Here is a 252,500-nt window from a genome sequence, read left to right on the forward strand (position 1 = left end):
ATATATACTTCCCACGTGTTCCCTGCGTGTCGTAGAAGGCGACTAAAAGGGAAGGGAGCGGGGGGCTGGAAATCCTCCCCTCTCGTTTTTTTTTTTTTTTAATTTTCCAAAAGAGGGAACAGAGAAGAGGGCCAGGTGAGGATATTCCCTCAAAGGCCCAGTCCTCTGTTCTTAACGCTACCTCGCTATCACGGGAAATAGCGAATAGTATGAAAAAAAAAGAATATATATATATATATATATATATATATATATATATATATATATATATATATATATATATATATATATATATATATATAATTTTTTCATACTATTCGCCATTTCCCGCATTAGCGGGGTAGCGTTGAGAACAGAGGATGGGCCTTTGAGGGAATATCCTCACCTGGCCCCCTTCTCTGTTCCTTCTTTTGGAAAAAAAGAAAAAAACGAGATGGGAGGATTTTCAGCCACCCGCTCCCTCCCCTTTTAGTCGCCTTCTACGACACGCAGGGAATACGTGGGAAGTATTTTTTCTCCCCTATCCCCAGGGATGATATATATATATATATATATATATATATATATATATATATATATATATATATATATATATATATATATATATATATATATATATATATATATATATATATATATATATATATATATAATCTTTCGGGATGACCAATGAGATGGGGGTTCTTGGGGTACATCTTACCCGGGCCCGGGAATTTCCTGGGATCTCAGAATTTTTTTGCATATATTGAAGACTAGTGTTCACATTTTGTGTGAACCTACATAGTTAAGGTATTCTTAAAGCACGTGCGAAGTATACACCACTGAACTGCAATACATAAGTGAACGCTGAACAGAAATTGTGAAATTTTTTTTTAAAGCATAAGTGAAGTAGACTTGTTTCACCTTGCAACTTGTTGTAGCCTTTGACCACCCGGAAACCAGTCAGAACTAGCCTATAGGGGTTAGGTTTGGATAATGATGGAAGGCAGGAGGGGAAGCAAAAGGGCAACAAGTATACACAGGAACGAATCATGAAAATAATCCTCTTATCTAATCTAATATAATTTTCTTATATTTATCTAGGATGGAGTATAGGGGTATAATTCCTCAAATGCAGAAAATCAACGGAGCGCTCCATTCCACCCCTCTCATCTTTTTTTGGCCTTACAGCTCATGGCATAAAATCGTAGTGGGTAAAAACGTGATGACTAATGGAGAAGGGAAGGGGACCCGAAAGAAACTTTGTACCCCTTGATAAAATTCCTCTCAGAGGCCCTGCTTGGGGATAGGGGAGAAAGAATTCCTCCCACGTATTTCCTGAGTGTAGTAGAAGGCGACTAAAAGGGGTGGAAACGGATGAGTGGGCTAAATGAGGAATTTTCCCTCTAAGGCTTTAGTGATCTGTTCTTGACGCTACTTTGCTAAAGTGGGAAATGGCAAACGCGGGAGACAGCGACAAAGCAAAAAAAAAAAAAAAAAAAAAAAAAATATATATATATATATATATATATATATATATATATATATATATATATATATATATATATATATATATTCGAGAACTGTATTACGTATCTTTACCCTGTACGCATGGATATCTAACGAAAAACGAGCATGCATATTGCATGAACATTGAAAACTTTAATTTGGTTAGCGTGGTTAAGTGAAATTCCATGATCAAACAATACTCTGTAAACAATGAATATAAAAGCCATCAAAGATATTTCGTATCAGACATGGGCCACCTGCTTGTGAGAATGTATTTAATACCTTATCATCTTTTCTTGTGATTGGAGCTTGATGGCTTTAACTAATAACCCTGACAGTCAGTATGCCTAGAACTGTTTCGTATTCCCTTTCAGATATTATGACATACTACCCGGAAATTTACGACCTATCAACCTAACAGCTTTGCATCCAAGATTATACCCATTATTTCTTTCCCCCAGTAAGTCAAAACTTTTATTTAAAAAAGGTTCTCTTTTTAATTGTTTGATGGCAGTAATAATGACCAGCAGCGTTTTCTGTTTTTTGCAACACCGACGTTAATTAAGATAGAAGGGAAATGAATAAAAAGGTAGGAAATGGAGATAAGACTAACTGACTTGAAAGACCAGAATAATCGGTCAACCGCCGCGTGTTTATCTTTGTCAAACTATTGATGACCTGCTGTCTTATCCCGAATTTATTATTGCCTGTGTTTATGGGAGGTGGTTGATTGATCAACGGCTTACCAATGGAGCCGTAACCCATGTGTGCGTCGTTCTTCCTTTTGGCCATCTTCATTCATCTACGAGCACCCTTTGTCTGTTTCTGTGCGTTCGCGCGTATATTGCCCTACAGGTGTGTGTGAGTGTGTGTGTCAAAGTCTGTATATGCATTCCTCTGTAAGGGTATCTATCCACAGATATGGATTTAAGGATATGTTATATTTGAACGGTAGCATGAATACTCTAGAAATTCATTTGTATGAACAGTATATGTATTCATCAAACTTGCAAGTTGGCTGTAATCAGGGAAGCCAAAAGCTGATGCGGGCCCTGAGGAATGGCTGGTAGTAGTGGTAGAGAGGACGCCATTTGGTAAACATGCATGATCCATTGGCAAGGAAACAAGTTTAAGTTTAGCATATACAGAAAACCTACCAACGTATGCTCATATATCCATTATTACTCATCTCAATATGACAGAGTTAGATTATCATTTCAATCTATGTTCCTTAGGGCATTACGTATTTGCAGTCCAGAGTATATTGATGATGAGTTTGAGAAGATATATTCTATTGGATCTAAGTTAAAGTTAAAGATCTTTCATCGATAAATCCCTTAAAGTTAGCAAAGAAATCGATTTTAGAGTTGAGCCCAAACCTCCCATTGACACCAAGAATCTTTTAGTTCTCCCTTTTTATAATAATTCTACTTTACTTCCCATGTTGCTTGAATCCTTTAATGTAAATGTTGCCTTCAGCATCAATGATACTATAAAGAATATCATAATCAGGAATTCACCAGAAAATTCTCCTGGGTGCATCTATAAAGTGCCATGTAGAAATTGTGATAAGTTGTATGTTGGGCAGACCAGTAAGGAAGGATCTTTCTGTTAGACTTAAGTAACATGAATATAGTATAAGAACGGGACAAGAATCAAATGCCTTGTTTAGTCATGTTAAAAACTATGAAGGTTGTATTGACTGGAGTAATGCCATCTCAGTTATTAACTCCAACTCTACTACCACGAGAAATATCATTGAATCTTCTATTATCAAATACACAAAGAATTATGATCTTAATATTAGTGATGGTCTATACAAGTTGGATAACTCTATTGTTGATATAATTTGTAAAATGATAAGTTTATGATACGCTCCTTGTCTGTCTTGGACAATCGCAAGTTTACCAAATGGTGTCCTAGCTTCGTCTCTTCGATGTAAATCAACTGACTTATATTTCTCTCTTGTGGCTCTCCTGATGTGATTATTACGCGAAAGTGCACTTCGGAACTTATCGTGTTTTATTTTCCCCATGGACTCATAGGAATATATATATATATATATATATATATATATATATATATATATATATATATATATATATATATATATATATCATAATTTTACTTTATTGCTGTCTCCGCGTTAGCGAGTTAGCGCAAGGAAACAGGCGAAAGAATGGCCCAACCCACCCACATACACATGTATATACATACACGTCCACACACGCAAATATACATACCTATACAACTCAACGTATACATATATATACACACACAGACATATACACATGTACATAATTCATACTGTCTGCCTTTATTCATTCCCATCGCCACCCCGCCACACATGTAATAACAACCCCCTCCCCCCCTCATGTACGCGAGGTAGCGCTAGGAAGACAACAAAGGCCCCATTCGTTCACACTCAGTCTGTAGCTGTCATGTTTAATGCACCGAAACCACAGCTCCCTTTCCACATCCAGGCCCCACAGAACTTTCCATGGTTTACCCCAGACGTTTCACATGCCCTGGTTCAATCCATATATATATATATATATATATATATATATATATATATATATATATATATATATATATATATATATTTATTTATTTATTTATTTATTTATTATACTTTGTCGCTGTCTCCCGCGTTAGCGAGGTAGCGCAAGGAAACAAACGAAAGAATGGCCCCGGCATGCCCACCCTCTCTGTGGGCCTGCCGTTAACTTTAAACCAAACGACAGAAACTTAGCAGGAGGCGGTATATATATGCTGGGTGTTCAGGTATGAGCGACGGTTTTTCTCTTGCAACTGATTAATTGGGTGTTAACCATCACCACGGTGGTGGGCGGAGCTGTCGGGCAGAGTGACCGAACGGGTGTGATCAGAGCCATCCCAGTGCATGGTGGAGGTTTAAGGGTCAAACATTGCATAACCTTATCCTAGCTAAGACGCCTCCGTAAGTGCATGCCTCCCCCAGGTGACAAATAACAATGTTAATGAAAAGGATTGATTCGCATAAGTGAACTAAAGACGGATGTGTGTAGGAAATTGGTGAGTGTAGGTATAATCTTTTTTTTTATATGTGCTCTCAAGCAGGTAACTTTCCGTCTGTGTGTTCGTCTCGATTGAGGGTATATACTTTGAGAAATTAACTTTTACGGTTTTGAGTGAAGTAAAACTATGGAGGTATGTTTCCAATGTACAAGAGATGTTCATATGATATTAGGATAGCTATAATTACATTTCTATAAAAATACTCATGAATTTTCATTTCCGAAACGTAATAATTTCTTGTCTAAGTACAGTGGCTATTTTGTTTAATCAAATGTTCTTAAAATATTCAGTGGAATAATTTGAAACAGCGGTTTTGCCGCTATATTGAGGATTTCCATGAAACACTGAATAGGCCATATGATTTTTTTTTTTTTTGTACAGAAACATTGAATTTGGTTATTTTTTCACCTATGCTACTAGATGCAATATCTCAGTTATCCAGTTCCAGTTTTGTTTCATACGTCCTGTAGGTGGTAAGGTGACGTTATGGTGGCCATAAAGTAATATTCACAAGCTTTACCATGTTTTGAATGAGATTTTTCAGTCGTGTTACGAAGAACTTTATCAATTTCGTGTACTCAACTCCCTCCACAACCATCAGTGGATCAAGTGAAACTTCTTAGATTTGGTACTTACATATTGTACATGTGTAATTGACATTCCTGTGGCGTAAATGAAATTTTAAGTAAATATTCTTGTTGAACATGTTACATACTTCATTATGTGTAGTTATATTTCTCAGTCATTTGGTCACAAATAAACAAAATGTTAGCATACACTTGAGTTTAACGCTTTGTACAACACTTGCAGAAATGATAATTTTCTCCCTACTGCATATGAAGTGGAAGATTTAGTTTTCAAATTCGGTTTGTTTACAGCAATGATCGTGAGCACTGTAATATCACTGCTGTGACACTACGCTATCCATCAACTATGCTCCCATAATCACAATGACACGCCTGACAAGTGGGGACGCGTGACCTTGCCTGATGTAATCACAGGGGGATCAGCCGAGAGCAACCACCACGGTGTGGGAGAACTATATTGGGATCACACACACTCTAGCAGAAATAAGGTCAGATCTTGCAACTTACGACCTTTAACAGGTCATCTTCCTCCTTAATGACGGAAATCGCGCCTTTTGGTTTCCTCCAATCAGCAGAGCCTTTTTGGCTACTCCCAAGGACCCCACTCGTGACATACGTCTAGCCGCCGTCTTACACCCAAGCATCTCCGAGGGCAAACCAGTCAAGCAGTCGACTTTCTTCAGACATTATCTACACCGCTCTGATGCCTGAAGTCTTGGCCCTGTGACTCTAAACTCAGGGAGACCTTTGGGTCGCCACCTCCGTCAGTAGCAGTTTCATCTTCCAGGCAGGTCTGTGTTGTGCCTCATTTCCGACGTCCACCTTCGGTAGAATTTACATGGGACATCGCCACCGCCTGTCTCGAGGAGCAGCTTGAACTGTGGAAGGCATGGCTCTGTAGCATTCTGCTACACAAAAGACCGCGGTACACGCCCCACCTTTCTCCAGTAGAAACTCCACGAGACAGCAACCACACTCTTCTACGGGACGCCTGCTTCACTTCTTGCTTCTTCACCACAACGTATGTGAAGATGTCAAGCTAGCCTGCATCAATGATCAAAACACTGGGAGGGATTCAGCTTCAAACACTTAATCTTGGCGCCGGAATTTTTCTGAAGATTCAGAGGCTGTGTCTGAACAGCATCACTGTCATCAGATATAGTCACTGGAGCAGTGAATAGGTTGTTCCTTAATAGCCGAGACGTTTGAGTATTTTTAGGAAGTACATTTTGAACTCCTTTTCCAAGGTCTCCAGATGCTTGGCAATCATATTCTGTGTAGCAATGTGGCATTGCTCTGTAACTTCTGGCATGGGTTCCAGCATTGCAGTGTTACCCACGCCAATTTTACGCCTCCAATTTTCCGTCTTATGAAAGAAGGTTTTGACTATCCGCAAAGTCAATGACTAAGCTTCTTATTTCTTGTGATTAAAGGCTTAGTGTGTTCAGTTGTTCAGATATGTCTACAAGATAAGGTAGTTGTAATTCCCAGCCATTCGCAGACCATGCTGAGAATAATCCAATCACCCATTCCCTGTTGAAATATTTGTCCTAGTTGAACGTATGTATGAGTTCGTAATTCCTCATTTTGATCACAGGCAGATGAATACATGACGTGACCTGAGCACAATTGTTGTGTATTTGGATAACTGTGGAGAATCTATATATAACCGGACTGACAAGTTTACTGACTTGCGTGCATGACAAGCCCAGCCAGTACCTTAGATTTTGTATTGTCAAGACTGAGTGTATTATCAAGACTTGAGTGACAAGTACAACCATGAGCCTAGCATTTGTTTTCTGTAGGTTGCGTGACTAGTCCAACCTAAGTTTTGTATTCTCAGGTTCGTGACTACGACAACCAGTTGCCTAGATTTTATATCTTTAGATTGAGTGACTAATCCAAGCAACATCCTAGGTTTAACATTATCTGGATTACGTGACTAGTACAACCAATAGCATAGATTTTATGCATATTAGATTACATGGCTAATACAACCAGCAGCCTAGCTATTCTATTCGTTAGACTGCATGGATAGTGTAATCAGTAGCCTTGATTTGCATTCAAAAGATGAGTGGTGGGGGTTAGTACAACCAGTAGCCTATACAACTGTATTTACTATAGTACATGATTACTGCAACGAGTAACTGATGATATCAGTATCAACTGGGTTTACTGGAACGTTCATTGCCTGTTTACATTCTCTCTCTCTCTCTCTCTCTCTCTCTCTCTCGAGAGAGAGAGAGAGAGAGAGAGAGAGAGAGAGAGAGAGAGAGAGAGAGAGAGAGAGAGAGAGAGAGAGAGAATAAATTGATTGGATTGTCTCGTGTGCGTTTTTACGTAGCACCAGTCAGTGTAAATGCCTTACAAAACGATCGTGATATTTCTCATGACCTGGTAAAACATGACTTACAAGTTTTGTGAAAGAAAACTCCGATCGCGCTGTACGGAACAGTATTAACATTGACTTCAGTTAGGTTATGAAAAAAAAAAAAAAGGAGTCTGTATCAAGTGTAAGTGATATTAAGCGTGTTGGATTTGTGGGAGATGTATCGAGGTGGAAAATTGACTGTACATGATTGTGCTAAATATATACATTACGTTTGCATACCAACTTTCACTATATCATATCTCACGTCTTATATTTCCTTTTCTCCCAGCCTTTCCCTCATATTTTCTCATTCACTTGATTTTCACAGTTTACATCTCATTTCTCCCTTCCTACTCATTTCCGTGCTTTGATTCATACTCCATACGTCTCATTCACTTCAGTCGGTTGCTTTTCTCATTTCTCATCCTCTCTCTCTCTCTCTCTCTCTCTCTCTCTCTCTCTCTCTCTCTCTCTCTCTCTCTCTCTCTCTCTCTCTCTCTCTCTCTCTCATAGGTAATAAGTGGCAGCCAGTCACGATCCCACTTACAAGTGTATTGGGAAGGTTAGTGAGGTAGAGCAATGGTTGTCAAGTTTCACTCTTTTACCCCAGTTTGCAGTCTTTTCTTTCAGCTGTACACACCCACGCGTGGCCTTATGGCTTTCAGTTCACAAACATGCAATCTCTCCATCCCACACATAATACTTGACAACACGAAACCCACACAATTCCTTCTCCGTAACTCTATATGTTTTCTTACGGTGAAAGCTACGCCTTCTGGCGAAATCTCGTCGTTCGTTCGTACTTTCTGTCACTATGCTCTGTTCCTTGCTCATCTTTTCTTTAACTTTCCATCCCCCTTTCTCCGCGCCTTCTCCCTTTTCGTCCCTCTTTATGTAGGCACTCTCGCACTCCATCGCTCTTCAGGCCGATAAAGAAGGCGAGGAAATCGGGATATAGTCCCATTGGACTAGGGGATACGAAATTTGAAAATATTTATGTATGGCTTGAACAACAGAAAATATGAGTAGTAAAATTTCTTATAGACATTATATATATATATATATATATATATATATATATATATATATATATATATATATATATATATATATATATATTTCTATCACTTCTATGGACCCCCAGCCCCCTCTTCGGAACGGCCCTAGGGGCCATAAAATGCCAACCCTTCCCCAGGGAACGCTTCACCTCTTATCAGCCTTGTTCTTTCATACTGTCTGTCGCCATCCTTCATTATCTTCCTCCACTTTTCTCTCTCCCTCGCGTGACCCTTCCTTTAACCTTTCTTGCTTTTCGCAACTTTTCCATTTTCGCGTTTTTTTTTAATTCTATATACTCAGACTTCACCTCTCTCCCGAAAGGGAGCAACAGAAACACCTTTCTTTAGTCGTGGACAAAACTTCTATATCTTCAGCAGAGAGAAAATCATCAAAAGGTTAGATCATGTTACTCGTCTTATGTTAAGAAATGTCTCCAGTTTGAACTGGTTACATTCTTTCATCGGAAGCGTCACTGTCAACCAGTCGTCTGCTGTAAGCAGTGACACCAATGCTGAACCACCCCCTCCTCCGAGTACACCTCTGCTGGAGTTGCCCAACGCCACCAGCGGCCGTTCTTACCATCATCAGTGATATTGGTGCCTGAAGGTATCTCGTTAGGTATCACGAATTAATAGGGGCTTAACAACATTGCTTGATTTGAATAGGGTTTTCGTCAGGACGGTTTTGTTGATGTAATCGTGATCAGTGAACCCGATATGAGAGGGAATTCAAAGGTATTAATGGATCCCTCCAACTCTGTGTTGTTCTGTCCAAATATAAAGAAGTAAACTGGTGTCACATTTAAGTCCCATCTGTTTGTGTACGACAAACGCATAGCCCTACCCTTCTCTATCTGTGTATGGAACCGTCAGCGACTGCTAGTTTACAGGACAGGGTCATATTGTCCCAACGGCCCCGACAAGAATCTTAGTTCTTGTCGTGGCTGTTGGGAACTGAACTGATCCGTTCTAATTCCTGGACTTGGTGTCTTACACCTTAGATGGTCATCCAGGTTTTGTTTTCTAACACGTTTGTATCATTCGTTAGGTATCTAACTCACCGTGTTAGGTAATGTTTGGTTTATTACCAATTAGCTCTCTCTCTCTCTCTCTCTCTCTCTCTCTCTCTCTCTCTCTCTCTCTCTCTCTCTCTCTCTCTCTCTCTCTCATGTGGAGAGATAGGGGCCGTTCATCGTGGGTAACTTCACCTACCGCAACAAATCAATACCCATTTTCAACAGCTGTGACCAACCTAGTCTTGATCACAACCTGCTCGCGACACGCCCTTGTACCCATACAAGAAATGTAACACAGTGACTCGTAAACACGATAAATAAATGACACGTAGACACGATAGATAAATAGAAATATATATATATATATATATATATATATATATATATATATATATATATATATATATATATATATATATCATCCCTGGGGATAGGGGAGAAAGAATACTTCTCACGTATTCCCTGCGTGTCGTAGAAGGCGACTAAAAGGGGAGGGAGCGGGTGGCTGGAAATCCTCCCCTCTCGTTTATTTTTTTTTTTTTTTTGATTGGCCAAAAGAAGGAACAGAGAAGGGGGCCAGGTGATGATATTTCCTCAAAGGCCCAGTCCTCTGTTCCTAACGCTACCTTGCTAATGCGGGAAATGGCGAATAGTATGAAAAAAGAATATATATATATTTAGATATCTGGGAGTGGATCTGGCAGCGGATGGAACCATGGAAGCGGAAGTGGATCATAGGGTGGGGGAGGGGGCGAAAATTCTGGGAGCCTTGAAGAATGTTTGGAAGTCGAGAACATTATCTCGGAAAGCAAAAATGGGTATGTTTGAAGGAATAGTGGTTCCAACAATGTTGTATGGTTGCGAGGCGTGGGCTATGGATAGAGTTGTGCGCAGGAGGGTGGATGTGCTGGAAATGAGATGTTTGAGGAAAATATGTGGTGTGAGGTGGTTTGATCGAGTAAGTAATGTAAGGGTGAGATATGTGTGGAAATAAAAAGAGTGTGGTTGAGAGAGCAGAAGAGGGTGTTTTGAAATGGTTTGGTCACATGGAGAGAATGACTGGGGAAAGATTGACCAAGAGGATATATGTTTCAGAGGTGGAGGGAACGAGGAGGAGTGCGAGATCAAATTGGAGGTGGAAAGATGGAGTGAAAAAGATTTTGAGTGATCGGGGCCAGAACATGCAGGAGGGTGAAAGGCGTGCAAGGAATAGAGTGAATTGGAACGATGTGGTATACCGGGGTCGACGTGCTGTCAATGGATTGAACCAGGGCATGTGAAGCGTCTGGGGTAAACCATGCAAAGGGTGTGGGGCCTGGATGTGGAAAGGGAGCTGTGGTTTCGGTGCATTATTATATGACAGCTAGAGACTGAGTGTGAACGAATGGGGCCTTTGGTGTTTTTCCTAGCTCTACCTCGCACACATGAGGGGGGAGGGGGTTGTTATTCCATGTGTGGCGAGGTGGCGATGGGAACAAATAAAGGCAGACAGTATGAATTATGTACATGTGTATATATTTATGTCTGTGTGTGTATATATATGTGTACATTGAGATGTATAGGTATGTATATTATGCGTGTGTGGACATGTATGTATATACATGTGTATGTGGGCGGGTTGGGCCATTCTTTTGTCTGTTTCCTTGCGCTACCTCGCTAACGCGGGAGACAGCGATAAAGCAAAAGAAATAAAATAAATAATATATATATATATATATAATATATATATATATATATATATATATATATATATATATATATATATATATATATATATATAAACCATTTTTGTAAAAAATATGGCAGTTTGGAGTATGGATTCTGAGAAATTTCCATTGGTTTCACATTTACACCCCTTCTTATATATGATATATTGATTGCTAAGGATATATTTCTTTTTTTATTTTCTACGATAAATGTTTAATTGATTTTGTATTCACTGGGTATTACTACAAAGTGGGGCTGCCATAATTATTAGGAAATCTGTTTACCATTTACCGTTACCATTCCCATTGAGACAACACGAAACGTAATAATCATTTCGAAAGTCATCGGACCCAACCTGGAAGTGCGTTATAACCTTGTGTACTCGTATAACTAACGTACACCTCGCGCATACACTCTGCTTGTATTGCACAACCTACTCTTCGTCTTTCCACGTGCCTTTTCCCATCGCTATCCCTTTATCCCCGACGTCTCAGCAACATTGCTCACTTGTAATTCATAACGACCCATCAGCAACTTCATATTTGTTAGGTTTCGTGCAATCATTAAAGGATATGCTTAAGGCAAAGATATGACAAACATAATTATGCCTACAGGTGGCTGCCGCAGCATTAAGTTGCCTTTACCGTGTAGTTATATGTTGACATCATAATCAGTAGATAATGTCCACTTTATCAGAAATTATGGGAGGTACAGGGAGGAGAAGGTACAGGTCACCTCCACCCCTTACGATAAATTGACAGGGAATATAAACATTAACTGGCACCTGTATTGCTGAGTTGCCAGATTGTTTATAGAGTTTCCAAGTGGCATAAAACTATTTATTATCTTAATGCACACATAATTATCATCGATTTATGATTAAAAATGACCACTAAATATCAACAAAGTAGACAGGAAACCGTAGATGGAGAGGCGTAGTTTTCATGAATGGTTAAATGTGGAAACATGTGGCAACTGAAGGAACTGGGTGTCCCCCAGCCAGGCGTCCCAAACAGCAGGCAGGCTACATCTTAGTAGGTATGGACTACGTCTGCTTCCCTACACTGTTGAGGTGTGGTCTGCACAAACCTATCTAGCCCGTGACGTATGTAAATAAGTTTGTGTAACGAGCGTCAAGGAGGAGAAACTTACATACCAGCAGTCTTGAATGCTTCAGTATTGCTCTCCATAATCCCCGCACAATTGATTCACAGAATTAACGAAGGTAAGCAACAGGTTTCGTAAGGGAATGTAAAGGCCAGAGGAAATGGAAAATTGCACGTGTATGAAAGAATGATATCTTAACGACAGGTTAGTGTGCTGAGAAACTTTGTTGTAGGAAAATTCGTTCGAGAGGCAAGAGTAGTGGTATATGAGTTTGGGTTACAGGGTATGTAAAAGTATACCCTTGGGCCAGAAACTGCTGTTAAGGAATGGGTGTGGTTCTTGTACTTGTCATATCAACCTGCGTGTCTAATGTTGTTAGTAGAACATGAAATAAATGAATAGAGGTGAAACTGAGATTTAGTCGATCAGGATATAAATTGAATTCGTATATTAAGAATGTTTGTTACTGTTGACATAAACTGTGATCAGTGTGTATTATAGTGTACAGAAATGATTTGGGTTTGACCGTGGAGGCAGTTAGCATGACATTAGTATAGTATGAAACAAGTGTAAGGCTCTATATTCGCATGACAACACTAATATTAGGACGGGGATTCAGTATAATAGTTGCATGCACGTCCAAAGTGTGTGGTTGCTCTCGGTACTAGTAAAACTATTGAGATACTCAGGATAATGACCACTTTATTTACATAAATAAGTTCGTGCATCCGTATACAGTGTATGGTAAAAGTGAATCGAAAGAGTATATATAACGGGACATTTAGTTGGTGCAGAAATCTTTCCCGGGCAAGTTACTCCGAGACCGAATAGATAGGGTCACATGCTACAAATAGATAGTGTCACATGCTACATTTCGCCAGTGTGAAATTTCCAGTGGCCAGTAGGTGGCCTGTGCACTGTGCAACATTGTTCGCCAGTTTACTCCAGTATTTCGAGAGCAGTTCCCTACACCATCACTATCCATGTGAAGTAACAGGGTTAGGTAGTACAAGATTGGGTCGTTGCACTGTTTTCTGATCGAAATCATGTAACTTGTGCTTACTCTTAGCGGAGCCCCGCTGAATATATCCAGTGGGAGGGGACGACACTTCCCCGAAACCTGGTGTTACGTTTTGAGAAAATGAATAATGTGGTTTACCTTTTTTAGTGCACGAGAAATAATAAATGCATTTTGCTTGTAGTGATAAGCGCCCAGAGGCCAGAGTAGATTTCATATAGATGCATTTGATAAGTTGGACTAGGTAAACAAGTGCACTGGAGTAAGTGCACTTAAATGTCTCATTCTCTAATTGATAAGCGAATTGCTGGTTATTTGCATGGTAAAACAAGAACACAAAGATTTTATTGAAGCTCCTGGAGTAACTGATTTGTGATTATGACCGATGCGAAAAGTGACGTCATTACTAAACAAAATCTGAACTGCCACTGGTTTTTAACTCATCAGAACTGTCGCCGTGTGTATTAGTTATCTACGAATTTCTGACTTTATTATTAGTAATCGATTCCTTAAGGAACTGAAAGCTTTTAAGAATGCCGTTCAAGGTGAATCCAAGTGATGTTTATGACGATATAACGTGATCATAATCAGCGGTTACGAGAGCAGAGTGTGACATGACTGGACCTTCATGAATCAGAATTAGGTTTCCATTTTAAGGTTGAAGGTATTAAAGTGAGCAATTTACAATATTTTGACTATATTAATTTATGGTCACCCCGGGACCAGTTTCTGGGAAGGAGTCCTGGTGTTACCCAGGACCTTTCTAAAGGCTCCTGCAGTAAAAGGGTGCGCTACTTCCAGTGGCAGGGAAATGTTGACTCTACTGGAGTGAGAAGCTGGTTGACGTGACTGTAACCCCAGTGATATATCGTCGCTAAAGGTGGCGCCAGCGAAGTCCTGTAACACGCATAACAGGAATCCGGTCACGTCCACCGGTCGGGACCTTGATATAGGTGGTGTTGTGGTGCTTTCAGACGAGCGTAGGACAGTTGAGGAGCAACTCAGGGTGGAAATTGCATCATGGACACGAGGGGTCGTGGGTGTGCGCGCGCGTGTGTGTGTAAATAAATGAATATTGGTTTATTGAATTTAGGCAGCTAAAAGACTAAAAAAATATACAGTTGAGGTATTACAGAAGTGGGAGGTCATAATAGTAACTATTTAATTAGTAATAAAAGAGCACAGGGTCAAGGTGGGATGTATATTTCCGCGCTTTGGATGATCACATGAATGAAGTACATGTACATTGTGTGGCACATATGCAGTTATATTGTTTACAAGATACTTTGGTTTATACATTATGCAGTTGAACTTTAAGCTATGAATCGCTTCGGTAATTCAGAAGTTAACGTACCACATAGCCCAACTAAGAGATAGCTGGGCTGATTACTTTCTTATATATGCACTTGTTCGTGGATTATTTATGACTTTCACAGTGGTAGGTATAGGACTTTTTATATATCTGTACAAGGTATAATTGGTACAAGTCACTTGTATTGACGGACAGCGGTCCTTGAGGTTGACGCCTCTGTTATGAGGTTTCGGAGACGTGTGTGTCAAAAGTTTATTCCCATACTGCCTTGTGAGCTGCCGGTGTTGACTGGAGGGTGGAGAGGTTCAGGAAGATGAGAGCTTCTTGGTGTTGTGTGTGTGTGTGTGTGTGTGATTAGTTGAGTGTTACACTTCTCGTGTGATTACTATTTTTGTGATACAGGGAGAGAGTTCTGCTTTCGTGTTGCCCGTCTTTTAACTCAGCTAGATATCTATTTATCGACCAGCTAAACGGGAAGACTTAACACCTAGGTTGAGTGTAGGCGGACTGCCACGCCCAGGGTTCGAACCATGCGGGCCCGTGCTGACTTATATTCAGCAATACTGACCACTATGCCATGGAGACCTTTTTTGTGTGTGTTTATAATTCTTTTTTATACTTGCTGTTTTCGCCTTAGGTAGCGTTAGGAATAATCGAAGAGCAGCCTTATTTGCACATTTTTAGCTCTCATTTATGATGTATTGAAACCGGAGCCAACCATCCGCAGCCAAGCCTAACAGACTATTCTGGGTTTACCTTGACCGCTTCATGTATCCTGGATCAGGTCATTGACTTAACGTCGGCCCACATACGTTACATCGATCCCTTCCATTCTCTCAATCTACACGCCGCTCAGGCCTGTCAAATGTTCAGATCACGATGATCCCTTAAATCTTCTCTCACTCTATCCTTCCATCTCTTCGGTCACCTTCCTTGCTCCCTCCATTACTGAGATGCAGAATATCAATTGAGTCAGTTTGAGTTCACTCATCCTCTCCATGTTTTCGAATCATTTTAGCAAGCCCTTTTGCTCATCTCCCTGAGACACTACATACGAAGTTTCTCACTTGACACTCATTGCTCACATGATGAACCCGACTCACTCTACATATCGTTCACAAGCATCTCCACCTCATCCATAATCTCTTTAGAGTTTAAAGCCCAAGACACAGCCATGCAACACTGTCAGGGCTGCTATACCATAATGATATCCATCACTACCTCAAAAGACATTCTTCTCTCCGTGGACCTCTCCTTAAGTAGTTCCTTTTTTCACCTTTTGGCTTGCTTCAGTCCTCATGGTTCCATTTGCTGCTGTTTTCACTACCAAGTACCTAGCACTCCCTCCTGGTCCTCCCCATTCAAATTTACTTTCAGACCATCACGTCTGAACCCTCTCCTGCACCTTAGCACTTTACTTTCGTCACGTTTCCTCTGTTATCCCCATTCACCCGCTCTTCCAAACTTATCGGCTTCAGGGGTGTGTCTGCTGAATCTGCCACCAGAGCTGTGTCATCCGCAAACAGCAGCGAATTCACCATCCGTACCTTCCTGCTTTATCAGCATACCAGACACCTATCCCTGGCTCTAAGACCAGAGTATTTGCCCTACACACCATCCAGCATATAAACAAATTAAAAACAGGAGTGACATCACACACCCTTGACGCAGTCCCACCTTCGGGAACCGTTCATCCTCCCCCCTTTCTATTTGCATATATCCTTTACTCTCGCAGTGAAAACCTCGTAATGCATTGAGTAATTTTCCATTTACTCACTATCAGTAGCGCTTCCAAAAGACTTCATCTTTCTAACCATGCGCTTTCTCGTGATTTATAAAAATTTACATACAATTCCCTCTTTCCCAGTATTTCTCACTCAGTTTTCAAAGCAAGCGATTGTTACACACGGCTATCTCCTCTCCTGGATCCCCAGTACTCGTCATCAGTTAGATGTTTTCTGCATGTCATCACCCATTCGGTCACCACTAATACACATTACTAGGTATGCTCAACAAGACATACACGCATGTAATTCCAGCATTCATTCACATTTGTTCCCCTTGCCTCTATATAAGGAGAGTATACTAACATTCTGCCAGTCCTGGGGCACCTCATCTTAGGTCATACAAAGCTCGGAAAGGCTGACTAATAAATCATCCATTTTCTCATCCCCTTTCTCGAGAAACTGTGATGTAATACCATCTACTCCTGCAGCTTTGACCCATTTCACCTTATTCAGGGCTTTAAGTATCTCTCTTTTGACCATACCATTACTCATGACTCTAACTTCAAACGCCACTACATCCCAAACACCACATCCAACACATCTGACGCATTCAACAACTCTGTAAAGTCCTCGCTCTTTTTTTTTCGTGTTCACCTTTCTCTTTATTACCACTTTCTCGTCCATCTTCTCTGTCTTTCTCATATGTTATCTTGCTCCCTTCACACTGTTGATCTTCAAAAAGATTTTTTTTTGTTCTCCCTGATATTCACTCTCCCACCCCATCTTTCATTTGACCTTGGTTTCAGCACTCGTGCCTTGTTCTTGACCTGCCACTTTGTCGTGTACTCCTAGTCCTTCGTACGCCTTCCTAGCGGAAACCATACATACGCCTCTCATGTCTTTCGCTAGCGATTTAACTTCCTCATTCGACCACCCGCTACCCTTTTTCTAACATCCACTTCCCACCTTAGGCATATCACACACTTAACTAGCACATGCAAACACTGCTCCTTAAACCTCCCACTTCTCGTCCACCCTTTTCTTTTTTCATTCACCCTCGCCTAATGCCATTATTCATTCTGGTTTGGATTCCCTGCACACTGGCATCATTTTCAGAGCCCACCCTCTTTCACCACTTACTTCACACATACATCATCGCATCTTACGAATTTCCATATTCGCCTGTGCCAAAAAAAATAATCAAACACATGCCCTTCTGCGCCACAGTACGTTCACTTTCAAGAACCTCTCCTTTTCACTCCTTTCATTTAGGCCTCGGTCCAGTAACAGCCGTTGACCCCTTCCCTCCAGCCTCACTCTCACACGTGTGGTAATTTATGCATCTTTTTGAATCCAGAAATTCGCCGTCGCCTTTCCTCTCCTGGCACACAGTTCGACAAGCTCTTCCACATATTCATTTACGTCAGGGACACCATACTCCCCAGTTATACCCATATGTACTACTGTATTAATATCCCTTTGCGCCAAGATTTATAGGAAATGTGAGAATGCACTCACCCGGTCGCTCCCAAAAAAAACTTATTATTCTTCTTCACTCAGTTCCTGGCGCATAAGCACCAACAGTCATGCACTCTCGTAGTCTGCTTTCCTTGTGGCCTACATCAATCATGCTCTCGCTTTCTTACACACTTAACACCGTCCCAGAGCTCCTCCTCCATCAGAAGTGCCACCCTCCCCTCCCCTCCTTTGTTCCTGCCCTCTCGCTAAACTGTTATTCCTCCACACACACTAATCCTCGTGTACCGTCCTTCCCCCACAGCCATTCTCTCATACCGTCAGCTCCTAAGTCATCCTGACGTCCATGTTAGTCTCGCATCTGCCCAGCCTCCAATCCACATACACACAAACGATGTAGTACAATTTCAAGAGGATACAATATGCTTCAGGGCAGCTGGAGGGGGTAGCGGAAGCCAAGACGTCACTACGGCAGCTTAATGTCTACAGACTTGGGGTGCTGACGGGAGTTAACTGCTCAAACCAAGGAAAAGAAAGTGGAACATAATTATGCGTGCTGGTGTACCCCTAGGCTAATGAGAGTGGTGGCGGGCGAGGTTGTGCTGACGTTACTGCTTTGGGTGAGTCGTGAGGTTGGAGACGAGGGAGCTGTGAAGGGTCTCAGGCACGGTAGAAGGGAAGACACGTTATTAGCTTTGTGTCGGTCATCAGTCACTCTCATAAGAAGAGTCACACGTCAAATGTTGCTAAATAAATCAATAAATAAAGAAGGGTTTATTGAATTCTGTCAACCATTTGGTTAAATTTATATGCTTGAGGAATTCCATAGCTGGGGGTGGGGTCATAGTGGTCACCAGTTAATCAATCACAAAAGAGCTTACAATCGAGTAGGGGCTGGATACTTCTACGCTTTGCATACGCACAATGTCTGTCTGTGTGTGTGTGTGTGTGTGTGTGTGTGTTTTACTAGACTCGCCGTAATCTCGTGTGTCGTCTCACAGTTAAGAAACAAAGATGTACTAGTTCATGTTCCTTTTCTAAAATCAAACGTCCGCTGGATGTGTGACACGTACCGTATATCGGGCGCCCTCCTCCCGCCCTCAAGATCCCCTTGTTTATCAGGGATTCCAGCAGTGTCTCCCTGGTTTCCTTCGCCCAGTTCCTCACCGTCTTGGCAGCCAGAACGCCCAGTACACCAACTATTTTTCCTTGTCGTTTTGTCATTTTGAGCCATGTATAGTGATTTACTTTTTAGAACACACCGTAGATGGACCTTAATATGTTGGAAGGAGGCACATACCCTGGTTGTGTGGTGGGAAGGAGGTACATACCCTGGTTGTGTGGTGGGAAGGAGGCACATACCCTGGTTGTTTGGTGGGAAGGAGGCACATACCCTGGTTGTGTGGTGGGAAGGAGGCACATACCCTGGTTGTGTGGTGGGAAGGAGGCACATACCCTGGTTGTGTGGTGGTCCTTTTACCTTACCACATCATCCAGCGCACCTCTTGACCGTGCCACTGCTGTGGTGCGTCTGGTTTACTCCCAAGTTCAGTGACAGACATAAAAAATGTGTTATACTTCGTTGCAACACTGCCCGTTCTACGGGCTTAACATGTCCACACTGCGTTCTCACAGTCATGATGGTTCTTTGCATCAGTTTGCTCAGAGGTCGTGCTGTGTTTGTCGACCTCTCTGTATGTGACTGTAAAGCGCCCTCACATTGACCGTCCCACTATGATAATGTTGACGTATACCTCCTCCTCCTCCTCCTCCGGCCCGACTGCTTGCGTTGCTAGTAACTTCTGAAGCAAAAAATACGAAGTTTTTCCCCTGGTCGAAACTGTGACTCTGGGACAGTGAGGGAGCGTGGCCAGTGTCCCTTGTGTGTGTGTGTGTGTGTGTGTGTGTGTGTAGGAGAGGACATGGCCAGGGAACAACACTGTCACCGTCAGCATGTGATGGTCATCACTCCAAGTGAACTCCAGGAAGAAAATGCTGGGCTCACACGTGCTGGTGTTACTGTCATCATCAACACCAACACACAAGGTGTTCCACAGCATCCCTGATGTGCCTCGCTAACACTGGCGTATTACTATAGTCCCGTCAACTACTGGGCAGGTTGGAGGGAGTAGCCATCTATAATTCAGATGATACGGAGGCTTCCAGAGGCGAGCTACGTTGTACCGGCGCCCACTCCACGGTTGTGGGTGAGGGGCGGGGGGTGGCTCGCTCTGCTCTGCTGCCGTGGATGACGGGGTTGAGGGGTAGTCTACCCGAGGGAAGCACAAGGGCGTCGTCCGTCCAGCTCAAGTTCCCTGCCAATTTTTCTTCGCTGCCTCAGAGGGCGGAACTGGCTGTCGCGTCCCCTCAACATTATTCAGAATGGAAGGAGTTTTGTGTAATATATTTGCCTTTAGTTTAATATTTAGATTCCATATTGTAACGTAGTACTTCCTTGGGTCTTGTATGGCATGGTAAATCGTTGAGTATCGCTGTGTCCGTCTGTAGTTGGTTGTCGAGAAGCACACTAAACCTGCAAGTTAATCTTAGTCACATCTTGAAATGGCTGAACAAGATACTCGTTTCACTCTCTACAGCTGTTTTCTAACATGTGTAGCATGGAACGACACAATCCCTTAATGTATTCTTTTACCATTTTTCTTCTTTTTAACCTGGAATGTAATTTGGTTCATAACTTTTTTTTTTTCACTAAATACACTTTATGGACACGTCAGTTACACCGATCAGATTGGTGTTAAATTTATATTCACTAGATGATTTATCTCTTGTATAGTGGCCTCTGGTGAACTGTTATATATATATATATATATATATATATATATATATATATATATATATATATATATATATATATATATTTAACGTTCTGACTGTAGTCTGCGCCAGTGGGTCAGGTGATATTTTGATGTGTGTATGTTTTCCTGGATTTGTCGAGCATTTGTACAGAGTTGCTCCTCGCGACTTATATCAGTTATGAGGAGGTAAAGATGTTTTACTTATACAAGTCCACCAGGGTCGCGGAAAGTTCATACCCATCACTGTCTTGAAGTCTTGATAAAAAGGAAAAAAAAAAACCTAAAATCAATCAACCTTACATAACCTCCAACCCTGGGACTCTCTGCCTTCCACCCTCCGACCTTAGCATAACTCGACGTACCCCAGAGGTAATGCAAGGATAATTGTACTAGTCGGCAAAAGAACGTGTGACCCACCAGTGCCTTCTGAAATAACGTTTAACCTTCCAGTGTTGACCTGTGAAAACAATCTTTAAATCCAACGGTATCGACTAGTCTGTAAAATAACCACAACTATATATATTTTTTTCAGTGCTTGTGTTTTTCTCTGGTGTCCAGTTTGTATAAACTGTTTAGTAAACAGAGAGAGAGAGTTGGAAACACGCTGTATAATTTTGTTACATCTGATTTCACAGGTGTACAACAAACATCTGGCTGGGGCTGATTTAGGAAAGAATGAGATGTTAATGGTGAGAAACGGAAGCACCAGATGTTTGCGAATAGGTCGACTGCAATTGTTAGGGTAATAGATCCTTGTCAATATTAATGGACGATTTGCTACGTCTCGAAATCGTTGATGGAATAGGTTACAGATGCGGTATTACCCACCATGAGCACAACTCTACGACCTTTGACCTGATCTGATCCCTAGTGACCTTTTGACTTAACACTTAAGGTTCAGGTCATAATGCCAAACCCTCATACCAAGGATCGTACGGGTGTGCTCAAGGGAATGGAATATTTATAAACATTGCTCGCTCGTTCTCTTACGCCCATTTTCACTAGGCTATTTTGTCATGGCGTCCTCCGTCCTTTATGCACTTTTGTTTCTGTGTAAAACACACGCCACGGTATCCACTAACAAAAACAGAACTGGCGATCCATGATGGAAATAGAAATAGGAATACAATAGAATTGATTTTCTGTCTAAAGTGATGATGGTGTATATGTGAAGACATGGAAAACATCATGGACCCCCTCGAGTTTATTGGCAGATATCAGCACATGTAGTGATTCGGTGCTGTGTTTGTGTAGCATTTGTTGCAGTTCAGTGCCGTATTTGCGCTAGCTTAGCATAATGTGGCAAGTGTATTCCCCTTGCGCACGCACATAGCACAGCAGGGATGATTACCTTGCGCTTCTGTTAGAGAGGCGTTCTGTTGATGGCGTTATACCCTTGGTTCTTCCTGTTGGGTCCAGTTTGGCCTTGAGCACTGCTGCTTCGGATTCTTTCCCCAGGTTTAATGTCGTCCATGTCCAGTCTTAAACACCTAACTGGTGTGAGGGTCTGCTATATCTCCTGCAATTTTCTCTGATCTTCCTCCTCCTTAGTCTTCTTTTTCTTTTTCATATTATTATTATTATTATTATTATTAGTAGTAGTAGTAGTAGTAGGCTATCCCATTGTTCTTTAATTTTACCACTGCCAGCATTTAATCATATCTTCATACCGTTATTCTGTTTGACATCATTTAAGATATTATTATTATTATTATTATTATTATTATTATTATTATTATTGTTATTATTATTATTATGAGTAAGGTTAGTGAGCGGTAGGATGAGGAAATGAACTTGTTACTGAAAGAGAAAAGAGAGTTGTATTGGCTTTACACGCAGGGAAGGATCACAAGTGATTGGGAAATGCACAAGAGAAAGCGGCAGGAGGTCAAGAGGAAGGTGCAGTGACTGAAAAAGCAAGTAAATGAGAGTTGGGGTCAGAGAGTATTGGAAAACTTCTGGAAAAATAAGAAAATGTTTTCGAAGCTTAATAGTGTGAGGTGAGCAAATGAACGGGGGAGCATCGGTCGAGGGTTTTAGATGGGAAAGTGGTAACAGGTTAGGAAAGGCGAAATGAACCGAGTATTGTAAAGGATTTTTGATTATTTTATATAATAGTGTGGCAGATGTTGGATGTTTAGGTTGGGTATGGCAAGAGAGATAGTCATGGAAAATGGGTTGGTGATAAGAGGTGGTAAAAGCCTTGTCTAAGATAAGATAAAGTGCGGCATGGTGACTGAAGTTAATGAGATTGCAGTTAAATATCTCAAGAAAGGAGGCGAGTATTGTTGATGGGTTAGTGGGAATTGGTATGTATGGCTCTTGGTGAGGTGCCTGAGGCTTGGCGGAATGCCTGTCAAGTTCCAGTGTATATTTTTAAGGAGGACAAAAGTGGATGTTCAAATTACAGAGGTATGAGTCTGTTGATTGTATCTGGTAAGTTGTATGGGAAAGTAGTAATTGAGAGGGTGGTGGCATGCACAGAGCATCAGACTGGGGGAGGAGCAATGTCGTTTCAGGAGTGGTAGAGGATGTGTGGATCAGGTGTTTGCTCTTAAGAATCGGTGTCAGAAATTCGTAGAAAAGTGAAGGATTTGTAAGTGGCGTTTTATTGATGTAGAGAAAGCATGTGCTAGGGTTGCTAGAGATGCTTTGTAGAATGTGTTACGAATATATGGTGTGCGAGGAAAGCTGCTTGAAGCAGTGAGGAGTTTTTATCTAGAGAGTAATGCATGTGTGTGAGGAGGAAGAAAAGTGGGTTAATAGTTCCAGGTGAAGATGGGTCTTCTGCAGGGTTGTGTGATGACACCACAGTTGTGCAGTATGTTTATGGATGGGGTGGTGACGGAAGAAAATGCAAACGTCTTAGAGAGAGAGGGGTGAGTATGCAGTCTGTCGAGGGTAGGGTTGGAGGAGAGGAAGGGTGGGGAGAAGCTAAAGGGTGAGTCACTTGTTGTTTGCTGATAACGCGGTGCTTGTGGCAGATTCGAGATTGTGTGAAAAGAGAAAGTTGAGTGAGCAGCAAGATTATTAGGGCTACGGATGGAAAGAGACAGGTTAGGTAGAGTGTGAGTTTCAATGGAGAAAACCTGATGGAAGTGATACCTGGGAGTGGACATGATTGTGAGTCGAACCATAGAAGCTGAAGTGAGCCAAATGATGGATGAGGGTGAGCTAAGGTCCTGAGCGCTGTCTGTGAGGGCAGAGATGGGGATGTTAACCTTGACCACTTCATACATCTTGGTTCAGCATATTAACATATCATCATCAGCAGCAACAACAACAAGAACAATCCCGGCCTCCCACCAAGCCACATCGATCCAAATTCATTCTATCCAGTGCTCGCCACTCGCTCTCCTGAACGTCCAGTCCCCAGTACCTCAAAGCCTCCTTCACTCCCTCCTTCCATCGCCTTCTCGATCTCCCCCTCCCGTCGGTCCCTCCACTTCTGACGCACACCTCCCCTGGGTCAGTCAGTCAATCAGTCTTCCTCACTCTCCTCCTCCTCATATATATCCCAACTATTCCAATATACCCTGGGTAGCTCGGCCCTCTCAGTCACACTGCCCGCACCACCACACCTCTCGCTTAATATTATTAATATTATTATTATTATTATTATTATTATTATTATTATTGTTATTATTATCATCATTATTATTGTTATTTATTATTGTTTACTATTATGATGATTGATATTATGTTTCCATTTTCGTTCTCTACCGCGTGAACAAGGTAGCGTCCGAAAAAGATGAAAGCCATAGTGAAAAAAAATCCTCAAATACATTCGTTCTCCCTTCATTATATATGTATATATATATATATATATATATATATATATATATATATATATATATATATATATATATATATATATGATAGATAGATAGATAGATAGAGAGAGAGAGAGAGAGAGAGAGAGAGAGAGAGAGAGAGAGAGAGAGAGAGAGAGAGAGAGAGAGAGAGAACCTTATATGACCCACGTCTTCTCCATTTATTGATTCAGCCAACCTACCTGTCAACTCAGACCTTCCTCACAGGCTTACGTGAAACCCGGAAATTTGACCAGAGGGATAGAGTAGTGGATGGGAGGCTAGGAGATGTAGGTACGGCTAAGAGGGCAGAACACACGGTGGATAGGAGGTGTGTGGCAAAGAGGATAGAAGGAGCAGTGGATAGGAAGCTAGGAGGTTTGAATGTGTTTGTGTGTGTGTGTGTATGTGTGTGTGTGTGTGTGTCCAAGAAATCTAAACGATATGAGTTCTGGGGGATCCAGACAGACTGGTGGTTCTCGGGGGTTGAGGCTAGAGAGGCAAGTGTGGTACTGCGGGCAGATGGACAGGAATAGGTGGCACTCTAGTCTGCTCGGAAGCTTCATGTGTATCGTAAAGAAGAGGCGAGGCAAGGTATCACGTAAGTGAAGAGAACTTGCGAAAAGTGATGCATGACGCTACAGTTGTGGTAAACTGAGAGAGAGAGAGAGAGAGAGAGAGAGAGAGAGAGAGAGAGAGAGAGAGAGAGAGAGAGAGAGAGAGTTATGATGTGTGTCAAGTTTGCAAGTCAGTGGACAGCATCGCCACGGGGTTTTCATTCTCCGAGTGGTAAGATGAGTGAAAAGGAGGAAGAATTTAATCATATGATGTGTACTGAATGTAAACAGTATTGTTTATTGTATATTTAGAGAGAAGAAATTAGTTCGTATGGGATATAAGGATGGAGGAGGGAAGAGAGACTTGGTCGAGGCTGAATGACTGAAGGAATGATGAAGATGCTGAAAGGAATGGCTGCAGAAGGTAAGGGAATGATGAGTAGTGCTGCATTGCGCTGCTGCCGACTCCCTTTAGACTCTGAACTTGGGAGGAAGGCGTCATTTCCCCGCTGTTGTGGAACACACGTGAAGAATATATGGATTTCCTTTTTTTGTGTGATTAGTTTATTGATCTATGGGGGAGGAAGGATGAAGGACGTCTCTGTCATACATATAACACTTGGTGAAACCGTGCTGGACAGACGCATGACGAAGTTTACTTCACTTGTTGTACATCAGGAAGGGCTGGGACATGTCTTGGGGTCTTGAGTTACAGGAATGTCACTGAAGGCGAAGTCGTCGTCTGTTTTTTTTTTTCTTAACCCCCTCTCTTGTGGAAAGAGTAGATTGGTACGTGGCGGCAGAGCGGGTCAGCGCTAAGTCGTCGTTTCCCGGTAGTGAGTTACGACTGAAAGTCCTGTTCTTTTAAGCCCCCCGAACACGACGGGACGACCCTTAGGTATGGTGGTGTGGCCGGGCCATCATACTCAAGGGTCGTACCGTCGTGCTCAAGTGACGCAACCTGTTACTCAAGGGTCGTACCGTCGTGCATAAGGGACGCACCCTAGAGCTCAAGGGTCGTCACGTCGTACTCAAAGGTCGTCCTGTCGTGGCCAAAGGGGATGGTGAATGGTACAGTGAGGGAAGCTACAGTCTAGAGCAAGGGAGATGGGTGACGGGAGCCATTGTCAGTTGTCGGTGCCGCCGCCTGCTGATGCCGAAGTGAGGAAGTCGACACAAAGTTCCGGGGAACGAAAACAGGAAACATGCTGGAGACGGTGGCTTGTGATTGTTGACGAGGCAAGCGAGAGCAAGGGGGATGGGGAGGGGGGGGAGTTCCTCACTCGAGGAGAGGCAGAGAACATGAAATTAAGGTGAACGAAACCCAGCACGAGAGGGTTCAGGGTTTGAATATTTATGAAACAGACGGAGCAATTACTGGAATGGGAGGCACAGATATCCTAGCAGCTGGAGTGGACGGACCCTCGCAGGAAAGAGAGCAAGTATTCCCATGTCGAGGAGCACCGGGAGGAGGGAGTCATGGTTGACTCGGTGCAGCTGCCGGTCTTGTGTGGATCCACAGCATTTTATAGAGCCGGGGTGAGTGATAGATAGGTGACAGAACCCTGTGAATTAGGTTTTAGGGAAATTTATGCCATTAGGAGAGTGCCTGAGTCAGGAGCTGATGCTCAGGAGGGAGAGGGCGTAGGTGGAACAGTGCGTTATGGAATGGGTAAAATCGAGCTATTCCAAAGTTGGAGAGAGAGAGAGAGAGAGAGAGAGAGAGAGAGAGAGAGAGAGAGAGAGAGAGAGAGAGAGAGAGAGAGAGTGTGGACATTCAGTGGAGAGACTATGGTAACTGTAGTGTGTGTTTAAGTGGGACTCGGAGGACGTGGAATTTGAGGACTGTGAGGGGAACGATTGGGGCTGGTGCTCCGTCAGGCCCGCTGGGGCGTCAGTAACATCCTGCCTGCAGAACAGGAGAGGGAGCCACTTGAGCACGTACCCCCCTCGTGCTCTAGGTTGTGACCGTCGTACTCAAGGGGTTTAATCGTTAATGTAATACGAGACGTGTGTAAGAGAGTTTGAGCAGGATGTGTGTGTGTGTGTGTCATGCTGAAGGAGCGCAATGAGAGGAATTAAGATGGCTCTTTGTTTTCCCTGGGGATAACTTTCAACTCCTCGAGGACGGGGAAAATAAAGAAATCAAGAACGATACAGAATACCGAATGGACGCATGCACATGTGTTTTAAGTGTTAGATACCTCGAAGTAATAATGTCTGACGATCTTCCTTACAGCGAGCGCGATAAAGCAGCAGTTGCGGACCTTTCAAGACAATTGGAAAAGACACCAGTGATGACGCTTCTCAGGGATCTAATTCTCTTTTAAATAGAATTATATGTTGAAGGTCTCAGTCACTGACAAAAGTCCACTTCAAGACCGGGCCTTAATCGAGATATAGAATTATGAAAGGAAAAAAGAAAAGACAAGGGAAAGTATTTACGAATTTTGGAGGAACTGAAAACTTTGTCTCGTAACTGTGCCAGGTCGTAGTTGCTGGGAGACATGAGATGGTAGAGTTCCAGATTTCGACGTGTAGGGAAAGAAGCAGTTATCAAAACGGCCCACCCCTGAATTGCCGATGGCTACAGCTTGCCGAGTATTGCGCGGTCTAGCTAGTGGTAGGGGAACACAAGCAGCCAGCTCTCGGGAGCAAAAACCAAAGTAATACCTATAGAAGAGGAAAAGTGAAGCAACATTGCGGTGTAGGGCAAGGGGGTCAAGTTTAAAAGTTATTCGGGGACTTTTTATAAGTCGGACACTTTTTGACTCAACTCTGTTAAGTGAGGATACAGAGCTGGTACTAGCATGACTCCATAAGACTGGCGAATTTACACACTTCGAAAATGCTCGGAAATACGTATTTCATGGCCCATACTGACTTGATTATGACTGAATTATTGAAGTAGGCTAAGATCACAGAGGCCATTACTCTTTGAGGTGTAGACGGAACAGATCTACTCTGTCTACTCTTGGTAGATCGTAGAAGGCATGATCCCCCAATCTTCGCCCGAAAATGATTCTCTCTTGGCACGAGAGCTATGGAGGACTGTAAGGTATTAGTACCTGTACAATGAAAAGATTCGTTATGCACACGTAGAGAGGGGACTCCTCAAACATTCGGTGCCCAAGTCTCGTCAACCACTTGCTTGCAGTCATCACCAACCTGGAGGTGCTTGGTGGAATGATTCAAAGGTGGAAGATATATATGTACAAAGTTTACCATACCAGCCAGGCTGTGGTAGTCGCGTGGGTCAGCTGGCCGCGGCGTCCAACAGCTTGGTCGACCCAACCCAGCGGCCTGGGGTTGTGGGTGTAGATACCTCCAGAAGACTACTGCAAGGTAACTCCGAGGCTGAAGTCCACTACAGCTTCAGTAGAGGTGCACATCAGCCAGTGGTGCCCAGGTGGCCACCTAGAGCACCTCTAACTACTATAGCTCTTACCTTGCCTCCTCCCTTCTCTTCCTCCGCCATGCTTTACTGTCCCTTCCTCTTTATCCCCCCTTCCCTCCCTCCCATCCCATCCTCCCTCTTCCTCCGCCACGGTTTACAAGCAGTGTTACTACCCCTCCCCCTCCACTCTACCCTTCCTACCCCCTTCCCATTTTATCACATGTTTAATGCTCTCGTCTTAATTTCACCTTCACTTACTTCCTCCTCTTCCATAATATCTCACACGTTCTCGTCTCCCCATTTATCATCGTATTATCCTCTGCCTGTATCACTCTTCTCGTCTTGTACCTTCCCTCTCCTTATTTTTATTCTCTTCCTCACGCTCTTCCCATTTTACCTTAACATCGTTGGATATCTCTTTTGTCCAACCCGTCTTTATTCAACCCTACTCTCACATTTTCCCTCTCGCTGACCTAAATCCTCTCCCGCTTCTCCTTTCTCTGCTGCTCCTCCTCTCTCCATTTATCACCTCTCCATTGCCCCTCTTATCTCGGTGTCCCCCGTCCTCCATTACCCTGACGGCACACCCTCTCCCCCAGGACTTTCTACTCGGCTCCATGTCGTCCAGAGCGAAGCCTAAAACACGCCAGATACCTCTACACAGGCTCACTATTCCTCTCTAGATCTAGAGGATGGGACTTATCGGCCGCCATAGATCATTATGGCGATAAATCGCCGTTACTGCCGTCAACACAGCTGCTAAACAGAACAAATTCGTGTTTTCCTGAATTTTGTCGGGGACTAATGGCCGCGACACGAACGTCGGCGAGAAAGCGCGGGAAACCTTTATGCTTCTCTCTCTCTCTCTCTCTCTCTCTCTCTCTCTCTCTCTCTCTCTCTCTCTCTCTCTCTCTTTGGTGTTAGCGGGGATGATTTGTTTCTTGGGTGAAGCGATCCATTTAAGGATTACGCTATAATTTATGTCTTTAAATGTTTGGCAATATTATTATTGTTACCGGATTTCCTTTATATAAAAAAAAAAACTTGACTCACGTTTGTCATTACCTAGTGATACACGCACGCAAAGACATACACACACTTGTTACATTTACAGAACCTTTACTTCACCGTGAAGAGATATATGCAACAATCACCACTGGAAAGAGAAAATGAAAACGGTGAATACTTTCGTTTTATACATCCTCAGACAGAGTAGGGCATTGTCCAGTATAAGATTGGTTACAGTCTTTACATGGGACATTACAAACAATACCTCTGTTATTTTGATGGGCTATTTTTGATGAGGGCTTTCTTGATGGTGTTGTCACATTTGAATACTACTTGTACGTCAAATTTTTTGAGGTGTCACATCATTGTTGTGAGGCCATCGTCAACATAAGGGTGGGCCGCTTTGATAACTGCTTCTTTCCCTACACGTCGAAGCTTTGGAACTCTCTACCCTCTCATGTCTTTCCCAGTAACCATGACCAGGCACTTTTTAAAACAGATTTTTCACATCCTCTAAAATTCGTAGATACTTTCCCTTGTCTATAATTGTTCCATTTCATAATTCTATATTTCAATTAAGGCCCGGCCTCGATGTGGAGCCTCCAACGTTAGAAAAAGAAATACCTAGCTTGAATCACATTCAAAGCAACAACAAAACTCCACAGTCACCCAAAGATGACGTCAGTATGTTATCCTGATGACAACTGTAAATAAACTGCAGAATAATAGCGTCCTAGCTACGGCTCTTCGTTGTATATCGACTGACTGTTATATTGTTTGTATATCCCCTGGTGTGAGTATTACACGAAAGTGCACTTGGGAATATATATATATATATATATATATATATATATATATATATATATATATATATATATATATATATATATATTACTGTCTTGAGGCCAAATATTTAATATACTTGTACCATGTTTTGATTTTAGACTGCATGTATGATTGTCTTGAAGTTTTACATGTTTTTAAAGCACTGTTGTAGCGAACCCCCAGCAATCGGTGGAGGAGTTTCGGGGGGAACCCCCAAGAGCATTGTTGGAGGATCTGTTGAAAATCCCTGCTGGCTGGTGGCTGGTCGGTGGCCTGGCTTCCTGTGTAACGTACGATGGCTAGTTAGCCGAGCCGGAGGCCTGTCAAATTATTCAGGAAGCGTAGCCTTTCGTCGTCCGGGATACCGAAGACGTGGAAAGGTCAGGAGGAGCTCGTGTTCGGTGTTCCGCTTCCTTCCCACCCATCCAGGAAGGTTGTGGGGGTGGATGGTGATGGTCCTCCAGGATGGTATGTTGGGGGTTTACCCTAGGAGATTGTGTGAAGACGTGGGAAACCTCTTCACGTAGGATTTGGGTAGACGTAGTGGGGGACCCAATAGGATCTAGGAAGGCGTGCTGGGGACCCATAGGATTTTAAGGTGTGGCAGGGAGCCATAGGACTGGGAAAGGCATGGTGGGATGGGTGGGTGGGGGGCATAGGATTTAGGAAAGCGTGTTAGTTGAGTGTGTTGGAAGACAACCCACGAATCTAACAACAGAGTGTGGGGAAGTACAAGCCATAAGAGCCTTCCAGTGTGTAGGTGGTATAACCAGAGACTTAGAGTATGAGAAGTAAGCCCGAGAGACTTCCAGGGTGTAGGAGGTGAAATCATACTGACCAGGATGTCGCAAATAAGATCAGGGAGACTTCAAGGATGTAGGATGGTATCGCAGTCCTCCTGTGGAGTCATTAGGACTGGAGGAGATTTTTTTTTGAGGGTGTAGAGAAAGCCAAGTCGTCTGCAGCCAGACTGTACCAAGACACTGGTGTCAGGGGCCAAGGGACAGACGACGGCTCGTAATACCTCGTCGTTCAGGGAGGAGACCTTCTGCCACGGCTATACCTTGTGGTCTCATGCAGACGACATTATGGTTCCTTGTCCTGCACTGAGGATGTCGTAGGAACCCCCTTGGTCAGGATGTCGCGCCTCCTTCGTCATCAGGAATTTGATGGGCTTCGACGTAGGATGTAGAGTGGCGTATCCCGCATAGGACCTGGGCGACTCTTAGTATTAAGGATCTCAGGAGGGAACTCTTCCCCTTCTCCCACTCCCACTAGGACCCTCCCGACCCCACTCATAATCCTAGGGACTCTGCTTAGTATCTGAAGAAAGCCTCTCCAGCCTGGGAACTTGAGGGGTCTCCTACTCTCCTACACTGGAACTTAAGGGTTTTCTTACTCTCCTACCCAGTAAATTAAGGGGTCTCCTTCCTGGGTCAGAATCTTGAGAATCCTCCAGCTTAGAACATAGAGGGAATCCCTCTCCCCTGACTCCTGTAAGGATCTAGTGGTATTCCACCAAGGGTCTACAGAAGTGCTCCCGTACCAGACGCCAAGGATCTCGGGGAGACTCTCCGCGAAGAGGATTTCCTGCTAGAGTACCTGAGAGACGACCCATGGTAGGATCCCTCGGAGGTCCTTGTTACGTTCGTTAGGACACCACACCCGCCAGGACACCAGAGGACCTTGAGGAGGCCTTGACCCTCAGGTGTTAGGGCAGGTGGAGGCCAGGTGGACTGGGTCTGCTCACCACCTTCCCCCGTCTCAGGTCAGCTGGTAGCCAGGTGTACCTGTGGACCCCCCCTTCCCTTCCTTATGGGGTAGGTGGGGTGGGCTGGAGGGCGTGATCCTAGGTGTGCACTACTGGGGTCTGCAAGCGTGATGGACGCTGGCTGGCTTTGGTAATAAAATATTCGTGGTGCGACGTCAGTACCCAGGATCGATCACCCACGTCGGTCTGGTGATGTTGGAGACGTCGTGGCTCCGATTTGGCGTAAACGTGGCTCATCTTGTATTGTGGGCGTCCGTCAGCACGGCTCTGGCTGCACGTCAAAAGCAGAGCCATGCGAGCGTCGTGTGTGTATCGTCCTGGCATCATAGTATCATGGCGTGATCCTTGATAGTCATGGACATTACAGGTAAATTGTTGACGCATTTGGCGGTACTAGAATGTTGGGTTAGTCTGTCTCGGCCGTATCCGTGGGCCCTCTGGGGGTCCTTTGTTCGCCAGTGCGTTTGAAGCGACTGTGGAAGCTTGGGTGTTGCATGAGTGGCCGAGTACGTAAGCGGGTCGTGACTGGTGTTTCGGCATCACTGGTGAATATTGTTAGATCCTCAGAGGTAGATTGGAGTTCACAGATCGTGAATATTGATGAACTTTTCTTGGACTCTGTGAACTGGTCACCGGAAATCACAATGGCAGTAGAAATGACGGTATTGCCGATAGCGACCTAATGTTGGCCAGTTGTATAAAATCTGGCCTTTAATCTTGGTTGGCCTCATGTGTGGAGGTGGTGGTAACACTGTTGTTAGATGATTTGGCCTGACATTGGCGGGTGAACGTGGTGTCGGCGTGCCCTTTACACTGTCCAGGCTTCGAATCTAGGTGAACGGTGAGGATGTAAACGAATTGGGATACTAGGTGCGCACGCACTCTACCTGGCTGGCTGACGTATCACTTGATAAGTGTGTTGTGTCCCCCATGCTCATCCTGTGAGCGGTATCACAAGAAGATTACAGTGGTCACACAGGGGGTACATAGTTGTTACAAAATAGGTTCAATGCATAAGCATTATTGCTAGTATTGCACAGTCACTCATATGGTAAGTTTTACCAACTAGATATATAGGAGTGGATACAGTCTTAACATTAAGGTGGTGTAACATTTCTTGCTGAGTTTGTTTAGATCTATCCCTAAAAGGCGCTCTTTTCTTTTTTCTAAGACGTAGTGTTTTCATTTGTGTTCAGATCTTTGGGCACAAACTTTACAGTTCACATGATTAATATCTCCAGATAAGCCAAAGCGCCAATATTACTTATAGCCTAGCCTCTGTTTAGCAGTTACGACATCATGTATATCTGCTGACCTTATTACTTTCTACATATACATGTTTTACCTGAACACATTACATTGTGATGGAAAATCTTTCTACTTCTGCTTTTCTGAAGTCGTTTATTTGCTTCAAAGAGACCTGTTAGTTCCTTTGTAATTACTGTTTTGAGGCTTCTAATTGACAGTCCAGTGTTGTCCTCAACAGCTTCTTTATTAAGTGCAAGTTTGATAGAAACATCAACTTTGCTGTCATGCATGCTCACGGAGGCCTACATGAGAGGGAATCATTTACAGTTTAATAGGAATCCCTCGACCAATGTTTGCATATGTGTGTCTGGCTTCAGAGGCCAGCATGTTACATTCTGTTCACAAAGTGTTCAGGACAAGTAGTGAAGATAAAGAATCAGAGATGATTAATCTGTTTGTGGCAGTGATTTGTACAAGCTCTAGAGCGATGAGTATGGCGGACAAGTCAGAGTGTAGGGTAGATGCCCAGTTGTTTATTCTGGCATATTTCTCTGATCTGTTACCACTGGGGTGGATCACAGTGGCAGTACTGCCTGCCCTCCCAGTGGCAGATTTGGAAGAGCGGCCAGTAGATGGATGCGCTGGCCTGTGGTCACGTAACACGAGGTTGAGCAGCATGAACTGAATGATGACATTGTGAATGCAGGAGGCATACAGAAGTTTAGAAAAAGTTGTTGGATAGTAGAGAAAGTTAAGGAGAGAGAGAGGGCCGCCCCCTCACGAGTGTAGTAAACTCTCTCCCCACAAGGTACTGATAGGTAATTACACACACACACGAGGTTGACGGCGTACCCAGTCTCTCGCTAGGAGATCTCGCAAGGAAACTTGGAAGTATACAACCTACGGGTCAGAGTGTGAACCTCTGTGTCAACACGTGGACACGCGTGTTGATGACTGCTGTAGCCCGACGCTGGAAACCAGTTAGGTAGGAGACTCTGGGGATGGTTAAGTCCATGACGGTACAACCCTGGGGTTTAATGGCGTGACCTTTGACCTGGCACATTAGGGGTCGTGTCATAGAGCAGTCCATCATACCTGAGGATCGCCCGTCTTGCTCAAGAGGTCACAAATTTGTCCAAGTGTCAGTGTTGTCCGTGTCTGGTGCCCATGTTTGCCTCTCTCTCTCTCTCTCTCTCTCTCTCTCTCTCTCTCTCTCTCTCTCTCTCTCTCTCTCCCCAGGAAGGTAATCCAGAATGATTGATGTCTGTATCTTTCTTTACTTACCTGTCTGTTGGTGCCGGCGAGAAGCGACTGGACAATTAGATGTTATTTTTGGAAGACTTGGGGACTGTTTTGGATAGCCTGGAGTTCTGTATCTATTTTCCGTATCAATACCTTAGGTACAGGGAAGAGTAAGGCTTCTCTAATCAATGAGGCTGTTATATAGTTTACCACAGAGCTGGCTAGTTAGTTCCCCATCATCTCAACCCAAAGGATGATTTTGACTTAAGCGTCTCATTTTCCACCACACTTACTCTCGTGTGTTGGGTGGCCACATAGGTTCGCCACCCCTGGCCACAGTAATAGTCATATTAAGCAACTGACACTAATCTCACGCTAACCTAACCGAACCTCACACTAACCTAAGTATCTGCCTCAGGCTAGAGCTCAGACAGAGCCAGCTAACCATCGACCTTGACAACAAAGGAAACTTTTTTCCGGCCATAACGCCAGTCCTCCCTCTCTGCTATGGTCTTCAGCCAATCAGCGATGGTGTACCGGCCTCCTATCGTCTCCAGCCAATCTACAGGCTTGTACGACACCTGAGGATCACCTTCGTGACCTGAATTGGCCATACCTAAAAATTGCCGGGTAAACAACCAGGATGTCATTTAAGATTTTCAGAGGAAATGGAATGATTGCAAACGTGAACAACACCTAATAAACTCAAGTGCTTTTAGTCTTGTGTTGTTAAAAACCAAAACAATTTTTCATTGTCATTTACAAATGTTATATTTTTTCCGTAGACTTTATGATAACGGATATTTTTTATTGGAGTTTACTGGGTAACAGCCAAGACACTTTCGTTACACTCGATTGGATAGTAATAAAGTTATCTTCATAGACTTGGTAATTACTGCTAAATTTTCTTGGTGATAACCGGGAAATATATTTCGTGTACTTGATTGGCTCATGGCTGAATATATTTCGTTGACGTGAAGAGTTGATAACTGGTTTATAGTGATGTTTTCCTAGATCTGGATGAGCGATAAGTGAAATTCATGTTCATCAAGGTCACGTTATTTCGCAAAGACATTCTCGGGTGTGCCTTTCCTGGCACAGGTCGGCTATGTGTATGTGTGCTCGGAGTGCCGTTACTGGCACAGGTCGGCCCTTGTGTGTGCTCGGAGTGCCATTACTGGCACAGGGCGACCCTTGTGTGTGCTCAGAGTGCCATTACTGGCACAGGTCGGCCCTTGTGTGTGCTCGGAGTGCCATTACTGGCACAGGTCGGCCCTTGTGTGTGCTCGGAGTGCCATTATTGGCACAGGTCGGCCCTTGTGTGTGCTCGGAGTGCCATTACTGGCACAGGTCGGCTCTTGTGTGTGCTCGGGGTGCCGTTACTGGCACAGGTCGGCCCTTGTGTGTGCTCGGGGTGCCGTCACTGGCACAGGTCGGCCCTTGTGTGTGCTTGGGGTGCCGTTACTGGCACAGGTCGGCCCTTGTGTGTGCTCGGGGTGCCGTCACTGGCACAGGTCGGCCCTTGTGTGTGCTCGGAGTGCCATTACTGGCACAGGTCGGCCTGTGTGTGTGTTCAGGGTGCCATTACTGGCACAGGTCGGCCCTTGTGTGTGCTCGGAGTGCCATTACTGGCACAGGTCGGCTCTTGTGTGTGCTCGGGGTGCCGTTACTGGCACAGGTCGGCCCTTGTGTGTGCTCGGGGTGCCGTTACTGGCACAGGTCGGCCCTTGTGTGTGCTTGGGGTGCCGTTACTGGCACAGGTCGGCCCTTGTGTGTGCTCGGGGTGCCGTCACTGGCACAGGTCGGCCCTTGTGTGTGCTCGGAGTGCCATTACTGGCACAGGTCGGCCTGTGTGTGTGTTCAGGGTGCCATTACTGGCACAGGTCGGCCAGTGATGCAGCCTCGCCGGAGGTGACCTTTTCACTTGCGGTGTTAACTTGTGCTCTTTTACTTGTGTGTGTGTGTGTGTGGTGTAGGATGTGATGAATTGCGTTCTCTCTCTCTCTCTCTCTCTCTCTCTCTCTCTCTCTCTCTCTCTCTCTCTCTCTCTCTCTGCCTCTTCTTGTTTTCATTGTTGTTAGTCAGAGATAAGTACATTAGCCCCAATGGGCAGACTGGAGGAAGGAATGGGGGGGAAATAGGATGAACGTTGGAATGCTGTCGATTAGAAAGTTTGAAATTACGAGTTAATGTAGTGGTAGTACGTAAGTTACTTTTCCCAGACTTTATGTTACTTTTCATTAAGTAATGTGTATTATCTTCCAAAACATGGCCAGGTGGGGACCCCCTACTTATAGCACTTGATAACCTAATTTTTTTTTTTTTACCGCCCGGGATTTTGAGATAACAGAGCGGGCTATGATAACCAGTTCCTTGTGTAGAATTTGATTGGGTTCTACCTGTTCTTGCGTGTAAACTCCGCTGATGTAATTTTTTTCTCTTATGAATGTTATCAAAGTATTCGTTGTCCAGATAATTAAGTGGTTTCTTGTACTTGGCCAATAACCATTTTATTTTTTCGTAGACTTTACTGTGTGGGTGAATATTTTTTTTATTAGGTTTGAACTGATGATTACTTCTTTCTGAAATTTGTGATTATTTTCTGGTTAAGACTTAACTAGGGACTAACCTGGTTACTAATTACCACATGACGGCAATAGCGTAGTTACATTTCCCAAAACTTGACTGTGGAATAACCAAGTTATTTTTCCCAGACTTGACTGGAGAGTAATCAGGTTATTTTTCTTAGCCTTGAATGGAGGATAACCAAGTTACTTTTCCAAGACTTGACCGAGCGATTGTTATTTTTTTTTAAGACAAGTGTTTGGTAAACAGTTACTGTAAAGCTACGATTCCATGCCCCGGACAGCCAACCCTACTTCCTCAACCTGATTGTAACGTTAGCTTAAGAAAGGACAGCTGGGTTGACTGTGGACCGACTGCCCTAACTAGGATTCGAACCTATACGCTCGACCCTGGGCGGCCAGTGAGTGCGTCATGGTCAGGAACGCTAACCGCTACACCACGGGAGTCCATTTATCTACCTCCTAACCCACTTTGTTTTTGAACTTTCCTGAGGTTTATCTTATCTTCCCTTTAATTCTTCTTTTGATTTTAAATTGGTAAAGGTAACGTTATCTCTGACTTTGGCTCTTATGTGTTTTAAATCGGCTGCCCAGGGGAGATCCTAAAGTGCATCAGTAATGTCAGTAGTGTCATTATAGCAGTATATTAATGGCCTGAGAAGGCGTGAGACGGGCCACGCCCTGGCTACACAACGCATTACCCCGTCACACCGTTAACAGATGGCGTTGAGGCGCATGCGCACACACGGTGGTACGGACGCACGCCCCATTATACTGTTAGTCTTATACATAGTGATCTTCATTCAGTTCTTCCTGCTGATGACTGGGTAACGTGCCATAGAGGAACCAGTTTCCCTCCTCAACAGGTATTGAGCCTCCTCATCAACATTACCCCTTCTCCATGACTGCTTGGTGGTGGGAGGCGGGTGGGATGCAGTCATGCAAAACCACATGACAGCTTGCAGTAGATGTACAGGACGTAGCAGCTGTAGAGCCCATAGATGTACACTGAATATAACCTCCCCATGTTGCACTAGACACAGCCTGGAGGAGAGTGGAAAGGCACATATTTTTGACACCAAACATTTTGTTCGTTTTCTGGTACACCAGAATACGTTTTCATTTCAGTCGATGTTTAGTAGTTAGTAAATGCTTATTAACTGTATTAGGAAGAAATGATAACAAGCTTTTGTTTGTGTAGCCTCAACTAACGGTCTGGTTCTCTGATTCACAGCTGTTTTTGAATGTATTAATACTGTAGATGTGCACCTAGTTGGTAACACTGTAGATATGTACCTAGTTGTTAACACTGTATATGTGTACCTAGTTTACCTAGTTGGTAATACTGTAGATGTGTACTTACGTAGTTGGTAATATTTTCTGTTTTCTCTGTTCCCCAACAGCCTCCGTCCCTGTAACATAACACTGCCCACAGTCTCTGCTTGGCTAACGACACCCTACCACCTGCTTCTGGTTCAGGCCAGGTATCCTCTGCCGCTGCCTCACATCATGCATTGTAATGCCACACTGGTACCTTATCTGTGGGGACCCCACCACCTTGTCTGATGCAGCCTCAGTACCGGTCACCGGGATACAAACCCAGCTCCCACTCTGACAAAGCCACTTCATCCGGGCTGAGGACACTCAGTCACCTGCTCTGATCCCCTACTCTGATGCAACAGTTCCCCCCCAACGGGATACGAACCCCGCACCTACACTGACACAGCCTCACTACCCAAGACAGATGTCACTCAGTCACATGTTCTGATGAAGCCTCAGCACCCACTCTGCTGCGGCTTGGGCACCTCCGCTAGTGCCGATCTCGCCCCGACTCGCGACATGTCTACCTCAGTACCTCCAGCAGCGCTTCCCTCAACAGTCCAGACGCTGCCTGGCGATGTCAGCCCCTCCGTTGATGCCAAAGGCGACCCTCAGCCAGTAGGATGTAACAGTAATGGCCTCGTGGGATCAGATGTAGGTGACACAGAAGACACGGGTGGTCAGGCACGTCATGCGATCGTATTGTTTCAGCCGACGCCCAGTGCCCCCATCGCTGAGGAGGAGGACGTCGGGGGCACCACCCCAGCCTGCCAGGGATCACCCATGAACTCAGCCGATGACAGTGCCGGCGGGTCGCCGCAGTCGGCGGGCACAAATCAGGTACCCAGAGCGACGCATGCGCCCGAGGCGCCGTCGGCACCGTCAATGGACACTACAGACACGACGGTGTACACGTACGGACCGAGCGCCCCAGACCTGCCCCCATATTCAAAAGACATGGCCCGGCCGTCGGCTCGTAGGGCGGGTGGGAACGCAGCCTCCAACGGGCGGCCTAGCGAGCCTTCTGTCGTCGTGCCTCAAGTGCGACAGGTGCGCATCGGGGTTAACCTGGTGCGGGCAGCCAGGAGGTTGCTCTCCTTCCTGGCCGAGGTGGACAGTAACCCCGGCCTCTATCGTGGACCCCTCGTCTCCCAGGCACTCCGCAGGTAAGGCCCCTCTCCCGTACGTGAACATTAAACGATTTTCTGCAGACACTCGTGTTTGTTTACAGTCATAAGTGCACATATTTAGTATACATTGCCGAGTGCCACAAGCTGTGGTAATAACATGTTGTACTGTCCATAGCTGGCATGAATAACAGGAGAACGCGACGGAGACTGTTGCCGAGCCTAAAATTATATATATGTGTGTGTGTGTGTGTTTGTAGGTACGAGGAGTGCTGGCTGCCGGTGGCTGGTCGTGGGGAGTGGGTGGGTGCGGCGCCGCCCCACGACGTTCACTGGGTGTGGCTGGTCCACATGCTGGCTCCACAGCATTACCATCAAGATTGTCTGGCTGTGGCTGGCGCCCGGGTCCCGCACCGCCTCATGACACCGAAGGTATAAAGCTCCTCATTTGCCGACACGCGACTGGCCCAGTGCCTGCCTGCCTTCCTCCGTCATGCATGACTGCTGGGTTTACATGACCCCAAGCTCCCATGGAGGCTCAGAATTCCTTTAAAGACGACGGTACGACCTTCAGGCAAGGTGGCCCAACCATCCAATCCAGGTCATAGGTCAGGCCATCAGACCTCAAGGGTTGTGTCGTCCACCTGGAGAGAATCATATCCCAGTAAGGCCATTGTGACCCTAATTCACTAGCTAACTAACTGTAGTATTCTTACCCATGTAGCTTAACCACCATGACCCTTGTTAACTACCTGCACAGTAGTATTGGTTATAGCACTGTCATGACCCTCCACCTTGCTATAGGACTGGTAGATCTCTCCTTTGGCATTGTGTCTGTCGACCTTATTTCCCCTGTCTCTTGACACTGCCTTACACACACACACACACACACACACACACACACACACACACAGACAGGCATCTGTGGCGTAGTGGTTAATGTTACCGACCGTGTCACGCACGGGTCCCGCCCGGGGTCGGATCCACATGGGTTCGAATCGAACCCAACCCTGATTATCATTCCTCCCTTTAGGTTTAGGTTGGTGTGTGTGTGTATATGCATGCATACATAGGAGTAAAGGCATGATACATATATACAAGGTTAAGATATTGGGTAACACAAGTGTAAGACTCTCTCCGCAACACAGGTAGAAATTACGTAGCCGCACACACACACACACACACACACACACACACACACACACATCCGTCACAACCCTACCTCTGTATACTGACAGTGGTATTACCCGTGTGTTAATGTTTGACACTTCTGCCTTGTGTGTGTTTGTGTCCTGGTGACGGGAGCGCTCAGCACATAAACATGCACGCACGAACATTTGCACGTGCCATCTAATACAGACGCACACACATACACACACACACACACACACACACACACACACACACACACACACACACACACACGAGTGTAAAACTCCCTCCCCGTCCAGTACAAATGTCTAACCATACAAACTCGTCCAAAGAGGTGTAAAACTCCCTTCCCGTACAGTATACGTAGATTGAACACACACACACACACACACACACACACACACACACACACACGAGTGTAAAGCACTTCCTCTACCGTAGAAATGGGTAATTACACACACGAAGGCGTGTACAGCTCCCTTGCCGTACAGTAGAACTAAGTCATTACAAACACGTATTGCGACACACTCCATCAACGGATTCCGAGTATCGCCGTATCCGCACACTCCTTATACCGCACTCCTCTGCTCCTCCTCCTCCTCCTGCTGCTGCTGCTGGTCGTTGTTATACCACACACGCACTCTCATGACACGTATTGTGAAGCTCTGTCTGCTTACTGTGGGTTGTGTGCGTCGCTGGTACAACACGCCGGGTACACTGATGGAAAGCTTGAGGCCCACACCCGGTGCAGCGCACCGTTTGCATCACACTACTGTACAACAGAAAGTTTTACGTTAGCATGAAGACGAAGTGTGTCTGTCTGACGCGGACGACTACGGTGAAAGGAAAAATGTAAACAGTGACACTGTGGTGGAGCAAGGGGCAGCCTCACCCCTGCCGCGTTCTAGCTGATTAAACCTGACGACCTTGACTGTAGGCTGTTGGGCACCCCCCTCCCTTGAACCCAGGGGCTTGGCTGCACCCCTTGAACCCACGGTATGGCTACAACCCTTGAGCCTAGGGGGTATGGCTACAACCCGTATGTCTAGGGGTGTATGGCTACAACCCTTGAGCCTAGGGGGTATGGCTACAACCTTAATATCTAGGGGTATGGCTACAGGCCTTCGAATGCCCTGCCATCATCCACTGTGGAATCACTTGTGAGTGTGGAGGTACAGTGTGTCGCTTAGCAGTCAACCAGTCAAGTCTGTGTTTAGCAGATGATACGACCCTTGAGCACGACGGTACGACCCTTGAGCGCGGCGGTACGACCCTTGAGCACGACGGTACGACCCATGAGCACGACGGTACGACCCATGAGCACGACGGTACAACCCATGAGCACGACGGTTCGACCCTTGAGCACGACGGTACGACCCGTGAGCACGACGGTACGACCCTTGAGCACGACGGTACGACCCTTGAGCACGACGGTACGACCCTTGAGCACGACGGTTTGACCCTTGAGCACGACGGTACGACCCTTGAGCACGACGGTACGACCCTTGAGCACGACGATACGACCTTTGAGCACGACGGTTCGACCCATGAGCACGATAGTACGACCCCATGAGCACGACGGTTTGACCCTTGAGCACGACGGCACGACCCTTGAGCACGACGGTTCGACCCTTGAGCACGACGGTTCGACCCATGAGCACGATGGTACGACCCATGCGCACGACGGTTTGACCCTTGAGCACGACGGTACGACCCTTGAGCACGACGGTACGAGCCTTGAGCACGACGATACGACCCTTGAGCACGACGGTTCGACCCATGAGCACGATGATACGACCCATGAGCACGATGGTACGACCCTTGAGCGCGACGGTACGGCCCTTGAGCGCGACGGTACGACCCTTACGTGTAATATACTGACTTATAACCTGACTCTTGATGGCTGAACACCCCGTACCGTCGTGCACGAGAGTTTACACACGACACACCCAGGGACCGATACAATCTCTGGTCAAAGCTTATCCGAGACATTTGGTGACATGCTGTTCCCCCCTCTCTCTCTCTCTCTCTCTCTCTCTCTCTCTCTCTCTCTCTCTCTCTCTCTCTCTCTCTCACGCACCCTGCAGTGTATCTCATGTCCCGACAGAGGTTGTTCATTGTTGTGATTTTGCTGCAAGGATCAGTGACATCAGATACCTGACCAGGTTAGTATAACACATAGTAATAACAGTTACTCTTTTGTTGAGTTTCTTTTTTTATTTTGTTTAGTTATTTTGTGGCGCTTCCGATGATAATTAAGCGAAACTATTATTTTTTTTTTTATCCAGGATTATAATGTTTAACTTTGCATTCCTGAGGGAGAGGATCTTGAACCCTTGGCGTCCTTCGTCTAGGCCGTCGTGTGCAGCTAGTGACGTCAGCACGGTAGTGTGACATCACATGCAGACGCGTGATGATAAGCGCTCCAGCATCACCCCCCACTAAAGGCATGTCGCCCAGACTTACATTTCACGCCCCAGCGTAAAACATTCCTTATAGGACATGACCCTTTATTTTATGCGGGAACTTATTCCTGAAATTGAGGCGGAGGAAGTTATGGGTGATGTAAAGTTGGAGCAGCCTGGGGGAGGTCAGGTTATCCAGGGCCACGGATGTTTGAGACCAGAGTGATGTCGCTGGCTTGACGACGTGGAGTCACGGGAGGTCAGTGATGGTTGTGGTGTATATAGTAGGTTGGCAGCCGCCCTAAGGCTCCTCCTTGCTTGATGCCACTCCTCGACCACTTGGTTTCACAGTACCGCTCAACGCAGCTCGACTCGAACGGTGAAACACCCTCTCAGTTCAACCGGAGGTATCTTTGTATCCCACAGAACCCCCACACTTTCCTCCAGTCTCCCGTAAACCACAATGTCAGCGAGTCCCTCCACATTCTTGAGAGCCCTATGAACCACACTTCGTGAGTCCCCAGTAAAATCACACTGTCCATGAGTCCCCAGTAAAATCACACTATCCATGAGTCCCCAGTAAAATCGCACTGTGCATGAGTCCCCCAACAGATCCACACGGTTTGTGAATCCCCGGCAAACCGACTGTGTTCGTAAGTTCTTCACTGAACCACCGTCTGTCCCTCACTCTGTGAACCAGAGATTCATTATCTACCCTGTGCTAGCAGTCGTTGCTCCCCCTTCCCCTTTGACCATAGTTTCATAATCAGTCAGAAACAACGACCGTTGATCACTCTTTTCTCTTCCCCGCTGACTGAACCAGTGTCATCTCTCATTCCGAACCACTGCTCTCCTCTCCTCTAGTTAGCAAGGAGCGAGATCGAAGCTCCGAGATGTAGAGAGTTCTTTGGTCGTCTGTGTCGTAGAAAAGTGTCCTCATATCTGATCTTGCCCGAGACAGATGCTACTGGTTCTGTCTACTGCTGTAAAGAAAAGCAGTATTTTGAAGCGTTGAAATTTAAGATTTTGGATCGTGTCGTAGGAAAGTTGCACACTGTCGTGGCATCATGGTGGATTAATTTAGAGAAATTATCGGGTCCTTCTAATATTACTTTAACATTTGGGTTCCTCTTGGTCTATTACTTATTTTTTATGATGAAACTGTAAAGAAAAAGAAATGTAGACGACTAATCTGCACCTTTGTTTTTATTGTGGCGTAGAGATCGAAGTAGTTGAGCTTATTACAAAGAAACAAAAATGTCGAATATAATGATAGATTAGATAAAGGCTACCTCTTGACATCGGTGATGTAATCGTCTTTGGTCCATTTCATTGCTGCAGGGTCTAGAGAGGGCGCGGGAGAAGGGTCGGCAGCTGTGGGAGGCGGAATACCCTCGCGAACCGTGGCTGCTGAACTCGCCGGATGACGATGGTGTTGACACCAACGGAGGCGTTGCCGCCACGGACGGGGACGTCGACGCGCCGGGAGCTGCCCCCTCGCGCATCTCCTACAACCTGCGCGCCGCCGTTGAGAGGCAGAGCGCGTTCTACTACCAGGTGAGTACTGGGTCCCAAGGTTTTTATATGTCTTATTAGATTTTCTCACATAAGTGATGAAAGATTTTTATCAAAATGCTGGAGGTAAAAACATGCGCGTCCACACACCAAAACACTGATTACTTCATATATATTCCTAATTATCTCTGTGCATTGAATAGTTTTAAGGTCCCTCCTTTTCTCATGTAGATATGCTTTCTTCTGCTCATATGGCACGCTGTTCTATGGGACTAAGTGGTGTATGAACCCCTCTGTAATGGTTCTGGTAAAGATGTTTTTTTCCTTTCATACCCTTAAACCAACTCCAAAGATAAGTAAGAAAAAAAAAAAGGAAAACATATGTTCAAGTGCAGTATGTCTCCTTCTGCACTATGACAGTTAATCATCGTCCCTGTAGAAGAGATACAGCAATACTTATATTCATTGTGCTCTAGCTATACCTATACTCTCTTCACCCTTAACAGATACATCTTCACTACACCCCCTTGTCAGACTCGTCAGCTCATCCTCGACATAAACACTTCGGCATACCTTTAACACCAATGGCCATTGACCTGTACTCATATCTTCACTACACATAACACTTATCGTAACTAGACCTTTGATACAACTGGCCTTTGACCAGACGCAAGTTGGGCTTAATGGATTTTCACTACAACTTGGTCTTTGGCCAGACCATCCTAACAGGTCGGATCGAATGTATCCTCACTTTACTCCTGTTAAGTACGTGTTAAGTACACCTTCAGTTGATTTAAGTATGGTAAAGAAGTGAAATAATGTCAAGGATTATTTTTCATGAACACTGTTGGCGTATTATAACACTGTGTATGAATTGGATGTGAAAATAGGTATTCAAATGTGGTCATTTAATCATAATTTTAGGAGAATTTGTTTTTTATTATGCGTTTCCCCTACTCACCTACCCCTCTACACCTGTACCCACACATCCATCGCGTCTACACATCCCAGATGTTCCCTTATTAAGCTTACGAAATTTAAACTTCGCCAAAATGCACAGTAAGAGATGCTTGGGAGACAGTGTTATAGCTATCAAGGTTCAGACATTGCTCGCTGTGTGTGTCAGTAGTGGACCTGTGGTTCGCGGAGCCACGCCTCGACCGTAATGGCATCATAAGCACCCGTGGTACATACAGACAGACCGACGTGAAGGACTGTGCCGCACGGCCTGTGTTGTCATACTTACACCTTACTTATATTTCATACTTATACCATTTCTTATATTTCGTACCATTCTTTCTCCGCCGTCCGTGGGGATAGGGGAGAAACAATACTTCCCACGTATTCCCTGCGTGTCGTAGAAGGCGACTAAGAGGGGGCGTGAGCAGGGGGCTGGATATCCTCTCCTCCTGTATAACTTTCCAAATGAAGGCACAGAGCAGGGGGCCAAGTGAGGAATGTTCGTGAACTATCTCGCTCAAGTGGGAAATGGCGAGCATGTGTTTAAAAAAAGAAAAAGAAATAGACATGGTCTGCTTTAGAGCGAGATGGATGATGAGAGAACATCGTCACTTGCAGGCGGAGTCCGGTAACACCACCTTTACGAAACTAGTGCAGAACGATCACTACAGTTGTATGCAGTATCAAGTTCATTGACTGACGGACTCGGGATGTATTATTTACCATTGTATGTAGGCTTGACGCCTCACGTTTTGACCATTAGCGTTTATATTATCGGCCCGGCATCATCCATTCTCAGCCTTGCCAGACTTGTACGCATTCATTCAGAGTTTTACCTCGTTATATTCTTGCATGACCTGACCAGGAGACATGCATACTGTGGCTAACTGACATGGTTTCATTAAAGACGTGGCCGGTACGTATTTACGTGACATCAACGACCTTGTAGCCACAGAGATAGCATTTCGCATTACCGCCTCGATGGTACTGTAATTCCCAGTTTACCAGAGGCCATTTTGAAGTTTGGTAATCGTCATGCCTTCAGGATAATGATGGGTGATTTGGATTCGTGCTTAGAACGGATATGGTACGATGGTACAACACTTGGGTAGGATGACCTCACCTTTGACCTGACCACTAAGGATCAGGGCGAAAGTCATATTCAGTGTTTGTTTAATGGGTTGAAACCGTACTGATACAGGAGTCAATTCTCCAGGGCCAGCGATGGTATATATTATGTATTCATTAAGGAGTTACCACGTACCTGTCTCATCCTACCTCGAAGACAGTATGTGCATGTAAAAGGCATACATCAGTAGTGCTCGCATATCCTCAACGTGTGTGTGTGTGTGTGTGTGTGTGTGTGTGTGGAATTTCATATTTCTACTGTACGAGGAGGTAATATACTCTCCTGTAACCCCATCTCAAACCATCTTAAACGTTTGCATACTGTCCGTAAGGTTACTCCATCCATCCACCACTCTTATGCTCACGTAGTACTTTTTTACATCTTTTTTTGATACGTTTCTTGCCCAGTATTATGTTATGGCTGCTAGGTTGTTCTATCTCAACATCTTTCGAAGAGCTGTATATCACGGTCTACATCATCAGCCTAGCCTAAAAACTTATAGGTATTGATCAGGTTACCCACACACTTCTCTCTTCCTATGTGGACACAATTAAAGCCTTTAGCCCTTCCCTGTAACTCGGCTCCCTTAATTCTATTACCATCTTTGTCGCTAACCATTGCACCTTTATTAGTTCTTTGCGCTTCTGTAGGTGCGGTGACCAAACTTGGGAAGTATGCCCTGGTTTTAGCCTTATGTAGGATGTGAACAGCTTTGCTGAACAGTTCCTTATCCATGAACCTAAATGCTATTCTAAAACTTGCAGGCAGGCAGTTGGTGTCTTCAACTAGTCTCCCAAGGTAGGAGGACCTTGGCGACAGGTGTGTGTGCGAGTGTGATTGCTATTTGTGTGTTACGGGGAGAAAGGTATACGCTTTCGCTGCCTCGTCTCTTACACGTGTTTTACACTCTTGTTGCTCCGTCTCATAACCTTGTATATATATGTATCTTGTCTTTTCTCCTCTGTGTGTTTAGAGATACACACACCAGCCTAAGCAAGGTGTGTGTGTGTGTGTGTGTGTGTGTGTGTGTGTGTGTGTGTGTGTGTACACCTCACCTGATGTACAGTACCACTTTAACACCTTGTGTGTTTGTGCCTCATGACAGGTGTCCCTGCCACATCACCGGACGAAGGGCTTCCTGCGACACAGCGAGCGGCGGTACAGGCAGTTCCTGGCCCTCAAGAAAGCCAACCCAGACCAGTTCCTGGTGCCGTGTTACGACATGGACGTCATGTGGCACGCCCACCAGGTACAGCCCCCACTCCTCTCATGGTTGTAGGAAGGTGTCGGGAAACAGTTAGAAAGGGCTTTGACAATCTTGTTCTCTGCTTAAGGTTGGGTTACTCTAATTTCATCCGTAGCAATTGATACAGATTTGTGGGCAAACGTTTTACTCTGAAACGTTTTGCTCTGAATCAGGTAAAGTATTTTTTTCTCTGATAGGATTTTTTGAAATACGTTGTGATGTACTAACAAGTAGTTGAATTGAACTCCATAGATACGTTTAGAAATAGACTTAGATACTTCACATCCACGTCTGACATTATTTGACCCTCCGCAGGCAAAAGGTATTCCCCCTTTTAAGTCATTTTGCTGTTTTATTCTGTCACCATTAGACTCGGTGCTATCACAAACAACCTCGGAAGTATCCACTCGTCCGTTTCCGTTTGTATGTCTTTGTATTCCACGGATATTTGTTTACCAAGGTTATATGACATGTACTGGAAATATTCATGAAAGGAGACTTTGACTTTATCAGGGTTGATGAAATGTTGTGGGTACGTTCTCTGTCAAGCAGGCAGCTTACGCTTACTGAGAGTTGTAGTTAGAGGATGCTGGTGGATGCCCAGAGGTTGAGATACGTACTTAGGCTCCTTAACAGTTATTTTAGGAGCTGTTAACGTCCGGGAGTTGAGACACATTTGTCTGAGTTATCCCCTGTTGTTTGAGGATGATGCTTGCTATACAAGGGTTGAAAAACGTTCCTGGGGTTATTCACTGGTTGTAAAGTTGTCTGCACCTGCCGAGATGGTTTGTTAGGCCGCGTTGACGAACTTGTGTTTTTATATTTACTTAAGAGGAAAGGAGTGTGGTGGTGGTGGTAGTGTGTGTGTGTGTGTGTGTGTGTGTGTGTGTGTGTGTGTGTGTGTTTGTTGGGGGTGGAGGGCTAATCTATCATTGAAGTCATGTTGTCGGTTGATTTACCCGCTGTTCGTTCTTACGGTCTTGCACGTCCATCAGATTGCTTAACAGTGGTCCTATATATACTGATGTATTATGTTTGATTTTGTTGTACCAGGCGTTAAGTATTGTGAGGATCCCTTGTTAAATAGTCTACGGTAGCATGAAGTATGGACCTGCTTGTTAAGGACAGAGATGCCTTGGAAAATTTATAACATGTTCACCAGGCTCAGCATGGCTGAACTTTGACAGGACTTTTATTGGCTCTTAGAAGAATGAAGACACTGTGCGAGTCGGAATTGGTTTGGAGATTTTTGACAGATGACAAAATGAATGTTTTTGCTAAGCATACCGCAGCACTCGATCAGTACAGCCCACCAACATGGCTTAACTCTTCCATGACGGGCGGGAGAAGGATATACAAACCCCATGGCGGGAGGGAGGAGGCTCAAGTAACCCCATGGCGGGCGGGAGGAGGTTTAAGCAACCCCATGGCGGGCGGGAGGAGGTTTAAGCAACCCCATGGCGGGCGGGAGGAGTTTCCTGGCAGTGCGTGACGACGGGGGCGCCAAGTGGCGGCGTGCCCCTGACGCCGGTGTGTATGTACCAGAGACGCGAGGCTGCGCCCGGGGGGCACTGAACCGCAGACTCAACACCTGTCGTGGCAGATCTAACTGACTGCCCAGCCCAATCTAGTTACAGGCAGGGTGTAGGTAGACAACCGGTTCTGTAGGATAGTCTTTATTACGGCATTAAGAGAGCGACCAAACCCAACTGAAAGAATGTGATTTAGGGAACATGAGATTGGATGTGGTGGTGGCATAAAGTATTGGTCGTGTGGTAATCGTTTTAGTGCTTGCTTTGCAGTCGTTAGCTACACTGATGACGCCGCGTCGCGAACCAAACGAATTTCGAAAGCAGGCGCCATGATTTCATTTAATTGACTCTTCAGTTTTTACCAGTGGTAATTGAGGTGTCGAATTGCTGGTTTTATAAGCGCATGAAAAGCACCAGTTGTGGAAGGTCCACTGACACCTAGCACACAGTAGCGACTGAACTTAATGATGAACTTTCAGGAGTTCTAGCGGGATGGATGAACGCCAGCCCACGGCCCAGCCCCAGTGTTGTTTAAATGGTGGGAGGCAGTTGGGTAACCCAGTTGTGAGATGTGTTGACACTGCACCATCAGCGGTTATTAACAAAGGTTTAAGGCTACTGACCACGGCTTAACAATCGAGAATACTTGAGGACTCTCAGTGGGCTGTTTTCCGCCTGGTTGAGAGAAAGAAAGAAATATATTTCTTTAAGGTGGTGAGCATCGCAACGCAACTTATTATTCGTGAAGAAATATTACTCCTGTTGTATCTGGGAAGGGTAAGTGTGGATGGCGATGGAGAAACGTTATTCATCTGGTACAAATGGAAAGACGTAAACTGATTCCAAGTAGCTGTTTATGTAGAGACTAGGCGTAGCCCAATGGATGCCGTTACTTAATAATTGGTTGCCTGTATTTGCGAGACGTCACCAGTACTTGAAACATACCATGTTCTTGCGTATCGTATCTCTGTAGAGATTTATAATGTTCGAGTTTTCTCGGCGTACTTATAGAACTGGTGAACGAGTTTTCTCGGGGTACTATAGTTATAGAACTGGTGAACAATAATGTGTATTACTCTTTAACTTTTCAAGGGACGTTGTCATTACGAGCTGATTCTACATGCGAGTTTGTTTTATAGTTCACAGAGGAAAGCGCACCAAATCCTGTTAACTTCAGACGGGATTTATCGGTCGCGCTCGGTTTCAGCTAGGCGGCTGGAGTAGCGAGACGCAAGACGAACAGAGTTCCAGTGTAGGAGAAAGGCGGCATGGGCTCTTATCATGCTCGCCTCATGCTGGGGAAACTTGTTATAGCTGACTCATTCGCCAAATATTGGAGAGAAAGTAGACTCGGTTTGCTCAGTGCCGGAAGAACATGATCACAACGTAACAACAGTTTTCATAGTCACTGCTGCAGGAACGTGGCGTTAACTAGCGCCTGTATTAGTGCTTGCGAATGCGCTTGATGGTATGAGGGAAAAGATCGTCTGCTTGGATTGTTCTTCGCGCCATGGAATCAAAGTGCCCACCATATTGTTGTTCTCCCTTTTTATGATGCCGTAACCCCTTGAACACCGTTTAGCCCATTATACACAGAGATCAGACCGTCGTTTATAGGTGTTAGTACTCTCTCTCTCTCTCTCTCTCTCTCTCTCTCTCTCTCTCTCTCTCTCTCTCTCTCTCTCTATATATATATATATATATATATATATATATATATATATATATATATAAAACTTCATCGCCATTGCCATCGTTAGCGAGGGAGCGCTAGGAACAAACGAAGAAAGCCGCATCCGCTCACATCCATTCTCTTAACTGTAATATATTCTAGCCGGTAGATTAGGCGTTGAGATTGAACTCTCTCTCTCTCTCTCTCTCTCTCTCTCTCTCTCTCTCTCTCTCTCTCTCTCTCTCTCTCTCTCTCTCTCTCTCATCAATTTTCCCTCTAATCAATATGACAGATCAACAGCTAATAATGCCACTTAAGTTTAACAATACATATTTGATCAAACTAGTTTTGAAACCGAAGACCGGCTGATTCTCTCGCCAGTAGAACTCATATTGCAATCATTTCTGACAAACCCCCGGGACGCTCTACATAATGTAAAAATGGATAAAAAAAAGAAAAAAAAAATTAGTTTTATATAAGGTACAAGAATTGTAAGGTTTTTAAGTCCCAGTGGAAGCTTGTCATTCTTCTGGCAGAAATTAAACTGTGTGTTTATGAAAACTCTTGTTTTTCGTTGTTGAATTTCCTCGTGCATTGAGCGCTTAAAGTTTTTAGCTGGGAAGATGCGGATTGAGGCCGGTGCGTTATAGCAAAGAGGAATACACCTTCACACCACTCGTGAATTAGCTTGTCTGTGTTTGAGGTTAACATGATTATCGCTGCCATTACACCTATTATGGAAAGAAACTAGTAAGCTGTTCTTCCCATAGGTATGAAGCTTTCCGTTATGCTGGGCCGAAGTTCGTACCGTCATGCTTAAGGCGTCAGTCTATCGCTAAATATACCATCGGACGTCGTCATTGGCTTTTTAGCCATATTTATCAGTTATCAGTTTAAAGAAAGTCTTTCAATAACCGTATCTGGACGACCAGATTAGAAAAAAATACTGTATATAGATTGTACTGAGACATCGAGATCCACCATGTTGCCAGAACCTCATGTATCCGTATCCCTCGTCTCTTTGTTGGCTGTGGCGTTGTACAAAATTAATGGCTTGTTACTATGGGTCGTGACTAGTGACTCGTAGATGGTCAGCTGTTTATGATGGTCAGACGGGATCAGGGAAGGCTAGCCTCGCCCGCTAGAGGCACGCGAGGGCCGACGCCACGACAGTGGTGCGTCGTAACAGAATCGGATGTGCGCATCTTCGCTGTTGTAAGACCATAAACCTCGAATGTGAATCATAATATTTTGTTTGAAGTGCGATTGATTTACATACAAATACATCAGTAAATTACAAGAATCTGTTGGCAACTGTGACGTGATTACCTTCTGAAGGAACTAACGATTTTGTATTTGTGTGTGGAAACGAATAGTAGCCAGAACTGGAAATGGTCGTCGTCCCCTTATTTTTTTTCTTTATATACATTAACGGGTTGGATTATGTAGCGTATCAACTATATTGTTAAACTATAAGGGCATTTATATGACTTTATATTGCATTAATAATGAGTAACATTAACAGCTTATTGTACTTGTATCGTAGGTGGCAAAAAAGGTTGGTATAAGGTCGTTGCTTGGCTGTCATATTGATATCCGTATAGCTCCATCCCTACGATATCTGCTGGGAAGGATATTCTGATAAACGAAGCTATTGTGTAACGCCCTTAGCTACAGCTCCTCCTTTACGGTGTCACAGTTTCAGCAGACGAGGCTTTTCTTGTATTTTGTGACATGATGGACACTTTACAAGTGTTCCCTACCTCTCCCGAAGTCAAATTGAAAATTGCCTTAAGGCTATAAACAAACATCTACGTGAAGAAAGTTTCCCGATTCGTATTCATATCATTGATATGGCTTGTTCAGTGATAATTATTTGCTCTTGTCTTAGTCTGTACTGTTAAGGGATAAATCTTGAGATTGTACGGCGCTAAGTTGCCTTCTTTTGTGCCGGAAGTTGTAATTATTACAGTTACAGGGTAGTCATGTAATAATGACGGAATTCTTACGTAGTCTGGTACCCCATTTACGTAATAAATATCTTGGGATACATTATACTAAGGATAAAAGCCTACTTTAGCTCTGTGTTGAAGGTTATATGTATAACCCCCATAGCAATATGTAATATCGTTCACTAAAAGATAGCACTCCTGATCACGCTCTGCAACTGGTGTTTTACTCTCCATAGTGAAGCATGATACTCCTAATAATGCTCTGGAATTACTTTATTTCATTACTAGGGTAAAGTAGTATTGCAGAACCATTTAGTTAAAGGCTGGGTACCCCGGAAACTCGAGTTTTTCTTGATATTTAAGGTACAACCCTTTTAGTGGGGAGTTGTGTCATATTTAAGGTACACACCTTTTGTCTCTGTAGTCCAACGTTGTACCGTTGCAGTGTAATCATGTACCCTTGACGGTACCTTCCTTGGTCTGCTCAGAATACTGTCATAAAATCTAACACACCGGAAGTTTGTAGTTGGGTGATACTCTGCTGTTATAGGAAGATGTGTCTAAAAACCTCTGAAGCATATTTAGTTCCGTGTACATTCTACCTTCATGGTTGTGCATCACGCGCCGGCTGTAAACGCGGATATATGCCGGTCCTCTGCTCACGCATGAAGAGATAATAACAAGCCTTGTCATGTCCCGCAAAATAGATAATAAGGTCATTATTCATAACTGTACTGTGCTGGACAAAAGTCGAGGGACACGCTTGTGATTCAAGCTGCACCTAGCAGTCTCGACAAAGTGAGACCGTGCGTGTCCCGGGATTTCTCGCGTGTCTTAAGACTTTAGGGCGCGGTTGTACGCATATACCTGGCGATTACTTGGCATGCCCATGAGAAGCTTCACTGAGGAACGTCTCTCACTTTACGGTAACCAAAGTTAGTTCCTCAAGGGTGTGTTTATATATGGCTGCGTCCTGTATACGAAACACTAGGAGGTTCATGATAATTCCTGAGTGTGATTGATAGGATTGAATTACGCTTCTTCATATTTGTGAAAGCTAGGTAAACTAACCACCAAACTCTAGCAAAGGATCCAGTGATTTGTAGGTTTTTCTTCCATCCTGCTACGAGTTATTCATAGGATGCTAGTTAGGAAGTTTCGGAAGTCCACGGCACCAGATATAGTGTCTGTTATTCGTCATCTAGACTACATTGACGTCTTACTCGCTCAAAACATCACGGTTGCTGGACCCCTTCCCTCCTTTCTCCTGTCCCTTTGTAAACATATAGGCTGTTGAGAGTGGTGGACAGTGGACATGGTAGCCATACTAACGCTTCGTTGGTAGTAAATAATCACACTTTATTGTGTGTTAATCTCGGGCAATGATTTATTATCTTTAAGAAAATGAACGACGTTGTAGCAAACAATTTACTCGTTAAACTGTTTCATGGCTATAGTTTATTCGTTATTTTTTCGGCCATAATTTATTTCAGCAAAAAAAAAAAAAAAATCGACATCGTTTATTGAGGTTGAACAATTTTGGGCCATAATTTACTAAAAATGCTAAAATGCGTAGAAAATCACTCTGATAGTTTTTCCCAAGATAATATTCCTGTTTATCACTGATAACCAAAGTTTTGAATCCTTACCTATCTTAATCCTGAGTCTAGTTAAGTAATGACACATCGCAGGTCGTAAGTACAGTGCAGAGTATTATCTGCACGACCTCTAGTAGTCTGCTGAAGTACTTCTGAAGGATATAAAACTTGTTTCGTATCAGGCAACGCACCCAGCCTCTCATGAGGACACACTTCGTGATCGTTTGCAAGGCTGAACTTAAGATACCCGTGAAATTGGCAGATGACCTCCCTCCCTGGGGTTTACGACCCCTTTGGTATGAGAGCCGCTGCCGTATGTGATTGACGGGTGGGGTACGGTGCGGCTAAACGACCGACCATCTCGCCCTCAATACCCAGCAATACAACCTACACGACCCTCCTATATAACCTGTCGTCGTACGCTGTATTATTATACTTGAGTGTGATTAACATGGGACAGCTTTTCACCGCTGGGTGGTTGCATGGTATCATGATCATCATAGGTTCGAGGACGCAAGCCCCGTGTTGCATGGTGATCTGAGAGTGAGGGAGAGGAACGGGATGAAGACATGGCAACACAGAACAGTTGTGTGGATCACGCCGAGTCTTAACATGACGTTGCTCCCAGAAACCCTTGTCAGGTGGTGACCTGGACGCTGACCGACTGAGGAATGCCATGTGACACTTGACAGTCCTTTGTGGGTGGGGGGTGGCTTGGCCATGACAGATGTTGGCGAGATGTTACAAGTATTGATTTTTGGGAAATGACCTTTGACAAAGGTCAAATGGCATTACGTCTTCCGACACGAAAAAGAATGCTGACCTTGTAGCAGGCGAAGGTCAGAGAAGGTCACACCAACTGATAGTAATGAATAAGCTGGAGAGAAGAATACTATATGGAATCCATAAATGTTGGGTGTATAATTGTATGGTTGAAACTATGAGAACACAGTTTTTATGTATTTCATGTTAGAATATGTGATGTTCTGGATCACTAGGGTTTATTTCGTGTACATCACATGTGATTATCTGGATCACGTGGTTGTATTTCATATCAGCATATGTGATTATCTGGGTCACGTGGGTGTATTTCATGTCAGCATATGTGATTATGTAGGTCTTTAGGGTGTACTTCATGTTATCATATGCGATTATTTGGGTCCCTTGTGTGTATATGAAATAGTTTATGTGATTATCTGCGTTAATGAAGTTTATTTCATGTCTGCGTATGTGATTATCTGGGTCACGTGGATGTATATCATGTGAGCATGTGTGATTATCCGAGCCACGTAGGTGTATATCATGTGAGCGTATGTGATTATCCGAGTCACGTGGGTGTATATCATGTGAGCATACGTGATTATCTGGGTTACGTGGGTGTATATCTTGTGAGCATATTCAATTATCTAGATCACGTGTGTGTATATCATGTGATCATATGTAATTATCTGGGTCACGTGGGTGTATAACACGTGTCATATGTAATTATCTGGGCCTCGTGGGTGTATGTCATGAGCATATGTGATTATCTGGGTCACGTGAGTGTATATCACGTGATCATATGTAATTATCTGGATCACGTGTGTGTGTAGGCGTATTGCTGGGCCCAACGGTAGTGTTTATTATCCAATACGTCTGCTCTGAGCTTCATCATGTGAACCTTTCCTCATGAGGATACGTACCATGAGTACGACGGACCGACCTTTGGGTAAGATAGCCTGACCTCTCACTTGTCCCTCAATTGTGTGGTCATGCCCAAGGGTCGTTCCGGTGACCTTCAGTGATCGGTGCGTCGTGTTAAGGGGCTGATGTATACGTAGACATATTACGAAAGTTGTCATCTTGTTTGATGGTGGAGGTGGGTTACTCCCTCGTCAGACCCATGGGTTGAAGGTCGCCCCTGCCTCACACCACCAGCGCCCTCGACCAGAGTGAACACATCAACAGGTTGAGTGAGTGTCAGCGGCAGGGAGTTAGTAAACACTAAAATTCCCTCAGTTTTCAATAGAGAGATAAAAATGTTAGTATTATTGAGCGACTGTGTCGCAGGTAAAGAGAAACTTTTCTTTCTGAACCGGATTTACTGCGCGATTCTGTAATGGTTTTTGACAACTGTGGTGGTTGATGTGGCTCTATTATCTAAATCCAGGTTGCTGTATGGTGGCACTGTTTACATCCTTGAATTAGGAGAAATATCAGTCACTGAAAAGTATTTTGAATACATGAACATCACTTTGTATCCTTCTCTTGTCACTGCAAAGTATTGTGAATACGTGGACATCACTTTGTATCCTTCTCTTACACCGTGAAGAGTGTTGGGAGTACCGACTGCTTGGTGGACATTGCAGGGGACGTGTGATACATTACGGGCAGTAGAAGTCAGGTTTTGTGTACCAGTGCACGACGCACACATAATTAACCTTCATATTTTCGTCTCCTTGTTCACCACCAGGGGCCAGGTGTCTCATGTAGAATCGTACGTACGATATCTCGAGGTGTGTATGTCTAGAGAGGAACCGATCGAATATCGCAGTCACAGTTTCTTGTGGCTTACAGGTAAAAACGATATTTTAAAAGCTTCATCATTCGGCCATGTTAGAGAGGATATGAGTGATCAGTTGCCAAGCTGCAGGTTGTGGGATATAGTTCTGATGCCTCTGATGACGGGAGGTGGGTTGTCAGTTACCACAGGTGACGGAAGGGAACTTGTCCATTCTTGAGGCAAATGACAGTCTGGTCTTTGACGTGATCCATAAGGATAAGGTCGAAGGTCACGCCATGATGCCCAAGAGTCTCCGTCGTGATCAGGGGTCGTACCGTCGTGATCAGGGGTCGTACCGTCGTGATCAGGGGTCGTACCGTCGTGCTTAAGGAGTTCGAGATTAAAGGATCGAGCCTGAGACGTTGGGCGGAAAAGCTTCATGAGAAAATTCTCGTGTTCACTCATGTCAAACAAGCGTATGTCATGCAGGCCTCGTACTGGTTTGAAGATGATGAAAGATGTACCTCCCCAGTGAATTACAGTATCATAATTTGTCTAGTGGGAAGGACAGTGATAAAGTCTTGGCTTTGATACCGTTAGGTTCCTGCAGTGAGGATGTTTACCATAGCAGTGACGAGTAGAGGGCGCTGAGCTACCGTATAGAGCAGAGGTGATCTGGCCAGGCGTCGTATGCTGATTGTCAGGGGAGGGTGGGTGATTGTCAGGCAGCTCATTCCGTGATCACCTTCAGTAATGACCCATTATGATTAACGATGGTAGGAGGGAAGAGAGCGCGTAGTGGGTGTTGCAAACAGGATTACCCCCAGCGTGGGTCTGATTAGATACCAGTGGGTGGAGATCCTCCACCTTCGTCGTTCGATGTCTTTATATTTACCTTTCAAGATGGAGGTGTGTAGCGCTGTACTGATGATATAGGTCAAAACTTTCTTATATCTATCTATCTATCTATCTATCTATCTATCTATATATATATATATATATATATATATATATATATATATATATATATATATATATATATATTGTAATCTAATGGACAATAGAAAGTTTAATGATTGGTTTAGTAAGAAATACGTTGTGTAAGACGCGAGTTTCCTCAGCATTATGAAAGAATATTTTCTGTCGACATCACATGGAATCCTAAATGACATCCTCCATTGTTTGTTGTTGTAGTATTTGATAAATTTGTCTGGGATAATTCTCGTTTTTGTGCTGAAATATCAATCTTGTGCGTAGACAGAAGGAAACTAATTAGAAGGAAGCTGATGAGGACATGAAGTGATTTTAGCTCCTGGGGTTTCGCTTCGTTCCCTGGCACGTGTTGTCACATACGACTTTCTTTTAATAGATTCATCAAATGTGTGAATTTATGGTCCGGTGGTAATTCAGTGGAGCGGCATAGAGGGTGACTGAGTAATATATAACATGGGGAAACCAGTGAAACAGCTCGACTCTTAATGCTTCATGTGAGGACCAGTGTTCGTATGTGAGGTGTTTCATGGTACCATATAACAGGTTAATCATCGTGCTGGGGCTCATTTGAGATCATGATTAACTCATTTAACGTTGGGGGCCGCCCTCTACACCCCCCCCCCCTTCCCTCCAGCCCCCCAGCCCCCCTCATGCTTTACGGTGTCGTTAGAGGGGCACTCAAGGGGTCCCCCCCTTTATTGGGTCAGCCCTGCAGTCCTTCCCTCCCTTATCTGTGCCACTTACTTAAGGTCCCTCCCTTCCAGGTTATCTCCGCCGTTTCCGAGGTTCTTCGCTCGTCTCAAGAAGCTTAGTCTCTGGCGTTTGAGCCACCTAGTACTTAGGTCTCGTGTCTGATTTTTGTTTTTTTAGCCGTAATTTTTGGCGCTAATTCTCTCTCTCTCTCTCTCTCTCTCTCTCTCTCTCTCTCTCTCTCTCTCTCTCTCTCTCTCTCTCTCTCCCAGTCTTTTAGTTTCCCTTTTTTTTTTTTTTAAGGTGTTTTCTTGATCACCTCTTTCCTTGGGAACTCCTGCTGCCTTGCCCACCCCAAGAGCCGTGCGAGGTAGGGGGGTGACGCCGGGCGCCGCCCCACAGCATGTGCTCAGGGGGCACCTTGCACCACTGTGTACCGTCAGGAGCCGGTGACAACACCTGTGGGTGCACATCATATGTGCCCGCACGTACTGTACTCGTGACACGTGCATGTGCGCGGGTGCACGTGTGGTGTACACTGTAGTGACTGCATTGGCAGGTACACATCGTGTGTGTATCGCAGCCCCCCCCCCCCCTCTCGTCAAAGGCTCATATAAGAATATACGACGCTAAGGAAGAAAATTTCTTACGTCATAAGATTTCAGTAAAGATATGATCAAGTTTATATCGAGAGGTCGTGACTTGAAGGCTGGTGACGCATCAGATTGTCGAAGGACAAGTGTGTAGATCGCTGGGGACCCGTGACTCACATCAGGGTTTAATGTCCCGCTAACTAATGAGAGCGAGTGTAGGACATTATGTTGTCATCCCTGTATGATTTCAGGAATAATTTGGTTGTTAATTAAGGAAAGGCTTGTTATTATCAAGTACCATAACGCTGCAGGGTTGAATGATGGGAAGTTTGAACCTGTGTCGTATATGTACGAAGCAAAGATGAATATAATGATATACAGACTTTTGTTTTTTTTAACTCGTGGTGAGACATAAATCAACGGAAGCCATCATTACTGCTTCTAGTTATAGTTATTTTGACTTCCTTTGACAGATAAAACTTTCATTAGATATCTGGTATGGATTTGATCCAACTAATGGACAATCATGTGAGTGTGTCTGTAGCGAGAGACTCGAAGATAAGGACTCAAATCTGACTCGTCCAATCCCATTAGTCCTTAATAAGACTCGTACACTAACAGAGCCTCCGAGAGTTACGGATGTTTCCACCGGAAGGAGTGTGAAAGAATAGCAAAGGGCAGAAGAGTGTGAGCGCGTCAGCTGTTTAGAAAACGCACTTTACATTTGGCGTGTTACATTTTTCATGTGTGTGTGTGTGTGTGGTAGTAGATAGACATGGAAATTAGTGTATATCTGCAGCATTGTGATAGTGTCTGTTTATCTGCGGGAAAGATAGGTCACAGCCGGGCTGATCGGCAGATGGAGGGCAGGTGTGTGACGGTCACAGAGCCTGGAGAGGAGAGGATGGCCAGGGACGTCGAGTCATAAGGCCACGTCCCTCTGCGGTGGGAGGGAAGATTCAGGGAGGGTGACGTGGGGTATCTGATGGCCTAAAGTTCAGGGGAAGTGGTTCTCTGATGGGCAGAAGGGCGAGGGAAGTGGCCATTTGATAGGCATAAAGGTCAAATGTGAGGAGGAACCTGGAGGAGAGTATCTTGATATAAAGGAGTCGATGACTTGCGGGTGGGGCAAGTGACTGGTGGGAGACATCCTTCCATCTGCCTGGACGAAAGCGTAAGGCAGCAGACAAATCTCCGGCAGTGATTGGCCTGACCAAACCCTCCTGTTGGTGGCAGGAAGGCTCCACTGGCAGGAGGGAAGGTCATCAGGGAGTGATGCAACTTCTTCAGGAGGGAAGGTGGCAGAAAGATGTAGCATGCCTCAATACGTCGTTTTAATCGTAATTTAGAAAACTTAGACTTCCATCGTAGTGGACTTGAGGACCAGCAGGTCTGTGTGGCTGCATGACGTGAACCTGTCTCTATATACTTGGGCGAGTTCCCTTAGTCGTGGTGTTTTGGGTTGCTGGTCGGGTGTCTTGATCGAGTCCAGGAGAGAGAGATGTGTTTAACACTTTAAGAATCTGGGTCACTACGCATCACATAATCGATCCCGGTCACCGTCGACACTAGCCTGACGCCATGGGTCTCCCACAGCCTCATATGAGAGAGAGAGAGAGAGAGAGAGAGAGAGAGAGAGAGAGAGAGAGAGAGAGAGATGCTGTGGGAACGGAGGGGTTGCATATTGCTTACTCCCGTGTGGTGTCATTACTTCTCCGTATACAGTGAGGAGGGAGTTGTACACTCATGGGGCACTGTTTAGTGAGAGGTGATCTGTAGAGATGTTCTATGGTGAAGAATCGAACGTCTTCGGAGGACATTGAGCATTTTGGGAATCCGATGCGTGACCAGTGTCTATCTCTCTCTCTTTCTTTACAGGAGAATTAGCGTTTTATATTTCATTCAGGACAGAGAAGAGTGGCGTCAACATTAGTTGGACGATACCTGATACTATGTGGAGGAGGGCGCCGGGGGGGAGTGGTATTGATTCTGGGGACATAGTCAACATTGTAGGGATCACTGACGTTTTTATGTCCACTGTGGGCGTGCAACCTTATCCCGTCCGCTCTGAAATGAAGCGAAAAAAATGGGATCACATTTTCTATATTGGAGGAAATCAGACAGTGGTTTTAAGTCTGCCGTTTTGATCGTTAAAACTAAATTATGGTTGCCACATCTACCAAGTATTAGGTTAGATTTGAACGATTGCGATACTTCCACTAGGCTGCTGCCATAGCAAGTGTTCTGTTTGAAGGGGAAGCTTTATGTAATAATTTTTTTTTTCTTTTTTTAAAACTTGTGAATCACTTACCTTGAGGTATAGCCCGATAGTAAAGTTTTGACCGAGATGTTAATTTGAAGCAAACTTCTGTCGCCTGCTATACAGCCACACACACAGGTGTGCGCTACATACAGTAGTTGCACTACCAATGCAAGTTCCACGACACACACACACACACACAAGTTGCGCTCCTTGACACAAGTTGCACCACATACATGTTGAGCTACTTACACATGCGCACGAAACATTATCTCGGTTGTAAATTTGTCCTCCTCTCAGATATGCTGAGTGAAATGCTTTGGTATTTAGAATGGAGAATTCCTGTAATCTTTTTTGTGTCATTTTTTCATTGCCAACTAGACCGCTAGGCTTTGGAACACAGCCTTTACGTGTATGTGAGCGCCATAGCTTCTTGATGATGACAGTTAAGACCTTAATGTGCTTACAGATTTGGTCCTCTATGAGTCGTGTGTTTGAAGGGTTCTTCCCGACCTACCCGTATACACCTAGAGGCCCCAGGTGTTGTTAGGGGCTGGTACTTTAGAAAGTAGGCACACTAACTGTTATCATCTGTGTAAAAGTTTCCAATTTGTGCATTTGTTTGTCTCTGTGTCACGGCCGAACCGTAATTTAGAAGTCCTGGATTTTCAGTGTAGGGACTTCATCATCTTAGTAGGTTTGAAGCTGCCACACATTAACGTTACGGACCATTTTCAGGTGTTAGTGTGTTTGTTACTTTTTTGTATGGCCGAACCGTAGCATCCAGAGGCCAGAAGGTTGTAGTGTAGGTAGCTCAGGATCTGGGCAAGGTATTGAGATACCGCGGATTGGTCTTGAAGGCCGTTCTGAGACTAGGAAAGGCCGGTTTTCAAAAGCCTTTTAGATTACATTAAATTGACGGAACTCATACAGAATAAGTGACCTAGGTGACTCATTGTAGTGTTAAATGGAAGGATGATAAAGACTTTAAAGACCCCTGCCCCTGGGTCTCTAACTGGAAGGATGCCTAAGACTGGAAATATTTTTGAGCCTTTACCTGGATGGACTGCTGGGCTGGGAATAACCTTAGTGATTTAACAAGAGCGCATATTTTACGACGGACCATGTGTGTTTAACATCAAGAATATCTATGATGGGATAGATGCTAGGATGGGAAAGGTTTTGGAATTATAGATTCACGAGCTCTGTAAATATCGGCCACATTGAGGCTGAGGTTCGGTCTACGAGGGTTCCTTGACCTATATATACACACTGTTGTAACGCGAGGGGACGGTGCTACTCTCCTGCCGTATAGTGTTGACATACTTTTAAGGAGACTTATGCCTTCCCCCTTCATCCTCTCTCTCTCTCTCTCTCTCTCTCTCTCTCTCTCTCTCTCTCTCTCTCTCTCTCTCTCTCTCCTGGGCTGACAGCGGCGACACACAATGGCGGAGGGAAGATACCTTTACAACTTTGTAGATAGGGAAAGACTTCATGATATAGTAATTTTATTTCTTTTTATTTCCATCCAGTACAGTCTTGCGTAAGGTAACTTAAATTCGCCATCCTAGCGGATGTAAACTAAGGGGGACGCTAGAGTTCCCGTGACATAGTTAATCACTGAACTATTTTTTTTTCTTACTAACATGACCTAACCTAAGGATGATGATGAGGATATGATGTTACGGTAAATACTGAACTGAAATTTTCTTTTTTGACAACCGTACTCAATCCAGACTATCGTAAACTGTCCAGAGCGGTAGGCCTTTGGTGTAATATTGTCTACCCTTTTATACTTTCTGATGGTTGGACTATAAAGTTTGAGTCGAAGGCAAAGCACCAGACTTTCTTCCATAGTCGAGCAGGTGATTGAGAAAATTCCGAAGTAGATAGTGAAAGAGTAGATATTTAGTCTGTAATTATGTCAATCGTAGCTCCGAAGTAGACGGTAGAAGAGTAGACAATCAGTAATTCTCTGTCAATCGTAGCACTCCCTGCCCCTCAGTAGCTTAATTCCAATCGGTCGATAATGTGGCTAAGATATGATTGTCTTTTGCCCTCGCAGGTGCATCCGTGCGTCTACAAGAAGGACACAGAGGAGCTCCTGGGCAAGCTATTGCCTCACGACGATTCTGTCAACGACCGCTCGCCGGGCTCCAGGTAAGTACATACCACCAACATATTTACTTACCTTCCTACAACGAAATTTTGCGTCCAACCGCACGCCTTCCTTGATTCTCTCTCTAGCGCCACGATCAGTGCGTGGTTTTGCATTCTGGGTTCATCTGGGACTGACTTCAGACATATAACAAGTATTCTGTTGCGTGTATCTGTGGTTCTTCCATACGTTTCTTAATTTTCGTTATGATACATCGAATATTCTTTCTAGCTTTCTTGTATTGCCTTCGTATATTGATGTGTGTTATATATAACGTAGTGGTATTGCAGACTCAATAATTACTTTCTCTGTAGAGGGACTTTAAGTTCGTTTAACATTGTTCTTTGTCCCTTGGTTTTTTTTTGTTATGTTTCTTTGTCTCCTTTCTGTGCCCTGAAGTTCAGAGTTCTTTCAGCCTCTCATCCTGTTGAAGTCCATCTGAATTTTCCCATGTGTATATCCGTTTGCGTGATCGGTAACCATACGACACAGAAGTATTCAGATTTGATTCTTATGTGTTCTCTACACATATTCATCACTAGTCTTGTGTCTCTTGTTGTGACACTGGGTGAGGCTCAAAGAAAATATGACATTTTACCTGGGCCAGAGGAGTGAAACTCGACAGCTAGTTAAGTGCTGGATCAAGGCGCAGTCGTCACTAACCCTCCAGATACTCAGGTGGCTAGTACTAGTAATACACCTCCCTGGTCGGGGGCTGCCTACCAGAGAGAGAGAGAGAGAGAGAGAGAGAGAGAGAGAGAGAGAGAGAGAGAGAGGTTGGAATAAGGAAGGGAGAAAAAGAAGTGGGAGGCAGTGATAATGACTGAAGATAGTTGGCAGTTTTAAGCGATAGCAACTTCCATACGAAGATCTAAAGTTGTCGTTTTAGTGCTCGGAGAGGCGTGAGGAAGGTGGGGGGGATGGTAGAGAGAGAGAGAGAGAGAGAGGTGGAGGAAGTGACTGGGAATGATAAAGACGCGACGCGAAGAAGTTAGGGGGTGAGGGGACGAAAGGGCTTGTTGAGTACATCGGGGTAGTAGCTGGCAGGAGGGGAGTGGCAGAGAGGTAGAGGGGCTATGTTAAGAACTCGGCAGGGGAAGAAGGTGATAGTGATGAAGGTAAAACTGACAGGAAGATTAAGGTAAGGAAATTTAATTGGTAATGGTTTGAAAAACGCCATCATTTTTTTTTTTTTTTTACATTAAAGTTTAAATTTGTTTTAGGTTAGGCTATGTAGGTTGATTGGGCTGAGTTAGGTTAGATTGGGTAAGGTTAGTTTAGTTAAGTTCGGTTGGGTTAGTTATGGTGTGTTAAGTTAGGTCACAGTGGCATTACTTCACATTTTCACCCACTGGTGTCGTATAATACAAACGCTGCCAACGTAATTACCGTGCGTCGAGTAGATGTAGAAATGTATGCTTCGGTCTCTGTCTGCCTATCTGATAACCTATTAGCTTGTACGGGACACTCATGGGGTCCCAGCTCGTACCATTGCGTATGTCATATGTTTAATATTGTTCCGCGCAGTGTTCACTGATTCACTAGTACCGGTATCATATTCATTACATTTACATTGCGTTTTCGCATATCCTTCGTGATTGATGGTTCCCGTAATACATGTTCACGTCATCATAACCCAGAATGTCTTACATCCTCGATTACTCGGATTTTTTGTTTTTTTTTAAGTATTCAGATATCACCCGGGCATCTCCGGCCAATAATTGCGTGTGTGAACTCGGAATAACCGTGAGCACCAGTACCACGCCTTTCGGGATTACGCGCCTTGTTTATCTGCTGTATAGGTACAGTGTTTGCTCTTCTGCTTTGCTACTTCGTCTCTCTCTTGAAAAAGTCGGAAATTAGGATACTTGACGTCCAGCGAATATCCTCATTCATAGACCAGGTCTTTAGTTATCCATCCTCCAGTAGATAACCCCGTTATAGACCATAATGTCTCCTGTTAAACGCCTTCCCATGTATTCCCGTTTATTACTGCCCTCCAGCATTAGCTTCGTCGTAGATCATCAGATCCTTGGTGCTATCTGTAGTCGTGTCCTCCAGCACATAATCTCGTCCTCGATGCCAGATCTTAACGTTTGTCTGACCTTACCAGGTACTGCCATGTTCTCACACGGTTGCCATGGAGAGCGACTTTCAGCACAACTCCTGAAGTGGCCACTGTAGCTTTCCAGGACACTAGCCGAAAACATGCGACTAAATACCACATGGATCTTGTATTTTACGGGTCTGCTCCTCTCTCTCGCTCTGGGGTCATGTTCGCAGCCTAGCATGACAGTGGTGGGGTCCACTTCACAGCAGTGATCGTTATTCTTGGAAACAGCATGCATTCTCTCTGTATTTGCATGTGTGTTTGGCTGCGTGTCTGTGCGGAAAATTACGTCATTGAACTGTACGGGGGGGGGGGGGGGAGTTTATTCGTGGGACCGCCTCTCTTAAACTTGTCAAACAACTTTTTAGGCTTTCTACACTCATCATTTATAGGTTCAACATGGAGTCCATATACCCACTTCTCTTCTAATATCAAAGTATTTCTTTGCACCTTTTTCCATCAATTATCTTGCTTAATTTCATGTTATGGCATGTACCAGTCATATCTTGTTCTTGAGAACTGTTGGCTATCGACCGATTGAAACTGGTTTAGAAACTTGAAGGTTGTGATCAAGTCACCCTTTTCTCCTGAACAGCTTGCTGAATGTGTCCTCATCCGTATACTCTCATGCTGTTGTGATATTTGCCAGCAGACAGGTTTCATCCCTAACAGTAAGTTTTGAAGTGGAGCTGTAACGTTCAGGTTAGGTACAGTGCAAACTCCCAAGGCCCCCCCCCCCCTCCCACACACACACACACACACACATTCACACACACATTCCTGAAGCTGTTTTTTGGTTGGATTATATTCGTGTCGAGGTATCTTCTTTCACCCTGACCCCATCCTCATTATTTTGTATTTCACCTGTGACGAATTCCATCAACCATGGACATGACCAATCTTGGAGTTTGTATAGGTCCCCTTGGAAGCTGATGCACTCCTGATCATTCTTTTGCCTTCGGGATGGTTGCATGTGTGTGTGTGTGTGCTTTATGGTATATATATATATATATATATATATATATATATATATATATATATTGAACACGTATGATCGATTTGAATACTTGTAAGAAGTGTAAAACCTACGTTGATAATTTGTATTGTACTGAAAATGCGGAAACAGAAGTCGGTCGACATTTATTTCAAGTGTAAACCACCAGAGGGTTGGTTAGTGCCGCTCCTCGTTCTCTAGTTGGCACTGCTATACAGATTGTCTGAGGACGAGCGTTCATAAGACGCGGTCCCGTGCCAAGCATAGAACTGACAAATCTAACAGCAACAGCAACAAGCACTTGCATTCATCAGTCTCCAGTCCCAGTTGCACACACACATGACATTTATTTCATGCGCTGCGCTCGCTCACATTTACTTCTCCCTTCACTGTTAACTCTCAGAAGACGTTCGTACTCGTCGAATGAAACGCCCTTGACGTCTGTGGCGTTACGGCTGAGGTGAAAACTATGAATATTTGTTATGTAACGCGTTACTAAAGGAGCCAGGCTGGCTGCTAAATTATTTACCACTAACTTCCACCGGACCCGTCTGTAGTGCTCCGAGAGGTTAGTGGTTCCTTTTTTAAAGTAATTACCACTAACCTCCACTGGATAAGTCTCTGATACAGGTTAGTGGTTCCTTTTTTAAAGTAATTACCACTAACCTCCACTGGATCAGTCTCTGATACAGGTTAGTGGTTCCTTTTTTAAAGTATTTACCACTAACTTCCACTGGATCAGTCTGTAATATAGGTTAGTGGTTTCTTTTTTTTCAATATTTACCACTAGCTTCCAGTGGATCAGTCTATAATACAGGTTAATGCTTCCTTTTTTTTAAGTATTTACCACTAACTTCCACCGGAACCGTCAATAATGCATGTTAGTGGTTCATGTTTCAAGTATTTACCACTATTTTCCAGCGAGTCTGTCAATAGTTCTCCAAGAGGTCAGTGGTTCCTGTAGTATTTACAACCCACTTTTACGATATCCACCTCACCTCACGTACCGAGAGAAGCTCGTGGTTCGAAAGAGGAATATAACGTTTTATAAGGGCCTGTGTGTCCTTCCTACGGAGGTTCGTGAGTGGATGTGTAAAAAAAAAAAAAATAAAAATGATCAGTGCTTAAGAAATATCATCCAGATGGTCCATTATGAAGGAAGTTTAAAGGGTCAGTTAACGTATTCGAAAGAGTTCTGCATTTATTTTAACCGAGTTTATAGCGAATTTCTAAAAAGATTCGATATGGATCACGTCAGCAATTGATTTATAGAGTATATAGATATTTTTTTCTTTTCATTTGGACAAACAACCTTTTCCGTTATTGTTATAGTGTTCTGTATTATATTAACTATTGTCATCATTCATGTTTCATTTTGAAGTTAAACATTGATTATATTTATAGGTTCTTTGTGGTCAGAGATGAAAGTTAATTTTGTTTATTAAGAAAGTACTTTAGGAGAAATAAGATTTATGTAACTGATGGTAAAGAACTTTGTGAAGAATTAATGAAGGCGGGAATAAACCAGAAGTCACCAACGTAGTGGCATACGTAAGGAAGGCGTAAACATACCCACCACAGATGGCAGACCCGTCTTATTTGTTGTCGCTCGGCGGGCGCTGTCGCACCGGAAAGCGTGCCAATAATTTCCCATTTTTAACAACTGTGACAACCCACACACACACACACACACACACACACACACACACACACACACACACACACACACACATATTCTCTCTCTCTCTCTCTCTCTCTCTCTCTCTCTCTCTCTCTCTCTCTCTCTCTCTCTGTCCCCTGACGTGTACGATAATCCTAACAGTATTTCATCTCGTTTATGGCAAGAAGTTGGCGTGATTATGCCCGACAGTAATATACAAGAGCAGATGCAGAGAGAGAAAAACAACTACCACCTCGGGATCTCTAACACTGAACGCCAGACGGGCTTCATAACCCAAGTCTTCTGTGCCATTGACTTTGGAGAGGCGAATAAACTAGGCCACAGTCTCTGTTCGCTCCGGCTTGAAGATCATATGATTTCATGGTGCTACGGTTGCCCGAGTCGTTACTCAGTATCATGACAGTGTGAGGACCAGTTAGTCATAGTTTCATGACAGTGTGTAAGGGTGGGAATGCGTGCGTGCGTGTGTCTGTATGGGGCGAGGCGAGCTGTTACACCACACTGCTGTTGGTATTTCCGAGGTGAACATGGCTGTGCGGTTAGTCAGGACAAGGCAGTGTGTGGGTATTATATTGGTAATATATATATATATATATATATATATATATATATATATATATATATATATATATATATATATATATATTGTGTGTGTGTTGGGATGGTAAACACAGGGGAGCTTTTGAGTTTTATTCATCCAACGTTTCGGCTTGTGTAGAAGCCTCCTTCAGGGAAACTAAGATACAAAGATACAAGTACGTATATCCCCGCAAGTGAGTGCTGCCTCGCCGGACGTCGCTCTGTGTTCCTATTCCTCGGCCACCCGTGTTTCGCGTTCCTCTGCCGTATTCCCCTGCTTTCTTTGACCGCCAGTTTGGCTGTTGGTCCTGCCCAACACAAAGCATTCACGACGGTGTATTACTTCATACGCGCAAATGTAGGTAGCCTCCACAGCTTTTCTTGCTTGCTCAGTCCGTACTCGTGTATGTGGGGAAACAAACGCATTCTAAGTCCTGTGATAACGTATATCAGGGTTTTGTTCGCTTCTCCTTTTAGCAATACCTCGCCTTGTTTCCCCATATTATATGACCAGATATCCAGACCATGGTATAGTGCATATCACGGTATTCTTGTGTTTACTCGCCATTCCAAACCACTCATGTATGATACTGAATAATTTATGTACGTATAAATTAAACTCGCTGTCAAAATGAAAACAAAGGCTCCAAGTCTTCGACTGTTTCAAGCCATTTTCAAGGATGGAGCTAAGGAGAGAGGACTGAGCCTTTGAGGAAATATCTTCACTTGGCCCCCTACTCTGCTCCCCTTTTGGAAAATTAGAAAAACGAGAGGGAAGGATTTCCAGCCCCCCGCTCCCTCCCCTTTTAGTCGCCTTCTACGACACGCAGGTAATACGTGCAAAGTATTCTTTCTCCCCTATCCCCAGGGATGATATATATATATATATATATATATATATATATATATATATATATATATATATATATATAATATTTGTATTTACTAGACTGCTCATTGATGTGTCGTTGAGGACAGTGCACGTCGCTAACATCGGAGCAGCAGGCTGCGTCCCAAACCGTTCTTTACCCGTAAGCATCCGACGAAAAGAGTCGCTTTTTGCTGGAAATATGTTGTGTGGGATACGGCAGAATCCCAGAGTGTCTTGCGTAACGATGAGTCCTGTGACAGATGGTCCGCTGCGGGCGTGTGTAGTAAGACGACTAGGCTGTGAACCAATTGACCCAAAGTCCACTGCATGTAAAGTCCCCCCCGGTTCATTTATGGTATGGGATTGTCTCAGATTTTATGGTGTTGGGGACCTTGTAGCGTTGCCAGAGAATGAAACTATGAACAGGCATACGTTACCTCGAGTTGATGTGTGACCATCTTCCAGATTCTCTGGAAGAAGTGCAAGGCTGAATTGTTCATGCAGGTTGGGGCTCCCTGCCAAACTAGTCACTCAGTGGCTTAAGGACTGTAAATAGTGGAGATTCCCAATGATTGGCTCGGGAACTCACCGGATTTGAATCCAGTGGAAAACTTGTAGGCTCTTCTGAAAAATGCAATTACTCAATAGTGATACTTCTTCGCTACATAGGCTGGAGGCCGCCATTCGTGAAATTTGTGTAAAGATGGAGGCTAGATGTCTGCAGAACTTTGATGATTTAGTTACGGGTAGTTTCAAGGAGCATGTGTAAAGAAACGGGAAAATCAGTTAAGTCCTGGTTGATGGTGAATACAGTTTCATGGTTTTATTTTTATTGGTTGTGCTGCAGTTCCCCCGTGCGCCTACTTCATTGGCGGACACTGGAGAAGGTATATTGTTACGGTTGATAGGGATGCTTTTTGGATTGTCTTGAGAGTATGTCGGATGGGAGGTAAACTGCTAGAAGCAGTGAGAAGTTTTATCAAGGGTGTAATGCATGTGTACGAGTAGGATGAGAGTGATTAATTCCAAGTGGAGGTGAGGGAAGTAAATGCAAGGGTCTTGGAGACGAGGCGAGTATGCAACCGTAGGGGATGAGCGGGCCTGGGAAGTGAGTCAGTTGTTGTTTGTCTCGCACCATCTCCATTCGTTCCGCCACCGTCTTGTCCCTTCTCTTCTCATCCTGTCTCGTCCTCTGCCATCCCGTGTCCTTTCGTCTCGTCTCTTCTGGTCCCGTCCTGTCTTGTCGCGCCGCGTTTCGTCACGTCCTGTCCCTTACTTGTTCTCATGTCTCGTTTCGTCTCGTCTCCCCGTCCGGCCCTTTGTGTGAACGTGTTTAATCTTTGTTGTAAATTCTTGTTTAAGCTTTGTTTGAACTTGTTTATATCTTGTGTGAACATGTTTAAACTTTGTGTGAACTTGTTCAAATCTAAAGATTTGCTCGTTTGTATTCATCCGTTCTTAATCGGACCTCATCCCCGTTCCCCCTCTCCCTGACTCTTAGTACACAATTGTCATAGATCATGAACTCTCCTGAACCCGTTGAATACAACGTTCTGACCCTAAGTACGACGGCACGACCCTTGGTTATGGTTGGGTGACCTTTAGCAAGACCTTAAAGGTAGGTCATAGGCCAAGTCATCATACCTAAGTAAGGAATGTTCCAGAATACACCCGTAAATGTAATGTATGTATATATATATATATATATATATATATATATATATATATATATATATATATATATATATATATATATTAGTATTCATTTAACCTATGAACGTTTAACTTCTTAGGGCGAACCGTATTTTTTTTCCATGATCAATAAGTCCTGAATTTGAATCTGCTCTTGCAAGACACAGTGGCTGAGGTCAGGCCTCTGTTCGTGTGTCGGTGTATTTCTGGAACGTGTTCCACAGGTTGCTTATTTGGGCTCTAGTCCTACCAGCTGCCATGGTTCATTAAGACCAACGTCAGCCTTTATCCATCAGCTGAAAATTATTGACACCATGTGTTGAGGAGAATTCTGAATCCACATACACACGCGCTATATATAGATTATCTATCTATGCGGCCTGTATTGGTATATCACACCCAATTTGTCAAGAAATTAAGCTCCTGTACCCCCTGGTGTCTGCGCCCCGTACGTACGTCTGGTGTGCTGGATTTCAAATAATAGTCGTTACGGGTGAGGGAGGACGCAGTGTTGCCAATAGCTGGCCTTTTTGTTTGGGTGGGGGTGAGGGGTGGGGTAAGACTTGCATTTGTTGTCAGAAACTGATCCTTAGCAGTCCGAAGTTGACAGTTTACTGTATCGTTATGTGTGATTATTATTATTATCATTTAATTGTTAAATCTTTAGGGTAATATTATCGAGTACGAGGGTTGGAGATTCAGTAAGACGTTAACGAGGACAAGTTTTAAGCTGCATGTTGCAGTCAACACATGGTGGGTTTTTCTGAGACAGTTCTTTGTGCGGCTTCGTGATACCATTGTTAAAAATACCTCCAGTGTGGTGAGCTGCTTACGTTAGGGAAAATAATTTGAATAAAGAATTGCTTATTTTGATGTATATGGTGGTGATGGAAGTTGTCAATGCTTCGTACTTGCTTGGGCGTCTTTGGGGTTGGGGCATAACCCCTCCCCCCTTGTAAAATGAGAAACTAACGTATGTTCTTACTCTGTGTGTGTGTTTGTGTGTGTGTATTATGGGGAGAAAGTTTTACACTGGTATGTATCGGCTGTATGACTTAAGGCATGGAAGACTGAAATACTGCCTCTGAAATTCAGAAGTGCCATATGTACCTTGAATATCTGGGACCCAAGACTCCACCACTTTCCCATCAGACATCAGCAACCTAGCATGGGATGCACGGTAGAGAAGGTCAAGAGTGCATTGCACAGGTGCCTACAGAGTGTACCATACCAGCCAGGCTGTGGGGGCCTGAGGGCTGTGGCTTCCAACAACTTGGTCGACCAACGACCCAGTCCAGCGGCCACTTGGTATACCTTGAGCAAACCTACGGAATGATAAACCCATCATATTCCACAATGTGGAGGGCTCCCACATCCCACTCCCCTTGCCTCTCTGTGATGGCATAATTTAAAAAGTTGGTCCCATTGATTTTGCCCTCCATTCCCCCTACCCCTTGGAATTTTGCCCTCCCTTCCCCCTACCCCTTGGAAAAATCCGTGACAACGCTCCTGCTTACGTAAATGTGTCTTTAAGTATAGTTGTGGGCATTTGATGTCCTCAGCCCTTATACACACAGCAGTAGTGTGAATACCGCACCAACGAACAGGAAGTGTAATTTTTCAATCCAGCTTCATTACTACACCGCTCCACGTCCTATGGCGTGGGCGTGACGCGATACAGGCCCAGGGCAACGTCGAGTGTGTGTGTGTGTGTGTGTTTGTATTGCTCATGCAGATGTAGGTGACGTGGTGACTGTTGGTTACGTTAGTGAGGCTCCCAGGCTTGCAGACCTCGGGTGCAGGACGAGCTGCTTGGTCATGCACCTCTGCTTTTTTTCCCCCCGACTTGTCCGGCGGCGTGTGGGCGGTGGGGCCTCCTGCACCAGACCAGCACATGCCAGCGGCTTTTGTATGTTTGTGCATGGTGTTCGCCACCCGTACCTGTATGATCATTGTTATTACTATTTATTTTCATACCATTCGCCATTTCCCGAGTTAGCGAGGTAGCATTTAGAACAGGGGGCTGAACCTTTGAGGGAAGATCCTCACTAGGCCCCCTTCTCTGTTCTTTCTTTCGGAAAATTAATAACGAGAGGGGAGTATTTCCAGCCCCCCGCTCCCTCCCCTTTTAGTCGCCTTCTACGACACGCAGGGAATACGTGGGAAGTATTTTCTCTCCCCTATTATTATTATCATTATTATTATTATTATTATTATCATTATTATTATTATTATTATCATTATTATTATTATTATTATTATTATTATTATTATTATTTATTACAACGACCAACAACTACTGCTACTACTATATCATCATTCATGTAAATTATTAAAGGACCATTTATTGGAAATGGCCATATTTGGAGGTCGTGTTGGTCATATTTATGTGATATCTGTTGTATTCATGTACTTAGACTGTAGGTATTTCTCGCCGTATAACAAGTTAGCCGAGACTCGTGATAGTCTGTGATGACCTTGACAATGAACCGTGGTTGTAAAACGACTAATCGTGAAGACTCATGACGTCATGAGTCACAGACCATCACATGCCAACATTTTAATAGTTGAATGCTCGTGTTTATATGAGAGTAATGCAATATTTCCATTATTGTGATCATATGCTGAAGTGTATTAACTGTGAACAATAACATAAAGGAAAAGATACGATACACGTCTTTAACCTTTTATGTTGTAAAAGTATGTTGTATACAACGACAGTGTTTCAGTTCGTCCAGACACTTCACAGGGTGATAGCCAATATAAATGACGATTACCGCAGTTGAATTGTAGTAAAACTGTTTTCCAGGTTGGCTTGTGTTTCACAACAGACCAATAATTTCGTGACCAGAGGCAGTGAACTCTTTTCTCCAGTGTCAAGATCACAGGATCAGAAAAACGCCACAATATATGCGACAGTCTCGACGGGACTCGGGGAATTATAACAGGAAGGGAAGCGAAGCGTGTTCTCCACAGCCTCGCCGGATCTAAACTTCGTCGAAATTTTGATTATTTGATGCCCTTGTAAAATTGCGCTACATTGCGCAGAATGAAGAGCGGGAAAGAATTATTATCTTAAAAATTGCATGAAAGAATTACCTTAATTTTAACTAATAATTGTATAATACACCAGTTAATATGGTTGAATATGTACGAAACGTACACATTTACCAGGGGTATTACCTCCAACTTAACTGTATTACTAATGATTTACGGGAACTTCCTTTTTACACAGACTGCATTAGTAGTCCCGTTACCTCTCTTTCGTTACTGTAAAGTTGTGTATAGATGTTTAAAGTCGTATATACAGGTTAGGTTATAATGGGGTCCAGAAGTAGCCTCTTTTGTCTCTCAGAAACAGCTTGCCTCTCCTAGTGGCGCCACGGCTGGAGTTAGGGTAGCTGGGGGGAACTATATACTACCATAACATTGGCAAAGTTTAGGTCATAAATTTGACGCAGTACTCAAGGCTTTCCCTTTGTGTGGGTTTATGAATATGGGCGAGAGATGAGGTTAATGAAGAAAGGAGGGAGGAGGGATATCATAGAGAGAGGGAAAAAAATAGAGGGATGGTAAAGAAACTGTGATAGCGGGAGGGAGGAATGAAGGGTGGAAAGGAGACATATGAGGCAAACAACAAAACATAAAAGAAATAGGAAATGTGACACATACTCATTCGCCCACGGACCGAGACTCTGTGCATCAACTCGTTCAGTCACACACACACACACACACACACACACACACACACACACACTGTATAATACTACTACCACAGCCTAACCTATGCCAGTATCCCTAACCAGCCACCTCTCTCCTCCCCCTCCTCAGGTTAGTCTCGTCGGACGGCGTGACGCGCAGCCTGTGGGGACCCTCGTACGGCGCCACCTTCAGGAGGGAGGGCTCCATGTTCCGCAGTGACCCCCCCGCCACATACATCGCCCCCGTCCCCGCGGAAGTCATCCACGGCGCGCACTCCTCCTTCTATTACTGCCAGATTGTGAAGGTAAGGATATGGACGCTTGGGATAGAAGGATGAACGTTGGTTGGGTAAGCAGAGAGGGAACGTAGGAAGGGAAGAGCAAAGTCGTAGATAAAGAGGATAAAGGTTTGGAAAGCTAGTTGCGATAATAAGACAAAGAAAATGGACAAAATGGATAACCCTAAGACCCTGATAGAAAGGGATGAATTTGGATAGAATGAGTAAGAATGGTGTAATTTTAGGCTGAATTACAAAATCTAGTTAAACGCAAGAGTAACTTGCGTGGATACGAACTCTTGAATGTTTTGGAAAACTAGAATAAAACTTGATCTGGATATATTAAAGGAACAGCAGGTGGAGGGGTAACTGGATAACGGAGGTGAATGAAGATAGTATGAGGACTGTATTTAGAAGAGTTTGATGAATGTATTGAGAAGAGTTGAAGTACGCAAGAATGAGAAAGTGGATATGAAATGGCAGCGATGGAGCAGAATCATGACAGGAGGTTAATGATAAGAGAAGGTTAAGAAGGATAAGAGAGTTGAGCTGATGGTCTAGAAAGGGTGCGACGAGATACATGTAGTTAACTGATTTGTGCCGGTATTACCGGCTACCTACTTGAGCACCCCCATGCCCATCCTGTGAGCGGTAGCACAAAAAAAAGAATTTCAGAGGTCACGAAGGATCTTTGTCAAACCCCAGTGGGCGGCTGCTTTTTATTTACGTTAATTGTTTGCATAATTGGTTCATTACATAAGTTACGTTACGTACATTAATTAGTCTTTCACATGGTAAGTTTTACCCACTAGATACAAACAGTGGATACAATCTTAGAATTTCAGGTATGTTGTTATTAACTAAGGTGTTGTGACATTTCTTGCAGAGTTTGTTAAGTAGTTATTGGAAGAGATTTCCTCTCTGTTATACAACAAATAGTAATCACACACACACACACACACACACACACACACACACACACACACACACCGGCTTAGGCTTGTGTGTGTGTGTGTGTGTGTGTGTGTGTGTGTGTGTGTATAGGCATAGGAGGAAAGACATGGTACATACTGTATATAAAGAGACGGGTCAACACGAGTGTAAAACTCTCTCCTCGTAACGCACAAATGTTAATTCTCACACACTATCTCTCATGTTGGTTTATATAGATTAGGAACACAGCTAAAAAAAAAAAAATGTCATACATTGGTACGAGAAAGGTAACTAAATGAGACGCAAAGTAGATGTAAGGATGATAGATGTTGTAAAACCTGTCAAATTTGTTTTAACTTCCGGGTGCTGGGTGAATCATCTTATACAACTGCCCCGACTGTGCCTTCAAGACGAGATGGCTCTGCTGCTGAATAAAATCAAAATTAATTTCAGCCTAATGACCAGGGATTTCCCCCCCCTTTTCTTCCCACCATAGAATGGTTCGTGTCAGCGTCAGATATTGCAAAGCCTTTTAAAAGCCTTTGCAGTAAGACAGTCATGTGTCTTGTCTTGTGAGGCTCGGGGGAAGGAGGTGTTCCTCCCTCGTCCACCTACACACCCTCACCACGTGGGCCACCCTGCTGCTGGGTTAGGGAGCCAAGGTAGAAGAACACTTTAACACCCGTCCCGCACCGTCGTAGGAACCCCCAGCACACCAGTGTGAACACCATACCCCGTTCCCCAGGCCACCCCGCCTTTCACCTCCCCTAACCTGACACCCCAGTACACGCTACTGGGGGGTGGTGTGTAGAGGTGCGGGGTGCAGTACACCGCCAGATTAGTGAGGCTTAACCCACAACTTGTGTCGTTGCAGCTGGCGATACGAGGCAAGGCGCCCGACGGACCGCTCAAGATCAAGATAAAGCACAAGGTAAGTTGCCCCCCCCACCCTCGACCCCTTCGCCAGGACCTGCCTGACAGTACCAGACGGTGGGGCTGGGGGAGGGGGGGGACTCTGCATGACGACACAAAGACCTGACTGATGGTGTAGTGGGGAGGGGAGGGGGGCGGGGTACGAGGATCCTCCAAGGGGGCCAGTGTGGCGATACTGGGGCCCAGGAAGGAAGGGTTGGGATGGCTAGAGGAAGGGACGGGGTGGCGTCTTTAGAAAAAAGGGAAAAGAAAAGGATTAGGGGTGTATAAAGAAGGGCTAGGATGCGTCATGGTGTGTGTGTGTGTGTGTGTGGGAGGGGTTAGGATGTGCGTAGGGTGGGGCTGCTCCCCTTCCCAATTACATTGAGAATATAGCCTGTGTATTTCATCATGGCAGCCCTGCAGTAAGTCTTGAGCAAACCTCCAGAATGTTGAACCCATCGCACCCCACTTTGCGGAGCTCCCATACACCCCAATATGGGGAGAGCTTGCCCACACCTCACTATGGGGAGCTTCTATCGCCATGCCTGTGAAGGCTAGTCCCATTGATTTTGGACCCCTACCCTCGCCTGGAAAAAATCCTGTGGACGCCTATGGGTGTGTGGGACAGGCTGGGGCGTGTCAGCTGGTGTGTGTGTGTGTGTGTGTAATACGGGCTGGGGTGTTTGTCAAGAGGGTGGTTTAGGTGGGCTAGGGTGTGTAAGATTGGTACGAGTTATTTCAAGCTGGGTACGGGACGGGCTGGGATGTGTGGGATAGGCTAGGGTGTGTCAAAGGGGGATATGGGACGGGCTGGGATGTGTGGAACTGGCTAAGGTTTGTGAGATGGGTTGGAGTTTTGAGAGACTAGCTAGGGTATGTGACTCGCTAGGGTGTGTGGGACTAGCTAGGGTGTGTGAGATTAGCTAGGGTGTATGACTCGCTGGGGTGTGTGGGACTAGCTAGGGTGGGTGGGGCGGGCTAGGGTGTGTGAGATTAGCTAGGGTGTGTGACTCGCAAGGGTGTGTGGGGCTAGCTAGGGTGTGGTGGGACGGGCTGCGGTGAATCCTGATCATAACTGTGCAGTGCAGTACAGTCTCCAGGTGGGACATCCCGGGCAGGAGTCGTTCAAGCTGCAGTCAAGTTAACAGAAATACAGACATCAGTTTTCCGTCAGGGATGTTGGGCAGTGTATGTTATGTCAGTTATTGCTCTCTCAGTGTTATGCTACAAAATGTAAGAGTTCTCTCAAAGTATTTAACAATGTTAGTGAGGTTGTGATTGAGAGACTTTAAAGACGGTACACTAGAGAGTGGAGGAGAACAGCTTAGTGGAACGAGGCTGTGGGAGGGGGGGGGGGGGGCGGCGGATTAGGAAGAGCTGGTCTGGACGTACTTGATGGACGCTGACGGATGACCAACCAGCCCTTCCTGTAACTCTCTCTCTCTCTCTCTCTCTCTCTCTCTCTCTCTCTCTCTCTCTCTCTCTCTCTCTCTCTCTCTCTCTCTCTCTCTCTCTCGCAGGCCACGCACCTACCCAGGGCGTGTGTAATCTTAGAATAAGTCTTGTTACCTAAAACTAAGGTGTTAGAATATTTTTCGGTTGGTGGCCTGAATGACCCAGTCAGTTTGATAGGACTTAAAAACCAACCAATCAGCTTTCTTCCATTCTCTCCTTTTTACCGTTTGTTATAATTGTATGTCTCTATATCTTCTTCATTTATATTTTTTCTAATGAATTTGATATTTCATAAAATATTTTTCTAATGTATTTTTGTGTTTCGTTGGTCAGTCGCGGAAGTTGGCGGAGCTGAGCGTGTTCCACGACCAGGAGAAGGGCTCGTCCGAACACAACGTCACCGACCTCGGCCTCACCTTCTCCCTCCCGGACCAGGTGAGTAACCCGGCCGTTTATATGGTTCACGGTCGCTTCTTTTAGAAATAAGGAGTTCCACTCCTGGGTATCACCTGCAGCAGATGTGGGAGGCGTGCCAAACACGCCGCCACCTCGACGTTCATATGAGCGATGGCCAGAGATGTTGCCAACACCGGATGCGTTCGCCTGACGCGTCACCCGTACTGGATGAAGAAGGGCTATACTGTACGTACGGTAGTGGATGAAGAAGGGTTATACTGTACGTACGTTAGTGGATGAAGATTATACTGTACGTACTGTAGTGGATGAAGAAGGGTTATACTATACGTTCCGTAGTGGATGAAGAAGGGTTATACTGTACGTACGGTAGTGGATGAAGAAGTGTTGTACTGTACGTACGGTATTGGATGAAGAAGGGTTATACTATACGTTCCGTAGTAGATGAAGAAGGGTTATACTGTACGTACGGTAGTGGATGAAGAAGTGTTGTACTGTACGTACGGTATTAGATGAAGAAGGGTTATACTGTACAAACGGTTGTGATGAATGTTTATACTGTACGTACGGCACTGGACGAAGGTTATACTGTCCTTACGATTGTGGATGAAGAAGGGATATACTGTACGTACGTGGGAGTTAGAAGGCGTGCGTGATAACGCGGACGTGAGGAGTAAATTACGCATTATTTTTTTGTCCTTGCGCCAAGTACCACTCATATCTCATGTTTGTAAGCTCTTTACGACCTGCCAAATTACGAGGGAATTTTTATCAGTATGTTATGTAATATACAGTCGTGTGCTACGTGTTGCCTGCCCTGACCTTATGCTAGTAGAATTAGTGTCAGGTCAGGTGAGGTCGGGCGGGTATGGGATGAAAAAGGATAGGGAGATGGGCAGGAAAGAAAAGTTGTGTATTTTGAAGAAGAATATATGTGAAGACAGCTGGTAAAAGGAAAAATGGTGATGTGTGTGAGGTAAAGTTTAAGCCGGTAGCGTAGATTTCACGATACGAGGCGAGTCCGTAAGGTGACTCTGGGCTGCTCTTCAGCATCCATAAGTCAGGATAGTAGTAACTCAAATGGCTCTCTCTCTCTCTCTCTCCCGGTTCTACCCGGCTATGCAGTGAGGCAACACTTCATTACCTTTCAAGTTTCACTCCTTTTGGTCCTAGGTTGCTGTCTTTTGTTTCTGCCTCACGCACACTCGTAAACACAAGTCGGCAACACTGTATACCTGTAGGTAGAACTGTGTCTTGCGTTTATCATCAAGTTGCCCTCGCCATGATATTGCACCACCACCACCACCACCACCAGTGTGATCACGGTGAAGGATTCAGCCAGACAGCGAGGGACCCTAGAATTAAGCCGCGTAACGAAGAAAGATCGACTTGATGGAGCCGGACTGCTGTGAATGTCAAGGTTGTAGGATCGAACACCACTGAAATCCTCCTTCCCCTTCCCCCCCCCCCCCCCCCCCCCCCAGCTCAACGTGAACAGCCACAACAGCAGGTCGGAGAGTAGTGTCACGAAGAGACGGAGAGAATTAACTTAAACCTCAGGTGTTTCGTAGAGAACAGTTCTTTGTATAAATGTAGAAATAAAACAAACCAAGTTCATAACACTAAGCATTAAACATGTTAGACATGGTGTTAATAAGTATTGGATATTACAAGAGGTGTAGAGGAATGGAATGACTGAATTATGGGTTTGTGAATGTAGACAGCGTACATAAGATTAAGGATTTTTACGATAATAGATTTTTTCGGTGACACACACACACACACACACACACACACGTACGTACGTACGTACGTAGGCGTCCCAGAACACGACAGAACGGCTTTTTTTCTTTTTTTTGTGAAGGCGTTCCTTCTGATCTGCTGCTACCCAGATGTGAACTGGGTAGCAAGCAAGTCAGGCCATCGTAACCAAAGGCCGTACCGTCGTGTTCAAGGGTCGTACCGCCGTGCTCTAGGGGGTTAAAACACTGGCGGACGTACCTGGTCAGACCACAACGACCTCTGTGGCACGACCAGGGGCCTCACGACAAGCGGTCGTATATATAAACAATTTAATTCGTCGTTCGCCAGTTGACATTTATGGTTGACAGCCTCTTTACCGGGATTGTTTCTGTTGGCAGTTCATGCTTTCTGTTTCTTGTTTATCTATCGACGTGTGTGTGTGTGTGTGTGTGTGTGTATGTGTATGTTTGTGTGTGTATATAATTATTATTATTATTATTATTATTATTATTAGTAGTAGTAGTAGTAGTAGTAGTAGTAGTAGTAGTAGTAGTAATAATAATAGTAGTAGTATGTATCATTATGAAGCACTGCGTGTATATGTCTGTATCAGTGTATATACGTAATCACCCGGGTGGGGAAGGGGGAGGGGGGGTTAGAGATGGGGGTCTGGTGTAAGGGGTAGGGGTGTTGTCAGACAGGTTGGGGGCTGGTCTTGGGCTGGGGTGAGGGTTGATGGTGGGCCAGTAGCGGTTGGTCGAGTTGTCCTAACCCTTGGGGAGGGTAGACAACTGGTATATATATATATATATATATATATATATATATATATATATATATATATATATATATAAAACTCCAGCACCCCTTCTGCAGGGGTTCCTGCTGCTCAAGGCTGCGCTGCTTCCAGCAGCAGGGAAAATTAGACTCCTTTAGAATGAGAAGTTCCTCGACGAGATAGTACCTCAGTGATCCATCAGTACCTCAGTGATCCATCGTGGACGAGTGTGAGGGAGTACAAAACACACACACACACACACACACACACCCATGTAGGTAGATAGATAAATAGATAATGTTAGCAGACCATTCCCGTCCGGGGTTACACTGTTCGTGATAAGTAACCTTTAGCGAGGCTGTGCCACCATCACTTGACGAAACAATAGTGTCTCATCACCCAACAACCTCTTGCTTCCAATGAATCCATCATGCCCCTGCTCCTGAGCGCAGCGCAGTCTTGGGATGCAGCAGGGACCCGTAGACAACACTAGGGGCTTTTAAGAATAGGGTCTTGGCGGTAATCACCGCGTCATTGTCGTGTTTTGTAGTATTTTAGCTGATGTGTTGTCGAGCATATAGACAGCTCAAGATAATGTACTATATGTGTGAGCACGTACTGGTGTATGAGAGGTGGCCTCTCACTTCGCCCACAGCAGCTAGGGGAGGTGTTTCTGTGTCGAGGGGGCGGCGTGGGGCATGGTGGAGTTAAAAAAAAAAATGTTTTATCCTTAAGGGAAGAATGAAGTGTTGAGGGGAAGCAGTAGTGTATACTGAAGGAGGAAGATGGCGTATGTTGATGGGGAGGGTAGTGTTTACGGAAGGGGGAGGGTGGTGTTTACTGAAGGGGGAGGATAGTGTTATGTCAAATGAGAGGGTAGTATATAGTGAAGGGGGAGGGTTATGATATACCGAAGGGGAGGATAGTGTATACTGAAGGGCAGAGGTGATGTATACTGAAGTACTATACGGGAGGCCAGATAACACGAGACCTGATGGTCTATAACGTGGTTATCAGTATGTTTACCTAGACAGTGGTAATAGAATCAGGGTAGTAAAGCTAAAGGCATTTCTCCACCCAGCCAGTGATTGCCAGCCTGGCTATCTTAGACATCTCCATACGACACACTAATTATTACTCGTAACTCGCGTAGGTAAACTTATTTTTATTTTGTGTTGGAGAAATCTGATAGGTTGTGTTGTTGTTGTTGTTGTTGTATAATCTAAAATATGCCTACAGTAGCACAGATTATTAAGTTGAAGGAATATGAGTATAGATATGGGATGGGGTACTCGCGAGATCTGATAAATGAGTTAATATGTTTAGTGTGTCTGATGAAGAAAGTGATTAACACTGTGCACTCTAATCTTTCCCTACGTTATAACTGACGGCAGCGAAAAAAAGACAAACAAAAACAGGGGGGGAAATGGGATGGGAATAAGCACCACTTTTATATGCGAGGAAGACCTGCCATGATACGTGAGGAAGATACTGCCATGATATGTGAGGAAGACACAGGCATGATGTGTGAGGAAGATACTGCCATGATATGTGAGGAAGACACAGGCATGATGTGTGAGGAAGATACTGCCATGATATGTGAGGAAGACACAGCCATGATATGTGAGGAAGACACAGCCATGATGTGTGAAGAAGATACTACCATGATATGTGAGGAAGACACAGCCATGATGTGTGAAGAAGATACTACTATATGTGAGGAAGACACGGCCATGATATGTGAGAAAGATACTGCCATGGCAGTTCTATAGGAAAGTGGTAGGGTGGTCTATACTGAAAGGGGAGGGGAGGGAAGGGGGGTGTATGCTGAAGGGGTAGGGTGATGTATGCTTTAGGGGGGAGGGTGGTGTGTACTGAAGGTGTCCTGTGTTGGTGGAGTGTGTTATATAATGGACTGCATGTGCTGAACGGGGAACGTCGTCTGATCATTAAAGCAAAGGGAGATTTTTTTTTAATGGGGGAAGGTGGTGTAGGGTGATGCATGATTAAAGAGAGTGTGTACATACGGCAGTAAATACATCTTCCTTGTGGACCGATGAGTTTCGAAATGATCTGTACGACTCGTGCCGGTAGGGTTGGTAAGCGTGAATGTGAGACAAATTTCCAAATAATTATAGTATCCCTATTTATGATTATTTCCATCGAAATATAAAACCATATAACACTACTGTGGCAAATAACAAGAAATATTGATATAAAGAACATGAAAGCAGGGCTACTAATGGATGTTTCTCTGAATCCTTCGTCTATGGTGTCATATTGCGTCATACTTAAAGAGGAAGATACTTTATTTTAGTGTCTGTACCCCCTGACCCACTAATGAAATGATCTAGTAAAAAATGGGAAATGTTTGTTGAGAAAGTGAAGAGTGCCAAAATTTGTTTTTGTCTGTAGGATACGAATTCCATGGCAGTGATAAACTGCATCCATTTTTCCAGCTCTGAAGGTGTTTGAGGAGTGTTTAATCACCTCACGGAGAATCTTGAAACCTCTTATTCGTCTTTCGTGTGTATGGAGTGTAAGAAGGTATTGTAAGAGCACATTGTATAGCTTCTTTCACTATGTGTATGAAACATTAGATGACTGTTGAGTCGTTCCTGCTGTTCTCCAAGTATCTTTGAGAAACTCTTAATATGTGTCATGAAATTCCTGCATACACGTCTGAACACTTGGCATATCCACGGCGGTGGTGTGATGGTTAACTTTTAGGAAACTAGAACCAGTTCTTCTGTTGCTCTTTAGATGTTGAATAATAAGTCACTACCCGGATATTGATTGCATAACGTTTCTCGTTCGAAAACTTATGGAAGCCATTATGCGAGACAAAATTTTAACCACTCCGAGGACCACCACTTAAGCGATTATCATCAAGATGGTCTTCGTCAAAAGCGATCGTCTGACAAATCTGCTTTATTTCTTTTAGGATATAATAACTTGCATAATAATAGTCAAACAGTTGATACTGTATATTTAGATTTTCAAAAAGCATTCGATATGGTTCCACATCCAAGGTTACTAGTGAGCATTAAGTCACATGGTATAGGTTCGGGTTGCATTTAGCTGGATAGAAAATTGACTTACCGTAAACAAAGAATTGCGATTATTGGTCAAGCTTCAGAATGGTTAGACGTAACAGTTGGCGTGCCACAAGGATCAGTGTTGGGACCGGTTCTCATTCTCATGAATATTAATGATATTGATAATAGGCTGCCTTGTGGTACCAAGCTGGGAAATAGATATATAATTGAACATGAACGCTTGCGGCCTTAGACTGACAAAGACAAATTGATGAACTAGGCGCATAGGTGGCAAATATTTTTTTCAGTATCAATGAGTACATAGTTTTACATATCGGTAGTGAAAACGAAAAAGTGAGCTAAAGTATGAATTTTGTTGAGCTTCAAAATGTAGATGAGGAAAAAGACGGGCGTAATAATCTCTGGTGACCGAACACAAAACTAAGATAAGCAGTGCACAGAAGCAGGGAAAAGTGCGAGTAAAATTCTTAGATTCCTATTTGAATTTAAGACCAGGGAAATCATCCTTAGTCTTCACAAGTCATTGGTTCGTCCCCAACTTGAATATTTTGTTTATTTTCGGTCACCCAGTAAAAAAAAAAATGAGATAGGATTCCCGGGCTGAGAAACAAATCCTATGAGAGCAAACTCAAACACTTGAATCTATTTAGCTTAGAAAAGAGCAGGTTAAGAGATGATGAATATAATTAGTCAAGATTATCAAAAACTTCGATAATCTTGGATGTAACAAACTGCTTAAGACTTGATTCGTATGATATCGCTCGTAGTAATGGATACAATGAATGAAACGAAGAACTTCAACAAAATTGTTGATATATGGAATGATTTAACTTTTAGAGTGGTTGAAAGCAGTATTATACTTATGTTTAAGAATAGATTTGATAAATGTTTCGCTTCAAGACCATGACTTCATCATGTGTGCCTCCTTAGTCGGACTGACAGTTTGCAGGTTATTCTTTTCGAATTATGTGTATGATTTCCTACTTTTGCCTCGCTGATCTGTGAGTTTCTGACATCTTCCACTATCACAAACAACCTCGAAAGGAACCAGTGCTCCGTTGCTGTTTGAATTCCTTTGCATTCCTCTGTATGAGTTGAGTAGAACATCCTAACAAAGTTGAATAGAACATAAAGATTTATCAGATCATAACAAAGAATTTTTACATAAAGTATAAGTTTACGTAGAGTAATAACGCAGACAACAAAAATGGCTAGAACATACGTTGTTGGGAGGAAGCCTCGTAAAGATGTATTAGAAGTAAGGTACGAGGGCAGAGGAGCACGAGATGGAAAGATGGAAATATATGCTGGATGACTGCAAGACCTGCAAAAGTTGTTGTGTCATAAAGTGAAGAAGTTTGGTTGGATTTGAATCCATGAAACGAGACCTGCCAACTTGTGGACACCAAACTGGAATACTGGATGGAAACAGAGGGTCCTGTTTATTTCAGGGAAGTGTGTGTACGGAAGGGAAATGTTGGTACCCTGTGCTGAAACAGGTTATACCGTGGAGGTGGATGTTTCATGGGGAATTTGTTGAATGTAAAGAGAAGCGTAGTTTGGGGAGGGATGATTATTTGGCAGGGTTTTATAGTTAGGGATCGTTTGTTTATGTTAGGCACAACGGTTTATACGTTGTATTGGTATACCGGATTGTATATTAGGGAAGGTTCATTTCTAGTGAGAAATGTGGTGTATATATATATATATATATATATATATATATATATATATATATATATATATATATATATATATAGTGTGTGTGTGTGTGTGTGTGTGTGTGTCTACGTTTCGAGGGAGAAGTTAGGTAAACTTGGTTATGACGGGAGAGTTGTAGGTGGGGCGTCACAGGGAAAGCCTGGCGGTATCATCATGAGAGCAGTAAGATATAAGACCTACGGGGCGCGGCAGCTCACAGTTAAGTAGCAAAACCTGAGACCTAGATTTCGGGAGAGGGGAAGGCTGTTCTTCCCCTCTCCTGCTATCACCCAGGCCCTTCACCACTCTGGCCATGCTAGCCAAAATATGGTGGTCGTGTTCACCTCCCGCACTTCGCTGTCCCTACAAGTTAGATTATTTTTAAGGTAGTCATTTACTGCTGTTATGACATTAACCAAACAATTATGGAAGAAAGATTCTAGTTTTGGGTATAGAGCTGCTTCGTAATGTTCGTTGTTTAAGGGATAGTGAAAGTGTTTTGATTTGTAAGAAATCTATTCCTCTCCCGCCAAAATGGGCTAGGTTTTCCTATATTCAGTTACTTCAGGACCTCTGCAGGGCTAATATTCGATTGTGCTCACCTTCATTAGTGCCTCACTCATTTTTTCGTTGTTGGCTCATGCCACGGACAAAAGTCCATATCAAGGCCCGGCCTTAATTGGAGTAAAGAGAGGTAAGTGAAAGGGAAAAATGAAGAGACAAGGTAGTGTACGAATTTTGGAGGAAATGAAAAAACCTGTCATTTGAAATGTGTCAGGTCATTGTTTTTGGGAAAGACATGTGAGGGTAGAGAGTTCCAAAGCTTGGAGATGTAGGGAAAGAAACGATTATTAAAACGGCCCACTTTTGAGTTGTCATCGGTCACACTACTAGTAATCATGTGACGCAGCAGCTTGCTTAGTATTTCCTATCTAGCTGGTGGTTGGGGCACACAAGCAGCCAGCTTGCGGGAGCAGAAAACCAAGTAATACCTAAAGAAGAGGGAAAGTGAACTAACATTGCGTCGTAGGGTAAGCGGGCAGGTTTTGAAGTTAACCCAGGAGAGTATGAGTCGCACAACTTTCGACTCAGCTATGCCAAACGTAGATGCAAGTTTAAAGGCACAAATCCGGACCGTAACAACATGCAGTTGTTTGGAGAGAGAAGCGCTTTTCGAACAATTCGAAAAGAGATTACGGGAATGGGCATAGGATTAGTAAGAGGAACATCAGGGGGTTAAGTAATGTTAATCATCTAAGGAGAAACGGGAACCAGAGAGTTACTTTGTATACGGGAGAGACAGCTATAGTACTGTCAGGCAGTCACTACTCGTTGTTTACGGCCAGTCAACCAATTTTGTAGCCACCAGAGTACAGCCCAGTCTGTATCAGGAGACTACATGTGTTTGTAATCTTTGCTACATGACTTTATTAAGTTTTCTGAATATATATATATATATATATATATATATATATATATATATATATATATATATATATATATATATATATAATACATTTGTCTGATAGGAACAATTTCGTCGGAACCCCGTGGTGCTGCGAATCGTTGAGCGGCGATCATCAAAGTGATTAACAATATCGTCTCTCATTATGACTTCCATACGTCTTGTGGCTACGGGCAGTTGGATAGGCTATCATGGGTCATGCTGGCTCATATCTAGCGGAGAAAAAAGGAACATATGAACGAGAGAATCGAGGAGATGAGGAGGAGGACGAAATTATGTCAAGTGGGTGCGGGGCGGTACTCCCACTGCAAGGAGGGTATTTTGACTGTCAGGCAGAGGAAGTATTGTCACTGCAGGCTATTGACTCCCTCACGTTAGAAGTAATTCGCAACTGATGCGAGTGTGATGAGATACATTACTCGTTTTCTAATAACCACAATGTACTAATTTGCATTATTTTCATCCCTGGGGATGTTCTTATTATTTATTTTTCGGGTTTGATGCAATACCTGAGGCGGAGGACCAGAACTCTTGAAAAAATGATGATATTCAGTTGTTTAATTTCATGTTTTAGTTAAACATTACTGCCGTGACATCGCCCTCCAGACTTGTGACGTCCCTTCTCATACTTATGACGTCCCTTCTCATACTTGTGATGTCCCTAATCCATACTCGTAATGCTTACTCCCCCCCCCCCCCCCCCATACTTTTGACATCCCTCCACACAAGTGACGTCTCCTACCCATACTTGTAATTTCCCTCAATACAGGTAAGACTTCCCATACATGTAACTTACTTTTCCTCGCCCCTTACTTGTGAACGTCTCCCCAGTGTGTGATGTCTCTCCGTTCCCGTGCTTGTGGTGTGATTCCTCCCTACTACCGAACATCCTTTCCATACTTGTGAAGTTCACCATACTTGTGATGTTCCTCACACACACTTTTACTTTATAGTGACCGGCATGGCGCGGGCCAAACATTCGCCGGTCAGGGTCATCTCGGGGCAGGATAAGAATAAAAGAAAAAGAATTTGTGAATTAAGGCTCTGCAGGTGTTTGTGAACCTGACTTGTGGATGGAAAGGTTGTAGGAAGACGGAATGACTGTAGAACATAGAAAATTCCATGGTCTACCCATTTCGAGGGAAGAAGGAGATATCACAACGGTCAATCCTCGGGTGCCTGGTCTCCACAGGGGAAACTGTGGGATGCAGCAGCCAAGTGACATGCTTTGCACCCAAGCATTTGGTGGTAGGACACATGTAGACAGCGCACGAGAGCAGGGTAAGAGCAGCAACATCGCTTCGTACAGGAAGGAATGGTTGGAGAGTTGTGAATTTGAGAACTGATGAGTCGGAAGGCTTTTGATTCCATTCTCGCTATAAGACAGGTTAAGGAAGAACTACCCCAGATATATGAGCAGTGAACCATGCTTACTTGGATGAGTAACACCCCTAGAGGTACGAAACGGGTGCTCGCAAGAAATCACTCGCTGCACCAACACGACACTCCCAGCTTATGGGAAGCAAACTTGTGATGTTGATTATGTGGGGTTTCCAGGACAGAGTGGATGATAGGGTTATGGCCAGTATGTTTGTGAGAAATTGAACTGTGTTGAGCTTAACCATGTTACTGCTTCCCCACTCCGAGGTGCTGCTGAGGGCCGAACTGAGCATGGAAATATGTTCAGTATGAGAAAAAACCATTATTAGAATGAAGAGGGGGAGTAAGGATGAGTTCAAGTACGTGAGGTGGAATCATCAGCATAAGAATGAATAGGGTTTGGAATTAATGAGAGAGATCATTTATGGAAAGAAGAAAGCGAAGAGGCGATAGGGCAGAGCCCTAAGGAATACCACCGTTGATGGGATATGAAGTCGCTGCATAACGACTGCCGCCAGAGAGGAAGTTATGCATCAGAATACAGGGAGAAGCAGAGAAACCAAAGGAAGGACGTCTGGAAAGTAAGGACTTATGCCCCACTCTGTCAGCTCCTTTACGAAGGGCACGACAAAAGATAGACCAAAATCCCTGAGAGGAGAGGACGAGAGATGGTGAGTCAGGAGAGATCACCAGTGGACGTTACTCTTAAGTCGTATCGACGATCAGAAAGGAATGGGACTCAAAAATGTTTAAGTGTTGAAGAGAATTACAGTTAGGAAAGTTTCAAGTCCTCTTGATGTAGCATAAGTGAGAGAGCAAGGGGGCGATAGTTGGAAAGTTGAGATCGATCGCCTTTTTTCTTTTTTTTCTTCTTTTTTTTAGGGATGGGGTGCATTAGGGCATACTTCCAGGAAGGAAAAATCTGTTGGCTTTTAAAGACAACAGACGTAATAAGCGATAACCCTCCCTTCCATACTTGTGATGGCCCTCCTTCATACGTGTGACGTCCCCCATCCATGTGATATCCATTCCTATACTTCTGACGTCTCTCCATAACGGTTACGTCCCTCCTGTCCTCGTGACTTCCCTCCATACGTGGAGTATCCCCCATGCTGGTGACGACCCTCATACTTCTGTCGTGCCCCGTGCTTGCAACGCCCCCCTCCCCCCTATACTCGTGACGGCCTCCGTACTTGTGACAAGCCTCGTACATGGTAGGTCGTCCTCCAGACTCCAACAGATGCAGAGGAACAGTACTTCGATGACTGAGGTTCACAAGTGTTGCGCCGGGACTTGAAGCCTCGCGCACACATCACCCCTACGTCTTTGTTTACTCGTATCCATTATTTATGACATCAACCTTATGTCTAGAACGAACAGACGCGCTCTGACAACGCTTTTGTCTTGACCACTGTTTTCATGTTATCCCTCATCTGTATTTGTTATCTCTCGTATGAGCATGTATGCATTTTTGTTGGATCAAGACACTCCATTTGCTTTGAAAATCCCGTCATTGTATAATTCATGAATTCGAACGGAACTGGGGGAGGTAAATCAGCTGAATAGATTTGTTTTTTTTTTTATTTATTTCAGGAGAGATGGCAGAAAGTTTTACTGGGCACAAAATAATCAGTAACTTCGGAAAACAAAAAAGGATTCGTTAAACCCTCCCCGAAAAGGAAACTGGTCGGGTTTTCGTGGCTTTGAAACTTTTTTTCATGAACGTCTTGAACACGACTTACCAACCATTGTATCTGATGATACCTGACCTTTGACCTGACCCTGAAGGGGGCCTAGTTGTTTGAGAGCCTAGTTCTTGAGGGCCAAGTTGTCTGAAGGCATGTGATCTGCGGTCAGACCAAGTTTTCCTTGGTGAGAGTAGATCGTCTTATTCCAGACTACCCTTGTGCAGACAAGGTCAACTTAATTCAAACTTGGACACACCTTTGTCATCCCAGATCACATCAGTTGGCACAAACCAGGTCATTGGAGGTCAGCTTTCGACACATGATTCTCCACCCCATTTCACTCCCAGGGTCGCTCCCAGATGAATAACCGGGTCGCGACCTGCCGGCACCCCTGGAGGAGCAGTTTCGTAAAGCTTGTTAAGCCCCTGGAGGGCACTCGCCTCCCGAAGGCACCACGAGGCAGAGGGGTTTCCATCTCCAGGATTAAGGGGGGGAGTTGAGACTGACGGATGATATGAACGACGGAGCTGTGCCGTTCTATAAGCCCTTCCGACGTCCGTAAAGCCGTTCGCGAGTCCGCGTTGGGCGTCATTGATCGAGGGCGTCAGTGAGAATGTGTCATATGGGTGAGGGGGACCGATTTGTCGCAGTCAGCCCGTCTAGAGAAGCGAAGGTCGTCGCTCGAGGACAGAGTTACAAGTGTTGTGTTGCTGTGTTGTTGGGCGGCTGGGGGGTGTGGTGTGTCCAGCACGTACACACACACGACACACGGGAGTAACGACACACGAGGGGAGCGGGTTACTGTACCGTCCACTGACACCGAGATATACTGTGATGTAATGAGGCCGCGTGCGACGCATTGATCTGGCAGCGGGACCTCTCACGAGCCGGAGTGGCGCCGACTGCCCCCCCTTCCCTACTCCCCTCTCTCTTCCTTCTAACCCCTCTCCCACTACCTCCCCCGCCCCCCCTCCCTTCCCTTGCCTTTCCCCTTACCACCCGCGCTGCCGGCGCGACAGTTCTTCCCCTCCCCCCACCATGGACATTCCACCCTCCCCCTCAAGAGTTCTCTCACGGGAATGCTGTGATTATTTCCCCACGTTTATAAAGTGACGCCGCCGCTAGAGTAATGTCACAGACGCCGAGGACCGCGTGAGCCACACGGAGCAGCCGACGACGCTACGGCATTACCGGAGGTTGGGGGTTCTGTGGTGGTGTGGCAGCGAGCCTTTGCATGAGCGACCATGAGGCCCACACATCTTTTGCAGTATATTGTGGAACCATCACGACCACCACCGACCTTACAAGCCACCACTCCTTTTATCTATATTTCCTTCCTCTCCCCCTCTCCTTCCCACCCCCTTCCTTCTGCCCCAACAATATCGTCCCCTCCCCTACCAACCAGCCACTACTAACCATCCCCTTCCCCCACCGTCACATCAGATAAGGTCTTCATTCTGCTCGACCTGATGGTTGTATATTATATCGGATTCAGGTTCGGCACGGGAATAATGACTGCTTTATATATATATATATATATATATATATATATATATATATATATATATATATATATATATATATATATATATATATTCTTTCTTTCTTTTAAACTATTCGCCATTTCCCGCGTTAGCGAGGTAGCATTAAGAACAGAGGACTGGGCCCTTGAGGGAATACCCTCACCTGGCCCAATTCTCTGTTCCTTCTTTTGGAAAATTAAAAAAAAAAAAAAAAAAAAAAAAAAAACGAGAGGGGAGGATTTCCAGCCCCCCGCTCCCTCCCCTTTTAGTCGCCTTCTACGACACGCAGGGAATACGTGGGTAGTATTCTTAATCCCCTATCCCCTGGGATATATATATATATATATATATATATATATATATATATATATATATATATATATATATATATATATATATATATTTCTTTTTTTTTTTTTTTTTTTGCTTTGTCTCTGTCTCCCGCGTTTGCGAGGTAGCGCAAGGAAACAGACGAAAGAAATGGCCCAACCCACCCCCATACACATGTATATACATACGTCCACACACGCAAATATACATACCTACACAGCTTTCCATGGTTTACCCCAGACGCTTCACATGCCCTGATTCAATCCACTGACAGCACGTCAACCCCGGTATACCACATCGATCCAATTCACTCTATTCCTTGTCCTCCTTTCACCCTCCTGCATGTTCAGGCCCCGATCACACAAAATCTTTTTCACTCCATCTTTCCACCTCCAATTTGGTCTCCCACTTCTCGATCCCTCCACCTCCGACACATATATCCTGTTGGTCAATCTTTCCTCACTCATTCTCTCCATGTGCCCAAACCATTTCAAAACACCCTCTTCTGCTCTCTCAACCACGCTCTTTTTATTGCCACACATCTCTCTTACCCTTACGTTACTTACTCGATCAAGCCACCTCACACCACACATTGTCCTCAAACATCTCATTTCCAGCACATCCATCCTCCTGCGCACAACTCTATCCATAGCCCACGCCTCGCAACCATACAACATTGTTGGAACCACTATTCCTTCAAACATACCCATTTTTGCTTTCCGAGATAATGTTCTCGACTTCCACACATTCTTCAAGGCTCCCAGGATTTTCGCCCCCTCCCCCACCCTATGATCCACTTCCGCTTCCATGGTTCCATCCGCTGCCAGATCCACTCCCAGATATCTAAAACACTTTACTTCCTCCAGTTTTTCTCCATTCAAACTTACCTCCCAATTGACTTGACCCTCAACCCTACTGTACCTAATAACCTTGCTCTTATTCACATTTACTCTTAACTTTCTTCTTTCGCACACTTTACCAAACTCAGTCACCAGCTTCTGCAGTTTCTCACTTGAATCAGCCACCAGCGCTGTATCATCAGCGAACAACTGACTCACTTCCCAAGCTCTCTCATCCCCAACAGACTTCATACTTGCCCCTTTTTCCAAAACTCTTGCATTCACCTCCCTAACAACCCCATCCATAAACAAATTAAACAACCATGGAGACATCACACACCCCTGCCGCAAACCTACATTCACTGAGAACCAATCACTTTCCTCTTTTCCTACACGTACACATGCCTTACATCCTCGATATATATATATATATATATATATATATATATATATATATATATATATATATATATATATATATATATGTGTGTGTGTGTGTGTGTGTGTGTGTGTGTGGCACTAGCTATTTGTACTGTACGGGGCGGGAGGTTTCTAATCATAAGTCCATATCAAGAACCATTTCCACTACCATACATTCTGAATTAATGTATGCTATATACTTTTAGTATATCCTCGTACAGTTTCTTCCATTTATCCACCAATCTTGTGCAATAAATGTATTTTTTTACATTTTGTCTTTAACAGACATCTTGCTTAATTACTTATGTCCTCAGGTTATGTCCCTGCATCTTTCCGGGAATTGTTCACCGTTTCTTCGTCAACATTTATGATCATAAACTTACAGTTTTTGATCAATTTCACCCCTCGCTCTTCGGTAATAGGCATATCAGAGGCCGCGTTCAGCCTTTCGTCTAACTCAGCGACCAGAATTTTGGTCCTGTCTTTGTTGTCCTCCTCTGGACCTTTTCTCGTAGCTCTTTCTCTGCCTCCTTACGTGCGGTCACCAAACTTGAGAACATATTCCAGTTTTGGATTTATTTAGGACGTGTACAGCTTGCTGAATATTTACCTTTTGTACATATAAGATTGTAATTTTAATATCTGCCTGTAAACAGTTAGTCTCCTTAACTATCCCTAAATGTGGGACTCTGGCGTCAGGTGTGGGACGAAATCATCCCTCAAGTCCCACACCCTCAGCGTCCTGCAGCTTATCTCCCGCTAGATGACGTTCATGTCGACCCCTTCTCTCGCCGTGACCCATCCTCATTACCGGATATGGTATTATCCATTGTTGAACATCATCATCATCATCATCATCATCACACCAACTTCGGAGGCTGTTAGGGTCCCCCTTGTGAGTTGAGGCGAGCCTCCTCGCTGCTGTCTCCGCTCGCAGGACGGGTTGGCAGCTGATGATGATGATATTAGTAATAATGATGATAATGATATAATGATCAATAATAATGGATGTGAACGAATGAGGCCTTTACTTGGCCCTTCTTGGCGCTATTTCGCTAACATGGGAAACGGCGAACGAGTATGAGGGAGAAATATGAAAATGATAGTGATAATGATAATGATAATAATAATAATGGTAATGATAATAATAATAATGATAATAATAATAATAATGATGATAAGAATATAAATAATAATGATACTAATTATTATTATTATTATAATTATTATTATTATTATTATTATTGGTAGTGGTAGTGGTCGTACTTTCTGATAGCAATGAACCATGATGACCTGCCTCTGGACAGAACATGGACAGTAGTGACCTGAACGTTTTAGTGACCAGTCAACCAATTGTTCGATTCGGTTGAAGTTATCCTCGCGACAGTCATGTTCCTGTGGACTGTCCCCGGACTGTGGTGTCCCCAGGACCATCCGGTGACCTGCTGATAGTCACAAGCTAGTGAACCTTCCAGTCACTCCCCCCCCCCCCCCCCGGGGGGGGGACTCTTATGTCCCCATAAACTGTCCCGACTGTGATATCCCCGTGGACCGTCCAGTGACCCCTTTCCGGACTGTGGTGTCTATATGGACCGCCCATTGACCTCATTCGGACCCAGGTGCCTCTATGGACCGTCCGGTGACCCCTCCCGCCGGGGATCCAGATGTCCCCGTGAACTGTCTAGTGACTGCTTTCCTGTCTGCAATGACCCCGTCGACAGTCCGGAGAACTTAGACCGTCCAGTGACAACCCTTACGATTGAAGTACCCCAAAAGGCTGTCCAGTGACTTCCCCTCTCTCCTCCCACCTCAGGTTTCGTAAATCCTTGTACCGTCTGGTGACAAGAGGAACTCTTGGGTCCTCTACTACCGTCTAGTGACCTAAGAGGAACTCTTGGGTCCATTTGTGCCGTCTGGTGACATAAGAGGAACTCTTGGGTCCATTTGTACCGTCTGGTGACATAAGAGGGACTTGGATCCTCTTGTACCGTCCGGTGACATGAGAAGGACTCTTAAGGGTCCTCCTGAACCGTCTGGGGACCGTCTAGGAGCCAGTGTGCATCATGCGTCACCAGGGGTCGTCATGCGAGCCACTTTACCGCCTGGTGATTGGCCTGGTCAGTGAGATACCCCCTTCGTGGACCGTCCTGAGACCCCGGTGACCGCGAGAGGAGAGGACGCTGTGAGGCACTCAAGAGGCCTCCCCCATATAACTAATGGGCTTCCTCCCTTTGGACCGCCCAGTTACCTGTGGACTGTATGACCCCCGACCCCAATAGAATAGTCCAGTGTCCCTTGAGTGAGTGAGTGACTGCCTGGACTGTTGAATTGCAACACTGAGGTCCGCGTTAAAGGCGTGGGGGGCGCTTCGGCAGATGCCCTTAGCCCGTCAGGGAACCTGACATAAGCGAAGTTTATTATTCCATAACTTCGCTACACAGGTCTCTTTTTCTCTCCACTGTGAAATATTATTTTAGATCACTCTCCACCCACCCACCGTCGTCGTCCTCCCGAGCGGGAGGGAGTGAGCGAGCAAAACAAGGGAGGCGTGATGTAAGTCTCGGTGGCCATATGCCAAGAGACTCGTTTCCCCAGCCATAGACAACGACCCGCACCGAAACAAGTGAAGACACTTATATTTCCTCTTGAAACAGCGATGCGTAAGGATTTCCCAGAAAGAGGACGTAAAATTCTGGTAAAGGATGAAGAGTCTTCAGTGTCCTTGGCAGGCCAGCTCAGCGTGGCTCGTCAAAGCGCGTAAATAATATCCAACTTGGCGGGGCTTTCATTTTTTTTTCTATACAGGCCCGGCGGGTTAGATGGCGCTGCATGATGAGAATAAGTTGACCCCTCAAAAATGATTTGCTAATCGTCGGATCGTCGTGTTACACCCAGTAGCATGACTTGGTTAGTTGCACTCATCAGAAACTTTACGAGCAGTTTAGCGTATTGGAGTAGTAAATGTTAAAAGGGTAGATGTCCGCTACATGTTAGCAAGATGGTTACTTTGCAGCCGTTGCTTAATATTTATTTTGTAGTTCTTTATCAACAGGACAAAATTGGATATTGTGGGAGCTGTCATGGGCTGCCTTTGCCTACGACTTCCAGGCTTGAGAATGTGATGGAAACTTAGCTTGGTTGTTGGTTAACGTAAACCACTGCGTCTGCGGGCTCCGGCAGGCTTACGTTGTGGTATACCACTAGTTAAAACACTTAGGGCATCACTTGCCAAGATGGATATAGATAAAACGAGATATGTCAGACGGTATCCTAAAGCAGACAGCTATCGCGAGTTCAGCTATTGCTATTTGCTTAAAGTCCATAACTTGGATTTTTGATCGTAGCGTAATTCACAAAAGTATGGTGAATATCTAACCTAACAAAAGTATGGTGAATGTCTAAATCTAACAAATATACCTGCGGAGGTTTAACCGTCAGCGAAGTTCGATCCGGATACTAATCCTAGATTGGTTTGGTTACAATACGGTGGTCGAATTTGTACAGACATCCGCGGGATGTTGATCGTACACCCCATGCTCATCCCGAGAGCGGTAGCGCAAAAGATAATTATAAAGGTCACGAGGGGTCTTATTCAGCAGATCCCAGTTGGTTAACAGGACATTGGCTGTCACAGAAGTTGATGATTTGTTATAGTCAGACCCCAGTGGGTTAATATTACATTGGCTATTACAGAGTTACTTTATTATATGAGCTTCATTACATACATTACAAAGTTGGGCTGGCGCGCGTCCAAGATTCGGGCAAGCGAGCGAGAGGTAGGTGGTGCAGGGGGGAGCGAAATCGTTAATACAAAACTCAAAAACACGAGCAGTGTGGAAGAACACATTATACCTTAGTGAACTTAGTGCGTATGAATTATTTAATTGTTGGATTCTATTACTAATATTAATCATGTTCTCTTACATTTAAATACTAATGTAGTTTTTTTTATGAAATCGGGGACGAGTTTTGAATGAAAATGTATGAAAATTTGATATCACAACCAGTGATAGCAGTCATCAAAGTAGTTTTATTCGATGAAGCAAATCAGTATATTTTTGTTGTTAAATTAACACAATTTCATCGGACACTATAGTACTATGTAAATCACCGACCCGTTAAATATACAGATATAGATTTATATTTCTTTTCGAGAAACTGATAAATATTACAGTCCTTGTAATGATATCAGTCATATCATGAGTGTATAGTATGTTGTATAGCTCGAGGTGGGGGGGGGGGGGGATTGACAGTCACGTCCCACCCCCACCCTCGTATACGGGGAACTAATATGAAGTTAAAAAAAGAAGCAAAAAATAGCGTTATGACAGTAACACGCACAAAGCGACGTAGTCTGCAATCACTCGATTAACTAGAACTTAAGCCAGTTAAACTTAATATACGAGTTTGTTTTCATGACTGAGTAGTTAATTGTAAATTTATGATGTTCATCTTAAGATGGGCATTATTACCATGGACACTTATGTAACTATGGTATCCAACGTAATCAGGTCGCTTACAACTTTAACCTCTCTTTCCTTCACTTTGTTTACTAAAGTACATGAAAACTTTCTTTGTACTATGAAATATTTTGAACTAAGATGTGTCGTGTTTATGACATTTGTAAAGAATAATTTCAATGTATATATATTCATATTTTTTCTTTTGTACATGTAACTGGGACTTGTAAGACTACCTCCACGTACCATTAGCATAACTGTTATGTACCACAAGTTTTACTTTAACCATCAGCTGGGAACCACTACTAAATAATATAGTGGGAACCTCGTACAATATATATTACAGTGTCGACTTCACGGTCAGGTGGGTGTTGCCAGTGTAGACGGCCGCTGTTTTAAACGCCGATATCGCTAAAAGCAACTGAGAAGTTATTGCTCCATTAAAGATAACATTTATCATTATTTTTGTCGTGGCTTAGTAGACTCCAGAATTTCCTTTAACAGCTGAGTTCAAGCGTGTTTCCTGAGCGTATAGAATTGATTACTAGCTTTGCGCACATGAATTACAGTCGTCGCACTTCGAATCATTGATATAGAGCATATGCCAAAAACATCAGAATGTCCTTCTTTCAGTGGGATTTTGCTCTTAAAAGTTAAGGATTGACTGTAGCCATCTTGCTCGAGGTCCGAAATTACAAGAGGTAAATATTTTTCAGGAAATAATGTCCTCGGAAAACAATGGTTATTCAAGTTTCGCGTGATAGTTATGCCTCCGTTCTGACAAAAAAAAAAAAAAAAAAAAAAAACACTCGAATTGTAAAATTTAAAGTAGAGTAATGAGTGTGGGTCAGGTATGGGGTTATGCACCTACCATGATAAATGTGAAAAAAAAAAGGATGCAAGTGCATAATGCTACGTTCTGGTGACGCGTACGGGAAAGATATGCTGCACAGTGATTGACTAATTGTTTACGATGATGCTGAAGCGTATTTGATTTAGCTAAAAATGGCTAATTATTTGATTGAGTTTATGAGGATGCCGTCCCCTAATTTAGACAAGAGGGATGATGATTTTGAACTAACAGGGGTAATGCCATTCCTCCCCACCCCTCAATTCGAGTCTTGTTTGTACTCCAAAATTTCTTTTTTTCAGTCATGTTACAGTGAGGATATGACTTGAAATACTATACTTAACGTCATGAGATGGTGTCGCCAAATATCATCTTAGGCACTTCCCCCTTCCTTCCCCATACTATTATCTCCCATACGCATAGTTACACTGTGTCACATGGGTAATCATGTTCGTAAACATCGTGTACCAAAAATGATCAAAGTCCGGTTAACCCTTTGAGCACGGCGGTACGACCCGAGGATATCATGGTCTGGAATTTGAACTGATCCAAAAGAGTCAAGCCATCAAATGTTAGGAACGTACCGGCGTGTTTAAGGATCGTACCGTCTTGTGTGAAGTTCGTACTTTTGTACCGAGTGGGTAAAGTGAACACTGAAACTATGTATAGCTTATGACGAACCCCCGTGTGTCTTTTTGACACATGTAGGTGAGGGGAGCTGGAACTTTCTTCCATACAGCTTGACCTTGACGTATGTGATAAGGATTCGAATCATCTCCAGGGCAAGATAAGAACCAGACTCATCGCCGTGTCCCACATTCAAAAGAGGTTATTGTTACTAAAAGAAAAATATCAACTGAAGATTCGCCCCTAGCGTCTTTCTACGTCAGGTTAGAGGTTCGTTTTGTACCCAGATCCAACCCAGTCAAACCTAAACAGACCCAGCATAACATAGCTTAGAAATTCGTGTGTGTGTGTGTGTGTGTGTGTGTGTGTGTGCGTGTATGTGTGTGTGCGTGCGCGTGTATGTGTGTGTGTGTGTGTGTGTGTGTGTGTATTTTTTTGGGGGGGTGGGGCAATCTTCAAGTGATCCAAAAATTCTAACAACTATCCTCATGCTAGACATTCTGTGTTGAATATCTTCTTTTTTGAAAAACATTTAAACATTGTGAAACGAACAGACGGGCATAAGTGTGCCTATTTGTTTTATTACGAAAGGATGTTGTGTACTCACGGGATCCCCATCTCTTGGATTTTTTTTATTATTTTTTTATGACATGATAACACATTCAGCGTTTACTGTTATATAAAATTGTTCCATTCATTTATCGCTTAAAAAAATCACATTTTACTTAAGTTCACTGAAATTATTCCATTCATTCATCACTATCAAAGATTTTTCACGACTTTCTTATTTCGTTTCATATATTGTTTCTCTCTTGGTGTGCTATAGTGGCCATATCTGATTATTCGGTAAACATCTCATCTATCTCCACTTTATGAAATTACTGTAGACTTATGAAGGTTGCAATCGAGTGAGCATTTAAAACATTTTACTGACTTCAAATAGTTTGGATTTTTTTCCTGTTTGAAATATAGGAAGTGTATCATTCACAAGCCGAGACACATGGGAATTGCTTGAACCCTATTGATTTATCTGCCTCATCCATATGCATTTTTGTAAAACTTTGGTAAAGTAAGCGGAACCCAGATGGTACTCATCATGGTTAGCTAGGGAGGCGGAGTTGATAGCCAGTGCTCCTTTGTTACCATGGAATGCTCTGTTACACAAATCATGTGTCGAGTTTGTGCACTTGGAGAAAAAGCATACAGTGTGCCTGTGTGGCCACAGTGGAAGACGAATGCATAAATAGCATTTGATGTGAGAACGTTTGATGTTGCCAGATAGCGAGCCTATTATTGTTCAGTTGTAAGGGCGTCTCTAATCAGTAACGTAAGATAGCTTGAATTATCGTTATATTGACAAGGGACTGATACCGTAGAGCTTATTTCCTAAGCTATGAAAACGTATTCAGTCCTCTGTAATCGCTAGTTACTGAAATGATTCGTTGTTACTCGTGGAAGTGTTGCAGTTACTGTAGTGACGGGGTAGTGCCTGACGTCGCACTCTCTGTTGGACTTTGATTGTACACAACTGGTTGTAGGTCTTCTGCTACTGTGCTTTTTGTACAGTTTTGGTGCTTTTGAGAGGGAGGTCTCTTTTTTCTATTTAGAATTGTATTGACGTGTGTTTGTATTTCTGTGTGCTTGCGTCTGTGTATCGTATGTGTTTGTCGCATATATATATATATATATATATATATATATATATATATATATATATATATATATATATATACACGTACGTAAGTAGGAGAGATGGCCAGAGAGCGTTATTGGATTACGTGTTAATTGACAGGCGCGCGAAAGAGAGACTTTTGGATGTTAGTGTGCTGAGAGGTGCAACTGAAGGGATGTCTGATCATTATCTTGTGGAGGCTAAGGTGAAGATTTGTATGGGTTTTCAGAAAAGAAGAGTGAATGTTGGGGTGAAGAGGGTGGTGAGAGTAAGTGAGCTTGGGAAGGAGACTTGTGTGGGGAAGTACCAGGAGAGACTGAGTACAGAATGGAAAAAGGTGAGAACAATGGAAGTAAGGGGAGTGGGGGAGGAATGGAATGTATTTAGGGAATCAGTGATGGATTGCGCAAAAGATGCTTGTGGCATGAGAAGAGTGGGAGGTGGGTTGATTAGAAAGGGTAGTGAGTGGTGGGATGAAGAAGTAAGATTATTAGTGAAAGAGAAGAGAGAGGCATTTGGACGATTTTTGCAGGGAAAAAATGCAATTGAGTGGGAGATGTATAAAAGAAAGAGACAGGAGGTCAAGAGAAAGGTGCAAGAGGTGAAAAAGAGGGCAAGTGAGAGTTGGGGTGAGAGAGTATCATTAAATTTTAGGGAGAATAAAATGATGTTCTGGAAGGAGGTAAATAAAGTGCGTAAGACAAGGGAGCAAATGGGAACTTCAGTGAAGGGCACAAATGGGGAGGTGATAACAAGTAGTGGTGATGTGAGAAGGAGATGGAGTGAGTATTTTGAAGGTTTGTTGAATGTGTTTGATGATAGAGTGGTAGATATAGGGTGTTTTGGTCGAGGTGGTGTGCAAAGTGAGAGGGTTAGGGAAAATGATTTGGTAAACAGAGAAGAGGTAGTAAAAGCTTTGCGGAAGATGAAAGCCGGCAAGGCAGCAGGTTTGGATGGTATTGCAGTGGAATTTATTAAAAAAGGGGGTGACTGTAATATTGACTGGTTGGTAAGGTTATTTAATGTATGTATGACTCATGGTGAGGTGCCTGAGGATTGGCGGAATGCGTGCATAGTGCCATTGTACAAAGGCAAAGGGGATAAGAGTGAGTGCTCAAATTACAGAGGTATAAGTTTGTTGAGTATTCCTGGTAAATTATATGGGAGGGTATTGATTGAGAGGGTGAAGGCATGTACAGAGCATCATATTGGGGAAGAGCAGTGTGGTTTCAGAAGTGGTAGAGGATGTGTGGATCAGGTGTTTGCTTTGAAGAATGTGTGTGAGAAATACTTAGAAAAGCAAATGGATTTGTATGTAGCATTTATGGATCTGGAGAAGGCATATGATAGAGTTGATAGAGATGCTCTGTGGAAGGTATTAAGAATATATGGTGTGGGAGGCAAGTTGTTAGAAGCAGTGAAAAGTTTTTATCGAGGATGTAAGGCATATGTACGTGTAGGAAGAGAGGAAAGTGATTGGTTCTCAGTGAATGTAGGTTTGCGGCAGGGGTGTGTGATGTCTCCATGGTTGTTTAATTAGTTTATGGATGGGGTTGTTAGGGAGGTGAATGCAAGAGTTTTGGAAAGAGGGGCAAGTATGAAGTCTGTTGGGGATGAGAGAGCTTGGGAAGTGAGTCAGTTGTTGTTCGCTGATGATACAGCGCTGGTGGCTGATTCATGTGAGAAACTGCAGAAGCTGGTGACTGAGTTTGGTAAAGTGTGTGAAAGAAGAAAGTTAAGAGTAAATGTGAATAAGAGCAAGGTAATTAGGTACAGTAGGGTTGAGGGTCAAGTCAATTGGGAGGTAAGTTTGAATGGAGGAAACCTGGAGGAAATAAAGTGTTTTAGATATCTGGGAGTGGATCTGGCAGCGGATGGAACCATGCAAACGGAAGTGGATCATAGGGTGGGGGAGGGGGCGAAAATCCTGGGAGCCTTGAAGAATGTGTGGAAGTCGAGAACATTATCTCGGAAAGCAAAAATGGGTATGTTTGAAGGAATAGTGGTTCCAACAATGTTGTATGGTTGCGAGGCGTGGGCTATGGATAGAGTTGTGCGCAGGAGGATGGATGTACTGGAAATGAGATGTTTGAGGACAATGTGTGGTGTGAGGTGGTTTGATCGAGTAAGTAACGTAAGGGTAAGAGAGATGTGTGGAAATAAAAAGAGCGTGGTTGAGAGAGCAGAAGAGGGTGTTTTGAAATGGTTTGGGCACATGGAGAGAATGAGTGAGGAAAGATTGACCAACAGGATATATGTGTCGGAGGTGGAGGGAACGAGAAGTGGGAGACCAAACTGGAGGTGGAAAGATGGAGTGAAAAAGATTTTGTGTGATCGGGGCCTGAACATGCAGGAGGGTGAAAGGAGGGCAAGGAATAGAGTGAATTGGAGCGATGTGGTATACCGGGGTTGTGCTGTCAGTGGATTGAATCAGGGCATGTGAAGCGTCTGGGGTAAACCATGGAAAGCTGTGTAGGTATGTATATTTGCGTGTGTGGACGTATGTATATACATGTGTATGGGGGTGGGTTGGGCCATTTCTTTCGTCTTATGTATATTTGCGTGTGTGGACGTATGTATATACATGTGTATGGGGGTGGGTTGGGCCATTTCTTTCGTCTGTTTCCTTGCGCTACCTCGCAAACGCGGGAGACAGCGACAAAAAAAAAAAAAAAAAAAAAATATATATATATATATATATATATATATATATATATATATATATATATATATATTGTGTGTATTGTTTTCAGCCATTGTAGGGGAGTAGATTGGTGTTGGTGTGAGGCAGTGGGCGGCGGCTTAGGGTTAATGATCGTGCTACACTAGTTAGAGTCAGGCGGGGCATACCTGCTGCCTCTGTAAATATGTTAGATCGTGTCTCAGGTGCTTGAAGTGACAACATGGAGACCTCGTTGCATGATACAGGTTGAGTGTAAGATCATCGAGTAGTGAAAAGCTGAAAGATTCCATAGTTTACCTCCAACAGCAGTTTAATCTGTGTTTACCTCCCTACACAGTTTCCCTTATCTGTAGAGTGACCCATCGTTCTGTTATCTGCAGTCTTGCAGATTACTGTATCTCTTACATATCTAAAATTTATATTTGCATTATCGCAAAGTTGTCTGGGACAATATTGCCCTTTTAACTCTTATCTAATCTGCCACTTGCTTCCTTAGTAGACCCGTCTCTGATTGCATCTACTGCCTCGGGAATGGCCTTGCACAATATTTCATTTTGCCTATACATTTCAAGATTCCCATGCTTATTTCAGTTGTTTCAACTTCAGCTGAACAGTCATCTTCCATTCTGAAATCTTGTCTTGGTTTTTATCTTACGTATTCTACGTTATCCCAACTTAGCTCATCCTCCAGTTTTTTAGATTTAATTGCCATTCCACCATAGTTCTTGACTTGTTACCTGTATTTCTCTCTAGCTTTTTTTTTTTTTTTACTCCCAAGCAAAGATTTCCATATTTCATTGCCCTATTAAATTCCTCATGTACCTTTTTGCGCTTTTCATGGTCCCAGCAGTATCCATGTACCTTTTTGTGCTTTTCATGGTCCCAGCAGTATCCTCCAGCCCCTTTACCTTGTCTTCCAAGTATTATATTTGTAGAATAAGCTTGTTCTCTTCCTTATTAACCATGTGGTGTAAGTTATTAGTTTTTTGGTACTCCATGGCACCCTTGGTGTCATGTCTCCCTCTTGGGAAGCCCTCAAACCAAAGTCTACTTGTGTTGTCCCATTTACCTTTTTAAACCCCCATCTATTCACATAGTGATGGAATTACCTTTAAATGTAGTCTGTAGGACACACTTCTTTGGGGCATATCCCTGTTGGTCTGTTCTACCTGTTTTGGCATTTGGGAACCTTGTTTTCCTGGTTCATGCAGTATTGGTATCCTACTGTGTACTAAAGATATTTGTAGTGGTGATTTGATGTCTTAATCTTCAAAATTGTTCACATATTGAAAAGTATGTTTTCACCAGAGGTTCTCTGGTAGAGCCATGAAATCTTGCCATTTTTTTTTAGTAATCTGATATGTTTTGATATGTACATGGCTTGTGGTTTATTGAAAAAGAATTGAATGATGGGTTTGTGTCATATTTACTCTATCGCACGATATTGTTTAAAAGTCGTATAGGGCCCCTTAAGTATTCCTTTCTCCTTACCTGCTAAGGTAGGTGTCTTCCTCATGAACCAAAGTAATCTTCAAATTCTTGGAGAGCTGCTGGTGTTGACTGCATGTGTTGGAAATGTTCATTTCACCATGATACAGTTTCAGATACTTCCAGTTCATTATTACTAATGTCGCTTTTCACAAATAAACTCGGTGATTACAGTGTCAGCAGTATATTTTACAGTTATGAAACTCATTTAGATTGCAAGTATATAATGTGAAAAAGGGGTAACAAAACGATCTTTTGATAGTATTAGGTAATGTATGGTATTCCCAACTCAAATCATATCCTTTTAGACAAAAATTCTGGAATAAAAGAATGTGCTGGTGAAGAAGACAATTTTATCTTTTTGTCTATCAATACGGTTAACAACCAAGTCGAGGGCCTAACACAGTAGACGATTAAACTTGAAGCTTATGCCATATATGTAGGAGTCATTTTATGGAAACCGAATCACTGGAAAGATATTTAGGGGTGTTCAGGTGTCCAACTTCTGAAGTGGTGGAGTGATTGGGGGTAGAGAAACACAGCTAACACAACAATGTTGTATTAAAAGTTACAAGGATATGTAACTTCAGGGCATGCTACTGTGTCTGTTACTGCTGTAGGATGAAGAAAAGAAATGAGACAGGAGTCTTTTGGTGAAACTATAGGAGAGAAGTATCATTATCTTGTCATGTGATACTGCTGCAGAAGGGAGGGGCTATTGCTTAAGTGCACTACCACAAGATGAGCATAGGGTGCACAATAAACTAGCTGTTGATACTGGCACAAATCAACAGATGAGGTTCTGTGGTTGCACTGTAGGTGGAAAAAACATTGCAGAGTCCTGGATGTGCTGCAGATGGAAGGGTGGTTGCTAAGACCCAATATCTATGCTGCAGAAATGAGGTGGCATTGTTAAGGCCCTTTGCCAATGGTACAGAAGAAAGGACCTATAACTAAGGAACAGTGGTTGTGTTGCAGTGTAGTGTCTTCCATGCCTACCTGGTCAGCATTATTTTTTAGCTTTTAAGGGCCACACTCATCATTTGTGCTGGGGTTTGAATTATGCTTGTTTGTGAGAAGAGTTGAAGTGATGCATTACTGAGATGCAAATAATGGGTAGGGCTGTTGGGGAACCTAATCTATGCAGAGCACAGAATGATTTCCTCCATCTGGAGTACATATTGTGACTGTAACTATAAGTTGTATATGTTTCATAAGCACCAAAACCTTCACATTAGGTTACTGTCATGGCCTGAGCTCTTGGTGCACTTGAGGATTTTGTGAAGCATTGCTGGTGGTATTGTTACAGTGCTACCCTCCCATTCTTTTGTGGTGGGTTACACCAAGACAGAGGTAATATTTAATGCTGGCAGGAAGAGGGAAGGGATAGAAAAATGTTAGGAGGTAAGGGTAGGAGTGTTCATGTAGGAGGTGGCGGTGGACCATGGTCTACTCATTGGTATATATTGTGTAATTAAGGCTACAGTGCAGGAAGCTGCTGGATTAGAAATAGAAAGTTGGTGATAACATCCATAGAAGGGTTATTTATTACTAGGACATGTTAACTAGAAGTCAGTAGAACATTAGTCATGGAATTCAGCAGCAAATTGATCTGAGGGAGTAAGACATTGGTGTTGGGGTCAGGTCAGTTAGCTCTACCATATACCATGTCTGACCATTTTCTCTGCCTCTCTGGGTGATCATGAGTTTAGTTGGGTAAAGCTCTCTAACTTTTCATAATACTGAAGGACTTGGATCGGGTTACAGAAATGCAGCTAACACAGTTATGGTATATTAATTTGATAGGCACAGGAAAATGAAGCTCAAGAGTAAGCTGCCATTGCTGGTGCAAGAACTGAAAAGGAGGTGAAAGAGGAGTGTGTGGTGTTGCTACATACAGCAGTGTCATTCCTTAGCCACATGGTGCTTGTTCAGAATGAAGCTGCTGTTGCTGAGATTTTGTCATTATGCTGCAGAAGGGAGGAGATATTGCTGTGCTGCAGAAGGATGTGTTGCCAATGTTTCATAGCTGTGCTGCAGAGGGCAGGTGATATTGCTCTCACATGACTGCTACACTAGGGAAGAGGTATTTTTGAGGTACCATAACTGTGCTTCAGGAGAGAGATGGCATTGCTAAGTTCTTGTGGTACTGTTTTTGCAGGAAAGTGATGATATGGTACAACAGAATTTCTAACAGTAGGGGATGATAAACTAGTGTCACATGGTGCTGCTGCTTAAGGAGGCTGGAACCCTGTTGGTGCCCAGAAAACCACAGAGACTACTCATTGTGCATATCTGAAGCATAAGTGTCTGAACTACCTACCATAGCAGTTGTGCTTGGCTTATAAGGTCTGTAAGGTACATTCACACCAGGGGGTGAATTATGTTTTTGTGTGAAAAGACCTGATGAAGCAATAGAACACCAAGGTGTGAATTATGGTCAGAATTGGTAGTGACCCTACTCTTAGGTAGTACATTGTGGTTTTTCACAATTCTTGCTGTGTGAATTAGAACTAAAGGAGTTTGGTTTCGTAAAGCACCCAGATCACAATCAAGGCTAGAGTTTTAGGTGGACTATTTGATGCTAGAGGCTTTGCAAAAGATACTGTATACTGTAGTTTGATCAAGCCTGGTATGAGTGGAATGATGAGAGCTTTCAACATCAGAAATAAAAAGCTGTTGTTGAGAAAGTTCTGTGATTACATGAATCAAAACTGAATACTGTACTGATGTGTTGTCTGGTCACTGAACAAAATAGCTGAAATAAACAAACAGGAGAGTTCAGAAACACTTTGCAAGTATAACTGAGGGTGTTTAACACATGAACTACTATGAAAATTATTGGAACTAGAAAGTCTTGGTTGAGAAAGAAGAACGATAAATGATAATTTATGCTTTACAGCAGATAGGTTACCAGAGAGGAAATACTTTTGTAACCAAAGGCCTCACATATTGCTAGAAATAGAGTTATTCCATCTTCAGTTATTCTTGGAAATATATGAAGAATACGGTATAGCAGAGCACAGCAAGAAAGATTCATAGATTCTTCAGTGTTCTGCCCAAAGGGATTAGAAATTTATTCAGAGTGAGCTCAGAAATAGTCAAAAGAAAACATCACATATACCTAAAGAGAGTTCAGAACAGACAATTGTGGAAAGTATTTGATTGCTGTTTAATGACAGCATTGTGAATTCCACAAGTTTCTTGGTAAGTGCTCTGCAGTAACCCCATGTAGAGGTAGATTATTGTTGTAGGAAGATAGGTACTTCCCTCAGTGAATGAGATTGATTTGATTAGAGATTAAAGAATATATCAGGAACTGTAAATTGAAGAATTTAAGCTTGGTCTTGTATTTTTCTCTCTAGACAGGAACAGCCTTTTGAATTTTTAGCTAATATAAAGATTGAATTAGTAAGTCCAAATTTTTTGTGGTGCAGAGAGTCCAAGACTGGATGGTTCTCAAAATGTCTCCAAAAAGAAGATTCAGCCGACTGATGAAGTTGTTTGGCTATGGCTACTTCTGGTGTGTTGCTTATCTTCATGAGCTCCATGACATCAAAACAGAAGGCACTATTGTCAAGGTAAGTGCATTGTATTTAGTAATGGTCTCCAATTAGTGTACTGCAATTACTTGCATACAAGTTAGTGAAGGTTTGGAAAGATTGTAAATATATATCCACTACATTCATATATCACTAAGTTTCTAATTGATCACGGTGTCAGGATGATTGATAAACTATGTCTTGAATGCATTATAATTATCTCCTTTCATGTGTTGAGATTGAAAATTGTTAAAATGGTGTCTGTTAGAAAAAATCTGCTGGAAACCCAACCAGATTGCAATATTTATATTCCCCTAGCAGGACAACTTAGCGTCTCCACTGCCCATCTTTAATAAAAAGTAAGCAATACTTTTTTTTTCTTAAAGCAGGAATGTATTACTTAATTGTTCTCCCTACATGTTTAAAGTTTTCCTCAGCCACAGCCATGAAACTGATTACAAAGATGTTACAAAATTTTTATTTTGTGGAATTACCCATATTCCATTTTAGATGCCCTTATCATAATCAAGTGTAGTAGTGAAAACTATCCTTTGCCTTTGATATTGTAATGTAAAAGAAATATAATAATAGTTTGTCTTGTGCATATTTTTTGTAGACACAAGCATGAAACTGATGCCCAAGGTTTTTTCTTTAACATGACTCTCAGCAGAAACATGGGGACAGTTCAAATTTTCAAAATTTTCTCAAAAAACGTACTTCATTGTATATACTACATAGCACTTATTAGTCAGGCAGCTAATAGAAAGGTGATTTGAAGGGGTTCAAAGATATGCTTACACCTGTTACAGGAAAAGCTTTATAGTTCAGCATCTGCCAAATGTAGGCTGTACCAGATGTGAGAATGCATCTGTTGCAAGACCATTTCCCCTAGATAACTTTGAAAAGTTTTCATTTCCATATAAGTGTTCAGAAGTACTGTATATCTGTAATTATCCCTAATGATAACAGTTCTAAACCATAGTAAATGTAAAATCATATGTAGTATAAAAGTATAATCAAAGTATTCTGGTTAAATGCAGTCATCAGGTAAGAGGCCAGGTTAAAACAAGCCAGTTTTATGATTATGAAATACACTACTAGACATACCACCAGTTCCTAAGGAAATTCAGGAGACAGGGATGTACTGCTACTTGCATTAACATATCACCTGAGATTTGGGAAGTGTATGAGTTCTTATGGCTCAAATGCCAGCAAAGGAGCAGTTGATTTTGTTGATAGACTTGCAAGGAGGCTTTTTAGAAGAGATTTGTAATGTTTATTTTTCGTGTGAGTTCTTGTTCTTAGTGCAGGAAAGGTGATTGATTGATATGTACCTGTACAACTTTTGCAAAATAGCAGAACTTTCTTTCTGCAGGTTTTATGAATATTTTAGAATAGTATGCAGTCTGAACCCATGAAACTGTTTTCCTCTTGGTTAGATTTCCTTTTTTTAAGAATTTGCAGTTGTTTGCAGCACGACCCCATGAGACATTTTCTCTTTAGCGAAACTTCCTTTGGTGACCTTTTTTTGAATTGCTGGTCATTAGGGGTTTTCAACACTGTTTTTGGCTATAGTTGAATATGAATCACCAGTGTCTGTTAACCCTTTGAGTACATAATAAGATATCAGGAGTGATGTATAAAATTGTGACTTCCCCATCAAAAGATGAAGTTACTTGTTTGTATTTTTATTTTTCTCTTTCTTCATAAGAAGTACAATCATGTAGTGAATGATAAAATTTAATGAAATAAATGTGACAAACATGATTTTCAGTAAGTGCATAATATTCACCCAAGGGACCAGAACTAATCCAGAGTATGGATAATATACCATGAATCACAGATGACAGTAGCGTTCAAAATATTAGCACATTTTTTTAACTCAAAGTTAGGTGAAAGTAACCAAAATATGGAAAAAGTGATTTCCAATAAAATACATATGTTGCAGTTACAACCTGAAAATCAGTCAAAGCTAGTTTCAACTAGTCAGAACCTGTTGTACCTAAGGATGTTGGGAAAACCCAAGATGTCAAGATTTTAAAGGTTAGGTTAGTTTTTTCAAACAAAGTTGTTGAAACTAGGTAAAGTTAGGTGTAAAAACACTTCAGTCTCACATTTCATGTTTTACCAACCCTCCTTTGGTGCATTGGTTTCTGACTAGTTGAAACTAATCTGATTGATTTTGGGTTTTAACTGCAACACATACATATATACCTAATAAATCTTAAGTTGATTTTTGATTCAGTACATCATCATAAATCATCTTGAACTTAGAAATTCACATAGAAGATGTTTAAAGAAATGAAAAGAAAATAGCTCAGTAAGAATCATATTTTTATGGAAATTGTATGAAAGAAAAGTAATTATAAACATCTTTTGTGGACTTGGCAGTGGATGGAACCATGGAAGCAGAAGTGAGTCACAGGGTGGGGAAGGGAGCGAAGGGTCTGGGAGCATTGAAGAATGTGTGGAAGGCGAGAACATTATCTTGGAGAGCAAAAATGAGTATGTTTGAAGGAATAGTGGTTTTAACAATGTTATATGATTGCAACTCATGGGCTATAGATAGGGTTGTGCAGAGGATGGTGGACGTTTTGGAAATGAAACGTTTGAGGACAGTATGTGGTGTGAGGTGGTTTGATCGAGTAAGTAATTAAAGGGTATGAGAGATGTGTGGTAATAAAAAGATTGTGGTTGCTAGAGCAGAAGAGGGTGTGTTGAAATGGTTTGGACACATGGAGAGAATGAGTGAGGATTGACAAAAAGGATATATGTGTCAGAGGTGGAGGGAAGAAGGAGAAGTGGGAGACCGAATTGGAGGTAGAAGGATGGAGTGAAAAAGATGTTGAGTGATCTTGGCTTAAACATACAGGAGGGTGAAAGGTGTGCAAGGAATAGAGTGAACTGGAGCGGTGGTATACCGGGGTCGACATGCTGTCAGTAGTTTGAACCAGGGCATGTGAAGCATCTGGGTTAAAGCATGGAAAGTTCTGTGAGGCCTGGATGTGGAAAGGGAGGTGTGGTTTCAGTGCATTAAATATGACAGCTAGAGACTGAGTGTGAATGAGTGTGGCCTTTTTGTCTTTTCCTGGCGCTGCCTTGATGGAGGGGGTTGGATGCTATTTCATGTGGGGTGGGATGGGAGTGGATGAAGGCAGCAAGTATGGATAAGCACATGTGTATATATGTATATATCTGTGTATGTATTCCTGGTAAATTATATGGGAGGGTATTGATTGAGAGGGTGAAGGCATGTACAGAGCATCAGATTGCGGAAGAGCAGTGTGGTTTCAGAAGTGGTAGAGGATGTGTGGATCAGGTGTTTGCTTTGAAGAATGTATGTGAGAAATACTTAGAAAAGCAAATGGATTTGTATGTAGCATTTATGGATCTGGAGAAGGCATATGGTAGAGTTGATAGAGATGCTCTGTGGAAGGTATTAAGAATATATGGTGTGGGAGGCAAGTTGTTAGAAGCAGTGAAAAGTTTTTATCGAGGATGTAAGGCATGTGTACGTGTAGGAAGAGAGGAAAGTGATTGGTTCTCATTGAATGTAGGTTTGCGGCAGGGGTGTGTGATGTCTCCATGGTTGTTTAATTTGTTTATGGATGGGGTTGTTAGGGAGGTGAATGCAAGAGTTTTGGAAAGAGGGGCAAGTATGAAGTCTGTTGGGGATGAGAGAGCTTGGGAAGTGAGTCAGTTGTTGTTCGCTGATGATACAGCGCTGGTGGCGGATTCATGTGAGAAACTGCAGAAGCTGGTGACTGAGTTTGGTAAAGTGTGTGAAAGAAGAAAGTTAAGAGTAAATGTGAATAAGAGCAAGGTAATTAGGTACAGTAGGGTTGAGGATCAAGTCAATTGGGAGGTAAGTTTGAATGGAGAAAAACTGGAGGAAGTAAAGTGTTTTAGATATCTGGAAGTGGATCTGGCAGCGGATGGAACCATGGAAGCGGAAGTGGATCATAGGGTGGGGGAGGGGGCGAATATCCTGGGAGCCTTGAAGAATGTGTGGAAGTCGAGAACATTATCTCGGAAAGCAAAAATGGGTATGTTTGAAGGAATAGTGGTTCCAACAATGTTGTATGGTTGCAAGGCGTGGGCTATGGATAGAGTTGTGCGCAGGAGGATGGATGTGCTGGAAATGAGATGTTTGAGGACAATGTGTGGTGTGAGGTGGTTTGATCGAGTAAGTAACGTAAGGGTAAGAGAGATGTGTAGAAATAAAAAGAGCGTGGTTGAGAGAGCAGAAGAGGGTGTTTTGAAGTGGTTTGGGCACATGGAGAGAATGAGTGAGGAAAGATTGACCAAGAGGATATATGTGTCGGAGCTGGAGGGAACGAGGAGAAGTGGGAGACCAAATTGGAGGTGGAAAGATGGAGTGAAAAAGATTTTGTGTGATCGGGGCCTGAACATGCAGGAGGGTGAAAGGAGGGCAAGGAATAGAGTGAATTAGATCGGTGTGGTATACTGGGGTTGACGTGCTGTCAGTGGATTGAATCAGGGCATGTGAAGCGTCTGGGGTAAACCATGGAAAGCTGTGTAGGTATGTATATTTGCGTGTGTGGACGTATGTATATACATGTGTATGGGGGTGGTTTGGGCCATTTCTTTCGTCTGTTTCCTTGCGCTACCTCGTCAACGCGGGAGACAGCAACAAAGCAAAAAAAAAAAGAAAAAAAATCTGTGTATGTATATGTGTGTATACTTTGAAATGTATATGTATGTATGTATATGTGTGTGTGTGGGAGTTTATGTATATACATGTGTGTGTGGGTGGGTTGAGCCATTCCTTGTCTATTTCCTTGCGCTAGCGCAGGAGAAAGCGGTTAAGTATAATGAATAAATGAAAAAATAAAATGTATGATCTCACATTTATAGATAGACATCAAGCATCATCAACCTATCTCTGTTGCAATTCTTATTAGGGGTAGTATGTGGCACCTATTGCTGCTGCTGCTATTCTGTTTTAGTAGGAGTGGATGACAAGGAAGCGCTGATCAGGGAAATATTGCTGTCTGGATTTCTGTAGGGATGGTGGTGGTGGTGCAGTGAGCTCGCATTGCAGCGTTTGTTATGAACCCTCTTTCAGGCCCAGATTGCTGTCTTTTTTCCCTTGCATCACCCACATATGAGATGCTTGCATTCATCTCCCAACCCCACACTTTTATTCTCATACACAACACTCATCAGTGCATAACTTAACCATAACTTTATTTCTTTTTATGTTTCTTGATTACTTTTCAGTATTTCAAAACATGGCAGCACACTCGTCAAACAATTTTCCAGCTCCGATTTAGAGCAACATCACCCGTTGAGGAAGGTTGAGCAGATCCCAGGGTCCTCTTGACTGCCATCATACAACTGGAATCCACTCCATTTTCATAGCTACATTTACAGTCATAATTCAAACTTTCCTAATGTTAAACACCACCTGTTTACCTCCTCTCTTGATAATTTCTTCTTTTTGAAATCCAAGTGTCAGAGGGCTGCTTTTCCTGTGCACTAACAAATCTCCAACTATAATTCCTTTCATTGTTTCTGCTCCAAGATTGGTGTTTGTGTCTGCTGTAATACAAAGACATCTATTGCATTCCTTGTGGATCTTCAGTTGAGTAAATAGGTCTTAATCCTGGTTACAGCTGTTGGTCCACAGACAACCCAGCTGTTTAGTTGCCTTCTACGACATTCAGGGAATATGTGAGAAGTACTCTTTCTCCCCTATCCCCAGGGATAATATGTGGTGTGAGGTGGTTCCCTCAAGTAAGTAATGAAAGGGTAAGAGAGATGTGTGGTAGTAAAAAGAGTGTGGTTGAAAGAACAGAAGAGTGTGTTGAAATGTTTTGGATATATGGAGGGAATGAGTGAGGAAAGGTTGACTAAGAGGATATATGTGTCAGAGGTGGAGGTAACAAGAAGCGGGAGACCAGATTGGAAGTGGAAGGATGGAGTGAAAAAATTTTAAGTGATCAGGGCTTGAACATGCAGGAGGATGAGAGGCATGCAAGGAACAGAGTGAATTGGAACGATGTGGTATACTGGGGTTGACGTGCTGTCACTGGAGTGAACCAGGGCATGTGAAACTTCTGGGGTAACCATGGAAAGATCTGTGTTGCCTGGATGTGGATAGGGAACTGTGGTTTTGGTGCATTACACATAACAGCTAGAGACTGAGTGTGAACAAATGGGGCCTCTTTGTGTGTTTTCCTGGCATTACTTCGCTGAAGCAGGGGATAGCAATACTGTTTCCTGTGGGATGGGGTAGCACCAGGAATGAATGAAGGCAAGCATGTATGAATATGTACTTGTGTATATATGTATATGTCTGTGCATATGTATGTATATGCATATGTGTTGCATGTATATGTATGTATATGTGTGTATGGGCGTTTATGTATATATATTTGTATATGAGAGGATGGGCCATTCCTCATCTGTTTCCTGTCGCTACCTTGCTGATGCGGGAAGCAGCTAATAAGTATTATAAGTATAATAAGTATAACAATTTAGTACCTTCCATCAAATTTATTGTAGAAAATGAAAATAATGGTATGTTACCATTTTTAGATTGCATGATCCATAGGCAAGGAAACAATTTTAAGTTTAGCATATGCAGAAAACCTACCAATGTATGCTCATATATCCATTATTATTCATCTCAACATGACAGAGTTAAATTATCATCACTTCAATCTATGTTCCTTAGGGCATTACGTATTTGCAGTCCAGAGTATATTGATGATGAGTTTGAGAAGATAAATTCTATTGGATCTAAGTTAAAGTACTCTAGATCTTTCATTGATAAATCCCTTAAGTTAGCAAAGAAATTATTTTATAGAGTTGAGCCCAAACCTCCCATTGACACCAAGAATCTTTTAGTTCTCCCTTTTAATAATAATTTCATTTTACTTCCCATGTTGCTTAAATCCTTTAATGTAAATGTTGCCTTCAGCAACAATAATACTATAAAGACTATCTTAATCAGGAATTCACCAGAAAATTCTCTTGGATGCATCTATAAAGTCCCATGTGGAAATTGTGATAAATTTTATGTTGGACAGACTGGTAAGGATCTTTCTGTTAGACTTAAGCAACATAGATATAGTATAAGAACGGGACAAGAATCAAATGCCTTATTTAATCATGCTAAAAACTATGATCATTGTATTGACTGGAGTAATGCCATCTCATTTATTAACTTTAACTCTATTACCATGAGAAATATCATTGACTCTTCTATTATTAGATACACAAAGAATTATAATCTTAATATTAGTGATGGTCTATACAAATTAGATAACTTTATTGTTCATAAAAACTGTAAAATGATAAGTTTGTGAACGCTCGTTGTATGTCTTGGACAATCGCGTGTTTACCAAATGGCGTCCTAGCTTCATCTGTTCGATGTATATCAACTGACTTTTATTTCTCTCTTGTGTCTCCCCTGATGATGTGATTATTACACAAAAGTGCACTTGGGAACTTATCGTGTTTTATTTTCCCTGTGGACTCTTAGGAATATGTATATATATTTTTTTTTTTTTTTTTTTTTTTTTTTTACCTCGTCGCTGTCTCCCGCGTTTGCGAGGTAGCGCAAGGAAACAGACGAAAGAAATGGCCCAACCCCCCCCCCATACACATGTATATACATACGTCCACACACGCAAATATACATACCTACACAGCTTTCCATGGTTTACCCCAGACGCTTCACATGCCTTGCTTCAATCCACTGACAGCACGTCAACCCCGGTATACCACATCGCTCCAATTCACTCTATTCCTTGCCCTCCTTTCACCCTCCTGTATGTTCAGGCCCCGATCACACAAAATCCTTTTCACTCCATCTTTCCACCTCCAATTTGGTCTCCCTCTTCTCCTCGTTCCCTCCACCTCCGACACATATATCCTCTTGGTCAATCTTTCCTCACTCATTCTCTCCATGTGCCCAAACCATTTCAAAACACCCTCTTCTGCTCTCTCAACCACGCTCTTTTTATTTCCACACATCTCTCTTACCCTTACGTTAATTACTCGATCAAACCACCTCACACCACACATTGTCCTCAAACATCTCATTTCCAGCACATCCATCCTCCTGCGCACAACTCTATCCATAGCCCACGCCTCGCAACCATACAACATTGTTGGAACTACTATTCCTTCAAACATACCCATTTTTGCTTTCCAGGATAATGTTCTCGACTTCCACACATTTTTCAAGGCTCCCAGAATTTTCGCCCCCTCCCCCACCCTATGATCCACTTCCGCTTCCATGGTTCCATCCGCTGACAGATCCACTCCCAGATATCTAAAACACTTCACTTCCTCCAGTTTTTCTCCATTCAAACTCACCTCCCAATTGACTTGACCCTCAACCCTACTGTACCTAATAACCTTGCTCTTATTCACATTTACTCTTAACTTTCTTCTTCCACACACTTTACCAAACTCCGTCACCAGCTTCTGCAGTTTCTCACATGAATCCGCCACCAGCGCTGTATCATCAGCGAACAACAACTGACTCACTTCCCAAGCTCTCTCATCCCCAACAGACTTCATACTTGCCCCTCTTTCCAAGACTCTTGCATTTACCTCCCTAACAACCCCATCCATAAACAAATTAAACAACCATGGAGACATCACACACCCCTGCCGCAAACCTACATTCACTGAGAACCAATCACTTTCCTCTCTTCCTACACGTACACATGCCTTACATCCTCGATAAAAACTTTTCACTGCTTCTAACAACTTGCCTCCCACACCATATATTCTTAATACCTTCCACAGAGCATCTCTATCAACTCTATCATATGCCTTCTCCAGATCCATAAATGCTACATACAAATCCATTTGCTTTTCTAAGTATTTCTCACATACATTCTTCAAAGCAAACACCTGATCCACACATCCTCTACCACTTCTGAAACCACACTGCTCTTCCCCAATCTGATGCTCTGTACATGCCTTCACCCTCTCAATCAATACTCTCCCATATAATTTACCAGGAATACTCAACAAACTTATACCTCTGTAATTTGAGCACTCACTCTTATCCCCTTTGCCTTTGTACAATGGCACTATGCACGCATTCCGCCAATCCTCAGGCACCTCACCATGAGTCATACATACATTAAGTAACCTTACCAACCAGTCAACAATACAGTCACCCCCTTTTTTAATAAATTCCACTGCAATACCATCCAAACCTGCTGCCTTGCCGGCTTTCATCTTCCGCAAAGCTTTTACTACCTCTTCTCTGTTTACCAACTCATTTTCCCTAACCCTCTCACTTTGCACACCACCTCGACCAAAGCACCCTATATCTGCCACTCTATCATCAAACACATTCAACAAACCTTGAAAATACTCACTCCATATATATATATATATATATTTATTTTATTTTGCTTTGTCGCTGTCTCCTGCATTTGCGAGGTAGCGCAAGGAAACAGACGAAAGAAATGGCCCAACCCACCCCCATACACATGTATATGCATACACATCCACACACGCAAATATACATACCTATACATCTCAATGTACACATATATATACACACACAGACACATACATATATACCCATGCACACAATTCACACTGTCTACCTTTGTTTATTCCCATCGCCACCTCGCCACACATGGAATACCATCCCCCTCCCCCTCATGTGTGCGAGGTAGCGCTAGGAAAAGACAACAAAGGCCCCATTCGTTCACACTCAGTCTCAAGCTGTCATGCAATAATGCCCGAAACCACAGCTCCCTTTCCACATCCAGGCAACACAAAACTTTCCATGGTTTACTCCAGACGCTTCACATGCCCTGATTCAATCCACTGACAGCATGTCAACCCCGTTATACCACATCGATCCAATTCACTCTATTCCTTGCCCGCCTTTCACCCTCCTGCATGTTCAGGCACCGATCACTCAAAATCTTTTTCACTCCATCTTTCCACCTCCAATTTGGTCTCCCACTTCTCCTCGTTCCCTCCACCTCTGACATATATCTTCTTGGTCAATCTTTCCTCACTCATTCTCTCCATGTGCCCAAACCATTTCAAAACACCCTCTTCTGCTCTCTCAACCACGCTCATTTTATTTCCACACATCTCTCTTACCCTTACATTACTTACTCAATCAAACCACCTCACACCACACATTGTCCTCAAACATCTCATTTCCAGCACATCCACCCTCCTGCGCACAACTCTATCCATAGCCCACGCCTCGCAACCATACAACATTGTTGGAACCACTATTCCTTCAAATATACCCATTTTTGCTTTCCGAGATAATGTTCTCGACTTCCACACATTCTTCAAGGCTCCCAGGATTTTCGCCCCCTCCCCCACCCTATGATTCACTTCCACTTCCATGGTTCCATCCACTGCCAGATCCACTCCCAGATATCTAAAACACTTTACTTCCTCCAGTTTTTCTCCATTCAAACTTACCTCCCAATTGACTTGACCCTCAACCCTACTGTACCTAATAACCTTGCTCTTATTCACATTTACTCTTAACTTTCTTCTTTCCCACACTTTACCAAACTCAGTCACCAGCTTCTGCAGTTTCTCATATGAATCAGCCACCAGCGCTGTATCATCAGTGAACAACAAGTGACTCGCTTCCCAAACTCTCTCATCCACAACAGACTGCATACTTGCCCCTCTTTCCAAAACTCTTGCATTCACCTCCCTAACAACCCCATCCATAAACAAATTAAACAACCATGGAGACATCACACACCCCTGCCGCAAACCTACGTTCACTGAGAACCAATTCCTTTCCTCTCTTCCTACACATACACATGCCTTACATCCTCGATAAAAACTTTTCACTGCTTCTAACAACTTGCCTCCCACACCATATATTCTTAATACCTTCCACAGAGCATCTCTATCAACTCTGTCATATGCCTTCTCCAGATCCATAAATGCTACATACAAATCCATTTGCTTTTCTAAGTATTTCTCACATACATTCTTCAAAGCAAACACCTGATCCACACATCCTCTACCACTTCTGAAACCACACACTGCTCTTCCCCAATCTGATGCTCTGTACATGCCTTCACCCTCTCAATCAATACCCTCCCATACAATTTACCAGGAATACTCAACAAACTTATACCTCTGTAATTTGAGCACTCACTCTTATCTCCTTTGCCTTTGTACAATGGCACTATACACGCATTCCGCCAGTCCTCAGGCACCTCACCATGAGTCATACATACATTAAATAACCTTACCAACCAGTCAACAATACAGTCACCCCTTTTTTAATAGATTCCACTGCAATACCATCCAAACCTGCTGCCTTGCTGGCTTTCATCTTCCGCAAAGCTTTTACTACCTCTTCTCTGTTTACCAAATCATTTTCCCTAACCCTCTCACTTTGCACACCACCTTGACCAAAACACCCTATATCTGCCTCTCTATCATCAAACACATTTAACAAACCTTCAAAATACTCACTCCATCTCCTTCTCACATCACCACTACTTGTTATCACCTCCCCATTTGCGCCCTTCACTGAAGTTCCCATTTGCTCCCTTGTCTTACGCACTTTATTTACCTCCTTCCAGAACATCTTTTTATTCTCCCAAAATATATATAATATATAATATATATATAATATATATTATATATTTTATCCCTGGGGATAAGGGAGAAAGAATACTTCCCACGTATTCCTTGCGTGTCGTAGAAGGCGACTTAAAGGGAAGGGAGCGGGAGGCTGGAAATTCTCCCCTCTCTTTTTTTCTTTTTTTTTCTTTTTTTACCAAAAGAAGAAACAGAGAAGGGGGCCAGGTGAGGATATTCCCTCAAAGGCCCAGTCCTCATCCTCTGTTCTTAACGCTAATGCGGGAAATGACGATTAGTATAATTTTTTTTTTTTTTGCCGCTGTCTCCTGCGTTTGTGAGGTAGCGCAAGGAAACAGACGAAAGAAATGGCCCAAACCACCCCCATACACATGTATACACATACGTCCACACACACAAATATACATACCTACACAGCTTTCCATGGTTTACCCCAGACGCTTCACATGCCCTGATTCAATCCACTGACAGCACGTCAACCCCGGTATACCACATCGATCCAATTCACTCTATTCCTTGCCCTCCTTTCACCCTCCTGCATGTTCAGGCCCGATCACACAAAATCTTTTTCACTCCATCTTTCCACATCCAATTTGGTCTCCCACTTCTCCTCGTTCCCTCCACCTCCGACACATATATCCTCTTGGTCAATCTTTCCTCACTCATTCTCTCCATGTGCCCAAACCATTTCAAAACACCCTCTTCTGCTCTCTCAACCACGCTCTTTTTATTTCTACACATCTCTCTTACCCTTACGTTACGTACTCGATCAAACCACCTAACACCACACATTGTCCTCAAACATCTCATTTCCAGCACATCCATCCTCCTGCGCACAACTCTATCCATAGCCCACGCCTTGCAACCATACAACATTGTTGGAACCACTATTCCTTCAAACATACCCATTTTTGCTTTCCGAGATAATGTTCTCGACTTCCACACATTCTTCAAGGCTCCCAGGATTCTAGCCCCCTCCCCCACCCTATGATCCACTTCTGCTTCCATGGTTCCATCCGCTCCCAGATATCTAAAACACTTTACTTCCTCCAGTTTTGCTTTCATTCAAACTTACCTCCCAATTGACTTGACCCTCAACCCTACTGTACCTAATAACCTTGCTCTTATTCACGTTTACTCTTAACTTTCTTCTTTCACACACTTTACCAAACTCAGTCACCAGCTTCTGCAGTTTCTCACATGAATCAGCCACCAGTGCTGTATCATCAGCGAACAACAACTGACTCACTTCCCAAGCTCTCTCATCCCCAACAGACTTCATACTTGCCCCTCTTTCCAAAACTCTTGCATTTACTTCCCTGACAACCCCATCCATAAACAAATTAAACAACCATGGAGACATCACACACCCCTGCCGCAAACCTACATTCACTGAGAACCAATCACTTTCCTCTCTTCTTACACGTACGCATGCCTTACATCCTCGATAAAAACTTTTCACTGCTTCTAACAACTTGCCTCCCACACCATATATTCTTAATACCTTCCACAGAGCATCTCTATCAACTCTATCATATGCCTTCTCCAGATCCATAAATGCTACATACAAATCCATTTGCTTTTCTAAGTATTTCTCACATACATTCTTCAAAGCAAACACCTGATCCACACATCCTCTACCACTTCTGAAACCACACTGCTCTTCCCCAATCTGATGCTCTGTACATGCCTTCACCCTCTCAATCAATACCCTCCCATATAATTTACCAGGAATACTCAACAAACTTATACCTCTGTAATTTGAGCACTCACTCTTATCCCCTTTGCCTTTGTACAATGGCACTATGCACGCATTCCGCCAATCCTCAGGCACCTCACCATGAGTCATACATGCATTAAATAACCTTACCAACCAGTCAATAATACAGTCACCCCCCTTTTTTAATAAATTCCACTGCAATACCATCCAAACCTGCTGCCTTGCCGGCTTTCATCTTCCGCAAAGCTTTTACTACCTCTTCTCTGTTTACCAAATCATTTTCCCTAACCCTCTCACTTTGCACACCACCTCGACCAAAACACCCTATATCTGCCACTCTATCATCAAACACATTTAACAAACCTTCAAAATACTTACTCCATCTCCTTCTCACATCACCACTACTTGTTATCACCTCCCCATTTGTGCCCTTCACTGAAGTTCCCATTCTCTCCCTTGTCTTACGCACTTTATTTACCTCCTTCCAGAACATCTTTTTATTCTCCCTAAAATTTAATGATACTCTCTCACCCCAACTCTCATTTGCCCTCTTTTTCACCTCTTGCACCTTTCTCTTGACCTCCTGTCTCTTTCTTTTATACATCTCCCACTCAATTGCATTTTTTCACTGCAAAAATCGTCCAAATGCCTCTCTCTTCTCTTTCACTAATAATCTTACTTCTTCATCCCACCACTTACTACCCTTTCTAATCAACCCACCTCCCACTCTTCTCATGCCACAAGCATCTTTTGCGCAATCCATCACTGATTCCCTAAATACATCCCATTCCTCCCCCACTCCCCTTACTTCCATTGTTCTCACCTTTTTCCATTCTGTACTCAGTCTCTCCTGGTACTTCCTTACACAAGTCTCCTTCCCAAGCTCACTTACTCTCACCACCCTCTTCACTCCAACATTCACTCTTCTTTTCTGAAAACCCATACAAATCTTCACCTTAGCCTCCACAAGATAATGATCAGACATCGCTCCAGTTGCACCTCTCAGCTCATTAACATCCAAAAGTCTCTCTTTCGCGCGCCTGTCAATTAACACGTAATCCAATAACACTCTCTGGCCATCTCTCCTACTTACATACGTATACTTATGTATAACTCGCTTTTTAAACCAGGTATTCCCAATCACCAGTCCTTTTTCAGCGCATAAATCTACAAGCTCTTCACCATTTCCATTTACAACACTGAACAGCCCATGTATACCAATTATTCCCTCAACTGCCTCATTACTCACCTTTGAATTCAAATCACCCATCACTATAACCCGGTCTCTTGCATCAAAACCACTAACACACTCATTCAGCTGCTGTCAAAACACTTGCCTCTCATGATCTTTCTTCTCATGCCCAGGTGCATATGCACCAATAATCACCCATCTCTCTCCATCAACTTTCAGTTTTACCCATATTAATCGAGAATTTACTTTCTTACATTCTATCACATACTCCCACAACTCCTGTTTCAGGAGTAGTGCTACTCCTTCCCTTGCTCTTGTCCTCTCACTAACCCCTGACTTTACTCCCAAGACATTCCCAAACCACTCTTCCCCTTTACCCTTGAGCTTTGTTTCACTCAGAGCCAAAACATCCAGGTTCCTTTCCTCAAACATACTACCTATCTCTCCTTTTTTCACATCTTGGTTACATCCACACACATTTAGACACCCCAGTCTGAGCCTTCGAGGAGGATGAGCACTCCCCGCGTAACTCCTTCTTCTGTTTCCCATTTAAAATAAAAAAAAAAAAAAGAGCAGTGTGGTTTCAGAAGTGGTAGAGGATGTGTGGATCAGGTGTTTGCTTTGAAGAATGTATGTGAGAAATACTTAGAAAAGCAAATGGATTTGTATGTAGCATTTATGGATCTGGAGAAGGCATATGATAGAGTTGATAGAGATGCTCTGTGGAAGGTATTAAGAATATATGGTGTGGGAGGCAAGTTGTTAGAAGCAGTGAAAAGTTTTTATCGAGGATGTAAGGCATGAGTACGTGTAGGAAGAGAGGAAAGTGATTGGTTCTCATTGAATGTAGGTTTGCGGCAGGGGTGTGTGATGTCTCCATGGTTGTTTAATTTGTTTATGGATGGGGTTGTTAGGGAGGTGAATGCAAGAGTTTTGGAAAGAGGGGCAAGTATGAAGTCTGTTGGGGATGAGAGAGCTTGGGAAGTGAGTCAGTTGTTGTTCGCTGATGATACAGCGCTGGTGGCTGATTCATGTGAGAAACTGCAGAAGCTGGTGACTGAGTTTGGTAAAGTGTGTGAAAGAAGAAAGTTAAGAGTAAATGTGAATAAGAGCAAGGTTATTAGGTACAGTAGGGTTGAGGATCAAGTCAATTGGGAGGTAAGTTTGAATGGAGAAAAACTGCAGGAAGTAAAGTGTTTTAGATATCTGGAGTGGATCTGGCAGCGGATGGAACCATGGAAGCGGAAGTGGATCATAGGGTGGGGGAGGGGGCGAATATCCTGGGAGCCTTGAAGAATGTGTGGAAGTCGAGAACATTATCTCGGAAAGCAAAAATGGGTATGTTTGAAGGAATAGTGGTTCCAACAATGTTGTATGGTTGCGAGGCGTGGGCTATGGATAGAGTTGTGCGCAGGAGGATGGATGTGCTGGAAATGAGATGTTTGAGGACAATGTGTGGTGTGAGGTGGTTTGATCGAGTAAGTAACGTAAGGGTAAGAGAGATGTGTAGAAATAAAAAGAGCGTGGTTGAGAGAGCAGAAGAGGGTGTTTTGAAGTGGTTTGGGCACATGGAGAGAATGAGTGAGGAAAGATTGACCAAGAGGATATATGTGTCGGAGGTGGAGGGAACGAGGAGAAGTGGGAGACCAAATTGGAGGTGGAAAGATGGAGTGAAAAGATTTTGTGTGATCGGGGCCTGAACATGCAGGAGGGTGAAAGGAGGGCAAGGAATAGAGTGAATTAGATCGGTGTGGTATACTGGGGTTGACGTGCTGTCAGTGGATTGAATCAGGGCATGTGAAGCGTCTGGGGTAAACCATGGAAAGCTGTGTAGGTATGTATATTTGCGTGTGTGGACGTATGTATATACATGTGTATGGGGGTGGTTTGGGCCATTTCTTTCGTCTGTTTCCTTGCGCTACCTCGCAAACGCGGGAGACAGCGACAAAGCAAAAAAAAAAAGAAAAAAAATCTGTGTATGTATATGTGTGTATACTTTGAAATGTATATGTATGTATGTATATGTGTGTGTGTGGGAGTTTATGTATATACATGTGTGTGTGGGTGGGTTGAGCCATTCCTTGTCTATTTCCTTGCGCTAGCGCAGGAGAAAGCGGTTAAGTATAATGAATAAATGAAAAAATAAAATGTATGATCTCACATTTATAGATAGACATCAAGCATCATCAACCTATCTCTGTTGCAATTCTTATTAGGGGTAGTATGTGGCACCTATTGCTGCTGCTGCTATTCTGTTTTAGTAGGAGTGGATGACAAGGAAGCGCTGATCAGGGAAATATTGCTGTCTGGATTTCTGTAGGGATGGTGGTGGTGGTGCAGTGAGCTCGCATTGCAGCGTTTGTTATGAACCCTCTTTCAGGCCCAGATTGCTGTCTTTTTTCCCTTGCATCACCCACATATGAGATGCTTGCATTCATCTCCCAACCCCACACTTTTATTCTCATACACAACACTCATCAGTGCATAACTTAACCATAACTTTATTTCTTTTTATGTTTCTTGATTACTTTTCAGTATTTCAAAACATGGCAGCACACTCGTCAAACAATTTTCCAGCTCCGATTTAGAGCAACATCACCCGTTGAGGAAGGTTGAGCAGATCCCAGGGTCCTCTTGACTGCCATCATACAACTGGAATCCACTCCATTTTCATAGCTACATTTACAGTCATAATTCAAACTTTCCTAATGTTAAACACCACCTGTTTACCTCCTCTCTTGATAATTTCTTCTTTTTGAAATCCAAGTGTCAAGGGCTGCTTTTCCTGTGCACTAACAAATCTCCAACTATAATTCCTTTCATTGTTTCTGCTCCAAGATTGGTGTTTGTGTCTGCTGTAATACAAAGACATCTATTGCATTCCTTGTGGATCTTCAGTTGAGTAAATAGGTCTTAATCCTGGTTACAGCTGTTGGTCCACAGACAACCCAGCTGTTTAGTTGCCTTCTACGACATTCAGGGAATATGTGAGAAGTACTCTTTCTCCCCTATCCCCAGGGATAATATGTGGTGTGAGGTGGTTCCCTCAAGTAAGTAATGAAAGGGTAAGAGAGATGTGTGGTAGTAAAAAGAGTGTGGTTGAAAGAACAGAAGAGTGTGTTGAAATGTTTTGGATATATGGAGGGAATGAGTGAGGAAAGGTTGACTAAGAGGATATATGTGTCAGAGGTGGAGGTAACAAGAAGCGGGAGACCAGATTGGAAGTGGAAGGATGGAGTGAAAAAATTTTAAGTGATCAGGGCTTGAACATGCAGGAGGATGAGAGGCATGCAAGGAACAGAGTGAATTGGAACGATGTGGTATACTGGGGTTGACGTGCTGTCACTGGAGTGAACCAGGGCATGTGAAACTTCTGGGGTAACCATGGAAAGATCTGTGTTGCCTGGATGTGGATAGGGAACTGTGGTTTTGGTGCATTACACATAACAGCTAGAGACTGAGTGTGAACAAATGGGGCCTCTTTGTGTGTTTTCCTGGCATTACTTCGCTGAAGCAGGGGATAGCAATACTGTTTCCTGTGGGATGGGGTAGCACCAGGAATGAATGAAGGCAAGCATGTATGAATATGTACTTGTGTATATATGTATATGTCTGTGCATATGTATGTATATGCATATGTGTTGCATGTATATGTATGTATATGTGTGTATGGGCGTTTATGTATATATATTTGTATATGAGAGGATGGGCCATTCCTCATCTGTTTCCTGTCGCTACCTTGCTGATGCGGGAAGCAGCTAATAAGTATTATAAGTATAATAAGTATAACAATTTAGTACCTTCCATCAAATTTATTGTAGAAAATGAAAATAATGGTATGTTACCATTTTTAGATTGCATGATCCATAGGCAAGGAAACAATTTTAAGTTTAGCATATGCAGAAAACCTACCAATGTATGCTCATATATCCATTATTATTCATCTCAACATGACAGAGTTAAATTATCATCACTTCAATCTATGTTCCTTAGGGCATTACGTATTTGCAGTCCAGAGTATATTGATGATGAGTTTGAGAAGATAAATTCTATTGGATCTAAGTTAAAGTACTCTAGATCTTTCATTGATAAATCCCTTAAGTTAGCAAAGAAATTATTTTATAGAGTTGAGCCCAAACCTCCCATTGACACCAAGAATCTTTTAGTTCTCCCTTTTAATAATAATTTCATTTTACTTCCCATGTTGCTTAAATCCTTTAATGTAAATGTTGCCTTCAGCAACAATAATACTATAAAGACTATCTTAATCAGGAATTCACCAGAAAATTCTCTTGGATGCATCTATAAAGTCCCATGTGGAAATTGTGATAAATTTTATGTTGGACAGACTGGTAAGGATCTTTCTGTTAGACTTAAGCAACATAGATATAGTATAAGAACGGGACAAGAATCAAATGCCTTATTTAATCATGCTAAAAACTATGATCATTGTATTGACTGGAGTAATGCCATCTCGGTTATTAACTTTAACTCTATTACCATGAGAAATATCATTGACTCTTCTATTATTAGATACACAAAGAATTATAATCTTAATATTAGTGATGGTCTATACAAATTAGATAACTTTATTGTTCATAAAAACTGTAAAATGATAAGTTTGTGAACGCTCGTTGTATGTCTTGGACAATCGCGTGTTTACCAAATGGCGTCCTAGCTTCATCTGTTCGATGTATATCAACTGACTTTTATTTCTCTCTTGTGTCTCCCCTGATGATGTGATTATTACACAAAAGTGCACTTGGGAACTTATCGTGTTTTATTTTCCCTGTGGACTCTTAGGAATATGTATATATATTTTTTTTCTTTTTTTTTTTTTTTTTACCTCGTCGCTGTCTCCCGCGTTTGCGAGGTAGCGCAAGGAAACAGACGAAAGAAATGGCCCAACCCCCCCCCATACACATGTATATACATACGTCCACACACGCAAATATACATACCTACACAGCTTTCCATGGTTTACCCCAGACGCTTCACATGCCTTGCTTCAATCCACTGACAGCACGTCAACCCCGGTATACCACATCGCTCCAATTCACTCTATTCCTTGCCCTCCTTTCACCCTCCTGTATATTCAGGCCCCGATCACACAAAATCCTTTTCACTCCATCTTTCCACCTCCAATTTGGTCTCCCTCTTCTCCTCGTTCCCTCCACCTCCGACACATATATCCTCTTGGTCAATCTTTCCTCACTCATTCTCTCCATGTGCCCAAACCATTTCAAAACACCCTCTTCTGCTCTCTCAACCACGCTCGTTTTATTTCCACACATCTCTCTTACCCTTACGTTACTTACTCGATCAAACCACCTCACACCACACATTGTCCTCAAACATCTCATTTCCAGCACATCCATCCTCCTGCGCACAACTCTATCCATAGCCCACGCCTCGCAACCATACAACATTGTTGGAACCACTATTCCTTCAAACATACCCATTTTTGCTTTCCGGGATAATGTTCTCGACTTCCACACATTTTTCAAGGCTCCCAAAATTTTCGCCCCCTCCCCCACCCTATGATCCACTTCCGCTTCCATGGTTCCATCCGCTGACAGATCCACTCCCAGATATCTAAAACACTTCACTTCCTCCAGTTTTTCTCCATTCAAACTCACCTCCCAATTGACTTGACCCTCAACCCTACTGTACCTAATAACCTTGCTCTTATTCACATTTACTCTTAACTTTCTTCTTCCACACACTTTACCAAACTCCGTCACCAGCTTCTGCAGTTTCTCACATGAATCCGCCACCAGCGCTGTATCATCAGCGAACAACAACCGACTCACTTCCCAAGCTCTCTCATCCCCAACAGACTTCATACTTGCCCCTCTTTCCAAGACTCTTGCATTTACCTCCCTATGTATATTTTTTTTTTTTTTTTTGCTTTGTCGCTGTCTCCCGCGTTTGCAAGGTAGCGCAAGGAAACAGACGAAAGAAATGGCCCAACCCACCCCCATACACATGTATATACATACACGTCCACACACGCAAATATACATACCTACACAGCTTTCCATGGTTTACCCCGGACGCTTCACATGCCTTGATTCAATCCACTCACAGCACGTCAACCCCTGTATACCACATCGCTCCAATTCACTCTATTCCTTGCCCTCCTTTCACCCTCCTGCATGTTCAGGCCCCGATCACACAAAATCCTTTTCACTCCATCTTTCCACCTCCAATTTGGTCTCCCTCTTCTCCTCGTTCCCTCCACCTCCGACACATATATCCTCTTGGTCAATCTTTCCTCACTCATTCTCTCCATGTGCCCAAACCATTTCAAAACACCCTCTTCTGCTCTCTCAACCACGCTCTTTTTATTTCCACACATCTCTCTTACCCTTACGTTACTTACTCGATCAAACCACCTCACACCACACATTGTCCTCAAACATCTCATTTCCAGCACATCCATCCTCCTGCGCACAACTCTATCCATAGCCCACGCCTCGCAACCATACAACATTGTTGGAACTACTATTCCTTCAAACATACCCATTTTTGCTTTCCGGATAATGTTCTCGACTTCCACACATTTTTCAAGGCTCCCAGAATTTTCGCCCCCTCCCCCACCCTATGATCCACTTCCGCTTCCATGGTTCCATCCGCTGCCAGATCCACTCCCAGATATCTAAAACACTTCACTTCCTCCAGTTTTTCTCCATTCAAACTCACCTCCCAATTGACTTGACCCTCAACCCTACTGTACCTAATAACCTTGCTCTTATTCACATTTACTCTTAACTTTCTTCTTCCACACACTTTACCAAACTCAGTCACCAGCTTCTGCAGTTTCTCACATGAATCCGCCACCAGCGCTGTATCATCAGCGAACAACAACTGACTCACTTCCCAAGCTCTCTCATCCCCAACAGACTTCATACTTGCCCCTCTTTCCAAGACTCTTGCATTACCTCCCTAACAACCCCATCCATAAACAAATTAAACAACCATGGAGACATCACACACCCCTGCCGCAAACCTACATTCACTGAGAACCAATCACTTTCCTCTCTTCCTACACGTACACATGCCTTACATCCTCGATAAAAACTTTTCACTGCTTCTAACAACTTGCCTCCCACACCATATATTCTTAATACCTTCCACAGAGCATCTCTATCAACTCTATCATATGCCTTCTCCAGATCCATAAATGCTACATACAAATCCATTTGCTTTTCTAAGTATTTCTCACATACATTCTTCAAAGCAAACACCTGATCCACACATCCTCTACCACTTCTGAAACCACACTGCTCTTCCCCAATCTGATGCTCTGTACATGCCTTCACCCTCTCAATCAATACCCTCCCATATAATTTACCAGGAATACTCAACAAACTTATACCTCTGTAATTTGAGCACTCACTCTTATCCCCTTTGCCTTTGTACAATGGCACTATGCACGCATTCCGCCAATCCTCAGGCACCTCACCATGAGTCATACATACATTAAATAACCTTACCAACCAGTCAACAATACAGTCACCCCCTTTTTTAATAAATTCCACTGCAATACCATCCAAACCTGCTGCCTTGCCGGCTTTCATCTTCCGCAAAGCTTTTACTACCTCTTCTCTGTTTACCAACTCATTTTCCCTAAACCTCTCACTTTGCACACCACCTCGACCAAAGCACCCTATATCTGCCACTCTATCATCAAACACATTCAACAAACCTTCAAAATACTCACTCCATATATATATATATATATATATTTATTTTATTTTGCTTTGTCGCTGTCTCCTGCGTTTGCGAGGTAGCGCAAGGAAACAGACGAAAGAAATGGCCCAACCCACCCCCATACACATGTATATGCATACACATCCACACACGCAAATATACATACCTATACATCTCAATGTACACATATATATACACACACAGACACATACATATATACCCATGCACACAATTCACACTGTCTACCTTTGTTTATTCCCATCGCCACCTCGCCACACATGGAATACCATCCCCCTCCCCCCTCATGTGTGCGAGGTAGCGCTAGGAAAAGACAACAAAGGCCCCATTCGTTCACACTCAGTCTCAAGCTGTCATGCAATAATGCCCGAAACCACAGCTCCCTTTCCACATCCAGGCAACACAAAACTTTCCATGGTTTACTCCAGACGCTTCACATGCCCTGATTCAATCCACTGACAGCATGTCAACCCCGTTATACCACATCGATCCAATTCACTCTATTCCTTGCCCGCCTTTCACCCTCCTGCATGTTCAGGCACCGATCACTCAAAATCTTTTTCACTCCATCTTTCCACCTCCAATTTGGTCTCCCACTTCTCCTCGTTCCCTCCACCTCCGACATATATCCTCTTGGTCAATCTTTCCTCACTCATTCTCTCCATGTGCCCAAACCATTTCAAAACACCCTCTTCTGCTCTCTCAACCACGCTCATTTTATTTCCACACATCTCTCTTACCCTTACATTACTTACTCAATCAAACCACCTCACACCACACATTGTCCTCAAACATCTCATTTCCAGCACATCCACCCTCCTGCGCACAACTCTATCCATAGCCCACGCCTCGCAACCATACAACATTGTTGGAACCACTATTCCTTCAAATATACCCAATTTTGCTTTCCGAGATAATGTTCTCGACTTCCACACATTCTTCAAGGCTCCCAGGATTTTCGCCCCCTCCCCCACCCTATGATTCACTTCCACTTCCATGGTTCCATCCGCTGCCAGATCCACTCCCAGATATCTAAAACACTTTACTTCCTCCAGTTTTTCTCCATTCAAACTTACCTCCCAATTGACTTGACCCTCAACCCTACTGTACCTAATAACCTTGCTCTTATTCACATTTACTCTTAACTTTCTTCTTTCACACACTTTACCAAACTCAGTCACCAGCTTCTGCAGTTTCTCATATGAATCAGCCACCAGCGCTGTATCATCAGTGAACAACAAGTGACTCACTTCCCAAACTCTCTCATCCACAACAGACTGCATACTTGCCCCTCTTTCCAAAACTCTTGCATTCACCTCCCTAACAACCCCATCCATAAACAAATTAAACAACCATGGAGACATCACACACCCCTGCCGCAAACCTACATTCACTGAGAACCAATTCCTTTCCTCTCTTCCTACACATACACATGCCTTACATCCTCGATAAAAACTTTTCACTGCTTCTAACAACTTGCCTCCCACACCATATATTCTTAATACCTTCCACAGAGCATCTCTATCAACTCTGTCATATGCCTTCTCCAGATCCATAAATGCTACATACAAATCCATTTGCTTTTCTAAGTATTTCTCACATACATTCTTCAAAGCAAACACCTGATCCACACATCCTCTACCACTTCTGAAACCACACTGCTCTTCCCCAATCTGATGCTCTGTACATGCCTTCACCCTCTCAATCAATACCCTCCCATACAATTTACCAGGAATACTCAACAAACTTATACCTCTGTAATTTGAGCACTCACTCTTATCTCCTTTGCCTTTGTACAATGGCACTATACACGCATTCCGCCAGTCCTCAGGCACCTCACCATGAGTCATACATTCATTAAATAACCTTACCAACCAGTCAACAATACAGTCACCCCTTTTTTAATAGATTCCACTGCAATACCATCCAAACCTGCTGCCTTGCTGGCTTTCATCTTCCGCAAAGCTTTTACTACCTCTTCTCTGTTTACCAAATCATTTTCCCTAACCCTCTCACTTTGCACACCACCTTGACCAAAACACCCTATATCTGCCTCTCTATCATCAAACACATTCAACAAACCTTCAAAATACTCACTCCATCTCCTTCTCACATCACCACTACTTGTTATCACCTCCCCATTTGCGCCCTTCACTGAAGTTCCCATTTGCTCCCTTGTCTTACGCACTTTATTTACCTCCTTCCAGAACATCTTTTTATTCTCCCTAAAATATATATATATATATATATTTTATCCCTGGGGATAAGGGAGAAAGAATACTTCCCACGTATTCCTTGCGTGTCGTAGAAGGCGACTTAAAGGGAAGGGAGCGGGAGGCTGGAAATTCTCCCCTCTCTTTTTTTCTTTTTTTTTCTTTTTTTACCAAAAGAAGAAACAGAGAAGGGGGCCAGGTGAGGATATTCCCTCAAAGGCCCAGTCCTCATCCTCTGTTCTTAACGCTAATGCGGGAAATGACGATTAGTATAATTTTTTTTTTTTTTGCCGCTGTCTCCTGCGTTTGCGAGGTAGCGCAAGGAAACAGACGAAAGAAATGGCCCAAACCACCCCCATACACATGTATACACATACGTCCACACACACAAATATACATACCTACACAGCTTTCCATGGTTTACCCCAGACGCTTCACATGCCCTGATTCAATCCACTGACAGCACGTCAACCCCGGTATACCACATCGATCCAATTCACTCTATTCCTTGCCCTCTTTTCACCCTCCTGCATGTTCAGGCCCGATCACACAAAATCTTTTTCACTCCATCTTTCCACATCCAATTTGGTCTCCCACTTCTCCTCGTTCCCTCCACCTCCGACACATATATCCTCTTGGTCAATCTTTCCTCACTCATTCTCTCCATGTGCCCAAACCATTTCAAAACACCCTCTTCTGCTCTCTCAACCACGCTCTTTTTATTTCTACACATCTCTCTTACCCTTACGTTACGTACTCGATCAAACCACCTAACACCACACATTGTCCTCAAACATCTCATTTCCAGCACATCCATCCTCCTGCGCACAACTCTATCCATAGCCCACGCCTTGCAACCATACAACATTGTTGGAACCACTATTCCTTCAAACATACCCATTTTTGCTTTCCGAGATAATGTTCTCGACTTCCACACATTCTTCAAGGCTCCCAGGATTCTAGCCCCCTCCCCCACCCTATGATCCACTTCTGCTTCCATGGTTCCATCCGCTCCCAGATATCTAAAACACTTTACTTACTCCAGTTTTGCTTCATTCAAACTTACCTCCCAATTGACTTGACCCTCAACCCTACTGTACCTAATAACCTTGCTCTTATTCACGTTTACTCTTAACTTTCTTCTTTCACACACTTTACCAAACTCAGTCACCAGCTTCTGCAGTTTCTCACATGAATCAGCCACCAGTGCTGTATCATCAGCGAACAACAACTGACTCACTTCCCAAGCTCTCTCATCCCCAACAGACTTCATACTTGCCCCTCTTTCCAAAACTCTTGCATTTACTTCCCTGACAACCCCATCCATAAACAAATTAAACAACCATGGAGACATCACACACCCCTGCCGCAAACCTACATTCACTGAGAACCAATCACTTTCCTCTCTTCTTACACGTACGCATGCCTTACATCCTCGATAAAAACTTTTCACTGCTTCTAACAACTTGCCTCCCACACCATATATTCTTAATACCTTCCACAGAGCATCTCTATCAACTCTATCATATGCCTTCTCCAGATCCATAAATGCTACATACAAATCCATTTGCTTTTCTAAGTATTTCTCACATACATTCTTCAAAGCAAACACCTGAGCCACACATCCTCTACCACTTCTGAAACCACACTGCTCTTCCCCAATCTGATGCTCTGTACATGCCTTCACCCTCTCAATCAATACCCTCCCATATAATTTACCAGGAATACTCAACAAACTTATACCTCTGTAATTTGAGCACTCACTCTTATCCCCTTTGCCTTTGTACAATGGCACTATGCACGCATTCCGCCAATCCTCAGGCACCTCACCATGAGTCATACATGCATTAAATAACCTTACCAACCAGTCAATAATACAGTCACCCCCTTTTTTAATAAATTCCACTGCAATACCATCCAAACCTGCTGCCTTGCCGGCTTTCATCTTCCGCAAAGCTTTTACTACCTCTTCTCTGTTTACCAAATCATTTTCCCTAACCCTCTCACTTTGCACACCACCTCGACCAAAACACCCTATATCTGCCACTCTATCATCAAACACATTTAACAAACCTTCAAAATACTTACTCCATCTCCTTCTCACATCACCACTACTTGTTATCACCTCCCCATTTGTGCCCTTCACTGAAGTTCCCATTCTCTCCCTTGTCTTACGCACTTTATTTACCTCCTTCCAGAACATCTTTTTATTCTCCCTAAAATTTAATGATACTCTCTCACCCCAACTCTCATTTGCCCTCTTTTTCACCTCTTGCACCTTTCTCTTGACCTCCTGTCTCTTTCTTTTATACATCTCCCACTCAATTGCATTTTTTCACTGCAAAAATCGTCCAAATGCCTCTCTCTTCTCTTTCACTAATAATCTTACTTCTTCATCCCACCACTCACTACCCTTTCTAATCAACCCACCTCCCACTCTTCTCATGCCACAAGCATCTTTTGCGCAATCCATCACTGATTCCCTAAATACATCCCATTCCTCCCCCACTCCCCTTACTTCCATTGTTCTCACCTTTTTCCATTCTGTACTCAGTCTCTCCTGGTACTTCCTTACACAAGTCTCCTTCCCAAGCTCACTTACTCTCACCACCCTCTTCACCCCAACATTCACTCTTCTTTTCTGAAAACCCATACAAATCTTCACCTTAGCCTCCACAAGATAATGATCAGACATCGCTCCAGTTGCACCTCTCAGCGCATTAACATCCAAAAGTCTCTCTTTCACGCGCCTGTCAATTAACACGTAATCCAATAACACTCTCCGGCCATCTCTCCTACTTACATACGTATACTTATGTATAACTCGCTTTTTAAACCAGGTATTCCCAGTCACCAGTCCTTTTTCAGCGCATAAATCTACAAGCTCTTCACCATTTCCATTTACAACACTGAACACCCCATGTATACCAATTATTCCCTCAACTGCCTCATTACTCACCTTTGAATTCAAATCACCCATCACTATAACCCGGTCTCTTGCATCAAAACCACTAACACACTCATTCAGCTGCTGTCAAAACACTTGCCTCTCATGATCTTTCTTCTCATGCCCAGGTGCATATGCACCAATAATCACCCATCTCTCTCCATCAACTTTCAGTTTTACCCATATTAATCGAGAATTTACTTTCTTACATTCTATCACATACTCCCACAACTCCTGTTTCAGGAGTAGTGCTACTCCTTCCCTTGCTCTTGTCCTCTCACTAACCCCTGACTTTACTCCCAAGACATTCCCAAACCACTCTTCCCCTTTACCCTTGAGCTTTGTTTCACTCAGAGCCAAAACATCCAGGTTCCTTTCCTCATACATACTACCTATCTCTCCTTTTTTCACATCTTGGTTACATCCACACACATTTAGACACCCCAGTCTGAGCCTTCGAGGAGGATGAGCACTCCCCGCGTAACTCCTTCTTCTGTTTCCCATTTAAAATAAAAAAAAAAAAAAAAGAGCAGTGTGGTTTCAGAAGTGGTAGAGGATGTGTGGATCAGGTGTTTGCTTTGAAGAATGTATGTGAGAAATACTTAGAAAAGCAAATGGATTTGTATGTAGCATTTATGGATCTGGAGAAGGCATATGATAGAGTTGATAGAGATGCTCTGTGGAAGGTATTAAGAATGCATAGTGTGGGAGGCAAGTTGTTAGAAGCAGTGAAAAGTTTTTATCGAGGATGTAAGGCATGAGTACGTGTAGGAAGAGAGGAAAGTGATTGGTTTTCAGTGAATGTAGGTTTGCGGCAGGGGTGTGTGATGTCTCCATGGTTGTTTAATTTGTTTATGGATGGGGTTGTTAGAGAGGTGAATGCAAGAGTTTTGGAAAGAGGGGCAAGTATGAAGTCTGTTGGGGATGAGAGAGCTTGGGAAGTGAGTCAGTTGTTGTTCGCTGATGATACATCGCTGGTGGCTGATTCATGTGAGAAACTGCAGAAGCTGGTGACTGAGTTTGGTAAAGTGTGTGAAAGAAGAAAGTTAAGAGTAAATGTGAATAAGAGCAAGGTTATTAGGTACAGTAGGGTTGAGGGTCAAGTCAATTGGGAGGTAAGCTTGAATGGAGAAAAACTGGAGGAAGTAAAGTGTTTTAGATATCTGGGAGTGGATCTGTCAGCGGATGGAACCATGGAAGCGGAAGTGGATCATAGGGTGGGGGAGGGGGCGAAAATTTTGGGAGCCTTGAAAAATGTGTGGAAGTCGAGAACATTATCCCGGAAAGCAAAAATGGGTATGTTTGAAGGAATAGTGGTTCCAACAATGTTGTATGGTTGCGAGGCGTGGGCTATGGATAGAGTTGTGCGCAGGAGGATGGATGTGCTGGAAATGAGATGTTTGAGGACAATGTGTGGTGTGAGGTGGTTTGATCGAGTAAGTAACGTAAGGGTAAGAGAGATGTGTGGAAATAAAAAGAGCGTGGTTGAGAGAGCAGAAGAGGGTGTTTTGAAATGGTTTGGGCACATGGAGAGAATGAGTGAGGAAAGATTGACCAAGAGGATATATGTGTCGGAGGTGGAGGGAACGAGGAGAAGAGGGAGACCAAATTGGAGGTGGAAAGATGGAGTGAAAAGGATTTTGTGTGATCGGGGCCTGAACATGCAGGAGGGTGAAAGGAGGGCAAGAAATAGAGTGAATTGGAGCAATGTGGTATACAGGGGTTGACGTGCTGTCAGTGGATTGAATCAAGGCATGTGAAGCGTCCGGGGTAAACCATGGAAAGCTGTGTAGGTATGTATATTTGCGTGTGTGGACGTGTGTATGTACATGTGTATGGGGGCGGGTTGGGCCATTTCTTTCGTCTGTTTCCTTGCGCTACCTCGCAAACGCGGGAGACAGCGACAAAGTATAAAAAAAAAAAAAATATATATATATATATATATATATATATATATATATATATATATATATATATATATATATATATATATATATATATATTTCTTTTTTCTTTCAAACTATTCGCCATTTCCCGCATTAGCGAGGTAACGTTAAGAACAGAGAGCTGGGCCTTTGAGGGAATATCCTCACCTGGCCCCCTTCTCTGTTCCTTCTTTTGGAAAATTAAAAAACAATAATGAGGGGAGGATTTCCAGCCCCCGCTCCCTCCCCTTTTAGTCGCCTTCTATGACACGCAGGGAATACGTGGGAAGTATTCTTTCTCCCCTATCCCCAGGGATATATTTATTTATTTATTTTTTTATTTATTTATTTTGCTTTGTCGCTGTCTCCCGCATTATTATTATACTTTGTCACTGTCTCCCGCATTAGCGAGATAGCGCAAGGAAACAGAAGAAAGAATGGCTCAACCTACCCACATACACATGTATATACATAAACACTCACACACGCACATGTACATACCTATACATTTCTATGAATACATACATATACATACTCAGACATATACATATATACACTTTTTTTTTTTTTTTTCATACTATTCGCCATTTCCCGCATTAGCGAGGTATCGTTAAGAACAGAGGACTGGGCCTTTGAGGGAATATCCTCATATGGCCCCCTTCTCTGTTACTTCTTTTGGAAAATTTAAAAAAAAAATGAGAGGGGAGGATTTCCAGCCCCCCGCTCCCTTCCCTTTTAGTCGCCTTCTACGACATGCAGGGAATACGTGGGAAGTATTCTTTCTCCCCTATATATATTTATCTATTTATTCACCTTGCCCCATCGCCGTCCCCCGCACCAGCGAGGCAGCGCAAGGAAACAGACAAAAGAATGGCCCAACCCACCCACACACACATGCATATACATACACGTCCACACACACCACATATACACACCTATACATCTCAACGTATACATACATACACACACACAGACACATACACATATACCCATGTACACAATTCACACCGCCTGCCCCCATATATACACACATGTACATATTCATACATGCTGCCTTCATCCATTCCTGCCACCACCCTGCTACACATGAAATGGCACCCCCCTCCCCCCACGTGCGTGCGAGGTAACACAAGGAAAAGACAACAAAGGCCACATTCTTTTACACTCAGTCTCTACCTGTCATGTGTAATGTACCGAAACCACAGCTCCCTTTCCACCACATCCAGGCCCCACAAAACTTTCCATGTTTTACTCCAGATGCTTCACATGCCGTGGTTCAATCCGTTGACAACATGTCGACCCCTGTATACCACCTTGTTCCAATTCACTCTATTCCTTGCACACCTTGCACCCTCCTGTATGTTCAGGCCCCAATTGCTCAAAATCTTTTTCACTCCATCCTTCCACCTTCAATTTGGTCTCCCACTTCTCGTTCCCTCCACCTCTAACACACATATCCTTTTTGTCAATCTTCCTTCACCCATTCTCTCCATGTGACCAAACCATTTCAGTGCACCATTTGCTCTCTCAACCACACTCTTTTTATTACCACACATCTCTCTAACCCTTTCATTACTAACTGGATCAAACCACCTCACACCACATATTGTTCTTAAGCATATCATTTCCAACACATCCACCCTACTCCTCACAACCCTATCTATAGCCCAACATTTCTCTAACCCTTTCATTACTAACTCGATCAAACCACCTCACACCACATATTGTCCTCAAACATTTCATTTCCAACACATCCACCCTACTCCTCACAACCCTATCTATAGCCCAAGCCTCACAACCATATAACATTGTTGGAACCACTATTTCTTCAAACATACCCATTTTTGCTTTCCGAGATAATGTTCTCGCCTTCTACACATTCTTCAACTTTCCCAGAACCTTTGCCCCTCCCCCACCCTGTGACTCATTTCTGCTTCCATGGTTCCAACCGCTGCCAAATCCACTACCACATATCTAAAACACTTCTTCCTCCAGTTTTTCTCCATTCAAACTTACCTCCCAGTTTACTTGACCCTCAACTCTACTGAACCAATAACCTTGCTCTTATTCACATTTACTCTTAGCTTTCTTCTTTCACACTCTTTACCAAACTCAGTCACCAGTTTCTGCAGTTTCTCACCCAAATCAGCCACCAGTGCTGTATCATCAGCGAATGACAACTGACTCACTTCCTAAGCCCTCTCATCGACAACAGACTGCGTGACTGCGTACTTGCCCCTCTCCAAAACTCCTGCATTCACCTCCCTAACAACCCCATCCATAAGCAAATTAAACAACCATGGAGATATACACATCCCTGCTGCAAACTGACACTCACTGGGAACCAATCACTTTCCTCTCTTCCTACTCGTACACATGCCTTACCACCTCAATAAAAACTGGGATGTATTTAGGGAAGCATTGATGGCTTGAGCAAAATATGTGTGAGGCATGAGAAAGTTGATTTGAATTAGATGATGTTACAGTTTTCACTCTGGACCATCAGGGTACTGTAGATATATCAGCCCTGCTCATGGTTGAGATAGAGAAAGTAGTACTATCTCTTGGGGTAGACTCTCAAGAAACATCTTTGTCATTGTTTTCTAAGATAGATATCAGAGAAAGTAGTACTATCTCTTGGGGTAGACTCTCAAGAAACATCTTTGTCATTGTTTTCTAAGATAGATATCAGGATTTCTTTCTCAGAGAGTGAGAGGCCAACAAGTCATATTAAATTTTGGTCTTCTTCGTCTTCATACCCATAATGCTCTGGAAAAAATAAGAGAAAGGAATTAAGAGGATAAAACAAATTTTTAAAGGGATGCACTTGCTGACACCGGTCAGCTCAGTTGATGCCATTTTATTTCCTGTCTTCATCTCTCTTTAAAACACAGTAGATCATATACATATTATCATGTATAAGACTAGTAGTGCTTACAGTACTCATCCATGAATCATATCATGATGTTATTATATCTGCATTGTACCTGATGCATGATAAAAATGCAGAGAAAAAAGAAGAATTATTGACATCTGGTAGTCTCTTGAGAGTGTATCATGAATGACAAATGCCATGTTTGTTTATATTTATGTTACCGCTGGTTATAGCACTAAAAGTTTCATAGAAAATTGTAATTCATGAGAGACTCGTTCAATGTATTTAAACAAGTGGCAGAGTTTCCAACAGTCACACTTTAGGGGAATGAAGCTTAGAACAAAAAATTTGGACCATTGCACTTGAAGGGTTAAAAAGTTCTTGAATATCATCTTGTAGATCAGCAACTGGATTGGACGAAGATGCATTTTTGACAGTAACAGGAATGTATGAAACAGGTTTCCTGGACTTAACATTGAATTCATCAAAATTATCTTCAGATGACTCATTTTCAAACCTAAACTTGGCTACTGTATTCTTGAAGCTATCCTTAATGTAAATTTTGTACAGACCTCCATGCACAGCTGACACTATAGGTTGCATCCTTAAATTTTATTGTTGCTTTGAAGTTCTGCACATTGCCATTGTGGTTAAAACATTTTGTAAGGTAAGCTGATATAACATTTCATGTTGTGAATACTCCCTTGTTCCATTAGCAAAATTAAGTAAGTAGAGTTTGCTAGCATACATGTAGGAAGAACATAACTTGAAGAAAATTCATAGTCATGAGGATGAGCTCTGCACTTGTCTGATAGAAGAATAGCTTTGCTGTCTTCATCCATGCCAGTATCCCTGACACATTCCTTGACTTCTGGTAGAAAATTATGATGAAACTGTTTCTAGAACATATTTTGATCCATCCAAGGATTTCTTGTACCTTGTAAGCAATAGGTAAGTAGATGACACTTTTAAAAGCTCTAGGATGATTATATTTTCTGACATTTGGTGGTTTTAATATGTGGGTGCCATACCTCCATCACATGCATAAGTTAGAAAAGTTGTCCTATCATTATTTCATTTTAATCCTGCTGCATTAGACATCTTAACTTGCTGAGGTTGAAGAGGGTAAACCAACTAAGTAATTATGTACGAACAGCATTATAGATTTGCTCAGCTTTTCAACCATGTTCTTTGTTGAGAGGAGCAGTATTATCACAATTTTTTTTTTCTTTGCTCCCTCATGATCAGTAGTTTTTGCTCACTAGATAAATCTAGCCTTTTAATGCTGTGGCATATCCATAAGAAAGTGCCCAGTTGTCAGTCAAGTTTACTTCATAAAGAATAATTTTAGGATTCACAATCATTTTTGGACCTGGACCTGGTTCTTCTCTAGATTATCTCATTGTGAATCATTGATACGGTATGGTGCTGAGCTACTCTGATGTAGGTTTGCAAATCTTTTGCTTTGCAAAAGCTTTTTCTGATTTTCATTCAGCAAACAGCTGTATTAGCTATTCTTCCTTTAGCCTTAATATCATAAGAGTTGATGAACCATCATTTATCTCAAATCAGTATGCCTGTCACCTTTCTCCAGTCTTTTACCAATATCTGTTTCCTGATGCAGTTTTAGTACAATTCACTTACATCTTATTTGTTTGTTTGAAGGTGTGTTTATTGATATCTTGCTGGAATTAGATTCCATAACTGCATGATGTAGAAAATTGCCAAAGATAGGGTCAACATTCATGATAAGAGTAAGTCTGTTTTGAGGGAGGTTGTTATTTGGTGGGAAACTGTAAATGCTGCTCCTAAGCAGCAGCATGAGGTATTACCTTAGTGGCAGTGATATCAAGAAGTATCAAGAGTAGGCCAAAGCTTGCTGGATGAAATCATTCAGTATTCATTTATACTGGGAGATTGTGGATAGAAAAGATTTTTTGGTATGTAGTTAGATTCCAAATGATAAAGCTTTTCCTGTAGTGTGGTTTGGAAAGTCAAAACAAGTATTCACTTAGGTATTAGCTTCTATCATCATTAGAAAAAGAGTAAAGAAAGCATTCTTCAAAGAATATTCCATTCACAGTAATTTCTGTAACAAAAGAAAATATTGAATTTCTTGAACAAACCCATATATTTTTTATCATTATATTTTGAGTATGGTAGTAGTGTAGCAGAAGACAGTATAAGAGGAAAATGAAGGTACCTCATTATAGTATGAACACAGATCCATAAAAAAACTGTCCACTGTGACTTAAGTGTATGAATGTCAATGGAATATCTAGATATACAATGAAAGCAGCCATACATACTATTCAAGGTAGCTCATTAGTGTTTTAATGGTCATTTGAGGACACCTGTAGAATGGAAAGCTTTCTTTTCTGGGATGTATTAATCAAGATACAGTATCTAAGATTGCCTTGAGAAAGTGAGTCATAGTATACCTTTTTTGTGAATGATGCTTGTCAACTCCAGAACCAGTATCCTTAGAGAATGAGCAGTGCATTTCTGTACTGGTATATGGCCAGTGTAACTTTTCTGTACTGATATATGGCCAGTGTAAACTTTGGCTTTTTGCCATAAAGATAATAACAGATGAACAGTCCACCTACCTGCAAATGGGCAAGGCTTTCCTCACTCTGCTTTTCTTTCTAAGCCCTTGATAAATATCCTTATCATCCCAGTATACTCCATGCTTCTTTGCCATCTTAAAATCATTTAAGCCTTTTCCTTATTGTCATATATCTTTTCATTGTGTAATCTTTTTTGAAGTCATTATCATTTTGTACCAAGTTTTGTGTGTGATTGACTTTTATTTCCTCCAAATTTCCATAATTTTTGCTTCTCGATTGTGGTGTCGTAGTATTTTTCCCCCCACAGTGTATATTTAGAAAGTTACATGGTTGAAGACATGATGTCTTCTGCTACAGTTTTTAGAATATTTTCCTTTCACCTTTTCATAAGCATTTTACCAAATCATAAGCTTGGACCTCAAAACTTAATCTACCATAATTTTCTCATGGTTAGATTATATGTTGTCCTAATTTTTCAGTGTGAATGTAATGGGGCTACATTTTCTTCTCTACAATAGCCTGTTAGCCATAGAACGTGCAGCTTTACTGTTCTCCATTATAGTTTTAACTCCTTGATGACTTTTACAGAACATGTTTTTTCTGATCATCAAGACCGTACAGTACAAAATTTATTTTTCAAGTTTCCTCTTTCATAGTATGTATCCCACGCCAGCATAGTAGCCATTGTATGAGGAAGACAAAAGACTGAAAATCTGTGTTATAAAAGAATGATTTTCGTAACAGTGCTGCCAAAGCTGACAGATATTTAATCTCAGTGATTCACAAAGCAGTGAGTTGCTTTCTACTTTTTGATTATTACTTCAAAACAGTTGAAAAATTTGGATTCTCCTAGGTTTTCTTATAATTTTTCCATGCTTTAGATAAATGGACATAACATGGGTGATATTGATGGATATACACTTAATCCAAAAGATATTAACTAAAAACTTACAACCCCCTGTACTCATCATGAAAATATTTGGTGCCACATGGGAACACATTGAAAAGGCACTCAGAACTTTTCAGCATTTCAAGTCACTCGTAGTTTAATGTCATTTTATGCAGTCATGCATAAGACATTATGGGTTATACATCATGTAGTATAGGACCACATGCAGCCTTAGGGATGTTGGGTGTGTCCTTGCTGTAGAGCATATTTTCCCTCATTGGCTTTATCATTTTGGCCATACCATCTTCAGTGCATTCTGCCAGTATTGCAAATTGAATGATGTGATAACCACTCCTTGAAACCTCTTTTCATTCAAGTATCCATTTCCCACTTTAGCTGGAAGTGCTTTTGCTGGGGATTAGATTCCCAGTGTTTGTATGATTACCCATTTGTACAGTATGAAGAGGGAGTTTTGCACTCATGGAGCTCCATATCTCTGAATTTTTTTATTTCATACCGTTTAATAAATGTTTATATAGTCAGCATTCTTGGTTTCCTTACTTATTACATGTCATTCATCCACTACTGTGTTACCATAAAAGTACTTCTTTACACCTGTCAGGAAATTGGTCGTTTTTGACATCATTGAACTGGTTCAGAATCCTGAAAGTTGTAATAAGTTCAGCCATTACTTTTCTCTCATGGTGTGCAAATTTCCTGCTTCTAACCTCTCCCTGTAACTTGTTTCCTTAGTTCTGGTTCCATCATTTCTTCCCTTCTACAGACTGTCTCTGTTTTTTCTGGGGTATGTAGTGCATGCCTTAGTATTATATTTTTCCTATTAATTGCTGCTGGGCTATGTTCGTTGATAATGTTTAAACCAGTTGCCTTTGCCTCAAGGTGAAATAGTCAGTCATTAATGCTTGTAGTGGCATTCCACATTTTTTTACCAAACATTACAGCCTAGATTTCTTTTCAGACACTTGTCAGAGTATGTGGAGATGTCACATGTAATAGTTTGTGAAACTGTGATACTCTTTCAGGATATTAGATATTAGTGATTAACTCCCTTAGTAATCATATCTGTGACAAAAACACAGAAATATGACTCATCTTGCTACAGTCCTGAGTGTAAACTGGAGTTCCTCATACACCTGGCCGTTGAGCAGTATAAGCGACAGGGTCATAGCAGACATAAACAAACTTATGGAGATATTTTTATAGAACATATGAGAATATCCTGCTCTCAGAGGGTACTGTGGATATTAGGACTGTTGCAGTGAAAGGTTTTAATTGATTGAGCAGTCTAGTTTCAGCCTTGTGAGTACTTTGCTGCATATTTCCACATCCAAGTATTTAATTGCATATCTGATATGTGCTAGCAGACAGTTTGTCTTGTTTACAATTATCATAATGTAGAGCTCTGATGACAGGCTGGGGATAACTTCAACTCCTAAGTTTCTCTCACACAAAGGCTCTTGCAGTTTATTTCTTGCCAGATGATATTTGTATTGTTGCCTTTTTTTGTTGTCTCATCCTCATTACATTTATTTGGGTTAAAGTTCATCTGTTATGTATCATACTTATTTTGAAGTTTGTCTACGTCCCCTTATAGGAGTTTGATGTAATGCTCATCATTGTTTTCCTCCCTCATGACTTTAGCATCATTTGCAAACTAATTCAGGTATGAGTTCAGTCATTGGCAAGTTATTTACATAGATTATGGTTTGTGACCTGTAGCTTTGAAGGAATCATTCCTGAAAAGGGGCATTTTGGATGAAATGGAGATTGATTGTTCCATTCCAGAAATAGTCAACTATGTACTTGGCAGAGATGGGTTATTTTGAACTAGGGAGCTAAAGTGTGAAGATTTATATCCATTCCAGTCAGTCCTAATACATTGTCAAACGGTACAGGATTTGGCTGGGGAGCTCTTGAGAGGAGAGAATAAAGAACTGAATACATATGCAAGGCACTGATCAGAAAATCAGTTGGAGGAAAAGCATTAAGGTTATTTATAAGGTATTCCTTTTGTGATGTGGATTTTATTAAAGTTAATTGATGATGCTCTAACACATTGAGAAATTATGTATAATAGCATTGTTTGACATCTAGTTGAAGGATTTTTCGCTCATAAATTTTCTGAAATCAGTTTGGGTTGATTTTTTTTACAATTTTGCTGTTTCTTACAATGAATAGCCTATTTATGATTTATTTTAACACTATAGGATTACATTTCAGTTATTTTATGAATTTCTAAAAGTGTGGAGTTAATTTTTACTTTAGAAAATAACATGTTCACATTAAGGACCAGCTATTTCATATTTAAATTGGTCTGCCTGAAGTCTTGATGATATTCTACATACACTCCACCAAGAGTAAGGGTGTCATAAAGCTAATTGTTAGGAAAATTATATTTGAAATGTGTTCTGTTGAACATAATTTCATATCACATTCTATAGATTGTATATCTGGAATAGATTGATTACCCAAATCCAGCTTAAAGTTGCATGAGTGCATGTTGTGCTTGAAAGTGTTTGTTTTTATTTGTATATATTTTTTTAATATATATGTATATACTTTTCCTATGCAGAAACCTGTGTGAGGATAGTAGGATGTCTGGCTTAAATGTTAAGGGTTTGATGTGAAAAGTAACTACACCCTTTCTTTACGTTAAGGTATTTGAAGATGCTGGAGCCGTGATTGAGGTGACACTGCAGGTGGTACAGAGTACAACAAATTCCTTCGTACCACTAGGGGTTCTCACAGGTCCCTTCATTCCAACCGTCCTGAATCCTGAAGATTTAACACACATGCAGGGCATTGTCACTGGTAACCATGATTCATCTAATGATATCTTTCTGGCTGAGATGGCTAATCACCGGTAAGAAAGTAATGATAACCCAACCCATAATAATGATCTTATACTTAGAATGTTATTAATGACAGCTGCATATTTACACTGGTACTGTATAACAAGTATGATATCTTGCTCTTCATCAACAGGTTGATCAATGAGACCAGCTCACAAAAACCACAAGTGTTAGAAGCAGAGGTTTTCCACTCTCAAAGCTTGATGATGTCTGCCGTCCATCTATATGCTGAAAGTGCCTCAGGGCGTAAATTGGTGGCTTTAACCCACACTCTTGATGCAAATACCATACCTTCACCAGCCACTCTTAAGTGTCGTGCCCCATACAGAATGGTGAGTGAAGATGAATTATAGGAAGAAAAACTGTATAGTATTTAGGTTTGGTAATACAGACATCTTCAAACATCCACAGAAAAAGTTTAAGTTTATATATATATATATATATATATATATATATATATATATATATATATATATATATATATATAATTACAGAGTTATAAGTTTGTTGAGTATTCCTGGGAAATTATATGGGAGGGTATTGATTGAGAGGGTGAAGGCATGTACAGAGCATCAGATTGGGGAAGAGCGGTGTGGTTTCAGAAGTGGTAGAGGATGTATGTGAGAATGGGTTGAAGAATGTTTGTGAGAAATACTTAGAAAAGCAAATAGATTTGTATGTAGCATTTATGGATCTGGAGAAGGCATATGATAGAGTTGATAGAGATGCTCTGTGGAAGGTATTAAGAATATATGGTGTGGGAGGCAAGTTGTTAGAAGCAGTGAAAAGTTTTTATCAAGGATGTAAGGCATGTGTACGTGTAGGAAGAGAGGAAATTGATGGGTTCTCAGTGAATGTAGGTTTGCGGCAGGGGTGTGTGATGTCTCCATGGTTGTTTAATTTGTTTATGGATAGGGTTGTTAGGGAGGTGAATGCAAGAGTTTTGGAAAGAGGGGCAAGTATGCAGTCTGTTGTGGATGAGAGGGCTTGGGAAGTGATTCAGTTGTTGTTCGCTGATGATACAGCGCTGGTGGCTGATTCATGTGAGGAACTGCAGAAGCTGGTGACAAAGTTTGGTAAAGTGTGTGAAAGAAGAAAGTTGAGAGTAAATGTGAATAAGAGCAAGGTTATTAGGTACAGTAGGGTTGAGGGACAAGTCAATTGGGAGGTAAGTTTGAATGGAGAAAAACTGGAGGAAGTGAAGTGTTTTAGATATGTGAGAGTGGATTTGGCAGCGGATGGAACCATGGAAGCGGAAGTGGATCATAGGGTGGGGGAAGGGACGAAAATCCTGGGAGCCTTGAAGAATGTGTGGAAGTTGAGACCATTATCTCGGAAAGCAAAAATGGGTATGTTTGAAGGAATAGTGGTTCCAACAATGTTGTATGTTTGCGAGGCATGGGCTATGGATAGAGTTGTGCGCAGGAGGATGGATGTGCTGGAAATGAGATGTTTGAGGACAATGTGTGGTGTGAGGTGGTTTGATCAAGTAAGTAACGTAACCCTCTTCTGCTCTCTCAACCACGCTCTCTTTATTTCCACACATCTCTCTTACCCTTACGTTACTTACTCGATCAAACCACCTCACACCACACATTGTCCTCAAACATCTCATTTCCAGCACATCCATCCTCCTGCGCACAACTCTATCCATAGCCCATGCCTCGCAAACATACAACATTGTTGGAACCACTATTCCTTCAAACATACCCATTTTTGCTTTCCGAGATAATGGTCTCAACTTCCACACATTCTTCAAGGCTCCCAGGATTTTCGTCCCTTCCCCCACCCTATGATCCACTTCCGCTTCCATGGTTCCATCCGCTGCCAAATCCACTCTCACATATCTAAAACACTTCACTTCCTCCAGTTTTTCTCCATTCAAACTTACCTCCCAATTGACTTGTCCCTCAACCCTACTGTACCTAATAACCTTGCTCTTATTCACATTTACTCTTAACTTTCTTCTTTCACACACTTTACCAAACTCAGTCACTAGCTTCTGCAGTTTCTCACATGAATCAGCCACCAGCGCTGTATCATCAGCGAACAACAACTGACTCACTTCCCAAGCTCTCTCATCCACAACAGACTTCATTCTTGCCCCTCTTTCCAAAACTCTTGCATTCACCTCCCTAACAACCCCATCCATAAACAAATTAAACAACCATGGAGACATCACACACCCCTGCCGCAAACCTACATTCACTGAGAACCAATCACTTTCCTCTCTTCCTACACATACACATGCCTTATATCCTTGATAAAAACTTTTCACTGCTTCTAACAACTTGCCTCACACACCCTCTTCTGCTCTCTTAACCACGCTCTTTTTATTTCCACACATCTCTCCTACCCTTACATTACTTACTTGATTAAACCACCTCACACCACACATTGTCCTCAAACATCTCATTTCCAGCACATCCACCCTCCTGCGCACAACTCTATCCATAGCCCACACCTTGCAACCATACAACATTGTTGGAACCACTATTCCTTCAAACATACCCATTTTTGCTTTCCGAGATAATGTTCTCGACTTCCACACATTCTTCAAGGCTCCCAGGATTTTCGCCCCCTCCCCCATCCTATGATTCACTTCCGCTTCCATGGTTCCATCCGCTGACAGATCCACTCCCAGATATCTAAAACACTTTACTTCCTCCAGTTTTTCTCCATTCAAACTTACCTCCCAATTGACTTGACCCTCAACCCTACTGTACCTAATAACCTTGCTCTTATTCACATTTACTCTTAACTTTCTTCTTTCACACACTTTACCAAACTCAGTCACCAGCTTCTGCAGTTTCTCATATGAATCAGCCACCAGCGCTGTATCATCAGCGAACAACAACGGACTCACTTCCCAAGCTCTCTCATCAACAACAGACTTCATTCTTGCCCCTCTTTCCAAAACTCTTGCATTCACCTCCCTAACAACCCCATCCATAAACAAATTAAACAACCATGGAGACATCACACACCCCTGCCGCAAACCTACATTCACTGAGAACCAATCACTTTCCTCTCTTCCTACACGTACACATGCCTTACATCCTCGATAAAAACTTTTCACTGCTTCTAACAACTTGCCACCCACACCATATATTCTTAATACCTTCCACAGAGCATCTCTATCAACTCTATCATATGCCTTCTCCAGATCCATAAATGCTACATATAAATCCATTTGCTTTTCTAAGTATTTCTCACATACATTCTTCAAAGCAAACACCTGATCCACACATCCTCTACCACTTCTGAAACCACACTGCTCTTCCCCAATCTGATGCTCTGTACATGCCTTCACCCTCTCAATCAATATCCTTCCATATAATTTCCCAGGAATACTCAACAAACTTATACCTCTGTAATTTGAGCACTCACTCTTATCCCCTTTGCCTTTGTACAATGGCACTATGCATGCATTCCGCCAATCCTCAGGCACCTCACCATGAGTCATACATACATTAAATAACCTTACCAACCAGTCAACAATGCAGTCACCCCCTTTTTTAATAAATTCCACTGCAATACCATCCAAACCTGCTGCCTTGCTGGCTTTCATCTTTCGCAAAACTTTTACTACCTCTTCTCTGTTTACCAAATCATTTTCCCCAACCCTCTCACTTTGCACACCACCTTGACCAAGACACCCTATATCTGCCACTGTGTCATCAAACACATTCAACAAACCTTCAAAATACTCACGCCATCTCCTTCTCACATCACCACTACTTGTTATCACCTCCCCATTAGCACCCTTCACTGAAGTTCCCATTTGCTCCCTTGTCTTATGCACTTTATTTACCTCCCTCCGGAACATCTTTGTATTCTTCCTAAAATTTAATGATACTCTCTCACCCCAACTCTCATTTGCCCTCTTTTTCACCTCTTGCACCTTTCTCTTGACCTCCTGTCTCTTTCTTTTATACATCTCCCACTCAACTGCATTTTATCCCTGCAAAAATCGTCCAAATGCCTCTCTCTTCTCTTTCACTAATAATCTTACTTCTTCATCCCACCACTCACTACCCTTTCTAATCAACCCACCTCCCACGCTTCTCATGCCACAGTCAAGCATCTTTTGCGCAATCCATCACTGATTCCCTAAATACATCCCATTCTTCCCCCACTCCCCTTACTTCCATTGTTCTCACCTTTTTCCATTCTGTACTCACTTCTCCTGGTACTTCCTCACACAAGTCTCCTTCCCAAGCTCAATTACTCTCACCACCCTCTTCACCACTACATTTACTCTTCTTTTCTGAAAACCCATACAAATCTTCACCTTAGCCTCCACAAGATAATGATCAGACATCCCTCCAGTTGCACCTCTCAGCACATTTACATCCAAAAGTCTCTCTTTTGCGCGCCTGTCAATTAACACGTAATCCAATAACGCTCTCTGCCCATCTGTCCTACTTACATATGTATACTTATGTATATCTCGCTTTTTAAACCAGGTATTCCCAATCACCATTCCTTTTTCAGCACATAAATCTACAAGCTCTTCACCATTTCCATTTACAACACTGAACACCCCATGTAACCAATTATTCCCTCAACTGCCACATTACTCACCTTTGCATTCAAATCACCCATCACTGTAACCCGGTCGCGTGCATCAAAACCACTAACACACTCATTCAGCTGCTCCCAAAACACTTGCCTCTCATGATCTTTCTTCTCATGCCCAGGTGCATATGCACTAATGATATATATATATATATATATATATATATATATATATATATATATATATATATATATTTATATATATTATATATATATTTGTTGGAACCACTATTCCTTCAAACATACCCATTTTTGCTTTCCGAGATAATGTTCTCGACTTCCAGGCATTCTTCAAGGCTCCCAGGATTTTCGCCCCCTCCCCCACCCTATGATTCACTTCCGCTTCCATAGTTCCATCCGCTGCCAGATCCACTCCCAGATATCTAAAACACTTTACTTCCTCCAGTTTTTCTCCATTCAAACTTACCTCCCAATTGACTTGACCCTCAACCCTACCGTACCTAATAACCTTGCTCTTATTCACATTTACTCTTAACTTTCTTCTTTCACACACTTTACCAAACTCAGTCACCAGCTTCTGCAGTTTCTCACATGAATCAGCCACCAGTGCTGTATCATCAGCGAACAACAACTGACTCACTTCCCAAGCTCTCTCATCCACAACAGACTTCATACTTGCCCCTCTTTCCAAAACTCTTGCATTCACCTCCCTAACAACCCCATCCATAAACAAATTAAACAACCATGGAGACATCACACACCCCTGCCGCAAACCTACATTCACTGAGAACCAATCACTTTCCTCTCTTCCTACACATACACATGCCTTACATCCTCGATAAAAACTTTTCACTGCTTCTAACAACTTGCCACCCACACCATATATTCTTAATACCTTCCACAGAGCATCTCTATCAACTCTATCATATGCCTTCTCCAGATCCATAAATGCTACATACAAATCCATTTGCTTTTCTAAGTATTTCTCACATACATTCTTCAAAGCAAACACCTGATCCACACATCCTCTACCACTTCTGAAGTACGAGGGGACCTCAACCAACTCCAAAATTAGTCTGGAACATGGCTATTGAAATTCAACCCCAATAAAATGAAAACATCACTGTGATTATTGCCTAGGAGGAAATATGTTTTCAGGGTTCTGTGTGTGAGAAGGACTTGAGAGCTGACATCATCCCTAACATGTCGCCAGAGTCACACATTAGGAGAATGATAGAGGAAATCAACTGTTTGTTGACAAATATCAGAGTAGCTTTCAAGTATGTGGATAAGGAAACATGTAGCAAGCTATTCTTATCTTACATAGGACCAAAATTTGAATATGCTTCTCAGGTATGGTCACTTCACCTGAAGAAGCACAAAGACTTCATAGAGAAGCTTCAGAGGAGGGCAAAAAAGATAGCACCAGAATTAAGAGATCTAAGTTACAGGGGAAAAACTAAGACTTTAAAATCTCCCCATCTTGGAAGAGAGTTTTTTAAAGAGATTTATGATGTGAACAGTGAACAGTTCTTTTGAGATATGCAGTGCTGGAACAATCAGATGACACTATAACAAATTAAGTAAGAAGTTTGTTGATAAGGACATAACGAAATATTTATGTAATATGAGAGTCATGGATGAGTGGAACAGAATGACTTGAGGACATGGTTATTGCAGCTAGCATGCATAGATGTGAAGAGGTTTTATGTTAGTTGAGAAGTTGAGGAGATGTGACCCCATGAGTTTGAAACTCTCTTCCCATACAGTACAGATTGGTAATTACATACATGCATGTACACATACATACATTCATGGAATGGAAAAGGGCAAACATCATACTATATATAAGAAAGGAGACTGGGAACATGCATTGAGCTACAGACCAGTCTCACTTACAATTGTAGTGTGTAAGGTTCTGGAAAAGATCATTACAAAGCAAATGAATGACTTTCTTCCGAGGAAAAGTTTCCTCAGTGAGAGACAGCATGGTTTTTCGGAAAGGGGGTTATGTGTAGTTAATCTCTTATAGTTTATGAGAAAGAAGGATTGGTAGGTTGTCTGTGTTGGGACTGATAAAGAGCATTTAACAGTGCACCACATGGGTGTCTTATTAAGGAGTTGGAACACCAGGCAAGATTAAGGGAAACTCCTAATATTGATAAATGATTATCTCAGTAGAGGGGGATAATGGATGCACATTAGAGAGAGAGCATACAGAGAACATAACATGAAATTAAATCAAAAAATATTTAATGAGGATGTAAAGAAATACTTTTATAGTAAAAGAGTGATCTTTCTTTTCTTTCTTTCTTTTAAATTATTCGCCATTTCCCGCGTTAGCGAGGTAGCATTAAGAACAGAGGACTGGGCCTTTGAGGGAATACCCTCACCTGGCCCAATTCTCTGTTCCTTCTTTTGGGAAATTAAAAAAAAAACGAGGGGAGGATTTCCAGCCCCCCGCTCCCTCCCCTTTTAGTCGCCTTCTACGACACGCAGGGAATACGTGGGAAGTATTCTTAATCCCCTATCCCCAGGGATAATAAAAGAGTGATATGTATGAATATACCAGAATGACTGAGAACTTTGTTAATGTAGACATTATACATAAATTTTAGAAGTTCAGTGATATTAGAGAATGTATAGTACAAGTAGCTAATACATACATACATATATGCATTCTAACTTACATACATGCATATTCATGTTCACAAAGCAGAGGTATTACTGAACTCCACCTGCAAGTCATTTGCTCCACCAGTATGGTCACTTTCAGAGAGGTTGTATTGCCAGTAGCCAGAAATGAGTACATTCTCATTGAGTACCCTTTTGTTCCAACTGAGTCAATAATTTTCCCTTCTCCTTTGTAGAGTGCAACCTTGAAGCTGCAGCAGCTTCCTGAAAGAGGATCAGGGGTTGTATGATAATAAATGTCACACAAAGCAGATGCACTGTTATATAATGTCAATATTTTAGAATCTGCATTTTTCTCAGTGTTAGGGTTCTCTATTTTTTCAGGTGAATGATGTAGCGATGTGTGATGTGAATGCAGGAGAACGAGCAATGATAATCAAGACAGTGAAAGGAGACTGGGCAATCCTTATAGGGTACTGGGAAGGACTGAAGCATGGAACACCAGGTTCACTATGTAAGTGTAGAGTCTTATCTGTTCTAAACTTCATAAAATACAGCCACATTCTGCTCTGTATATAGTGAATGATATTTTTCATTTTGATGTGTTATACTTATGCTGTACTATACACAGTTTTGCACAGTTTATCATTTTTCATATATCTAATAGCCTCTCCCACCTATGTTAGGTAGCATCAGGTACAATAAATAATAATCTGGCCTGCCCACATCCACTCAAGATTTAATGAATGATTTGCTGGAACGAAAGCATAATATCCAAAGCCAGGCTCCTACAGACTATTACATGGTGTACCTTGACCACTTCATACCCCCTGGTTCAGCACACTAACACCATTTTGTCCTCCATAAACCAAATTGACTCACTTTGTTCTGTCCCATGAAAAATAGTCATTCCAGAGCTTCCTTTCTTTTATCCCTTCATCTCTTTTACATTGCAGACTATGGAACAGGGAGACATGACTGTGAGGCTAAGGAAATAGAAGTGTATAAAGACAGTGGTTACCTATGCTACTTTGATATATGTATACAAAAATCAAAGGCTTGCTAGGGATTACACGAAATTGCAGATTTGAGTGTGAAACTGCAGATGCTGGTGTCTGAGTTTGGAAGGATGTGTGAATAAAAGCAGAGTTATTAGGTTTACCAGAGTTGAGGGACAGGTTTATTGGGGTGAGTTTGAATGAAGAAAAATTGGGAGGAAATTAAGTGTTCTAGATACCTGGGAGTGAACAAGGTAGCAAATGCAACCATGGAAGTGAGTCATAGGGTGAGTAAGGTGGCAAAGGTTTTGGGAGCCCTGGCGAATGTATGGAAAGAGATTGTTATCTGGGAGGGTAGACCGGGTATGTTTGAGGGTATAGCATTTCCAACATTATTATATGGATGCAAGGCTTGGGCTGTAGATTGTGTAGAGAAGGTTGAGTTTATTGAAAATTGAATATTTAAGGACACTACATGATGTGAGGTGGTTTGATTAATTAATAGATAGGTAAGAGAAAGGTGTGGTAATAAAAAGAGTATGGCTGAAGAGGGTAGGCTGAAAAATAGAGAGAATGAGTGAGGAAAGGTTGACAAAGAGGATAGGCGTATCAGAAGTGGAGGGAACATGGACAACAGGGAGATCAATTTTGAGATGGAAAGATGGAGTGAAAAATATTTGAATTAATGCCACAAATCGACATTCACTGAGAACCAATAACTTCCCTCTCTTCCTACATGTACACATGCCTTACATCCTCGATAAAAACTTTTCACTGCTTCTAACAAATTACCTCCCACACCATATATTCTTAATACCTTCCACAGAGCATCTCTATCAACCCTATCATATACCTTCTCCAGATCCATAAATGCTACATGCCAATCCATTTGCTTTTCTAAGTATTTCTTACATACATTCTTCAAAGCAAACACCTGATCCACACATCCTCTACCATTTCTGAAACCACACTGCTCTTCCCCAATCTGATGCTCTGTAGATGCCTTCACCCTCTCAATCAATACCCTCCCATATAATTTCCCATGAATACTCAACAAACTTATACCTCTGTAATTTGAGCACTCACTTTTATCCCCTTTGCCTTTGTACAGTGGCACTATGCAGGCATTCTGCCAATCAGTTGGCACCTCACCATGAGTCATACATACTTTAGATATCCTCACCAACCAGTCAACAATACATACAGTCACCCCCTTTTTTGATAAATTCCACTGCAGTACCATCCAAACCCGCTGCCTTGCCGGCTTTCATCTTCCGCAAAGCTTTTACTACCTCTTCTCTGTATACCAAATCATTCTCCCTAACCCTCTCACTTTGCACACCACCTCGACCAAAACACCCTATTTCTGCCACTCTATCATCAAACACATTCAACAAACCTTCAAAATACTCACTCCATCTCCTTCTCACATCACCACTACTTGTTATCACCTCCCCATTAGCCCCCTTCACTGAAGTTCCTATTTGTTCCCTTGTCTTACACACTTTATTTACTTCCTTCCAGAGCATCTTTTTATTCTCCCTAAAATTCAGTGATACTCTCTCACCCCAACTCCCATTTGCCCTCATTTTTGCCTCTTGCACCTTTCTCTTGACCTCCTGCCTCTTTCTTTTATACATCTTCCAGTCATTTGCATTATTTCCCTGCAAAAATCGTCCAAATGCCTCTCTCTTCTCTTTCACTAATAATCTTACTTCTTCATCCCACCACTCACTACCCTTTTTAATCTGCCCACCTCCCACGCTTCTCGTGCCACGAGCGTCCCTTTGTGCAAGCCATGACTGCTTCCCAAAATACATCCCATTCCATCCCCCACTCCCCTTACGTCCTTTGTTCTCACCTTTTTCCATTCTGTACTCAGCCTCTCCTGTTACTTCCTCCCACACAAGTCTCCTTTCCAAGCTCACTTACTCTCACCACTCTCTTCACCCCAACATTCTCTCTTCTTTTCTGAAAACCTCTACAAATCTTCACCTTCGCCTCCACAAGATAATGATCAGACATCCCTCCAGTTGCACCTCTCAGCACATTAACCTCCAAAAGTCTCTCTTTCGCACGCCTGTCAATTAACACGTTATCCAATAATGCTCTCTGGCCATCTCTCCGACTTACATACATATACTTATGTATATCTCTCTTTTTAAACCAGGTGTTCCCAATCACCAGTCCTCTTCAGCACATAAATCGACAAGCTCTTCACCATTTGCATTTACAAAACTGAACACCCCATATACACCAACTATTCCCTCAACTGCCACATTACTCACCTTTGCATTCAAATCACCCATCACTATAACCCGGTCTCGTGCATCAAAACTACTAACACACTCGCTTAGCTGCTCCCAAAACACTTGCCTCTCATGACCTTTCTTCTCATGCCCAAGTGCATATGCACCAATAATCACCCATCTCTCTCTATCCACTTTCAGTTTTACCAATATCAATCTAGAGTTTACTTTCTTACACTCTATCACGTACTCCCACCACTTCTGTTTCAGTAGTAGTGCTACTCCTTCCCTTGCTCTTGTCCTCTCACTAACCCCTGACTTTACCCCCAAGACATTCCAAAACCACTCTTCCCACACGTGTACATATTCATACTTGCTGCCCTCATCCATTCCTGTCACCAACCCGCCACACATGAAATGGCACCCCCCCTTATCCCATGCGCATGTGAGGTAGCGCTAGGAAAAGACAATAAAGGCCACATTCATTCACATTCAGTCTCTAGCTGTCATCTTTTTTCTCATACATATTTGCCATTTCCTGCATTAGCAAGGTAGCGTTAAGAACAGAGGACTGAGCCTTAGAGGGAATATCCTCACTTGGCCCCTTTCTCTGTTCCTTGTTTTGAAAAACTGAAAATGGAAGGGGAGGATTTCCAGCCTCCCACTCCCTCCCCTTTTAGTCGCCTTCTACAACATGCAGGGAATACATCTCAGAAAGCAAAAATGGGTATGTTTGAAGGAATAGTGGTTCCAACAATGTTGTATGATTGCGAGGCGTGGGCTGTGGATAGAGCTGTGCACAGGAGGGTGGATGTGCTGGAAATGAGATGTTTGAGGACAATATGTGGTGTGAGGTGGTTTGATTGAGTAAGTAATGTAAGAGTAAGAGAGATGTGTGGTAATAAAAAGAGTGTGGTTGAGAGAGCAGAAGAGGATGTTTTGAAATGGTTTGGTCACATGGAAAGAATGAGTGAGGAAAGATTGACCAAGAGGATATATGTGTCAGAGGTGGAGGGAACGAGAAGTGGGAGACCAAATTGGATTTTGAGTGATCGGGGCCTGAACATGCAGGAGGGTGAAAGGCGTGCAAGGAATAGAGTGAATTGGAATGATGTGGTATACCGGGGTCGATGTGCTGTCAATGGATTGAACCAGGGCATGTGAAGTGTCTGGGGTAAACCATGGAAAGTTGTGTGGGGCCTGGATGTGGAAAGGGAGCTGTGGTTTCGGTGCATTATTACATGACAGCTAGAGACTGAGTGTGAACGAATGGGGCCTTTGTTGCCTTTTCCTAGCACTACCTCGCACACATGAGGGGGGAGGGGGATGTTATTCCATGTGTGGCAAGTTGGCGATGGGAATGAATAAAGGCAGACAGTGTGACTTGTGTGCATGTGTATATATTTATGTCTGTGTGTGTATATGTATGTGTACATTGAGATGTATGGGTATGTATATTTGGGTGTGTGGACGTATATGTATATACATGTGTATGGGGGTGGGTTGGGCCATTTCTTTCGTCTGTTTCCTTGCGCTACCTCGCAAACGCGGGAGACAGCAACAAAGCAAAATAATAATAAAGTGGTAAAGTGTGTGGAAGAAGAAAGTTAAGAGTAAATGTGAATAAGAGCAAGGTTATTAGGTACAGTAGGGTTGAGGGTCAAGTCAATTGGGAGGTGAGTTTGAATGGAGAAAAACTGGAGGAAGTGAAGTGTTTTAGATATCTGGGAGTGGATCTGGCAGCGGATGGAACCATGGAAGCGGAAGTGGATCATAGGGTGGGGGAGGGGGCGAAAATTCTGGGGGCCTTGAAGAATGTGTGGAAGTCGAGAACATTATCTCGGAAAGCAAAAATGGGTATGTTTGAAGGAATAGTGGTTCCAACAATGTTGTATGGTTGCGAGGCGTGGGCTATGGATAGAGTTGTGCGCAGGAGGATGGATGTGCTGGAAATGAGATGTTTGAGGACAATGTGTGGTGTGAGGTGGTTTGATCGAGTGAGTAACGTAAGGGTAAGAGAGATGTGTGGAAATAAAAAGAGCGTGATTGAGAGAGCAGAAGAGGGTGTTTTGAAGTGGTTTGGGCACATGGAGAGGATGAGTGAGGAAAGATTGACCAAGAGGATATATGTGTCGGAGGTGGAGGGAACAAGGAGAATAGGGAGACCAAATTGGAGGTGGAAAGATGGAGTGAAAAAGATTTTGTGTGATCGGGGCCTGAACATGCAGGAGGGTGAAAGGCGTGCAAGGAATAGAGTGAATTGGAATGATGTGGTATACCGGGGTCGATATATATATATATATATTACATATATATATATATATATATGTATATATATATATATATATATATATATATATATATATATATATATATATATATATATATATATTACAGAGGTATAAGTTTGTTGAGTATTCCTGGTAAATTATATGGGAGGGTATTCATTGAGAGGGTGAAGGCATGTACAGAGCATCAGATTGGGGAAGAGCAGTGTGGTTTCAGAAGTGGTAGAGGATGTGTGGATCAGGTGTTTGCTTTGAAGAATGTATGTGAGAAATACTTATAAAAGCAAATGGATTTGTATGTAGCATTTATGGATCTGGAGAAGGCATATGATAGAGTTGATAGAGATGCTCTGTGGAAGGTATTAAGAATATATGGTGTGGGAGGAAAGTTGTTAGAAGCAGTGAAAAGTTTTTATCGAGGATGTAAGGCATGTGTACGTGTAGGAAGAGAGGAAAGTGATTGGTTCTCAGTGAATGTAGGTTTGCGGCAGGGGTGTGTGATGTCTCCATGGTTGTTTAATTTGTTTATGGATGGGGTTGTTAGGGAGGTAAATGCAAGAGTTTTGGAAAGAGGGGCAAGTATGAAGTCTGTTGGGGATGAGAGAGCTTGGGAAGTGATTCAGTTGTTGTTCGCTGATGATACAGCGCTGGTGGCTGATTCATGTGAGAAACTGCAGAAGCTGGTGACTGAGTTTGGAAAAGTGTGTGGAAGAAGAAAGTTAAGAGTAAATGTGAATAAGAGCAAGGTTATTAGGTACAGTAGGGTTGAGGGTCAAGTCAATTGGGAGGTGAGTTTGAATGGAGAAAAACTGGAGGAAGTGAAGTGTTTTAGATATCTGGGAGTGGATCTGGCAGCGGATGGAACCATGGAAGCGGAAGTGGATCATAGGGTGGGGGAGGGGGCGAAAATCCTGGGGGCCTTGAAGAATGTGTGGAAGTCGAGAACATTATCTCGGAAAGCAAAAATGGGTATGTTTGAAGGAATAGTGGTTCCAACAATGTTGTATGGTTGCGAGGCGTGGGCTATGGATAGAGTTGTGCGCAGGAGGATGGATGTGCTGGAAATGAGATGTTTGAGGACAATGTGTGGTGTGAGGTGGTTTGATCGAGTGAGTAACGTAAGGGTAAGAGAGATGTGTGGAAATAAAAAGAGCGTGGTTGAGAGAGCAGAAGAGGGTGTTTTGAAGTGGTTTGGGCACATGGAGAGGATGAGTGAGGAAAGATTGACCAAGAGGATATATGTGTCGGAGGTGGAGGGAACAAGGAGAAGAGGGAGACCAAATTGGAGGTGGAAAGATGGAGTGAAAAAGATTTTGTGTGATCGGGGCCTGAACATGCAGGAGGGTGAAAGGAGGGCAAGGAATAGAGTGAATTGGAGCGATGTGGTATACCGGGGTTGACGTGCTGTCAGTGGATTGAAGCAGGGCATGTGAAGCGTCTGGGGTAAACCATGGAAAGCTGGGTAGGTATGTATATTTGCGTGTGTGGACGTATGTATATACATGTGTATGGGTGGGGGGGGTTGGGCCATTTCTTTCGTCTGTTTCCTTGCGCTACCTCGCAAACGCGGGAGACAGCAACAAAGTATAATAAAAAAAAGAAAATAATATATATATATATATATATATATATATATATATATATATATATATATATATATATATTCTCTTTGTCAACCTTTACTCACTCATTTCATTCTCTCCTTATGTCCAAACCATTTCAACATACCCTCTTCTGCTCTCTCACCCACACTCTTTTTATTACCATGCATCTCTCATACCATTTCATTACTTAATCAAACCACTGCACACCACATATTGTACTCAAACATTTCATTTCCAACATATCACACTCCTCTGTACAACCCTATCCAAAGCCCGTGCCTTGCAACCTTGATATTGTTGGAACAACTATTCCTTTAAACATACTCATTTTTGCTTTCCGAGATAGCATTCTCTCTTTCCACACATTCTTCATTGCTTCCAGAAATTTTTTTTTCTATCTCTCTCTCTCTCTCTCTCTCTCTCATGGCTTGCTTCTCCTTCCATAGTTCCATTCACTGCCATGTTCACTCCCAGATATCCAAAACACTTAATTCAGTTTTTATCCACTCAAACTTACATCCCAGCTAACTTGTCCCTCAACCTTGCTGGACCTCATAACCTTGCTTTTATTCACATTTACTCTTAACTTTCTCCCTTCACACACTGTTACAAACTCACTTACCACCCTTTGCAGTTTCTCAATCAAATCATCCACCAGTGCTGTATCATCGGCAAACAACAACTGACTCCTCAGGCCCTCTCATTCTCAACTTACTGCATACTCGTCCCTCTCTCCAAAACTCTTGCATTTACCTCAATAGTCACCCCATCCATAAACTAACTGAACAACCCTAGTGACATCATACACCTCTGTCACAGACCAACCTTGACTGGGAACCAGTTACTCTCCTCTCTTCCTACTCATACACATGCCTTACACCCATGATAAAAACTTCTCACTGTATCTAGCATCTTACCTCCCAACCATATATTCTTTAGACCTTTCACGAAGTATCTCTGTTAAACTTATCATATGCCTTTTCCAGATCTATAAATGCCACATACAACAATCTTTAAAGCAGACAACTGATCCAAAGCTCCTCTACCACTTCTGAAACTACTCTGCTCCTTCCCAGTCTGGTGCTCTGTAGATGCCCTCACCCTTTCAATCAATGCCCTTCCTTATAATCTTATGGGCATACTCACCAAACATATTCATCTGTAGTTTGAACACTCCCATTGTCTTTATACACTGACTCTCCCACTTCATATACCACCTGGACCTAAACACCCTACATCTGCCACTCTTATCAAACACATTTGATAATCCTTCAAAATACTCACTCCATCTCCTCCTCACTCCATCACTACCTGTTATCACTTTCCCTTTTGCTCTCCTCACTGATGTCCCCGTTTGTTCTGTTGTCCTTTACATGTTATTTACCTCTTTCCAAAATACCTTTTTATTCTCCCTAAAGTTTAATGATACTCTATCATCCCAACTCTCATTTGCCTTCTATTTTAACCCATGCACCTTCCTCTTGACTTCCTGCCACTTTCTGTAATCATTTGCACTCCTTCCTTGTAAGAACCAATCAAAGCCCTGTCTTTTGTCTTTGACTAGTTTGACTAGGAACTTTACTTCTTAATCCCACCACTCACTACCCTTTTTAATCTGACCACCACCCAGCCTGTGCATGCCACATGCATCTTATGCCGTCACTGCTTCCCTAAATACCTCCCATTCCTCGTCCACTCTCCTCACCTCATTTGCTCTCACCTTTTGCCATTCTACATTCAACCTCTGCTGGTATTTCTTAACACATCTTTCCAAGCTCACTTACTCTCATGAGTCTCTCCTTCCTGACAGTGTCTCCTTATTTCGAAAACCTCCACAAAACTGCACCCTCACCTCCACAAGATAGTGATCATGCATCCCACCAACTGCTCCTCTCAGCACATTTACATCCAAAATTCTCTCTTATACATACCTTTTAATTAATACACAATCTTATGATGCCCGTTGACCGTTTCTCGTACTCACATGCATGTGCTTGTGTGTATCTCTTTTCTTTAAACCATATATTCCCAATTACCAGTCTTTTTTCAGCACACAACTCCACAAGCTCTTCACCATTTCCATTCATAACACTGAATACCCTGTGCAAACCAACTGTACCCCCAACTGCCATATACTTACCTTTGCATTTAAGTCACCCATCACTAATACCTGGTTTTATGCACCCAAACTGCTGATGCAATCACTTAGCTGCTTCCAAAACACTTGCCTCATGGTCTTTCTTCTCATGGCCAGGTGCCTAAGCACCAATTATCACTCATCTCTTGCCATCCACTTTCAGTTTTATTCACATCAGTCCAGAATTTACTTCTTTACACTCTATCGTACACTCCCACAAGTCCTGCTTCAGAAGTAGTGCTACTCCTTCCTTATCTCTTGTCTTCTCACCAACCCCTGACTTTACTCGAAAGACATTTCTAACTTTCTTCCCTTTACCACTGAGGTTCTGTTTCACTCAGGGTCAGAACATTCAGGTTTTTTCCTCAAACATATACCTATCTCTCTCGCTTACATTCATACTCATTCAGACACCCCAGTCTGACCCTTCGAGGAGGATGAGCACTTTCTGCTTGCTCCTTATTCTGTTTCCTCCTATAGACATTTGAATACAAGAAGGGAAGGGTTTCCATCCCCCTAAAACCTACCCCCTTTAGTTGCCTTCTGCAACACAGGGAATCAAAATGGGTATGTTTGAAGGTATAGTAGTCCCAACATTATTATATGGGTGTGAGACGTTGGGTATACATGAGCTGTGTGAAGGAGGGTGGGTGTGTTGGAAACAGGGCATTATGTAGTGTGTGGTGGTTTGATTGTGTAAGTGTTGAAAGGGTAAGAAAGAGAAGTGGTAATAAAAAGGGTGTGGCTGATAAAGCTGAAAGGGATGTACTGAAATGGCTTAGACATCAGAGAAAATTAGTGAGGAAAGGTTGACAAAGAGGATTTATGTATCAAAAGTGGAGGGAACAAGGAGAATGGGAATCCATATTGAAGATGGAAGGATGGAGTATAAAAGATTTTGAGTGATTGGGGCCTGAAGAGGGTGAAAGGCGTGCATGGGATAAAGTGAATTGGAATGGTATACAGGGGTCAAGTTCTGTCAGTGGACTGAACTAGGGCATGTGAATCATCTGGAGTAAATCTGTGAGATGTCTGTGGGGCTTGGTTGTGGTAAGGGAACTGTGGTTTTGATGCATTACACATGACAGCTGGAGAAGGGGTGTGAGCGGATGCAGCCTTTCTTCATCTGTTCCTGCCGTTACCTTTGCTGATGCAGGAAATGGTTATCAAATACAAAAAAGAAATATATATATACATATATAAGTGTTTCTGGTCTTTACCTGCACAAGTTATGCCATGAATGAAAAGTCATCATAGGTGGTACTGTGTCATTAGGAGTACTGTCCCATCAAACAACTCACTCCAGAGGAGTTTATATGGAGCAGTTATATGACACATGGCTGATGGAGTTTAATTATAGCAAATGGTATGGAAGGGTAAGAATAGACTAAATTGTGGTTATCATATTGATGGATAGAAGCTATGGGATTCCATCTGTTGTAATGACCTTGAATTTTGTGTAATTACAAGCATATTACAAAATAATTTGTAAACCATGAATGGAACAAGCTATATTTAAGTCATTGTGAGGATTGGCCCCATGTACATGGATATAAAGACGTAATAGAATATGTATATGATGTATGTCCCACTATAGCTGGAATGTGGTTCTGCAATTTAGTTTCCTGATTTTGGGAAACACTGAGAACTGTTGCAGAAGATCCAACAGAATGCTTTGAAGATTGTGCCAGAGTTAAGTGAAATAAGTTATGAATAGAGGATGAAAGCCCTCATTCTGACCACTTTGGAGAAAAGAATTTTAGGGAGAGGTATGATGACTCCCCTTTAAACTTAATAGGAAGCCTTTTTGATGCTAATGTAGACCATTTCTTTGAAGTCCAAGTCCAGTGGACTTCCAGAACTACAGGAAAAACAGGAAACTGGTCAGAATAGTCTTGAAAGATGTGAGGAAACATTTCTTCAGCGTCAGCAATGTGGACATGTGGGGCATGTTAAGGAAAGTTAGTACAGATTATTGATTGTGACATTAAAGTCCATAATACTAAGGTTAGCATATGGAGATAAGCTTTAGGAATTAATGTAATATTCCCATCCCACATGCTGGGTAATTATATACCCTTATTATATCGTGTCTTCATTGTTCATATCTAAATATACAGTTGCAAAAATGGTTTGTCACTAAAAAATAGATGTAAGCTGAAATTTATATTCATCTTTATGCATTTTATGAAATTCATGGAAACTGTACTCACGAATATTTTGAACATTGCAGCAAAACGTGGCATTCCTGGAAGTCCTGGTCACCTAGTGATACGCTTCCATTGTCCACCCTCAGCACCAGCAAGTATCATCTCCTTGCCCTATGATCAGCAGCTGTATAGTTATGACATTCATAACCTATATATTGACATGAAGAATGGAATTTTCAAGGTGTGTTTTCATTGGTTTTAGTCTATGTTTTTATAACCTTTACTTCATTTGTGTTCTCTTACTTTTTTCTGTATTACTATTGTGCCTTCATCTTTATAGATATATCTGCTTCTTTTCACATGTGTGTTACCTTTACATATATTATATGCACATATATGCATCTGTATTCCATGTACATCTCTACATATGTGTTAGTTATGGAATTATTACATGCTTGCTGTTTGAACCATCATTTGTCAGTATTATGGGTTTTTTTTGAAATATGCCACCTTAACTGGTAAGTTAATTGAGCTGGTGGCATCATTTGCAGTACTCCAAAAAGTGAGTAAGGGGACAAGCTCTTACTGTGATAGTGATATGATGGTAATGATTGCAAAAGAGAACCCTTGCTAAGGAAGCCTGAGGATATCTTGTCACTCACTGATAACCAAGCTACTGAAAGAATAGTATAGATACACTAGGGTAAGTAGAACATATGGAAGCCATTTGGGGTTAAACAAAGTATAAATTGTATTATATATTTACAATGCAGACGGCTGAAATATACATATACACACCCATATAATGAAAAACAAAGTTGTAGCATACACATACGCCTTCTAGCATTGGAAAAAAAGTTGTGGCACTGCAAGGATAAACGATGAAAAAATGGATATATGCATAGCAGTTAAAGTGATAGCTCAGGATTGGATAACTGTGTGTTTGTGGATAGGGAGCTGTGGTTTTGGTGTATTACACATGACAGCTAGAGACTGAGTGTGAATTAATGTGGCTTTTTTTCTGTTTTTCTGGCGCTACCTTGATGAAGCAAGAGGTAGCGAAGGTGTTTCCTATGGGGTGGGGTAGCGCCAGGAATGGATGGAGGCAAGCAAGTATGAATATGTACATGTGTATATATGTATATGTCTGTGTATGTATATATGTATATGTTATGTATATGTATGTATATGTGTGTGTATGGGCATTTATATATTTATATGTTTGTATGGGTGGATGGCCCATTCTTTGTCTGTTTCCTGGTGCTACCTCACTGACACAGGAAATGGCGATTAGATATAATGAATAAATAGATGAATGAATATGCATATATTTTTTTCATACAAATTTGCCGTTTCCCTTTTCTTTTGCGAGGCACCATTGAGATCAGAGGACCGAGCCTTAGAGGGAATATCCTTACTTTGCCCCCATCTCTTTTCCTTTTTTGGAAAAGTAAAAAATGAGAGGGGGGGCTATCCCCCCTGCGTGCACTCCCATATATCCTCACTCTATCAAACCACCTCACGCCACATATTGTCCTCATACATTTCATTTCCAACACATCCACCCTCATCTGTACAACCTTGTCTATAGGCCATACCTTGCAACCATATAACATTGTTGGAACTACTATTCCTTCAAACATATCCATTTTTGCTCCGAGATAACATTTTCTCCTTCCACACATTCTTCATTGCTCCCAGAACCTTCACCTCCTCCCCTCCCCCACCCTGAAGTTAGGAATGCTGGACTAGAGACATTAAGGTTTAATTTGGCAGGTGTATGAATGGACTCGACTCTGATAGTAAGAGCATAAGTATTTGTTTTAACCTATGTTAGTTCAAGTCCTGCTTAAACATGGGTCCACATGTGGCACTCGAGAGAGAAGACATGCACCTACCAGTCAACCACTTTTGAATGGGTCGTCTGTAAAATGGATTTTTTTTTTTTTTCCAAGCCTATTTAGGATGGATAACTACTTGACAGCTGTGTTGTTTGTTTTTATTTTCGTAATTAGCTGACCCTTGGAAGTCTATTGTTGTATAGTACATGACATTTGTTTAGGTAATTGGTCTTCCCATACCAAAGTCCAGTTACTTTGACCAGGCAGGTGTACCAAGTGTGAGACCTTCAGAACTTTGATTAGAGGACAAAAAATAAGCCTATACACAAAATTGCTTGTTTAACAATCATTATACCTATGTACAAATTCCTGAATGTTCTTTGTTTAACACACACTTGATTCCACTGTTATTTCCTTTTAATTTTCTGAGAGTTTTTAGACACTTCATTTGCTCTTAAGCTTCATACCCCTTCATTTATAAACTTTCTGAATATATAAAGGCTGTATTCAGTGAAGTCCTCATTTTACTTTATTACTGTAATGAAATAGTGAAAAATACCTTTCAAACCTATTTTTGTCAAGAATTATATGTGTGTATCATAAATTTCCAAGATACTTCAAAGATACTTTTTCATGAGTTTTTACAAATATATAGAAGAAGTAACACATCTTCAAATTAAGTTTTGACTTTTTTTCTGAAAATCTTTGCTTCCCTCTTTGTTAATGGAGGCAGTTTATGTGGCATATTTATATCTTCATGCTTTTGCTATGTATTTGTATACTTACTTTTAAGAGTTAGTATGTGCAGGGTACTTTCATTTTCTCATGCCTTCACTTAGCTATCATACCCCATGTAAATTTGAGTATGTGCATTGCATGCACATAAATATGTATGTTATGCCTTTGATATAAATCAGAATATTTGGTTCTTTTTACTGACACTTTGGAAATTCAGTCTTACACTGCTACTACAGATAAGAATCTTTGCAATTTATTCATATTTAAAAGATATGCCCATCCCTCGCTTTATCTAGGTGTTACATCCTGTGAAAACTTTGCACAAAGAGAGGTCGCATATAGTGAACCAGTAAGTACATAGAGAAAAATGGGAGTTTTGGTGCACTCTCAACTGCACACACCTGTGTAGTAGTGAATTTTGAATGCATAAAACAAGGGACTGGTAGAAGTATGTTTCTCGTAGAATAACAAAGTAGCATATTGTGATCCTGCTTAAAGTGAGAGCTGGGAGTATTCCATTACTTCTTAGTATCAGATTATTTTACCCATTTCATGTTTAAGTGTTTCTGTGTCATTTTAGGTCAGTGAGAAAACAAAAGATTGGGTGGAGAATGTGGCATTGGGATTAAGTGCAACTGTACTACACATTCTTTGCCAACCACGACACCTTCCAGAAAACATCATAGATACAGTAGATGGCCTCGATGTGAAGCCCATTGATCCCCTGACACTTCCTCGCCGTATTCCTGTGGAGAACCTCAAAATGCTAGGAGCACTTGGGTTCTTTTGTGCTGCAGCTCCCACCAATGCAATACATAAAAGAAATGACCCCCATGGTACATCCACAGCCTCTACTTTGGGTGTTTGCACAGCAAATGTTGGAGGAGGATGTGGCTCTTGTGGTGGCTGTGGTGGTTGTGGTGGTGGTGGCATTTATGAATCTTTTGGCGACCCAAGTGGTGGAGGATGGACTAGCAGTGCTGGTGATGGCGGTGCAGGAGTAGTAGGAGGGGGAGATGTTGGTGGTGGTGATGGTGGAATGGATGCATTTGCTTGTATGCTTGCAGCAATGTCAAGTGATGGTGGTGGGGATGGTGGTGGGGATGGTGGTGGTGATGGTGGTGGTTGTGGAGGTTGTGGTGGATGTGGAGGATGTGGAGGATGTGGGGGGTAACACTAAACATTTATGAGTAACTGTGTGATAATTATGGAGTGCCTTTTACACCACCTTTGCCTCCAGATTCAAGTATGATGTAAATTTGTGTGCAAATTCAAACTTGTGCGTCAGATGTTCATACATCATAACATTTTAACTCAGAATAGTAAAATCCACTGAGGCAGTCATCCACTATTGCATCCTCATCAAACTAGGCACTAGCTTTACTCATGAAAACTTAAGTTTGTGTGAAACATTAGATATACTTCAATTTATCATTATGCCTCACTATTTGGATTATGGTTTAAATTTCCACTTCTTTTCAAGCAGAATGCCTCAATTTTCAAGTTGATCCTTATTTTCATTGTAAATCACTTTGTGTGCTGTCTTGTATGACTGATTGTATGGGCACTGTTGGTTGTCAGCTAATTGTACATAGTATTTTTAGTGTAATAAAAGGTGAGCTAACACATCAGTATTTTTGTAGTGGAGTGTTCATTAATACTTTGTTATAATCAAGTGCTAATTGTATGACTATGTGGACTATGTAAAGCTTTATATATGTTTTAATATACTCTGAAAAGTAAGCTTTTCTTCATTTGTCTCCTTCACTTGAGTAGCATGTAGTAAAACTGTTGTGGGTGTTAGTGATATCTTTTTGTAAAGGTATTCAAGGAAGAAATAGAATTTAGGCAAAAAGATTGGTGGTACTAATATAGATAAAGACATATTGATGTATCTATTGGTCCAGTCTACAAAGAGCTAATTCAGGCTCTGAGAATAAGTTGGCATATGGCATTGCAGGAGAGAGGGGCTGGAGGGCCTACATGACAGAAAAGATAGCATGGTAGCAACAAATGATAATTTCCATAAAATTGATGTTATTTGCATTTTCTGTTATTGATCAAGTACATTAATACTATATTACTTCACTTTTCTCTTCCAGGCCCTCCAGGGGCCCAGGCCATAGGAATTTTGCCATGGTATCTCTGCCCTCTTGGTGGACCTGTATATTGTAAAGTGGTTTTGGTAAAAAGTATATAGATGGGAGTGTAGATGGATACAGAGAGATTCATTGTAGTACACAAAGTAGACTAAAGTCTGGATGGAATGAAGTAGTTATAGCACATAGGGTAGAGGTGAAGTTTGTATTAGCACAGAGGGTGCTTCATAATTTTTCCAGGGAGAAACATTGATTCAGCATTTGCTTTGTCTTCAGGTAGGTTTCCTAAGATTTGCTCTTTGATGTGAAGGTTACATGGCAGTGAATTTACTTTTTCAATCTCACTGATTATGCTTTGAAGTGTTTCTTCAAACAGTCTAATCAGAATCAAGACTTGATTGTCTCAGAATATGATAATAATTATAAGGATTATTAGAGGTTTCTCTTAAGAACTATGATGATGTTAAAAGTGTAATATGTAAAGTCCTGGTAGTGTAGCTGAAGTTTTCATGTAAGAGTGGATGCTGGAGGAAGTCATATATCTAGCATTCAAGAAATACTCATGCTTGTGTTGATAAGAGCATTGCTAGTTGTGAATAATCTTAAGTGGAATACATTGAAAAGAAATTGGATGTTATAAGAAATAATACATAAAGGGAGTTCCCCATAATGGATGTGGCAGTTAGGAGAATAGATATCAAAAGAATGACCTAAATGTGTATGTCAATACTGGTTAAGGTCTAGAGAAAAGAGGTGAAGTGAAAGGATTGTCACGAAAATAAATGTAAGTATGATTAATCAAAAGGTTTATGCATGTAAGTATTTTAAATTCTTTTCTAGCTTTTAAAGGCTTGATATTGCTTTTTATAGATATTTTCTGTAGGTAACTTGTAACTGAGAACCTTCTGAGTTTTTTCCTTTCTCTCTCTTCATGGATGTGTTGGAAATGAAATGTTTGAGGACAATATGTGTTGAGGTGGTTTGATTGAGTAAGTAATGAAAGGGTAAGAGGGATGTGTGGTAATAAAAAGAGTGTGGTTGAGAGAGCAGAAGAGGGTGTGTTGAAATGGTTTGGGCACATGGAGATGATCGAGTAAGTAATGAAAGGGTAATAGGGATGTGTGGTAATAAAAAGAGTTTGGTTGAGAGAGCAGAAGAGGGTGTGTTGAAACGGCTTGGACACATGGAGAGAATGAATGAGGAGAGATTGACAAAGAGGATATATGTGTCAGAGGTGGAGGGAAGGAGGAGAAGCAGGATACCAAATTGTAGGTGGAAGGATGGAGTGAAAAAGATTTTGAGAGATTAGGACCTGAACATACAGGAGGATGAGAGAAGGGCAAGGAATAGAGTTAATTGGAATGATTTGGTAAACTGGGGTTGACATGCTGTTAGTGGATTGAACCAGGGTTATGTTAAGCATCGGGGATAAACCATGGAAAGGTCTGTGGGGCCTGGATGTGGAAAGGGAGCTGTGGTTTTGGTACATTACACATGACAGCTGGAGACTGAGTGTGAATGAATGTGGCCTTTGTGTCTTTTCCTAGTGCTACCTCGCTGGAGGGGGGATGCTGTTTCTTGTGTGGCAGGGTGGCGACGGGAATGGATGAAGGCAGCAAGTATGAATATGTACATGTGTATATATGTTTGTGTATGTATATGTTGAAATGTATATGTATGTATATGTGCGTGTATGGGTGTTTATATATGTGTATGTGGGGGGGGGGGGGCATTCTTCATCTGTTTCCTTGTGCTACCTTGCTTATGCGGGAAATGGCGATTAAGTATAATAAATAATCATACTCTCTTCAAATGACCTAGCATGCTTACTTTTTATTGTATAAGCTGTAAGTCACCATCTGTTTGCATTGTCACTAGGCATAAATCACCACCAGTTTTTATGCACTAGAAGGTGCTGTTGACATTATGGCCCACGTTAGTTTTTATCATCTTTTTCAAGGAATGTGAGTAAATTATTGTAAGTATGTGGCTTGGGATGGTGAGCAAGTACAAGTGAGAGCTTTTGAGCTTTATTCTCTTACAGTTTGGCTTGTGCAGAGGCCATCTTCAGAAAGAGTGAGTAAGATGTAAGAGATTCTAAATGATGTATCCCTACAGGCTTTACTACTCCATGTCCCTGAATGCTGCTCTGTGTTTCTCATTGGTCTTCTGGATCCCCCCTTCCCCATATTCCAAGACCGATCATTCCTTCACCATGTTGGATGGTGCACTGTGTTCTTCTCTGGTCATCAATATCCCCCAGAAGTCAACTGCTCCTTCCCACATATTCTGTTACTGCTATTTTTGCTACAAGTTTAAACCAACATACAGGGTCATCCTGGTTGTTGGTCACTTCTAAGCATATATGGGCCACTTCTGATGTTTTTTGCCTTTGTTTGCTCAATTCTATATGCCTTACTTCAGCTCCTTGCTACTTTGGTAAGTGTGCATGTTTATCTACATGGATAACAAGCAGTCTCGATATCCTAAGATGATGTATATCAGCTTTGTATTTGTTGATTTTTTTTTGTTATACGCCTCATTTCCCCATAGTATATGACCAGCCCTCCAGCACAAGATGTACCATATACTGTGCTGTCCTTGTTGATACCTTTTTTTTATTTCAACACATCACCTACCTTCACCCTTGATGAGCTTGCAATATCTAGCCCAATCTTTTGTAAGCATATAATCATATTGTTGGCCTGTCTTGAATTTGGGACCTCTTAATTTCCAGCTTGTTTCTTTCAACATTCCCCTCAGTTCCTTTTCACTTTATAATGGGCCTTTTTCTTAAGTTCAATTAATAAACATCAGTTTTAACACCTCAGTGGAATAACTGTTCTCTCCCACTAAGTACTCTTTACTACATGTTCTAAATGCACTCAAAAAAGAACTCATTGTTAACTCAGATTTCAGTCTTTTATTATGGATCAAGAGGCAATGAATAAAATCATTCTTGTTGTTGGATTTATGGTACACTGGAAACCTTACACCCTGCTCAGATCTCTATAGTAATGTATCTGAAAACAGCAGCTTACCATCTCCTCTTTCAGTGTAAATTGTATTTCTCTTTTCACACTGTTGAACATTCTCAGTTTGTTGTCTATATTTGTTTCCTTGGAAACTATCAGTTATATCATTCATGTATCTTTACCATGTGACAACCCTTTCTGTGATTCTGTTGTAGCTATTTCTCTAAGTTTTTCATATACAGGCATGTCATGACAGCACCTAAGAGGAAAGCCTATTGCCAGGCCTGTGTGCTATCTATACTCCTTGTTCATCATAAATGAACCATATCTGATACATAAGAAACAAGTTTCTTTTTGATACCAGTAGTTCTTCATCTTGGATATTATCAACTATTCCACTAACTGCTTGTAAGGTCCCTTCCACCAGCTTATTGGTGAAGCCATAATGTCAATACTTACCAACTTCAGCCTCTTTTTTCAATTTGTCAAATTTTTTCAGGTGTGCACCACTGATGGATCCTAAAGTGTTATGGGTCTCATTGGTTTAGTTGGTTTGTAAATTTTCTGGGGAGATTTCTCATTCCTGGCAGGTGAAGGGGTTCCAAGAGGAAACTTGATAAGTTATGATGTTAAAATTTCATTCACCAATGTACCAATGAAAGAGGTCTTACATGCAGTTACTTGGGCAGTGGAAAATATTCAGGCTCCCCTCTTAGTGGTTTCGTGATATGTTTGCATATGGAGACCTTAGAGAAAAACAACTATAACAGAATCATGGGCAGGCACATCACAAGTTACAGATGTGTGGATTACATAATAGTAAGAGTTCCCAAGGAAACTAACATAGGCAACAATTGGTAATCATGATTAGTGTGAACAGATATATACTTTACATTGGAAGAGGAGGAGCACAGTAAGTTACTGTTTTTAGATATGTTAGTATGGAGGCCTGATCAGGATGTAGAGTTCTCAGTTTACTGTCAGCCCATCATCAAGAATGATTTTATTCATTATCTTTCATCCTATGTTGAAAAAATGAAGCCTGGAGTAATCACTTGGTTCTACTTGAGGGCAATTAGAATATGCAGTGACGAGTGCTTGGAGGAAGAGAACAGTTATATTGTTGAGGCATTCAAGAAGTTGTTTAACCTGAATATTCATAAATCAAATTCAAGAAAAAGGCCCATAACTTGATGGAAAGGCATAGAAAGAATGTTGAAAGCAACAATGTGAAAACAAGATTTATACGCAGGTCCTTTGCCTACCAAAGTTTTGAGTGTCCATGGTTTTCCATGGCATCATCAAAATTTTATCCACACACAGGGTAAGTGTGAAGTGGCTGTGGGCTGCTTGTGGCCTAGCCTAGCAGACCAACATTGCTAGGAAGAGGTAGGAGGAGTGTCATAACCAGGCTGTGTAGCAAGGGCAGACATGGGGACAGCCTTTTGTGAGTGTGTGTAGCTGGCTGGATGCTTTGTGGAGTACGGAGTTGCAGCATCCCTGATGACATACTTTATTACATTTTTTCTTTGTATTCTTATAGCATAAGCATGTTAATTTTAATTATGCCCTGCTTATTTCCAACCTTGAAGTATTCATCATATGACTTAAGGTATGTGTCTCAGGGGTCACTGCCTCTAACCCTTCATTTTCTTTAGGCCCTGTACCTTGCCAATCATGGGGTCCTTCAGGAACATAACCCCAGTGGTTGACAAGGGACCTCTCCATAAAGTCACAAATTCAAGGAAGGCCTTGGATATAGAAAAATATTCTTACAGAAGATAGGAATCGACATTGCTATTTTATCAGGGTGAAGATAGGTGATATGTCAAAAGCAAAAAGTGGTATAAGTATCATCAGTGATGGCATGTTATGTTGCATAACCAATGCTGGATGTTGGGACATGTATTGTGGGAAATGGGGCTGAGTATAACCAAGAGAATCGGTGAACACAAAGCAGATATACATCGTCCTGCTAGTCACTTAGTCTAATATAGACACCTAACAAGGTGGCAAGGTGCTGAAGTAATGCATAAAGGACTGAGCAAATACATGTGAAAGCATTAGAAGCAGCTGATATATGCTTGGTAGTAACCAGCGAAGTGGCCAACATACGCTTAGTAGTAACCAGCAAATGGGAGGGTTTCATATGTTGGGCCAGACTGGCAGCAGATAGTGGTAATAAAATATGGGGGAAAGAAGCAGGAGGTTTGGGGAGGGAATCTGGAGGACAAGGAAGGAAGACAGTGCAGCAGCCATCAAGGTGAAGAAATGAATAGTCATGGAATTTTGGGGGAAAGAGCAGGAGAATGAGTTGAATCCAGGTGACTGGGAAGGAACATGTTATAACATCCAGGAACATAGAGGAGTAAGCATATGGGGGTATGTAGTCTTGTGTCTTTTGTAGGCCTCTTCACAAGCTGAACTGTTACAGAAATAAAGCTCAAAAGCTCTTTCCTGTGTTGACTCACCATCCTGGTCCACATCATTAAAGAAAATTAAATATTCACTTCATGTTCAGAATATGTATAAAACTAATGGAGGAGCTTTATATATATTAGCATTCAAAGAGCAAGCTGAAGGAAGGTATAGTTATGAAGACTTATCCAAATGATAGGAGTAAGGTAGGTTGTGTGAAATAGAGTGGAATGCTTTATGGTATGTGTTAAGGATGCATGGATGGTGTGGAAGCCTTTTTTAAAGTAGAAAATGCATGTGTAAGAATGGATGGAGAGTTGTGATTAAGTTTAAGTATACATGTGGGTGTGAGGTAGGGCTATGTGATGTTACCATGGCTTTATAACATATATATGGATAGAATGATAAGAGAGGTGAAAGCTACACTTGAGGAAGGGGTTGTAGAGATGTTATGTGGTAGTGAGGTATGGTGGTGGCAAGTGACAAACCTGTTTGCAGATGATACTGTGTTTTTGCTAAGAGTGAAGAGGAGTTGCAGAAGGTGTAAATGTGTTTTATGATGTATGAAAGTGTAGGGAATTGACAGTAAATGTGAGTAAAAGTAAAGTAATGGTGTTTTAAAGGAAATAGTGAAAGTATGGATTTCACAAAATTCGAAAGAGTGAAAGAAGAAAGTGTACTAAACTGTGTTATAGATGCCTTGGATTTTTTTTGCTCAGATTTTCAACTCCCTCAGATTTTAATGAAAATCAGTGTATAGATATTTTATATGGTATTTAAGTATTTGGAGTCAAAAGACTGTAATTCATGATATTAACCGGTTAATTAGCACCTGGACTAATTATGATTAAATTTAAATGCTAATTACTCGATTAATTATACGAATTTTTAGATTTTGACCACAGATTCGGATTCAGCATACATAAAAGTATCTATGCTGAAAATTTCAAGAAAATCTATTTTCTCAAAAAAATCAAGAAAAATCCAAGGCTTGGATTTTTTTTTTTATTTTCCCAGATTTTCAACTTCTCAGATTTTAATGAAAATCAGTGTATAGATATTATTTTATATGGTATTTAAGTATTTGGAGTCAAAAGACTGTAATTCTTAACCGTTTAATTAGCACCTGGACTAATTATAAAATTTGAATGCTAATTACTCCACTAATTATACGAATTTTTAGATATTGACCACAGATTCGTATTCAGGATACATAAGATTATCTATGGTGAAAATTTCAAGAAAATCTATTTCCTCAAAAAAATCCCAGATTTTCAACTTCCTCAGATTTTAATGAAAATCAGTGTATAGATATTATTTTATATGGTATTTAAGTATTTGGAGTCAAAAGACTGTATTCATGATATTAACCGGTTAATTAGCACCTGGACTAATTATGAGAGCCTTGGATTTTTTTGCCCAGATTTTCAACTTCCTCAGATTTTAATGAAAATCAGTGTATAGATATCATTTTATATGGTATTTAAGTATTTGGAGTCAAAAGACTGTAATTCATGATATTAACCGGTTAATTAGGACCTGGACTAACTATGAGTTTAATTGCTAATTACTCGAATAGTTATACGAATTTTTAGATTTTGACCACAGATTCGTATTCAGCATACATAAAAGTACCTATGCTGAAAATTTCAAGAAAATCTATTTTCTCAAGGAAATCAAGAAAAATCCAAGGCCTTGGATTTTTCTTGATTTTTTTGAGAAAAAAGATTTTCTTGAAATTTTCAGCATAGATAATCTTATGTATGCTGAATACGAATCTATGGTCAATATCTAAAAATTCGTATGATTACTGGAGTCGTTAGCATTTAAATTTTATCATAATTAGTCCAGCTGCTAATTAAACGGTTGATATTATGAATTACAGTTTTTTTTTAACTTCAAACACTTAAATATCATATAAAATAACATCTATACACAGATTTTCATTAAAATCTGAGGAAGTAGAACATCTGAGCAAAAAAAATCCAAAGTACATGGTATTTAAGTATTTGGAGTCAAAAGACTGTAATTCATGATACTAACCGGTTAATTAGGATCTGGACTAATTATGAGAGTTTAACTGCTAATTACTCGAATATTTATACGAAATTTTAGATTTTGACCACACATTCGAATTCAGCATACATAAAAGTACCTATGCTGAAAATTTCAAGAAAATCTATCTTCTCAAAGAAATCAAGAAAAATCCAAGGCCTTGGATTTTTCTTGATTTTTTTGAGAAAATAGATTTTCTTGAAATTTTCAGCATAGATAATCTTATGTAAGCTGAATACGAATCGGTGGTCAAAATCTAAAATTCGTATAATTATTCGAGTAATTAGCATTTAAATTTTATAATTAGTCCTGGTGCTGATTAAACGGTTAATATCATGAATTACAGTCTTTTGACTCCAAATTCTTAAATACCATATAAAATAATATCTATACACTGATTTTCATTAAAATTTCAGGAAGTTGAAAATCTGGATTTTTTTTGCTCAGATTTTCAACTTCCTCAGATTTTAATGAAAATCTGTGTATAGATGTTATTTTATGTGGTATTTAAGTTTTTGGAATCAAAACAGTGTAATTCATAATGATTCGTATTCAGCTTACATAAGATTATCTATGCTGAATATTTCAAGAAAATCTATTTCCTCAAAAAAATTAAGAAAAATCCAAGGCCTTGGATTTTTTCTGCCCAGATTTTCAACTTCCTCAGATTTTAATGAAAATTAGTGTATAGATGTTATTTTATATGGTATTTAAGTATTTGGAGTCAAAGACTGTAATTCATGATATTAACGGTTTAATTAGCACTTGGACTAATTATGATAAACTTTAAATGCTAATTACTCGAATAATTATACGAATATTTAGATTTTGACCACAGAGTCGTATTCAGCATACATAAAAGTATCTATGCTGAAAATTTCAAGAAAATCTATTTTCTCAAAAAATCAAGAAAAATCCAAGGCCTTGGACTTTTTTTGCTGAGATTTTCAACTTACTCAGATTTTAATGAAAATCTGTGTATATATGTTATTTTATATGGTATTTAAGTGTTTGGAGTAAAAAAAAACTGTAATTCATAATATCAACCGTTTAATTACCACCTGGACTAATTATAAAATTCAAATGCTAATTACTCCACTAATTATACGAATTTTTAGATATTGACCACAGATTCGTATTCAGCATACATAAGATTATCTATGCTGAAAATTTCAAGAAGATCTATTTTCTCAAAAAAATCAAAAAAATCCCAGTATATCTTTGGAATTTTTTTGCTCAGATTTTCAACTGTATAGATGTTATTTTATGTGGTATTCAAGTTTTTGGAGTCAAAACACTGTAATTCATAATATTTACCGTTTAATTAGCACCTGGACTAATTATGATAAAATTTAAATGCTAGTTACTCCACTAATTATAGGAATTTTTAGATATTGACCACAGATTCGTATTCAGGATACATAAGATTATCTATGCTGAAAATTTCAAGAAAATCTATTTTTTCAAAAAACTCAAGAAAAATCCAAGCCTTGGATTTTTTTGCTCAGATTTTCAACTTCCTCAGATTTTAATGAAAATCAGTGTATAGATATTATTTTATATGGTATTTAAGAATTTGGAGTCAAAAGACTGTCATTCATTACATCAACCGGTTAATTAGCAGCTGGACTAATTATGATAAAATTTAAATGCTAATTACTCGAATAAATTATACGAATTTTTAGATTTTGACCACCGATTCGTATTAAGCTTACATAAGATTATCTATGCTGAAAATTTCAAGAAAATCTTTTGCTCAAAAAAATCAAGAAAAATCCAAGGCCTTGGATTTTTCTGCCCAGATTTTCAACTTCCTGAGATTTTAATGAAAATCAGTGTATAGATATTATTTTATATGGTATTTAAGTATTTGGAGTCAAAGACTGTAATTCAAGATATTAACGGTTTAATTAGCACCTGGACTAATTATGATAAACTTTAAATGGTAATTACTCGAGTAATTATACGAATTTTTAGATTTTGACCACAGAGTCGTATTCAGCATACATAAAAGTAACTATGCTGAAAATTTCAAGAAAATCTTTTCTCAAAAAAATCAAGAAAAATCCAAGGATTTTTTGTGCTGAGATTTTCAACTTCCTCAGATTTTAATGAAAATCTGTGTATAGATGTTATTCTATATGGTATTGAAGTGTTTGGAGTCAAAAAACTGTAATTCATAATAACCATTTAATTAGCAGCTGGACTAATAAAATTTAAATGCTAATTACTCCAGTAATGAAACGAATTTTTAGATATTGACCACAGTTTTGTATTCAGCATACATAAGATTATCTCTGCTGAAAATTTCAAGAAAATCTATTTTCTCAAAGAAATCAAGAAAAATCAAAAGGCTTTTTTTTTGCTCAGATTTTCAACTTCCTCAGATTTTAATGAAAATCAGTGTATAGATATTATTTTATACGAAATTTAAGAATTTGGAGTCAAAAGACTGTAATTCATGACATTATCCGGTTAATTAGCACCTGGACTAATTATGATAAAATTCAAATGCTAATTACTCCACTAATTATACGAATTTTTAGATATTGACCACAGATTCGTATTCAGCTTACATAAGATTATCTATGCTGAAAATTTCAAGAAAATCTATTTCCTCAAAAAAATCAAGAAAATCCAAGGCCTTGGATTTTTCTCTGCTCAGATTTTCAACTTCCTCAGATTTTAATGAAAATCAGTGTATAGATATTATTTTATATGGTATTTAAGAATTTGGAGTCAAAAGACTGTAATTCATGACATTAACCGGTTAATTAGCAGCTGGACTAATTATGATAAAATTTAAATGCTAATTACTCGATTAATTATACGAATTTTTAGATTTTGACCACCGATTCGTATTCAGCTTACATAAGATTATCTATGCTGAAAATTTCAAGAAAATCTATTTCTCAAAAAATCAAGAAAAATCCAAGGCCTTGGATTTTTTCTGCCCAGATTTTCAACTTCCTCAGATTTTAATGAAAATCAGTGTATAGATGTTGTTTTAAGTGGTATTTAAGTATTTGGAGTCAAAACACTGTAATTCATGATATTAACCGTTTAATTAGCAGCCTGGACTAATTATAAAATTTAAATGCTAATTACTCCACTAATTATACGAATTTTTAGATATTGACCACAGATTCGTATTCAGGATACATAAGATTATCTATACTGTAAATTTCAAGAAAGTCTAATTTTTCAAAAAATCAAGAAAACTCCAAGGCTATAGCCTTGGATTTTTTTTCCTCAGATTTTCAACTTCCTCAGATTTTAATGAAAATCAGTGTATAGATATTATTTCATATGGTATCTAAGTATTTGGAGTCAAAGACTGTAATTCATGATATTAAGGTTTAATTAGCACCTGGACTAATTATGATGAACTTTAAATGCTAATTACTCCAGTAATTAATACGAATTATTAGATATTGACCACAGATTCGTATTCAGCATACATAAGGTTATCTATGCTGAAAATTTCAAGAAAATCTATTTTCTCAAAGAAATCAAGAAAAATCCAAGGTTCTAGCCTTGGATTTTTTTTGCTCAGATTTTCAACTTCCTCAGATTTTAATGACTATCGGTGTATAGATGTTATTTTATGTGGTATTTATGTTTTTGGAGTGAAAACACTGTAATTCATAATAACCGTTTAATTAGCACCTGGACTAATTATGATAAACTTTAAATGCTAATTACTCCACTAATTATACGAATTTTTAGATATTGACCACAGATTCGCATTCAGGATATATAAGATTATCTATACTGAAAATTTCAAGAAAATCTAATTTTTCAAAAAATCAAGAAAAATCCTAGGCTATAGCCTAGGATTTTTTTTTGCTCAGATTTTCAACTTCCTCAGATTTTAATGAAAACCAGTGTATATATGTTATTTTATATGGTATTTATGTGTTTGGAGTAAAAAAAAACTAATTCATAATATCAACCATTTAATTAGCAGCTGGACTAATTATAAAATTTACATGCTAATTACTCCAGTAATTATACGAATTTTTAGATATTGACCACAGATTCGTATTCAGCATACATAAGATTATCTATGCTGAAAATTTCAAGAAAATCTATTTTCTCAAAGAAATCAAGAAAAATCCGGGTTATAGCCTTGGATTTTCTTTGCTCAGATTTTCAATTTTTTCAGATTTTAATGAAAATCAGTGTATAGATATTATTTTATACAATATTTAAGAATTTGGAGTCAAAAGACTGTAATTCATGACATTATCCGGTTAATTAGCACCTGGACTAATTATGATAAAATTCAAATGCTAATTACTTGGATTTTTTTGCTCAGATTTTCAACTTCCTCAGATTTTAATGAAAATCTGTGTATAGATGTTATTTTGCGTGGTATTTAAGTTTTTGGAGTCAAAACACTGTAATTCATCATATTAACCGTTTAATTAGCACCTGGACTAATTATAAAATTTAAATGCTAATTACTCCACAAATTATACGAATTTTTAGATATTGACCACAGATTCGTATTCAGGATACATAAGATTATCTATACTGTAAATTTCAAGAAAGTCTAATTTTTCAAAAAATCAAGAAAACTCCAAGGCTATAGCCTTGGATTTTTTTTGCTCAGATTTTCAACTTCCTCAGATTTTAATGAAAATCAGTGTATAGATATCATTTTGTATGGTATTTAAGAATTTGGAGTCAAAACACTGTAATTCATGACATTAACCGGTTAATTAGCAGCTGGACTAATTATGATAAAATTTAAATGCTAATTACTCGATTAATTATACGAATTTTTAGATATTGAACACAGATTCGTATTCAGAATACATAAGATTATCTATGCTGAAAATTTCAATAAATCTATTCCCTCAAAAAATCAAGAAAAATCCTAGGCTACAGCCTTGGATTTTCTTGCTCAGATTTTCAACTTCCTCAGATTTTAATGAAAATCAGTGTATAGATATTATTTCATATGGTATTTAAGGATTTGGAGTCAAAATACTGTAATTCATGACATTAACCAGTTAATTAGCACCTGGACTAATTATGATAAAATTTAAATGCTAATTACTCGATTAATTATACGAATTTTTAGATTTTGACCACCGATTCGTATTCAGCTTACATAAGATTATCTGTGCTGAAAATATCAAGAAAATCTATTTTCTCAAAAAAATCAAGAAAAATCCTAGGATTTTTTTTTGCTCAGATTTTCAACTTCCTCAGATTTTAATGAAAATCTGTGTATAGATGTTATTTTGCGTGGTATTTAAGTTTTTGGAGTCAAAACACTGTAATTCATCATATTAACCGTTTAATTAGCGCCTGGACTAATTATAAAATTTAAATGCTAATTACTCCACTAATTATACGAATTTTTAGATATTGACCACAGATTCGTATTCAGGATACATAAGATTATCTATACTGAAAATTTCAAGAAAATCTAATTTTTCAAAAAATCAAGAAAAATCCTAGGCTATAGCCTTGGATTTTTTTTGCTCAGATTTTCAACTTCCTCAGATTTTAATGAAAATCAGTGTATAGATGTTATTTTATATGGTATTTAAGTGTTTGGAGTAAAAAAACTGTAATTCATAATATTAACCGTTTAATTAGCAGCTGGACTAATTATGATAAAATTTAAATGCTAATTACTCCAGTAATTATACGAATTTTTAGATATTGACCACAGATTCGTATTCAGCATACATAAGATTATCTATGCTGAAAATTTCAAGAAAATCTATTTTCTCAAAGAAATCAAGAAAAATCCAAGGTTCTAGCCTTGGATTTTTTTTTGCTCAGATTTTCAACTTCCTCAGATTTTAATGACTATCGGTGTATAGATGTTATTTTATGTGGTATTTATGTTTTTGGAGTCAAAACACTGTAATTCATAATAACCGTTTAATTAGCACCTGGACTAATTATGATAAACTTTAAATGCTAATTACTCCACTAATTATACGAATTTTTAGATATTGACCACAGATTCGCATTCAGGATATATAAGATTATCTGTACTGAAAATTTCAAGAAAATCTAATTTTTCAAAAAATCAAGAAAAATCCTAGGCTATAGCCTAGGATTTTTTTTTGCTCAGATTTTCAACTTCCTCAGATTTTAATGAAAACCAGTGTATATATGTTATTTTATATGGTATTTATGTGTTTGGAGTAAAAAAAAACTAATTCATAATATCAACCATTTAATTAGCAGCTGGACTAATCATAAAATTCAAATGCTAATTACTCCACTAATTATACGAATTTTTAGATATTGACCACAGATTCGTATTCAGGACACATAAGATTATCTATGCTGAAAATTTCAATAAATCTATTTACTCAAAAAATCAAGAAAAATCCTAGGCTACAGCCTTGGATTTTCTTGCTCAGATTTTCAACTTCCTCAGATTTTAATGAAAATCAGTGTACAGATATTATTTCATATGGTATTTAAGGATTTGGAGTCAAAATACTGTAATTCATGACATTAACCAGTTAATTAGCACCTGTACTAATTATGATAAAATTTAAATGCTAATTACTCGATTAATTATACGAATTTTTAGATTTTGACCACCGATTCGTATTCAGCTTACATAAGATTATCTGTGCTGAAAATATCAAGAAAATCTATTTTCTCAAAAAAATCAAGAAAAATCCTAGGATTTTTTTTGCTCAGATTTTCAACTTCCTCAGATTTTAATGAAAATCTGTGTATAGATGTTATTTTGCGTGGTATTTAAGTTTTTGGAGTCAAAACACTGTAATTCATCATATTAACCGTTTAATTAGCACCTGGACTAATTATAAAATTTAAATGCTAATTACTCACAAATTATACGAATTTTTAGATATTGACCACAGATTCGTATTCAGGATACATAAGATTATCTATACTGTAAATTTCAAGAAAGTCTAATTTTTCAAAAAATCAAGAAAACTCCAAGGCTATAGCCTTGGATTTTTTTTGCTCAGATTTTCAACTTCCTCAGATTTTAATGAAAATCAGTGTATAGATATCATTTTGTATGGTATTTAAGAATTTGGAGTCAAAACACTGTAATTCATGACATTAACCGGTTAATTAGCAGCTGGACTAATTATGATAAAATTTAAATGCTAATTACTCGATTAATTATACGAATTTTTAGGTTTTGACCACCGATTCGTATTCAGCTTACATAAGATTATCTATGCTGAAATTTTCAAGAAAATCTATTTCAATAAAAAAAATCAAGAAAAATCCAAGGCCTTGGATTTTTTCTGCCCAGATTTTCAACTTCCTCAGATTTTAATGAAAATCAGTGTATAGATATTATTTTATATGGTATCTAAGTATTTGGAGTCAAAGACTGTAATTCATGATATTAACGGTTCAATTAGCACCTGGACTAATTATGATGAACTTTAAATGCTAATTACTCCAGTAATTAATACGAATTATTAGATATTGACCACAGATTCGTATTCAGCATACATAAGGTTATCTATGCTGAAAATTTCAAGAAAATCTATTTTCTCAAAGAAATCAAGAAAAATCCAAGGTTCTAGCCTTGGATTTTTTTTGCTCAGATTTTCAACTTCCTCAGATTTTAATGACTATCGGTGTATAGATGTTATTTTATGTGGTATTTATGTTTTTGGAGTCAAAACACTGTAATTCATAATAACCGTTTAATTAGCACCTGGACTAATTATGATAAACTTTAAATGCTAATTACTCCACTAGTTATACGAATTTTTAGATATTGACCACAGATTCGCATTCAGGATATATAAGATTATCTATACTGAAAATTTCAAGAAAATCTAATTTTTCAAAAAATCAAGAAAAATCCTAGGCTATAGCCTAGGATTTTTTTTTGCTCAGATTTTCAACTTCCTCAGATTTTAATGAAAACCAGTGTATATATGTTATTTTATATGGTATTTATGTGTTTGGAGTAAAAAAAAAACTAATAATATCAACCATTTAATTAGCAGCTGGACTAATTATAAAATTTACATGCTAATTACTCCAGTAATTATACGAATTTTTAGATATTGACCACAGATTCGTATTCAGCATACATAAGATTATCTATGCTGAAAATTTCAAGAAAATCTATTTTCTCAAAGAAATCAAGAAAAATCCGGGTCATAGCCTTGGATTTTCTTTGCTCAGATTTTCAATTTTTTCAGATTTTAATGAAAATCAGTGTATAGATATTATTTTATACAATATTTAAGAATTTGGAGTCAAAAGACTGTAATTCATGACATTATCCGGTTAATTAGCACCTGGACTAATTATGATAAAATTCAAATGCTAATTACTTGGATTTTTTTGCTCAGATTTTCAACTTCCTCAGATTTTAATGAAAGTCTGTGTATAGATGTTATTTTGCGTGGTATTTAAGTTTTTGGAGTCAAAACACTGTAATTCATCATATTAACCGTTTAATTAGCACCTGGACTAATTATAAAATTTAAATGCTAATTACTCCACAAATTATACGAATTTTTAGATATTGACCACAGATTCGTATTCAGGATACATAAGATTATCTATACTGTAAATTTCAAGAAAGTCTAATTTTTCAAAAAATCAAGAAAACTCCAAGGCTATAGCCTTGGATTTTTTTTGCTCAGATTTTCAACTTCCTCAGATTTTAATGAAAATCAGTGTATATTTCTTTTTCTTTTAAACTATTCGCCATTTCCCGCGTTAGCGAGGTAGCGTTAGGAACAGAGGACTGGGCCTTTTTTGGAATATCCTCACATGGTCCCCTCTGTTCCTTCTTTTGGAAAATCAGTGTATATATGTTATTTTATATGGTATTTAAGTGTTTGAAGTAAAAAAAAAACTAATTCGTAATATTAACCGTTTAATTAGCTGCTGCACTAATCATGATAAAATTTAAATGCTAATTACTCCAGTAATTATACGTATTCTTAGATATTGACTACAGATTCGTATTCAGCATACATAAGATTATCTATGCTGAAATTTTTTTTTGCTCAGATTTTCAACTTCCTCAGATTTTAATGAAAATCTGTGTATAGTTGTTATTTTGTGGTATTTAAGTTTTTGGAGTGAATACACTGTAATTCAAGATATTAACCGTTTAATTAGCACCTGGACTAATTATGATAAAATTTCATGCTAATTACTCCACTAATTATACGAATTTTTAGATATTGACCACAGAGTCGTATTCAGGATATATAAGATTATTTATATTCAAAATTTCAAGAAAATCTAATTTTTCAAAAAATCAAGAAAAATCCTATAGCCTTGGATTTTTTTTTTTTTTTTTGCTCAGATTTTCAACTTCCTCACATTTTAATGAAAATCAGTGTATAGATATCATTTTATATGGTATTTAAGAATTTGGAGTCAAAAGACTGTAATTTATGACATTAACCGGTTAATTAGCAGCTGGACTAATTATGATAAAATTCAAATGGTAATTACTCGATTAATTATACGAATTTTTAGATTTTGACCACAAATTCGTATTCAACTTACGTAAGATTATCTATGCTGAATATTTCAAGAAAATCTATCTCCTCAAAAAAATCAAGAAAAATCCAAGGACTTCGATTTTTTCTGCCCAGATTTTCAACTTCCTGAGATTTTAATGAAAATCAGTGAATAGATATTATTTATATGGTATTTAAGTATTTGGAGTCAAAGACTGTAATTCATTATATTAACGGTTTAATTAGCACCTGGACTAATTATGATAAACTTTAAATGCTAATTACTCGAGTAAATATACGAATTTTTAGATTTTGACCACAGAGTCGTATTTAGCATACATAAAGGTATCTATGCTGAAAATTTCAAGAAAATCTATTTTCTGAAAGAAATCAAGAAAAATCCAAGGCTATAGCCTAGGATTTTTTTTGCTCAGATTTTCAACTCGCTCAGATTTTAATGAAAATCTGTGTATATATGTTATTTTATGTGGTATTTAAGTTTTTAGAGTCAAAACAATGTGATTCATAATATTAACCGTTTAATTTGCACCTTGACTAATTATGATAAAATTTAAATGCTAATTACTCCACTAATTATACGAATTTTCAGATATTGACCATAGATTCGTATTCAGGACCCATAAGATTATCTATGCTGAAAATTTCAAGAAAATCTATTTCCTCAAAAAAATCAAGAAAAATCCAAGGCCTTGGTTTTTTTTGTGCTCAGATTTTCAACTTCCTCAGATTTTAATGAAAATCAGTGTATAGATATCATTTTGTATGGTATTTAAGATTTTGGAGTCAAAACACTGTAATTCATGACATTAACCGGTTCATTAGCAGCTGGACCAATTATGATAAAATTTAAATGCTAATTATTCGATTAATTATACGAATTTTTAGATTTTGACCACCGATTCGTATTCAGCTTACATTAGATTATCTATGCTGAAAATTTCAAGAAAATCTATTTCCTCCAAAAAATCAAGAACAATCCAAGGCCTTGGATTTTTTCTGCCCATATTTTCAACTTCCTGAAATTTTAATGAAAATCAGTGTATAGATATTGTTTTATATGGTATTTAAATATTTGGAGACAAAGACTGTAATTCATGATATTAACGGTTTAATTAGCACCTGGACTAATTATGATAAAATTTAAATGCTAATTACTCGAGTACTTATACGAATTTTTAGATTTTGACCACAGGTTCGTATTCAGCTTACATAAGATTATCTATGCTGAAAATTTCAAGAAAATATATTTTCTCAAAGAAATCAAGAAAAATCCAAGGCCTTGGATTTTTTTTTGCTCAGATTTTCAACTTCCTCAGATTTTAATGAAAATCTGTGTATATATGTTATTTTATATGGTATTTAAGTGTTTGGAGTCAAAAAACTGTAATTCATAATATCAACCGTTTAATTAGCAGCTGGACTAATTATAAAATTTAAATGGTAATTACTCTAGTAATTATACGAATTTTTAGATATTGACCACAGATTCGTATTCAGCATACATAAGGTTATCTATGCTGAAAATTTCAAGAAAATCTATTTTCTCAAAGAAATCAAGAAAAATCCACTGCTATATAGCCTTGGATTTTTTTTTGCTCAGAGTTTCAGCTTCCTCAGATTTTAATGAAAATCTGTGTATAGATGTTATTTTATGTGGTATTTAAGTTTTTGGAGTCAAAACACTGTAATTCATAATAACCGTTTAATTAGCACCTGGACTAATTATGATAAAATTTAAATGGTAATTACTCCAGTAATTATACGAATTTTTAGATATTGACCACAGATTCGTATTCAGCATACATAAGATTATCTATGCTGACAATTTCAAGAAAACCTTTTTTTTTCAAAAAATCAAGAAAAATCCAAGGCCTTGGATTTTCTTTGCTCAGATTTTCAACTTCCTCAGATTTTAATGAAAATCAGTGTATAGATATCATTTTATATGGTATTTAAGAATATGGAGTCAAAAGACTGTAGTTCATGACATTAACCGGTTAATTAGCACCTGGACTAATTATGATAAAATTTAAATGCTAATTACTCGATTAATTATACGAATTTTTAGATTTTGACCACAGATTCGTATTCAGCTTACATAAGATTATCTATGCTGAAAACTTCAAGAAAATCTATTTCCTCAAAAAAATCAAGAAAAATCCAATGCCTTCGATTTTTTCTGCCCAGATTTTCAACTTCCTGAAATTTTAATGAAAATCAGTAAATTGATATTATTTTATATGGTATTTAAGTATTTGGAGTCGAACACTGTAATTCATTATATTAACGGTTTAATTACCACCTGGAGTAATTATGGTAAACTTTAAATGCTAATTACTCGAGTAATTAGACGAATTTTTAGATTTTGACCACAGAGTCGTATTCAGCATACATAAAAGTATGTATGCTGAAAATTTCACAAAATCTATTTTTTTCAAAAAATGAAGGAAAATCCAAGGCTTGGATTTTTTTGCTCAGATTTTCAACTTCCTCAAATTTTAATGAAAATCTGTGTATAGATGTTATTTTATATGTTATTTAAGTATTTGGAGTCAAAAGACTGTATTTCATAATATTAACCGTTTAATTAGCACTGACTAATTATGATAAAATTTAGATGCTAATTACTCCAATAATTATTCGAATTTTTAGATATTGACCACAGATTCCTATTCAGCATACATAAAAGTATCTATGCTGAAAATTTCAAGAAAATCTCTTTTTAAAAAAAATCAAGAAAAATCCAAGGATTTTTTTTTCCCAGATTTTCAATTTCCTTAGATTTTAATTAAAATCAGTGTATAGATATTATGTTATCTGGTATTTAAGTATTTGGAGTCAAAAGACTAATTCATGATATTAACCGGTTAATTAGCACCTGGACTAATTATGATAAAATTTAAATGCTAATTACTCTATTAATTATACGAATTTTTAGATTTTGACCACAGAGTCGTATTCAGCCTACATAAAAGTATCTGTGCTGAAACTTTCAAGAAAATCTATTTTCTCAAAAAAATCCAGAAAAATCCAAGGCTATGGCATAGGATTTTTTTTTGCCCAGATTTTCAACTTCCTCAGATTTTAATGAAAATCAGTGTATAGATATTATGTTATATGGTTTATAAGTATTTGGAGTCAAAAGACTAATTCATGATATTAACCGGTTAATTAGCAACTGGACTAATTATAAAATATAAATGCTAATTACTCGAGTAATTATACGAATTTTTAGATTGTGACCACAGAGTCGTATTGAGCATACATAAAAGTATCTGTGCTGAAAATTTCAAGAAAATCTATTTTTTCAAAAAAGATCAAGAAAAATCCAAATCTTTATATATAGCCTTGGATTTTTTTTCTCAGATTTTCAGTTTCCTCAGATTTTAATGAAAATCTTCGTATAGATGTTATTTTATATGGTGTTTAAGTATTTGGAGTCAAAAGACTGTAATTCATAACATTAACCGTTTGATTAGCACCTGGACTAATTATAATATTAAAGTGCTAATAACTCGATAATTTTACGAATTTTTAGATTTTGACCACAGATTCGTATTCCGCATACATAAAAGTATCTATGCTGATAGTTTCACAAAATATATTTTTTCAAAAAATCCAGAAAAATTATGGCTATAGCCTTGGATTTTTTTTGCTCAGATGTTCAACTTCCTCAGATTTTAATGAAAATCTGTGTATAGATGTAATTTTATGTGGTATTTAAGTATTTGGAGTCCAAAGACTGTAATTCATGATATTAAGCGGTTAATTAGCACCTGGACTAATTATGATAAAATTTAAATGCTTATTACTCGATTAATTATACGAATATTTAGATTTTGACCACACATTCATATTCAGCATATATAACATTATCTATGCTGAAAACTTCAAGAAAATGTATTTTCTCAAAAAAATAAAAATCCAAGGCCTTGGATTTTTTTTCTTTTTGCTCAGATTTTGAACTTCCTCAGATTTTAATGGAAATCCGTGTATAGATATTATTTTATATGTTATTTAAGTATTTGGAGTCAAAAGACTGTAATTCATGATATTAACCGGTTGATTAGCACCTGGACTAATTATGATAAAATTTTAATGCTAATTACTCGATTAATTATACGAATTTTTAGATTTTCACCACAGAGTCGTATTCAGCATACATAAGATTATCTATGCTGAAAATTTCAACTAAATCAATTTTCTCAAAAAAATCAAGAAAAATCCAAGGCTATATATATTGACTTGGATTTTTTTTTTGCTCAGATTTTCAGCTTCCTCAGATTTTAATGAAAATCTATATATAGATGTTATTTTATGTGGTATTTAAGTATTTGGAGTCAAAAGATTGTAATTTACAATATCAACCGTTTAATTAGCACCTGGACTAAATATCTTAAAATTTAAATGGTAATTACTCGAGTAATTATACGAATTTTTAGATTTTGACCACACATTCATATTCATCATACATAAGATGATCTATGCTGAAAACTTCAAGAAAATCTATTTCCTCAAAAATATAAAGATGCTTATATGTTCAACTTCCTCAGATTTTAATGGAAATCAGTGTATAGATATTATTCTATATGTTAATTAAGTATTTGGAGTCAAAAGACTGTAATTCATGATATTAACTGGTTAATTAGCACCTGGAGTAATCATAAGATTTAAATGCTAATTACTCGAATAATTATATGAATTTTTAGATCTTGACTACAGAGTCGTATTCAGCATACATAAAAGTATCTATGCTGAAAATTTCAAGAAAATCTATTTTTTGAAAAATTCAAAATCTAAGGCTATATATATATATATATATATATATATATATATATATATATAGCCTTGGATTTTTTTTCTCAGATTTTCAACTTCCTCAGATTTTAATGAAAATCTGTGTATACATGTTATTTTATGTGGTATTTAAGTATTTGGAGTCAAAAGACTGTAATTCATAATATTAACCGTTCAATTAGCACCTGGATAATTATGATAAAATTGACATGCTAATTACTCGATAATTATACGAATTTTTAGATTTTGACCACCCATTCGTATTCAGCATTGATAAAAGTATCTATGCTAAAAATTTCACAAAATCTATTTTTTTAAAATCAAGAAAAATTAAGGCTATAGCATTCGATTTTTTTTTTTTTTTTTTTTGCTCAGATTTTCAACTTCCTCAATTTTTAATGAAAATCTTTGTATAGATGTTATTAAAGTGTTTGGAGTCAAAAGACTGTATTTCATAATATTAACCGTTTAATTAGCACCTGGACTAGTTATGATTATTCGAGTAATTATACGAATTTTCAGATTTTGACCACAGATTCGTATTCAGCATACATAAGATTATTCATGGTGAATATTTCAAGAAAATCTATTTCCTGAAAAAATCCAGAAAAATCCAAGGCTAATTTTGTTTTGCCCAGATTTTCAACTTCCTCAGATTTTAATGAAAATCAGTGTATAGATATCATGTTATGTGGTATTTAAGTATTTGGAGTCAAAAGACTAATTCATAATATTAACCGTTTAATTAGCACCTGGACTAATTATGATAAAATTTAAATGCTTATCACTCGATTAATTATACGAATTTTTAGATTTTGTCCACAGAGTCGTATTTAGCATACATAAAAGTATCTATTCTGTAAATTTCACGAAAATCTATTTTTTGAAAAAAAAAAAATCAAGAAAAATCCAAGGCTATTATATAGCCTTGGGTACTTATTGGTCAGATTTTCAACATCCTCAGATCTTAATGAAAATCAGTGTATAGATATTATTTTATTTGGTATTTAAGTATTTAGAGTCAAAAGACTGTAATTCATGATATTAACCGGTTAATTAGCTCCTGGACTAATTATGATAAAATTCAAATCCTAATTACTCGATTAATTATACGAATTTTTAGATTTTGACCACAGAGTCGTACTCAGCATACATAAAAGTATCTGTGCTGAAAATTTCAAGAAAATCTATTTTCTCAAAAAATTCCAGAAAAATCCTAGCCTATAGCCTTGGATTTTTTTGCCCAGATTTTCAACTTCCTCTGATTTTAATGAAAATCAGTGTATAGATATTATGTTATATGTTATTTTAGTATTTGAAGTCAAAAGACTAATTCATGATATTAACCGGTTAATTAGCACCTGGACTAATTATAAAATTTTAATGCTAATTACTCTAGTAATTATACGAATTTTTAGATTTTGACCACAAATTCGTATTCAGCATACATAAAAGTATCTGTGCTGAAAATTTCAAGAAAATCCTTATTTAAAAAAAAAAATCAAGAAAAATCCAAGGATATATAGCCTTGGATTTTTTTTTTTCTCAGATATTCAACTTCCTCAGATTTTAATGAAATTCTGTGTATAGATGTTATTTTATGTGGTATTTAAGTATTTAGAGTCAAAAGACTGTAATTCATAATATTAACCGTTTAATTAGCACCTGGACTAATTATGATAAAATTAAAATGCTAATAACTCGATAATTATACGAATTTTTAGATTTTGACCACAGATTCGTATTCAGCATACATAAAAGTATCTATGCTGATAATTTCACAAAATCTATTTTTCCAAAAAATCAAAAAAAGGCAAGAAAATCCTTGGATTTTTTTTTGCTCAGATTTTCAACTTCCTCAGATTTTAATGAAAATCTGTGTATAGATGCTATTTTATATGTTATTTAAGTATTTGGAGTCAAAAGACTTTATTTCATAATATTAACCATTTAATTAGCACCTGGACTAATTATGATAAAATTTAAATGCCAATTACTCGAGTAATTATACGAAGTTTTAGATTTTGACCATAGATTCGTATTCAGCATACATAACAGTATCTATGCTGAAGATTTCAAGAAAATCTATTTTTTCAAAAAAAGAAAAATCCTAAGCTATAGCCTTGGATTTTCTTTTTTGCTCAGATTTTCAACTTCCTTAGATTTTAATGAAAATCTGTGTATAGTTGTTATTGTATGTGGTATTTAAGTATTTAGAGTCAAAAGACTGTAATTCATAATATTAACAGTTTAATTAGCACCTGGACTAAATATGTTAAAATTCAAATGGTAATTATTCGAGTAATTATACGAATTTTTAGATTTTGGCCACAGAGTAGCATTCAGTATACATAAAAGTATCTATGCTGAAAATTTCAAGAAAATCTATTTTTTCAAAAAAAAATCAAAAATCAAGCCTTGGATTTTTTTTTGCTCAGATTTTCAACTTCCTCAGATTTTAATGGAAATCAGTGTATATATATCATTTCATATGTTATTTAAGTATTTGGAGTCATAAGACTTATTCATGATATTAACCGGTTAATTAGCACATGGACTAATTATGATAAAGTTTAACTGCTAATTACTCGAATAATTATAGGAATTTTTAGATTTTGACCACAGATTCGTATTCAGCATACATAAAAGTATCTATGCTGAAGATTTCAAGAAAATCTGTTTTCTCAAAAAAAAAATTAAGAAAAATCCAAGGCCTTGGATTTTTTTTTTTTTTTGCCCAGATTTTCAACTTCCTCAGATTTTAATGAAAATCTGTGTATAGATGTTATTTTATGTGGTATTTAAGTATTTGGAGTGAAAAGACTGTAATTCATAATAGTAACCGTTTAATTAGCACCTTGGCTAATTATGATAAAATCTAAATGCCAATTACTCGAGTAATTATACGAATTTTTAGATTTTGACCACAGATTCGTATTCAGCATACATAAAAGTATTTATGCTGAAAATTTCAAGAAAATCTATTTTTTCAAAATCTATTTTTTGCTCAAATTTTCAACTTCCTTAAATTTTAATGAAAATCTGTGTATAGATGTTATTTTATGTGTTATTTAAGTATTTGGAGTCAAAAGACTGTACTTCATAATATTAACCATTTAATTAGCACCTGGACTAATTATAAAATTTAAATGCTAATTACTCGAGTAATTATACAAATTTTTAGATTTTGGCCATAGATTCGTATTCAGCATACATAAAAATATCGATGCTGAAGATTTCAAGAAAATCTATTTTTTCAAAAAAATCAAGAAAAATCCAAGCATTCGATTTTTTTTTTTTTTTGCTCAGATTTTCAACTTCCTCAGATTTTAATGAAAATCGGTGGATAGATGTTATTTTATATTGTTTTTAAGTATTTGGAGTCAAAAGACTGTAATTCATAATGTTAACCGTTTAATTAGCACCTGGACTAATTATGATAAAATTTAAATGCTAATTACTCGAGTAATTATATGAATTTTTAGATTTTGACCACAGAGTCGTATTCAGCATACATAAAAGTATCTATGCTGAAAATTTCAAGAAAATCTATTTTTTTTAAAAAGAATCAAGAAAAATCCAAGGCTTTAGCACGTTGAAGTGAAACACACTAGTCAGTAGCATGTTTCATGCTATGAAGAGAAAATGAGGGGGTTTATGAGAGATCTGGAATGGCATGTATTGCAATAGGAGTGGATTGTGGGGTGACAGGGTGGTTGAAATGTAAGAATTTGAGGGGGTTTGGACATGTGGAAAGAATGCAAGATGGGAAGTTTACAAGGAACATGTATGATAGTACAATTAGAAGGCTTGGTGTGAGAGGAAGATCACTTGTGAATGGGGAAATAAAGTGGGAAAATACTGAAGGGAGAGAAATGGTGGAAAAATGCTTGAGATGGTGTATGCACAGGAGCTATGTAAGGACAGGCTTAAGTGGAGACTCTTTTGCTGTGACCACCCCCTTGATGGAAGTTCCTGGAGAGAAAAGGCATTAGTGATACAGATAGATATAGAGTAGAATACTGAATAAGTGTTGGTGGACTAGAAGAATTTCAGATTCCCTCTCGGCAACTTTTATTTCCTGTTTATACAAGACCGTCACATCACAATGTGTAATGATAGACTAGCGGTTACTTAAGAGAAAACTGTTTTCAACTTCTTTTCATGTACAAAGGTGAAAATAACTCAGATTTAGTTTTGTAGAAACTTCAAAAAACAACAAAAGCATTTACAAGATTAGTTGTACAGATGATACTGTAGAGTAGAAATATTGCCTTAAATATTAAAGTCAGGAAGACTAGATGGCTCTGCAAGCCTTGTGTTACCTGTTGCATGAAAAATGCCCAAATGTTACTGTAGAATAACAGGAAAAGCAAGACTGTAGGTAGTAACAAGGTTTTAGAGTCATGTGGGTAACACTGAGTAACATATACAAGTATCTAGCCAAGCCCATGCATGAGCTTGTCTGATATACATGCCAGTGTTGATTTGCATCAGCACTTTCCAATATATACAGTGTATTTGAGCTGAAAGCACTTTTGAAGCAAGAATCATCCAAGGACCATTACAAACCCTGATAAATATCTACAGAATACATGTATGGGTTTATCAAGGTGTAAGATTTATTCAATATATAAAACACCATTACATAAAGGAAGTCTTTGGCATATGATGTTAGGCAACCGAATGTCGTGGTACTGAGGAGTAGGAATTGGATCAGTTCAAGATGGAATGAGCTGGTTGATCCACCACATATTAATTGGAGAAGCTTATCATTTTGTTGAGGCGAGTTAGTGGAGATGGATGCAATTCTTGGCACCAGTTTCAATCAGTGACTGGAAAGAAAAATATGAACATATGTAACCAATGCTAACGTTGCATAAATAAAATTTGCACCAAATCTTAATTATCTGGCAGAGTATATGGTAAATCTTCATCTCTGGTAGATTTTAATCAGTAACAATTTCTATTCATGAACTGCCTGAGGCCTTTTGGAAATAGACCTTATTGTAGCCTCTTCTTGAAAATGAATGAGACACTGCCATTTTCTAAAACAATATTAGGTCACTAAAATATGATGAACAGTGCATTCAGTTATCCTTTATATATATATTTTTTGATTGGTTGGGATTCTTTGCAGAGGAGAGCTCAACAACTAACAGTTTCTCCTGTAGTAGTGACCCAATCAAGAACTGCAAATTTTGCCTGAGTGCTACATCCTGAGGGCTCATCCTTCAATCCTTCAGAGGATGTTGTGCATATTAGATAAGACATGAAAATATATGATTGTTTATCTGACTGAGTTTTAAGAACTTTTCATTTTGAAATCAATGAATTGATATTAAAGCAAGTTGAAAACTGAAATCCTATTGTGCAACAACTAACCATAAGTGTTATCAGGAGAGTGCCCGCAGCTGCTGCAGGAGACTGTCAATAGTCATGCCTCCACCCAGGACACTTTCTATGTCCTCACTTGTCTGGATGGCTTTGGTCTCAATAGACGGAAACCCTGGCCACTGAGAGCTCTTGACCACACGCCCATAAGCCCCCTGTCGTGTCCCGGCACCAGTGGTCCCACAGGATCCCGCCCTTCTTGGAGGGAGGTGAGAAGGGCTGCCATTGACTGAGGCAGGTCTGACGCCACTATGGTGTGACCGGTGTGCACTTCCTCGCATGTAGCCATTAGTGTAAATAATGGTTACATGGGGAGCAGGAAACTGGTGGGTCATACCACCCCTACTGATAGTTCTGAAGCCACCACTTGATGAGATGGGTATAGGCACACCTGCTCGGGTTGAGACTTTGCTATTCCCACTCTCCAGCAAACCATCCTCTGAAAACAAAAAAGAAATGCTATATATCCTGCTTGTATTTATGATTACCCTAGGACCCCTTACAGAGTTCTGTTGTTACTGACGAACTCTTTCCAGGAGTGCTTACAGCCATTTCCTGTAGTAGGGAAATGATGAAATCCTTTGGAATGAAATGTTTCTTGATGACACTGTACTCCCACCGATACAGCTTCACCAAAGTTGACTTTTCATTCACAGTGCAACCCCATCCAGGCAGAGTACAGTAACACCTCATACTTTTGTGTGTATATATATATATGGAAGTAAGGGGAGTGGGGGAGGAATGGGATGTATTTAGGGAATCAGTGATGGATTGCGCAAAAGATGCTTGTGGCATGAGAAGAGTGGGAGGTGGGTTGATTAGAAAGGGTAGTGAGTGGTGGGATGAAGAAGTAAGAGTATTAGTGAAAGAGAAGAGAGAGGCATTTGGACGATTTTTGCAGGGAAAAAATGAAATTGAGTGGGAGACGTATAAAAGAAAGAGACAGGAGGTCAAGAGAAAGGTGCAAGAGGTGAAAAAAAGGGCAAATGAGAGTTGGGGTGAGAGAGTATCATTAAATTTTAGGGAGAATAAAAAGATGTTCTGGAAGGAGGTAAATAAAGTGCGTAAGACAAGGGAGCAAATGGGAACTTCAGTGAAGGGCGCAAATGGGGAGGTGATAACAAGTAGTGGTGATGTGAGAAGGAGATGGGAGTGAGTATTTTGAAGGTTTGTTGAATGTGTTTGATGATAGAGTGGCAGATATAGGGTGTTTTGGTCGAGGTGGTGTGCAAAGTGCGAGGGTTAGGGAAAATGAGTTGGTAAACAGAGAAGAGGTAGTAAAAGCTTTGCGGAAGATGAAAGCCGGCAAGGCAGCAGGTTTGGATGGTATTGCAGTGGAATTTATTAAAAAAGGGGGTGACTGTATTGTTGACTGGTTGGTAAGGTTATTTAATGTATGTATGACTCATGGTGAGGTGCCTGAGGATTGGCGGAATGCGTGCATAGTGCCATTGTACAAAAGCAAAGGGGATAAGAGTGAGTGCTCAAATTACAGAGGTATAAGTTTGTTGAGTATTCCTGGCAAATTATATGGGAGGGTATTGATTGAGAGGGTGAAGGCATGTACAGAGCATCAGATTGGGGAAGAGCAGTGTGGTTTCAGAAGTGGTAGAGGATGTGTGGATCAGGTGTTTGCTTTGAAGAATGTATGTGAGAAATACTTAGAAAAGCAAATGGATTTGTATGTAGCATTTATGGATCTGGAGAAGGCATATGATAGAGTTGATAGAGATGCTCTGTGGAAGGTATTAAGAATATATGGTGTGGGAGGCAAGTTGTTAGAAGCAGTGAAAAGTTTTTATCGAGGATGTAAGGCATGTGTACGTGTAGGAAGAGAGGAAAGTGATTGGTTCTCAGTGAATGTAGGTTTGCGGCAGGGGTGTGTGATGTCTCCATGGTTGTTTAATTTGTTTATGGATGGGGTTGTTAGGGAGGTGAATGCAAGAGTTTTGGAAAGAGGGGTAAGTATGAAGTCTGTTGGGGATGAAAGAGCTTGGGAAGTGAGTCAGTTGTTGTTCGCTAATGATACAGCGCTGGTGGCTGATTCATGTGAGAAACTGCAGAAGCTGGTGACTGAGCTTGGTAAAGTGTGTGAAAGAAGAAAGTTAAGAGTAAATGTGAATAAGAGCAAGGTTATTAGGTACAGTAGGGTTGAGGGTCAATTCAATTGGGAGGTGAGTTTGAATGGAGAAAAACTGGAGGAAGTGAAGTGTTTTAGATATCTGGGAGTGGATCTGGCAGCGGATGGAACCATGGAAGCGGAAGTGGATCATAGGGTGGGGGAGGGGGCGAAAATTCTGGGAGCCTTGAAGAATGTGTGGAAGTCGAGAACATTATCTCGGAAAGCAAAAATGGGTATGTTTGAAGGAATAGTGGTTCCAACAATGTTGTATGGTTGCGAGGCGTGGACTATGGATAGAGTTGTGCGCAGGAGGATGGATGTGCTGGAAATGAGATGTTTGAGGACAATGTGTGGTGTGAGGTGGTTTGATCGAGTAAGTAACGTTAGGGTAAGAGAGATGTGTGGAAATAAAAAGAGCGTGGTTGAGAGAGCAGAAGAGGGTGTTTTGAAATGGTTTGGTCACATGGAGAGAATGAGTGAGGAAAGATTGACCAAGAGGATATATGTGTCGGAGGTGGAGGGAACGAGGAGAAGAGGGAGACCAAATTGGAGGTGGAAAGATGGAGTGAAAAAGATTTTGTGTGATCGGGGCCTAAACATGCAGGAGGGTGAAAGGAGGGCAAAGAATAGAGTGAATTGGAGCGATGTGGTATACCGGGGTTGACGTGCTGTCAGTGGATTGAATCAAGGCATGTGTATGGGGGTGGGTTGGGCCATTTCTTTCGTCTGTTTCCTTGCGCTACCTCGCAAACGCGGGAGACAGCGACAAAGCAAAAAAAAAAAAAAAAAAAAATATATATATATATATATATATATATATATATATATATATATATATATATATATATATATATTTATTTATTTATTAATTACTTTACGTTGTCGCTGTCTCCCACGTTAGCGAGGTAGCACAAGGAAACATGAAAGAATGGCCCAACCCACCCACATACACATGTATACACATACATGTCCACACACGCAAATATAGATACCTATACATCTCAACGTATACATATATATACTCACACAGACATATACATATATACACATGTACATGATTCATACTGTTTGCCTTCACTCATTTCCATCACCACCCCGCCACACATGAAATAACAACCCCCTCCCCCACATGTGCGTGAGGTAGTGCTAAGAAAAGACAACAAAGGCCACATTCGATCATACTCAGTCTCTAGCTGTCATGTATAATGCATATATATATATATATATATATATATATATATATATATATATATATATATATATATATATATATATATATCTATTTCTTATTTTGCTTTGTCGCTGTCTCCCGCATTTGCAAGGTAGCACAAGGAAACAGACGAAAGAAATGGCCCAACCCACCCCCATACACATGTATATACATACACGTCCACACACGCAAATATACATACCCATACATCTCAATGTAAACATATATATACACACACAGACACATACATATATACACATGCACACAATTCACAATGTCTGCCTTTATTTATTCCCATCGCCACCTCGCCACACATGGAATAACATCCCCCTCCCCCCCTCATGTGTGCAAGGTAGCACTAGGAAAAGACAACAAAGGCCCCATTCGTTCACACTGTCTCCAGCTGTCATGCAATAATGCCCGAAACCACAGCTCCCCTTCCACATCCAGGCCCCACAGAACTTTCCATGGCTTACCCCAGACGCTTCACATGCCCTGATTCAATCCATTGACAGCACGTCGACCCCGGTATACCACATCGATCCAATTAACTCTATTCCTTGCCCGCCTTACACCCTCCTGCATGTTCAGACCCCGATCACTCAAAATCTTTTTCACTCCATCTTTCCACCTCCAATTTGGTCTCCCACTTCTCCACGTTCCCTACACCTCCAACACATATATCCTCTTGGTCACTCTTTCCTCACTCATTCTCTCCATGTGCCCAAACCATTTCAAAACACCCTCTTCTGCTCTCTCAACCACGCTCTTTTTATTTCCACACATCTCTCTTACCCTATTATTACTTACTCGATCAAACCACCTCACCACACATTGTCCTCAAACATCTCATTTCCAGTACATCCACCCTCCTGCGCACAAATCTATCCATAGCCCACGCCTCGCAACCATACAACATTGTTGGAACATAGGAATATATATATATATATATATATATATATATATATATATATATATATATATATATATATATATATATCCCTGGGGATAGGGGAGAAAGAATACTTCCCATGCATTCCTCACGTGTTCTAAAAGGTGACTAAAGGGGATGGGAGCAGGAAGCTGGAAACCCTCCCCTCCTTGTATTTTAACTTTCTTAAAGAGGAAGCAGAAGAAGGAGTCACACGAAGAGTGCTCATCCTCCTCGAAGGCTCAGATTGTGGTGTCTAAATGTGTGTGGATGTAACCAAGATGAGAAAAAAGGAGAGATAGGAAGTATGTTTGAGGAAAGGAACCTGGATGTTTTGGCTCTGAGTGAAACGAAGCTCAAGGGTGAAGGGGAAGAGTGGTTTGGGAATGTCTTGTGAATAAAGTCAAGGGTTAGTGAGAGGACAAGAGCAAGGGAAGGAGTAGCGCTACTCCTGAAACAGGAGTGGTGGGAGTATGTGATAGAGTGTAAGATAATAAACTCTAGATTGATATGGGTAAAACTGAAAGTGGATGGAGAGAGATGGGTGATTATTGGTGCATATGCATCTGGGCATGAGAAGAAAGATCATGAGAGGCAAGTGTTTTGGGAGCAGCTGAGTGAGTGTGTTAATAGTTTTGATGCACGAGACCGGGTTATAGTGATGGGTGATCTGAATGCAAAGGTGAGTAATGTGGCAGCTTAGGGAATAATTGACGTACATGGGGTGTTCAGTTTTGTAAATGGAAATGGTGAAGAGCTTGTAGATTTATGTGCTGAAAAAGGACTGGTGATAGGGAATACCTGGTTTAAAAAAAGAGATATACATAAGTATACGTATGTAAGTAGGAGAGATGGCCCGAGAGCGTTATTGGATTCCATGTTAATTGATAGGCACGAGAAAGAGAGACTTTTGGATGTGGAGGCGAAGGTGAAGATTTGTAGAGGTTTTCAGAAAAGAAGAGAGAATGTTGGGGTGAAGGTGTGGTTAGAGTAAGTAAGCTTGGCAAGGAGAATTGTGTGAGGAAGTACCAGGAGAGACTGAGTACAGAATGGAAAAAGGTGAGAACAAAGGAGGTAAGAGGAGTGAGGGAGGAATGGGATGTATTTAGGGAATCAGTGATGGATTGCGCAAAAGATGCTTGTGGCATGAGAAGAGTGGGAGGTGGGTTGATTAGAAAGGGTAGTGAGTGGTGGGATGAAGAAGTAAGAGTATTAGTGAAAGAGAAGAGAGAGGCATTTGGACGATTTTTGCAGGGAAAAAATGAAATTGAGTGGGAGACGTATAAAAGAAAGAGACAGGAGGTCAAGAGAAAGGTGCAAGAGGTGAAAAAAAGGGCAAATGAGAGTTGGGGTGAGAGAGTATCATTAAATTTTAGGGAGAATAAAAAGATGTTCTGGAAGGAGGTAAATAAAGTGCGTAAGACAAGGGAGCAAATGGGAACTTCAGTGAAGGGCGCAAATGGGGAGGTGATAACAAGTAGTGGTGATGTGAGAAGGAGATGGGAGTGAGTATTTTGAAGGTTTGTTGAATGTGTTTGATGATAGAGTGGCAGATATAGGGTGTTTTGGTCGAGGTGGTGTGCAAAGTGCGAGGGTTAGGGAAAATGAGTTGGTAAACAGAGAAGAGGTAGTAAAAGCTTTGCGGAAGATGAAAGCCGGCAAGGCAGCAGGTTTGGATGGTATTGCAGTGGAATTTATTAAAAAAGGGGGTGACTGTATTGTTGACTGGTTGGTAAGGTTATTTAATGTATGTATGACTCATGGTGAGGTGCCTGAGGATTGGCGGAATGCGTGCATAGTGCCATTGTACAAAAGCAAAGGGGATAAGAGTGAGTGCTCAAATTACAGAGGTATAAGTTTGTTGAGTATTCCTGGCAAATTATATGGGAGGGTATTGATTGAGAGGGTGAAGGCATGTACAGAGCATCAGATTGGGGAAGAGCAGTGTGGTTTCAGAAGTGGTAGAGGATGTGTGGATCAGGTGTTTGCTTTGAAGAATGTATGTGAGAAATACTTAGAAAAGCAAATGGATTTGTATGTAGCATTTATGGATCTGGAGAAGGCATATGATAGAGTTGATAGAGATGCTCTGTGGAAGGTATTAAGAATATATGGTGTGGGAGGCAAGTTGTTAGAAGCAGTGAAAAGTTTTTATCGAGGATGTAAGGCATGTGTACGTGTAGGAAGAGAGGAAAGTGATTGGTTCTCAGTGAATGTAGGTTTGCGGCAGGGGTGTGTGATGTCTCCATGGTTGTTTAATTTGTTTATGGATGGGGTTGTTAGGGAGGTGAATGCAAGAGTTTTGGAAAGAGGGGTAAGTATGAAGTCTGTTGGGGATGAAAGAGCTTGGGAAGTGAGTCAGTTGTTGTTCGCTAATGATACAGCGCTGGTGGCTGATTCATGTGAGAAACTGCAGAAGCTGGTGACTGAGCTTGGTAAAGTGTGTGAAAGAAGAAAGTTAAGAGTAAATGTGAATAAGAGCAAGGTTATTAGGTACAGTAGGGTTGAGGGTCAATTCAATTGGGAGGTGAGTTTGAATGGAGAAAAACTGGAGGAAGTGAAGTGTTTTAGATATCTGGGAGTGGATCTGGCAGCGGATGGAACCATGGAAGCGGAAGTGGATCATAGGGTGGGGGAGGGGGCGAAAATTCTGGGAGCCTTGAAGAATGTGTGGAAGTCGAGAACATTATCTCGGAAAGCAAAAATGGGTATGTTTGAAGGAATAGTGGTTCCAACAATGTTGTATGGTTGCGAGGCGTGGACTATGGATAGAGTTGTGCGCAGGAGGATGGATGTGCTGGAAATGAGATGTTTGAGGACAATGTGTGGTGTGAGGTGGTTTGATCGAGTAAGTAACGTTAGGGTAAGAGAGATGTGTGGAAATAAAAAGAGCGTGGTTGAGAGAGCAGAAGAGGGTGTTTTGAAATGGTTTGGTCACATGGAGAGAATGAGTGAGGAAAGATTGACCAAGAGGATATATGTGTCGGAGGTGGAGGGAACGAGGAGAAGAGGGAGACCAAATTGGAGGTGGAAAGATGGAGTGAAAAAGATTTTGTGTGATCGGGGCCTAAACATGCAGGAGGGTGAAAGGAGGGCAAAGAATAGAGTGAATTGGAGCGATGTGGTATACCGGGGTTGACGTGCTGTCAGTGGATTGAATCAAGGCATGTGTATGGGGGTGGGTTGGGCCATTTCTTTCGTCTGTTTCCTTGCGCTACCTCGCAAACGCGGGAGACAGCGACAAAGCAAAAAAAAAAAAAAAAAATATATATATATATATATATATATATATATATATATATATATATATATATATATATATATATTTATTTATTTATTAATTACTTTACGTTGTCGCTGTCTCCCACGTTAGCGAGGTAGCACAAGGAAACATGAAAGAATGGCCCAACCCACCCACATACACATGTATACACATACATGTCCACACACGCAAATATAGATACCTATACATCTCAACGTATACATATATATACTCACACAGACATATACATATATACACATGTACATGATTCATACTGTTTGCCTTCACTCATTTCCATCACCACCCCGCCACACATGAAATAACAACCCCCTCCCCCACATGTGCGTGAGGTAGTGCTAAGAAAAGACAACAAAGGCCACATTCGATCATACTCAGTCTCTAGCTGTCATGTATAATGCATATATATATATATATATATATATATATATATATATATATATATATATATATATATATATATATATATATATATATTTCTTATTTTGCTTTGTCGCTGTCTCCCGCATTTGCAAGGTAGCACAAGGAAACAGACGAAAGAAATGGCCCAACCCACCCCCATACACATGTATATACATACACGTCCACACACGCAAATATACATACCCATACATCTCAATGTAAACATATATATACACACACAGACACATACATATATACACATGCACACAATTCACAATGTCTGCCTTTATTTATTCCCATCGCCACCTCGCCACACATGGAATAACATCCCCCTCCCCCCTCATGTGTGCAAGGTAGCACTAGGAAAAGACAACAAAGGCCCCATTCGTTCACACTGTCTCCAGCTGTCATGCAATAATGCCCGAAACCACAGCTCCCCTTCCACATCCAGGCCCCACAGAACTTTCCATGGCTTACCCCAGACGCTTCACATGCCCTGATTCAATCCATTGACAGCACGTCGACCCCGGTATACCACATCGATCCAATTAACTCTATTCCTTGCCCGCCTTACACCCTCCTGCATGTTCAGACCCCGATCACTCAAAATCTTTTTCACTCCATCTTTCCACCTCCAATTTGGTCTCCCACTTCTCCACGTTCCCTACACCTCCAACACATATATCCTCTTGGTCACTCTTTCCTCACTCATTCTCTCCATGTGCCCAAACCATTTCAAAACACCCTCTTCTGCTCTCTCAACCATGCTCTTTTTATTTCCACACATCTCTCTTACCCTATTATTACTTACTCGATCAAACCACCTCACCACACATTGTCCTCAAACATCTCATTTCCAGTACATCCACCCTCCTGCGCACAAATCTATCCATAGCCCACGTCTCGCAACCATACAACATTGTTGGAACATAGGAATATATATATATATATATATATATATATATATATATATATATATATATATATATATATATATATCCCTGGGGATAGGGGGAAAGAATACTTCCCATGCATTCCTCACGTGTTCTAAAAGGTGACTAAAGGGGATGGGAGCAGGAAGCTGGAAACCCTCCCCTCCTTGTATTTTAACTTTCTTAAAGAGGAAGCAGAAGAAGGAGTCACACGAAGAGTGCTCATCCTCCTCGAAGGCTCAGATTGTGGTGTCTAAATGTGTGTGGATGTAACCAAGATGAGAAAAAAGGAGAGATAGGAAGTATGTTTGAGGAAAGGAACCTGGATGTTTTGGCTCTGAGTGAAACGAAGCTCAAGGGTGAAGGGGAAGAGTGGTTTGGGAATGTCTTGTGAATAAAGTCAAGGGTTAGTGAGAGGACAAGAGCAAGGGAAGGAGTAGCGCTACTCCTGAAACAGGAGTGGTGGGAGTATGTGATAGAGTGTAAGATAATAAACTCTAGATTGATATGGGTAAAACTGAAAGTGGATGGAGAGAGATGGGTGATTATTGGTGCATATGCATCTGGGCATGAGAAGAAAGATCATGAGAGGCAAGTGTTTTGGGAGCAGCTGAGTGAGTGTGTTAATAGTTTTGATGCACGAGACCGGGTTATAGTGATGGGTGATCTGAATGCAAAGGTGAGTAATGTGGCAGCTTAGGGAATAATTGACGTACATGGGGTGTTCAGTTTTGTAAATGGAAATGGTGAAGAGCTTGTAGATTTATGTGCTGAAAAAGGACTGGTGATAGGGAATACCTGGTTTAAAAAAAGAGATATACATAAGTATACGTATGTAAGTAGGAGAGATGGCCCGAGAGCGTTATTGGATTCCATGTTAATTGATAGGCACGAGAAAGAGAGACTTTTGGATGTGGAGGCGAAGGTGAAGATTTGTAGAGGTTTTCAGAAAAGAAGAGAGAATGTTGGGGTGAAGGTGTGGTTAGAGTAAGTAAGCTTGGCAAGGAGAATTGTGTGAGGAAGTACCAGGAGAGACTGAGTACAGAATGGAAAAAGGTGAGAACAAAGGAGGTAAGAGGAGTGAGGGAGGAAGGGATGTACTTAGGGAAGCAGTGATGGCTTGCGCAAAAGATGCTTGTGGCATGAGAAGCGTGGGAGGTGGGCAGATTAGAAAGGGTAGTGAGTGGTGGGATGAAGAAGTAAGATTATTAGTGAAAGAGAAGAGAGAGGCATTTGGACGATTTTTGCAGGGAAATAATGCAAATGAGTGGGAGATGTATAAAAGAAAGAGGCAGGAGGTCAAGAGAAAGGTGCAGGAGGTGAAAAAGAGGGCAAATGAGAGTTGGGGTGAGAGAGTATCATTAAATTTTAGGGAGAATAAAAAGATGTTTTGGAAGGAGGTAAATAAAGTGCGTAAGACAAGGGAGCAAATGGGAACTTCAGTGAAGGGGGCTAATGGGGAGGTGATAACAAGTAGTGGTGATGTGAGAAGGAGAGTATTTTGAAGGTTTGTTGAATGTGTTTGATGACAGAGTGGCAGATATAGGGTGTTTTGGTCGAGGTGGTGTGCAAAGTGAGAGGGTGAGGGAGAATGATTTGGTAAACAGAGAAGAGGTAGTAAAAGCTTTGTGGAAGATGAAAGATGGCAAGGCAGTGGGTTTGGATGGTATTGCAGTGGAATTTATTAAAAAAGGGGGTGACTGTATTGTTGACTGACTGATAAGGTTATTTAATGTATGTATGATTCATGGTGAGGTGCCTGAGGAGTGGCGGAATGCTTGCATAGTGCCATTGTACAAAGGCAAAGGGGAGAAGAGTGAGTGCTCAAATTACAGAGGTATAAGTTTGTTGAGTATTCCTAGTAAATTATATGGGAGGGTATTGATTGAGAGGGTGAAGGCATGTACAGAGCATCAGATTGGGGAAGAGCAGTGTGGTTTCAGAAGTGGTAGAGGATATGTGGATCAGGTGTTTGCTTTGAAGAATGTATGTGAGAAATACTTAGAAAAGCAAATGGATTTGTATGTAGCATTTATGGATCTGGAGAAGGCATATGATAGAGTTGATAGAGATGCTCTGTGGAAGGTACTAAGAATATATGGTGTATGAGTGTATGGTGTATGAGTATTCCTAGTAAATTATATGGGAGGGTATTGATTGAGAGGGTGAAGGCATGTACAGAGCATCAGATTGGGGAAGAGCAGTGTGGTTTCAGAAGTGGTAGAGGATATGTGGATCAAGTGTTTGCTTTGAAGGATGTATGTGAGAAATACTTAAAAAAGCAAATGGATTTGTATGTAGCATTTATGGATCTGGAGAAGGAATATGATAGAGTTGATAGAGATGCTCTGTGGAAGGTACTAAGAATATATGGTGTGGGTGGCAAGTTGTTAGAAGCAGTGAAAAGTTTTTATCGAGGATGTAAGGCATGTGTACGTGTAGGAAGAGAGGAAAGTGATTGGTTCTCAGTGAATGTAGGTTTGCGGCAGGGGTGTGTGATGTCTCCATGGTTGTTTAATTTGTTTATGGATGGGGTTGTTAGGGAGGTGAATGCAAGAGTTTTGGAAAGAGGGGCAAGTATGCAGTCTGTTGTGGATGAGAGAGCTTGGGAAGTGAGTCAGTTGTTGTTCACTGATGATACAGTGCTGGTGGCTGATTCATATGAGAAACTGCAGAAGCTGGTGACTGAGTTTGGTAAAGTGTGTGAAAGAAGAAAGTTAAGAGCAAATGTGAATAAGAGCAAGGTTATTAGGTACAGTAGGGGTGAGGGTCAAGTCAATTGGGAGGTGAGTTTGAATGGAGAAAAACTGGATGAAGTAAAGTGTTTTAGATATCTGGGAGTGGATCTGGCAGTGGATGGAACCATGGAAGCGGAAGTGAATCATATGGTGGGGGAGGGGGCGAAAATCCTGGGAGCCTTGAAGAATGTTTGGAAGTCGATAACATTATCTCGGAAAGCAAAAATGGCTATGTTTGAAGGAATAGTGGTTCCAACAATGTTGTATGGTTGCGAGGCGTGGGCTATGGATAGAGTTGTGCGCAGGAGGGTGGATGTGCTGGAAATGAGATGTTTGAGGACAATATGTGGTGTGAGGTGGTTTGATCGAGTAAGTAACGTAAGGGTAAGAGAGATGTGTGGAAATAAAAAGAGCGTCGTTGAGAGAGCAGAAGAGGGTGTTTTGAAATGGTTTGGGCACATGGAGAGAATGAGTGAGGAAAGATTGACAAAAAGAATATATGTGTTGGAGGTGTAGGGAACGAGGAGAAGTGGGAGACCAAATTGGAGGTGGAAAGATGGAATGAAAAAGATTTTGAGTGATCAGGGCCTGAACATGCAGGAGGGTGAAAGGCGGGCAAGGAATAGAGTGGATTGGATCGATGTGGTTGGGGTTGACGTGTTGTCAATGGATTGAATCAGGTCATGTGAAGTGTCTGGGGTAAACCATGGAAAGTTCTATGGGGCCTGGATGTGGAAAGGGAGCTGTGGTTTCGGGCATTATTACATGACAGCTAGAGACTGAGTGTGAACGAATGGGGCCTTTGTTGTCTTTTCCTAATGCTACCTCACACACATGAGGGGGGAGGGGGATGCTATTCCATGTGTGGCGAGGTGGCAAACCGACATTCACTGGAAACCAATCACTTTCCTCTCTTCCTACTCGTACACATGCCTTACATCTTTGTTTAAAACTTTTCACTGCTGCTAGCAACTTACCTCCCACACCATATATTCTTAATACCTTCCACAGAGTGTCTCTATCAACTCTATCATATGCCTTTTTCCAGATCCATAAATGCTACATAAAAATCCATTTGTTTTTCTAAGTATTTCTCACATACATTCTTCAAAGCAAACACCTGATCCACACATCCTCTACCACTTCTGAACCCACTCCGCTCTTCCCTGCAAAAAACATCTAAATGCCTCTTTCTTCTCTTTCACTTATAATCTTCCTTCTTCATCCCATCACTCACTACCCTTTCTAATCTCCCCACCTCCCAAGTTTCTCATGCCACAAGCATCTTTTGTGCAAGCCATCACTGCTTCCCTAAATACATCCCATTCCTCCCCCACTCCCCTTACATCCTTTGCTCTTACCTTTTTCCATTCTGCCTCAATCTTTCCTGGTACTCCTTCACACAAGCCTCCTTCCCAAGCTCACTTACTCTCACCACTCTCTTCACCCGAACATTCTCTCTTCTTTTCTGTAAACCTCTGGAATTCCTCACCTTCGCCTCCACAAGATAATAATCAGATATCCTTCCACTTGCACCTCTCAACACATTAACATCCGTAACATCCAAATGTCTCTCTTTCATGCGCCTATCAATTAACATGTAATCCAATAACGCTCTATGGCCATCTCTCCTACTTACATACGGATACTTTTAAATATCTCTCTTTTTAAACCAGGTATTCCCAATCACCAGTCCTTTTCTGGCACAAATCTACAAGCTCTTCACCATTTCCATGTACAACACTGAACACCCCATGCACACCAATTATTCACTCAGTTGCCACATTACTCACCTTTGCATTCAAATATCCCATCACTATAACCCGATCTCGTACCTCAAAATTGCTAACACACTCTCTCAGCTCCTGCCAAAACACTTGTCTCTCATGATCTTTCGTCTCATGACAAGGTGCATGGGCACCAATAATCACCCATCTCTCTCCATCCACTTTCAGTTTTACCCATATCAATCTAGAGTTTACTTTCTTACACTCTATCACATACTCCCACAACTCCTGTTTCAGGAGTAGTGCTACTCCTTCCTTTGCTCGTCCTCTCACCAACCCGATTTTACTCCCAAAACATTCCCAAACCACTCTACCCCTTTACTCTTAAGCTTCGTTTCACTCAGAGCCAAAACATTCAGGTTCTTTTCCTCAAACATACTACTTATCTCTCCTTTTTTCTCATTTTGGTTACATCCACACACATTCAGACACCCTAATCTGAGCCTTCAAGGAGGATGAGCACTCCCCGCATGACTCCTTCTGTTTCCCCTTTTAGAAAGTTAAAATACAAGTAGGGGAGGGTTTCTAGTCCCCTGCTCACGTCCCCTTTAGTCACCTTCTACAACACGTGGGGAATGCGTGGGAAGTATTCTTTCTCCCCTATCCCCACGGATAGCCTGTTTTCTTATGATGTTATATTCATATTATGGCCTTGTTTCACACATAAATATATATTATATTATTTATTTATTTTATTTATTTTGCTTTGTTGCTGTCTCCCACGTTAGTGAGGTAGCACAAGGAAACAGACGAAAGAATGGCCCAACCCACCCACATACACATGTAATGTACACACACACATACACATATATAAATAAGTACATAATGCATACTGTCTGCCTTTATTCATTCCCATCGCCACCCCGCCACACACACACACACACACACACACACACACATATATATATATATATATATATATATATATATATATATATATATATATATATGTATTATACTTTGTCGCTGTCTCCCGCGTTAGCAAGGAAGTGCAAGGAAACAGACGAAAGTATGGCGCAACCCAACCACATACACATGTATATACATACATGTCCACACACGCACATATACATACCTATACATCTCAATGTATAAATATATATACACACACACACACACATGTACATAATTCATACTGTCTGCCCTTATTCATTCCCGTCGCCACCCTGCCACAATTGAAATGAAAACCCCTCCCCTGCATGTGCGCGAGGTAGTACTAGGAAAGGACAAAAAAGGCCACGTTTGTTCACACTCATAGCTCCCTTTCCACATTCAGGCCCCACAAAACTTCCCATGGTTTACCCCAGATGCTTCACATGCCCTGGTTCAATCCATTGGCAGCACGTTGAATATATATATATATATATATATATATATATATATATATATATATATATATATATATATATATATATGAGTTTGGGTGAGAGAGTACCATTAAATCTTAGGGAGAATAAAAATGTTTTGGAAGGAGGTAAATAAAGTGTGTAAGACAAGAGAACAAATGGGAACATCAGTGAAGGGGGCTAATGGGGAGGTAATAACAAGTAGTGGTGATGTGAGGAGGAGATGGAGTGAGTATTTTGAAGGTCTGTTGAATGTGTTAGATATAGGGTGGCAGATATAGGGTGTTTTGGTCGAGCTGGTGTGCGAAGTGAAAGGGTCAGGGAGAATGGTTTGGTAAACAGATAAGAGGTAGTGAAAGCTTTGCGTTAGATGAAAGCTGGCAAGGCAGCGGGTTTGGAGGGCATTGCTGTGGAATTCATCAAAAAAGGGGGTGACTGTGTTGTTGACTGGTTGGTGAGGATATTCAATGTATGTATGGCTCATGGTGAAGCACCTGAAGATTGGCGGAATGCATGAATAGTGCCATTGTACAAAGGCAAAGGTGAGTGTTCAAATTATAAAGGTATAAGTTTGTTAAGTATTCCTGGGAAATTATATGGGAGGGTATTGATTGAGAGGGTAAAGGCATGTACAGAGCATTAGACTGGGGAAGAGCAGTGTGGTTTCAAAAGTGGTAGAGGATGTGTGGATCGGGTGTTTGCTTTGAAGATGAAAAGAGAAATACTTAGAAAAACAGCTGGATTTCTATGTAGTATTTATGGATCTGGAGAAGGCATATGATAGAGTTGATAGAGATGCACTGTGGAAGGTATTAAGAGTATATGGTGTGGGAGGCAAGTTACTAGAAGCAGTGAAAAGTTTTTATCGAGGATGTAAGGCATGTGTACGTGTAGGAAGAGAGGAAAGCGATTGGTTCTCAGTGAATATAGATTTGTGGCAGGGGTGTGTGATATCTCCATGGTTGTTTAATTTGTTTATGGATGGGGTTGTTAGGGAGGTGAATGCAAGAGTTTTGGAAAGAGGGGCAAGCATGCAGTCTGTTGTGGATGAGAGAGCTTGGGAAGTGAGTCAGTTGTTGTTCGCTGATGATACAGCGCTGATGGCTGATTCATGTGAGAAACTGCAGAAGCTAGTGACTGAGTTTGGTAAAGTGTGTGAAAGAATAAAGTTGAGAGTAATTGTGAATAAGAGTAAGGTTATTAGGTACAGTAGGGTTGAGGGTCAAATAAATTGGGAGGTATGTTTGAATGGAGAAAAACTGGAGGAAGTGAAGTGTTTTAGATATCTGGGAGTGGATTTGGTAGCGGATGGAACCATGGAAGCAGAAGTCAATCATAGGGTGGGGGAGGGGGCGAAAATTCTGGGAGCCTTGAAGAATGTGTGGAAGTCGAGAACATTATCTCGGAAAGCAAAAAGGGCTATGTTTGAAGGAATAGTGGTTCCAACAATGTTGTATGGTTGCGAGGCATGGGCTATAGATAGAGTTGTGTGGAGGAGGGTGGATGTACTGGAAATGAGATGTTTGAGGACAATATGTGGTGTGAGGTGGTTTGATCGAGTAAGTAAAAATAGGGTAAGATGCAGAAGAGGGTGTTTTGAAATGGTTTGGTCACATGGAGAGAATGAGTGAGGAAAGAGTGACCAAAAGGATATATGTGTCAGAGGTGGAGGGAATGAGAAGTGGGGAGAGAATGAGTGAGGAAAGAGTGACCAAAAGGATATATGTGTCAGAGGTGGAGGGAATGAGAAGTGGGAGACCAAATTGGAGGTGGAGGGATGGAGTGAAAAAGATTTTGAGTGATCGGGGCCTGAACATGCAGGAGGGTGAAAGGCATGCAAGGAATAGAGTGAATTGGAATGATGTGATATACTGGGGTTGACGTGCTGTCAGTGGATTGAACCAGGGCATGTGAAGTGTCTTGGGTAAACCATGGAAAGTTTTGTGGGACCTAGATGTGGAAAGGGAGCTGTGGTTTCGGTACATTACACATGACAGCTAGAGACTCAGTGTGAACGATTGTGGCCTTTGTTGTCTTTTCCTAGCGCTACCTCGCGCGTGAGCGGGGGGAAGGGGGTGCCATTTCATGTTCGGCAGGTTGGCGACGGAAATGGCTGAGGGCAAAGTATGAATATGTACATGTGTATATAAGTATTTGTCTGTGTATGTATATGTATGTATACATTGAAATGTATAGGTATGTATATGTGCATGCGTGGGTGTGTATTTATATACATGTGTATGTTCTTTCGTCTGTTTCCTTGCACTACCTCGCTAACACGGGAGACAGCGACAAAGTATAATAATAAAAGAAAAATATGTGTGTGTGTGTGTATTCTTTTTTCATATTCAGCATTTACCGCCTTAGCGAGATAGCATTAAGAATAGATAACTGAGCCTTAGAGGGAAAAATTCTAACTTGGCTTCCTTCTCTGTTCCTTCTCTTGAAAAGTATGTGAGATGTACATAGAAAAACTGAGGGATATGTATGTAGCATTTAATGATCTGGAGAAGGCATATGATAGAGTTGATAGAGATGCACTGTGGAAGGTATCAAGAGTATATGGGTGTGGGAGGTAAGTTGCTAGAAGCAGTAAAAGGTTCTATCAAGGATGTAGGGCATGGGTATGAATAGGAAGAGAGTGAATGTCGGTTTCCGGCAGGGGTGCGTGATGTCTCCATGGTTGTTTAATTTGTTTATGGATGGGGTTGTTAGGGAGGTGAATGCAAGAGTAAAATTTTAGAGAGGGGGCAAGTATGCAGTCTGTTGTGGATATCCGTAGTTAGTGTGTCATATCCATTTTGTAATGGTCCAGTTTCTTCTTTAACTGTCCTCCTTTGTCATATATTTGAAGAATTCCTAAGGATCATTCTTAATTTTCAAAGAAATAAATTTTTTTCTTTGCATTTACCATGTCTTATGAACTTTCACTCTCTTTGGATTTTCATTAACTCTTGGCAGTTTTCATTGGTTCCCATTGATTTGAATTTCTTGTATATTTTCTTTGGAAAATTAGTCCTTGTGTTCTATTCATCCATGATGGTTTTGAATATTGCAAGTTATCATCGTAATTTGTGGAATATGTTTATTTTCGATCTCGAGTAGTTTGTTTTTAGAATTATTCCACATTTCCTCTACTGTGTGAATGTCAAGAAGTTTTATCCAATTGGTGCTGAATTTTGTGTCTAATTTTTTTGAAATTCACTCACCTGTAATCTGGGATCAATAGTTTGTTGTCATTTATTTCAAACTGTAAATTTATCTCTAATCTAATCAAACTGTGATGCTGTTTGGCAAACTCCTACCTACTTCGCAAGAGTTGATTATGTGTCACTGGTGAGGACAGTATCAAGAATGTTTTTACCTCTAATTAGGTTTTTGTTTAACTGTTCTAGAAAAGCGTCTTCAATTAGTTATGTTAGTCTCGTTCCCTCTTGGTCACCTATTAACATGTTCCAGCTTAGGACTGTTGAAGTCTCCTACTATTATAATCTCTTTACCGTTTACAATAGTGATGAGTATAACCGGTAAGTTGTATGGGAGGGAGCAGTGTAGTTTCAAAAGTGGTAGAGGATATGTGGATTTGGTGTTTCCTGTTAAGAATATGTGTGAAAAATACTTAGAGAAACAGATGGATTTGTATATAGCACTTATGGATCTGGAAATAGCATATGGTAGCATTAACAGAGATTCTCTTCCTTGTGTTATTAGCAAGGGTGTAACACATGTGTTCTGTTAGGAAGAGACAAGAGTGAATGGTTGCCAGTGAAGGTTAGTCTGCGGCAGGGATATGTGATGTCACCATGGTGGTTCATTTTATTTATGGATGGGGTTTTGAGGGAGGTAAATGCAAGAGTCTTGGAGAGAGGAGTGACTAGGCAGTCTGTGGGGATGAGAGGGCCTGGAAGGTGGATGTGGTGAACATGAAAGGTTGGAGAACAATTTTTGTTGTGAGGTGGTTTGGAAGGGTAAGAGAGATGTGTGATTATCAAGAGTATGGTTGAGACAGATAAAAAGGGTGTGCTGAAATGGTGTGGACATGTGGGAGAGAATGAGTGAGGAATGTATCAGATTTGAGGGAACAAGGAAAATGGGGAGACCAAATTGGAGATGGAAGGATGGAGTGAGAAAGATTTTGAGTGATTGGGGCCTGAACATGCAGGAGGGTGAAAGGCATGCAAGGGATGCAGTGAATGTAGCATTGTGATACATTGGGTTTATGTGCCATCAGTGGACTGAACCAGGGCATGCAAAGGATCATGGAAAGGTCTGTGGGGCCTGTTTGTTGATAGGAAGCTGTGGTTTCAATGCATTACATGACAGTGGATGTGAGTGGATGCAGCCTTTCTTCATCTGTTCCTGGCACTACCTCACTAGCACAGGAAATGGCGATCAAATATGAAAAATAAAAAAGGATAGATGGGACTCCTGGGGCAGGAATTTATGAATAAGTGAGGATGAGGGTTTCCACTTTACATTCAATGTAAGATTAAGTGGGGAGAGGGCGAAAATTCTGGGAGCCTTGAAGAATGCGTGGAAGTCGAGAACATTATTTCGGAAAGTAAAAATGGGTATGTTTGAAGGAATAGTGGTTCCAACAATGTTGTATGGTTGCGAGGTGTGGGCTATGGATAGAGTTGTGCGCAGGAGGGTGGACGTGCTGGAAATGAGATGTTTGAGGACAATATGTGGTGTGAGGTGGTTTGATCGAGTAAGTAATAATAGGGTAAGAGAGATGTGTGGTAATAAAAAGAGTGTGGTTGAGAGAGCAGAAGAGGGTGTTTTGAAATGATTTGGTCACATGGAGAGAATAAGAAAGGAAAGATTGACCAAGAGGATATATGTGTCACAGGTGGAGGGAACGAGGAGAAGTGGGAGACCAAATTGGAGGTGGAAAGATGGAGTGAAAAAGATTTTGAGTGATCGGGGCCTGAACATGCAGGAGGGTGAAAGGCGTGCAAGGTATAGAGTGAATTGGAACGATGTGGTATACCGGGGTCGATGTGCCGTCAATGGATTGAACCAGGGCATGTGAAGCGTCTGGGGTAAACCATGGATAGTTCTGTGGGGCCTGGATGTGGAAAGGGAGCTGTGGTTTCGTTGCATTATTACATGTCAGCTAGAGACTGAGTGTGAACGAATGGGGTCTTTGTTGTCTATTCCTAGCGCTACCTCGCACACATAAGGGGGGAGGGGGTTGTTATTTCATGTGTGGCGAGGTGGCGATGGTAATGAATGAAGGCAGATAGTATGAATTATGTACATGTGTATATATGTATATGTCTGTGTGTGTATATATATGTATACGTTGAGATGTATAGGTATGTATATTTGCAAGTGTGGACGTGTATGTATATACATGTGTATGTGGTGGGTTGGGCCATTCTTTCGTCTGTTTCCTCGCACTACCTTGCTAATGCGGGAGACAGTGACAGAGCAAAATAAATAAACATACATTATTTTTCATAAATGGGATCACAGATGAGAAAGGGCTCAAGCTCTTGCATAGTTGTTGAGTATTCCTGGGAACTTATATGGGAGGGTATTGATTGAGAGGGTGAAGGCATGTACAGAGCATTTCTCAAGCAGATTTGTGTCAAAGTGACGTTGGTTGCAAATAAATAGAGATACAAAGAAGTTCCCTTGATTAATATTCAACAGTGCTGAAATGTCATTAAAGTCCTTAAAGCACTTCACTGGTTAGCAGTTGGTGCTTACTGCCTCTATTAGTACTTGTTAGCCTATTGAAGAAACAACAAAACAAGGTGTTTTATACTTTAGAATAACAGTATTACAGTTGAACACATTTTGCCATTGTGGCAGGAAAAGTGAACTTCTAGAAATACTGTTACAGATACCCTTTGAAACATCACATGGGACTTCAAAGTGACTGTATGTAATGTATATACATCATTCCCTCTCTAGAGAGCAATATATATACATCATTCCATCTCTAGAGAGCAATTTATATACATCATTCCCTCTCTAGAGAGCAATAGTCTGAAAATAATTGCATAATATTGTAATTTTTACAATAAGTACCAGAAAAGTTTACTAGATCATCACGAATTTCATTGATGATAGTCTTATTTGTCACTGCACGTTTGATGGATGTTGTGAGAGTGTGCATGCCACAGTTGACTTGATTAATTCTCTGGTATGTTTTGAGGCTCTATAACTGACCACTGCAAAAAACACACAATCTAGCCAGAATTTTTGTATGTTAAGTTATTTCAGTTATATGCAATCATCATTTTGTTAATACACACCCATGGGCTTCAATTGAAATAGGTTGTCCTTTGTTCTACCTCTATAAGGGTTAGTTTGATTTTTACCATTTAGTCACAGTACTAATCATAGCATCAATTTTTAACATTTTTAATATACAATGGTAAGTTTGTGATAAAACTGATACTGAAAAACCCTTGGTAATTACAAATACATGCTTTGCACAACATACCCTGACACAGAAGGAACCCTACACTTGTGTTTGTCAAAGCTGTGACACCTTACATGCAGTAACAACTTTTCTGGTCTACATGTAATGAAATTCATTTGTTTACCAAATGCCAAACTCCCAGCCAGTAGTCTAGTGTAGATCCTTCACTTTTTAGTTAAATTTCTGAAGTGCTTGCACCATTTATTCAGAGGATACCTGTACTACACATAAACATTATCCTAGGGAGAAACTATTTGTTTTAAGTAGTTTAACAAGTTACGAAAAAGATTCTGGGCAATCCCAAAAGTCTGAGAACCTTACCTGATTCTTTCCTGTAGTTTCAAGGATGCTTTCCATATAGGGGTAGAGAAATGATGGACTTTTCTTATGAACTGCTGTTCTATATATTAGGGGGTCATATTCACTCCATAATGGAGTACTACTTCTATATCTGGGGTTGTTCTTCCTCTACCTTCTCTTAGCCAGAAGGCCTTTTTAACTCTCATATGACCTTCCATCTATCATGATGTTTCTGCCTTCTTTCTATTCAACAGGTATTATTTTGGTTAATGCTCGCATGAGCTGATGGAATATCCCAGCTACTAAAGTCTGGGCCCACAGCACATTAGTGGCTGCTACTTCCCATAGTTTTTGTGTGGGAACAAACCACACAAGGAATAACCATTATCATGTATCCTTTTGCCCAGGAGTGAAGCTATTGAATTTTATCATTACTTTATCTTCTATAACTTTTCCCATCTGTAAGAATCAGGTCTGCTGACATCTGAGGAGCTCTTACTAGTTTATCCCATATTCTTTTTCTTATACTTTTCAGTTTCCTCTTCATCTGAGATAACCGTGACTACAGCATAATGGCCGAGCAGGATGTGGTGTTTTCATAAGGGAATTTTTCAGTAATGAATGTTTTGCAGATGAAACAGTTAGTAAATGGATTAGTGATAACACCTCATCTACTCTGGCTGAGTTACATGCAATCTGTGAGGGGTCTTCAGATTGCTATAGAGAAATGTAAAGACATGTATTTCTTTGTGGACAGTAGAAAGCCTTGCAGAGTAAGCATCCATGTAACTACCATGTTGTTAACATTCGTAAATGTCTGGTTATAGTATAGCAAGAGATGAAATGTGATGTACAGTTTATATGGATTCCATCACATGTAGGGATTCATTTTAATGAAGTGGCTGATGGGTTGGCCAGAAAAGTCAAAGGAAAGATGTACATAGATATTGTTAGTTATAAGAGTATAGGAATGATAAAGAATCAGTGAAAAAAATAAGAAAAGAATGGGAAAATGTAAGAATTCTATTCTATTATACTTTGTCGCTGTCTCCTGCATTAGTGAGATAATGCAAGGAAACAGATGAAAGAATGGCCCAACTCACCCACATACACATGTATATACATACACGTCCATACACGCACATATACATACCTATACATTTCAACGAATACATACATACACAGACATATACATATATACACATGTACATAATTCATACTTGCTGCCTTTATTCATTCCCATCGCCACCCCACCACACATGAAATGACGACCCCCTCCCCTCACATGCGAGCGAGGTAGCTCTAGGAAAAGACAACAAAGGCCACATTTGTTCACCCTCAGTCTCTAGCTGTCATGTGTAATGCACCGAAACCACAGCTCCCTTTCCACATCCAGGCCCCACAAAACTTTCCATGGTTTACTCAAGACGCTTCACATACCCTGGTTCAATCCATTGACAGCACATCAACCCCTGTATACCACATTGTTCCAATTCACTCTATTCCTTGCACGCCTTTCACCCTCCTGCATGCTCAGGCCCTGATTGCTCAAAATCGTATTCACTCCATCTTTCCACCTCCAATTTGGTCTCCCACTTCTCCTCATTCCCTCCACCTCTGACACATACATCCTCTTTGTCAATCTTTCCTAACTCATTCTCTCCATGTGACCAAACCATTTCAAAACACCCTCTTCTGCTCTCTCAACCACACTCTTTTTATTACCACACATCTCTCATCCTCTCATTACTTGCTCGATCAAACCACCTCACACCACATATTGTCCTCAAACATCTCATTTCCAACACATCCACCCTCCTCCACACAACTCAATCCATAGCCCACGCCTCGCAACCATATAACCTTGTTGGAACCACTATTCCTTCAAACATACCCATTTCTGCTTTCCGAAATAATGTTCTCGACTTCCACACATTTTTCAATGCTCCCAGAACTTTCGCCACCTCCCCCACCCTGTGACTCACTTCCACTTCCATGGTTCCATCCGCTGCCAAATCCACTCCCAGATATCTAAAACACTTCACTTCCTCCAGTTTTTCTCCATTCAAACTTACCTCCCAATTGACTTGTCCCTCAACCCACAGTACCTAATAACCTTGTTCTTATTCACATTTACTCTCAGCTCTCTTCTTTCACACACTTTACCAAACTCAGTCACCAGCTTCTGCAGTTTCTCACCTGAATTGGCCACCAGCGATGTACCATCAGCGAACAACAACTGATTCACTTCCCAAGCCCTCTCATCCACAAGACTGCATACTTGCCCCTCTCTCCAAAACTCTTGCATTCACCTCCCTAACAACCCCATCCATAAACAAATTAAACAACCATGGAGACATCACGCACCCCTGCCGCAAACCGACATTCACTGAGAACCAATCACTTTCCTCTCTTCCTATGTGTACACATGCCTTACATCCTCGATAAAAACTTTTCACTGCTTCTAACAACTTTCCTTCCACACCATGGATAGGGTTGTGTGGTGGAGGGTGGATGTGTTGGAAATGCAATGTTTGAGGACAATATATGGTGTGAGGTAGTTTGATCGAGTAAGTAATGAAAGGGTAAGATAGATGTGTGGTAATAAAAAGAGTGTGGTTGAGAGAACAGAAGAGGGTGTATTGAAATGGTTTGGGCACATGGAGAGAATGAGTGAGGAAAGATTGACCAAGAGGATATATGTGTCGGAGGTGGAGGGAACAAGGAGAAGTGGGAGACCAAATTGGAGGTGGAAAGATGGAGTGAAAAAGATTTTGTGTGATCGGGGCCTGAACATGCAGGAGGGTGAAAGGAGGGCAAGGAATAGAGTGAATTGGATCGATGTGGTATACCGGGGTTGACGTGCTGTCAGTGGATTGAATCAGGGCATGTGAAGCGTCTGGGGTAAACCATGGAAAGTTGTGTGGGGCCTGGATGTGGAAAGGGAGCTGTGGTTTCGGGCATTATTGCGTGGCAGCTAGAGACTGAGTGTGAACGAATGGGGCCTTTGTTGTCTTTTCCTAGTGCTACCTCGCACACATGAGGGGGGAGGGGGAAGGTATTCCATGTGTGGCGAGGTGGCGATGGGAGTGAATGGGGGCAGACAGTGTGAATTGTGTGCATGGGTATATATGTATGTGTCTGTGTATGTATATATATGTGTACATTGAGATGTATGGGTATGTATATTTGCGTGTGTGGACGTGTGTGTGTATACATTGTGTATGGGGGTGGGTTGGGCCATTTCTTTCGTCTGTTTCCTTGCGCTACCTCGCAAACGTGGGAGACAGCGACAAAGCAAAATAAATAAATAAAATAAATATATATATATATATATATATATATATATATATATATATATATATATATATATATATATAAATCGTGAAGTGATAGAGCAACGGTCCACATTAGTTCTGGATCGAGTGAGTAACGTGGGGGTGGGGGGGATGTGTGGAAATAAGGAGAGCGTGGTTGAGGGGGCGGGGGAGGGTGGTTTGGGCACATGGAGAGAGTGAGTGAGGAGGGATTGACCAGGGGGATGTGTGTGTCGGAGGTGGAGGGAACGAGGGGAAGAGGGAGACCAAATTGGAGGTGGAGGGATGGAGTGAAGGGGATTTTGTGGGATCGGGGCCTGAACGTGTGGGAGGGTGAGGGGAGGGCGGGGAATAGAGTGAATTGGAGCGATGTGGTATACCGGGGTTGACGTGCTGTCAGTGGATTGAATCAAGGCATGGAAAGCTGTGTAGGTATGTATATTTGCGTGTGTGGACGTATGTATATACATGTGTATGGGGGGGGGTTGGGCCATTTCTTTGGTCTGTTTCCTTGCGCTACCTCGCAATACGCGGGAGACAGCGACAAATTATAAAAAAAAAAAAAAAAAAAAAAATATATATATATATATATATATATATATATATATATATATATATATATATATGGCTATTGACGTTTGTGTAAATAAATTATACATTTCCTTTTTCCATAGCCAGAGGTTGAACCATTATGTGACATTCATTTTTTTCATTCATTTCAAGCTAGAAGTTTCAGTTTTCTAAATTGTTTCTTACATTTTTCATATGTATATATATGTATGTGTGTGTGTGTGTATATGTGCGTATGTATGTGTATGTGTGTGTATGTGTATATGTATATATATATATATGTATATTATCCCTGGGGATAGGGGTGAAAGAATACTTCCCACGTATTCCTCGCGTGTCGTAGAAAGCGACTAGAGGGGACGGGAGCGGGGGGCCAGAAATCCTCCCCTCCTTGTATTAACTTTCTAAAATGGGAAACAGAAGAAGGAGTCACGCGGGGAGTGCTCATCCTCCTCGAAGGCTCAGAGTGGGGTGCCTAAATGTGTGTGGATGTAACCAAGATGTGAAAAAAGGAGAGATAGGTAGTATGTTTGAGGAAAGCAACCTGGATGTTTTGGCTCTGAGTGAAACGAAGCTCAAGGGTAAAGGGGAAGAGTGGTTTGGGAATGTCTGGGGAGTAAAGTCAGGGGTTAGTGAGAGGACAAGAGAAAGGGAAGGAGTAGCAATACTCCTGAAACAGGAGTTGTGGGAGTATGTGATAGAATGTAAGAAAGTAAATTCTCGATTAATATGGGTAAAACTGAAAGTTGATGGAGAGAGGTGGGTGATTATTGGTGCATATGCACCTGGGCATGAGAAGAAAGATCATGAGAGGCAAGTGTTTTGGGAGCAGCTGAATGAGTGTGTTAGTGGTTTTGATGCACGAGACCGGGTTATAGTGATGGGTGATTTGAATGCAAAGGTGAGTAATGTGGCAGTTGAGGGAATAATTGGTATACATGGGGTGTTCAGTGTTGTAAATGGAAATGGTGAAGAGCTTGTAGATTTATGTGCTGAAAAAGGACTGATGATTGGGAATACCTGGTTTAAAAAGCGAGATATACATAAGTATACTTATGTAAGTAGGAGAGATGGCCAGAGAGCGTTATTGGATTACGTGTTAATTGACAGGCGTGCGAAAGAGAGACTTTTGGATGTTAATGTGCTGAGAGGTGCAACTGGAGGGATGTCTGATCATTATCTTGTGGAGGCTAAGGTGAAGATTTGTATGGGTTTTCAGAAAAGAAGAGTGAATGTTGGGGTGAAGAGGGTGGTGAGAGTAAGTGAGCTTGGGAAGGAGACCTGTGTGAGGAAGTACCAGGAGAGATTGAGTACAGAATGGAAAAAGGTGAGAACAATGGAAGTAAGGGGAGTGGGGGAGGAATGGGATGTATTTAGGGAATCAGTGATGGATTGCGCAAAAGATGCTTGTGGCATGAGAAGAGTGGGAGGTGGGTTGATTAGAAAGGGTAGTGAGTGGTGGGATGAAGAAGTAAGAGTATTAGTGAAAGAGAAGAGAGAGGCATTTGGACGATTTTTGTAGGGAAAAAATGCAATTGAGTGGGAGATGTATAAAAGAAAGAGACAGGAGGTCAAGAGAAAGGTGCAAGAGGTGAAAAAAAGGGCAAATGAGAGTTGGGGTGAGAGAGTATCATTAAATTTTAGGGAGAATAAAAAGATGTTCTGGAAGGAGGTAAATAAAGTGCGTAAGACAAGGGAGCAAATGGGAACTTCAGTGAAGGGCGCAAATGGGGAGGTGATAACAAGTAGTGGTGATGTGAGAAGGAGATGGAGTGAGTATTTTGAAGGTTTGTTGAATGTGTTTGATGATAGAGTGGCAGATATAGGGTGTTTTGGTCGAGGTGGTGTGCAAAGTGAGAGGGTTAGGGAAAATGATTTGGTAAACAGAGAAGAGGTAGTGAAAGCTTTGTGGAAGATGAAAGCCGGCAAGGCAGCAGGTTTGGATGGTATTGCAGTGGAATTTATTAAAAAAGGGGGTGACTGTATTGTTGACTGGTTGGTAAGGTTATTTAATGTATGTATGACTCATGGTGAGGTGCCTGAGGATTGGCGGAATGCGTGCATAGTGCCATTGTACAAAGGCAAAGGGGATAAGAGTGAGTGCTCAAATTACAGAGGTATAAGTTTGTTGAGTATTCCTGGTAAATTATATGGGAGGGTATTGATTGAGAGGGTGAAGGCATGTACAGAGCATCAGATTGGGGAAGAGCAGTGTGGTTTCAGAAGTGGTAGAGGATGTGTGGATCAGGTGTTTGCTTTGAAGAATGTATGTGAGAAATACTTAGAAAAGCAAATGGATTTGTATGTAGCATTTATGGATCTGGAGAAGGCATATGATACGAGTTGATAGAGATGCTCTGTGGAAGGTATTAAGAATATATGGTGTGGGAGGAAAGTTGTTAGAAGCAGTGAAAAGTTTTTATCGAGGATGTAAGGCATGTGTACCTGTAGGAAGAGAGGAAAGTGATTGGTTCTCAGTGAATGTGGGTTTGCGGCAGGGGTGTGTAATGTCTCCATGGTTGTTTAATTTGTTTATGGATGGGGTTGTTAGGGAGGTAAATGCAAGAGTTTTGGAAAGAGGGGCAAGTATGAAGTCTGTTGGGGATGAGAGAGCTTGGGAAGTGAGTCAGTTGTTGTTCGCTGATGATACAGCGCTGGTGGCTGATTCATGTGAGAAACTGCAGAAGCTGGTGACTGTGTTTGGTAAAGTGTGTGGAAGAAGAAAGTTAAGAGTAAATGTGAATAAGAGCAAGGTTATTAGGTACAGTAGGGTTGAGGGTCAAGTCAGTTGGGAGGTGAGTTTGAATGGAGAAAAACTGGAGGAAGTGAAGTGTTTTAGATATCTGGGAGTGGATCTGGCAGCGGATGGAACCATGGAAGCGGAAGTGGATCATAGGGTGGGGGAGAGGGCAAAAATTCTGGGGGCCTTGAAGAATGTGTGGAAGTCGAGAACATTATCTCGGAAAGCAAAAATGGGTATGTTTGAAGGAATAGTGGTTCCAACAATGTTGTATGGTTGCGAGGCGTGGGCTATGGATAGAGTTGTGCGCAGGAGGATGGATGTGCTGGAAATGAGATGTTTGAGGACAATGTGTGGTGTGAGGTGGTTTGATCGAGTGAGTAACGTAAGGGTAAGAGAGATGTGTGGAAATAAAAAGAGCGTGGTTGAGAGAGCAGAAGAGGGTGTTTTGAAGTGGTTTGGGCACATGGAGAGAATGAGTGAGGAAAGATTGACCAAGAGGATATATGTGTCGGAGGTGGAGGGAACGAGGAGAAGAGGGAGACCAAATTGGAGGTGGAAAGATGGAGTGAAAAAGATTTTGTGTGATCGGGGCCTGAACATGCAGGAGGGTGAAAGGAGGGCAAGGAATAGAGTGAATTGGAGCGATGTGGTATACCGGGGTTGACGTGCTGTCAGTGGATTGAATCAAGGCATGTGAAGCGTCTGGGGTAAACCATGGAAAGCTGTGTAGGTATGTATATTTGCGTGTGTGGACGTATGTATATACATGTGTATGGGGGGGTTGGGCCATTTCTTTCGTCTGTTTCCTTGCGCTACCTCGCAAACGCGGGAGACAGCGACAAAGTATAAAAAAAAAATATATATATATATGTATATATATATATATATATATATATATATATATATATCTGCCACTCTATCATCAAACACATATGTGCGTGTGTGTGTGTATGTGTGTGTATGTGTGTATATATATATATATGTATATTATCCCTGGGGATAGGGGTGAAAGAATACTTCCCACGCATTCCTCTCGTGTCGTAGAAAGCGACTAGAGGGGACGGGAGCGGGGGGCCAGAAATCCTCCCCTCCTTGTATTTTTTTTTTTTCTAACTTTCTAAAATGGGAAACAGAAGAAGGAGTCACGCGGGGAGTGCTCATCCTCCTCGAAGGCTCAGATTGGGGTGCCTAAATGTGTGTGGATGTAACCAAGATGTGAAAAAAGGAGAGATAGGTAGTATGTTTGAGGAAAGGAACCTGGATGTTTTGGCTCTGAGTGAAACGAAGCTCAAGGGTAAAGGGGAAGAGTGGTTTGGGAATGTCTTGGGAGTAAAGTCAGGGGTTAGTGAGAGGACAAGAGCAAGGGAAGGAGTAGCAGTACTCCTGAAACAGGAAACAGGATATATATATATATATATATATATATATATATATATATATATATATATATATATATATATATATAAAGGCAGACAGTATGAATTATGAACATGTGTATATTACGTATGTGTGTGTGTGTGTGTGTGTGTGTGTGTGTGTATATATATATATATATATATATATATATATATATATATATATATATATATATATATATATATATATATCCCTGGGGATAGGGGATTAAGAATACTTCCCACGTATTCCCTGCGTGTCGTAGAAGGCAACTAAAAGGGAGGGAGCGGGGGGCTGGAAATCCTCCCCTCTCGTTTTTTTTTTTTTTTTTAATTTTCCAAAAGAAGGAACAGAGGGGGCCAGGTGAGGATATTCCAAAAAAGGCCCAGTCCTCTGTTCTTAACGCTACCTCGCTAACGCGGGAAATGGCGAATAGTTTGAAAGAAAAAGAAAGAATATATATATATATATATATGTACATTGAGATGTTTAGGTATGTATATTTGCGTGTGTGGACGTGTATGTATATACATGTGTCTGGGGGTGGGTTGGGCCATTTCTTTCGCCTGCTTCCTTGCGCTACCTCGCAAACGCGGCAGACAGCGACAAAGCAAAATAAATAATAATGAATAAATAAATATGTATATACACGTGTATGTGGGTGGGTTGGGCCATTCTTTTGTCTGTATCCTTGCGCTACCTCACTAACGCGGGAGACAGCGACAAAGTTTAAAAAAATAATGAAATTAGTAATTTGAAGAACATTTTTGTTGGATTATTAATAAAATTCTTGCACAGTACAAAAACTTTGCACTAAGGTTGTAACACGCTTATAATGAGTTCAGAGGTTTCAAAATGAAGGCCATTGTTTGTTTTCTTTGCACTATACATATCTTCACAAAGCTTTGAATGTTGTAAATATTTTCTTTTTTAAATCCAACTGGGGGATGATGAAGGAGGGAAGTAGTATAATACCCTGTCCTTTTGAAGTAAATATCTCAATCAGCATTTCAATTCAATTCAGTTCCTTACACTGGATTGTTCAAGCAAATCTATTACCCTTACAAAAATTCCAAAAATTGTAAGGAATAGTTCAGGGAATATTTTAGCACAAAAACCCTTTTGTTTCAAAATTGAAATATGGCCAAATGAAATGATTCTATGATAGAAATAATCACAGAAAATATCTTATAATGCTTCCCCAAGGTGACAGATATCCAATGAATGAGAACTAAATAAACACAATCTTTTAAAAGAGTAAATGTTAATTACTTATCTACAGGCCTTAATGTCCCTAACATATATTTGAACTGAAGTTTTCAAGCAAATATGTTAAAAAAATCTGAAATACAAAAAAATTGCAATAATAGTTCATGTAATTTTTCAGCCCAAAAACCTTTTTGTTTTAATACTGAAATATGACAAAATTTTCCTATGCTTGAAATAATCATGGAAAATATCAAATAATGCTTACCCAAGGTGATAGATACCCAATAAATATGAACCGAATAATACTGATGCTTATAAAAGAGTAACCATTCATTATGTATTTACAGATGCTCCCTGACTTACGGTTTCGACAATGACAGTGCAATAGCAATACGCACTCAGTAGAAACCATACTTCCAATTTTGAAATTTGATCTTTTCCTGGGCTAGCTATATGCGGTACAAAACTTGCTTGCGATGCTGCCCAGCAGCAGCTAGCTGCAGCTTCCAGTCAGCCACGTTATCATGTGTAAACAACTGTTACTCTACAGTGTAATGTGTTGCCAGCATTTTTTGGATTTTGCATTTTTGCATCCCATTATGTTTACAAAATGACCATGTCTCTCCTACCTCTAGTGAGAAGAAGAAGAGGAAGGCACTTATTCTCGAGATGAAATTAAAGATAATTGCCCAGCATGAAGGTGGCAAGCTAGTAATGGTCATCGCATGTGATTAGGACTTTCGCAGTTGACAATATCGACCATCTTAAAGGACAAGAAGAGAATCATTGATACAGTGAAATCTTCAGCATCAGTTAAATTCACTGCCGTCATGAAGAAAAGAACTGGACTGATTGATGATATGGAAAAATCATTTGTCAAGTGGATGATGACCAGATACAGAAGTGAATATTGCTTAGTCTACTGATGATCCAGGATAAGGCAAGAAGTCTTTTTGATTTGCTAAAACGGCATGCCAATGATCCAACATATATGCCAATATTTACAGCAAGTTGTGGATGGTTGCAACACTTCAAAAGGCCAATACTGAGGGTGCCAAAGATATTAAGCAAGAGCTGCATAGGATACTTTTTGATAAAAAAGGTAAGTGTTCTTTGAACGTTTAAGGTAGGCTAAGCTACGATGTACGGTAGGTTAGATATACAGTATCATATGTGTTTTTGACTTCGATATTTTCAACTTACAATGGGTTTATCAGAACATAACCCCATTGTAAGTTGAGAAGCATCTATACAGCATCAATGGTGAATTATACGAATATATGTAGAAATTTTACACATCTCTCACTACACAAGTGTGAGATGGAGTGGCTGGCATATATAGGGAGAATTTTGGAGATGTATCTAAGGAAATATTCTACATTTTTAACAATCATTACAGGATGACAAAAATAATTAGGTGCAAACATTACTTAATTCATTCCATAAACGAGTTCACTGGGGATGCCTTCCCTCCCTTCTTACATAATCTGCTTAAAAAATCTCTCTGTAAGCCACCTATTTCCTCACAATTCTGCTGTTATTCATCTGCTACATACCATGTAATAAGTGTTACTCCTAATAACAACTTATACATAAACCATGGGGTCAACATGAGGATAGGTGAATTTTTTGCTCACCATCTTAGAAACAGAAGATACCTCTATAAGTCAGCAGGATATTTAAAGAGAGGGGGGAAAGTTAGAACATCAACTGATGGCCACTGTTTAAGGCTGAAGTACCCTGAACAATGCAGTCCCATTAATATTTAAAGTAAGAGAAAATTATTAATTCTGACTTTTTTTTTTAAACCTAATTCTTAAAAAGTGTACATACACATATGAATTAAACCTTGTCATAGCATTATCAAAACTCGGTACAAATATACAATGATGGGATTACATTTTTTTCCTCTATGCATGTGCGTGTGTAAAGAGTTTTCTGGTGGTAAACATGCCTTCTATATATATTTTAATTAAACAAGCATTCTTTTCCATGTAAACAATAGCATAAAGTGAGCAATGCTACTGGAGCGCTAAAAAGCCAGAACAACTGGGTTACTGGACAACATCAGTCACTACAGCAAAGGGGTAAGTTGGTAATGGAGAATATGAAATTTTAGTTGATAGCAGTAAGTATTTCTGTTATTCTCAAGCTTATGTTAACAGCATCAATGTTATTTAGTTAGTTGGGGATATAAGACATTCATGCATTGTATAAATAGTTTAATGATATTAACACAATACATTAGTCTGTATACATTTCTATCATACAATATAACCCTTTCATGAATTATTGAACACTTTCAGATGTAACTTGGTTCTCCTAAGATATAAAGTCAAATGTTTTCACAAGTAAGCAAACTATGATATTACTTGCTGTCTGAAAATGGGATAACTTATTGAGTATTCTATAGAAGGGTTGAGCGATGTTCGAAGCCCTCCCTGGAGCATCATGGTTTTTGAAGAGACCAGCACAGGGTTGCAACTTTCACTTTTGGCCTGTATCACTTGATTACATTTTATATATCCTCTGTTTTCTGGTACTCAAATGTTACAGCCCCAAACCTGACATCATTCAGAGCCTTGTGATGGTCTCTCTGTATCTATGAAAATTTGATAACATATGAAGAGAAAAGTTCGCTTTGTGCCAGGAACATTGCTCTTCTTGCAAGACAATATTCAAGGACAGTGAGAACATTAACAATAGGAGCATCAGAATACTCCATACAGGAAGGATGTGGGAATGATGGCTATATGTTTAATACAACAAAAAGATAGAAACATAGGAAGTGGGTTTAAGATGAATAGGCAAATCCAAAAATGGGTAGTGGATTAAATGCTGTGGGCCCAAAAACTGGCATGCATTAATTATAACCAAGACATAATTGTGGAGAATAATGAATATGCTAGTGGGATAGGAGACAGCTGACTGGTGATAGGGCTCTATTAGGTATGCTAAGTATACATAATAATAAATAAAGTACTACTAAATTTTGATAATAATGCACAAACATTTCTTAGCATCAAGAAAGAAGAGGAAAGGCAAGACTGCGACCTTGGAATTTAAATTTTTTTTAATTAAAGGGAATTCAAAACTAAAATAAAACAACTTAGATGCCAGCATAATTCCAAGATCAGAGAGAGATAGGGAGTGCTTTGCATGAATGATGCTTCAGTTAAGATATTCGACATTTGATCTCTTAGGATACATGTGTGTTGAAGGAATGAATTTCCTCAATTCAGGGTGTAGCAGAAGCTTGTGGCAAAGGCTAAATTTAATGCTGTGATGAAGCAAGAACTGATGACTAATTCTGGGTTGGATTTTTAATCAACAACATTAAAGAATGAAGCTTATTCAAGTATCAAGTGTTTTGAGAGAGGGAGTATGGATTTAAAGCAGAGATACACACTGGGGTGAGATCAAAAGTTTGTATGGATAAGAAAAACAATAATCATTGATTAAATGCCTTCAAATTATGAGGACGATTGATTGAATATACTAGAAGCACTATAATAGAAAGCTCATGCTCACAGTGGTAAGGTATAACTTAAAATAAATGATGAACTAAGAGCTGAAAGTGAATTTCACATCTATTTCAAGATGATTGCGTTAACAAATAGTCACCCCATATGCTACATCTTAATCTTGAATCATGAATCCCACTAAAGCAACTTCAGGGGAAGGAAAGGGTACAAAGATTGTGGACCAAAACAGCATTACAGATAAAGTTACATTTGAGAGGTATGGGCACAGGTGAGGGCTGGAATAGATAGTTTTAGGTGACATCATAGCTCAGACTTGAGGCCATGGTGTCACAGTAAGTCGAGAGTGGCAGGTGGCCCCGAGCTATGCTATTCGATGTTTCTACCATATGAAATTGAGCCATTTTAAAGGACATTCAAGGTATGGTACAGCACTCCCAGGAGCTCTACACATAATGATTGTACGTGCCTCTACAGGAGGGTAGCCATCTGCCAGTCTGTCCCAGAATCATCAGAAACTGAGTGTCAAAAGGACACCCACTAATTAGAATGTACTTAGACAACGTCTAAACAACACTAAAAGAAATGTACACCATTGTTACCAAGACATGTAACAAGTGAAAATCAACAACAGCTTCTCTACTTATTCGATAATTGCTGGCAACCACTCTTAAGTGAGTGGGATTCCTGCCACCTGTTGACCACATGACTGGCAGGTAATAGTCCTGATGCCACATAGGGTAAGCCAAGGTCAGTGGCAGTGGCCAAGGGGTGGGCGGCCACAGACACAGGAAAGCAAAACACAAAGCGCATTGGGTCAATATGATGCCTATTTCTATTGCCAGTATAAACACCAAAATATTATTACGAGTATAAAATGGCCGTACAAAGTCTCCTCGACCTGATGTCTATGCTCCTGAAATGTCTTGCACATTTATTCATACTTTCTATTCCTCTTCATAAAGAAATTCTAAAAGATAATTAGAAATATCTTCTGTTTGCTCAAAAAATAAGCTACATAGACAATGAATTGTGCTAATGTCCATTTGTGTAAATAACAGCTGTGGACAGTGCAAATGTTGCACAAGATCCTGAATGAACCATGAGGGAACGAGATCGAGAGCAATGAACAAGACTTTCGAGGGGTGGGTATGGGTGGCCACTAGGGCCTATCTCTATCAAGAGAAACTCCAATATTTTACAACAAATTTCCAGTGTACAGTAAATATGATAAAATATTAGATGTTTCAAGACCCACCCTAATTTCTGTGAATGATATGTGAATAACTGTGGTGCTGAAATCACTGTAACATTTGAAAGTTTGCTGCACACCCTCACTCACCCCTACAATGCCTGCAACACACATTACACAAAACCTTTGGCAAATATGCACTCGCTGCAGATTTTGGAATGAAAATGAAAGATATTTCTAGCATCTTTGAAGTCTTCAAAATTAGTTATATTGCTGGTAAACAAATGTTATACTCAACTGTTAAGGTGGCCATTATTTATTTCATTCTGAAGGAGAAACTTTGCAGTTAAATTTTATGCAATAGTAAAGCAACATTTGAAGGTTTTCTACTAAATAAGCAGGAGATGCAGTGAGAGCATAGGAACTGTTTTAGTACTTTGTTTCCTGATGCTTAAAGGTATTAGGTTTCAATTTTCTTCGGGCAAATTTTGAGCACCCTAAGGTTAAAAGCATGAGTAAATTGGCGACAGAAGAGCCTTGGGGACTGAGGATGTGGTTGGCTCCAAACAGAACCTTCTCAATCACTAGGTTACTGTTCTCAAACACAAGTGTTAGATTTTTGTGGAAAATACTTCTAATCCATCTTCTAACAATTGTAATAGGGCAGATTTCTTTAGAGAGAAAATGTTCCTTTGTGAGCTCACCTTAAGGCTCTAGGGAGTGATGCAGAGGATTACCTAGCTGAGGCTTAGTTGTGAGATGTAACCACTCACTACAATCTAAACTTAAGAACACAAACATTATGATTTAAAGAGTACTTTGGAGCTGACACTGCTATAGTAAGCCTATTGACTATTAATGACTAGCAACATTATTTGGCACTGAATATGTTAACTATTAAAAGGTGTTACACAACTATACACACATAAAGAGAATGATGCATTTTCATTAACCTTAAAAGATATATGAAGTAGTTCAATATAACAAAACCTCTTGAAAAGATATATTCAGTGCTTTAACATTAGAGAATCCTTATATGAATTATAATCTTTTCTACTTATTATTCCACCAAAAATATAAACTTGTTTACAAGATTCATGTTTAGCAATTGACAGGGGGTAAAGTCTGTGGTCAGAGAACAGACAAGGAACTGAAGATGGGAAAGTCTAAAGATGGAGCTTTTATCACTGAAATTTTCATTCTTTCTTAAAAAATAATTCTACTTCCTGACTGTTTACTTTCTATGCATTACTGATCACTTTCATGAATATTACTTTACATTAGTGCATTTGGCACCAGCATAAGACCACCAACAAAAAAATTCAGTCTTCTTCCATAGCAATATTTGTAAATCTGTTCTCTTCCCACTTTTCTGCAACAAATGGCAATGTTATAAGAAAGGTGGTCAACATTTTCTGCATATCTCTGTATAAAAAACATTATAACTATTAAATGTGCTGTCTGGTTGTCATACTACACATTATTTGCATGTCACTTTCCTTCCATCCTCATAAATAAAATTCATCAAACTAGAAATTCATTTCCTAAACCTATATCAAAACTCCACAAGTACCGATTGCCTTACACATAAATATGTACAAGCAACAACTCCAATACTGCAACAATGAGACTTTTTAATACCTGCAGAAAATATCCTTCATTATTTATTCCGAAGTCTTGTACCTATGAAGTTAAAAATCTGTACTCAAGTGTGAGTGGTGTTCAAGTGGTCAACTCTGTGTTCTCTTTATGAACTAATATGGTTGAGTTCTTATGATGAACATATGACCAAGGTTTATGACTAAAGCTAAGCTTTCCATAGCATAGGACAAACAAGTCTGGGACCTTAACAACTCAAGTCACAACACAATGAAATAGCTAAAGCACAATCACTGCAGTGGTTTTCAGAACAACCTTCTCTCACTCAAGTTGTTAAATGAAGGAGCACCACTTAAAAGTTTGTATGATTATAATACTAGTCCTTATTTGAGATTCATATTTTACACCACATGAACTGCTGAATAACCATCAAGTTTATTGTACATTTCATTCGGAAATTAACAGTTAAGAAGATATTTGGTTGTGGCCACACAAGTATCTGTCGTGAACATCACCGCATTGGAAGCGTTTGGGGTGTGACCAGTACTGATCACAAACAAATGGTGGGCATCAAGGATCAAGCTACTCTGATCCTGTTCTCTTCCACTACATCAAGCTATTCCTAAGTCCTATCATCAAAGGTTATGGAATAAAAAGAAAAAGTAAAATGGAGTCAGTGACATGCTGAGGGTGAAAAGTTCCGTGCGAGGAGGAATCCACAGTGAATGTGGGCAGCAGGATGCCATTAGTATTAGGAGAGGGTTCAAGCTGACTTATGAGCAGCACGATGTTAGCAAGTGGCTGTTATGGAGTCAGATGAGCATAGGCAGTTGTTAGAGGTGAGAACTGCTGGGTGGGAGACCAGCAGTGACTCAACAGTGAAGGGTCTTGGTAGAACCTGTATCCTTTTTGCTGCTCATGTAGATGTTGCCACCATACTCTTCATACACCAGGAAGTGATCCTCTCGGCCACTGGACTTTCCTGGACGAGGAAGTGTTAATGACTCTCCTCGCTGACCAGCACCTCCTCCCCCAGTAGAGCTACCACCAGCTGAGGCAAAGACGTCACGGGGCTTCCAAACTGGTGAACCTGTAAAATGCAATAGAAAAAAAAATTAGAGGGAAATAACATTTAAACTTCAAAGTACCTCAAGTTGGAAACAGAATACATGGAGACTATCATGGAGTGAGATACACAAGTGGTGCCACAATCAAACTATTTTCAACAATATTATCTAGTTGTACAATTTTTCACTCAAATGTCAAAAAAAGAGGTATTAAAGCCCACAAACTATTTTATATTACATGTACACCAAAAAATCTAGTCACCATTTTAATCAATGACATCCAAAAGATGGGAGCACTTGAACCTTTGTGTCATGATGGAAAACACATCAATGCTACAAGAGAAGCAAATAGTTGTTCTTGCTTCTTACTTGCATATTATTAAGCTTAGGGATAGACACAAGTGTTGTCCTGTTCATCATTCCTTTGCTGCCAGTAATATTGACCAAAGTACAAATTTTACAGGTAAACCTTTAAGTCTGAAAGAATCTTCATATGTACCAGGTCCCTTTACGATGCTTTAGCATTGGTTAATGCCAGATGAGTGATTTAACTCTTTCTGTGTGAGATAAGGCTTTTGCATGCTCTTGCAGTATGAATCTTGACGCTTTTAGTGTACCAGAGGTCTGCCATAATACATTTACCCTCATGAACACATTCCAAGACAAAATCTTTTATGTTGTCACCCACGGTACAGCTCAGTGTTTTATGTAAACTATGGATTTTCTTCTTCTTTCATACACGTTTGCTACAACCTCAAAAGTGAGGCAGCGTCCATGACAGACGATTAAGGCTTGGAGGAAAAAAAAGAAAAAAAAAAAAAGATCTAGGGACAAAGAAGAGAGTACTGCCACACATCTGTGTGTTGTAAAGGCAACTATGAGGAGCAGGAGTAGGGGGCTGAAAACCATCCTCTCTTGTATTGCATTCCAAACAAAGGAATCAGGGAGAGAACAAACCACAAGATGAAAGTTTCAGTTGCCCTATGCAGGTCCTAATAAACATCAGTTTTGCTGAGTCAAATGAAAAACTTCCCTATTTCTCAGTTTTCTGTATATTCTTCTGTACAAATCTACAATAATATATTATCTGAGTCTGTGCTATGATGAAAGACAGCGTAATATTATTAGTTTAAGTCAAATTTGTATGTATTATAATGTTACTTGCTCATGTAAATTACCTTTGTTTAAGCACAATCTATATAAAAAAAAATGGCATCAGTAAGTAGGGGTTTAATGACACACAAAATCATCTACAAGATGATAAAAAAATTTACAAGATACCTAAGTCTAAACCATATTTACTTGAACTGGAGCACTCGGCCAAAGTTAGCAGAGGCAACTTGACAGAAATAAGAGAGGTAATCAATAATACATCAGTTTATAAACAGGATATATGATAATTTCTGTTCTACTTTTAGTGACTGTGACCCTTTGGCAATCAATGATGAGACCATCTGCTACCATAAAATACCACAACTTTTCTCCGTACTAGTGTTAGATCATGTTGTGGGTCTAATAAATACTATAATCCATGTAAAGAAGTACTTTTTACAAACTCGTGAAGTTATGTTCTGGGAAGATTATATACTGGTTGTAAATACACATTCATCAGCTGAATCACCTACATCTTTGCTCTAGCTACCATGTGTAATGCACCGAAAGCACAGCTCCCTATTCACACTCATCCTTGTCAGTTTTCAAGGAAGAAAACATAAGAGGATTTAAACTAGATTTAGAGGACTAGGCAGATATGCTGAATTACATGATGATGATGATATGTCTTCAGATTATGTGAATTTTATACAATGACTCCCAGCCCTGAAAGTTGACCAAGATGGGGTAGAAGGTGTTTCTAGCAAAAGTGCCTGCTTGACCTTGACAATACTGCATCTTCTCAGAGAGAGAGAGAGGCAGCTAATTCTACAAACTTTTATAATTTTGCTGTCACAAAAAAAAAAATACCAATGAATTATACTGATTATGATTGTATCTTATACAAGATACAAGATAAAACATGGGCAGTGGCAACACACATGAAACTTGCGCCTTCCTCCTGATTCTTTTGGAGCATTGTGTTAACACATCTACATATTAACTAAATGAAAGCTCTTCTGAAGTGGTTTCTTATTGTTATATGAATCCCTGGGGATAGGGGAGAAATAATGCTTCCCATGTATTCCTTGAGAGAGAGAGAGAGAGAGAGAGAGAGAGGAGAGAGAGAGAGAGAGAGAGAGAGAGAGAGAGAGAGAGAGAGAGGAGAGAGAGGAGAGAGAGGAGAGAGAGAGGAGAGAGAGGAGAGAGAGAGAGGAGAGAGAGAGAGAGAGAGAGAGAGAGAGAGAGAGAGAGAGAGAGAGAGAGAGAGAGAGAGAGAGAGAGACTGGAAATCAATCCCTCCAGTTTTTACTTTTCCAAAAGAAGGAACAAAGAAGGTGGACAAGTGAGAATTTTCCCTCTGGGGTTCAGTCCTCTGTTCTCGATGCTATCTCCCTAATGTGGGAAATGGTATATATGTAAGAAAAAAAAAAAGGATATGTTTGTATTTGTAAAGTTAAACACCTTTTTTTAAGAACTTGAAAAACAGATTCATGGGGTTGGAAAAAAAACTAAAGTGAGGAATTAAGGAGCTGGGATTAATACAAACTACATGTAGACCTATATCAAGGAAATGGATGTATTTGATTACTTCATTTCATTCTCAGAAAATTTGTTAGCAGAGTTAGATAAATTAGAATAGGTGTAAGGATGCATTCCAGGGCTTAAAAGAGAAGGGGATTACAATAGGAAAACATCACTGAATACAAACAAAAATAAGGTTTAAGTAGTCTGGTTATGTGAAAGTGAAAAAAAATCAATCCAAACTGAAAATACCTAAAATAGATAATAAAATAAAATGACAGTCTTCATTTACTTGTACCCTAGTAAACACTCCCATCTTGAGACACTAAATAATCTTCAAATTTACACTGCACTTTGAGCCCAGTGAAATGAATACACAAACAATGAATAGCTTGACATACTGTATGTGACCAATTCAAGCCTGACCACTGTGTAGAAACTGTAAAACAAGCTTCTTTTGAAATAATCTAAATTAATTTCACTACCGATTGAGGAATGGAAACATTAAATAATTTTCCTGTGCCTTCAGTGTGAAATACAAACTGACTAAAAATTCTTGAAACATCTTGATTATCAAAGGAAAAGAATACTAAGAAATCAGTCAATATAGTAGTGATACAGCCCTCATTCGAATGTATGATCATATTGTGTATATTAACATACTGCACTATGTTCCTTAATAGCTGACAGCAGCAGCTGGAATACAAATTAAATGATTTTGCTCTGCCATCATCATAAAATACATGACTAATAACAAAAACCCTGAAGTACTTTTATTATCAAAGGAAAAGAATACAAATTAATCAGCCAATCCTATGAGCGAGTTCACAAAATGAAAGTTTCGTGGTGGTGGTGGTGGTGGTGGAAGAGGTGGGTGGATTAAGTAAACACCACCAAAGGCTAATATTTCTGCTGCTCCCCCTCCAGCTCACAGTGGAAACACAATGCAAATTCTTATGTTATTTCGTAATATGAATAGTAATATACTGAACATATCAATACTGTATTTTATAAAGCAAATAAAAAATACGATAATGCAGTGTTCCCTACAAGGTGACCAGCAACAGCTGGGAAACAATTCTAAATGAATTTGCTAATGCTTTTGAGATAGGAATGTAACAGAGTTTACTTTGAGGTCATTAAATAAAGGAATTACAACTAAAAATCCTTATGCTATTGTTAAACAATTCACAATTATTGGAAAAGAATATTTGATTTGATAAAGTGAAAGGCAAATCTTTTTCTTAAATCTGTTGCAAATACAAGTTCTTAGTGTCATTTCAAGAGCCTGTGTCCAAATTACTGAATGTCTATTTAAAAACATCACTCTTGGGGCCTTTGCTGTAAGTAGGTTCCCGGTAATATTATTCATGACAATCAGTATTTCTTATAACATCACCATCTAAACTGCATTCTACTGTTTACTTATAAATTATTATAATTCATGCTGCACACTACCATTTGCATGTAAGTTTGTAAATGATGCTATTCATAATGAAACAGTAAATAAGTCTTGCATCAGCACCACCACCATAAAGTCAGTCTGCTGAAAGCACTATGAATATACAGTGTTCAACCATGTGTAATCAATAAAGGTACAGATGTGAAGTGTGTGGAATTCAATACATGTGGTCTAGGTAGATAATGTAAGGGAAAGGGTGGCATGCACTTCATAACATATGCCTATATACCAAAAAATGGATTTTTGGTGAATATCAGAAGGTTTGGACACAATGCATCCAGTATATGCCAACATATACTGGGAACACATACTATGACATTCGTGCCAGAGTGTTATGATTATAATTACCTCATGTATGCATTTATGCTTAATTTTTCCCTTCATGCTTGCCACAATTTCAAGCCACAGTGAGGTAGCATCAAGAACAGACAAACAACTGCCACACTCACTCATATTTTGTCCTTTAGCTGTCATATAAAATGCATCAAAACCAAACTCTAAGAACTTCATTTACCCTGGTTCATACTAATAACAGTAGGTTGCCCCCTGTATACTTCAATACTCCAAATCATTCAATCCATGCATTCCTCTATCCCTCCTGAATACTCAGGATCCAATAACGTTATCACAGCCTCTTTCACTCCACCCTTACATCTTCAACTACCAGAATGTTTAAGTAAAATATAAGAGAACTACATCAAATAAGGATGTCCCATCTGGGGTTCCACAAGTAACAATGTTAGCCTCAATTTTTTTCATCATAAATATATCAGATAGTAATAGAGTAGTAAAAGAGAGCTGAATAAGGAGCTTTGCTGATGACACCAGAGTAAGCAAAATGATAATGTGAGAAACTAATCAAATGGAGATGCAAAAAAGACCTAAATACAATATATAAATGGGCAGAAGTCAATCTGACGGAATTAGCAAAGAATAAATTTGAGCAAACAAGTCATAGCAAGGGTAAGAATACCTTAAGTGACACCATATAAAGGCCCAACAGAGAAAGCGATTGGAAAGGAGACAAATGTTAAAGATGTAGGAGTCATTGTAAGTAAGAAACTATAATTCAAAGAACATCTTAAGAAGATAGCACTATCAAACAAAATAATGAGTGGTATAATTTTGACATCTATTGTAGAAAATTTTTAAGGTGTTCATAAGAAGCAATACTGAATACTACTTTGTTGTAAGGGCACTAAGTAAAGGTATTAGTGAGGATGCTTAAGCATTTTATGGGTAAAATCAAGGGGATGGAACATATGAACAACTATGAAAGGCTAAAAAACTGAAACTTTATACCCTACAGAGAAGAGAAAGATTTACATGTTAATATATGCAAGGTAACAAAGTGAAGATACAAAAAAAAACAGACAACCAAGGAGCACCTCAGCAAGGAAGAAGGATTATCAACTCTACAAAAACACCAGGGAAGATAACAAAAATAAATCAGACAAAAATATATTAAAGTCCAGCTAGCAAGCTAGAATATCCACTCATCATACTACCAGAAAAAAAAGTTGTGTGGTTGAAACAAGTCCTAAATGAATGGAATAGACAATTATATAATGCATGTGGCAGCAGAGAGGAAGAATGTTATTCATCAAGCAAGAAGTACAGTGAGTGTTACCTATGTGCGAGCCCTGCCATCGTGGCAAGATCTCACTGTAGGTACTCGTAGGTAGGTAGGTACTCCCCCTTGCTTCGTCTGCTTCTAACATCTGTCAGTCTCCCTTCATTCAACCTTTTCAAATGTATAAACCTTTTCGACAAACTAACATACCATGGTCAACTCTCTCTGTCATATTCTACTTACTACTACACACCTCTCTATCTATCTATATCTCTGATGCCTGTCCCTCCAAACTCTAACTAGGAGGTGGTGGTGGCTATGGCAAAGAGTTCCCATAATTAGTGTCACTTCTTAAGCCTTTAGTGCCTCACCCATAACATGCCGCTAGCAAAGGGCAACTCTAGCACAGTGTTTCTAGAGGCTCCTATCTAATATTCCTACTGACTGCTACTACTCAGTGTTCCTGGCCAATGTTCCAACATAACACTTCTCCCTAATGTTCTTACCCACAATTTCTACCTAAATGCTCCTGCTTACTGTCCCTACTTACTATTTCTATCCACTGCTCCTAACATTTTGCAAAAAAGGCAGGGCTAAAGCATGGTGCTAACAGCAGGAAAATCTAGAGCTGCAAAAAATGAGTTGTGTGAGTGAAGTGTTGTCAAGCCATGTGTGGGGCAATGAGACATTGTATGCTTGTGGAGAGAATGCCAGCAGTCCATGTGTGGGTGAGGCAGAAAGCAAAGACATCTACCTCGGTAAGAAGAGTGAAATTCGACAATCACTGAAGTGCTGGCTCACTATGCAGTCATCAATAACTCTCCTGATACTCAGTTAGGTAGAACCAGGAAAATATCTCCGTAGTCTGTGGATGCATACCAACTACAACTTGAGTCTCTCTTACACTATCAAAAATTATGCAACTGACCTCAGACATTTCAATTCTAAAACATCCATATTCTTCTGTCCTTTTGCAGTTAAGGCCTAAGACTGACATCCAAAGCTCTCTGTCAACTCTATCATAAGCATTCTTTAGATTCATAATTCCCTACATAAGTAGCATTTTCCATAAAGCCTCTCTGTCAACTCTATTATATGCTTTCTTCAGATTCATAAATGCCAGATACAATTCATCCTCTTTCTCCATGATTTCTCGCATAAATCATCCTAGAGCCACACTGTTTCTCTCTAATCAGTTGTTTTGTGCATGCCACTACTCACTCAATCATTACTCCTTATCAAGTACAGGCATCTCTTAACCTATGCAACAATTACATTCCTGAAAATGGTGAAATAACTCAAAAATGAAAAAATTAATGTAAAAAGTGGAGATTATGAGGTTTCATTATCAATAAGACAGTACCAAATATTATACCAGTGAAAAACTACAGTACCAAGAAATACAAAAATTATAATGCACATTGAATTTAGGAAACAAAAGCAGAAAATAATTGCCTCATCCCTTCAGCACTGCCTCCCACAAACATCATGAGGTGATTCTTGACAACTTTGAACCCTGTTGGAGTCTTGTCTTCACAGGAAACGTACAGACCTCAAGGCATTTTCCACCAAAATAATCTGGTCTTGTCCACATTAAAAAAAATGCTCAGAAGAAAAACTGCCTTCCTCTATAATGGTCTTAAGGGTTTTGGGGAAATTTTTGGTGGCAAAGAAATTAGCAGAAGCATTCTCGCCACTCATCCAGATGTGATAATTATATTGTTTCCTAAAATCCATAAACCCAACAGAACTTACTGGAAATGTCTTTGCTGTTTCTTCTTCTGCTGGTAAGTCATCATATATACTCTGGGCTTTTGCCTGTATCACAAGGAACATCTACATGAGTTTGGTGTTCAACTTATGTGCTCTCCCTTGTGTGTCAACTCATGTGCTCAACATTAATTCCATTTTCTCCATAAGTGAACTTTGGGAATACAAGGTCTCAGATGCATTGATTAGTGTTCTACTCTCGGCACTTTCCTTGATCTTCTCTGCACTATCACAAATACCTAGTCCATAGAGTATGTTAAGTCCATGGACATGCTTATTATCAGCTGTTTGTTAACCTCTCTCATAATATTTGAGCACATCTATCTTAACCTCAATGGTGATGGCCTTATGCTTTTCAGTACCACTGGTACTAACAGAACTTAAAGGATGGTTTCGTGGTATGATACAAGAGGCAAAAGACTTGCACTATAAAGTATACTGCAGCAAAAAATACTGTAGCACTCCTGACTAAAGATTGTATCCATGTACCGAAGGCTCCAAGGCAGGAGGCTGCTTACCCAAGCCATGCATATGTGCACTTCTTGTATGTGCTGGCAATGCCACACCGTCAAACATTATTCCAAGCCCATTAAAATTAAGATTAAGGTTTACATGGACTGTGCTTGTTATTCTAAAAATTGCATTAATCAAACATACATAAGTCAAGTAGTCCCCATATACTTGAGACTTTTTCTCATTAATTTGATTATTCACTCTGGTCCTCCTAATCTTTATCCATGGGCACTGACGGGTTATTTTATTGTGTGTGTGTTTTGTGAGTGGTTTCAGTGCATAATACATGACAACAAGAGACTGTCTGCTTCTGGTGCTACCTCCCTATTGCAGGGAACAGCAAACAGGTACGACAAAATAAAAAGTTTGAGGTTGGTGGGATCTAAGAATAGAGGTTGCTGAATTGTGAGGCTGGGGTATACTTTATATTTCTACTAGGGGAGTGATGGTTTGTGGAATGGTCTGAGCAAGAAGGTTCTAGTACTGTATAAGGAGGATCTTTGTTTCACTGTAGGTGTTCAGTGTTTGCTGGTGCATGGCAGCCAATGAATTTTCTCAGTGTATTATTTTGTGTGGTTTGCAGCTTTGTTTTGTTTGTTTGTTTGTTTGTTTTTGAAAGGGGTGGAATACCAGGCAGATGAGGTGTAGATTACAGCAAAGTACATGAATTGTTTGTAGATGATGTTGAGGGATTCTTTTTCTAGTCCAAATATCCTGCCAGTTAGCATTCTCAAGGCAACTGGTTTGTTTGTTGCTTTTATGTAGACGTTATTGGTGTGAGGAGTGAATGTCTTGTGTGTCACAGGTGATGCCTAGAGTGGTTGGTATTTTGTTCAATGGAAGTGATTATCTATTCAAGGTGATTGGAGAGTTGTTATCAAAAGAGTGATTGAAGACCTCTGTGGAGATGGAGACATTCTATTCTAGATAAGCCCTTGTTTCATTGCATAATGTAGTGCTGCATGTTTGTTGCTAATACCGCAGTGTCAGGGTGCTGTGAGGCAACTGTTAGGTAGTCTGCATGTGAAAGGACCTTCATACTGTAGTTTACATCAGTTAACTAGGTACTCCATAGTAGAGTTCGGCACTTTAGAAATTATTGCCATTGTGGTGCTAGCACCTCTGCCACGGCAGTTGGCTATGAAATTGGCCAACCACTTTTAACTAATGTTGTGGAGGGTGTGTGAAGCTTCTTTTGCATTAGGATCTGTCAGGAAGGTGTCAAATACTTTGTTGATATCTATTTTCACTATTACTATGTGAGAGGGGGATGTGGTTGGTTAAAGCCATCTAGTATGTTGTGTGAGATCAATGTCCAGCATGGTGGTTGGGGCTGAAGCCTTGCTGTGTAGGTACAAGTGGGAAGTTTTGTTTGATACTGCTGTGGATCAGCTTTTCACAGAATTTGAATACTGAAGAAAGAAGTGATACATAGCAGTAGGAGGAGTGGGAGTGGGTGTTGTGGAGAGTTTTAGGACTGGTATTAAATCAACTTTTGTTTTACATTCGTGGAGCCTCATCTGTTGAACACTTTGTTATATAACTTCATAAATTTATGTATGTTGTCAGCATAAACCATGTCTGTAGTCAATCTGTTCCATAATCAACAAGGAATGGAGTGAATTGGAACAATGTGGTATATCGGGGTCAACGTGCTGTCAATGGACTGAACCAGGGTATGTATAAAAGTATGGGGTAATCTATGGAAAGGTATGTGGGGCCTGGAGGTGCATAGGGAGCTGTGGTTTCGGTGCATTACACATGACAGCTAGTGACTGAGTGCGAATGAATGTGGCCTTTTTTGTCTTTTCCTGGCACCACCTTGCTGAATGTCATTTCCTGTGTGGTGGGGCAGCGACAGGAATGGATGAAGGCAAGCAAGTATGAATAAGTACATGTATATATAGGTCTGTGTATGTATATGTTGATATATGTGACTGTATTGTTGACTGGTTGGTAAGGTTATTTAATGTATGTATGACTCATGGTGAGGTGCCTGAGGATTGGCGGAATGCGTGCATAGTGCCATTGTACAAAGGCAAAGGGGATAAGAGTGAGTGCTCAAATTACAGAGGTATAAGTTTGTTGAGTATTCCTGGTAAATTATATGGGAGGGTATTGATTGAGAGGGTGAAGGCATGTACAGAGCATCAGATTGGGGAAGAGCAGTGCGGTTTCAGAAGTGGTAGAGGATGTGTGGATCAGGTGTTTGCTTTGAAGAATGTATGTGAGAAATACTTAGAAAAGCAAATGGATTTGTATGTAGCATTTATGGATCTGGAGAAGGCATATGATAGAGTTGATAGAGATGCTCTGTGGAAGGTATTAAGAATATATGGTGTGGGAGGCAAGTTGTTAGAAGCAGTGAAAAGTTTTTATCGAGGATGTAAGGCATGTGTACGTGTAGGAAGAGAGGAAAGTGATTGGTTCTCAGTGAATGTAGGTTTGCGGCAGGGGTGTGTGATGTCTCCATGGTTGTTTAATTTGTTTATGGATGGGGTTGTAAAGGAGGTAAATGCAAGAGTCCTGGAAAGAGGGGCAAGTATGAAGTCTGTTGGGGATGAGAGAGCTTGGGAAGTGAGTCAACTGTTGTTCGCTGATGATACAGCACTGGTGGCTGATTCATGTGAGAAACTGCAGAAGCTGGTGACTGAGTTTGGTAAAGTGTGTGGAAGAAGAAAGTTGAGAGTAAATGTGAATAAGAGCAAGGTTATTAGGTACAGTAGGGGTGAGGGTCAAGTCAATTGGGAGGTGAGTTTGAATGGAGAAAAACTGGAGGAAGTGAAGTGTTTTAGATATCTGGGAGTGGATCTGTCAGCGGATGGAACCATGGAAGCGGAAGTGGATCATAGGGTGGGGGAGGGGGCGAAAATTTTGGGAGCCTTGAAAAATGTGTGGAAGTCGAGAACATTATCTCGGAAAGCAAAAATGGGTATGTTTGAGGGAATAGTGGTTCCAACAATGCTGTATGGTTGCGAGGCGTGGGCTATGGATAGAGATGTGCGCAGGAGGATGGATGTGCTGGAAATGAGATGTTTGAGGACAATGTGTGGTGTGAGGTGGTTTGATCGAGTAAGTAACGTAAGGGTAAGAGAGATGTGTGGAAATAAAAAGAGCGTGGTCGAGAGAGCAGAAGAGGGTGTTTTGAAATGGTTTGGGCACATGGAGAGAATGAGTGAGGAGAGATTGACCAAGAGGATATATGTGTCGGAGGTGGAGGGAACGAGGAGAAGAGGGAGACCAAATTGGAGGTGGAAAGATGGAGTGAAAAAGATTTTGTGTGATCGGGGCCTGAACATGCAGGAGGGTGAAAGGAGGGCAAGAAATAGAGTGAATTGGAGTCATGTGGTATACAGGGGTTGACATGCTGTCAGTGGATTGAAGCAAGGCATGTGAAGCGTCTGGGGTAAACCATGGAAAGCTGTGTAGGTATGTATATTTGCGTGTCTGGACGTGTGTATGTACATGTGTATGGGGGGGGGGGGGGTTGGGCCATTTCTTTCGTCTGTTTCCTTGCGCTACCTCGCAAACGCGGGAGACAGCGACAAAGTATAAAAAAAAAAAAAAAAAAAATGTATGTGTACGGGCATTTATGTATACATATATGTGTACATGAGTGGATGGGCCCTTCTTCATCTGTTTCCTGGAGCTACCTCACTGATGTGGGAAACAGCAATTAAGTATAAATAAATAAATATATATTCATTCTATTTAATTATTATACTTTGTTGCTGTCTCCTGCATTAGCGAGGTAGCGCAAGGAAACAGATAAAGGAATGGCCGAACCTACCCACATACACATGCATATACACACACAGATATATACATATATACACATGTACATAATTCATACTTGCTGCCTTTAGTCATTCCTGTTGCCAACCCGCCACACGAAATGACACCCCCCTCCCCCCCGCAAGAGGTAGTGCTAGAAGGAAACAACATTTGTTCGTATTCACTCTCTAGCTGTCATGTATGATGCACTGGAACAACAGCTCCCTTTCCACATCCAGGCCCCACACAACTTTCCATGGTTTACCCCAGACGCTTCACATGCCCTGATTCAATCCATTGGCAGCACGTCGACCCAGTATACCACATCGTTCCAATTCACTCTATTCCTTGCCCGCCTTTCACCCTCCAGCATTTTAAGGCCCCGATCACTCAAAATCTTTTTCACTCCATCTTTCCACCTCCAATTTGGTCTCCCACTTCTCCTCGTTCCCTCCACCTCCGACACATATATCCTCTTTGTCAATCTTTCCTCACTCATTCTCTCCATGTGACCAAACCACTTCAAAACACCCTCTTCTGCTCTCTCAACCACGCTCTTTTTATTTCCACACATCTCACTTACCCTTACATTACTTACTCGATCAAACCATCTCACACCACATATTGTCCTCAAACATCTCATTTCCAGCACATCCACCCTCCTGCGCACAACTCTATCCATAGCCCACGCCTCGCAACCATTACAACATTGTTGGAACCACTATTCCTTCAAACATACCCATTTTTGCTTTCCGAGATAATGTTCTCGACTTCCAAACATCCTTCAAGGCTCCCAGGATTTTCGCCCCCTCCCCCACCCTGTGATTCACTTCTGCTTCCATGGTTCCATCTGCTGCCAGATCCACTCCCAGATATCTAAAACACTTTACTTCCTTCAGTTTTTCTCCATTCAAACTTACCCCCTAATTGACTGGACCCTCAACCCTACTGTACCTAATAACCTTGCTCTTATTCACATTTACTCTTGACTTTCTTCTTTCACACACTTTACCAAACTCAGTCACCAGCTTCTGCAGTTTCTCACATGAATCAGCCACCAGCGCTGTATCATCAGCGACCAACAACTGACTCACTTCCCAAGCTCTCTCATCCACAACAGACTGCATACTTGCCCCTCTTTCCAAAACTCTTGCATTCACCTCCCTAACAACCCCACCCATAAATAAATTAAACAACCATGAAAACACACACCCCTGGCGCAAACCTACATTCACTGAGAACCAATCACTTTCCTCTATTCCTACACGTACACATGCCTTACATCCTTGATAAAAACTTTTCACTGCTTCTAACAACTTGCCTCCCACACCATATATTCTTAGTACCTTCCACAGAGCATCTCTATCAACTACATCATATGCCTTCTCGAGATCCATAAATGCTACATATAAATCCATTTGCTTTTCAAGCAAGGGATGCTTGTGGCATGAGAAGCGTGGGAGGTAGGTTGATTAGAAAGGGTAGTGAGTGGTGGGATGAAGAAGTAAGATTATTAGTGAAAGAGAAGAGAGGCATTTGGACGATTTTTGCAGGGAAAAAATGCAAATGAGTGGGAGATGTATAAAAGAAAGATGCAGGAGGTCAAGAGAAAGGTGCAAGAGGTGAAAAAGAGGGCAAATGAGAGTTGGGGTGAGAGAGTACCATTAAATTTTAGGGAGAATAAAAAGATGTTCTGGAAGGAGGTAAATAAAGTGCGTAAGACAAGGGAGCAAATGGGAACTTCAGTGAAGGGGCTAATGGGGAGGTGATAACAAGTGGTGGTGATGTGAGAAGGAGATGGAGTGAGTATTTTGAAGGTTTGTTGAATGTGTTTGATGATAGAGTGGCAGATATAGGGTGTTTTGGTCGAGGTGGTGTACAAAGTGAGAGTGTTAGGGAAAATGATTTGGTAAACATTGAAGAGGTAGTAAAAGCTTTGCGGAAGATGAAAGCCGGCAAGGCAGCAGGTTTGGATGGTATTGCAGTGGAATTTATTAAAAAAGGGGGTGACTGTAATGTTGACTGGTTGGTAAGGTTATTCAATGTATGTATGATTCATGGTGAGGTGCCTGAGGATTGGCGGAATGCTTGCATAGTGCCATTGTACAAAGGCAAAGGGGATAAGAGTAAGTGCTCAAATTACAGAGGTATAAGTTTGTTGAGTATTCCTGGTAAATTATATGGGAGGGTATTGATTGAGAGGGTGAAGGCATGTACAGAGCATCAGATTGGGGAAGAGCAGTGTGGTTTCAGAAGTGGTAGAGGATGTGTGGATCAGGTGTTTGCTGGGGATAGGGGAGAAAGAATACTTCCCACGTATTCCCTGCGTGTCGTAGAAGGCGACTAAAAGGGGAGGGAGCGGGAGGCTGGAAATCCTCCCCTCTCACTTTTTTTTTTAATTTTCCAAAAGAGGGAACAGAGAAGGGGCCCAGGTGAGGATATTCCCTCAAGGGCCCAGTCCTCTGTTCTCAACGCTACCTCGCTAATGCGGGAAATGGCGAATAGTATGAAAGAAAGAATATATATATAGATATATATATATATATATATATATATATATATATATATATATATATATATATATATATATATATATATATATATATTTTTTTTTTTCATACTATTTGCCATTTCCCGCGTTAGCAAGGTAGAATTAAGAACAGAGGACTGGATATATATATTTTTTTTTTTTTTTTTTTTTTTTTTTTTTTTTTTATACTTTGTCGCTGTCTCCCGCGTTTGCGAGGTAGCGCGAGGAAACAGACGAAAGAAATGGCCCAACCCCCATACACACGTACATACACACGTCCACACACGCAAATATACATACCTACACAGCTTTCCATGGTTTACCCCAGACGCTTCACATGCCTTGATTCAATCCACTGACAGCACGTCAACCCCTGTATGCCACATCGCTCCAATTCACTCTATTCCTTGCCCTCCTTTCACCCTCCTGCATGTTCAGGCCCCGATCACACAAAATCTTTTTCACTCCATCTTTCCACCTCCAATTTGGTCTCCCTCTTCTCCTCGTTCCCTCCACCTCCGACACATATATCCTCTTGGTCAATCTTTCCTCACTCATTCTCTCCATGTGCCCAAACCATTTCAAAACACCCTCTTCTGCTCTCTCAACCACGCTCTTTTTATTTCCACACATCTCTCTTACCCTTACGTTACTTACTCGATCAAACCACCTCACACCACACATTGTCCTCAAACATCTCATTTCCAGCACATCCATCCTCCTGCGCACAACTCTATCCATAGCCCACGCCTCGCAACCATACAACATTGTTGGAACCACTATTCCTTCAAACATACCCATTTTTGCTTTCCGAGATAATGTTCTCGACTTCCACACATTTTTCAAGGCTCCCAAAATTTTCGCCCCCTCCCCCACCCTATGATCCACTTCCGCTTCCATGGTTCCATCCGCTGACAGATCCACTCCCAGATATCTAAAACACTTCACTTCCTCCAGTTTTTCTCCATTCAAACTCACCTCCCAATTGACTTGACCCTCAACCCTACTGTACCTAATAACCTTGCTCTTATTCACATTTACTCTTAACTTTCTTCTTCCACACACTTTACCAAACTCAGTCACCAGCTTCTGCAGTTTCTCACATGAATCAGCCACCAGCGCTGTATCATCAGCGAACAACAACTGACTCACTTCCCAAGCTCTCTCATCCCCAACAGACTTCATACTTGCCCCTCTTTCCAGGACTCTTGCATTTACCTCCCTAACAACCCCATCCATAAACAAATTAAACAACCATGGAGACATCACACACCCCTGCCGCAAACCTACATTCACTGGGCTATGGGATGAAGAAGTAAGAGTATTAGTGAAAGAGAAGAGAGAGGCATTTGGACGATTTTTGCAGGGAAAAAATGCAATTGAGTGGGAGAAGTATAAAA

The 252,500-nt window shown here is 40.9% G+C and overlaps 2 protein-coding genes across 12 annotated transcripts in view; one reads left to right on the plus strand and one right to left on the minus strand.

The window, feature by feature from the left end:
- The first annotated feature begins 12,329 nt into the window (after window positions 1–12,329).
- LOC139757095 (uncharacterized) lies at window positions 12,330–171,312 on the plus strand. 2 transcript variants are annotated; one of them, XM_071677188.1, is made up of 15 exons: window positions 12,330–12,512; window positions 38,592–39,674; window positions 39,896–40,067; window positions 44,534–44,749; window positions 47,902–48,045; window positions 63,880–63,974; window positions 75,731–75,905; window positions 77,686–77,742; window positions 79,515–79,616; window positions 109,739–109,882; window positions 148,194–148,399; window positions 148,522–148,720; window positions 155,949–156,078; window positions 167,074–167,231; window positions 170,150–171,312. In XM_071677188.1, the coding sequence occupies exons 2-15, from the start codon at window positions 38,956–38,958 to the stop codon at window positions 170,741–170,743; spliced, it is 3,111 nt and encodes a 1,036-aa protein (XP_071533289.1). In that variant the 5' UTR covers window positions 12,330–12,512; window positions 38,592–38,955; the 3' UTR covers window positions 170,744–171,312. The 2 variants fall into 2 exon arrangements, with proteins under 2 accessions (XP_071533289.1, XP_071533297.1); XM_071677196.1 differs by having other exon boundaries at window positions 12,372–12,512; window positions 39,220–39,674.
- Window positions 171,313–197,464: 26,152 nt separating this feature from the next.
- sif (still life) overlaps window positions 197,465–252,500 on the minus strand; it is a 1,536,257-nt gene continuing 1,481,221 nt past the window's right edge. For all 10 annotated transcript variants that reach the window (XM_071677265.1, XM_071677235.1, XM_071677256.1 and 7 more), the window contains 3 exons: window positions 236,694–236,885; window positions 198,793–199,240; window positions 197,465–198,242 (listed from right to left, as the gene is read on the minus strand). In XM_071677265.1, coding sequence (XP_071533366.1) covers window positions 198,804–199,240; window positions 236,694–236,885 — 629 coding nt within the window. In that variant the 3' untranslated portion in view covers window positions 197,465–198,242; window positions 198,793–198,803. The remainder of the gene's footprint in view (window positions 198,243–198,792; window positions 199,241–236,693; window positions 236,886–252,500) is intronic.

The sequence above is a fragment of the Panulirus ornatus genome, chromosome 2 (assembly GCF_036320965.1).
Source record: "Panulirus ornatus isolate Po-2019 chromosome 2, ASM3632096v1, whole genome shotgun sequence".
Taxonomy (NCBI): Eukaryota; Metazoa; Arthropoda; class Malacostraca; order Decapoda; family Palinuridae; genus Panulirus; species Panulirus ornatus.

Bases quoted from the DNA above. Each gene is read 5' to 3' on its own strand.
- LOC139757095 (XM_071677188.1), top strand. From the start codon at position 38,956: ATGAAGCCTCAGCACCCACTCTGCTGCGGCTTGGGCACCTCCGCTAGT. The intron at 39,675-39,895 runs GTAAGGCCCCTC...GTGTGTTTGTAG, and splicing joins GTCTCCCAGGCACTCCGCAG to GTACGAGGAGTGCTGGCTGC. The intron at 156,079-167,073 runs GTAAGTGTAGAG...TGAACATTGCAG, and splicing joins TGGAACACCAGGTTCACTAT to CAAAACGTGGCATTCCTGGA.